General features: G+C 37.1%; 1 pseudogene across 1 annotated transcript; it reads right to left on the reverse strand.

The window, feature by feature from the left end:
• Positions 1–2437: 2437 nt before the first annotated feature.
• Positions 2438–201761, reverse strand: LOC307057540 (coiled-coil domain-containing protein 150-like; annotated as a pseudogene). Its single transcript has 28 exons — positions 201741–201761; positions 201205–201368; positions 199630–199849; positions 199330–199508; positions 197437–197505; positions 192093–192209; positions 190924–191043; positions 188113–188156; positions 186518–186610; positions 177672–177779; positions 175527–175651; positions 175106–175283; positions 174484–174552; positions 153067–153182; positions 147816–147899; positions 52887–52994; positions 51620–51763; positions 47814–47942; positions 46756–46925; positions 45608–45701; positions 44643–44812; positions 43610–43736; positions 40113–40307; positions 39603–39671; positions 39351–39512; positions 38539–38625; positions 2891–3001; positions 2438–2602 (listed from the first exon to the last, which is right to left on the reverse strand). The product of its transcript is annotated as a coiled-coil domain-containing protein 150-like (transcript).
• Positions 201762–221423: the final 19662 nt, after the last annotated feature.

Genomic DNA, 221423 nt, shown 5'->3' on the forward strand with positions numbered 1-221423 from the left:
GCCCTGTTGTATACTACCCAGTGCCCGGAAATCACAAGGTTTCCAATTCTGGCTGGTGAGAACTGGTACTGCGCGCGTGTGTGTGTGTGTGTGCGCGTGTGTGTGCATGCATGTGCATGCTGGGCACTGTCACTTCTAACCCTTTTGGATGGCCTTTTCTCCAGCCTTAGGTAGATTCCTCAAAGGCATGTGCTGCCCAGTACTCAGCTCAGTACTCAGAGAGGACCTTGTGGGCGTCTCTGTGCGGCTCTCTCCTCTCCCGTCCTGTGTCCTGGAACGCTTGCAGCCTGTGTCTCCCTGGACTCTCAATTCTCATTCCTTAACCCAGGGAACCCATCCTGATTTCCACTCCTTGCATCACAGGCTGAACTCCCTCAAGGCTGTAAGTCGAGGCAACAATAGGGCTCACCTCACTTGTTCCCTTTCTTTCAGGGATGAGAGTGCTTTGTTGCTTGATGTCCAGTCTCTTAAAAACCATTGTTTCATATTTTGTCTGTTTTTTTGTTATTTCAAATGAAAGTAGAGGGTCACAATAGAAGCTAGTATATATGATAGATACTCTAAACGTACTATAGAAACACTTCTAAAGTATCATAGAAATGCTTTAACAAATCATCACACTAAATAGGCTGTTTTAACTATAATCTTGACTAGAAATGATCACCAGTCTAACTCTATAATTCTCCTCTTGTTCTGGATGAGGATATTAATATTCTTGGCATGTGACTGTTACGACAACACTCATGTGCAACCCATTAAGACTGATCATCTCTCCTGTGCAGCAATTGGGATCTTTGTTCCTATGCATATTTCAGGACCAAGGTTTTCAGTGCCACCCCAGGACCAGGTTAATTGTTCTCTGGGGCTCTTAGTTAGGCTGTTTCAAGATTCTGACTCCCCAATACCATCAAATTGACAATACCTTCTTACCCCCAAAGGGATAAATACTATAGGAGTTAGACAACTTAAGGAGGCTTTTACCAGCCTGCCAATCAGTGAGTCCCTCACTCTTGAAAGTCAGACACAGAAATGGATGCCCTCCAGGAAACTCGCCTCTGAATGTCAATTAATCAACAATAGTCTCACTCAAGTACTACACACCTGCAGATGATGTCAACCCACTTAAACCTCTGAAACTCTTCCAGTGCTTGAACTCCATGCTTTCTCAAAACCCTATATAAGATCAGCAGTTTGCTTTGATCAGGGGGGCCACTGTCTGTCTAACATCTCTCCCCTACCACAATAAGCAATAAATTCAGTGGTGTTTTTTTATTTTTTAGTATTTTGTTCTATTTTTAAAATTTATTTATTTTGGGCTGCATTGGGTATTCGTTGCTGCGTGTGGCTTTCTCTAGTTGCAGAGAGCAGGGGCTACACTTTGTTGCAGTGCGTGGGCTTCTCATTGTGGTGCCTTCTCTTGTTGTGGAGCATGGGCTCTAGGTGTGCGGGCTGCAGTAGTTGCAGCATGCGGGCTCAGTAGTTGCAGCACGCAGGCCCTAGAGTGCAGGCTTCAGTAGTTGTGGCACATGGGCTTAGTTGCTCTGCGGCATGTGGGATCTTCCTGGACCAGGGATTGAACCTATGTCTCCTGCATTGGCAGGTGGATTCCTAAACACTGCACCACCAGGGAAGTCCCCAGCTGTGTTTTTTTATATTAGATATTGAGTGCTGGGCTCATCAACCTCTGAGTCTTATATTTGATATTCTAATTTTATAATTGCTCATTTGATTTAGGTCCTAATACTATTATCAGCAGCTACCATTACTTGAGCATCAATTAAGCCAGGTATTGTGCCAGCTGTTTACATACTTTAAATCTGGATTATTTAATCTGAAATGAGAAGATAAAGCTGAATTTATTGCTTACTATAGTAAGGGAGAGCTACATTGGTCAGGCATAATCTCCTGGAACAGAGTTGAATAAACTTTTTTGTAAATGTCCAAGGAACCAGCAAATACAACCTCTGAGATATCTTATATACGAATAGAGATATGGTCTTATAAAAGGTGTGCTAGTAATTACCCAGCATAGAAGGGTATATGTTTACTAGACAGTGGGAGAGTTTTTACCACTTTTCAGGTGATCGTATTTCCAGGGAGTATCTACTAGATGTTAGACTAGGACATTTCACTGAAATAAAGTATCATATCATTTAGTTGCCAAATCATCCAGTACCTCATTAAATGCTTTTTGATAAAATTTACTTAAAACAATAGCCAGGTATCATGCAACAGCATCTCCTATCATACAACACATTAATATAAATTTACTGGGTGGAAAATGGGGAAAGGGACAAAAAAGATGGGGTGGTTCTGTATTGATATCAAAGAGTTCATAAAAGGATAAACTCAGGTCCAAAATCTTCAGTCCACATCAAAGACTTCATGTCCTGATGACGGTGGAAACAGCCCAGCCCTAGTTGCTGGGCTCAAGGAATCAGAGTGATGTAGCTGTTCTAAGTGAAGAAGCTCCTCTGTCAAGGACACCACCCCTCTTTAGTTCAGAATGACACTTCTTCGGCACAAGTCTAAGATTCAGTTTATTCTCCCATCGATGTAGAGCAGACTGATCGGATATGCTGCTGTGCCTTTTATCTTGGTCCTATTGGAAAGAAAACACACCCCAAAACTGTTAGAAACTAACTGCAGAGCTGAGGACCTATTTTGTCTTTATGGATGTCATTTTCTTTTCAAGATAGGTGGTTCTAAACTAGACAGCTTGGGAGAGGTAGAACTTTTAAGAAAGAAATTCAGTTCACTGGTTTTCCAAACAGCAGTTTAAAGAGATCTACAGATTAGTGGAGAGTAGCTGGATGAAGAGAGAACTTGTGTAATTAGAAATCTGAGAAGGAACAAATCCAGAATTGCTTAAGACACACAAATATTCCACCTCTTTCCGCCACCTGTCTTCCCTCTGCAACGGGTTTTTGGTCAGCTCAAGTTGTAGGCCATCGCGTTTGCACTTAAACCAGCACCAAGCTTGTTTCAGGTTAGCTGTTATCTGCACATACAAATGTTCTCATTAAAATTTACAACAAAGGAACACTTAATCATTTTGTGTATTAGTTCAAGAGACTCTTTTTTTTTTTTTTTTTTTTTTTTTTTTTTTTTTTTGCGGTACACGGGCCTCTCACTGTTGTGGCCTCTCCCGTTGTGGAGCACAGGCTCCGGACGCGCAGGCTCAGTGGCCATGGCTCATGGGCCCAGCCATTCCGCGGCGTGTGGGATCTTCCCGGACCGGGGCACGAACCCGTGTCCCCTGCATCAGCAGGCGGACTCTCAACCATTGTGCCACCAGGGAAGCCTGAGACTCTTTCTTTTTACACTGTATAATTTAAAAGCTTTATTTCCCCCCACAATTAGCAAATGGGCTTCATATTAGTTAAACTGGAAGTATTCTTCCTATAGTTGCCAGTTCAAGAGACTTTACCTAGATATTAAAAGACTCAAATTCTAACTGCATGGTCTTTGCAACCTGTTTGCATAATACACATCCTCCTATAGATGAGAGAATAATTTCTGAATATGGAGTTAAACAATGAATACAAACCTGCTGATTTTCATGCATTTGTTAATATTTCCTGGACGTGAACTGAGGTGAGAGGGCTCGGGAGAAAGTTAAGGTAGGAGTGAAAGTACAAGATGCCATTGAAAATTCATGTGGTAATTCAAACCACACTTTGAGTTCTGTTCTCTGAGACTAAACACTTCTCCAAAGTCCCTGAACTGTAAAGCCTAGATTTTCCTGCTGTGCTTTATAAAGGTAATAGAACGAATTAGTAAAAACACTGGACCAGCTTAGTGTAAATGGTATTTTTTATTTCCTTTATCAATTTTATACTTTAGCTCCTAAGCACAAACTTCCAAATGATCTGTTAGACTTGAAAACAGTCCCTCTAATAGTCTGCCTTTGAAGATGATCTAGAATCAGTATTCATTTACTTGACAAATATTTATTGAGTGCCTATATGTGCCTAGCACTTTTCTATGTATTTGGGATATTATTTTGAAGGTAGAGCCAACAGGTTTTTATTATATATAAAGGTTGCTTCAACATAGCTGTAGAACATATCCTCTAGAATAAAAAGCAAAATGACTGGTTTTCCCCCTTTGATTATTTATGTTTCATGGACAGCATTTTCATGTTTTGACTCTGAGGTCTCAGAGACTAGTGTATTTCTCTCTTGCTTGGGAGAAGGCAAGTTCGATGAGACCAGGGGTTTCTTCTGGCTTATTCACCCTATAGCTCCATCACCTAGCACGGTACAAGCCATATAATAGGTCCTTTATAAATTTGTGCTACTATGTACTTGTCCCCTATTAACCAGGTCACAGTGTGAGTACAAAATAGTGAGATGAGAAAATAGAGCTCTGCTTGTCATTTAACTTTTATAAAGCTACAAAGCTAAAGTATTTTCCAGGTCTGTTTGTGCATCCTGACGACAGACACACTCCCATCCACCCACAAACCAAACCCCACTTTTCTCTTTATCAGAAGTGGAGGGAAAGATGCTTGAAATGACATTCATTGTACATCATGTCTCGTCTTGTATGGTGAATGAGAATGGAGCCAACGTTTATTGAAACTTACTCCAAGCCATCTATCAGAGTAACAGTGGTAGGTAATAACTTCCTGACTATTATAGAAGTGGTAACTGATGAGTTACAGAAAGTAGATGTAACTTCCTTAAGGGCCCAGTAAGTGTCATTGTTGGCAAACTCACAAGAGACGAGTCCATATTCCTTTTAATTAATTAATTAATTATTTAAAACATCTTTATTGGAGTATAATTGCTTTACAGTGGTGTTAGGTTCTGCTTTATAACAAAGTGAATCCGTTATACATATACATATGTCCCCATATCTCTTCCCTCTTGTGTCACCCTCCCTCCCACCCTCCCTATCCCACCCCTCTAGGTGGTCACAAAGCACTGAGCTGATCTCCCTGTGCTATGCAGCCGCTTCCCACTAGCTATCTATTTTACATTTGGTAGTGTGTATATGTCCAAGCCACTCTCTCACTTCGTCCCAGCTTACCCTTCCCCCTCCCTGTATCCTCAAGTCCATTCTCTAATAGGTCTGTGTCTTTATTCCCGTCTTGCCCTTAGGTTCTTCATGACCTTTTTTGTTCTTTTTTTTTTTAGATTCCATATATATGTTAGCATATGGTATCTGATTTTCTCTTTCTGACTTACTTCACTCTTTATGACAGACTCTAGGTCCATCCACCTCAGTATAAATAACTCAATTTCGTTTACTTTTATGGCGAGTAATATTCCATTGTATATATGTGCCACATCTTCTTTGTCCATTCATCTGTTGATGGACACTTAGGTTGCTTCCGTGTCTTGGCTATTGTAAATAGAGCTGCAATGAACATTGTGGTACATGACTCTTTTTGAATTATGGTTTTCTCAGGGTATATGCCCAGTAGTGGGATTGCTGGGTCATATGCTAGTTCTATTTTTAGTTTTTTAAGGAATCTCCATACTGTTCTCTATAGTGGCTGTATCAATTTACATTCTCACCAACAGTGCAGGAGGGTTCCCTTTTCTCCACACCCTCTCCAGCATTTATTATTTGTAGATTTTTTTTTTTTTTGCAGTACATGGGCCTGTCACTGTTGTGGCCTCTCCCGTTGTGGAGCACAGGCTCTGGACGCGCAGGCTCAGCGGCCATGGCTCACGGGCCCAGCTGCTCCGTGGCATGTGGGATCTTCCCAGACCGGGGCATGAACCCGTGTCCCCTGTATCGGCAGGTGGACTCTCAACCACTGCGCCACCAGGGAAGCCCAACTGTTTGTAGATTTTTTGATGATGGCCATTCAGAGTGGTGTGAGGTGATACCTCATTGTAGTTTTGATTTGCATTTCTCTCATGATTAGTGATGTTGAGCATCTTTTCATGTGTTTGTTCACCATCTGTATCTTCTTAGGAGAAATGTCTCTTTAGGTCTTCTGCCCATTTTTGGATTGGGTTTTCTATTTTTTTGATATTGAGCTACATGAGCTGCTTGTATATTTTGGAGATTAATCCTTTGTCAGTTGCTTCATTTGCAAATATTTTGTCCCATTCTGAGGGTGGTCTTTTCATCTTGTTTGTGGTTTCCTTTGTTGTGCAAAAGATTTTAAGTTTCATTAGGTCCCATTTGTTTTTGTTTCTGTTTCCATTTCTCTAGGAGGTGGGTCAAAAAGGATCTTGCTGTGATTTATGTCATAGAGTGTCCTCTAAGAGTTTGATAGTGTCTGGCTTTACATTTAGGTCTTTAACCCATTTTGAGTTTATTTTTGTGTATGGTGTTAGGGAGTGTTCTAATTTCATTCTTTTACATGTAGCTCTCCAGTTTTCCCAGCACCACTTATTGAAGCGTCTGTCTTTTATCCATTGTATATTCTTGCCTCCTTTATCAAAGATAAGGTGAGCATATGTGAGTGGATTTATCTCTGGGCTTCCTATCCTGTTCCATTGATCTATATTTCTGTTTTTGTGCCAGTACCATACTGTCTTGATAACTGTAGCTTTGTAGTATAGTCCGAAGTCTGGGAGCCTGATTCCTCCAGCTCTGTCTTTCTTTCTCAAGATTGCTTTGGCTATTCGGGGTCTTTTGTGTTTCCATACAAATTGTGAAATTTGTAAGTTGCTTTGGGTGGTATAGTCATATTCACAAATGTTGATTCTTCCAATCCAAGAACATGGTATACCTCTCCATCTGTTTGTATCATCTTTAACTTCTTTCATCAGTGTCTTATAGTTTTCTGCCTACAGGTCTTTTGTCTCCTTAGGTAGGTTTCTTCCTAGGTATTTTATTGTTTTTGTTGCAATGGTAAATGTGTTTCCTTAATTTCACTTTCAGATTTTTCATCATTATTGTATAGGAATGCTAGAGACTTCTGTGCATTAATTTTGTATCCTGCTACACTACCAAATTCATTGATTAGCTCTAGTAGTTTTCTGGTAGCATCTTTAGGATTCTCTATGTATAGTATCATGTCATCTGAAAAAAGTAATGTTTTATTTCTTTTTTTCTGATTTTCATTCCCTTTTTTTCTTTTCCTTCTCTGATAGCTGTGGCTAAAACTTCCAAAACTATGCTGAATAATAGTGGTAAGAGTGGGCAACCTTGTCTTCTTCCTGATCTTAGAGGAAATGGTTTCAGTTTTTCCCCATTGAGGATGATATGCCTACTTTCTGGAGGGTTTTTATCATAAATGGGTTTTGACTTTTGTCAAAAGCTTTGTCTGTATCTATTGAGATGGTCATATGGTTTTCTCCTTCAGTTTGTTAATATGTTGTATCACATTGATTGATTTGTGTATATTGAAGAATCCTTGCATTCCTGGGATAAACCCCACTTGATCATGGTGTATGATCCTTTTAATGTGCTGTAGGGATTCTGTTTGCTAGTATTTTGTTGAGGATTTTTTCATCTATGTTCATGAGCAATATTGGCGTGTAGTTTTCTTTCTTTGTGACATCTTTGTCTGGTTTTGATATCAGGGTGATGGTGGCCTCACAGAATGAGTTTGGGCGTGTTCCTCCCTCTGCTATATTTTGGGAGAGTTTCAGAAGGATAGGTGTTAGCTCTTCTCTAAATGTTTGATAGAATTCATCTGTGGATCCATCTGGTCCTGGGCTTTTGTTTATTGGAAGATTTTTAATCACAGTTTCAATTTCAGTGCTTGTGATTGGACTGTTCATATTTTCTCTTTCTTCCTGGTTCAGTCTCGGAAGGTTGTGCATTTCTAAGAATTTGTCCATTTCTTCCAGGTTGTCCATTTTATTGGCATAGAATTGCTTGTAGTAATCTCTCATGATCCTTTGTATTTCTGAAGTGTCAGTTGTTACTTCTCCTTTTTCATTTATAATTCTATTGATTTGTGTCTTCTTCCTTTTTTTCTTGATGAGTCTGGCTAATGGTTTATCAATTTTGTTTATCTTCTCAAAGAACCAGCTTTTAGTTTTATTGATCTTTGCTATTGTTTCCTTCATTTCTATTTCATTTATTTCTCATCTTTATGATTTCTTTCCTTCTGCTAACTTTGGGGTTATTTTGTTCTTCCTTCTCTAATTGCTTTAGGTGTAAGGTTAAGTCATTTATTTGAGATGTTTCTTGTTTCTTGAGGTAGGATTTTTTTGCTATAAACTTCCCTCTTAGCACTGCTTCTGCTGCATCCCATAGGTTTTGTGTCGTCGTTTTCATTGTCATTTGTTTCTAGGTATTTTTTTGATTTACTCTTTGATTTCTTCAGTGATCTCTTGGTTATTTAGCTGTGTATTGTTTAGCCTCCATGTATTTGTATTTCCTACAGATTTTTGCCTGTAGTTAATCGATATCCAGTCTCATAGCATTGTGGTCAGAAAAGATACTTGATACGATTTCAATTTTCTTAAATTTACTGAGGATTGATCTGTGACCCAAGATATGATCTATTCTGAGTGTTCCATGAGCACTTGAGAAGAAAGTATATTCTGTTGTTTCTGGATGGAATGTCCTATAAATGTCAATTAAGTCCATCTTGTTTAATGTATCATTTGAAGCTTGTGTTTCCTTATTTCTTTCCAGTTTGGATGATCTGTTCATTGGTGAAAGTGGGGTGTTAAAGTCCCCTGCTGTGATTGTGTTGCTCTTGATTTCCCCTTTTATGGCTGTTAGCATTTGCGTTATGTTTTGAGGTGCTCCTATGATGGGTGCATATTTACAATTGTTATATCTTCTTCTTGGATCAATCTCTTGACCATTATGTAGTGTCCTTGTCTCTTGTAATAGTCTTGATTTTAAAGTCTATTTTGTCTGATATGAGAATTGCTACTCCAGCTTTCTTTTGCTTTCCATTTGCATGCAATATCTTTTTCTATCCCCTCACTTTCAGTCTGTATGTGTCCCTAGGTCTGAAGTGGCTCTCTTGTAGAGAGCATATATATGGGTCTTGTTTTTGTATCCATTCAGCCAGTCTGTGTCTTTTGGTTGGAGCAATTAAAACATTTACATTTAAAGTAATTATTGATATGTATGCTACTATTACCATTTTCTTAATTGTTTTGGGTTTGTTATTGTAGGTCTTTTCCTTCTCTTGTGTTTCCTGCCTAGAGAAGTTCCTTTAGCATTTGTTGTAAAGCTGGTTTGGTGGTGCTGATTTCTCTTAGATTTTGCTTTTAAAGGTTTTAATTTCTCTGTTGAATCTGAATGACATCCTTGCTGGGTAGAGTAATATTGGTTGTAGGTTTTTCCCTTTCACCACTTTAATTATGTTCTGCCACTCCCTTTTGGGTTGCAGAGTTTCTGCTGAAAAATCAGCTGTTAACCTTATGGGGATTCCCTTGTATGTTATTTGTTGCTTTTCCTTTGCTGCTTTTAACATTTTTTCCTTTTATTTAAATTTTGATAGTTTGATTAATGTGTCTCGGCATGTTTCTCTTTGGGTTTATCCTGTGTGGTACTCTCTGTGCTTCCTGGACTTGATTGACTATTTCATTTCCCATGTTAGGGAACTTCTCAACTATAATCTCTTCAAATATTTTCTGAGTCCCTTTCTTTTCTCTTCTTCTTCTGGGACCCCTATATTTCAAATGTTGGTGTGTTTAATGTTGTCCCAGATGTCTCTGAGACTGCCCTCAATTCTTTTCATTCTTTTATTCTGCTCCCTGGCAGTTATTTCCACCATCTTGTCTTCCAGCTCACTTATCCATTCTTTTGCCTCAGTTATTCTGCTACTGATTTCTTCTAGAGTATTTCTAATTTCAGTAACTGTTTGTTTGTTTGCTCTTTAATTCTTCTAGATCCTTGTTAAATGTTTTTTTGTAATTTCTCCATTCTGTTTCCGAGATTTTGGATCACCTTTACTATCATTACTCTGAATTCTTTTTCAGGTAGCTTGCCTATTTCATCTTCACTTATTTGGCTTTTAGGTTTTCACCTTGTTCCTTCATCTGTAACATTTTTTTTGTCATTTCATTTTTTTTTGATGGGTGGTGCTGTATTCCTATCTATCTTACTGGTTGTCTGGCCTGAGACATCCAGCACTGGAGTTTGCAGGCAGTTGGATAGAGCCGGGTCTTGGTGCTGAGATGAGGACCTCCAGGATGCCTCACTCCCATTAATTTTCCCTGGGGTTTGATGTTCTCTGTTAGTGCAGCAGACTTGGAGCTCCCACCACAGCAGCTCGGGCCTCACCTCTGTCCTGGGAACCAAGATCTTGCAAGTTTTGTGGTATTGTAAAAAAGAAAAAGAAAAAGGAAAAAAAGGACCAGAGCAGCACAATATCAAAGAATAAAAAAGAAAATAAAATTAGAAAGATACAAAATATATTAGGAAATATAAAACTATAATTGAAACAAGTGCAACAAGGTAAAATAAAACCACAACAGAAAAAAGGGGGGGGGGTACAAGCCAAAAGGAGAGAATAATAACAAAGTGTAAAGAATAAAATAAAATTAGAAAAATAAAAGATTAGGAAATATAAAAATATAAGAGAATCAACAATGAGTCAACAAGGTAAAACAGAACCCAATCTAAGAGAGGAAAAGGAAAAAAGCCTTAGATATGGGGGGGTGGGGTTTAGGCAGGAGTGGAACTTAGGCAGGGGCGGGGTTTAAGGTGGGGCAGGACCTAGGCTCAGAACCCCCATAGCAGGAAAAGGCCCTGGGGGTGGGGCCTAGGTGGGGTGATGTTCAAGTGTGGGGCAGGGCCTCTGCTTAGGACCTGGGTGGAAGGAAGGGAGGGCCTCTGCAGTGTGGAGTTCTGGAGTTTGGAGGTAAGGCCCTGAGTGAGGGTGTGTGGGTGGGGTTTAGGCCCAGTGCCTTGGACGGGGTCTCTGAGTGTAGAGGTGGGGCCCTGGGTGGGGTGTGTAGGGGCAGGGATTGGGCTCTGCATAGTAGGAGGGAGGCTCTGAGGATTAGGCCCAGGAGCCCAACAGGGAAAGTGCTGGCCCTGTTTCCTTCCATTGCTCTGTGCCCTCCACCACTGTCTCCTCCAGGGTCTCCCCCGTTGCTGCAGGACCCCTAGCCGTGGGTGTGTCCCACTGGGTGTAGGAACTCCTCCCCTCACCCAGCCACCCCTCAGGGGTGCCAGTCACACAGGTCCAGCCTTTACTTTTCTTCCCCCTTCCATCCGACTCCCTCAGGACCCGCACAGCTGGAGGGGGCCTCAGTGAGCAGAGGGTCAGGCCCGGGATCTCAGCAGGCTCCCAGGGGCCCAAGTGGGCAGGGGACACCTGGTCCTGGTCCCTTTTGATCCTCTGCCCTCCCATTGGTACCAAAATTTCCCCCGACAGGCATGGAATCCCTTCCCCTCCCCTACCTGCCCGTCAGTCCTGTCCCACCTCAGCTTCTCCTCCCCCTTCACTCCCCCCCACGCCCCAGGTCCTACCTGGTCTCTGGGGGTTCCTCCCGTCCCCTTAGGTGTCCGTGGTCCCCCAGGTGCCCTCGTTGTGAGCAGACGCGAATTCCATGTCCTCCTAGTGCACCGTCTTCACCCCGCCCCCCATATTCCTTTTAATATACCATTCTGGCAGTCATATTATCATGTAACTTAATGGCTACAAAAGGGATAAACTGGCAGCAAGGTCACTGTGATACCTTTAGCTTAAGAATTTCTTCTTTTTTGAATTTTATTTGTTTATTATACAGCAGGATCTTATTGGTTATCTATTTTATAAATATTAGTGTAGATATGTCAATCCCAATTCCAGGGATTTCTGGAATTACAGGGGCTTGGACGACCAAGTTAATATTAGTCAATGTCAATCAATATTTTCGCATTCTATGATGTCTCATCAAGACAGAATCTTAATCTAAAACTATTCTTTATAACGGAGGCTATACTAAGGTATTTGTTCTTGCCTTTTGCACTCCTGACAACTGTGTTACTGAAGGATATTACACGCACTTGTGTTTCAGGGTCATCGTGTCTGAGGAAGCTTGTCTAAGTCTTCATGTCCGTGGGTCTTCCTTACCTGTTCTGATTCCACACTAGCTTCTTTCAGTTTATCCTCTGTTGCCTCTTTACATTTCTTCAGGTGTCTAACTGTTTCTTCCAATTCCTGAAAACGTGATACAGAGATTTTTGACAAACTCCCAATGTACTATATATGGAAGAAAAAGCTTCAATATTGTAATAAATGAGCCACCAAATTATGAAAGTATGATGGGGTACTTTCTAACTCCAGGTGCTACCAGACTATAGGATAAAAACTATTATTTTCAGTTTAACCTACCGTATACATTTGTGTATATGATTATAGATTTTGATTTACAGATTCTCCTGAGAAAAGATGATTAACATCTCTTTCCAGAACTGGGGAATACTTTTCATAGCAGGCAATCTCTGTTGGAAGGCAAGAGCAAAGTCTTGTACAATCACTGTGGAAGAGGCAGCTGGGGAGCCAGAATGTGACACTGGCAGCTAATGAGAAACCAAACACGGATGCAGCAGTATCTCCGCGGGACAAAGAGTCTCCCCCCACCTCCCCCCAGGCAACCTGCCCACTTCCCAGGTGTAGCTGTAATTCCCAGAGAACACATGGTGGTGGTGGGGCTCTGAAACCTTCTTCCCCAGACACCACTGCCTGCCTGGATCCTCATCAGATACTAAGGAGGAGAGGAGAGTTAGGGTTTCTCATACAACCTTCCTCCTCTCTATGTTCTGAGCATTATTCGCCTTAGCTGATAAGTGGAACTTAATTTGGGCCTTTTGATCCTTTATGTTCTCCTTGCTGCAGTTCAGTACCTTTTCCAACTCTGTGAGTTTCTGCCGCAGCTCCCGGTTGGTCCGGGATACTTCCACTTCTCTGAAGTTGCTTTCATCAAGGGCTTTCTTCAGCTGTGGGATACAAAGGGAAAATTAGAACATTTTAACCTTCTATTCAGTACGAGAAGCTTATGTTTAGCTGTGTCCCTATATTTTGTTCTCTTTGGGCCTTTCTTTTAAAAAGGAGGTTAAGTGATGGGACTTCCCTGGTGGTCCAGTCGCTAAGATTCTGTGCTCCCAATGCATGGGGGCCGGGTTTGATCCTTGGTCAGGAAACTAGATCCTGTGTGCCACAACTAATGATCCTGTGTGCTGCAACTAAGACCTGGCACAGCCAAATAAATTGATATTTTAAAAAGGAGGGTAAGTGAGGCAATATTAAGAAGCAGATTTGTGGAGAAACACTCTCAGTGATTTTCATAATTTTTAACACTAAAGAACACAATTTTTCTTAGAACAGATAATGTAAATGTATGTCCGTTATTTGCTTTCTAAGAGCATGGCTTTGGAATCAGACAGAAGTTAAAATCTCAGCTTCACCACACACTAGTCAAGTAATTTCAGATAATTAACTTCCCTAAGCTAAAGGTTCATCATTGGAAAAGTATGAGAATAGCCTACTTCATAGGATTCATGTAACAGTTAAACAAGAGGAGGCAGAGAAGGAATATAGAGCCTGGCACACACTAATTGCTCAGTGCGCATTGCTGTGCTTTAAAGGTTTTTTTTTTCTTTTTTTAAAAAGCTTAAGCTCGTCTCTTTCTGTCACGTGTGACCTCACGTATGGAGAAGTGAACATAAATTATATGGAGCTTATGTAAATACACCTGTCAGTTATTGACTATCCTTGCATGTATTTTTATAATCTTGCTTTTTTTCTATTGAGGTATAGTTGATTTATATTATTATATTAGATTTTGGTGTATGACATAGTGATTAAAAATTTTTATAGATTATACTCCAGTTATTATAAAATACTGGCTATATTCCCTGTGCTGTACAATATATCCTTGTAGCTTATTTACATAGTAGTTTATACTTCTTATGAATATTGCTTTATGTTTAGAAATTTTAATAAACTTGTCTAGTGGAAAAATAACATATTGATTACTATTCAAAACAAGACAACAGGCCCACAATGAAGTCACTTATGCTAAACCTTATGTCACCAAACTGAGACTTAATTACAGTCTTGGCTCCCCCAGAAAAGGACTCTTAAACCAGTCAATCAGGAATGGCCTGATCAGCATTAGGTGAGTAATCTGCCTGACAGACCCCTGCCGTCCCTTAAAGGAAGTAACTCTGCTACTAGTAACTAATCTACCTTTTTGCCTAGTATAACTTCCTTGTTCCTGCTCCCCTCTGCCTATAAAAGTCTTTCATTTTATACAAATCCTCAGAGCGCCTTTCTATTGCAATCGATTGCATACTGTCTGATTCAAATTGACTTTTGTTCAAATAAACTCTTAATTTTTTTTTTTTTTTTTTTGCTGTACGCGGGCCTCTCACTGCTGTGGTCTCTCCCGCTGCGGAGCACAGGCTCCGGACACCCAGGCTCCGCGGCCATGGCTCGCGGGCCCAGCCGCTCCGCGGCATGTGGGATCTTCCGGGATCGGGGCACGAACCCGTGTCCCCTGCATCGGCAGGCGGACTCTCAACCACTGCGCCACCAGGGAAGCCCCCTAAACTCTTAATTTTATTATTCCTGAATTTATCTTTTAACATTACTTAAATCATTTTACAGAGTTCCCCCTCTTCCTCATATGCCCTTAAATGAGTACCACTGGATTTGTAGGAAGAAGAGACGGCAGCTCTCCTCCTCCTTCACTCCCCCACACACCCCAGGTCCTACCTGGTCTCTGGGGGTTCCTCCCGTCCCCTTAGGTGTCCGTGGTCCCCCAGGTGCCCTCGTTGTGAGCAGACGCGAATTCCGCATCATCCTAGTGCACAGTCTTCACCCCGCCCCCCATATTCCTTTTAATATACCATTCTGGCAGTCATATTATCATGTAACTTAATGGCTACAAAAGGGATAAACTGGCAGCAAGGTCACTGTGATACCTTTAGCTTAAGTATCTCTTCTTTTTTGAATTTTATTTATTTATTATACAGCAGGTTCTTATTGGTTATCTATTTTATACATATTAGTGTAGATATGTCAATCCCAATTCCAGGGATTTCTGGAATTTCAGGGGCTTGGACGACCAAGTTAATATTAGTCAATGTCAATCAATCTTTTAGCATTCTATGATGTCTCATCAAGACACAGAATCTTAATCTAAAACTATTCTTTATAACGGAAGCTATACTAAGGTATTGGTTCTTGCCTTATGCACTCCTGACAACTGTGTTACTGAAGGATATTATACGCACTTGTGTTTCAGGGTCATCGTGTCTGAGGAAGCTTGTCTAAGTCTTCATGTCCGTGGGTCTGCCTTACCTGTTCTGATTCCACACTAGCTTCTTTCAGTTTATCCTCTGTTGCCTCTTTACATTTCTTCAGGTGTCTAAATGTTTCTTCCAATTCCTGAAAACGTGATACAGAGATTTTTGACAAACTCCCAATGTACTATATATGGAAGAAAAAGCTTCAATATTGTAATAAATGAGCCACCAAATTATGAAAGTATGATGGGGTACTTTCTAACTCCAGGTGCTACCAGACTATAGGATAAAAACTATTATTTTCAGTTTAACCTACAGTATACATTTGTGTATATGATTATAGATTTTGATTTACAGATTCTCCTGAGAAAAGATGATTAACATCTCTTTCCAGAACTGGAGAATACTTTTCATAGCAGACAATCTCTGTTGGAAGGCAAGAGCTTGATGGTCTCTTGAAATCCCTTTTTAGTAATAAAATGTGCTTTTCATTAGTTTGGGAGTAGATAAAAGTCCTGTAACGGCAACAGATGTATCTGAGCTATGGGGAAGAACCAAGGGGTGTAAAGTTCCTGAAAGACTATGAAGTTCACAAGTCTTACTTAGTAACTAGTACTTTGCATATGTGAGCTTTAGCCGTTCTTCAAAAATGAGTATCATTTTTATTAAGTTGAACATGAAGACGAGGTGCCATAGTCAAAGCTCCAGGCTTCATTCCTAAATATGATTCTAAGGACTTAGCTAAGATGAACGACTTGTAAGTTTGTCTTCTTCTATAGAGCCTAGAAAAGCCAGGTGCCCTCATGCTGGGTTTTGCACATGGCCTTTGCTGGTAATCTCTGAGATGAATCTTAGGAACCCTTTTACCTGGCACCGATGCTCCAGCTCCCACCTCCTCTTCTGCTCTGCCTCGAGTTGCAGCTCCTGCTGTTTCTTCTGAGCTGACAGATCATTTTGGCTCTTCGCCAACAGCTGCATCTCCTGCTGTAGGTTAGTCATTTCAGATACACATTTCTGGATACTCAGTGACTGGTAAGGCACAAAGAGGGAGACGGTTGCTGAACCTGTCCAAGTTTGGGATTTCATGTGAATGGTAAACAGTGTGTGGAAATCATCTACCTGTTCATAGCTTTTTTTCTGATACCGATCCTTAATTAACTCCATCTGGCTCAATTCTGTTTCTATTTGCTGAAAGTAAATGTGGAAATAACATAGAAAGATGATCAGTGGAAAAACTGGCTTGCTCTTTTTGCCTATAGGCTGACAGAAAGAATCCCACATGAGATCCACTGTTATCAGTTCCTGCTGGGCTCTCCTTCCCATCCAGCCCCCTGACCCCGAAAGAGCTAAGTCTTGTACAATCACTGTGGAAGAGACAGCTGGGGAGCCAGAATGTGACACTGGCAGCTAATGAGAAACCAAACACGGATGCAGCAGTATCTCCGCGGGACAAAGAGTCTCCCCCCACCTCCCCCCAGGCAACCTGCCCACTTCCCAGGTGTAGCTGTAATTCCCAGAGAACACATGGTGGTGGTGGGGCTCTGAAACCACATTCCCCAGACACCACTCCCTGCCTAGATCCTCATCAGATACTAAGGGGGAGAGGAGAGTTAGGGTTTCTCATACAACCTTCTTCCTCTCTATGTTCTGAGCATTATTCGCCTTAGCTGATAAGTGGAACTTAATTTGGGCCTTTTGATCCTTTATTTTCTCCTTGCTGCCGTTCAGTACCTTTCTCAACTCTGTAACTGTCTGCCACAGCTCCCGGATGGTCTGGGATACTTCCACTTCTCTGAAGTTGCTTTCATCAAGGGCTTTCTTCAGCTGTGGGATACAAAGGGAAAATTAGAACATTTTAACCTTCCATACAGTAAGAGAAGCTTATGTTTAGCTGTGTCCCTATATTTTGTTCTCTTTGGACCTTTCTTTTAAAAAGGAGGTTAAGTGATGGGACTTCCCTGGTGGTCCAGTGGCTAAGACTCTGTGCTCCCAATGCATGAGGGCCGGGTTTGATCCCTGGTCAGGGAACTAGATCCTGTGTGCCACAACTAAAGATCCTGTGTGCTGCAACTAAGACCTGGCACAGCCAAATAAATAGATATTTTAAAAAGGAGGGTAAGTGAGGCAATAATAAGAAGTAGATTTGTGGAGAAACACTCTCAGTGATTTTCATAATTTTTAACACTAAAGAACACACTTTTTCTTACAACAGATAATGTAAATGTATGTTCGTTATTTGCTTTCTAAGAGCATGGCTTTGGAATCAGACAGAAGTTAAAATCTCAGCTTCACCACACACTAGTCAAGTAATTTCAGATAATTAACTTCCCTAAGCTTCAGGTTCATCATTGGAAAAGTATGAGAATAGCCTACTTCATAGGATTCATGTAACAGTTAAACAAGAGGAGGCAGAGAAGGAATATAGAGCCTGGCACACACTAATTGCTCAGTGCTCATTGCTGTGCTTTAAGGGTTTTTTTTTTTTTTTTTTAAAAACTTAAGCTCGTGACTTCATATATGGAGAAGTGAAAATGAATTATATGGAGTTTTGTAAATACACCTGTCAGTTATTGACTATCCTTGCATATATTTTTATAATATTGATTTTGTCTATTGAGGTATAGTTGATTTATGATATTATATTAGTATTAGGTGTAGGACATAGTGATTAAAAATTTTTATAGATCATACTCCAGTTATTATAAAATACTTGCTATATTCCCTGTGCTGTACAATATATCCTTGTAGCTTATTTACATAGTAGTTTATACTTCTTATGAATATTGCTTTATGTTTAGAAATTTTAATAAACTTGTCTAGTGGAAAAATAACATAGTGATTACTATTCAAAACAAGACAACAGACCCACAATGAAGTCACTTATGCTAAACCTTATGTCACCAAACTGAGACTTAATTACAGTCTTGGCTCCCCCAGAAAAGGACTCTTAAACCAGTCAATCAGGAATGGCCTGATCAGCATTAGGTGAGTAATCTGCCTGACAGACCCCTGCCGTCCCTTAAAGGAAGTAACTCTGCTACTAGTAACTAATCTACCTTTTTGCCTAGTATAACTTCCTTGTTCCTGCTCCCCTCTGCCTATAAAAGTCTTTCATTTTATACAAATCCTCAGAGCGCCTTTCTATTGCAATCGATTGCATACTGTCTGATTCAAATTGACTTTTGTTCAAATAAACTCTTAATTTTATTATTCCTGAATTTATCTTTTAACATTACTTAAATCATTTTACAGAGTTCCCCCTCTTCCTCATATGCCCTTAAATGAGTACCACTGGATTTGTAGGAAGAAGAGACGGCAGCTCTCCTCCTCCTTCACTCCCCCACACACCCCAGGTCCTACCTGGTCTCTGGGGGTTCCTCCCGTCCCCTTAGGTGTCCGTGGTCCCCCAGGTGCCCTCGTTGTGAGCAGACGCGAATTCCGCATCATCCTAGTGCACAGTCTTCACCCCGCCCCCCATATTCCTTTTAATATACCATTCTGGCAGTCATATTATCATGTAACTTAATGGCTACAAAAGGGATAAACTGGCAGCAAGGTCACTGTGATACCTTTAGCTTAAGTATCTCTTCTTTTTTGAATTTTATTTATTTATTATACAGCAGGTTCTTATTGGTTATCTATTTTATACATATTAGTGTAGATATGTCAATCCCAATTCCAGGGATTTCTGGAATTTCAGGGGCTTGGACGACCAAGTTAATATTAGTCAATGTCAATCAATCTTTTAGCATTCTATGATGTCTCATCAAGACACAGAATCTTAATCTAAAACTATTCTTTATAACGGAAGCTATACTAAGGTATTGGTTCTTGCCTTTTGCACTCCTGACAACTGTGTTACTGAAGGATATTATACGCACTTGTGTTTCAGGGTCATCGTGTCTGAGGAAGCTTGTCTAAGTCTTCATGTCCGTGGGTCTGCCTTACCTGTTCTGATTCCACACTAGCTTCTTTCAGTTTATCCTCTGTTGCCTCTTTACATTTCTTCAGGTGTCTAAATGTTTCTTCCAATTCCTGAAAACGTGATACAGAGATTTTTGACAAACTCCCAATGTACTATATATGGAAGAAAAAGCTTCAATATTGTAATAAATGAGCCACCAAATTATGAAAGTATGATGGGGTACTTTCTAACTCCAGGTGCTACCAGACTATAGGATAAAAACTATTATTTTCAGTTTAACCTACAGTATACATTTGTGTATATGATTATAGATTTTGATTTACAGATTCTCCTGAGAAAAGATGATTAATATCTCTTTCCAGAACTGGAGAATACTTTTCATAGCAGACAATCTCTGTTGGAAGGCAAGAGCTTGATGGTCTCTTGAAATCCCTTTTTAGTAATAAAATGTGCTTTTCATTAGTTTGGGAGTAGATAAAAGTCCTGTAACGGCAACAGATGTATCTGAGCTATGGGGAAGAACCAAGGGGTGTAAAGTTCCTGAAAGACTATGAAGTTCACAAGTCTTACTTAGTAACTAGTACTTTGCATATGTGAGCTTTAGCCGTTCTTCAAAAATGAGTATCATTTTTATTAAGTTGAACATGAAGACGAGGTGCCATAGTCAAAGCTCCAGGCTTCATTCCTAAATATGATTCTAAGGACTTAGCTAAGATGAACGACTTGTAAGTTTGTCTTCTTCTATAGAGCCTAGAAAAGCCAGGTGCCCTCATGCTGGGTTTTGCACATGGCCTTTGCTGGTAATCTCTGAGATGAATCTTAGGAACCCTTTTACCTGGCACCGATGCTCCAGCTCCCACCTCCTCTTCTGCTCTGCCTCGAGTTGCAGCTCCTGCTGTTTCTTCTGAGCTGACAGATCATTTTGGCTCTTCGCCAACAGCTGCATCTCCTGCTGTAGGTTAGTCATTTCAGATACACATTTCTGGATACTCAGTGACTGGTAAGGCACAAAGAGGGAGACGGTTGCTGAACCTGTCCAAGTTTGGGATTTCATGTGAATGGTAAACAGTGTGTGGAAATCATCTACCTGTTCATAGCTTTTTTTCTGATACCGATCCTTAATTAACTCCATCTGGCTCAATTCTGTTTCTATTTGCTGAAAGTAAATGTGGAAATAACATAGAAAGATGATCAGTGGAAAAACTGGCTTGCTCTTTTTGCCTATAGGCTGACAGAAAGAATCCCACATGAGATCCACTGTTATCAGTTCCTGCTGGGCTCTCCTTCCCATCCAGCCCCCTGACCCCGAAAGAGCTAAGTCTTGTACAATCACTGTGGAAGAGACAGCTGGGGAGCCAGAATGTGACACTGGCAGCTAATGAGAAACCAAACACGGATGCAGCAGTATCTCCGCGGGACAAAGAGTCTCCCCCCACCTCCCCCCAGGCAACCTGCCCACTTCCCAGGTGTAGCTGTAATTCCCAGAGAACACATGGTGGTGGTGGGGCTCTGAAACCACATTCCCCAGACACCACTCCCTGCCTAGATCCTCATCAGATACTAAGGGGGAGAGGAGAGTTAGGGTTTCTCATACAACCTTCTTCCTCTCTATGTTCTGAGCATTATTCGCCTTAGCTGATAAGTGGAACTTAATTTGGGCCTTTTGATCCTTTATTTTCTCCTTGCTGCCGTTCAGTACCTTTCTCAACTCTGTAACTGTCTGCCACAGCTCCCGGATGGTCTGGGATACTTCCACTTCTCTGAAGTTGCTTTCATCAAGGGCTTTCTTCAGCTGTGGGATACAAAGGGAAAATTAGAACATTTTAACCTTCCATACAGTAAGAGAAGCTTATGTTTAGCTGTGTCCCTATATTTTGTTCTCTTTGGACCTTTCTTTTAAAAAGGAGGTTAAGTGATGGGACTTCCCTGGTGGTCCAGTGGCTAAGACTCTGTGCTCCCAATGCATGAGGGCCGGGTTTGATCCCTGGTCAGGGAACTAGATCCTGTGTGCCACAACTAAAGATCCTGTGTGCTGCAACTAAGACCTGGCACAGCCAAATAAATAGATATTTTAAAAAGGAGGGTAAGTGAGGCAATAATAAGAAGTAGATTTGTGGAGAAACACTCTCAGTGATTTTCATAATTTTTAACACTAAAGAACACACTTTTTCTTACAACAGATAATGTAAATGTATGTTCGTTATTTGCTTTCTAAGAGCATGGCTTTGGAATCAGACAGAAGTTAAAATCTCAGCTTCACCACACACTAGTCAAGTAATTTCAGATAATTAACTTCCCTAAGCTTCAGGTTCATCATTGGAAAAGTATGAGAATAGCCTACTTCATAGGATTCATGTAACAGTTAAACAAGAGGAGGCAGAGAAGGAATATAGAGCCTGGCACACACTAATTGCTCAGTGCTCATTGCTGTGCTTTAAGGGTTTTTTTTTTTTTTTTTTAAAAACTTAAGCTCGTGACTTCATATATGGAGAAGTGAAAATGAATTATATGGAGTTTTGTAAATACACCTGTCAGTTATTGACTATCCTTGCATATATTTTTATAATATTGATTTTGTCTATTGAGGTATAGTTGATTTATGATATTATATTAGTATTAGGTGTAGGACATAGTGATTAAAAATTTTTATAGATCATACTCCAGTTATTATAAAATACTTGCTATATTCCCTGTGCTGTACAATATATCCTTGTAGCTTATTTACATAGTAGTTTATACTTCTTATGAATATTGCTTTATGTTTAGAAATTTTAATAAACTTGTCTAGTGGAAAAATAACATAGTGATTACTATTCAAAACAAGACAACAGACCCACAATGAAGTCACTTATGCTAAACCTTATGTCACCAAACTGAGACTTAATTACAGTCTTGGCTCCCCCAGAAAAGGACTCTTAAACCAGTCAATCAGGAATGGCCTGATCAGCATTAGGTGAGTAATCTGCCTGACAGACCCCTGCCGTCCCTTAAAGGAAGTAACTCTGCTACTAGTAACTAATCTACCTTTTTGCCTAGTATAACTTCCTTGTTCCTGCTCCCCTCTGCCTATAAAAGTCTTTCATTTTATACAAACCCTCAGAGCGCCTTTCTATTGCAATCGATTGCATACTGTCTGATTCAAATTGACTTTTGTTCAAATAAACTCTTAATTTTATTATTCCTGAATTTATCTTTTAACATTACTTAAATCATTTTACAGAGTTCCCCCTCTTCCTCATATGCCCTTAAATGAGTACCACTGGATTTGTAGGAAGAAGAGACGGCAGCTCTCCTCCTCCTTCACTCCCCCACACACCCCAGGTCCTACCTGGTCTCTGGGGGTTCCTCCCGTCCCCTTAGGTGTCCGTGGTCCCCCAGGTGCCCTCGTTGTGAGCAGACGCGAATTCCGCATCATCCTAGTGCACAGTCTTCACCCCGCCCCCCATATTCCTTTTAATATACCATTCTGGCAGTCATATTATCATGTAACTTAATGGCTACAAAAGGGATAAACTGGCAGCAAGGTCACTGTGATACCTTTAGCTTAAGTATCTCTTCTTTTTTGAATTTTATTTATTTATTATACAGCAGGTTCTTATTGGTTATCTATTTTATACATATTAGTGTAGATATGTCAATCCCAATTCCAGGGATTTCTGGAATTTCAGGGGCTTGGACGACCAAGTTAATATTAGTCAATGTCAATCAATCTTTTAGCATTCTATGATGTCTCATCAAGACACAGAATCTTAATCTAAAACTATTCTTTATAACGGAAGCTATACTAAGGTATTGGTTCTTGCCTTATGCACTCCTGACAACTGTGTTACTGAAGGATATTATACGCACTTGTGTTTCAGGGTCATCGTGTCTGAGGAAGCTTGTCTAAGTCTTCATGTCCGTGGGTCTGCCTTACCTGTTCTGATTCCACACTAGCTTCTTTCAGTTTATCCTCTGTTGCCTCTTTACATTTCTTCAGGTGTCTAAATGTTTCTTCCAATTCCTGAAAACGTGATACAGAGATTTTTGACAAACTCCCAATGTACTATATATGGAAGAAAAAGCTTCAATATTGTAATAAATGAGCCACCAAATTATGAAAGTATGATGGGGTACTTTCTAACTCCAGGTGCTACCAGACTATAGGATAAAAACTATTATTTTCAGTTTAACCTACAGTATACATTTGTGTATATGATTATAGATTTTGATTTACAGATTCTCCTGAGAAAAGATGATTAACATCTCTTTCCAGAACTGGAGAATACTTTTCATAGCAGACAATCTCTGTTGGAAGGCAAGAGCTTGATGGTCTCTTGAAATCCCTTTTTAGTAATAAAATGTGCTTTTCATTAGTTTGGGAGTAGATAAAAGTCCTGTAACGGCAACAGATGTATCTGAGCTATGGGGAAGAACCAAGGGGTGTAAAGTTCCTGAAAGACTATGAAGTTCACAAGTCTTACTTAGTAACTAGTACTTTGCATATGTGAGCTTTAGCCGTTCTTCAAAAATGAGTATCATTTTTATTAAGTTGAACATGAAGACGAGGTGCCATAGTCAAAGCTCCAGGCTTCATTCCTAAATATGATTCTAAGGACTTAGCTAAGATGAACGACTTGTAAGTTTGTCTTCTTCTATAGAGCCTAGAAAAGCCAGGTGCCCTCATGCTGGGTTTTGCACATGGCCTTTGCTGGTAATCTCTGAGATGAATCTTAGGAACCCTTTTACCTGGCACCGATGCTCCAGCTCCCACCTCCTCTTCTGCTCTGCCTCGAGTTGCAGCTCCTGCTGTTTCTTCTGAGCTGACAGATCATTTTGGCTCTTCGCCAACAGCTGCATCTCCTGCTGTAGGTTAGTCATTTCAGATACACATTTCTGGATACTCAGTGACTGGTAAGGCACAAAGAGGGAGACGGTTGCTGAACCTGTCCAAGTTTGGGATTTCATGTGAATGGTAAACAGTGTGTGGAAATCATCTACCTGTTCATAGCTTTTTTTCTGATACCGATCCTTAATTAACTCCATCTGGCTCAATTCTGTTTCTATTTGCTGAAAGTAAATGTGGAAATAACATAGAAAGATGATCAGTGGAAAAACTGGCTTGCTCTTTTTGCCTATAGGCTGACAGAAAGAATCCCACATGAGATCCACTGTTATCAGTTCCTGCTGGGCTCTCCTTCCCATCCAGCCCCCTGACCCCGAAAGAGCTAAGTCTTGTACAATCACTGTGGAAGAGACAGCTGGGGAGCCAGAATGTGACACTGGCAGCTAATGAGAAACCAAACACGGATGCAGCAGTATCTCCGCGGGACAAAGAGTCTCCCCCCACCTCCCCCCAGGCAACCTGCCCACTTCCCAGGTGTAGCTGTAATTCCCAGAGAACACATGGTGGTGGTGGGGCTCTGAAACCACATTCCCCAGACACCACTCCCTGCCTAGATCCTCATCAGATACTAAGGGGGAGAGGAGAGTTAGGGTTTCTCATACAACCTTCTTCCTCTCTATGTTCTGAGCATTATTCGCCTTAGCTGATAAGTGGAACTTAATTTGGGCCTTTTGATCCTTTATTTTCTCCTTGCTGCCGTTCAGTACCTTTCTCAACTCTGTAACTGTCTGCCACAGCTCCCGGATGGTCTGGGATACTTCCACTTCTCTGAAGTTGCTTTCATCAAGGGCTTTCTTCAGCTGTGGGATACAAAGGGAAAATTAGAACATTTTAACCTTCCATACAGTAAGAGAAGCTTATGTTTAGCTGTGTCCCTATATTTTGTTCTCTTTGGACCTTTCTTTTAAAAAGGAGGTTAAGTGATGGGACTTCCCTGGTGGTCCAGTGGCTAAGACTCTGTGCTCCCAATGCATGAGGGCCGGGTTTGATCCCTGGTCAGGGAACTAGATCCTGTGTGCCACAACTAAAGATCCTGTGTGCTGCAACTAAGACCTGGCACAGCCAAATAAATAGATATTTTAAAAAGGAGGGTAAGTGAGGCAATAATAAGAAGTAGATTTGTGGAGAAACACTCTCAGTGATTTTCATAATTTTTAACACTAAAGAACACACTTTTTCTTACAACAGATAATGTAAATGTATGTTCGTTATTTGCTTTCTAAGAGCATGGCTTTGGAATCAGACAGAAGTTAAAATCTCAGCTTCACCACACACTAGTCAAGTAATTTCAGATAATTAACTTCCCTAAGCTTCAGGTTCATCATTGGAAAAGTATGAGAATAGCCTACTTCATAGGATTCATGTAACAGTTAAACAAGAGGAGGCAGAGAAGGAATATAGAGCCTGGCACACACTAATTGCTCAGTGCTCATTGCTGTGCTTTAAGGGTTTTTTTTTTTTTTTTTTAAAAACTTAAGCTCGTGACTTCATATATGGAGAAGTGAAAATGAATTATATGGAGTTTTGTAAATACACCTGTCAGTTATTGACTATCCTTGCATATATTTTTATAATATTGATTTTGTCTATTGAGGTATAGTTGATTTATGATATTATATTAGTATTAGGTGTAGGACATAGTGATTAAAAATTTTTATAGATCATACTCCAGTTATTATAAAATACTTGCTATATTCCCTGTGCTGTACAATATATCCTTGTAGCTTATTTACATAGTAGTTTATACTTCTTATGAATATTGCTTTATGTTTAGAAATTTTAATAAACTTGTCTAGTGGAAAAATAACATAGTGATTACTATTCAAAACAAGACAACAGACCCACAATGAAGTCACTTATGCTAAACCTTATGTCACCAAACTGAGACTTAATTACAGTCTTGGCTCCCCCAGAAAAGGACTCTTAAACCAGTCAATCAGGAATGGCCTGATCAGCATTAGGTGAGTAATCTGCCTGACAGACCCCTGCCGTCCCTTAAAGGAAGTAACTCTGCTACTAGTAACTAATCTACCTTTTTGCCTAGTATAACTTCCTTGTTCCTGCTCCCCTCTGCCTATAAAAGTCTTTCATTTTATACAAACCCTCAGAGCGCCTTTCTATTGCAATCGATTGCATACTGTCTGATTCAAATTGACTTTTGTTCAAATAAACTCTTAATTTTATTATTCCTGAATTTATCTTTTAACATTACTTAAATCATTTTACAGAGTTCCCCCTCTTCCTCATATGCCCTTAAATGAGTACCACTGGATTTGTAGGAAGAAGAGACGGCAGCTCTCCTCCTCCTTCACTCCCCCACACACCCCAGGTCCTACCTGGTCTCTGGGGGTTCCTCCCGTCCCCTTAGGTGTCCGTGGTCCCCCAGGTGCCCTCGTTGTGAGCAGACGCGAATTCCGCATCATCCTAGTGCACAGTCTTCACCCCGCCCCCCATATTCCTTTTAATATACCATTCTGGCAGTCATATTATCATGTAACTTAATGGCTACAAAAGGGATAAACTGGCAGCAAGGTCACTGTGATACCTTTAGCTTAAGTATCTCTTCTTTTTTGAATTTTATTTATTTATTATACAGCAGGTTCTTATTGGTTATCTATTTTATACATATTAGTGTAGATATGTCAATCCCAATTCCAGGGATTTCTGGAATTTCAGGGGCTTGGACGACCAAGTTAATATTAGTCAATGTCAATCAATCTTTTAGCATTCTATGATGTCTCATCAAGACACAGAATCTTAATCTAAAACTATTCTTTATAACGGAAGCTATACTAAGGTATTGGTTCTTGCCTTATGCACTCCTGACAACTGTGTTACTGAAGGATATTATACGCACTTGTGTTTCAGGGTCATCGTGTCTGAGGAAGCTTGTCTAAGTCTTCATGTCCGTGGGTCTGCCTTACCTGTTCTGATTCCACACTAGCTTCTTTCAGTTTATCCTCTGTTGCCTCTTTACATTTCTTCAGGTGTCTAAATGTTTCTTCCAATTCCTGAAAACGTGATACAGAGATTTTTGACAAACTCCCAATGTACTATATATGGAAGAAAAAGCTTCAATATTGTAATAAATGAGCCACCAAATTATGAAAGTATGATGGGGTACTTTCTAACTCCAGGTGCTACCAGACTATAGGATAAAAACTATTATTTTCAGTTTAACCTACAGTATACATTTGTGTATATGATTATAGATTTTGATTTACAGATTCTCCTGAGAAAAGATGATTAACATCTCTTTCCAGAACTGGAGAATACTTTTCATAGCAGACAATCTCTGTTGGAAGGCAAGAGCTTGATGGTCTCTTGAAATCCCTTTTTAGTAATAAAATGTGCTTTTCATTAGTTTGGGAGTAGATAAAAGTCCTGTAACGGCAACAGATGTATCTGAGCTATGGGGAAGAACCAAGGGGTGTAAAGTTCCTGAAAGACTATGAAGTTCACAAGTCTTACTTAGTAACTAGTACTTTGCATATGTGAGCTTTAGCCGTTCTTCAAAAATGAGTATCATTTTTATTAAGTTGAACATGAAGACGAGGTGCCATAGTCAAAGCTCCAGGCTTCATTCCTAAATATGATTCTAAGGACTTAGCTAAGATGAACGACTTGTAAGTTTGTCTTCTTCTATAGAGCCTAGAAAAGCCAGGTGCCCTCATGCTGGGTTTTGCACATGGCCTTTGCTGGTAATCTCTGAGATGAATCTTAGGAACCCTTTTACCTGGCACCGATGCTCCAGCTCCCACCTCCTCTTCTGCTCTGCCTCGAGTTGCAGCTCCTGCTGTTTCTTCTGAGCTGACAGATCATTTTGGCTCTTCGCCAACAGCTGCATCTCCTGCTGTAGGTTAGTCATTTCAGATACACATTTCTGGATACTCAGTGACTGGTAAGGCACAAAGAGGGAGACGGTTGCTGAACCTGTCCAAGTTTGGGATTTCATGTGAATGGTAAACAGTGTGTGGAAATCATCTACCTGTTCATAGCTTTTTTTCTGATACCGATCCTTAATTAACTCCATCTGGCTCAATTCTGTTTCTATTTGCTGAAAGTAAATGTGGAAATAACATAGAAAGATGATCAGTGGAAAAACTGGCTTGCTCTTTTTGCCTATAGGCTGACAGAAAGAATCCCACATGAGATCCACTGTTATCAGTTCCTGCTGGGCTCTCCTTCCCATCCAGCCCCCTGACCCCGAAAGAGCAAAGTCTTGTACAATCACTGTGGAAGAGGCAGCTGGGGAGCCAGAATGTGACACTGGCAGCTAATGAGAAACCAAACACGGATGCAGCAGTATCTCCGCGGGACAAAGAGTCTCCCCCCACCTCCCCCCAGGCAACCTGCCCACTTCCCAGGTGTAGCTGTAATTCCCAGAGAACACATGGTGGTGGTGGGGCTCTGAAACCACATTCCCCAGACACCACTCCCTGCCTAGATCCTCATCAGATACTAAGGGGGAGAGGAGAGTTAGGGTTTCTCATACAACCTTCTTCCTCTCTATGTTCTGAGCATTATTCGCCTTAGCTGATAAGTGGAACTTAATTTGGGCCTTTTGATCCTTTATTTTCTCCTTGCTGCCGTTCAGTACCTTTCTCAACTCTGTAACTGTCTGCCACAGCTCCCGGATGGTCTGGGATACTTCCACTTCTCTGAAGTTGCTTTCATCAAGGGCTTTCTTCAGCTGTGGGATACAAAGGGAAAATTAGAACATTTTAACCTTCCATACAGTAAGAGAAGCTTATGTTTAGCTGTGTCCCTATATTTTGTTCTCTTTGGACCTTTCTTTTAAAAAGGAGGTTAAGTGATGGGACTTCCCTGGTGGTCCAGTGGCTAAGACTCTGTGCTCCCAATGCATGAGGGCCGGGTTTGATCCCTGGTCAGGGAACTAGATCCTGTGTGCCACAACTAAAGATCCTGTGTGCTGCAACTAAGACCTGGCACAGCCAAATAAATAGATATTTTAAAAAGGAGGGTAAGTGAGGCAATAATAAGAAGTAGATTTGTGGAGAAACACTCTCAGTGATTTTCATAATTTTTAACACTAAAGAACACACTTTTTCTTACAACAGATAATGTAAATGTATGTTCGTTATTTGCTTTCTAAGAGCATGGCTTTGGAATCAGACAGAAGTTAAAATCTCAGCTTCACCACACACTAGTCAAGTAATTTCAGATAATTAACTTCCCTAAGCTTCAGGTTCATCATTGGAAAAGTATGAGAATAGCCTACTTCATAGGATTCATGTAACAGTTAAACAAGAGGAGGCAGAGAAGGAATATAGAGCCTGGCACACACTAATTGCTCAGTGCTCATTGCTGTGCTTTAAGGGTTTTTTTTTTTTTTTTTTAAAAACTTAAGCTCGTGACTTCATATATGGAGAAGTGAAAATGAATTATATGGAGTTTTGTAAATACACCTGTCAGTTATTGACTATCCTTGCATATATTTTTATAATATTGATTTTGTCTATTGAGGTATAGTTGATTTATGATATTATATTAGTATTAGGTGTAGGACATAGTGATTAAAAATTTTTATAGATCATACTCCAGTTATTATAAAATACTTGCTATATTCCCTGTGCTGTACAATATATCCTTGTAGCTTATTTACATAGTAGTTTATACTTCTTATGAATATTGCTTTATGTTTAGAAATTTTAATAAACTTGTCTAGTGGAAAAATAACATAGTGATTACTATTCAAAACAAGACAACAGACCCACAATGAAGTCACTTATGCTAAACCTTATGTCACCAAACTGAGACTTAATTACAGTCTTGGCTCCCCCAGAAAAGGACTCTTAAACCAGTCAATCAGGAATGGCCTGATCAGCATTAGGTGAGTAATCTGCCTGACAGACCCCTGCCGTCCCTTAAAGGAAGTAACTCTGCTACTAGTAACTAATCTACCTTTTTGCCTAGTATAACTTCCTTGTTCCTGCTCCCCTCTGCCTATAAAAGTCTTTCATTTTATACAAACCCTCAGAGCGCCTTTCTATTGCAATCGATTGCATACTGTCTGATTCAAATTGACTTTTGTTCAAATAAACTCTTAATTTTATTATTCCTGAATTTATCTTTTAACATTACTTAAATCATTTTACAGAGTTCCCCCTCTTCCTCATATGCCCTTAAATGAGTACCACTGGATTTGTAGGAAGAAGAGACGGCAGCTCTCCTCCTCCTCCACTCCCCCACACACCCCAGGTCCTACCTGGTCTCTGGGGGTTCCTCCCGTCCCCTTAGGTGTCCGTGGTCCCCCAGGTGCCCTCGTTGTGAGCAGACGCGAATTCCGCATCATCCTAGTGCACAGTCTTCACCCCGCCCCCCATATTCCTTTTAATATACCATTCTGGCAGTCATATTATCATGTAACTTAATGGCTACAAAAGGGATAAACTGGCAGCAAGGTCACTGTGATACCTTTAGCTTAAGTATCTCTTCTTTTTTGAATTTTATTTATTTATTATACAGCAGGTTCTTATTGGTTATCTATTTTATACATATTAGTGTAGATATGTCAATCCCAATTCCAGGGATTTCTGGAATTTCAGGGGCTTGGACGACCAAGTTAATATTAGTCAATGTCAATCAATCTTTTAGCATTCTATGATGTCTCATCAAGACACAGAATCTTAATCTAAAACTATTCTTTATAACGGAAGCTATACTAAGGTATTGGTTCTTGCCTTATGCACTCCTGACAACTGTGTTACTGAAGGATATTATACGCACTTGTGTTTCAGGGTCATCGTGTCTGAGGAAGCTTGTCTAAGTCTTCATGTCCGTGGGTCTGCCTTACCTGTTCTGATTCCACACTAGCTTCTTTCAGTTTATCCTCTGTTGCCTCTTTACATTTCTTCAGGTGTCTAAATGTTTCTTCCAATTCCTGAAAACGTGATACAGAGATTTTTGACAAACTCCCAATGTACTATATATGGAAGAAAAAGCTTCAATATTGTAATAAATGAGCCACCAAATTATGAAAGTATGATGGGGTACTTTCTAACTCCAGGTGCTACCAGACTATAGGATAAAAACTATTATTTTCAGTTTAACCTACAGTATACATTTGTGTATATGATTATAGATTTTGATTTACAGATTCTCCTGAGAAAAGATGATTAACATCTCTTTCCAGAACTGGAGAATACTTTTCATAGCAGACAATCTCTGTTGGAAGGCAAGAGCTTGATGGTCTCTTGAAATCCCTTTTTAGTAATAAAATGTGCTTTTCATTAGTTTGGGAGTAGATAAAAGTCCTGTAACGGCAACAGATGTATCTGAGCTATGGGGAAGAACCAAGGGGTGTAAAGTTCCTGAAAGACTATGAAGTTCACAAGTCTTACTTAGTAACTAGTACTTTGCATATGTGAGCTTTAGCCGTTCTTCAAAAATGAGTATCATTTTTATTAAGTTGAACATGAAGACGAGGTGCCATAGTCAAAGCTCCAGGCTTCATTCCTAAATATGATTCTAAGGACTTAGCTAAGATGAACGACTTGTAAGTTTGTCTTCTTCTATAGAGCCTAGAAAAGCCAGGTGCCCTCATGCTGGGTTTTGCACATGGCCTTTGCTGGTAATCTCTGAGATGAATCTTAGGAACCCTTTTACCTGGCACCGATGCTCCAGCTCCCACCTCCTCTTCTGCTCTGCCTCGAGTTGCAGCTCCTGCTGTTTCTTCTGAGCTGACAGATCATTTTGGCTCTTCGCCAACAGCTGCATCTCCTGCTGTAGGTTAGTCATTTCAGATACACATTTCTGGATACTCAGTGACTGGTAAGGCACAAAGAGGGAGACGGTTGCTGAACCTGTCCAAGTTTGGGATTTCATGTGAATGGTAAACAGTGTGTGGAAATCATCTACCTGTTCATAGCTTTTTTTCTGATACCGATCCTTAATTAACTCCATCTGGCTCAATTCTGTTTCTATTTGCTGAAAGTAAATGTGGAAATAACATAGAAAGATGATCAGTGGAAAAACTGGCTTGCTCTTTTTGCCTATAGGCTGACAGAAAGAATCCCACATGAGATCCACTGTTATCAGTTCCTGCTGGGCTCTCCTTCCCATCCAGCCCCCTGACCCCGAAAGAGCAAAGTCTTGTACAATCACTGTGGAAGAGGCAGCTGGGGAGCCAGAATGTGACACTGGCAGCTAATGAGAAACCAAACACGGATGCAGCAGTATCTCCGCGGGACAAAGAGTCTCCCCCCACCTCCCCCCAGGCAACCTGCCCACTTCCCAGGTGTAGCTGTAATTCCCAGAGAACACATGGTGGTGGTGGGGCTCTGAAACCACATTCCCCAGACACCACTCCCTGCCTAGATCCTCATCAGATACTAAGGGGGAGAGGAGAGTTAGGGTTTCTCATACAACCTTCTTCCTCTCTATGTTCTGAGCATTATTCGCCTTAGCTGATAAGTGGAACTTAATTTGGGCCTTTTGATCCTTTATTTTCTCCTTGCTGCCGTTCAGTACCTTTCTCAACTCTGTAACTGTCTGCCACAGCTCCCGGATGGTCTGGGATACTTCCACTTCTCTGAAGTTGCTTTCATCAAGGGCTTTCTTCAGCTGTGGGATACAAAGGGAAAATTAGAACATTTTAACCTTCCATACAGTAAGAGAAGCTTATGTTTAGCTGTGTCCCTATATTTTGTTCTCTTTGGACCTTTCTTTTAAAAAGGAGGTTAAGTGATGGGACTTCCCTGGTGGTCCAGTGGCTAAGACTCTGTGCTCCCAATGCATGAGGGCCGGGTTTGATCCCTGGTCAGGGAACTAGATCCTGTGTGCCACAACTAAAGATCCTGTGTGCTGCAACTAAGACCTGGCACAGCCAAATAAATAGATATTTTAAAAAGGAGGGTAAGTGAGGCAATAATAAGAAGTAGATTTGTGGAGAAACACTCTCAGTGATTTTCATAATTTTTAACACTAAAGAACACACTTTTTCTTACAACAGATAATGTAAATGTATGTTCGTTATTTGCTTTCTAAGAGCATGGCTTTGGAATCAGACAGAAGTTAAAATCTCAGCTTCACCACACACTAGTCAAGTAATTTCAGATAATTAACTTCCCTAAGCTTCAGGTTCATCATTGGAAAAGTATGAGAATAGCCTACTTCATAGGATTCATGTAACAGTTAAACAAGAGGAGGCAGAGAAGGAATATAGAGCCTGGCACACACTAATTGCTCAGTGCTCATTGCTGTGCTTTAAGGGTTTTTTTTTTTTTTTTTTAAAAACTTAAGCTCGTGACTTCATATATGGAGAAGTGAAAATGAATTATATGGAGTTTTGTAAATACACCTGTCAGTTATTGACTATCCTTGCATATATTTTTATAATATTGATTTTGTCTATTGAGGTATAGTTGATTTATGATATTATATTAGTATTAGGTGTAGGACATAGTGATTAAAAATTTTTATAGATCATACTCCAGTTATTATAAAATACTTGCTATATTCCCTGTGCTGTACAATATATCCTTGTAGCTTATTTACATAGTAGTTTATACTTCTTATGAATATTGCTTTATGTTTAGAAATTTTAATAAACTTGTCTAGTGGAAAAATAACATAGTGATTACTATTCAAAACAAGACAACAGACCCACAATGAAGTCACTTATGCTAAACCTTATGTCACCAAACTGAGACTTAATTACAGTCTTGGCTCCCCCAGAAAAGGACTCTTAAACCAGTCAATCAGGAATGGCCTGATCAGCATTAGGTGAGTAATCTGCCTGACAGACCCCTGCCGTCCCTTAAAGGAAGTAACTCTGCTACTAGTAACTAATCTACCTTTTTGCCTAGTATAACTTCCTTGTTCCTGCTCCCCTCTGCCTATAAAAGTCTTTCATTTTATACAAACCCTCAGAGCGCCTTTCTATTGCAATCGATTGCATACTGTCTGATTCAAATTGACTTTTGTTCAAATAAACTCTTAATTTTATTATTCCTGAATTTATCTTTTAACATTACTTAAATCATTTTACAGAGTTCCCCCTCTTCCTCATATGCCCTTAAATGAGTACCACTGGATTTGTAGGAAGAAGAGACGGCAGCTCTCCTCCTCCTCCACTCCCCCACACACCCCAGGTCCTACCTGGTCTCTGGGGGTTCCTCCCGTCCCCTTAGGTGTCCGTGGTCCCCCAGGTGCCCTCGTTGTGAGCAGACGCGAATTCCGCATCATCCTAGTGCACAGTCTTCACCCCGCCCCCCATATTCCTTTTAATATACCATTCTGGCAGTCATATTATCATGTAACTTAATGGCTACAAAAGGGATAAACTGGCAGCAAGGTCACTGTGATACCTTTAGCTTAAGTATCTCTTCTTTTTTGAATTTTATTTATTTATTATACAGCAGGTTCTTATTGGTTATCTATTTTATACATATTAGTGTAGATATGTCAATCCCAATTCCAGGGATTTCTGGAATTTCAGGGGCTTGGACGACCAAGTTAATATTAGTCAATGTCAATCAATCTTTTAGCATTCTATGATGTCTCATCAAGACACAGAATCTTAATCTAAAACTATTCTTTATAACGGAAGCTATACTAAGGTATTGGTTCTTGCCTTATGCACTCCTGACAACTGTGTTACTGAAGGATATTATACGCACTTGTGTTTCAGGGTCATCGTGTCTGAGGAAGCTTGTCTAAGTCTTCATGTCCGTGGGTCTGCCTTACCTGTTCTGATTCCACACTAGCTTCTTTCAGTTTATCCTCTGTTGCCTCTTTACATTTCTTCAGGTGTCTAAATGTTTCTTCCAATTCCTGAAAACGTGATACAGAGATTTTTGACAAACTCCCAATGTACTATATATGGAAGAAAAAGCTTCAATATTGTAATAAATGAGCCACCAAATTATGAAAGTATGATGGGGTACTTTCTAACTCCAGGTGCTACCAGACTATAGGATAAAAACTATTATTTTCAGTTTAACCTACAGTATACATTTGTGTATATGATTATAGATTTTGATTTACAGATTCTCCTGAGAAAAGATGATTAACATCTCTTTCCAGAACTGGAGAATACTTTTCATAGCAGACAATCTCTGTTGGAAGGCAAGAGCTTGATGGTCTCTTGAAATCCCTTTTTAGTAATAAAATGTGCTTTTCATTAGTTTGGGAGTAGATAAAAGTCCTGTAACGGCAACAGATGTATCTGAGCTATGGGGAAGAACCAAGGGGTGTAAAGTTCCTGAAAGACTATGAAGTTCACAAGTCTTACTTAGTAACTAGTACTTTGCATATGTGAGCTTTAGCCGTTCTTCAAAAATGAGTATCATTTTTATTAAGTTGAACATGAAGACGAGGTGCCATAGTCAAAGCTCCAGGCTTCATTCCTAAATATGATTCTAAGGACTTAGCTAAGATGAACGACTTGTAAGTTTGTCTTCTTCTATAGAGCCTAGAAAAGCCAGGTGCCCTCATGCTGGGTTTTGCACATGGCCTTTGCTGGTAATCTCTGAGATGAATCTTAGGAACCCTTTTACCTGGCACCGATGCTCCAGCTCCCACCTCCTCTTCTGCTCTGCCTCGAGTTGCAGCTCCTGCTGTTTCTTCTGAGCTGACAGATCATTTTGGCTCTTCGCCAACAGCTGCATCTCCTGCTGTAGGTTAGTCATTTCAGATACACATTTCTGGATACTCAGTGACTGGTAAGGCACAAAGAGGGAGACGGTTGCTGAACCTGTCCAAGTTTGGGATTTCATGTGAATGGTAAACAGTGTGTGGAAATCATCTACCTGTTCATAGCTTTTTTTCTGATACCGATCCTTAATTAACTCCATCTGGCTCAATTCTGTTTCTATTTGCTGAAAGTAAATGTGGAAATAACATAGAAAGATGATCAGTGGAAAAACTGGCTTGCTCTTTTTGCCTATAGGCTGACAGAAAGAATCCCACATGAGATCCACTGTTATCAGTTCCTGCTGGGCTCTCCTTCCCATCCAGCCCCCTGACCCCGAAAGAGCTAAGTCTTGTACAATCACTGTGGAAGAGACAGCTGGGGAGCCAGAATGTGACACTGGCAGCTAATGAGAAACCAAACACGGATGCAGCAGTATCTCCGCGGGACAAAGAGTCTCCCCCCACCTCCCCCCAGGCAACCTGCCCACTTCCCAGGTGTAGCTGTAATTCCCAGAGAACACATGGTGGTGGTGGGGCTCTGAAACCACATTCCCCAGACACCACTCCCTGCCTGGATCCTCATCAGATACTAAGGGGGAGAGGAGAGTTAGGGTTTCTCATACAACCTTCTTCCTCTCTATGTTCTGAGCATTATTCGCCTTAGCTGATAAGTGGAACTTAATTTGGGCCTTTTGATCCTTTATTTTCTCCTTGCTGCCGTTCAGTACCTTTCTCAACTCTGTAACTGTCTGCCACAGCTCCCGGATGGTCTGGGATACTTCCACTTCTCTGAAGTTGCTTTCATCAAGGGCTTTCTTCAGCTGTGGGATACAAAGGGAAAATTAGAACATTTTAACCTTCCATACAGTAAGAGAAGCTTATGTTTAGCTGTGTCCCTATATTTTGTTCTCTTTGGACCTTTCTTTTAAAAAGGAGGTTAAGTGATGGGACTTCCCTGGTGGTCCAGTGGCTAAGACTCTGTGCTCCCAATGCATGAGGGCCGGGTTTGATCCCTGGTCAGGGAACTAGATCCTGTGTGCCACAACTAAAGATCCTGTGTGCTGCAACTAAGACCTGGCACAGCCAAATAAATAGATATTTTAAAAAGGAGGGTAAGTGAGGCAATAATAAGAAGTAGATTTGTGGAGAAACACTCTCAGTGATTTTCATAATTTTTAACACTAAAGAACACACTTTTTCTTACAACAGATAATGTAAATGTATGTTCGTTATTTGCTTTCTAAGAGCATGGCTTTGGAATCAGACAGAAGTTAAAATCTCAGCTTCACCACACACTAGTCAAGTAATTTCAGATAATTAACTTCCCTAAGCTTCAGGTTCATCATTGGAAAAGTATGAGAATAGCCTACTTCATAGGATTCATGTAACAGTTAAACAAGAGGAGGCAGAGAAGGAATATAGAGCCTGGCACACACTAATTGCTCAGTGCTCATTGCTGTGCTTTAAGGGTTTTTTTTTTTTTTTTTAAAACTTAAGCTCGTGACTTCATATATGGAGAAGTGAAAATGAATTATATGGAGTTTTGTAAATACACCTGTCAGTTATTGACTATCCTTGCATATATTTTTATAATATTGATTTTGTCTATTGAGGTATAGTTGATTTATGATATTATATTAGTATTAGGTGTAGGACATAGTGATTAAAAAGTTTTATAGATCATACTCCAGTTATTATAAAATACTTGCTATATTCCCTGTGCTGTACAATATATCCTTGTAGCTTATTTACATAGTAGTTTATACTTCTTATGAATATTGCTTTATGTTTAGAAATTTTAATAAACTTGTCTAGTGGAAAAATAACATAGTGATTACTATTCAAAACAAGACAACAGACCCACAATGAAGTCACTTGTGCTAAACCTTATGTCACCAAACTGAGACGTAATTACAGTTTTGGCCTCTCCAGAAAAGGACTCTTAAACCAGTCAATCAGGAATGGCCTGATCAGCATTAGGTGAGTAATCTGCCTGACAGACCCCTGCCATCCCTTAAAGGAAGTAACTCTGCTACTAGTAACTAATCTACTTTTTTGCCTAGTATAACTTCCTTGTTCCTGCTCCCCTCTGCCTATAAAAGTCTTTCATTTTATACAACTCCTCAGAGCGCCTTTCTATTGCAATCGATTGCCTACTGCCTGACTCAAATTGACTTTTGTTCAAATAAACTTAATTTTATTATTCCTGAATTTATCTTTTAACATTACTTAAATCATTTTACAGAGTTCCCCCTCTTCCTCATATGCCCTTAAATGAGTACCACTGGATTTGTAGGAAGAAGAGACGGCAGCTCTCCTCCTCCTTCACTCCCCCACACGCCCCAGGTCCTACCTGGTCTATGGGGGTTCCTCCCGTCCCCTTAGGTGTCCGTGGTCCCCCAGGTGCCCTCGTTGTGAGCAGACGCGAATTCCGCATCATCCTAGTGCACAGTCTTCACCCCGCCCCCCATATTCCTTTTAATATACCATTCTGGCAGTCATATTATCATGTAACTTAATGGCTACAAAAGGGATAAACTGGCAGCAAGGTCACTGTGATACCTTTAGCTTAAGTATCTCTTCTTTTTTGAATTTTATTTATTTATTATACAGCAGGTTCTTATTGGTTATCTATTTTATACATATTAGTGTAGATATGTCAATCCCAATTCCAGGGATTTCTGGAATTTCAGGGGCTTGGATGACCAAGTTAATATTAGTCAATGTCAATCAATCTTTTAGCATTCTATGATGTCTCATCAAGACACAGAATCTTAATCTAAAACTATTCTTTATAACGGAAGCTATACTAAGGTATTGGTTCTTGCCTTATGCACTCCTGACAACTGTGTTACTGAAGGATATTATACGCACTTGTGTTTCAGGGTCATCGTGTCTGAGGAAGCTTGTCTAAGTCTTCATGTCCGTGGGTCTGCCTTACCTGTTCTGATTCCACACTAGCTTCTTTCAGTTTATCCTCTGTTGCCTCTTTACATTTCTTCAGGTGTCTAAATGTTTCTTCCAATTCCTGAAAACGTGATACAGAGATTTTTGACAAACTCCCAATGTACTATATATGGAAGAAAAAGCTTCAATATTGTAATAAATGAGCCACCAAATTATGAAAGTATGATGGGGTACTTTCTAACTCCAGGTGCTACCAGACTATAGGATAAAAACTATTATTTTCAGTTTAACCTACAGTATACATTTGTGTATATGATTATAGATTTTGATTTACAGATTCTCCTGAGAAAAGATGATTAACATCTCTTTCCAGAACTGGAGAATACTTTTCATAGCAGACAATCTCTGTTGGAAGGCAAGAGCTTGATGGTCTCTTGAAATCCCTTTTTAGTAATAAAATGTGCTTTTCATTAGTTTGGGAGTAGATAAAAGTCCTGTAACGGCAACAGATGTATCTGAGCTATGGGGAAGAACCAAGGGGTGTAAAGTTCCTGAAAGACTATGAAGTTCACAAGTCTTACTTAGTAACTAGTACTTTGCATATGTGAGCTTTAGCCGTTCTTCAAAAATGAGTATCATTTTTATTACGTTGAACATGAAGACGAGGTGCCATAGTCAAAGCTCCAGGCTTCATTCCTAAATAAGGTTCTAAGGACTTAGCTAAGGTGAACGACTTGTAAGTTTGTCTTCTTCTATAGAGCCTAGAAAAGCCAGGTGCCCTCATGCTGGGTTTTGCACATGGCCTTTGCTGGTAATCTCTGAGATGAATCTTAGGAACCCTTTTACCTGGCACCGATGCTCCAGCTCCCACCTCCTCTTCTGCTCTGCCTCGAGTTGCAGCTCCTGCTGTTTCTTCTGAGCTGACAGATCATGTTGGCTCTTGGCCAACAGCTGCATCTCCTGCTGTAGGTTAGTCATTTCAGATACACATTTCTGGATACTCAGTGACTGGTAAGGCACAAAGAGGGAGACGGTTGCTGAACCTGTCCAAGTTTGGGATTTCATGTGAATGGTAAACAGTGTGTGGAAATCATCTACCCGTTCATAGCCTTGTTTCTGATACTGATCCTTAATTAGCTCCTTTTGCCTCAATTCTGTTTCTATTTGGTGAATGTAAATGTGGAAATAACATAGAAAGATGGTCAGTGGAAAAACTGGCTTGCTCTTTTTGCCTATAGGCTGACAGAAAGAATCCCACATGAGATCCACTGTTACCAGTTCCTGCTGGGCTCTCCTTCCCATCCAGCCCCCTGACCCCGAAAGAGCAAAGTCTTGTACAATCACTGTGGAAGAGACAGCTGGGGAGCCAGAATGTGACACTGGCAGCTAATGAGAAACCAAACACGGATGCAGCAGTATCTCCGCGGGACAAAGAGTCTCCCCCCACCTCCCCCCAGGCAACCTGCCCACTTCCCAGGTGTAGCTGTAATTCCCAGAGAACACATGGTGGTGGTGGGGCTCTGAAACCATATTCCCCAGACATCACTTCCTGCCTGGATCCTCATCAGATAATAAGGAGGAGAGGAGAGTTAGGGTTTCTCATACAACCTTCTTCCTCTCTATGTTCTGAGCATTATTCGCCTTAGCTGATAAGTGGAACTTAATTTGGGCCTTTTGATCCTTTATTTTCTCCTTGCTGCCGTTCAGTACCTTTCTCAACTCTGTAAGTGTCTGCCACAGCTCCCGGTTGGTCTGGGATACTTCCACTTCTCTGAAGTTGCTTTCATCAAGGGCTTTCTTCAGCTGTGGGATACAAAGGGAAAATTAGAACATTTTAACCTTCCATACAGTAAGAGAAGCTTATGTTTAGCTGTGTCCCTATATTTTGTTCTCTTTGGACCTTTCTTTTAAAAAGGAGGTTAAGTGATGGGACTTCCCTGGTGGTCCAGTGGCTAAGACTGTGTGCTCCCAATGCATGGGGGCCGGGTTTGATCCCTGGTCAGGGAACTAGATCCTGTGTGCCACAACTAAAGATCCTGTGTGCTGCAACTAAGACCTGGCACAGCCAAATAAATAGATATTTTAAAAAGGAGGGTAAGTGAGGCAATAATAAGAAGTAGATTTGTGGAGAAACACTCTCAGTGATTTTCATAATGTTTAACACTAAAGAACACAATTTTTCTTACAACAGATAATGTAAATGTATGTTCGTCATTTGCTTTCTAAGAGCATGGCTTTGGAATCAGACAGAAGTTAAAATCTCAGCTTCACCACACACTAGTCAAGTAATTTCAGATAATTAACTTCCCTAAGCTAAAAGTTCATCATTGGAAAAGTATGAGAATAGCCTACTTCATAGGATTCATGTAACAGTTAAACAAGAGGAGGTAGAAAAGCAATATAGAGCCTGGCACACACTAATTGCTCAGTGCTCATTGCTGTGCTTTAAAGGTTTTTTTTTTCTTTTTAAAGCTTAAGCTGATCTCTTTCTGTCACTTGTAACCTCATGTATGGAGAAGTGAAAATAAATTATATGGAGTGTATGTAAATACACCTGTCAGTTATTGACTATCCTTGCATGTATTTTCATAATCTTGCTTTTTTTTCTATTGAGGTATAGTTGATTTATGATATTATATTAGATTTAGGTGTAGGACATAGTGATTAAAAATTTTTATAGATTATACTCCAGTTATTATAAAATACTTGCTATATTCCCTGTGCTGTACAATATATCCTTGTAGCTTATTTACATAGTAGTTTATACTTCTTATGAATATTGCTTTATGTTTAGAAATTTTAATAAACTTGTCTAGTGGAAAAATAACATAGTGATTACTATTCAAAACAAGACAACAGACCCACAATGAAGTCACTTATGCTAAACCTTATGTCACCAAACTGAGACTTAATTACAGTTTTGGCTCTCCCAGAAAAGGACTCTTAAACCAGTCAATCAGGAATGGCCTGATCAGCATTAGGTGAGTAATCTGCCTGACAGACCCCTGCCATCCCTTAAAGGAAGTAACTCTGCTACTAGTAACTAATCTACTTTTTTGCCTAGTATAACTTCCTTGTTCCTGCTCCCCTCTGCCTATAAAAGTCTTTCATTTTATACAACTCCTCAGAGCGCCTTTCTATTGCAATTGATTGCATACTGCCTGACTCAAATTGACTTTTGTTCAAATAAACTCTTAATTTTATTATTCCTCAATTTATCTTTTAACATTACTTAAATCATTTTACAGAGTTCCCCCTCTTCCCCATATGCCCTTAAATGAGTACCACTGGATTTGTAGGAAGAAGAGTCGGCAGCTGAGAAGGGAGATGATAGGAGGGTGGTATACTCTGTGGCTGGTAAGTATTTAACATGTGAAAGAAAAAAGTCAAAATTATGTGTTACCTTTTCTCTTTATACTAGCTCATTCCCTCAGATCCTAACCTCACACTACAGTGTTACTCTTTTATTGTCACCCAACTAAATTTCTGTTAGATATTCCACCATTACCTCAATCACAGCTTTGTCAAAACTGGGTAAGCCCTAAAAACTAACCCTCAAAACCACCCTGGAAAGCAGTTGTGATGATTTCCATTTTGATTGAGGAAACTGAGACTCAGAAGTGAAGTCTTCTGCACAGATAGTAAATTTACACATTGCTAATAAGAGGCAGCGCTGGGAATCTTAAACAGTGTATCCTGAACCCACCCCTGCCACTAACTGCTCAAGACATCACACTCATACTGTTCCTTGGTCTCTCCTGCACAAGTTCACCATCTTTACTGATCCCTGTTAAAAGGATATAAACTTTTAAATATTCTGAACAACTCTCTCTGAATAAAGGTACTTTTAATTTCAGTGCCCATTTTTGTTTCCCACAGAAATTATTTCTATAATATTTTTAACACTTATACAGTGCTTTTTCAATTTACAAAGCATCCTATAAACGGTTGAATCTGATTTTGTGACTGTGCGCTGTCAAGTTCAATTGCTAAATACGCTAAATTTGGCAAAATACAGACTGGCCACCCCAACCAAGTCTTGGAATTATTTTAATTACTCCCTCCCCTTTGCTTATGATACATTTAGTGTCTGATTTTTCTATTAATTAAAATGGATTTTTGATTTGATTGTTCTCTATTTTCAACAGAAACACTTTGCTTGGCTCTAATCATCTGAAGCCCAGAGTAACTGCTGTAGTTCCCCTTACCCTCCATGTTTCCAGTTTCTCTTCATTCTTACCTACTCTCCACTGCTAACAGACTAACTGACCTAACATTGTGCTCACAGCCTTCTCAGAAACCTACAGTGCTCTCCTTTTACCTAATACTTTCCATCCAACATTCTGGTAGTCAAGGCCATCTACCAGCTGGTCTCATCTAAGCTAACCCCCTTTTCTCAGAAATTTCCTAAAGTCTCTGCTCTGATCAAGAGAGGCAAATCCTTTTTCTTTGCTCACATGTCCTATTTATTTCTGTAACTAAGCTTTGTTCATCCTCTTACATAGAGTGTCACAGCCCTGTCAGCTCTGCCAGTCTCAACCCTGTAGAATTTCGTCAAGCTTCCCCTCTTCTTCGATCACCCAACCAGCCTAAAACAAACTTTCCCTTACTTTTGAATTCCTTTAAAATTGTACACAGCTTCTAGCTATCCAGGAAACATCTTCTGATGTCTTCCTAGTTGTCTCATGTAAAGAGTGGAGATGACAATTAAATAAGGGGTAATTTAGCACGGACCACATCTTCTGCTGTTTTTACTTGTGCCTCTTAGGAGGAGGTAGGTGCATGATGGATGCTAGTTAAGTGAATTGAGGAGACAGGTGATTTGCCATCTGTCTAGCAGATGGCGGTCTCCTCCTTCCCACTCAGTTATTATTCTCCAATGGGAAGGCTGTCATCAAGGCATTCCTTCATTGGGCAGATAACTGTATATCAGAAACTTTTTCTGTGTTAATTTACAAACAGCATAGAGATGTATCTGGCTTGCTGGCAAAATGGGGATTAGAAGAACGAAAGAACAACTGTAGCCATTCTCGGAAATCCTGTAGCTGGTTCTCCTCTTCAAAGGCATTCACCTAGAGGGAGACTTTTGTCACTTGCCTCCATACCTCAGTCACTTCCCGTTGTGCTGCTTTCTTTGCAGTTTCTCTCTCAATTTGAAACTGCTTCCTTAGAGCATCTATGCGTTCAGCATGCAATTCTGCTTCTATTTTGGATTCTTCACTCATCTGTTCTCTGTTTTGAAAAAGAGACATGATAAATCACCTTTAGAAAACATCTTAGTAGGCGTCATTTACCAATGAGAAGCAGATCAGTCACCGGGAAAAAAGTCACTGATCTGGAACTCATTAACAGAAGAAGAAATAAGCATTTACCTACAGCATTAAAAAACAAAAAGTTATTCAATATAAAGAGATCCACCCAAAAGAGTGAAACACATACTCTTGTTTTAACCAATACTGAGTAGTCTTGAGCCAGCAACATTTCACCAGAATATAAAATTTGTACAGATTACAAATATGAAAACTACCTTCTTTGCTTTAGCTTATACTTGTCTGCTATATCAGTATGTCCACTACATGAAAGGAATAAAGATCCACGTGCACAATGCATTTCCCTTCATGGGATGTTATTAATATCTAAATCCTATTTGCCTAGATAAAGTTTAACAAATAAACTTTAGTGGGTTGACCTGAACTTGATGGGTTTGACCTCACTAATCTCAGGGAAAAAGTTGAAAACAATGAATGGTTTAGCAGCTGCTTAAATGGCATTATCCCACTCCTGGACGGGTTATTCCCATCCATCCTTCTGTTTCTACTTTTCCAAATCATGCTTTTAAAGGACACATAAGCTTCTGATAGAAAAGGTTTGGCAGAAACATGTAAGTATCCCTTCCAACTTGGTTTAAACCTTCATGTACAGAAGAAGACCGACACTATATGAGGGAAGAGCTGAAAAGGAGCGTACCCCAGCCAGCTAATATCTGCTCTGCTCAACTATGCCTGCTTCCTTCACATGGCTCTGCTGGGAGTACTAGCTCAAAGTAGGGAAAAAGGGTTTAACTGGTTTATGTGAATTAGCCAAACTTTCTCTCCCAGAGGCTCTTGCCTAATTCCACTGTGACTATACTGCCCTTACATGAAGGTTTCCAAATTCCGTAGCTCAAGTTCTTTGCTTTCCAATTTCTCTTGAACAGGATCAAGCTTTGTTTGCAGCTGATGATTTGTCTGGAGAGCTTGCTCCAGGCTCATAGCCAGTCTCCTGTTTTCTTCTCTAGCTACATCTAGAGCTTTTTGTAGAGCCTCCATCTGAAAGAGAGAAGGAAGAAGATTGTTTATAATTCCACTGTAACAGATACAAGAAGTCCATAACACTGTATATTCACTCTTTAAACTTTGAAACAATAATTATTTGGAAAGAGAACCAAAGACTCCAGATGCCTGGAATATATATATGTGAGAACTTATTACAGACAGTCCTTAGGAGACTCTTAGAAGGTGATGGGAAGGGTATGCTCCACTGGTCACTAGAGAGTTTTGGAAAATAGAGCCAACTTATTTATCCTAATTTCTAAGGTTTTAAACCAGTTGAACTCCCCTTCCTGATCCTATGACCCTCTGGTCTCACTGCCTAGAGAGATAAGAACTGGCAACTGTCCCTTGTATATCCTTCTAGAAAAAGCTTTTTATAGGAAATATCTCTATTTTATATGTGTGCATACATGTCGATACATATTCATGTGTGTATACACCTATAAACATGTGAGTATGCCTCCTTATTAAGTGGGATCACTCTCGCTACTTCTGACTAAAGTAATGTTGTTTTCTAAGCCCTTTAAGTTCACTTATGCATTAATACATGAAAAGAATGCAGACCATATAAGACAAAGAGAGTTAGGCATATTTATGGTCCTGGTTTGCCAATAAATGGTTCACTGTAAGATCACAGACCCATTTCCCATTTGGAAATATGTCACTGTTCAAAACTCAGACTTGAATGGAAAGGAAATTTACCCGATTGTTTTACTCCATTTTTCCAAATTAGCAATATGCCAATAAAATAAAAAATATCAACGTTATCATCTATAAAAACCTGGCTTCTACCTTACTGTTGTGCTGGGCATCCATGACAAGGATTCTGGACCGCCTCTGGTCCACTTCTGCTTCCAGCTTCTGTACCCGCTGTTGATTTAGAGCCCTGTAAATGAAGGGCACAGGGAGAGTGACCACAGAAAAGTACCATCTAGGAGTGATACCACTGGGAGTTACAGGGCACCTTCCAGGAAGCCCAAATGGCATATGTAGTGGGCTACAGATGCTCAGAATATCTGAGAGTTGGCAGGTGACAATTAGTAGCCTCAGCTTCAGGTTAAGAAACTAATTTTCCTATGGATTAAAAACTTGTCCCATTTATGATTCAATTTGGCTTTATATATTAAAGTATCAGTACATGTTAATGACTAACTTATGGGCTGGTAACTTTATACTATATATATATTACTAGTACAAAAATATATCACCTCTGTATGGACTGGCTTGCTGTTGAGATTTCTGCTTTTTACCCAGAATTTTATTGTGAATAGTAAACAATTTTTAATACCATCCCCTTGACTTTTTTTTAAGTTCAGAGGTAATACAGATTCATAATATGTAAAAAAACAAGCACAATAAGGAATATAAAACTCACTTGTTCTCCCATAACACAGAGGCAATATTCACCACTAATGTATTACAATATGTCTTAGAGGTCTGATTAAACTCAAACCATTTGTTCATTAACCTAAAAGGGAAACTTTTATGTAATTTTTGAAACACTTAAAGGAGTTCACTTACAAAACATGGCTAAAAGTAGTTCTCAGAATGATTCATCTAAAATAAATAGGATACTAATTAATGGATAATTAATTCAAGCAGAAGTAGACACTTGGCTTTAATCTTGACAATTACCATTCTGTAGACCCAAGGGCAGGTATAAATGGTGTAGAAAACAGCAAGGATAAAACAGCATATATCACATGAATTTCTAGAATACATACTTATTTACATCGCTACAAAATATGAGAATTTTTGGATATCATTTTTATTTATAATTCCAGATTTTTCTGAATTTGCTAGTTCTTTAAATACCATTTTACTACTTTATTTTCACAAGGGGATCAATAGAAAATGACTGTTTGTTGACTGCACTCTGTTCTTTACCACAACGCAGCAGAAAAATACAAGTACAAAGACAGAAAAATAATCTCTGGTACCTTTCTTTCTTGAGGCCTGCAATCTCTGCATCCCTCCGCCCAAGCTCTATTTGCACTTTTTCCAGAGAGCCTTGCATCTTACTGTGAGAAGCCAACACATTCTCCAACATGATTGTAACTTTGCAGTTGTCTTCTTTAGCTTCTGCCAGTTGTTGCTGAAAGTTTCCCACCTAATAGAAAATGAAATAAGACAAAGATATTTGATCCTTTCTGGTTATTCTTCTGCTGAGTCCCATGACTTCTAGAAGAGTATGGAAACCAGGTCTGGTAGAATGCTAAGAGGAATAATTAAAGTATATTTTATATTTATTTTGTTTCTTAAGTTATTTTGACTTTGAGAAAAAGAAAACTAAACCCTAGATCATATGGATCCTATGAAGAGCTCTGCAGTGCATCCTAACTATTGTCGTGTCACAGCACATATATTAACTAGAGACATAAGGACCAACAGCTTCTTGGGTCTAGAGGTGGTCCCAGACTGGCCTGTGCTAGCCCTCCTCAGCTATCTTACCATGGGGTCAGAAGAAGATAACACCTTTGAAGCCCATCAGAATTATCTGAGGAAAGAGGACCATAAGTGGAAGCTGCTGAAGAATGATGTGACTCACAGCCCTCTTCAGAGGGGCAAAATCTAGCACCTGATGTAAAGAATTTTGGGATGTTACCTCTCTTCCCACTAAGTACACACACTGTTAAGCAGAAAGCATTTGGTAATTTGACTTAACATAAACTCTTAACAGTGTTATATCACATTAATAATACATAAGTATGTGGTTATTATTAACAAGGTCAGATGTGTTTCAACAGAAAAAAATGGGACTTTTGATTATTTTAAGACAGGAAGAAAAAAAAACATTGGGAGTTAAATCATGTATTTTTAAAGGAAATATTTTAGAGCTCTTCTAAAGTTATCCTTTCTTTAGGAAAAAAAAATCCTCTTCTGATCAATCCTCATTCTGTTTTACTAAAGGTCACAAGAAAAGAAAGAATATGGCTCATGAAAGATTTCAGAAGTGCTTCATTTCAGTAACAGACTTCAGAAAGGATTGATGTCTTGCCTTCTTGTTCTCCCTGTCCTCCAAAGCTTTGAGGTCATGTTTCAACTTCTGACTCTCTTTCAGGGCTGCAGCACGACCCTTCACAACTCGTGAGAGCTCACGTTCTTTCTTTTCAAGAATGGATTTCACCTTAGTAGAAAAAAAGAAATGATAAATGATTCTCCCAAAGCACAGTCAATCAGCAATTAGAATAAGACACAGCAATTTAGAAACCAAATTTAAAATGTTTAATGAAATATGCTTATATATTATTGTAAATAAAAACTAGCTTTAGTAGCTGTTTTCCCCCTTAAAACTACAAAGCAAAAAAAATCTGTTAATAAACATGGGCAAATCTGTAATATATGTCAATCTCTATGACAGCGCAGAATGAAGGTAAGGTAGATGAGACAATGATGCTAAGATGAAAAATGGGGGAGAAATTGATTATCAACAGAATTTGAAAATACAACAAATTAATATCATAAAAGCAAAGGTGAATAAGAACTAAATAGTGTCAAGAAAATAGTGTTACAGAAGTCTTCTAAATAGTGTCCTAATCCTAATTAGAAGTATTCGACTTTTACATATCTGAAATACTTTTAGTATATCTACACAGTTGTTTCAGATTCATCATACTATTCTAAATACTACTCTTTTAAAAAATACTTTATCTTGAAATACAGAGTCACAGGAGTTTACAAAATTAGTGCAGAGTCCCCATGCACTCTTTTCCCTGCTTCTAATGATGACATCTTATATTGTAGTTCAACACTAAAACCAGGAAATTGACTTTAATGAGAATAACTACACTACAAAATTTACAATTTTCATTTTTTTTTTTTTTTTTTTTGCAGTACACGGGCCTCTCACTGTTGTGTCCTCTCCCGTTGCGGAGCACAGGCTCCGGACACGCACGCTCAGCGGCCATGGCTCACGGGCTCAGCCGCTCCGCGGCATGTGGGATCTTCCCGGACCGGGGCACGAACCCGCGTCCCCTGCATCGGCAGGCGGACTCTCAACCACTGCGCCACCAGGGAAGCCCTTCACCATTTTTTTAACCTGCATTCATCTGTGTATGCACACATGCACGTAGCTCTATGTAATTTGACCCCATGCACATATTCCTGTGATCACGACAATCAAGATACAGAACTGCTCCACTGCCGCAAAGAACTCACTTGTGCTACTTCTCTGTGTTCACACCCTCCCCCAAACTCATCCCATGTCCCCTGGCAACCAGTAATTTGTTCTCTATCGCTACTGCTTTTGTCATTTCAAGAATGTTATTTTAAACATTTAAAAATAATTAATTTTAGTATAATACATTCACATTTTCTAAAACAGCCTTACTGAGATATAGTTGAAATACAATAAGCTATGTATATTTAAAGTGTACAATTTTGATATATGTATAAACCATAATCATGATAATGAACACTTCCATTATCCCAAAAGTTCCCTTATGCCTTTTTGTAATTTCCCCCACTTCTATCTCTCCCTGTTCCTACACATCCACCCAAGGCTACCACTGACCTCTTTTCTGTCACAATCAATTCACTTTTATTTCCTAGAATTTTATATAAATGAAATCATATTTGATGTACTCATTTTTGAACGATTTTCCACTCAGCACAATTATTGTGAGATTCACTCACTCTTCTTTATATATCAATACTTCTTCCTTTCTGTTGCTGAAGAGTGTTCTGCTGAACACTGGAGTTGTTCCAGTTTTAAGCTGTTACAAGTAGAGCTGCTCTGGGCAGTTGTATACAGATCTTCGTGTAGATATACGCTTTCATTCATCTTTGGTGAATGCATAGGAGTGGAATGCCTGGGTTGTATGGTCGTAGTATGTTTCACTTTTAAAGAAACTACCAAACTATTTTCCAGAGTGGCTGAGTGATTTTACATTCCCTTCAGCAATGTATGAGAGTTCCTCCACATCTTCACTAACACTTGGGGTAATCAGTTTTTCAATCTTAGACATTCTAATAGTGTGTGGTAGTACCTCACTGCAGTTTTAATTTGCATTTCCCTAATGACTGATGTTTAACATCTTTTCAGGTGCTTATTTATCATCCGTATATCTTTTTTGGTAAAACGTGTGTTCACCAAATAAATAAAATACTTTGCGCCTTTTTTTTTTCAGATTGTTTTTCCTTCTTAGTGAGTTTTGAGAGTTTTTAATAAACTGTGGAGACAAGACCTTTATCAGGTATGTGATTTGCAAATGTTTTCTTCCCCCAGCCTGTAGCTTGTCATTTTCTTAACAATGTCTTTGAAGAGCATACGTTGTCAATGTTACATTTTTTCCTTTATGGATCATGCTTTTGATGTCAAATCTAAGAAATCTTAGTGTAATCCAAGATCACAATGGTTTCATCCTATGTTTCAGAAGTTTTACAGTTTTAAGTTTTACCTTTAGGGATTTCATCCATTTTGAGTTAATTTTTATATATGGTAAGAGGTATGGATCAAAGGTATTTTGTTTTTTTGTTTCTGCATATGATACCCAATTGCTTTAGCACATTTGTTGAAAAGACCATCCTTTCTCTACTTTTACTTCTGTTGAAAATAAAATGTTCATAAATTTTTTCTGGATGGGTAGCACATTCACATTACTCTTAAGGTACAAAAGGATAAAGTGAAAAATCTCCCAGCCACCCAGTTTCCTTCCTCGAAAATAATGTTGCCAATTTATTACGATTCATTTTAGAGAGACTCTATTCAAAAGTGAATACATATGTATACTTCATCGCCCCAACCCTTTTGCACACAAATAGTAAAATACTCTGTATACTCTTCTGAACCTTGACTGTTTTAACCTAATAATAGATATGTTATGATTAAGATAAATATATCTTCAAACAGTATTCCAAACTATGGATATACCATGATTTATTTAGCCAGCCTCTTACTGATGGAATTTTGGTTGTTTCTAGTCTTTTGCTAATAACAAACAATACTTCAGAAAGTAACCTTGTAAACATGTCTTATGTACAAGCTAGTGTATCTGTAGGAAAAAGTACAACTGTGGGTGTAAAGTGATAAACAAAGCCAAATTGTCCTCCACAGGAAAAGGGCACTCCAAACAGCAGCAAAGAAGAATGCCTTTTCCCCACATCTTCCTCAATATTATACTCCCTTATAAGTTTTAACCTGTAACGTTAAAAATACTTTAACGTCTTATGTAAGGGTTCAAGAATAGTACAAAAGATGCTAACTTATAAGGTTTTGAAAACCTATTGGATTTTGTTCTAGAAAAGCACATTAGGAAGAATATAGTTTTTATAATTTTACCAGTGCTTATAAATTATTTATAAAAATGAAAAGGCCACTAGCAAAAGTGCTTACAGAAAGGGTCTAAATTGTAGTTAACTCTAGAAGACAAGCTACAGTACTTTCTATTTTTAAATACCAAACAAAGATGGATGCTCTAGTAAGTTTTCTTTGGGAAGTATTTTCCAGTGTTCAAGTTCTCAGGGCTTCTATTTATGTATTTCTACTTGAAAATCAGGCTTTACCCATTTTACTGTAAATGTTAAGACTATTAGCATTAATTTTTAAAGTGAAAATTAGATTAAAAATCTCAATGGTTACTCTTAAGCCAAATATGACATTTCTGTGTCCAAATCAAAAACTAAGTATGCAATAGCCAGAATGACGGTTTTGATCTACATCATCAGTTTTTGCTGTTTGTGAAGAAGTTCTTTCCTTGTTGTTACTCACACCTCCAAACGTTATCTTTCTAGATGTTACTACTTTTCTTCATTGTTGTATAAATCTGAAATTTCCTTATGATTTAATTTGTGGCCTTCACTTACCGAATCCCGGTGAAGAAAATTTGGTGACTCATCATTTTTTAATGGTCTTGAGGCAAGAATGTCTATTTTACCTTCCAGTCTTCCCTCCATGGTTTTAATGGCATTCAAAAGAGTCTTTAGAGAGATCCCAGAGTCTCCAATCTCCTGAGAAGACCTCACAGAAGTCACGGTAGGTGCAAAGGTCACATGGTGTGTAGGGTTTGGCCTAACACTGGGCAAAACAACTGATGAACTTCGTTCCTTTACATTGTTGACACGGGGCCTATGGCTTTAAAGTAATTTTGAAGATGCAGGCCTCTCTGGAGACTTCCTCCTTCTTGGAAGCATCAGCAATTTAAAAAGACAAAATCAACTAAACCTAGAATTATTTTTCAGTGAGTGCCCCCTTTACTATGAGAAACAGCACAACGTTCTAAATGAAGCTGGGATGGAAAATATACTTTAAAATGTGTTCCTTTGCTTTCAGAATGAAGAAAATACTAGTGTAAAGTATGTCCTCATGAAGAAACAAAGCATATCTAATGAGGTCCCCTTTACCAGTATAGTCAGATTGTTAGAACCCATTTGAAGACACATTCTAGTTGCTTGGTTACCAAGGGTATACATACACAAACGTTATAGTTAAAGAAGTTACACATGCTTACACTGTTAAAAATTAAAAATAAATAATGTGATAAATTTGTAAATCATTGTTAATAGTCTCAATAGTCTCAGTCTCAATAGCCACCATGCTAACCAGTAAGCACCTTCACTACTAATACCTCTTTCAAGTGCGCTATTGCAAGTATATCTTGTTGGCAATGAGTTCTGCGTTCGCCTGTAATTAAAAACCAAAAGATACTTGTTCCTCACCTCTGACAAAAGTTTTAAGGTTCCAATTAAAAAAACACTTCCTCTATGATAGAGATTCTCGAGGCTTTCATCATGATGATGTTCCCTATGCATGCTCACAATACAATCTATTTTGTTTCTGAAAGGCATAACCTTCTATTCTATAATAAAGTCTGCCGAGTACATTCCTAATCCTGCAATTAGAGCATGCAAGTTCAATGTCCCAATACTGCTTCAGGCATCTTTATGAACTCTTCTGTGGTTGAGTGGAACCTTGTACATCGAGGGTGTTTAAAATATTTTTGATAAATTGAGTCAAGTGAGAGAATATTCATCTTTCTGGGATCATACGGTGAGGTGGGGAGAAAGTCACCAATTTCTTAAAAGCTAATTAAAACAACATAGAAGCAATCTGTTTTATAGCTATTAAACACACCTGAGCATATTTGCCCTCTAATGCCTTATTCAACTTGAGTAGATGGTCGTTCTGTGAACTGGTTTCAGAAAAAGAATGTAGTTGTTCTTCTAGCTGCTTAACTTTTATCTAGAGGGAAAACAGAAGAATAAAAAAACAAGTCTCATTAAAGAAATATATATATATATATATATATATACACACACTCCAAAACAGAAAAAAAAAGATGTCACAAGTTTTGCAGAAAAAAATCACAGAAAATCCTTAAACCTTGTAAAAAGCGATCCTGTTTTTCTAATGACGCAACTTCTACTAAAATAGCTATTTCAACAAATAAAATAGGCTATAGCCTTATACATGTACTGAGATAATTCATTTGGTTTATAGCATTTATGGGAAGTCCAAATTAACATGACTCACGAATAAAACAGTGAGACTTTGTGGGTAAAATATTTCAATTTTAAAGAAATTGTGGTATCTAGTATTCAAAACCCTTTCTGAGTACGGATAATTAGAATTGTCAATATGTAAGGAGACAAGAGTCTTGTGTTTACCCACAGAGAGTTACGAAAGTTGAATTAACAGAATTCTTATAGGCTGAATTATATTTGAAAACTAACTCATAAAGCTGACTACTCACATCTTTCACTTTAAAGAAAAGATGATTTGGGGGAATAAAATCATTAATATTTACTCACAAATCTCCAAATTGTGTGTTTTTCTACATTTTCTTCCTCTTATTCCCAACCCTCTCAATACAAATCGACAATTAACATTACTGAGCTTATCTCTGAATCAGAAAAAAATTCATCCAAAATTTTTAATTTAAATCAACTTTTTCCTCTCTCAGTATCTTTTCTTGTTTCCCACCTCTGAAGGGCAAACTCCTCTTGGTTGTAGCCACTGATTGTTTTCAAGAACTGTTAAAATTTGAGTGCTAATACTTCGTTTTTTTTAGAACGCTACATGAAAACACATTTTGTCTTAGGAAATCTCTCTTGTTCCATCAGCAGAATCCTTTTTCTCATCTTTGCCTGTTTCTGGTGCTCTTTTCCACAGTGTACAGTATAAAACATGTTCCATGGCTCCCCCTTAAGTGTATTCACTTAAGGTTTCAGAATTAGAATGGCTGCCTCTAAAGAGAGGTATTGATGCAACACTTATTCTCATTTTAAACGTAAGCAAACTGCTGTTAACCTTAGAACTCAGTGGAAAATACTGATGAACACTCAAGAATTTTCGATTTGCCTCTCTTCAAACAAAACACAGAATATCCTTATTCCACAATATTTCTCAGGTAACTGACGCTACCCCCAGCCTCAGAGTACTCAATAAAATGCCCTGAAACTTGTCAGATGGCATGTTCTCATCTATAAAGCACTTTACTTTTTATACTGGGTTTCTTTTCTGGAAGAATTTCTAATTCAGGACACTGAAATGGGGAAGAACACAGAAGCAAATAAATCCTGCTGCCCTCAGAGATCTGATGTTTCTGTGTCATTAAAATCCAAGTAGCTTCCACAGCTAGCTTACCAGGCAGTCTCGGAAATACCAGTATTTAGGTCAAGGTCATATCCTCCTACTGTTTCAAATGATCTAAATATATATAGATACATATTTTTAAAAATTGAGGTAGAGTTGATTTATAATATTATGTAAGTTTCAACTATACAACATAGGGATTCACAATTTTTAAAGATTATACTCCATTTATAGTTACTATAAAATATCGGCTATATTCCATGTAATGTACAATATATCCTTGTAGCTTATTTTATACACAGTAGTCTGTACTTCTTAATCTCCTACCCTAATATTGCCCCTTCCATATATTTTCTAATATAAAACTATAAAAACATAACACTATAGAAACTGTGAGACACCTAAGAAATGGATGAAAAGGAACTTTTTGTGTGTGTGTGTGTGTGGTACGTGGGCCTCTCACTGTTGTGGCCTCTCCCGTTGCGGAGCACAGGCTCCGGACACGCAGGCTCAGCGGCCATGGCTCACGGGCCCAGCCGCTCCGCAGCATGTGGGATCTTCCCGGACTGGGGCACGAACCCGCGTCCCCTGCATCGGCAGGTGGACTCTCAACCACTGCGCCACCAGGGAAGCCCTTCACCATTTTTTTAACCTGCATTCATCTGTGTATGCACACATGCACGTAGCTCTATGTAATTTGACCCCATGCACATATTCCTGTGATCACGACAATCAAGATACAGAACTGCTCCACTGCCGCAAAGAACTCACTTGTGCTACTTCTCTGTGTTCACACCCTCCCCCAAACTCATCCCATGTCCCCTGGCAACCAGTAATTTGTTCTCTATCGCTACTGTTTTTGTCATTTCAAGAATGTTATTTTAAACATTTAAAAATAATTAATTTTAGTATAATACATTCACATTTTTTAAAACAGCCTTACTGAGATATAGTTGAAATAAGCTATGTATATTTAAAGTGTACAATTTTGATATATGTATAAACCATAATCATGATAATGAACACTTCCATTATCCCAAAAGTTCCCTTATGCCTTTTTGTAATTTCCCCCACTTCTATCTCTCCCTGTTCCTACACATCCACCCAAGGCTACCACTGACCTCTTTTCTGTCACAATCAATTCACTTTTATTTCCTAGAATTTTATATAAATGAAATCATATTTGATGTACTCATTTTTGAACGATTTTCCACTCAGCACAATTATTGTGAGATTCACTCACTCTTCTTTATATATCAATACTTCTTCCTTTCTGTTGCTGAAGAGTGTTCTGCTGAACACTGGAGTTGTTCCAGTTTTAAGCTGTTACAAGTAGAGCTGCTCTGGGCAGTTGTATACAGATCTTCATGTAGATATATGCTTTCATTCATCTTTGGTGAATGCATAGGAGTGGAATGCCTGGGTTGTATGGTCGTAGCATGTCTCACTTTTAAAGAAACTACCAAACTATTTTCCAGAGTGGCTGAGTGATTTTACATTCCCTTCAGCAATGTATGAGAGTTCCTCCACATCTTCACTAACACTTGGGGTAATCAGTTTTTCAATCTTAGACATTCTAATAGTGTGTGGTAGTACCTCACTGCAGTTTTAATTTGCATTTCCCTAATGACTGATGTTTAACATCTTTTCAGGTGCTTATTTATCATCCGTATATCTTTTTTGGTGAAACGTGTGTTCACCAAATAAATAAAATACTTTGCACCTTTTTTTTTTCCAGATTGTTTTTCCTTCTTAGTGAGTTTTGAGAGTTTTTAATAAACTGTGGAGACAAGACCTTTATCAGATATGTGATTTGCAAATGTTTTCTTCCCCCAGCCTGTAGCTTGTCATTTTCTTAACAATGTCTTTGAAGAGCATACGTTGTCAATGTTACATTTTTTCCTTTATGGATCATGCTTTTGATGTCAAACCTAAGAAATCTTAGTGTAATCCAAGATCACAATGGTTTCATCCTATGTTTCAGAAGTTTTACAGTTTTAAGTTTTACCTTTAGGGCTTTCATCCATTTTGAGTTAATTTTTATATATGGTAAGAGGTATGGATCAAAGGTATTTTGTTTTTTTGTTTCTGCATATGATACCCAATTGCTTTAGCACATTTGTTGAAAAGACCATCCTTTCTCTACTTTTACTTCTGTTGAAAATAAAATGTTCATAAATTTTTTCTGGATGGGTAGCACATTCACATTACTCTTAAGGTACAAAAGGATAAAGTGAAAAATCTCCCAGCCACCCAGTTTCCTTCCTCGAAAATAATGTTGCCAATTTATTACGATTCATTTTAGAGAGACTCTATTCAAAAGTGAATACATATGTATACTTCATCGCCCCAACCCTTTTGCACACAAATAGTAAAATACTCTGTATACTCTTCTGAACCTTGACTGTTTTAACCTAATAATAGATATGTTATGATTAAGATAAATATATCTTCAAACAGTATTCCAAACTATGGATATACCATGATTTATTTAGCCAGCCTCTTACTGATGGAATTTTGGTTGTTTCTAGTCTTTTGCTAATAACAAACAATACTTCAGAAAGTAACCTTGTAAACATGTCTTATGTACAAGCTAGTGTATCTGTAGGAAAAAGTACAACTGTGGGTGTAAGGTGATAAACAAAGCCAAATTGTCCTCCACAGGAAAAGGGCACTCCAAGCAGCAGCAAAGAAGAATGCCTTTTCCCCACATCTTCCTCAAATTATACTTCCTTATAAGTTTTAACCTGTAATGTTAAAAATACTTTAACGTCTTCTGTAAGGGTTCAAGAATACTACAAAAGATGCTAACTTAGAAGGTTTTGAAAACCTATTGGATTTTGTTCTAGAAAAGCACATTAGGAAGAATATAGTTTTTATAATTTTACCAGTGCTTATAAATTATTTATAAAAATGAAAAGGCCACTAGCAAAAGTGCTTACAGAAAGGGTCTAAATTGTAGTTAACTCTAGAAGACAAGCTACAGTACTTTCTATTTTTAAATACCAAACAAAGATGGATGCTCTAGTAAGTTTTCTTTGGGAAGTATTTTCCAGTGTTCAAGTTCTCAGGGCTTCTATTTATGTATTTCTACTTGAAAATCAGGCTTTACCCATTTTACTGTAAATGTTAAGACTATTAGCATTAATTTTTAAAGTGAAAATTAGATTAAAAATCTCAATGGTTACTCTTAAGCCAAATATGACATTTCTGTGTCCAAATCAAAAACTAAGTATGCAATAGCCAGAATGATGGTTTTGATCTACATCATCAGTTTCTGCTGTTTGTGAAGAAGTTCTTTCCTTGTTGTTACTCACACCTCCAAACGTTATCTTTCTAGATGTTACTACTTTTCTTCATTGTTGTATAAATCTGAAATTTCCTTATGATTTAATTTGTGGCCTTCACTTACCGAATCCCGGTGAAGAAAATTTGGTGACTCATCATTTTTTAATGGTCTTGAGGCAAGAATGTCTATTTTACCTTCCAGTCTTCCCTCCATGGTTTTAATGGCATTCAAAAGAGTCTTTAGAGAGATCCCAGAGTCTCCAATCTCCTGAGAAGACCTCACAGAAGTCACGGTAGGTGCAAAGGTCACATGGTGTGTAGGGTTTGGCCTAACACTGGGCAAAACAACTGATGAACTTCGTTCCTTTACATTGTTGACACGGGGCCTATGGCTTTAAAGTAATTTTGAAGATGCAGGCCTCTCTGGAGACTTCCTCCTTCTTGGAAGCATCAGCAATTTAAAAAGACAAAATCAACTAAACCTAGAATTATTTTTCAGTGAGTGCCCCCTTTACTATGAGAAACAGCACAACGTTCTAAATGAAGCTGGGATGGAAAATATACTTTAAAATGTGTTCCTTTGCTTTCAGAATGAAGAAAATACTAGTGTAAAGTATGTCCTCATGAAGAAACAAAGCATATCTAATGAGGTCCCCTTTACCAGTATAGTCAGATTGTTAGAACCCATTTGAAGACACATTCTAGTTGCTTGGTTACCAAGGGTATACATACACAAACGTTATAGTTAAAGAAGTTACACATGCTTACACTGTTAAAAATTAAAAATAAATAATGTGATAAATTTGTAAATCATTGTTAATAGTCTCAATAGTCTCAGTCTCAATAGCCACCATGCTAACCAGTAAGCACCTTCACTACTAATACCTCTTTCAAGTGCGCTATTGCAAGTATATCTTGTTGGCAATGAGTTCTGCGTTCGCCTGTAATTAAAAACCAAAAGATACTTGTTCCTCACCTCTGACAAAAGTTTTAAGGTTCCAATTAAAAAAACACTTCCTCTATGATAGAGATTCTCGAGGCTTTCATCATGATGATGTTCCCTATGCATGCTCACAATACAATCTATTTTGTTTCTGAAAGGCATAACCTTCTATTCTATAATAAAGTCTGCCGAGTACATTCCTAATCCTGCAATTAGAGCATGCAAGTTCAATGTCCCAATACTGCTTCAGGCATCTTTATGAACTCTTCTGTGGTTGAGTGGAACCTTGTACATCGAGGGTGTTTAAAATATTTTTGATAAATTGAGTCAAGTGAGAGAATATTCATCTTTCTGGGATCATACGGTGAGGTGGGGAGAAAGTCACCAATTTCTTAAAAGCTAATTAAAACAACATAGAAGCAATCTGTTTTATAGCTATTAATCACACCTGAGCATATTTGCCCTCTAGTGCCCTATTCAACTTGCGTAGATGGTCGTTCTGTGAACTGGTTTCAGAAAAAGAATGTAGTTGTTCTTCTAGCTGCTTAACTTTTATCTAGAGGAAAAACAGAAGAATAAAAAAACAAGTCTCATTAACGAAATATATATATATATATAAATATACGTATATATACATATATATATGTGTGTATATATATATATATACACACACACACACTCCAAAACAGAAAAAAAAAGATGTCACAAGTTTTGCAGAAAAAAATCACAGAAAATCCTTAAACCTTGTAAAAAGCGATCCTGTTTTTCTAATGACGCTACTTCTACTAAAATAGCTATTTCAACAAATAAAATAGGCTATAGCCTTATACATGTACTGAGATAATTCATTTGGTTTATAGCATTTATGGGAAGTCCAAATTAACATGACTCATGAATAAAACAGTGAGACTTTGTGGGTAAAATATTTCAATTTTAAAGAAATTGTGGTATCTAGTATTCAAAACCCTTTCTGAGTACGGATAATTAGAATTGTCAATATGTAAGGAGACAAGAGTCTTGTGTTTACCCACAGAGAATTACGAAAGTTGAATTAACAGAATTCTTATAGGCTGAATTATATTTGAAAACTAACTCATAAAGCTGACTACTCACATCTTTCACTTTAAAGAAAAGATGATTTGGGGGAATAAAATCATTAATATTTACTCACAAATCTCCAAATTGTGTGTTTTTCTACATTTTCTTCCTCTTATTCCCAACCCTCTCAATACAAATCGACAATTAACATTACTGAGCTTATCTCTGAATCAGAAAAAAATTCATCCAAAATTTTTAATTTAAATCAACTTTTTCCTCTCTCAGTATCTTTTCTTGTTTCCCACCTCTGAAGGGCAAACTCCTCTTGGTTGTAGCCACTGATTGTTTTCAAGAACTGTTAAAATTTGAGTGCTAATACTTCGTTTTTTTTAGAACGCTACATGAAAACACATTTTGTCTTAGGAAATCTCTCTTGTTCCATCAGCAGAATCCTTTTTCTCATCTTTGCCTGTTTCTGGTGCTCTTTTCCACAGTGTACAGTATAAAACATGTTCCATGGCTCCCCCTTAAGTGTATTCACTTAAGGTTTCAGAATTAGAATGGCTGCCTCTAAAGAGAGGTATTGATGCAACACTTATTCTCATTTTAAACGTAAGCAAACTGCTGTTAACCTTAGAACTCAGTGGAAAATACTGATGAACACTCAAGAATTTTCGATTTGCCTCTCTTCAAACAAAACACAGAATATCCTTATTCCACAATATTTCTCAGGTAACTGACGCTACCCCCAGCCTCAGAGTACTCAATAAAATGCCCTGAAACTTGTCAGATGGCATGTTCTCATCTATAAAGCACTTTACTTTTTATACTGGGTTTCTTTTCTGGAAGAATTTCTAATTCAGGACACTGAAATGGGGAAGAACACAGAAGCAAATAAATCCTGCTGCCCTCAGAGATCTGATGTTTCTGTGTCATTAAAATCCAAGTAGCTTCCACAGCTAGCTTACCAGGCAGTCTCGGAAATACCAGTATTTAGGTCAAGGTCATATCCTCCTACTGTTTCAAATGATCTAAATATATATAGATACATATTTTTAAAAATTGAGGTAGAGTTGATTTATAATATTATGTAAGTTTCAACTATACAACATAGGGATTCACAATTTTTAAAGATTATACTCCATTTATAGTTACTATAAAATATCGGCTATATTCCATGTAATGTACAATATATCCTTGTAGCTTATTTTATACACAGTAGTCTGTACTTCTTAATCTCCTACCCTAATATTGCCCCTTCCATATATTTTCTAATATAAAACTATAAAAACATAACACTATAGAAACTGTGAGACACCTAAGAAATGGATGAAAAGGAACTTTTTTTGTGTGTGTGTGTGTGGTACGTGGGCCTCTCACTGTTGTGGCCTCTCCCGTTGCGGAGCACAGGCTCCGGACACGCAGGCTCAGCGGCCATGGCTCACGGGCCCAGCCGCTCCGCGGCATGTGGGATCTTCCCGGACTGGGGCACGAACCCGCGTCCCCTGCATCGGCAGGTGGACTCTCAACCACTGCGCCACCAGGGAAGCCCTTCACCATTTTTTTAACCTGCATTCATCTGTGTATGCACACATGCACGTAGCTCTATGTAATTTGACCCCATGCACATATTCCTGTGATCACGACAATCAAGATACAGAACTGCTCCACTGCCGCAAAGAACTCACTTGTGCTACTTCTCTGTGTTCACACCCTCCCCCAAACTCATCCCATGTCCCCTGGCAACCAGTAATTTGTTCTCTATCGCTACTGTTTTTGTCATTTCAAGAATGTTATTTTAAACATTTAAAAATAATTAATTTTAGTATAATACATTCACATTTTTTAAAACAGCCTTACTGAGATATAGTTGAAATAAGCTATGTATATTTAAAGTGTACAATTTTGATATATGTATAAACCATAATCATGATAATGAACACTTCCATTATCCCAAAAGTTCCCTTATGCCTTTTTGTAATTTCCCCCACTTCTATCTCTCCCTGTTCCTACACATCCACCCAAGGCTACCACTGACCTCTTTTCTGTCACAATCAATTCACTTTTATTTCCTAGAATTTTATATAAATGAAATCATATTTGATGTACTCATTTTTGAACGATTTTCCACTCAGCACAATTATTGTGAGATTCACTCACTCTTCTTTATATATCAATACTTCTTCCTTTCTGTTGCTGAAGAGTGTTCTGCTGAACACTGGAGTTGTTCCAGTTTTAAGCTGTTACAAGTAGAGCTGCTCTGGGCAGTTGTATACAGATCTTCATGTAGATATATGCTTTCATTCATCTTTGGTGAATGCATAGGAGTGGAATGCCTGGGTTGTATGGTCGTAGCATGTCTCACTTTTAAAGAAACTACCAAACTATTTTCCAGAGTGGCTGAGTGATTTTACATTCCCTTCAGCAATGTATGAGAGTTCCTCCACATCTTCACTAACACTTGGGGTAATCAGTTTTTCAATCTTAGACACTCTAATAGTGTGTGGTAGTACCTCACTGCAGTTTTAATTTGCATTTCCCTAATGACTGATGTTTAACATCTTTTCAGGTGCTTATTTATCATCCGTATATCTTTTTTGGTGAAACGTGTGTTCACCAAATAAATAAAATACTTTGCACCTTTTTTTTTTCCAGATTGTTTTTCCTTCTTAGTGAGTTTTGAGAGTTTTTAATAAACTGTGGAGACAAGACCTTTATCAGATATGTGATTTGCAAATGTTTTCTTCCCCCAGCCTGTAGCTTGTCATTTTCTTAACAATGTCTTTGAAGAGCATACGTTGTCAATGTTACATTTTTTCCTTTATGGATCATGCTTTTGATGTCAAATCTAAGAAATCTTAGTGTAATCCAAGATCACAATGGTTTCATCCTATGTTTCAGAAGTTTTACAGTTTTAAGTTTTACCTTTAGGGATTTCATCCATTTTGAGTTAATTTTTATATATGGTAAGAGGTATGGATCAAAGGTATTTTGTTTTTTTGTTTCTGCATATGATACCCAATTGCTTTAGCACATTTGTTGAAAAGACCATCCTTTCTCTACTTTTACTTCTGTTGAAAATAAAATGTTCATAAATTTTTTCTGGATGGGTAGCACATTCACATTACTCTTAAGGTACAAAAGGATAAAGTGAAAAATCTCCCAGCCACCCAGTTTCCTTCCTCGAAAATAATGTTGCCAATTTATTACGATTCATTTTAGAGAGACTCTATTCAAAAGTGAATACATATGTATACTTCATCGCCCCAACCCTTTTGCACACAAATAGTAAAATACTCTGTATACTCTTCTGAACCTTGACTGTTTTAACCTAATAATAGATATGTTATGATTAAGATAAATATATCTTCAAACAGTATTCCAAACTATGGATATACCATGATTTATTTAGCCAGCCTCTTACTGATGGAATTTTGGTTGTTTCTAGTCTTTTGCTAATAACAAACAATACTTCAGAAAGTAACCTTGTAAACATGTCTTATGTACAAGCTAGTGTATCTGTAGGAAAAAGTACAACTGTGGGTGTAAGGTGATAAACAAAGCCAAATTGTCCTCCACAGGAAAAGGGCACTCCAAGCAGCAGCAAAGAAGAATGCCTTTTCCCCACATCTTCCTCAAATTATACTTCCTTATAAGTTTTAACCTGTAATGTTAAAAATACTTTAACGTCTTCTGTAAGGGTTCAAGAATACTACAAAAGATGCTAACTTAGAAGGTTTTGAAAACCTATTGGATTTTGTTCTAGAAAAGCACATTAGGAAGAATATAGTTTTTATAATTTTACCAGTGCTTATAAATTATTTATAAAAATGAAAAGGCCACTAGCAAAAGTGCTTACAGAAAGGGTCTAAATTGTAGTTAACTCTAGAAGACAAGCTACAGTACTTTCTATTTTTAAATACCAAACAAAGATGGATGCTCTAGTAAGTTTTCTTTGGGAAGTATTTTCCAGTGTTCAAGTTCTCAGGGCTTCTATTTATGTATTTCTACTTGAAAATCAGGCTTTACCCATTTTACTGTAAATGTTAAGACTATTAGCATTAATTTTTAAAGTGAAAATTAGATTAAAAATCTCAATGGTTACTCTTAAGCCAAATATGACATTTCTGTGTCCAAATCAAAAACTAAGTATGCAATAGCCAGAATGATGGTTTTGATCTACATCATCAGTTTCTGCTGTTTGTGAAGAAGTTCTTTCCTTGTTGTTACTCACACCTCCAAACGTTATCTTTCTAGATGTTACTACTTTTCTTCATTGTTGTATAAATCTGAAATTTCCTTATGATTTAATTTGTGGCCTTCACTTACCGAATCCCGGTGAAGAAAATTTGGTGACTCATCATTTTTTAATGGTCTTGAGGCAAGAATGTCTATTTTACCTTCCAGTCTTCCCTCCATGGTTTTAATGGCATTCAAAAGAGTCTTTAGAGAGATCCCAGAGTCTCCAATCTCCTGAGAAGACCTCACAGAAGTCACGGTAGGTGCAAAGGTCACATGGTGTGTAGGGTTTGGCCTAACACTGGGCAAAACAACTGATGAACTTCGTTCCTTTACATTGTTGACACGGGGCCTATGGCTTTAAAGTAATTTTGAAGATGCAGGCCTCTCTGGAGACTTCCTCCTTCTTGGAAGCATCAGCAATTTAAAAAGACAAAATCAACTAAACCTAGAATTATTTTTCAGTGAGTGCCCCCTTTACTATGAGAAACAGCACAACGTTCTAAATGAAGCTGGGATGGAAAATATACTTTAAAATGTGTTCCTTTGCTTTCAGAATGAAGAAAATACTAGTGTAAAGTATGTCCTCATGAAGAAACAAAGCATATCTAATGAGGTCCCCTTTACCAGTATAGTCAGATTGTTAGAACCCATTTGAAGACACATTCTAGTTGCTTGGTTACCAAGGGTATACATACACAAACGTTATAGTTAAAGAAGTTACACATGCTTACACTGTTAAAAATTAAAAATAAATAATGTGATAAATTTGTAAATCATTCTTAATAGTCTGAATAGTCTCAGTCTCAATTGCCACCATGCTAACCAGTAAGCACCTTCACTACTAATACCTCTTTCAAGTGCGCTATTGCAAGTATATCTTGTTGGCAATGAGTTCTGCGTTCGCCTGTAATTAAAAACCCAAAGATACTTGTTCCTCACCTCTGACAAAAGTTTTAAGGTTCAAATTAAAAAAAAACTTCCTCTATGATAGAGATTCTCGAGGCTTTCATCATGATGATGTTCCCTATGCATGCTCACAATACAATCTATTTTGTTTCTGAAAGGCATAACCTTCTATTCTATAATAAAGTCTGCCGAGTACATTCCTAACCCTGCAATTAGAGCATGCAAGTTCAATGTCCCAATACTGCTTCAGGCATCTTTATGAACTCTTCTGTGGTTGAGTGGAACCTTGTACATCGAGGGTGTTTAAAATATTTTTGATAAATTGAGTCAAGTGAGAGAATATTCATCTTTCTGGGATCATACGGTGAGGTGGGGAGAAAGTCACCAATTTCTTAAAAGCTAATTAAAACAACATAGAAGCAATCTGTTTTATAGCTATTAATCACACCTGAGCATATTTGCCCTCTAGTGCCTTATTCAACTTGAGTAGATGGTCGTTCTGTGAACTGGTTTCAGAAAAAGAATGTAGTTGTTCTTCTAGCTGCTTAACTTTTATCTAGAGGAAAAACAGAAGAATAAAAAAACAAGTCTCATTAACGAAATATATATATATATATATAAATATACGTATATATACATATATATATGTGTGTATATATACATATATATATATACACACACACACACACTCCAAAACAGAAAAAAAAAGATGTCACAAGTTTTGCAGAAAAAAATCACAGAAAATCCTTAAACCTTGTAAAAAGCGATCCTGTTTTTCTAATGACGCTACTTCTACTAAAATAGCTATTTCAACAAATAAAATAGGCTATAGCCTTATACATGTACTGAGATAATTCATTTGGTTTATAGCGTTTATGGAAAGTCCAAATTAACATGACTCATGAATATAACAGTGAGACTTTGTGGGTAAAATATTTCAATTTTAAAGAAATTGTGGTATCTAGTATTCAAAACCCTTTCTGAGTACGGATAATTAGAATTGTCAATATGTAAGGAGACAAGAGTCTTGTGTTTACCCACAGAGAATTACGAAAGTTGAATTAACAGAATTCTTATAGGCTGAATTATATTTGAAAACTAACTCATAAAGCTGACTACTCACATCTTTCACTTTAAAGAAAAGATGATTTGGGGGAATAAAATCATTAATATTTACTCACAAATCTCCAAATTGTGTGTTTTTCTACATTTTCTTCCTCTTATTCCCAACCCTCTCAATACAAATCGACAATTAACATTACTGAGCTTATCTCTGAATCAGAAAAAAATTCATCCAAAATTTTTAATTTAAATCAACTTTTTCCTCTCTCAGTATCTTTTCTTGTTTCCCACCTCTGAAGGGCAAACTCCTCTTGGTTGTAGCCACTGATTGTTTTCAAGAACTGTTAAAATTTGAGTGCTAATACTTCGTTTTTTTTAGAACGCTACATGAAAACACATTTTGTCTTAGGAAATCTCTCTTGTTCCATCAGCAGAATCCTTTTTCTCATCTTTGCCTGTTTCTGGTGCTCTTTTCCACAGTGTACAGTATAAAACATGTTCCATGGCTCCCCCTTAAGTGTATTCACTTAAGGTTCAGAATTAGAATGGCTGCCTCTAAAGAGAGGTATTGATGCAACACTTATTCTCATTTTAAACGTAAGCAAACTGCTGTTAACCTTAGAACTCAGTGGAAAATACTGATGAACACTCAAGAATTTTCGATTTGCCTCTCTTCAAACAAAACACAGAATATCCTTATTCCACAATATTTCTCAGGTAACTGACGCTACCCCCAGCCTCAGAGTACTCAATAAAATGCCCTGAAACTTGTCAGATGGCATGTTCTCATCTATAAAGCACTTTACTTTTTATACTGGGTTTCTTTTCTGGAAGAATTTCTAATTCAGGACACTGAAATGGGGAAGAACACAGAAGCAAATAAATCCTGCTGCCCTCAGAGATCTGATGTTTCTGTGTCATTAAAATCCAAGTAGCTTCCACAGCTAGCTTACCAGGCAGTCTCGGAAATACCAGTATTTAGGTCAAGGTCATATCCTCCTACTGTTTCAAATGATCTAAATATATATAGATACATATTTTTAAAAATTGAGGTAGAGTTGATTTATAATATTATGTAAGTTTCAACTATACAACATAGGGATTCACAATTTTTAAAGATTATACTCCATTTATAGTTATTATAAAATATCGGCTATATTCCATGTAATGTACAATATATCCTTGTAGCTTATTTTATACACAGTAGTCTGTACTTCTTAATCTCCTACCCTAATATTGCCCCTTACATATATTTTCTAATATAAAACTATAAAAACATAACACTATAGAAACTGTGAGACACCTAAGAAATGGATGAAAAGGAACTTTTTGTGTGTGTGTGTGTGTGGTACGTGGGCCTCTCACTGTTGTGGCCTCTCCCGTTGCGGAGCACAGGCTCCGGACACGCAAGCTCAGCGGCCATGGCTCACGGGCCCAGCCGCTCCGCGGCATGTGGGATCTTCCCGGACCGGGGCACGAACCCGCGTCCCCTGCATCAGCAGGCGGACTCTCAACCACTGCGCCACCAGGGAAGCCCTTCACCATTTTTTTAACCTGCATTCATCTGTGTATGCACACATGCACATAGCTCTATGTAATTTGACCCCATGCACATATTCCTGTGATCACGACAATCAAGATACAGAACTGCTCCACTGCCGCAAAGAACTCACTTGTGCTACTTCTCTGTGTTCACACCCTCCCCCAAACTCATCCCATGTCCCCTGGCAACCAGTAATTTGTTCTCTATCGCTACTGCTTTTGTCATTTCAAGAATGTTATTTTAAACATTTAAAAATAATTAATTTTAGTATAATACATTCACATTTTTTAAAACAGCCTTACTGAGATATAGTTGAAATACAATAAGCTATGTATATTTAAAGTGTACAATTTTGATATATGTATAAACCATAATCATGATAATGAACACTTCCATTATCCCAAAAGTTCCCTTATGCCTTTTTGTAATTTCCCCCACTTCTATCTCTCCCTGTTCCTACACATCCACCCAAGGCTACCACTGACCTCTTTTCTGTCACAATCAATTCACTTTTATTTCCTAGAATTTTATATAAATGAAATCATATTTGATGTACTCATTTTTGAATGATTTTCCACTCAGCACAATTATTGTGAGATTCACTCACTCTTCTTTATATATCAATACTTCTTCCTTTCTGTTGCTGAAGAGTGTTCTGCTGAACACTGGAGTTGTTCCAGTTTTAAGCTGTTACAAGTAGAGTTGCTCTGGGCAGTTGTATACAGATCTTCGTGTAGATATACGCTTTCATTTATCTTTGGTGAATGCATAGGAGTGGAATGCCTGGGTTGTATGGTCGTAGTATGTCTCACTTTTAAAGAAACTACCAAACTATTTTCCAGAGTGGCTGAGTGATTTTACATTCCCTTCAGCAATGTATGAGAGTTCCTCCACATCTTCACTAACACTTGGGGTAATCAGTTTTTCAATCTTAGACATTCTAATAGTGTGTGGTAGTACCTCACTGCAGTTTTAATTTGCATTTCCCTAATGACTGATGTTTAACATCTTTTCAGGTGCTTATTTATCATCCGTATATCTTTTTTGGTGAAACGTGTGTTCACCAAATAAATAAAATACTTTGCACCTTTTTTTTTCCCAGATTGTTTTTCCTTCTTAGTGAGATTTGAGAGTTTTTAATAAACTGTGGAGACAAGACCTTTATCAGATATGTGATTTGCAAATGTTTTCTTCCCCCAGCCTGTAGCTTGTCATTTTCTTAACAATGTCTTTGAAGAGCATACGTTGTCAATGTTACATTTTTTCCTTTATGGATCATGCTTTTGATGTCAAATCTAAGAAATCTTAGTGTAATCCAAGATCACAATGGTTTCATCCTATGTTTCAGAAGTTTTACAGTTTTAAGTTTTACCTTTAGGGCTTTCATCCATTTTGAGTTAATTTTTATGTATGGTAAGAGGTATGGATCAAAGGTATTTTGTTTTTTTGTTTCTGCATATGATACCCAATTGCTTTAGCACATTTGTTGAAAAGACCATCCTTTCTCTACTTTTACTTCTGTTGAAAATAAAATGTTCATAAATTTTTTCTGGATGGGTAGCACATTCACATTACTCTTAAGGTACAAAAGGATAAAGTGAAAAATCTCCCAGCCACCCAGTTTCCTTCCTCGAAAATAATGTTGCCAATTTATTACGATTCATTTTAGAGAGACTCTATTCAAAAGTGAATACATATGTATACTTCATCGCCCCAACCCTTTTGCACACAAATAGTAAAATACTCTGTATACTCTTCTGAACCTTGACTGTTTTAACCTAATAATAGATATGTTATGATTAAGATAAATATATCTTCAAACAGTATTCCAAACTATGGATATACCATGATTTATTTAGCCAGCCTCTTACTGATGGAATTTTGGTTGTTTCTAGTCTTTTGCTAATAACAAACAATACTTCAGAAAGTAACCTTGTAAACATGTCTTATGTACAAGCTAGTGTATCTGTAGGAAAAAGTACAACTGTGGGTGTAAGGTGATAAACAAAGCCAAATTGTCCTCCACAGGAAAAGGGCACTCCAAGCAGCAGCAAAGAAGAATGCCTTTTCCCCACATCTTCCTCAAATTATACTTCCTTATAACTTTTAACCTGTAACGTTAAAAATACTTTAACGTCTTCTGTAAGGGTTCAAGAATACTACAAAAGATGCTAACTTAGAAGGTTTTGAAAACCTATTGGATTTTGTTCTAGAAAAGCACATTAGGAAGAATATAGTTTTTATAATTTTACCAGTGCTTATAAATTATTTATAAAAATGAAAAGGCCACTAGCAAAAGTGCTTACAGAAAGGGTCTAAATTGTAGTTAACTCTAGAAGACAAGCTACAGTACTTTCTATTTTTAAATACCAAACAAAGATGGATGCTCTAGTAAGTTTTCTTTGGGAAGTATTTTCCAGTGTTCAAGTTCTCAGGGCTTCTATTTATGTATTTCTACTTGAAAATCAGGCTTTACCCATTTTACTGTAAATGTTAAGACTATTAGCATTAATTTTTAAAGTGAAAATTAGATTAAAAATCTCAATGGTTACTCTTAAGCCAAATATGACATTTCTGTGTCCAAATCAAAAACTAAGTATGCAATAGCCAGAATGACGGTTTTGATCTACATCATCAGTTTTTGCTGTTTGTGAAGAAGTTCTTTCCTTGTTGTTACTCACACCTCCAAACGTTATCTTTCTAGATGTTACTACTTTTCTTCATTGTTGTATAAATCTGAAATTTCCTTATGATTTAATTTGTGGCCTTCACTTACCGAATCCCGGTGAAGAAAATTTGGTGACTCATCATTTTTTAATGGTCTTGAGGCAAGAATGTCTATTTTACCTTCCAGTCTTCCCTCCATGGTTTTAATGGCATTCAAAAGAGTCTTTAGAGAGATCCCAGAGTCTCCAATCTCCTGAGAAGACCTCACAGAAGTCACGGTAGGTGCAAAGGTCACATGGTGTGTAGGGTTTGGCCTAACACTGGGCAAAACAACTGATGAACTTCGTTCCTTTACATTGTTGACACGGGGCCTATGGCTTTAAAGTAATTTTGAAGATGCAGGCCTCTCTGGAGACTTCCTCCTTCTTGGAAGCATCAGCAATTTAAAAAGACAAAATCAACTAAACCTAGAATTATTTTTCAGTGAGTGCCCCCTTTACTATGAGAAACAGCACAACGTTCTAAATGAAGCTGGGATGGAAAATATACTTTAAAATGTGTTCCTTTTCTTTCAGAATGAAGAAAATACTAGTGTAAAGTATGTCCTCATGAAGAAACAAAGCATATCTAATGAGGTCCCCTTTACCAGTATAGTCAGATTGTTAGAACCCATTTGAAGACACATTCTAGTTGCTTGGTTACCAAGGGTATACATACACAAACGTTATAGTTAAAGAAGTTACACATGCTTACACTGTTAAAAATTAAAAATAAATAATGTGATAAATTTGTAAATCATTCTTAATAGTCTGAATAGTCTCAGTCTCAATAGCCACCATGCTAACCAGTAAGCACCTTCACTACTAATACCTCTTTCAAGTGCGCTATTGCAAGTATATCTTGTTGGCAATGAGTTCTGCGTTCGCCTGTAATTAAAAACCCAAAGATACTTGTTCCTCACCTCTGACAAAAGTTTTAAGGTTCAAATTAAAAAAACACTTCCTCTATGATAGAGATTCTCGAGGCTTTCATCATGATGATGTTCCCTATGCATGCTCACAATACAATCTATTTTGTTTCTGAAAGGCATAACCTTCTATTCTATAATAAAGTCTGCCGAGTACATTCCTAATCCTGCAATTAGAGCATGCAAGTTCAATGTCCCAATACTGCTTCAGGCATCTTTATGAACTCTTCTGTGGTTGAGTGGAACCTTGTACATCGAGGGTGTTTAAAATATTTTTGATAAATTGAGTCAAGTGAGAGAATATTCATCTTTCTGGGATCATACGGTGAGGTGGGAGAAAGTCACCAATTTCTTAAAAGCTAATTAAAACAACATAGAAGCAATCTGTTTTATAGCTATTAAACACACCTGAGCATATTTGTCCTCTAATGCCTTATTCAACTTGCGTAGATGGTCGTTCTGTGAACTGGTTTCAGAAAAAGAATGTAGTTGTTCTTCTAGCTGCTTAACTTTTATCTAGAGGGAAAACAGAAGAATAAAAAAACAAGTCTCATTAAAGAAATATATATATATATATATATACACACACTCCAAAACAGAAAAAAAAAGATGTCACAAGTTTTGCAGAAAAAAATCACAGAAAATCCTTAAACCTTGTAAAAAGCGATCCTGTTTTTCTAATGACGCTACTTCTACTAAAATAGCTATTTCAACAAATAAAATAGGCTATAGCCTTATACATGTACTGAGATAATTCATTTGGTTTATAGCGTTTATGGAAAGTCCAAATTAACATGACTCATGAATATAACAGTGAGACTTTGTGGGTAAAATATTTCAATTTTAAAGAAATTGTGGTATCTAGTATTCAAAACCCTTTCTGAGTACGGATAATTAGAATTGTCAATATGTAAGGAGACAAGAGTCTTGTGTTTACCCACAGAGAATTACGAAAGTTGAATTAACAGAATTCTTATAGGCTGAATTATATTTGAAAACTAACTCATAAAGCTGACTACTCACATCTTTCACTTTAAAGAAAAGATGATTTGGGGGAATAAAATCATTAATATTTACTCACAAATCTCCAAATTGTGTGTTTTTCTACATTTTCTTCCTCTTATTCCCAACCCTCTCAATACAAATCGACAATTAACATTACTGAGCTTATCTCTGAATCAGAAAAAAATTCATCCAAAATTTTTAATTTAAATCAACTTTTTCCTCTCTCAGTATCTTTTCTTGTTTCCCACCTCTGAAGGGCAAACTCCTCTTGGTTGTAGCCACTGATTGTTTTCAAGAACTGTTAAAATTTGAGTGCTAATACTTCGTTTTTTTTAGAACGCTACATGAAAACACATTTTGTCTTAGGAAATCTCTCTTGTTCCATCAGCAGAATCCTTTTTCTCATCTTTGCCTGTTTCTGGTGCTCTTTTCCACAGTGTACAGTATAAAACATGTTCCATGGCTCCCCCTTAAGTGTATTCACTTAAGGTTCAGAATTAGAATGGCTGCCTCTAAAGAGAGGTATTGATGCAACACTTATTCTCATTTTAAACGTAAGCAAACTGCTGTTAACCTTAGAACTCAGTGGAAAATACTGATGAACACTCAAGAATTTTCGATTTGCCTCTCTTCAAACAAAACACAGAATATCCTTATTCCACAATATTTCTCAGGTAACTGACGCTACCCCCAGCCTCAGAGTACTCAATAAAATGCCCTGAAACTTGTCAGATGGCATGTTCTCATCTATAAAGCACTTTACTTTTTATACTGGGTTTCTTTTCTGGAAGAATTTCTAATTCAGGACACTGAAATGGGGAAGAACACAGAAGCAAATAAATCCTGCTGCCCTCAGAGATCTGATGTTTCTGTGTCATTAAAATCCAAGTAGCTTCCACAGCTAGCTTACCAGGCAGTCTCGGAAATACCAGTATTTAGGTCAAGGTCATATCCTCCTACTGTTTCAAATGATCTAAATATATATAGATACATATTTTTAAAAATTGAGGTAGAGTTGATTTATAATATTATGTAAGTTTCAACTATACAACATAGGGATTCACAATTTTTAAAGATTATACTCCATTTATAGTTATTATAAAATATCGGCTATATTCCATGTAATGTACAATATATCCTTGTAGCTTATTTTATACACAGTAGTCTGTACTTCTTAATCTCCTACCCTAATATTGCCCCTTCCATATATTTTCTAATATAAAACTATAAAAACATAACACTATAGAAACTGTGAGACACCTAAGAAATGGATGAAAAGGAACTTTTTGTGTGTGTGTGTGTGTGGTACGTGGGCCTCTCACTGTTGTGGCCTCTCCCGTTGCGGAGCACAGGCTCCGGACACGCAGGCTCAGCGGCCATGGCTCACGGGCCCAGCCGCTCCGCGGCATGTGGGATCTTCCCGGACTGGGGCACGAACCCGCGTCCCCTGCATCGGCAGGTGGACTCTCAACCACTGCGCCACCAGGGAAGCCCTTCACCATTTTTTTAACCTGCATTCATCTGTGTATGCACACATGCACGTAGCTCTATGTAATTTGACCCCATGCACATATTCCTGTGATCACGACAATCAAGATACAGAACTGCTCCACTGCCGCAAAGAACTCACTTGTGCTACTTCTCTGTGTTCACACCCTCCCCCAAACTCATCCCATGTCCCCTGGCAACCAGTAATTTGTTCTCTATCGCTACTGTTTTTGTCATTTCAAGAATGTTATTTTAAACATTTAAAAATAATTAATTTTAGTATAATACATTCACATTTTTTAAAACAGCCTTACTGAGATATAGTTGAAATAAGCTATGTATATTTAAAGTGTACAATTTTGATATATGTATAAACCATAATCATGATAATGAACACTTCCATTATCCCAAAAGTTCCCTTATGCCTTTTTGTAATTTCCCCCACTTCTATCTCTCCCTGTTCCTACACATCCACCCAAGGCTACCACTGACCTCTTTTCTGTCACAATCAATTCACTTTTATTTCCTAGAATTTTATATAAATGAAATCATATTTGATGTACTCATTTTTGAACGATTTTCCACTCAGCACAATTATTGTGAGATTCACTCACTCTTCTTTATATATCAATACTTCTTCCTTTCTGTTGCTGAAGAGTGTTCTGCTGAACACTGGAGTTGTTCCAGTTTTAAGCTGTTACAAGTAGAGCTGCTCTGGGCAGTTGTATACAGATCTTCATGTAGATATATGCTTTCATTCATCTTTGGTGAATGCATAGGAGTGGAATGCCTGGGTTGTATGGTCGTAGCATGTCTCACTTTTAAAGAAACTACCAAACTATTTTCCAGAGTGGCTGAGTGATTTTACATTCCCTTCAGCAATGTATGAGAGTTCCTCCACATCTTCACTAACACTTGGGGTAATCAGTTTTTCAATCTTAGACACTCTAATAGTGTGTGGTAGTACCTCACTGCAGTTTTAATTTGCATTTCCCTAATGACTGATGTTTAACATCTTTTCAGGTGCTTATTTATCATCCGTATATCTTTTTTGGTGAAACGTGTGTTCACCAAATAAATAAAATACTTTGCACCTTTTTTTTTTCCAGATTGTTTTTCCTTCTTAGTGAGTTTTGAGAGTTTTTAATAAACTGTGGAGACAAGACCTTTATCAGATATGTGATTTGCAAATGTTTTCTTCCCCCAGCCTGTAGCTTGTCATTTTCTTAACAATGTCTTTGAAGAGCATACGTTGTCAATGTTACATTTTTTCCTTTATGGATCATGCTTTTGATGTCAAATCTAAGAAATCTTAGTGTAATCCAAGATCACAATGGTTTCATCCTATGTTTCAGAAGTTTTACAGTTTTAAGTTTTACCTTTAGGGATTTCATCCATTTTGAGTTAATTTTTATATATGGTAAGAGGTATGGATCAAAGGTATTTTGTTTTTTTTGTTTCTGCATATGATACCCAATTGCTTTAGCACATTTGTTGAAAAGACCATCCTTTCTCTACTTTTACTTCTGTTGAAAATAAAATGTTCATAAATTTTTTCTGGATGGGTAGCACATTCACATTACTCTTAAGGTACAAAAGGATAAAGTGAAAAATCTCCCAGCCACCCAGTTTCCTTCCTCGAAAATAATGTTGCCAATTTATTACGATTCATTTTAGAGAGACTCTATTCAAAAGTGAATACATATGTATACTTCATCGCCCCAACCCTTTTGCACACAAATAGTAAAATACTCTGTATACTCTTCTGAACCTTGACTGTTTTAACCTAATAATAGATATGTTATGATTAAGATAAATATATCTTCAAACAGTATTCCAAACTATGGATATACCATGATTTATTTAGCCAGCCTCTTACTGATGGAATTTTGGTTGTTTCTAGTCTTTTGCTAATAACAAACAATACTTCAGAAAGTAACCTTGTAAACATGTCTTATGTACAAGCTAGTGTATCTGTAGGAAAAAGTACAACTGTGGGTGTAAGGTGATAAACAAAGCCAAATTGTCCTCCACAGGAAAAGGGCACTCCAAGCAGCAGCAAAGAAGAATGCCTTTTCCCCACATCTTCCTCAAATTATACTTCCTTATAAGTTTTAACCTGTAATGTTAAAAATACTTTAACGTCTTCTGTAAGGGTTCAAGAATACTACAAAAGATGCTAACTTAGAAGGTTTTGAAAACCTATTGGATTTTGTTCTAGAAAAGCACATTAGGAAGAATATAGTTTTTATAATTTTACCAGTGCTTATAAATTATTTATAAAAATGAAAAGGCCACTAGCAAAAGTGCTTACAGAAAGGGTCTAAATTGTAGTTAACTCTAGAAGACAAGCTACAGTACTTTCTATTTTTAAATAACAAACAAAGATGGATGCTCTAGTAAGTTTTCTTTGGGAAGTATTTTCCAGTGTTCAAGTTCTCAGGGCTTCTATTTATGTATTTCTACTTGAAAATCAGGCTTTACCCATTTTACTGTAAATGTTAAGACTATTAGCATTAATTTTTAAAGTGAAAATTAGATTAAAAATCTCAATGGTTACTCTTAAGCCAAATATGACATTTCTGTGTCCAAATCAAAAACTAAGTATGCAATAGCCAGAATGATGGTTTTGATCTACATCATCAGTTTCTGCTGTTTGTGAAGAAGTTCTTTCCTTGTTGTTACTCACACCTCCAAACGTTATCTTTCTAGATGTTACTACTTTTCTTCATTGTTGTATAAATCTGAAATTTCCTTATGATTTAATTTGTGGCCTTCACTTACCGAATCCCGGTGAAGAAAATTTGGTGACTCATCATTTTTTAATGGTCTTGAGGCAAGAATGTCTATTTTACCTTCCAGTCTTCCCTCCATGGTTTTAATGGCATTCAAAAGAGTCTTTAGAGAGATCCCAGAGTCTCCAATCTCCTGAGAAGACCTCACAGAAGTCACGGTAGGTGCAAAGGTCACATGGTGTGTAGGGTTTGGCCTAACACTGGGCAAAACAACTGATGAACTTCGTTCCTTTACATTGTTGACACGGGGCCTATGGCTTTAAAGTAATTTTGAAGATGCAGGCCTCTCTGGAGACTTCCTCCTTCTTGGAAGCATCAGCAATTTAAAAAGACAAAATCAACTAAACCTAGAATTATTTTTCAGTGAGTGCCCCCTTTACTATGAGAAACAGCACAACGTTCTAAATGAAGCTGGGATGGAAAATATACTTTAAAATGTGTTCCTTTGCTTTCAGAATGAAGAAAATACTAGTGTAAAGTATGTCCTCATGAAGAAACAAAGCATATCTAATGAGGTCCCCTTTACCAGTATAGTCAGATTGTTAGAACCCATTTGAAGACACATTCTAGTTGCTTGGTTACCAAGGGTATACATACACAAACGTTATAGTTAAAGAAGTTACACATGCTTACACTGTTAAAAATTAAAAATAAATAATGTGATAAATTTGTAAATCATTGTTAATAGTCTCAATAGTCTCAGTCTCAATTGCCACCATGCTAACCAGTAAGCACCTTCACTACTAATACCTCTTTCAAGTGCGCTATTGCAAGTATATCTTGTTGGCAATGAGTTCTGCGTTCGCCTGTAATTAAAAACCCAAAGATACTTGTTCCTCACCTCTGACAAAAGTTTTAAGGTTCAAATTAAAAAAACACTTCCTCTATGATAGAGATTCTCGAGGCTTTCATCATGATGATGTTCCCTATGCATGCTCACAATACAATCTATTTTGTTTCTGAAAGGCATAACCTTCTATTCTATAATAAAGTCTGCCGAGTACATTCCTAATCCTGCAATTAGAGCATGCAAGTTCAATGTCCCAATACTGCTTCAGGCATCTTTATGAACTCTTCTGTGGTTGAGTGGAACCTTGTACATCGAGGGTGTTTAAAATATTTTTGATAAATTGAGTCAAGTGAGAGAATATTCATCTTTCTGGGATCATACGGTGAGGTGGGGAGAAAGTCACCAATTTCTTAAAAGCTAATTAAAACAACATAGAAGCAATCTGTTTTATAGCTATTAATCACACCTGAGCATATTTGCCCTCTAGTGCCTTATTCAACTTGAGTAGATGGTCGTTCTGTGAACTGGTTTCAGAAAAAGAATGTAGTTGTTCTTCTAGCTGCTTAACTTTTATCTAGAGGAAAAACAGAAGAATAAAAAAACAAGTCTCATTAACGAAATATATATATATATATATAAATATACGTATATATACATAAATATATGTGTGTATATATACATATATATATATACACACACACACACACTCCAAAACAGAAAAAAAAAGATGTCACAAGTTTTGCAGAAAAAAATCACAGAAAATCCTTAAACCTTGTAAATAGCGATCCTGTTTTTCTAATGACGCTACTTCTACTAAAATAGCTATTTCAACAAATAAAATAGGCTATAGCCTTATACATGTACTGAGATAATTCATTTGGTTTATAGCGTTTATGGAAAGTCCAAATTAACATGACTCATGAATATAACAGTGAGACTTTGTGGGTAAAATATTTCAATTTTAAAGAAATTGTGGTATCTAGTATTCAAAACCCTTTCTGAGTACGGATAATTAGAATTGTCAATATGTAAGGAGACAAGAGTCTTGTGTTTACCCACAGAGAATTACGAAAGTTGAATTAACAGAATTCTTATAGGCTGAATTATATTTGAAAACTAACTCATAAAGCTGACTACTCACATCTTTCACTTTAAAGAAAAGATGATTTGGGGGAATAAAATCATTAATATTTACTCACAAATCTCCAAATTGTGTGTTTTTCTACATTTTCTTCCTCTTATTCCCAACCCTCTCAATACAAATCGACAATTAACATTACTGAGCTTATCTCTGAATCAGAAAAAAATTCATCCAAAATTTTTAATTTAAATCAACTTTTTCCTCTCTCAGTATCTTTTCTTGTTTCCCACCTCTGAAGGGCAAACTCCTCTTGGTTGTAGCCACTGATTGTTTTCAAGAACTGTTAAAATTTGAGTGCTAATACTTCGTTTTTTTTAGAACGCTACATGAAAACACATTTTGTCTTAGGAAATCTCTCTTGTTCCATCAGCAGAATCCTTTTTCTCATCTTTGCCTGTTTCTGGTGCTCTTTTCCACAGTGTACAGTATAAAACATGTTCCATGGCTCCCCCTTAAGTGTATTCACTTAAGGTTCAGAATTAGAATGGCTGCCTCTAAAGAGAGGTATTGATGCAACACTTATTCTCATTTTAAACGTAAGCAAACTGCTGTTAACCTTAGAACTCAGTGGAAAATACTGATGAACACTCAAGAATTTTCGATTTGCCTCTCTTCAAACAAAACACAGAATATCCTTATTCCACAATATTTCTCAGGTAACTGACGCTACCCCCAGCCTCAGAGTACTCAATAAAATGCCCTGAAACTTGTCAGATGGCATGTTCTCATCTATAAAGCACTTTACTTTTTATACTGGGTTTCTTTTCTGGAAGAATTTCTAATTCAGGACACTGAAATGGGGAAGAACACAGAAGCAAATAAATCCTGCTGCCCTCAGAGATCTGATGTTTCTGTGTCATTAAAATCCAAGTAGCTTCCACAGCTAGCTTACCAGGCAGTCTCGGAAATACCAGTATTTAGGTCAAGGTCATATCCTCCTACTGTTTCAAATGATCTAAATATATATAGATACATATTTTTAAAAATTGAGGTAGAGTTGATTTATAATATTATGTAAGTTTCAACTATACAACATAGGGATTCACAATTTTTAAAGATTATACTCCATTTATAGTTATTATAAAATATCGGCTATATTCCATGTAATGTACAATATATCCTTGTAGCTTATTTTATACACAGTAGTCTGTACTTCTTAATCTCCTACCCTAATATTGCCCCTTCCATATATTTTCTAATATAAAACTATAAAAACATAACACTATAGAAACTGTGAGACACCTAAGAAATGGATGAAAAGGAACTTTTTGTGTGTGTGTGTGTGTGGTACGTGGGCCTCTCACTGTTGTGGCCTCTACCGTTGCGGAGCACAGGCTCCGGACACGCAAGCTCAGCGGCCATGGCTCACGGGCCCAGCCGCTCCGCGGCATGTGGGATCTTCCCGGACCGGGGCACGAACCCGCGTCCCCTGCATCAGCAGGCGGACTCTCAACCACTGCGCCACCAGGGAAGCCCTTCACCATTTTTTTAACCTGCATTCATCTGTGTATGCACACATGCACATAGCTCTATGTAATTTGACCCCATGCACATATTCCTGTGATCACGACAATCAAGATACAGAACTGCTCCACTGCCGCAAAGAACTCACTTGTGCTACTTCTCTGTGTTCACACCCTCCCCCAAACTCATCCCATGTCCCCTGGCAACCAGTAATTTGTTCTCTATCGCTACTGCTTTTGTCATTTCAAGAATGTTATTTTAAACATTTAAAAATAATTAATTTTAGTATAATACATTCACATTTTTTAAAACAGCCTTACTGAGATATAGTTGAAATACAATAAGCTATGTATATTTAAAGTGTACAATTTTGATATATGTATAAACCATAATCATGATAATGAACACTTCCATTATCCCAAAAGTTCCCTTATGCCTTTTTGTAATTTCCCCCACTTCTATCTCTCCCTGTTCCTACACATCCACCCAAGGCTACCACTGACCTCTTTTCTGTCACAATCAATTCACTTTTATTTCCTAGAATTTTATATAAATGAAATCATATTTGATGTACTCATTTTTGAATGATTTTCCACTCAGCACAATTATTGTGAGATTCACTCACTCTTCTTTATATATCAATACTTCTTCCTTTCTGTTGCTGAAGAGTGTTCTGCTGAACACTGGAGTTGTTCCAGTTTTAAGCTGTTACAAGTAGAGTTGCTCTGGGCAGTTGTATACAGATCTTCGTGTAGATATACGCTTTCATTTATCTTTGGTGAATGCATAGGAGTGGAATGCCTGGGTTGTATGGTCGTAGTATGTCTCACTTTTAAAGAAACTACCAAACTATTTTCCAGAGTGGCTGAGTGATTTTACATTCCCTTCAGCAATGTATGAGAGTTCCTCCACATCTTCACTAACACTTGGGGTAATCAGTTTTTCAATCTTAGACATTCTAATAGTGTGTGGTAGTACCTCACTGCAGTTTTAATTTGCATTTCCCTAATGACTGATGTTTAACATCTTTTCAGGTGCTTATTTATCATCCGTATATCTTTTTTGGTGAAACGAGTGTTCACCAAATAAATAAAATACTTTGCACCTTTTTTTTTTCCCAGATTGTTTTTCCTTCTTAGTGAGATTTGAGAGTTTTTAATAAACTGTGGAGACAAGACCTTTATCAGATATGTGATTTGCAAATGTTTTCTTCCCCCAGCCTGTAGCTTGTCATTTTCTTAACAATGTCTTTGAAGAGCATACGTTGTCAATGTTACATTTTTTCCTTTATGGATCATGCTTTTGATGTCAAATCTAAGAAATCTTAGTGTAATCCAAGATCACAATGGTTTCATCCTATGTTTCAGAAGTTTTACAGTTTTAAGTTTTACCTTTAGGGCTTTCATCCATTTTGAGTTAATTTTTATGTATGGTAAGAGGTATGGATCAAAGGTATTTTGTTTTTTTGTTTCTGCATATGATACCCAATTGCTTTAGCACATTTGTTGAAAAGACCATCCTTTCTCTACTTTTACTTCTGTTGAAAATAAAATGTTCATAAATTTTTTCTGGATGGGTAGCACATTCACATTACTCTTAAGGTACAAAAGGATAAAGTGAAAAATCTCCCAGCCACCCAGTTTCCTTCCTCGAAAATAATGTTGCCAATTTATTACGATTCATTTTAGAGAGACTCTATTCAAAAGTGAATACATATGTATACTTCATCGCCCCAACCCTTTTGCACACAAATAGTAAAATACTCTGTATACTCTTCTGAACCTTGACTGTTTTAACCTAATAATAGATATGTTATGATTAAGATAAATATATCTTCAAACAGTATTCCAAACTATGGATATACCATGATTTATTTAGCCAGCCTCTTACTGATGGAATTTTGGTTGTTTCTAGTCTTTTGCTAATAACAAACAATACTTCAGAAAGTAACCTTGTAAACATGTCTTATGTACAAGCTAGTGTATCTGTAGGAAAAAGTACAACTGTGGGTGTAAGGTGATAAACAAAGCCAAATTGTCCTCCACAGGAAAAGGGCACTCCAAGCAGCAGCAAAGAAGAATGCCTTTTCCCCACATCTTCCTCAAATTATACTTCCTTATAACTTTTAACCTGTAACGTTAAAAATACTTTAACGTCTTCTGTAAGGGTTCAAGAATACTACAAAAGATGCTAACTTAGAAGGTTTTGAAAACCTATTGGATTTTGTTCTAGAAAAGCACATTAGGAAGAATATAGTTTTTATAATTTTACCAGTGCTTATAAATTATTTATAAAAATGAAAAGGCCACTAGCAAAAGTGCTTACAGAAAGGGTCTAAATTGTAGTTAACTCTAGAAGACAAGCTACAGTACTTTCTATTTTTAAATACCAAACAAAGATGGATGCTCTAGTAAGTTTTCTTTGGGAAGTATTTTCCAGTGTTCAAGTTCTCAGGGCTTCTATTTATGTATTTCTACTTGAAAATCAGGCTTTACCCATTTTACTGTAAATGTTAAGACTATTAGCATTAATTTTTAAAGTGAAAATTAGATTAAAAATCTCAATGGTTACTCTTAAGCCAAATATGACATTTCTGTGTCCAAATCAAAAACTAAGTATGCAATAGCCAGAATGACGGTTTTGATCTACATCATCAGTTTTTGCTGTTTGTGAAGAAGTTCTTTCCTTGTTGTTACTCACACCTCCAAACGTTATCTTTCTAGATGTTACTACTTTTCTTCATTGTTGTATAAATCTGAAATTTCCTTATGATTTAATTTGTGGCCTTCACTTACCGAATCCCGGTGAAGAAAATTTGGTGACTCATCATTTTTTAATGGTCTTGAGGCAAGAATGTCTATTTTACCTTCCAGTCTTCCCTCCATGGTTTTAATGGCATTCAAAAGAGTCTTTAGAGAGATCCCAGAGTCTCCAATCTCCTGAGAAGACCTCACAGAAGTCACGGTAGGTGCAAAGGTCACATGGTGTGTAGGGTTTGGCCTAACACTGGGCAAAACAACTGATGAACTTCGTTCCTTTACATTGTTGACACGGGGCCTATGGCTTTAAAGTAATTTTGAAGATGCAGGCCTCTCTGGAGACTTCCTCCTTCTTGGAAGCATCAGCAATTTAAAAAGACAAAATCAACTAAACCTAGAATTATTTTTCAGTGAGTGCCCCCTTTACTATGAGAAACAGCACAACGTTCTAAATGAAGCTGGGATGGAAAATATACTTTAAAATGTGTTCCTTTGCTTTCAGAATGAAGAAAATACTAGTGTAAAGTATGTCCTCATGAAGAAACAAAGCATATCTAATGAGGTCCCCTTTACCAGTATAGTCAGATTGTTAGAACCCATTTGAAGACACATTCTAGTTGCTTGGTTACCAAGGGTATACATACACAAACGTTATAGTTAAAGAAGTTACACATGCTTACACTGTTAAAAATTAAAAATAAATAATGTGATAAATTTGTAAATCATTCTTAATAGTCTGAATAGTCTCAGTCTCAATAGCCACCATGCTAACCAGTAAGCACCTTCACTACTAATACCTCTTTCAAGTGCGCTATTGCAAGTATATCTTGTTGGCAATGAGTTCTGCGTTCGCCTGTAATTAAAAACCCAAAGATACTTGTTCCTCACCTCTGACAAAAGTTTTAAGGTTCAAATTAAAAAAACACTTCCTCTATGATAGAGATTCTCGAGGCTTTCATCATGATGATGTTCCCTATGCATGCTCACAATACAATCTATTTTGTTTCTGAAAGGCATAACCTTCTATTCTATAATAAAGTCTGCCGAGTACATTCCTAATCCTGCAATTAGAGCATGCAAGTTCAATGTCCCAATACTGCTTCAGGCATCTTTATGAACTCTTCTGTGGTTGAGTGGAACCTTGTACATCGAGGGTGTTTAAAATATTTTTGATAAATTGAGTCAAGTGAGAGAATATTCATCTTTCTGGGATCATACGGTGAGGTGGGGAGAAAGTCACCAATTTCTTAAAAGCTAATTAAAACAACATAGAAGCAATCTGTTTTATAGCTATTAATCACACCTGAGCATATTTGCCCTCTAGTGCCTTATTCAACTTGCGTAGATGGTCGTTCTGTGAACTGGTTTCAGAAAAAGAATGTAGTTGTTCTTCTAGCTGCTTAACTTTTATCTAGAGGAAAAACAGAAGAATAAAAAAACAAGTCTCATTAACGAAATATATATATATATATATAAATATACGTATATATACATATATATATGTGTGTATATATACATATATATATATACACACACACACACACACTCCAAAACAGAAAAAAAAAGATGTCACAAGTTTTGCAGAAAAAAATCACAGAAAATCCTTAAACCTTGTAAAAAGCGATCCTGTTTTTCTAATGACGCTACTTCTACTAAAATAGCTATTTCAACAAATAAAATAGGCTATAGCCTTATACATGTACTGAGATAATTCATTTGGTTTATAGCGTTTATGGAAAGTCCAAATTAACATGACTCATGAATATAACAGTGAGACTTTGTGGGTAAAATATTTCAATTTTAAAGAAATTGTGGTATCTAGTATTCAAAACCCTTTCTGAGTACGGATAATTAGAATTGTCAATATGTAAGGAGACAAGAGTCTTGTGTTTACCCACAGAGAATTACGAAAGTTGAATTAACAGAATTCTTATAGGCTGAATTATATTTGAAAACTAACTCATAAAGCTGACTACTCACATCTTTCACTTTAAAGAAAAGATGATTTGGGGGAATAAAATCATTAATATTTACTCACAAATCTCCAAATTGTGTGTTTTTCTACATTTTCTTCCTCTTATTCCCAACCCTCTCAATACAAATCGACAATTAACATTACTGAGCTTATCTCTGAATCAGAAAAAAATTCATCCAAAATTTTTAATTTAAATCAACTTTTTCCTCTCTCAGTATCTTTTCTTGTTTCCCACCTCTGAAGGGCAAACTCCTCTTGGTTGTAGCCACTGATTGTTTTCAAGAACTGTTAAAATTTGAGTGCTAATACTTCGTTTTTTTTAGAACGCTACATGAAAACACATTTTGTCTTAGGAAATCTCTCTTGTTCCATCAGCAGAATCCTTTTTCTCATCTTTGCCTGTTTCTGGTGCTCTTTTCCACAGTGTACAGTATAAAACATGTTCCATGGCTCCCCCTTAAGTGTATTCACTTAAGGTTCAGAATTAGAATGGCTGCCTCTAAAGAGAGGTATTGATGCAACACTTATTCTCATTTTAAACGTAAGCAAACTGCTGTTAACCTTAGAACTCAGTGGAAAATACTGATGAACACTCAAGAATTTTCGATTTGCCTCTCTTCAAACAAAACACAGAATATCCTTATTCCACAATATTTCTCAGGTAACTGACGCTACCCCCAGCCTCAGAGTACTCAATAAAATGCCCTGAAACTTGTCAGATGGCATGTTCTCATCTATAAAGCACTTTACTTTTTATACTGGGTTTCTTTTCTGGAAGAATTTCTAATTCAGGACACTGAAATGGGGAAGAACACAGAAGCAAATAAATCCTGCTGCCCTCAGAGATCTGATGTTTCTGTGTCATTAAAATCCAAGTAGCTTCCACAGCTAGCTTACCAGGCAGTCTCGGAAATACCAGTATTTAGGTCAAGGTCATATCCTCCTACTGTTTCAAATGATCTAAATATATATAGATACATATTTTTAAAAATTGAGGTAGAGTTGATTTATAATATTATGTAAGTTTCAACTATACAACATAGGGATTCACAATTTTTAAAGATTATACTCCATTTATAGTTACTATAAAATATCGGCTATATTCCATGTAATGTACAATATATCCTTGTAGCTTATTTTATACACAGTAGTCTGTACTTCTTAATCTCCTACCCTAATATTGCCCCTTCCATATATTTTCTAATATAAAACTATAAAAACATAACACTATAGAAACTGTGAGACACCTAAGAAATGGATGAAAAGGAACTTTTTGTGTGTGTGTGTGTGGTACGTGGGCCTCTCACTGTTGTGGCCTCTCCCGTTGCGGAGCACAGGCTCCGGACACGCAGGCTCAGCGGCCATGGCTCACGGGCCCAGCCGCTCCGCGGCATGTGGGATCTTCCCGGACCGGGGCACGAACCCGCGTCCCCTGCATCGGCAGGTGGACTCTCAACCACTGCGCCACCAGGGAAGCCCTTCACCATTTTTTTAACCTGCATTCATCTGTGTATGCACACATGCACATAGCTCTATGTAATTTGACCCCATGCACATATTCCTGTGATCACGACAATCAAGATACAGAACTGCTCCACTGCCGCAAAGAACTCACTTGTGCTACTTCTCTGTGTTCACACCCTCCCCCAAACTCATCCCATGTCCCCTGGCAACCAGTAATTTGTTCTCTATCGCTACTGTTTTTGTCATTTCAAGAATGTTATTTTAAACATTTAAAAATAATTAATTTTAGTATAATACATTCACATTTTTTAAAACAGCCTTACTGAGATATAGTTGAAATAAGCTATGTATATTTAAAGTGTACAATTTTGATATATGTATAAACCATAATCATGATAATGAACACTTCCATTATCCCAAAAGTTCCCTTATGCCTTTTTGTAATTTCCCCCACTTCTATCTCTCCCTGTTCCTACACATCCACCCAAGGCTACCACTGACCTCTTTTCTGTCACAATCAATTCACTTTTATTTCCTAGAATTTTATATAAATGAAATCATATTTGATGTACTCATTTTTGAACGATTTTCCACTCAGCACAATTATTGTGAGATTCACTCACTCTTCTTTATATATCAATACTTCTTCCTTTCTGTTGCTGAAGAGTGTTCTGCTGAACACTGGAGTTGTTCCAGTTTTAAGCTGTTACAAGTAGAGCTGCTCTGGGCAGTTGTATACAGATCTTCATGTAGATATACGCTTTCATTCATCTTTGGTGAATGCATAGGAGTGGAATGCCTGGGTTGTATGGTCGTAGCATGTCTCACTTTTAAAGAAACTACCAAACTATTTTCCAGAGTGGCTGAGTGATTTTACATTCCCTTCAGCAATGTATGAGAGTTCCTCCACATCTTCACTAACACTTGGGGTAATCAGTTTTTCAATCTTAGACATTCTAATAGTGTGTGGTAGTACCTCACTGCAGTTTTAATTTGCATTTCCCTAATGACTGATGTTTAACATCTTTTCAGGTGCTTATTTATCATCCGTATATCTTTTTTGGTGAAACGTGTGTTCACCAAATAAATAAAATACTTTGCACCTTTTTTTTTTCCAGATTGTTTTTCCTTCTTAGTGAGTTTTGAGAGTTTTTAATAAACTGTGGAGACAAGACCTTTATCAGATATGTGATTTGCAAATGTTTTCTTCCCCCAGCCTGTAGCTTGTCATTTTCTTAACAATGTCTTTGAAGAGCATACGTTGTCAATGTTACATTTTTTCCTTTATGGATCATGCTTTTGATGTCAAACCTAAGAAATCTTAGTGTAATCCAAGATCACAATGGTTTCATCCTATGTTTCAGAAGTTTTACAGTTTTAAGTTTTACCTTTAGGGATTTCATCCATTTTGAGTTAATTTTTATATATGGTAAGAGGTATGGATCAAAGGTATTTTGTTTTTTTGTTTCTGCATATGATACCCAATTGCTTTAGCACATTTGTTGAAAAGACCATCCTTTCTCTACTTTTACTTCTGTTGAAAATAAAATGTTCATAAATTTTTTCTGGATGGGTAGCACATTCACATTACTCTTAAGGTACAAAAGGATAAAGTGAAAAATCTCCCAGCCACCCAGTTTCCTTCCTCGAAAATAATGTTGCCAATTTATTACGATTCATTTTAGAGAGACTCTATTCAAAAGTGAATACATATGTATACTTCATCGCCCCAACCCTTTTGCACACAAATAGTAAAATACTCTGTATACTCTTCTGAACCTTGACTGTTTTAACCTAATAATAGATATGTTATGATTAAGATAAATATATCTTCAAACAGTATTCCAAACTATGGATATACCATGATTTATTTAGCCAGCCTCTTACTGATGGAATTTTGGTTGTTTCTAGTCTTTTGCTAATAACAAACAATACTTCAGAAAGTAACCTTGTAAACATGTCTTATGTACAAGCTAGTGTATCTGTAGGAAAAAGTACAACTGTGGGTGTAAGGTGATAAACAAAGCCAAATTGTCCTCCACAGGAAAAGGGCACTCCAAGCAGCAGCAAAGAAGAATGCCTTTTCCCCACATCTTCCTCAAATTATACTTCCTTATAACTTTTAACCTGTAACGTTAAAAATACTTTAACGTCTTCTGTAAGGGTTCAAGAATACTACAAAAGATGCTAACTTAGAAGGTTTTGAAAACCTATTGGATTTTGTTCTAGAAAAGCACATTAGGAAGAATATAGTTTTTATAATTTTACCAGTGCTTATAAATTATTTATAAAAATGAAAAGGCCACTAGCAAAAGTGCTTACAGAAAGGGTCTAAATTGTAGTTAACTCTAGAAGACAAGCTACAGTACTTTCTATTTTTAAATACCAAACAAAGATGGATGCTCTAGTAAGTTTTCTTTGGGAAGTATTTTCCAGTGTTCAAGTTCTCAGGGCTTCTATTTATGTATTTCTACTTGAAAATCAGGCTTTACCCATTTTACTGTAAATGTTAAGACTATTAGCATTAATTTTTAAAGTGAAAATTAGATTAAAAATCTCAATGGTTACTCTTAAGCCAAATATGACATTTCTGTGTCCAAATCAAAAACTAAGTATGCAATAGCCAGAATGATGGTTTTGATCTACATCATCAGTTTCTGCTGTTTGTGAAGAAGTTCTTTCCTTGTTGTTACACCTCCAAACGTTATCTTTCTAGATGTTACTACTTTTCTTCATTGTTGTATAAATCTGAAATTTCCTTATGATTTAATTTGTGGCCTTCACTTACCGAATCCCGGTGAAGAAAATTTGGTGACTCATCATTTTTTAATGGTCTTGAGGCAAGAATGTCTATTTTACCTTCCAGTCTTCCCTCCATGGTTTTAATGGCATTCAAAAGAGTCTTTAGAGAGATCCCAGAGTCTCCAATCTCCTGAGAAGACCTCACAGAAGTCACGGTAGGTGCAAAGGTCACATGGTGTGTAGGGTTTGGCCTAACACTGGGCAAAACAACTGATGAACTTCGTTCCTTTACATTGTTGACACGGGGCCTATGGCTTTAAAGTAATTTTGAAGATGCAGGCCTCTCTGGAGACTTCCTCCTTCTTGGAAGCATCAGCAATTTAAAAAGACAAAATCAACTAAACCTAGAATTATTTTTCAGTGAGTGCCCCCTTTACTATGAGAAACAGCACAACGTTCCAAATGAAGCTGGGATGGAAAATATACTTTAAAATGTGTTCCTTTGCTTTCAGAATGAAGAAAATACTAGTGTAAAGTATGTCCTCATGAAGAAACAAAGCATATCTAATGAGGTCCCCTTTACCAGTATAGTCAGATTGTTAGAACCCATTTGAAGACACATTCTAGTTGCTTGGTTACCAAGGGTATACATACACAAACGTTATAGTTAAAGAAGTTACACATGCTTACACTGTTAAAAATTAAAAATAAATAATGTGATAAATTTGTAAATCATTCTTAATAGTCTGAATAGTCTCAGTCTCAATAGCCACCATGCTAACCAGTAAGCACCTTCACTACTAATACCTCTTTCAAGTGCGCTATTGCAAGTATATCTTGTTGGCAATGAGTTCTGCGTTCGCCTGTAATTAAAAACCCAAAGATACTTGTTCCTCACCTCTGACAAAAGTTTTAAGGTTCAAATTAAAAAAACACTTCCTCTATGATAGAGATTCTCGAGGCTTTCATCATGATGATGTTCCCTATGCATGCTCACAATACAATCTATTTTGTTTCTGAAAGGCATAACCTTCTATTCTATAATAAAGTCTGCCGAGTACATTCCTAATCCTGCAATTAGAGCATGCAAGTTCAATGTCCCAATACTGCTTCAGGCATCTTTATGAACTCTTCTGTGGTTGAGTGGAACCTTGTACATCGAGGGTGTTTAAAATATTTTTGATAAATTGAGTCAAGTGAGAGAATATTCATCTTTCTGGGATCATACGGTGAGGTGGGGAGAAAGTCACCAATTTCTTAAAAGCTAATTAAAACAACATAGAAGCAATCTGTTTTATAGCTATTAAACACACCTGAGCATATTTGTCCTCTAATGCCTTATTCAACTTGCGTAGATGGTCGTTCTGTGAACTGGTTTCAGAAAAAGAATGTAGTTGTTCTTCTAGCTGCTTAACTTTTATCTAGAGGGAAAACAGAAGAATAAAAAAACAAGTCTCATTAAAGAAATATATATATATATATATATATATACACACACTCCAAAACAGAAAAAAAAAGATGTCACAAGTTTTGCAGAAAAAAATCACAGAAAATCCTTAAACCTTGTAAAAAGCGATCCTGTTTTTCTAATGACGCTACTTCTACTAAAATAGCTATTTCAACAAATAAAATAGGCTATAGCCTTATACATGTACTGAGATAATTCATTTGGTTTATAGCGTTTATGGAAAGTCCAAATTAACATGACTCATGAATATAACAGTGAGACTTTGTGGGTAAAATATTTCAATTTTAAAGAAATTGTGGTATCTAGTATTCAAAACCCTTTCTGAGTACGGATAATTAGAATTGTCAATATGTAAGGAGACAAGAGTCTTGTGTTTACCCACAGAGAATTACGAAAGTTGAATTAACAGAATTCTTATAGGCTGAATTATATTTGAAAACTAACTCATAAAGCTGACTACTCACATCTTTCACTTTAAAGAAAAGATGATTTGGGGGAATAAAATCATTAATATTTACTCACAAATCTCCAAATTGTGTGTTTTTCTACATTTTCTTCCTCTTATTCCCAACCCTCTCAATACAAATCGACAATTAACATTACTGAGCTTATCTCTGAATCAGAAAAAAATTCATCCAAAATTTTTAATTTAAATCAACTTTTTCCTCTCTCAGTATCTTTTCTTGTTTCCCACCTCTGAAGGGCAAACTCCTCTTGGTTGTAGCCACTGATTGTTTTCAAGAACTGTTAAAATTTGAGTGCTAATACTTCGTTTTTTTTAGAACGCTACATGAAAACACATTTTGTCTTAGGAAATCTCTCTTGTTCCATCAGCAGAATCCTTTTTCTCATCTTTGCCTGTTTCTGGTGCTCTTTTCCACAGTGTACAGTATAAAACATATTCCATGGCTCCCCCTTAAGTGTATTCACTTAAGGTTTCAGAATTAGAATGGCTGCCTCTAAAGAGAGGTATTGATGCAACACTTATTCTCATTTTAAACGTAAGCAAACTGCTGTTAACCTTAGAACTCAGTGGAAAATACTGATGAACACTCAAGAATTTTCGATTTGCCTCTCTTCAAACAAAACACAGAATATCCTTATTCCACAATATTTCTCAGGTAACTGACGCTACCCCCAGCCTCAGAGTACTCAATAAAATGCCCTGAAACTTGTCAGATGGCATGTTCTCATCTATAAAGCACTTTACTTTTTATACTGGGTTTCTTTTCTGGAAGAATTTCTAATTCAGGACACTGAAATGGGGAAGAACACAGAAGCAAATAAATCCTGCTGCCCTCAGAGATCTGATGTTTCTGTGTCATTAAAATCCAAGTAGCTTCCACAGCTAGCTTACCAGGCAGTCTCGGAAATACCAGTATTTAGGTCAAGGTCATATCCTCCTACTGTTTCAAATGATCTAAATATATATAGATACATATTTTTAAAAATTGAGGTAGAGTTGATTTATAATATTATGTAAGTTTCAACTATACAACATAGGGATTCACAATTTTTAAAGATTATACTCCATTTATAGTTACTATAAAATATCGGCTATATTCCATGTAATGTACAATATATCCTTGTAGCTTATTTTATACACAGTAGTCTGTACTTCTTAATCTCCTACCCTAATATTGCCCCTTCCATATATTTTCTAATATAAAACTATAAAAACATAACACTATAGAAACTGTGAGACACCTAAGAAATGGATGAAAAGGAACTTTTTGTGTGTGTGTGTGTGTGTGTGTGTGTGGTACGTGGGCCTCTCACTGTTGTGGCCTCTCCCGTTGCGGAGCACAGGCTCCGGACACGCAGGCTCAGCGGCCATGGCTCACGGGCCCAGCCGCTCCGCGGCATGTGGGATCTTCCCGGACCGGGGCACGAACCCGCGTCCCCTGCATCGGCAGGTGGACTCTCAACCACTGCGCCACCAGGGAAGCCCTTCACCATTTTTTTAACCTGCATTCATCTGTGTATGCACACATGCACGTAGCTCTATGTAATTTGACCCCATGCACATATTCCTGTGATCACGACAATCAAGATACAGAACTGCTCCACTGCCGCAAAGAACTCACTTGTGCTACTTCTCTGTGTTCACACCCTCCCCCAAACTCATCCCATGTCCCCTGGCAACCAGTAATTTGTTCTCTATCGCTACTGTTTTTGTCATTTCAAGAATGTTATTTTAAACATTTAAAAATAATTAATTTTAGTATAATACATTCACATTTTTTAAAACAGCCTTACTGAGATATAGTTGAAATAAGCTATGTATATTTAAAGTGTACAATTTTGATATATGTATAAACCATAATCATGATAATGAACACTTCCATTATCCCAAAAGTTCCCTTATGCCTTTTTGTAATTTCCCCCACTTCTATCTCTCCCTGTTCCTACACATCCACCCAAGGCTACCACTGACCTCTTTTCTGTCACAATCAATTCACTTTTATTTCCTAGAATTTTATATAAATGAAATCATATTTGATGTACTCATTTTTGAACGATTTTCCACTCAGCACAATTATTGTGAGATTCACTCACTCTTCTTTATATATCAATACTTCTTCCTTTCTGTTGCTGAAGAGTGTTCTGCTGAACACTGGAGTTGTTCCAGTTTTAAGCTGTTACAAGTAGAGCTGCTCTGGGCAGTTGTATACAGATCTTCATGTAGATATACGCTTTCATTCATCTTTGGTGAATGCATAGGAGTGGAATGCCTGGGTTGTATGGTCGTAGCATGTCTCACTTTTAAAGAAACTACCAAACTATTTTCCAGAGTGGCTGAGTGATTTTACATTCCCTTCAGCAATGTATGAGAGTTCCTCCACATCTTCACTAACACTTGGGGTAATCAGTTTTTCAATCTTAGACATTCTAATAGTGTGTGGTAGTACCTCACTGCAGTTTTAATTTGCATTTCCCTAATGACTGATGTTTAACATCTTTTCAGGTGCTTATTTATCATCCGTATATCTTTTTTGGTGAAACGTGTGTTCACCAAATAAATAAAATACTTTGCACCTTTTTTTTTTCCAGATTGTTTTTCCTTCTTAGTGAGTTTTGAGAGTTTTTAATAAACTGTGGAGACAAGACCTTTATCAGATATGTGATTTGCAAATGTTTTCTTCCCCCAGCCTGTAGCTTGTCATTTTCTTAACAATGTCTTTGAAGAGCATACGTTGTCAATGTTACATTTTTTCCTTTATGGATCATGCTTTTGATGTCAAACCTAAGAAATCTTAGTGTAATCCAAGATCACAATGGTTTCATCCTATGTTTCAGAAGTTTTACAGTTTTAAGTTTTACCTTTAGGGATTTCATCCATTTTGAGTTAATTTTTATATATGGTAAGAGGTATGGATCAAAGGTATTTTGTTTTTTTGTTTCTGCATATGATACCCAATTGCTTTAGCACATTTGTTGAAAAGACCATCCTTTCTCTACTTTTACTTCTGTTGAAAATAAAATGTTCATAAATTTTTTCTGGATGGGTAGCACATTCACATTACTCTTAAGGTACAAAAGGATAAAGTGAAAAATCTCCCAGCCACCCAGTTTCCTTCCTCGAAAATAATGTTGCCAATTTATTACGATTCATTTTAGAGAGACTCTATTCAAAAGTGAATACATATGTATACTTCATCGCCCCAACCCTTTTGCACACAAATAGTAAAATACTCTGTATACTCTTCTGAACCTTGACTGTTTTAACCTAATAATAGATATGTTATGATTAAGATAAATATATCTTCAAACAGTATTCCAAACTATGGATATACCATGATTTATTTAGCCAGCCTCTTACTGATGGAATTTTGGTTGTTTCTAGTCTTTTGCTAATAACAAACAATACTTCAGAAAGTAACCTTGTAAACATGTCTTATGTACAAGCTAGTGTATCTGTAGGAAAAAGTACAACTGTGGGTGTAAGGTGATAAACAAAGCCAAATTGTCCTCCACAGGAAAAGGGCACTCCAAGCAGCAGCAAAGAAGAATGCCTTTTCCCCACATCTTCCTCAAATTATACTTCCTTATAACTTTTAACCTGTAACGTTAAAAATACTTTAACGTCTTCTGTAAGGGTTCAAGAATACTACAAAAGATGCTAACTTAGAAGGTTTTGAAAACCTATTGGATTTTGTTCTAGAAAAGCACATTAGGAAGAATATAGTTTTTATAATTTTACCAGTGCTTATAAATTATTTATAAAAATGAAAAGGCCACTAGCAAAAGTGCTTACAGAAAGGGTCTAAATTGTAGTTAACTCTAGAAGACAAGCTACAGTACTTTCTATTTTTAAATACCAAACAAAGATGGATGCTCTAGTAAGTTTTCTTTGGGAAGTATTTTCCAGTGTTCAAGTTCTCAGGGCTTCTATTTATGTATTTCTACTTGAAAATCAGGCTTTACCCATTTTACTGTAAATGTTAAGACTATTAGCATTAATTTTTAAAGTGAAAATTAGATTAAAAATCTCAATGGTTACTCTTAAGCCAAATATGACATTTCTGTGTCCAAATCAAAAACTAAGTATGCAATAGCCAGAATGATGGTTTTGATCTACATCATCAGTTTCTGCTGTTTGTGAAGAAGTTCTTTCCTTGTTGTTACTCACACCTCCAAACGTTATCTTTCTAGATGTTACTACTTTTCTTCATTGTTGTATAAATCTGAAATTTCCTTATGATTTAATTTGTGGCCTTCACTTACCGAATCCCGGTGAAGAAAATTTGGTGACTCATCATTTTTTAATGGTCTTGAGGCAAGAATGTCTATTTTACCTTCCAGTCTTCCCTCCATGGTTTTAATGGCATTCAAAAGAGTCTTTAGAGAGATCCCAGAGTCTCCAATCTCCTGAGAAGACCTCACAGAAGTCACGGTAGGTGCAAAGGTCACATGGTGTGTAGGGTTTGGCCTAACACTGGGCAAAACAACTGATGAACTTCGTTCCTTTACATTGTTGACACGGGGCCTATGGCTTTAAAGTAATTTTGAAGATGCAGGCCTCTCTGGAGACTTCCTCCTTCTTGGAAGCATCAGCAATTTAAAAAGACAAAATCAACTAAACCTAGAATTATTTTTCAGTGAGTGCCCCCTTTACTATGAGAAACAGCACAACGTTCCAAATGAAGCTGGGATGGAAAATATACTTTAAAATGTGTTCCTTTGCTTTCAGAATGAAGAAAATACTAGTGTAAAGTATGTCCTCATGAAGAAACAAAGCATATCTAATGAGGTCCCCTTTACCAGTATAGTCAGATTGTTAGAACCCATTTGAAGACACATTCTAGTTGCTTGGTTACCAAGGGTATACATACACAAACGTTATAGTTAAAGAAGTTACACATGCTTACACTGTTAAAAATTAAAAATAAATAATGTGATAAATTTGTAAATCATTCTTAATAGTCTCAATAGTCTCAGTCTCAATAGCCACCATGCTAACCAGTAAGCACCTTCACTACTAATACCTCTTTCAAGTGCGCTATTGCAAGTATATCTTGTTGGCAATGAGTTCTGCGTTCGCCTGTAATTAAAAACCCAAAGATACTTGTTCCTCACCTCTGACAAAAGTTTTAAGGTTCAAATTAAAAAAACACTTCCTCTATGATAGAGATTCTCGAGGCTTTCATCATGATGATGTTCCCTATGCATGCTCACAATACAATCTATTTTGTTTCTGAAAGGCATAACCTTCTATTCTATAATAAAGTCTGCCGAGTACATTCCTAATCCTGCAATTAGAGCATGCAAGTTCAATGTCCCAATACTGCTTCAGGCATCTTTATGAACTCTTCTGTGGTTGAGTGGAACCTTGTACATCGAGGGTGTTTAAAATATTTTTGATAAATTGAGTCAAGTGAGAGAATATTCATCTTTCTGGGATCATACGGTGAGGTGGGGAGAAAGTCACCAATTTCTTAAAAGCTAATTAAAACAACATAGAAGCAATCTGTTTTATAGCTATTAAACACACCTGAGCATATTTGTCCTCTAATGCCTTATTCAACTTGCGTAGATGGTCGTTCTGTGAACTGGTTTCAGAAAAAGAATGTAGTTGTTCTTCTAGCTGCTTAACTTTTATCTAGAGGGAAAACAGAAGAATAAAAAAACAAGTCTCATTAAAGAAATATATATATATATATATATATATACACACACTCCAAAACAGAAAAAAAAAGATGTCACAAGTTTTGCAGAAAAAAATCACAGAAAATCCTTAAACCTTGTAAAAAGCGATCCTGTTTTTCTAATGACGCTACTTCTACTAAAATAGCTATTTCAACAAATAAAATAGGCTATAGCCTTATACATGTACTGAGATAATTCATTTGGTTTATAGCGTTTATGGAAAGTCCAAATTAACATGACTCATGAATATAACAGTGAGACTTTGTGGGTAAAATATTTCAATTTTAAAGAAATTGTGGTATCTAGTATTCAAAACCCTTTCTGAGTACGGATAATTAGAATTGTCAATATGTAAGGAGACAAGAGTCTTGTGTTTACCCACAGAGAATTACGAAAGTTGAATTAACAGAATTCTTATAGGCTGAATTATATTTGAAAACTAACTCATAAAGCTGACTACTCACATCTTTCACTTTAAAGAAAAGATGATTTGGGGGAATAAAATCATTAATATTTACTCACAAATCTCCAAATTGTGTGTTTTTCTACATTTTCTTCCTCTTATTCCCAACCCTCTCAATACAAATCGACAATTAACATTACTGAGCTTATCTCTGAATCAGAAAAAAATTCATCCAAAATTTTTAATTTAAATCAACTTTTTCCTCTCTCAGTATCTTTTCTTGTTTCCCACCTCTGAAGGGCAAACTCCTCTTGGTTGTAGCCACTGATTGTTTTCAAGAACTGTTAAAATTTGAGTGCTAATACTTCGTTTTTTTTAGAACGCTACATGAAAACACATTTTGTCTTAGGAAATCTCTCTTGTTCCATCAGCAGAATCCTTTTTCTCATCTTTGCCTGTTTCTGGTGCTCTTTTCCACAGTGTACAGTATAAAACATATTCCATGGCTCCCCCTTAAGTGTATTCACTTAAGGTTTCAGAATTAGAATGGCTGCCTCTAAAGAGAGGTATTGATGCAACACTTATTCTCATTTTAAACGTAAGCAAACTGCTGTTAACCTTAGAACTCAGTGGAAAATACTGATGAACACTCAAGAATTTTCGATTTGCCTCTCTTCAAACAAAACACAGAATATCCTTATTCCACAATATTTCTCAGGTAACTGACGCTACCCCCAGCCTCAGAGTACTCAATAAAATGCCCTGAAACTTGTCAGATGGCATGTTCTCATCTATAAAGCACTTTACTTTTTATACTGGGTTTCTTTTCTGGAAGAATTTCTAATTCAGGACACTGAAATGGGGAAGAACACAGAAGCAAATAAATCCTGCTGCCCTCAGAGATCTGATGTTTCTGTGTCATTAAAATCCAAGTAGCTTCCACAGCTAGCTTACCAGGCAGTCTCGGAAATACCAGTATTTAGGTCAAGGTCATATCCTCCTACTGTTTCAAATGATCTAAATATATATAGATACATATTTTTAAAAATTGAGGTAGAGTTGATTTATAATATTATGTAAGTTTCAACTATACAACATAGGGATTCACAATTTTTAAAGATTATACTCCATTTATAGTTACTATAAAATATCGGCTATATTCCATGTAATGTACAATATATCCTTGTAGCTTATTTTATACACAGTAGTCTGTACTTCTTAATCTCCTACCCTAATATTGCCCCTTCCATATATTTTCTAATATAAAACTATAAAAACATAACACTATAGAAACTGTGAGACACCTAAGAAATGGATGAAAAGGAACTTTTTGTGTGTGTGTGTGTGTGTGTGTGTGTGTGGTACGTGGGCCTCTCACTGTTGTGGCCTCTCCCGTTGCGGAGCACAGGCTCCGGACACGCAGGCTCAGCGGCCATGGCTCACGGGCCCAGCCGCTCCGCGGCATGTGGGATCTTCCCGGACCGGGGCACGAACCCGCGTCCCCTGCATCGGCAGGTGGACTCTCAACCACTGCGCCACCAGGGAAGCCCTTCACCATTTTTTTAACCTGCATTCATCTGTGTATGCACACATGCACGTAGCTCTATGTAATTTGACCCCATGCACATATTCCTGTGATCACGACAATCAAGATACAGAACTGCTCCACTGCCGCAAAGAACTCACTTGTGCTACTTCTCTGTGTTCACACCCTCCCCCAAACTCATCCCATGTCCCCTGGCAACCAGTAATTTGTTCTCTATCGCTACTGTTTTTGTCATTTCAAGAATGTTATTTTAAACATTTAAAAATAATTAATTTTAGTATAATACATTCACATTTTTTAAAACAGCCTTACTGAGATATAGTTGAAATAAGCTATGTATATTTAAAGTGTACAATTTTGATATATGTATAAACCATAATCATGATAATGAACACTTCCATTATCCCAAAAGTTCCCTTATGCCTTTTTGTAATTTCCCCCACTTCTATCTCTCCCTGTTCCTACACATCCACCCAAGGCTACCACTGACCTCTTTTCTGTCACAATCAATTCACTTTTATTTCCTAGAATTTTATATAAATGAAATCATATTTGATGTACTCATTTTTGAACGATTTTCCACTCAGCACAATTATTGTGAGATTCACTCACTCTTCTTTATATATCAATACTTCTTCCTTTCTGTTGCTGAAGAGTGTTCTGCTGAACACTGGAGTTGTTCCAGTTTTAAGCTGTTACAAGTAGAGCTGCTCTGGGCAGTTGTATACAGATCTTCATGTAGATATACGCTTTCATTCATCTTTGGTGAATGCATAGGAGTGGAATGCCTGGGTTGTATGGTCGTAGCATGTCTCACTTTTAAAGAAACTACCAAACTATTTTCCAGAGTGGCTGAGTGATTTTACATTCCCTTCAGCAATGTATGAGAGTTCCTCCACATCTTCACTAACACTTGGGGTAATCAGTTTTTCAATCTTAGACATTCTAATAGTGTGTGGTAGTACCTCACTGCAGTTTTAATTTGCATTTCCCTAATGACTGATGTTTAACATCTTTTCAGGTGCTTATTTATCATCCGTATATCTTTTTTGGTGAAACGTGTGTTCACCAAATAAATAAAATACTTTGCGCCTTTTTTTTTTTCAGATTGTTTTTCCTTCTTAGTGAGTTTTGAGAGTTTTTAATAAACTGTGGAGACAAGACCTTTATCAGATATGTGATTTGCAAATGTTTTCTTCCCCCAGCCTGTAGCTTGTCATTTTCTTAACAATGTCTTTGAAGAGCATACGTTGTCAATGTTACATTTTTTCCTTTATGGATCATGCTTTTGATGTCAAACCTAAGAAATCTTAGTGTAATCCAAGATCACAATGGTTTCATCCTATGTTTCAGAAGTTTTACAGTTTTAAGTTTTACCTTTAGGGATTTCATCCATTTTGAGTTAATTTTTATATATGGTAAGAGGTATGGATCAAAGGTATTTTGTTTTTTTGTTTCTGCATATGATACCCAATTGCTTTAGCACATTTGTTGAAAAGACCATCCTTTCTCTACTTTTACTTCTGTTGAAAATAAAATGTTCATAAATTTTTTCTGGATGGGTAGCACATTCACATTACTCTTAAGGTACAAAAGGATAAAGTGAAAAATCTCCCAGCCACCCAGTTTCCTTCCTCGAAAATAATGTTGCCAATTTATTACGATTCATTTTAGAGAGACTCTATTCAAAAGTGAATACATATGTATACTTCATCGCCCCAACCCTTTTGCACACAAATAGTAAAATACTCTGTATACTCTTCTGAACCTTGACTGTTTTAACCTAATAATAGATATGTTATGATTAAGATAAATATATCTTCAAACAGTATTCCAAACTATGGATATACCATGATTTATTTAGCCAGCCTCTTACTGATGGAATTTTGGTTGTTTCTAGTCTTTTGCTAATAACAAACAATACTTCAGAAAGTAACCTTGTAAACATGTCTTATGTACAAGCTAGTGTATCTGTAGGAAAAAGTACAACTGTGGGTGTAAGGTGATAAACAAAGCCAAATTGTCCTCCACAGGAAAAGGGCACTCCAAGCAGCAGCAAAGAAGAATGCCTTTTCCCCACATCTTCCTCAAATTATACTTCCTTATAACTTTTAACCTGTAACGTTAAAAATACTTTAACGTCTTCTGTAAGGGTTCAAGAATACTACAAAAGATGCTAACTTAGAAGGTTTTGAAAACCTATTGGATTTTGTTCTAGAAAAGCACATTAGGAAGAATATAGTTTTTATAATTTTACCAGTGCTTATAAATTATTTATAAAAATGAAAAGGCCACTAGCAAAAGTGCTTACAGAAAGGGTCTAAATTGTAGTTAACTCTAGAAGACAAGCTACAGTACTTTCTATTTTTAAATACCAAACAAAGATGGATGCTCTAGTAAGTTTTCTTTGGGAAGTATTTTCCAGTGTTCAAGTTCTCAGGGCTTCTATTTATGTATTTCTACTTGAAAATCAGGCTTTACCCATTTTACTGTAAATGTTAAGACTATTAGCATTAATTTTTAAAGTGAAAATTAGATTAAAAATCTCAATGGTTACTCTTAAGCCAAATATGACATTTCTGTGTCCAAATCAAAAACTAAGTATGCAATAGCCAGAATGATGGTTTTGATCTACATCATCAGTTTCTGCTGTTTGTGAAGAAGTTCTTTCCTTGTTGTTACTCACACCTCCAAACGTTATCTTTCTAGATGTTACTACTTTTCTTCATTGTTGTATAAATCTGAAATTTCCTTATGATTTAATTTGTGGCCTTCACTTACCGAATCCCGGTGAAGAAAATTTGGTGACTCATCATTTTTTAATGGTCTTGAGGCAAGAATGTCTATTTTACCTTCCAGTCTTCCCTCCATGGTTTTAATGGCATTCAAAAGAGTCTTTAGAGAGATCCCAGAGTCTCCAATCTCCTGAGAAGACCTCACAGAAGTCACGGTAGGTGCAAAGGTCACATGGTGTGTAGGGTTTGGCCTAACACTGGGCAAAACAACTGATGAACTTCGTTCCTTTACATTGTTGACACGGGGCCTATGGCTTTAAAGTAATTTTGAAGATGCAGGCCTCTCTGGAGACTTCCTCCTTCTTGGAAGCATCAGCAATTTAAAAAGACAAAATCAACTAAACCTAGAATTATTTTTCAGTGAGTGCCCCCTTTACTATGAGAAACAGCACAACGTTCTAAATGAAGCTGGGATGGAAAATATACTTTAAAATGTGTTCCTTTGCTTTCAGAATGAAGAAAATACTAGTGTAAAGTATGTCCTCATGAAGAAACAAAGCATATCTAATGAGGTCCCCTTTACCAGTATAGTCAGATTGTTAGAACCCATTTGAAGACACATTCTAGTTGCTTGGTTACCAAGGGTATACATACACAAACGTTATAGTTAAAGAAGTTACACATGCTTACACTGTTAAAAATTAAAAATAAATAATGTGATAAATTTGTAAATCATTCTTAATAGTCTCAATAGTCTCAGTCTCAATAGCCACCATGCTAACCAGTAAGCACCTTCACTACTAATACCTCTTTCAAGTGCGCTATTGCAAGTATATCTTGTTGGCAATGAGTTCTGCGTTCGCCTGTAATTAAAAACCCAAAGATACTTGTTCCTCACCTCTGACAAAAGTTTTAAGGTTCAAATTAAAAAAACACTTCCTCTATGATAGAGATTCTCGAGGCTTTCATCATGATGATGTTCCCTATGCATGCTCACAATACAATCTATTTTGTTTCTGAAAGGCATAACCTTCTATTCTATAATAAAGTCTGCCGAGTACATTCCTAATCCTGCAATTAGAGCATGCAAGTTCAATGTCCCAATACTGCTTCAGGCATCTTTATGAACTCTTCTGTGGTTGAGTGGAACCTTGTACATCGAGGGTGTTTAAAATATTTTTGATAAATTGAGTCAAGTGAGAGAATATTCATCTTTCTGGGATCATACGGTGAGGTGGGGAGAAAGTCACCAATTTCTTAAAAGCTAATTAAAACAACATAGAAGCAATCTGTTTTATAGCTATTAATCACACCTGAGCATATTTGCCCTCTAGTGCCTTATTCAACTTGCGTAGATGGTCGTTCTGTGAACTGGTTTCAGAAAAAGAATGTAGTTGTTCTTCTAGCTGCTTAACTTTTATCTAGAGGAAAAACAGAAGAATAAAAAAACAAGTCTCATTAACGAAATATATATATATATATATAAATATACGTATATATACATATATATATGTGTGTATATATACATATATATATATACACACACACACACACACTCCAAAACAGAAAAAAAAAGATGTCACAAGTTTTGCAGAAAAAAATCACAGAAAATCCTTAAACCTTGTAAAAAGCGATCCTGTTTTTCTAATGACGCTACTTCTACTAAAATAGCTATTTCAACAAATAAAATAGGCTATAGCCTTATACATGTACTGAGATAATTCATTTGGTTTATAGCGTTTATGGAAAGTCCAAATTAACATGACTCATGAATATAACAGTGAGACTTTGTGGGTAAAATATTTCAATTTTAAAGAAATTGTGGTATCTAGTATTCAAAACCCTTTCTGAGTACGGATAATTAGAATTGTCAATATGTAAGGAGACAAGAGTCTTGTGTTTACCCACAGAGAATTACGAAAGTTGAATTAACAGAATTCTTATAGGCTGAATTATATTTGAAAACTAACTCATAAAGCTGACTACTCACATCTTTCACTTTAAAGAAAAGATGATTTGGGGGAATAAAATCATTAATATTTACTCACAAATCTCCAAATTGTGTGTTTTTCTACATTTTCTTCCTCTTATTCCCAACCCTCTCAATACAAATCGACAATTAACATTACTGAGCTTATCTCTGAATCAGAAAAAAATTCATCCAAAATTTTTAATTTAAATCAACTTTTTCCTCTCTCAGTATCTTTTCTTGTTTCCCACCTCTGAAGGGCAAACTCCTCTTGGTTGTAGCCACTGATTGTTTTCAAGAACTGTTAAAATTTGAGTGCTAATACTTCGTTTTTTTTAGAACGCTACATGAAAACACATTTTGTCTTAGGAAATCTCTCTTGTTCCATCAGCAGAATCCTTTTTCTCATCTTTGCCTGTTTCTGGTGCTCTTTTCCACAGTGTACAGTATAAAACATATTCCATGGCTCCCCCTTAAGTGTATTCACTTAAGGTTTCAGAATTAGAATGGCTGCCTCTAAAGAGAGGTATTGATGCAACACTTATTCTCATTTTAAACGTAAGCAAACTGCTGTTAACCTTAGAACTCAGTGGAAAATACTGATGAACACTCAAGAATTTTCGATTTGCCTCTCTTCAAACAAAACACAGAATATCCTTATTCCACAATATTTCTCAGGTAACTGACGCTACCCCCAGCCTCAGAGTACTCAATAAAATGCCCTGAAACTTGTCAGATGGCATGTTCTCATCTATAAAGCACTTTACTTTTTATACTGGGTTTCTTTTCTGGAAGAATTTCTAATTCAGGACACTGAAATGGGGAAGAACACAGAAGCAAATAAATCCTGCTGCCCTCAGAGATCTGATGTTTCTGTGTCATTAAAATCCAAGTAGCTTCCACAGCTAGCTTACCAGGCAGTCTCGGAAATACCAGTATTTAGGTCAAGGTCATATCCTCCTACTGTTTCAAATGATCTAAATATATATAGATACATATTTTTAAAAATTGAGGTAGAGTTGATTTATAATATTATGTAAGTTTCAACTATACAACATAGGGATTCACAATTTTTAAAGATTATACTCCATTTATAGTTACTATAAAATATCGGCTATATTCCATGTAATGTACAATATATCCTTGTAGCTTATTTTATACACAGTAGTCTGTACTTCTTAATCTCCTACCCTAATATTGCCCCTTCCATATATTTTCTAATATAAAACTATAAAAACATAACACTATAGAAACTGTGAGACACCTAAGAAATGGATGAAAAGGAACTTTTTGTGTGTGTGTGTGTGTGTGTGTGTGTGTGGTACGTGGGCCTCTCACTGTTGTGGCCTCTCCCGTTGCGGAGCACAGGCTCCGGACACGCAGGCTCAGCGGCCATGGCTCACGGGCCCAGCCGCTCCGCGGCATGTGGGATCTTCCCGGACCGGGGCACGAACCCGCGTCCCCTGCATCGGCAGGTGGACTCTCAACCACTGCGCCACCAGGGAAGCCCTTCACCATTTTTTTAACCTGCATTCATCTGTGTATGCACACATGCACGTAGCTCTATGTAATTTGACCCCATGCACATATTCCTGTGATCACGACAATCAAGATACAGAACTGCTCCACTGCCGCAAAGAACTCACTTGTGCTACTTCTCTGTGTTCACACCCTCCCCCAAACTCATCCCATGTCCCCTGGCAACCAGTAATTTGTTCTCTATCGCTACTGTTTTTGTCATTTCAAGAATGTTATTTTAAACATTTAAAAATAATTAATTTTAGTATAATACATTCACATTTTTTAAAACAGCCTTACTGAGATATAGTTGAAATAAGCTATGTATATTTAAAGTGTACAATTTTGATATATGTATAAACCATAATCATGATAATGAACACTTCCATTATCCCAAAAGTTCCCTTATGCCTTTTTGTAATTTCCCCCACTTCTATCTCTCCCTGTTCCTACACATCCACCCAAGGCTACCACTGACCTCTTTTCTGTCACAATCAATTCACTTTTATTTCCTAGAATTTTATATAAATGAAATCATATTTGATGTACTCATTTTTGAACGATTTTCCACTCAGCACAATTATTGTGAGATTCACTCACTCTTCTTTATATATCAATACTTCTTCCTTTCTGTTGCTGAAGAGTGTTCTGCTGAACACTGGAGTTGTTCCAGTTTTAAGCTGTTACAAGTAGAGCTGCTCTGGGCAGTTGTATACAGATCTTCATGTAGATATACGCTTTCATTCATCTTTGGTGAATGCATAGGAGTGGAATGCCTGGGTTGTATGGTCGTAGCATGTCTCACTTTTAAAGAAACTACCAAACTATTTTCCAGAGTGGCTGAGTGATTTTACATTCCCTTCAGCAATGTATGAGAGTTCCTCCACATCTTCACTAACACTTGGGGTAATCAGTTTTTCAATCTTAGACATTCTAATAGTGTGTGGTAGTACCTCACTGCAGTTTTAATTTGCATTTCCCTAATGACTGATGTTTAACATCTTTTCAGGTGCTTATTTATCATCCGTATATCTTTTTTGGTGAAACGTGTGTTCACCAAATAAATAAAATACTTTGCGCCTTTTTTTTTTTCAGATTGTTTTTCCTTCTTAGTGAGTTTTGAGAGTTTTTAATAAACTGTGGAGACAAGACCTTTATCAGATATGTGATTTGCAAATGTTTTCTTCCCCCAGCCTGTAGCTTGTCATTTTCTTAACAATGTCTTTGAAGAGCATACGTTGTCAATGTTACATTTTTTCCTTTATGGATCATGCTTTTGATGTCAAACCTAAGAAATCTTAGTGTAATCCAAGATCACAATGGTTTCATCCTATGTTTCAGAAGTTTTACAGTTTTAAGTTTTACCTTTAGGGATTTCATCCATTTTGAGTTAATTTTTATATATGGTAAGAGGTATGGATCAAAGGTATTTTGTTTTTTTGTTTCTGCATATGATACCCAATTGCTTTAGCACATTTGTTGAAAAGACCATCCTTTCTCTACTTTTACTTCTGTTGAAAATAAAATGTTCATAAATTTTTTCTGGATGGGTAGCACATTCACATTACTCTTAAGGTACAAAAGGATAAAGTGAAAAATCTCCCAGCCACCCAGTTTCCTTCCTCGAAAATAATGTTGCCAATTTATTACGATTCATTTTAGAGAGACTCTATTCAAAAGTGAATACATATGTATACTTCATCGCCCCAACCCTTTTGCACACAAATAGTAAAATACTCTGTATACTCTTCTGAACCTTGACTGTTTTAACCTAATAATAGATATGTTATGATTAAGATAAATATATCTTCAAACAGTATTCCAAACTATGGATATACCATGATTTATTTAGCCAGCCTCTTACTGATGGAATTTTGGTTGTTTCTAGTCTTTTGCTAATAACAAACAATACTTCAGAAAGTAACCTTGTAAACATGTCTTATGTACAAGCTAGTGTATCTGTAGGAAAAAGTACAACTGTGGGTGTAAGGTGATAAACAAAGCCAAATTGTCCTCCACAGGAAAAGGGCACTCCAAGCAGCAGCAAAGAAGAATGCCTTTTCCCCACATCTTCCTCAAATTATACTTCCTTATAACTTTTAACCTGTAACGTTAAAAATACTTTAACGTCTTCTGTAAGGGTTCAAGAATACTACAAAAGATGCTAACTTAGAAGGTTTTGAAAACCTATTGGATTTTGTTCTAGAAAAGCACATTAGGAAGAATATAGTTTTTATAATTTTACCAGTGCTTATAAATTATTTATAAAAATGAAAAGGCCACTAGCAAAAGTGCTTACAGAAAGGGTCTAAATTGTAGTTAACTCTAGAAGACAAGCTACAGTACTTTCTATTTTTAAATACCAAACAAAGATGGATGCTCTAGTAAGTTTTCTTTGGGAAGTATTTTCCAGTGTTCAAGTTCTCAGGGCTTCTATTTATGTATTTCTACTTGAAAATCAGGCTTTACCCATTTTACTGTAAATGTTAAGACTATTAGCATTAATTTTTAAAGTGAAAATTAGATTAAAAATCTCAATGGTTACTCTTAAGCCAAATATGACATTTCTGTGTCCAAATCAAAAACTAAGTATGCAATAGCCAGAATGATGGTTTTGATCTACATCATCAGTTTCTGCTGTTTGTGAAGAAGTTCTTTCCTTGTTGTTACTCACACCTCCAAACGTTATCTTTCTAGATGTTACTACTTTTCTTCATTGTTGTATAAATCTGAAATTTCCTTATGATTTAATTTGTGGCCTTCACTTACCGAATCCCGGTGAAGAAAATTTGGTGACTCATCATTTTTTAATGGTCTTGAGGCAAGAATGTCTATTTTACCTTCCAGTCTTCCCTCCATGGTTTTAATGGCATTCAAAAGAGTCTTTAGAGAGATCCCAGAGTCTCCAATCTCCTGAGAAGACCTCACAGAAGTCACGGTAGGTGCAAAGGTCACATGGTGTGTAGGGTTTGGCCTAACACTGGGCAAAACAACTGATGAACTTCGTTCCTTTACATTGTTGACACGGGGCCTATGGCTTTAAAGTAATTTTGAAGATGCAGGCCTCTCTGGAGACTTCCTCCTTCTTGGAAGCATCAGCAATTTAAAAAGACAAAATCAACTAAACCTAGAATTATTTTTCAGTGAGTGCCCCCTTTACTATGAGAAACAACACAACGTTCTAAATGAAGCTGGGATGGAAAATATACTTTAAAATGTGTTCCTTTGCTTTCAGAATGAAGAAAATACTAGTGTAAAGTATGTCCTCATGAAGAAACAAAGCATATCTAATGAGGTCCCCTTTGCCAGTATAGTCAGATTGTTAGAACCCATTTGAAGACACATTCTAGTTGCTTGGTTACCAAGGGTATACATACACAAACGTTATAGTTAAAGAAGTTACACATGCTTACACTGTTAAAAATTAAAAATAAATAATGTGATAAATTTGTAAATCATTGTTAATAGTCTCAATAGTCTCAGTCTCAATAGCCACCATGCTAACCAGTAAGCACCTTCACTACTAATACCTCTTTCAAGTGCGCTATTGCAAGTATATCTTGTTGGCAATGAGTTCTGCGTTCGCCTGTAATTAAAAACCCAAAGATACTTGTTCCTCACCTCTGACAAAAGTTTTAAGGTTCAAATTAAAAAAACACTTCCTCTATGATAGAGATTCTCGAGGCTTTCATCATGATGATGTTCCCTATGCATGCTCACAATACAATCTATTTTGTTTCTGAAAGGCATAACCTTCTATTCTATAATAAAGTCTGCCGAGTACATTCCTAATCCTGCAATTAGAGCATGCAAGTTCAATGTCCCAATACTGCTTCAGGCATCTTTATGAACTCTTCTGTGGTTGAGTGGAACCTTGTACATCGAGGGTGTTTAAAATATTTTTGATAAATTGAGTCAAGTGAGAGAATATTCATCTTTCTGGGATCATACGGTGAGGTGGGGAGAAAGTCACCAATTTCTTAAAAGCTAATTAAAACAACATAGAAGCAATCTGTTTTATAGCTATTAATCACACCTGAGCATATTTGCCCTCTAGTGCCCTATTCAACTTGCGTAGATGGTCGTTCTGTGAACTGGTTTCAGAAAAAGAATGTAGTTGTTCTTCTAGCTGCTTAACTTTTATCTAGAGGAAAAACAGAAGAATAAAAAAACAAGTCTCATTAACGAAATATATATATATATATAAATATACGTATATATACATATATATATGTGTGTATATATATATATATACACACACACACACTCCAAAACAGAAAAAAAAAGATGTCACAAGTTTTGCAGAAAAAAATCACAGAAAATCCTTAAACCTTGTAAAAAGCGATCCTGTTTTTCTAATGACGCTACTTCTACTAAAATAGCTATTTCAACAAATAAAATAGGCTATAGCCTTATACATGTACTGAGATAATTCATTTGGTTTATAGCGTTTATGGAAAGTCCAAATTAACATGACTCATGAATATAACAGTGAGACTTTGTGGGTAAAATATTTCAATTTTAAAGAAATTGTGGTATCTAGTATTCAAAACCCTTTCTGAGTACGGATAATTAGAATTGTCAATATGTAAGGAGACAAGAGTCTTGTGTTTACCCACAGAGAATTACGAAAGTTGAATTAACAGAATTCTTATAGGCTGAATTATATTTGAAAACTAACTCATAAAGCTGACTACTCACATCTTTCACTTTAAAGAAAAGATGATTTGGGGGAATAAAATCATTAATATTTACTCACAAATCTCCAAATTGTGTGTTTTTCTACATTTTCTTCCTCTTATTCCCAACCCTCTCAATACAAATCGACAATTAACATTACTGAGCTTATCTCTGAATCAGAAAAAAATTCATCCAAAATTTTTAATTTAAATCAACTTTTTCCTCTCTCAGTATCTTTTCTTGTTTCCCACCTCTGAAGGGCAAACTCCTCTTGGTTGTAGCCACTGATTGTTTTCAAGAACTGTTAAAATTTGAGTGCTAATACTTCGTTTTTTTTAGAACGCTACATGAAAACACATTTTGTCTTAGGAAATCTCTCTTGTTCCATCAGCAGAATCCTTTTTCTCATCTTTGCCTGTTTCTGGTGCTCTTTTCCACAGTGTACAGTATAAAACATATTCCATGGCTCCCCCTTAAGTGTATTCACTTAAGGTTTCAGAATTAGAATGGCTGCCTCTAAAGAGAGGTATTGATGCAACACTTATTCTCATTTTAAACGTAAGCAAACTGCTGTTAACCTTAGAACTCAGTGGAAAATACTGATGAACACTCAAGAATTTTCGATTTGCCTCTCTTCAAACAAAACACAGAATATCCTTATTCCACAATATTTCTCAGGTAACTGACGCTACCCCCAGCCTCAGAGTACTCAATAAAATGCCCTGAAACTTGTCAGATGGCATGTTCTCATCTATAAAGCACTTTACTTTTTATACTGGGTTTCTTTTCTGGAAGAATTTCTAATTCAGGACACTGAAATGGGGAAGAACACAGAAGCAAATAAATCCTGCTGCCCTCAGAGATCTGATGTTTCTGTGTCATTAAAATCCAAGTAGCTTCCACAGCTAGCTTACCAGGCAGTCTCGGAAATACCAGTATTTAGGTCAAGGTCATATCCTCCTACTGTTTCAAATGATCTAAATATATATAGATACATATTTTTAAAAATTGAGGTAGAGTTGATTTATAATATTATGTAAGTTTCAACTATACAACATAGGGATTCACAATTTTTAAAGATTATACTCCATTTATAGTTACTATAAAATATCGGCTATATTCCATGTAATGTACAATATATCCTTGTAGCTTATTTTATACACAGTAGTCTGTACTTCTTAATCTCCTACCCTAATATTGCCCCTTCCATATATTTTCTAATATAAAACTATAAAAACATAACACTATAGAAACTGTGAGACACCTAAGAAATGGATGAAAAGGAACTTTTTGTGTGTGTGTGTGTGTGTGTGTGTGTGTGTGGTACGTGGGCCTCTCACTGTTGTGGCCTCTCCCGTTGCGGAGCACAGGCTCCGGACACGCAGGCTCAGCGGCCATGGCTCACGGGCCCAGCCGCTCCGCGGCATGTGGGATCTTCCCGGACCGGGGCACGAACCCGCGTCCCCTGCATCGGCAGGTGGACTCTCAACCACTGCGCCACCAGGGAAGCCCTTCACCATTTTTTTAACCTGCATTCATCTGTGTATGCACACATGCACGTAGCTCTATGTAATTTGACCCCATGCACATATTCCTGTGATCACGACAATCAAGATACAGAACTGCTCCACTGCCGCAAAGAACTCACTTGTGCTACTTCTCTGTGTTCACACCCTCCCCCAAACTCATCCCATGTCCCCTGGCAACCAGTAATTTGTTCTCTATCGCTACTGTTTTTGTCATTTCAAGAATGTTATTTTAAACATTTAAAAATAATTAATTTTAGTATAATACATTCACATTTTTTAAAACAGCCTTACTGAGATATAGTTGAAATAAGCTATGTATATTTAAAGTGTACAATTTTGATATATGTATAAACCATAATCATGATAATGAACACTTCCATTATCCCAAAAGTTCCCTTATGCCTTTTTGTAATTTCCCCCACTTCTATCTCTCCCTGTTCCTACACATCCACCCAAGGCTACCACTGACCTCTTTTCTGTCACAATCAATTCACTTTTATTTCCTAGAATTTTATATAAATGAAATCATATTTGATGTACTCATTTTTGAACGATTTTCCACTCAGCACAATTATTGTGAGATTCACTCACTCTTCTTTATATATCAATACTTCTTCCTTTCTGTTGCTGAAGAGTGTTCTGCTGAACACTGGAGTTGTTCCAGTTTTAAGCTGTTACAAGTAGAGCTGCTCTGGGCAGTTGTATACAGATCTTCATGTAGATATACGCTTTCATTCATCTTTGGTGAATGCATAGGAGTGGAATGCCTGGGTTGTATGGTCGTAGCATGTCTCACTTTTAAAGAAACTACCAAACTATTTTCCAGAGTGGCTGAGTGATTTTACATTCCCTTCAGCAATGTATGAGAGTTCCTCCACATCTTCACTAACACTTGGGGTAATCAGTTTTTCAATCTTAGACATTCTAATAGTGTGTGGTAGTACCTCACTGCAGTTTTAATTTGCATTTCCCTAATGACTGATGTTTAACATCTTTTCAGGTGCTTATTTATCATCCGTATATCTTTTTTGGTGAAACGTGTGTTCACCAAATAAATAAAATACTTTGCACCTTTTTTTTTTCCAGATTGTTTTTCCTTCTTAGTGAGTTTTGAGAGTTTTTAATAAACTGTGGAGACAAGACCTTTATCAGATATGTGATTTGCAAATGTTTTCTTCCCCCAGCCTGTAGCTTGTCATTTTCTTAACAATGTCTTTGAAGAGCATACGTTGTCAATGTTACATTTTTTCCTTTATGGATCATGCTTTTGATGTCAAACCTAAGAAATCTTAGTGTAATCCAAGATCACAATGGTTTCATCCTATGTTTCAGAAGTTTTACAGTTTTAAGTTTTACCTTTAGGGATTTCATCCATTTTGAGTTAATTTTTATATATGGTAAGAGGTATGGATCAAAGGTATTTTGTTTTTTTGTTTCTGCATATGATACCCAATTGCTTTAGCACATTTGTTGAAAAGACCATCCTTTCTCTACTTTTACTTCTGTTGAAAATAAAATGTTCATAAATTTTTTCTGGATGGGTAGCACATTCACATTACTCTTAAGGTACAAAAGGATAAAGTGAAAAATCTCCCAGCCACCCAGTTTCCTTCCTCGAAAATAATGTTGCCAATTTATTACGATTCATTTTAGAGAGACTCTATTCAAAAGTGAATACATATGTATACTTCATCGCCCCAACCCTTTTGCACACAAATAGTAAAATACTCTGTATACTCTTCTGAACCTTGACTGTTTTAACCTAATAATAGATATGTTATGATTAAGATAAATATATCTTCAAACAGTATTCCAAACTATGGATATACCATGATTTATTTAGCCAGCCTCTTACTGATGGAATTTTGGTTGTTTCTAGTCTTTTGCTAATAACAAACAATACTTCAGAAAGTAACCTTGTAAACATGTCTTATGTACAAGCTAGTGTATCTGTAGGAAAAAGTACAACTGTGGGTGTAAGGTGATAAACAAAGCCAAATTGTCCTCCACAGGAAAAGGGCACTCCAAGCAGCAGCAAAGAAGAATGCCTTTTCCCCACATCTTCCTCAAATTATACTTCCTTATAACTTTTAACCTGTAACGTTAAAAATACTTTAACGTCTTCTGTAAGGGTTCAAGAATACTACAAAAGATGCTAACTTAGAAGGTTCTGAAAACCTATTGGATTTTGTTCTAGAAAAGCACATTAGGAAGAATATAGTTTTTATAATTTTACCAGTGCTTATAAATTATTTATAAAAATGAAAAGGCCACTAGCAAAAGTGCTTACAGAAAGGGTCTAAATTGTAGTTAACTCTAGAAGACAAGCTACAGTACTTTCTATTTTTAAATACCAAACAAAGATGGATGCTCTAGTAAGTTTTCTTTGGGAAGTATTTTCCAGTGTTCAAGTTCTCAGGGCTTCTATTTATGTATTTCTACTTGAAAATCAGGCTTTACCCATTTTACTGTAAATGTTAAGACTATTAGCATTAATTTTTAAAGTGAAAATTAGATTAAAAATCTCAATGGTTACTCTTAAGCCAAATATGACATTTCTGTGTCCAAATCAAAAACTAAGTATGCAATAGCCAGAATGATGGTTTTGATCTACATCATCAGTTTTTGCTGTTTGTGAAGAAGTTCTTTCCTTGTTGTTACTCACACCTCCAAACGTTATCTTTCTAGATGTTACTACTTTTCTTCATTGTTGTATAAATCTGAAATTTCCTTATGATTTAATTTGTGGCCTTCACTTACCGAATCCCGGTGAAGAAAATTTGGTGACTCATCATTTTTTAATGGTCTTGAGGCAAGAATGTCTATTTTACCTTCCAGTCTTCCCTCCATGGTTTTAATGGCATTCAAAAGAGTCTTTAGAGAGATCCCAGAGTCTCCAATCTCCTGAGAAGACCTCACAGAAGTCACGGTAGGTGCAAAGGTCACATGGTGTGTAGGGTTTGGCCTAACACTGGGCAAAACAACTGATGAACTTCGTTCCTTTACATTGTTGACACGGGGCCTATGGCTTTAAAGTAATTTTGAAGATGCAGGCCTCTCTGGAGACTTCCTCCTTCTTGGAAGCATCAGCAATTTAAAAAGACAAAATCAACTAAACCTAGAATTATTTTTCAGTGAGTGCCCCCTTTACTATGAGAAACAACACAACGTTCTAAATGAAGCTGGGATGGAAAATATACTTTAAAATGTGTTCCTTTGCTTTCAGAATGAAGAAAATACTAGTGTAAAGTATGTCCTCATGAAGAAACAAAGCATATCTAATGAGGTCCCCTTTGCCAGTATAGTCAGATTGTTAGAACCCATTTGAAGACACATTCTAGTTGCTTGGTTACCAAGGGTATACATACACAAACGTTATAGTTAAAGAAGTTACACATGCTTACACTGTTAAAAATTAAAAATAAATAATGTGATAAATTTGTAAATCATTGTTAATAGTCTCAATAGTCTCAGTCTCAATAGCCACCATGCTAACAAGTAAGCACCTTCACTACTAATACCTCTTTCAAGTGCGCTATTGCAAGTATATCTTGTTGGCAATGAGTTCTGCGTTCGCCTGTAATTAAAAACCCAAAGATACTTGTTCCTCACCTCTGACAAAAGTTTTAAGGTTCAAATTAAAAAAACACTTCCTCTATGATAGAGATTCTCGAGGCTTTCATCATGATGATGTTCCCTATGCATGCTCACAATACAATCTATTTTGTTTCTGAAAGGCATAACCTTCTATTCTATAATAAAGTCTGCCGAGTACATTCCTAATCCTGCAATTAGAGCATGCAAGTTCAATGTCCCAATACTGCTTCAGGCATCTTTATGAACTCTTCTGTGGTTGAGTGGAACCTTGTACATCGAGGGTGTTTAAAATATTTTTGATAAATTGAGTCAAGTGAGAGAATATTCATCTTTCTGGGATCATACGGTGAGGTGGGGAGAAAGTCACCAATTTCTTAAAAGCTAATTAAAACAACATAGAAGCAATCTGTTTTATAGCTATTAATCACACCTGAGCATATTTGCCCTCTAGTGCCCTATTCAACTTGCGTAGATGGTCGTTCTGTGAACTGGTTTCAGAAAAAGAATGTAGTTGTTCTTCTAGCTGCTTAACTTTTATCTAGAGGAAAAACAGAAGAATAAAAAAACAAGTCTCATTAACGAAATATATATATATATATAAATATACGTATATATACATATATATATGTGTGTATATATATATATATACACACACACACACTCCAAAACAGAAAAAAAAAGATGTCACAAGTTTTGCAGAAAAAAATCACAGAAAATCCTTAAACCTTGTAAAAAGCGATCCTGTTTTTCTAATGACGCTACTTCTACTAAAATAGCTATTTCAACAAATAAAATAGGCTATAGCCTTATACATGTACTGAGATAATTCATTTGGTTTATAGCGTTTATGGAAAGTCCAAATTAACATGACTCATGAATATAACAGTGAGACTTTGTGGGTAAAATATTTCAATTTTAAAGAAATTGTGGTATCTAGTATTCAAAACCCTTTCTGAGTATGGATAATTAGAATTGTCAATATGTAAGGAGACAAGAGTCTTGTGTTTACCCACAGAGAATTACGAAAGTTGAATTAACAGAATTCTTATAGGCTGAATTATATTTGAAAACTAACTCATAAAGCTGACTACTCACATCTTTCACTTTAAAGAAAAGATGATTTGGGGGAATAAAATCATTAATATTTACTCACAAATCTCCAAATTGTGTGTTTTTCTACATTTTCTTCCTCTTATTCCCAACCCTCTCAATACAAATCGACAATTAACATTACTGAGCTTATCTCTGAATCAGAAAAAAATTCATCCAAAATTTTTAATTTAAATCAACTTTTTCCTCTCTCAGTATCTTTTCTTGTTTCCCACCTCTGAAGGGCAAACTCCTCTTGGTTGTAGCCACTGATTGTTTTCAAGAACTGTTAAAATTTGAGTGCTAATACTTCGTTTTTTTTAGAACGCTACATGAAAACACATTTTGTCTTAGGAAATCTCTCTTGTTCCATCAGCAGAATCCTTTTTCTCATCTTTGCCTGTTTCTGGTGCTCTTTTCCACAGTGTACAGTATAAAACATGTTCCATGGCTCCCCCTTAAGTGTATTCACTTAAGGTTTCAGAATTAGAATGGCTGCCTCTAAAGAGAGGTATTGATGCAACACTTATTCTCATTTTAAACGTAAGCAAACTGCTGTTAACCTTAGAACTCAGTGGAAAATACTGATGAACACTCAAGAATTTTCGATTTGCCTCTCTTCAAACAAAACACAGAATATCCTTATTCCACAATATTTCTCAGGTAACTGACGCTACCCCCAGCCTCAGAGTACTCAATAAAATGCCCTGAAACTTGTCAGATGGCATGTTCTCATCTATAAAGCACTTTACTTTTTATACTGGGTTTCTTTTCTGGAAGAATTTCTAATTCAGGACACTGAAATGGGGAAGAACACAGAAGCAAATAAATCCTGCTGCCCTCAGAGATCTGATGTTTCTGTGTCATTAAAATCCAAGTAGCTTCCACAGCTAGCTTACCAGGCAGTCTCGGAAATACCAGTATTTAGGTCAAGGTCATATCCTCCTACTGTTTCAAATGATCTAAATATATATAGATACATATTTTTAAAAATTGAGGTAGAGTTGATTTATAATATTATGTAAGTTTCAACTATACAACATAGGGATTCACAATTTTTAAAGATTATACTCCATTTATAGTTACTATAAAATATCGGCTATATTCCATGTAATGTACAATATACCCTTGTAGCTTATTTTATACACAGTAGTCTGTACTTCTTAATCTCCTACCCTAATATTGCCCCTTCCATATATTTTCTAATATAAAACTATAAAAACATAACACTATAGAAACTGTGAGACACCTAAGAAATGGATGAAAAGGAACTTTTTGTGTGTGTGTGTGTGTGTGTGTGTGTGGTACGTGGGCCTCTCACTGTTGTGGCCTCTCCCGTTGCGGAGCACAGGCTCCGGACACGCAGGCTCAGCGGCCATGGCTCACGGGCCCAGCCGCTCCGCGGCATGTGGGATCTTCCCGGACCGGGGCACGAACCCACGTCCCCTGCATCGGCAGGTGGACTCTCAACCACTGCGCCACCAGGGAAGCCCTTCACCATTTTTTTAACCTGCATTCATCTGTGTATGCACACATGCACGTAGCTCTATGTAATTTGACCCCATGCACATATTCCTGTGATCACGACAATCAAGATACAGAACTGCTCCACTGCCGCAAAGAACTCACTTGTGCTACTTCTCTGTGTTCACACCCTCCCCCAAACTCATCCCATGTCCCCTGGCAACCAGTAATTTGTTCTCTATCGCTACTGTTTTTGTCATTTCAAGAATGTTATTTTAAACATTTAAAAATAATTAATTTTAGTATAATACATTCACATTTTTTAAAACAGCCTTACTGAGATATAGTTGAAATAAGCTATGTATATTTAAAGTGTACAATTTTGATATATGTATAAACCATAATCATGATAATGAACACTTCCATTATCCCAAAAGTTCCCTTATGCCTTTTTGTAATTTCCCCCACTTCTATCTCTCCCTGTTCCTACACATCCACCCAAGGCTACCACTGACCTCTTTTCTGTCACAATCAATTCACTTTTATTTCCTAGAATTTTATATAAATGAAATCATATTTGATGTACTCATTTTTGAACGATTTTCCACTCAGCACAATTATTGTGAGATTCACTCACTCTTCTTTATATATCAATACTTCTTCCTTTCTGTTGCTGAAGAGTGTTCTGCTGAACACTGGAGTTGTTCCAGTTTTAAGCTGTTACAAGTAGAGCTGCTCTGGGCAGTTGTATACAGATCTTCATGTAGATATACGCTTTCATTCATCTTTGGTGAATGCATAGGAGTGGAATGCCTGGGTTGTATGGTCGTAGCATGTCTCACTTTTAAAGAAACTACCAAACTATTTTCCAGAGTGGCTGAGTGATTTTACATTCCCTTCAGCAATGTATGAGAGTTCCTCCACATCTTCACTAACACTTGGGGTAATCAGTTTTTCAATCTTAGACATTCTAATAGTGTGTGGTAGTACCTCACTGCAGTTTTAATTTGCATTTCCCTAATGACTGATGTTTAACATCTTTTCAGGTGCTTATTTATCATCCGTATATCTTTTTTGGTGAAACGTGTGTTCACCAAATAAATAAAATACTTTGCGCCTTTTTTTTTTTCAGATTGTTTTTCCTTCTTAGTGAGTTTTGAGAGTTTTTAATAAACTGTGGAGACAAGACCTTTATCAGATATGTGATTTGCAAATGTTTTCTTCCCCCAGCCTGTAGCTTGTCATTTTCTTAACAATGTCTTTGAAGAGCATACGTTGTCAATGTTACATTTTTTCCTTTATGGATCATGCTTTTGATGTCAAACCTAAGAAATCTTAGTGTAATCCAAGATCACAATGGTTTCATCCTATGTTTCAGAAGTTTTACAGTTTTAAGTTTTACCTTTAGGGATTTCATCCATTTTGAGTTAATTTTTATATATGGTAAGAGGTATGGATCAAAGGTATTTTGTTTTTTTTGTTTCTGCATATGATACCCAATTGCTTTAGCACATTTGTTGAAAAGACCATCCTTTCTCTACTTTTACTTCTGTTGAAAATAAAATGTTCATAAATTTTTTCTGGATGGGTAGCACATTCACATTACTCTTAAGGTACAAAAGGATAAAGTGAAAAATCTCCCAGCCACCCAGTTTCCTTCCTCGAAAATAATGTTGCCAATTTATTACGATTCATTTTAGAGAGACTCTATTCAAAAGTGAATACATATGTATACTTCATCGCCCCAACCCTTTTGCACACAAATAGTAAAATACTCTGTATACTCTTCTGAACCTTGACTGTTTTAACCTAATAATAGATATGTTATGATTAAGATAAATATATCTTCAAACAGTATTCCAAACTATGGATATACCATGATTTATTTAGCCAGCCTCTTACTGATGGAATTTTGGTTGTTTCTAGTCTTTTGCTAATAACAAACAATACTTCAGAAAGTAACCTTGTAAACATGTCTTATGTACAAGCTAGTGTATCTGTAGGAAAAAGTACAACTGTGGGTGTAAGGTGATAAACAAAGCCAAATTGTCCTCCACAGGAAAAGGGCACTCCAAGCAGCAGCAAAGAAGAATGCCTTTTCCCCACATCTTCCTCAAATTATACTTCCTTATAACTTTTAACCTGTAACGTTAAAACTACTTTAACGTCTTCTGTAAGGGTTCAAGAATACTACAAAAGATGCTAACTTAGAAGGTTTTGAAAACCTATTGGATTTTGTTCTAGAAAAGCACATTAGGAAGAATATAGTTTTTATAATTTTACCAGTGCTTATAAATTATTTATAAAAATGAAAAGGCCACTAGCAAAAGTGCTTACAGAAAGGGTCTAAATTGTAGTTAACTCTAGAAGACAAGCTACAGTACTTTCTATTTTTAAATACCAAACAAAGATGGATGCTCTAGTAAGTTTTCTTTGGGAAGTATTTTCCAGTGTTCAAGTTCTCAGGGCTTCTATTTATGTATTTCTACTTGAAAATCAGGCTTTACCCATTTTACTGTAAATGTTAAGACTATTAGCATTAATTTTTAAAGTGAAAATTAGATTAAAAATCTCAATGGTTACTCTTAAGCCAAATATGACATTTCTGTGTCCAAATCAAAAACTAAGTATGCAATAGCCAGAATGATGGTTTTGATCTACATCATCAGTTTTTGCTGTTTGTGAAGAAGTTCTTTCCTTGTTGTTACTCACACCTCCAAACGTTATCTTTCTAGATGTTACTACTTTTCTTCATTGTTGTATAAATCTGAAATTTCCTTATGATTTAATTTGTGGCCTTCACTTACCGAATCCCGGTGAAGAAAATTTGGTGACTCATCATTTTTTAATGGTCTTGAGGCAAGAATGTCTATTTTACCTTCCAGTCTTCCCTCCATGGTTTTAATGGCATTCAAAAGAGTCTTTAGAGAGATCCCAGAGTCTCCAATCTCCTGAGAAGACCTCACAGAAGTCACGGTAGGTGCAAAGGTCACATGGTGTGTAGGGTTTGGCCTAACACTGGGCAAAACAACTGATGAACTTCGTTCCTTTACATTGTTGACACGGGGCCTATGGCTTTAAAGTAATTTTGAAGATGCAGGCCTCTCTGGAGACTTCCTCCTTCTTGGAAGCATCAGCAATTTAAAAAGACAAAATCAACTAAACCTAGAATTATTTTTCAGTGAGTGCCCCCTTTACTATGAGAAACAGCACAACGTTCCAAATGAAGCTGGGATGGAAAATATACTTTAAAATGTGTTCCTTTGCTTTCAGAATGAAGAAAATACTAGTGTAAAGTATGTCCTCATGAAGAAACAAAGCATATCTAATGAGGTCCCCTTTACCAGTATAGTCAGATTGTTAGAACCCATTTGAAGACACATTCTAGTTGCTTGGTTACCAAGGGTATACATACACAAACGTTATAGTTAAAGAAGTTACACATGCTTACACTGTTAAAAATTAAAAATAAATAATGTGATAAATTTGTAAATCATTCTTAATAGTCTCAATAGTCTCAGTCTCAATAGCCACCATGCTAACCAGTAAGCACCTTCACTACTAATACCTCTTTCAAGTGCGCTATTGCAAGTATATCTTGTTGGCAATGAGTTCTGCGTTCGCCTGTAATTAAAAACCCAAAGATACTTGTTCCTCACCTCTGACAAAAGTTTTAAGGTTCAAATTAAAAAAACACTTCCTCTATGATAGAGATTCTCGAGGCTTTCATCATGATGATGTTCCCTATGCATGCTCACAATACAATCTATTTTGTTTCTGAAAGGCATAACCTTCTATTCTATAATAAAATCTGCCGAGTACATTCCTAATCCTGCAATTAGAGCATGCAAGTTCAATGTCCCAATACTGCTTCAGGCATCTTTATGAACTCTTCTGTGGTTGAGTGGAACCTTGTACATCGAGGGTGTTTAAAATATTTTTGATAAATTGAGTCAAGTGAGAGAATATTCATCTTTCTGGGATCATACGGTGAGGTGGGGAGAAAGTCACCAATTTCTTAAAAGCTAATTAAAACAACATAGAAGCAATCTGTTTTATAGCTATTAATCACACCTGAGCATATTTGCCCTCTAGTGCCCTATTCAACTTGCGTAGATGGTCGTTCTGTGAACTGGTTTCAGAAAAGAATGTAGTTGTTCTTCTAGCTGCTTAACTTTTATCTAGAGGAAAAACAGAAGAATAAAAAAACAAGTCTCATTAACGAAATATATATATATATATAAATATACGTATATATACATATATATATGTGTGTATATATATATATATACACACACACACACTCCAAAACAGAAAAAAAAAGATGTCACAAGTTTTGCAGAAAAAAATCACAGAAAATCCTTAAACCTTGTAAAAAGCGATCCTGTTTTTCTAATGACGCTACTTCTACTAAAATAGCTATTTCAACAAATAAAATAGGCTATAGCCTTATACATGTACTGAGATAATTCATTTGGTTTATAGCGTTTATGGAAAGTCCAAATTAACATGACTCATGAATATAACAGTGAGACTTTGTGGGTAAAATATTTCAATTTTAAAGAAATTGTGGTATCTAGTATTCAAAACCCTTTCTGAGTACGGATAATTAGAATTGTCAATATGTAAGGAGACAAGAGTCTTGTGTTTACCCACAGAGAATTACGAAAGTTGAATTAACAGAATTCTTATAGGCTGAATTATATTTGAAAACTAACTCATAAAGCTGACTACTCACATCTTTCACTTTAAAGAAAAGATGATTTGGGGGAATAAAATCATTAATATTTACTCACAAATCTCCAAATTGTGTGTTTTTCTACATTTTCTTCCTCTTATTCCCAACCCTCTCAATACAAATCGACAATTAACATTACTGAGCTTATCTCTGAATCAGAAAAAAATTCATCCAAAATTTTTAATTTAAATCAACTTTTTCCTCTCTCAGTATCTTTTCTTGTTTCCCACCTCTGAAGGGCAAACTCCTCTTGGTTGTAGCCACTGATTGTTTTCAAGAACTGTTAAAATTTGAGTGCTAATACTTCGTTTTTTTTAGAAAGGCTACATGAAAACACATTTTGTCTTAGGAAATCTCTCTTGTTCCATCAGCAGAATCCTTTTTCTCATCTTTGCCTGTTTCTGGTGCTCTTTTCCACAGTGTACAGTATAAAACATGTTCCATGGCTCCCCCTTAAGTGTATTCACTTAAGGTTCAGAATTAGAATGGCTGCCTCTAAAGAGAGGTATTGATGCAACACTTATTCTCATTTTAAACGTAAGCAAACTGCTGTTAACCTTAGAACTCAGTGGAAAATACTGATGAACACTCAAGAATTTTCGATTTGCCTCCCTTCAAACAAAACACAGAATATCCTTATTCCACAATATTTCTCAGGTAACTGACGCTACCCCCAGCCTCAGAGTACTCAATAAAATGCCCTGAAACTTGTCAGATGGCATGTTCTCATCTATAAAGCACTTTACTTTTTATACTGGGTTTCTTTTCTGGAAGAATTTCTAATTCAGGACACTGAAATGGGGAAGAACACAGAAGCAAATAAATCCTGCTGCCCTCAGAGATCTGATGTTTCTGTGTCATTAAAATCCAAGTAGCTTCCACAGCTAGCTTACCAGGCAGTCTCGGAAATACCAGTATTTAGGTCAAGGTCATATCCTCCTACTGTTTCAAATGATCTAAATATATATAGATACATATTTTTAAAAATTGAGGTAGAGTTGATTTATAATATTATGTAAGTTTCAACTATACAACATAGGGATTCACAATTTTTAAAGATTATACTCCATTTATAGTTATTATAAAATATCGGCTATATTCCATGTAATGTACAATATATCCTTGTAGCTTATTTTATACACAGTAGTCTGTACTTCTTAATCTCCTACCCTAATATTGCCCCTTCCATATATTTTCTAATATAAAACTATAAAAACATAACACTATAGAAACTGTGAGACACCTAAGAAATGGATGAAAAGGAACTTTTTGTGTGTGTGTGTGTGGTACGTGGGCCTCTCACTGTTGTGGCCTCTCCCGTTGCGGAGCACAGGCTCCGGACACGCAAGCTCAGCGGCCATGGCTCACGGGCCCAGCCGCTCCGCGGCATGTGGGATCTTCCCGGACCGGGGCACGAACCCGCGTCCCTTGCATCGGCAGGCGGACTCTCAACCACTGCGCCACCAGGGAAGCCCTTCACCATTTTTTTAACCTGCATTCATCTGTGTATGCACACATGCACATAGCTCTATGTAATTTGACCCCATGCACATATTCCTGTGATCACGACAATCAAGATACAGAACTGCTCCACTGCCGCAAAGAACTCACTTGTGCTACTTCTCTGTGTTCACACCCTCCCCCAAACTCATCCCATGTCCCCTGGCAACCAGTAATTTGTTCTCTATCGCTACTGCTTTTGTCATTTCAAGAATGTTATTTTAAACATTTAAAAATAATTAATTTTAGTATAATACATTCACATTTTTTAAAACAGCCTTACTGAGATATAGTTGAAATACAATAAGCTATGTATATTTAAAGTGTACAATTTTGATATATGTATAAACCATAATCATGATAATGAACACTTCCATTATCCCAAAAGTTCCCTTATGCCTTTTTGTAATTTCCCCCACTTCTATCTCTCCCTGTTCCTACACATCCACCCAAGGCTACCACTGACCTCTTTTCTGTCACAATCAATTCACTTTTATTTCCTAGAATTTTATATAAATGAAATCATATTTGATGTACTCATTTTTGAATGATTTTCCACTCAGCACAATTATTGTGAGATTCACTCACTCTTCTTTATATATCAATACTTCTTCCTTTCTGTTGCTGAAGAGTGTTCTGCTGAACACTGGAGTTGTTCCAGTTTTAAGCTGTTACAAGTAGAGTTGCTCTGGGCAGTTGTATACAGATCTTCGTGTAGATATACGCTTTCATTTATCTTTGGTGAATGCATAGGAGTGGAATGCCTGGGTTGTATGGTCGTAGTATGTCTCACTTTTAAAGAAACTACCAAACTATTTTCCAGAGTGGCTGAGTGATTTTACATTCCCTTCAGCAATGTATGAGAGTTCCTCCACATCTTCACTAACACTTGGGGTAATCAGTTTTTCAATCTTAGACATTCTAATAGTGTGTGGTAGTACCTCACTGCAGTTTTAATTTGCATTTCCCTAATGACTGATGTTTAACATCTTTTCAGGTGCTTATTTATCATCCGTATATCTTTTTTGGTAAAACGTGTGTTCACCAAATAAATAAAATACTTTGCGCCTTTTTTTTTTTCAGATTGTTTTTCCTTCTTAGTGAGTTTTGAGAGTTTTTAATAAACTGTGGAGACAAGACCTTTATCAGATATGTGATTTGCAAATGTTTTCTTCCCCCAGCCTGTAGCTTGTCATTTTCTTAACAATGTCTTTGAAGAGCATACGTTGTCAATGTTACATTTTTTCCTTTATGGATCATGCTTTTGATGTCAAATCTAAGAAATCTTAGTGTAATCCAAGATCACAATGGTTTCATCCTATGTTTCAGAAGTTTTACAGTTTTAAGTTTTACCTTTAGGGCTTTCATCCATTTTGAGTTAATTTTTATATATGGTAAGAGGTATGGATCAAAGGTATTTTGTTTTTTTTTGTTTCTGCATATGATACCCAATTGCTTCAGCACATTTGTTGAAAAGACCATCCTTTCTCTACTTTTACTTCTGTTGAAAATAAAATGTTCATAAATTTTTTCTGGATGGGTAGCACATTCACATTACTCTTAAGGTACAAAAGGATAAAGTGAAAAATCTCCCAGCCACCCAGTTTCCTTCCTCGAAAATAATGTTGCCAATTTATTACGATTCATTTTAGAGAGGCTCTATTCAAAAGTGAATACATATGTATACTTCATCGCCCCAACCCTTTTGCACACAAATAGTAAAATACTCTGTATACTCTTCTGAACCTTGACTGTTTTAACCTAATAATAGATATGTTATGATTAAGATAAATATATCTTCAAACAGTATTCCAAACTATGGATATACCATGATTTATTTAGCCAGCCTCTTACTGATGGAATTTTGGTTGTTTCTAGTCTTTTGCTAATAACAAACAATACTTCAGAAAGTAACCTTGTAAACATGTCTTATGTACAAGCTAGTGTATCTGTAGGAAAAAGTACAACTGTGGGTGTAAGGTGATAAACAAAGCCAAATTGTCCTCCACAGGAAAAGGGCACTCCAAACAGCAGCAAAGAAGAATGCCTTTTCCCCACATCTTCCTCAAATTATACTTCCTTATAACTTTTAACCTGTAATGTTAAAAATACTTTAACGTCTTCTGTAAGGGTTCAAGAATACTACAAAAGATGCTAACTTAGAAGGTTTTGAAAACCTATTGGATTTTGTTCTAGAAAAGCACATTAGGAAGAATATAGTTTTTATAATTTTACCAGTGCTTATAAATTATTTATAAAAATGAAAAGACCACTAGCAAAAGTGCTTACAGAAAGGGTCTAAATTGTAGTTAACTCTAGAAGACAAGCTACAGTACTTTCTATTTTTAAATACCAAACAAAGATGGATGCTCTAGTAAGTTTTCTTTGGGAAGTATTTTCCAGTGTTCAAGTTCTCAGGGCTTCTATTTATGTATTTCTACTTGAAAATCAGGCTTTACCCATTTTACTGTAAATGTTAAGACTATTAGCATTAATTTTTAAAGTGAAAATTAGATTAAAAATCTCAATGGTTACTCTTAAGCCAAATATGACATTTCTGTGTCCAAATCAAAAACTAAGTATGCAATAGCCAGAATGATGGTTTTGATCTACATCATCAGTTTTTGCTGTTTGTGAAGAAGTTCTTTCCTTGTTGTTACTCACACCTCCAAACGTTATCTTTCTAGATGTTACTACTTTTCTTCATTGTTGTATAAATCTGAAATTTCCTTATGATTTAATTTGTGGCCTTCACTTACCGAATCCCGGTGAAGAAAATTTGGTGACTCATCATTTTTTAATGGTCTTGAGGCAAGAATGTCTATTTTACCTTCCAGTCTTCCCTCCATGGTTTTAATGGCATTCAAAAGAGTCTTTAGAGAGATCCCAGAGTCTCCAATCTCCTGAGAAGACCTCACAGAAGTCACGGTAGGTGCAAAGGTCACATGGTGTGTAGGGTTTGGCCTAACACTGGGCAAAACAACTGATGAACTTCGTTCCTTTACATTGTTGACACGGGGCCTATGGCTTTAAAGTAATTTTGAAGATGCAGGCCTCTCTGGAGACTTCCTCCTTCTTGGAAGCATCAGCAATTTAAAAAGACAAAATCAACTAAACCTAGAATTATTTTTCAGTGAGTGCCCCCTTTACTATGAGAAACAACACAACGTTCTAAATGAAGCTGGGATGGAAAATATACTTTAAAATGTGTTCCTTTGCTTTCAGAATGAAGAAAATACTAGTGTAAAGTATGTCCTCATGAAGAAACAAAGCATATCTAATGAGGTCCCCTTTGCCAGTATAGTCAGATTGTTAGAACCCATTTGAAGACACATTCTAGTTGCTTGGTTACCAAGGGTATACATACACAAACGTTATAGTTAAAGAAGTTACACATGCTTACACTGTTAAAAATTAAAAATAAATAATGTGATAAATTTGTAAATCATTGTTAATAGTCTCAATAGTCTCAGTCTCAATAGCCACCATGCTAACCAGTAAGCACCTTCACTACTAATACCTCTTTCAAGTGCGCTATTGCAAGTATATCTTGTTGGCAATGAGTTCTGCGTTCGCCTGTAATTAAAAACCCAAAGATACTTGTTCCTCACCTCTGACAAAAGTTTTAAGGTTCAAATTAAAAAAACACTTCCTCTATGATAGAGATTCTCGAGGCTTTCATCATGATGATGTTCCCTATGCATGCTCACAATACAATCTATTTTGTTTCTGAAAGGCATAACCTTCTATTCTATAATAAAGTCTACCGAGTACATTCCTAATCCTGCAATTAGAGCATGCAAGTTCAATGTCCCAATACTGCTTCAGGCATCTTTATGAACTCTTCTGTGGTTGAGTGGAACCTTGTACATTGAGGGTGTTTAAAATATTTTTGATAAATTGAGTCAAGTGAGAGAATATTCATCTTTCTGGGATCATACGGTGAGGTGGGGAGAAAGTCACCAATTTCTTAAAAGCTAATTAAAACAACATAGAAGCAATCTGTTTTATAGCTATTAATCACACCTGAGCATATTTGCCCTCTAGTGCCTTATTCAACTTGCGTAGATGGTCGTTCTGTGAACTGGTTTCAGAAAAAGAATGTAGTTGTTCTTCTAGCTGCTTAACTTTTATCTAGAGGAAAAACAGAAGAATAAAAAAACAAGTCTCATTAACGAAATATATATATATATAAATATACGTATATATACATATATATATGTGTGTATATACATATATATATATACACACACACACACTCCAAAACAGAAAAAAAAAGATGTCACAAGTTTTGCAGAAAAAAATCACAGAAAATCCTTAAACCTTGTAAAAAGCGATCCTGTTTTTCTAATGACGCTACTTCTACTAAAATAGCTATTTCAACAAATAAAATAGGCTATAGCCTTATACATGTACTGAGATAATTCATTTGGTTTATAGCGTTTATGGAAAGTCCAAATTAACATGACTCATGAATATAACAGTGAGACTTTGTGGGTAAAATATTTCAATTTTAAAGAAATTGTGGTATCTAGTATTCAAAACCCTTTCTGAGTACGGATAATTAGAATTGTCAATATGTAAGGAGACAAGAGTCTTGTGTTTACCCACAGAGAATTATGAAAGTTGAATTAACAGAATTCTTATAGGCTGAATTATATTTGAAAACTAACTCATAAAGCTGACTACTCACATCTTTCACTTTAAAGAAAAGATGATTTGGGGGAATAAAATCATTAATATTTACTCACAAATCTCCAAATTGTGTGTTTTTCTACATTTTCTTCCTCTTATTCCCAACCCTCTCAATACAAATCGACAATTAACATTACTGAGCTTATCTCTGAATCAGAAAAAAATTTATCCAAAATTTTTAATTTAAATCAACTTTTTCCTCTCTCAGTATCTTTTCTTGTTTCCCACCTCTGAAGGGCAAACTCCTCTTGGTTGTAGCCACTGATTGTTTTCAAGAACTGTTAAAATTTGAGTGCTAATACTTCGTTTTTTTTAGAACGCTACATGAAAACACATTTTGTCTTAGGAAATCTCTCTTGTTCCATCAGCAGAATCCTTTTTCTCATCTTTGCCTGTTTCTGGTGCTCTTTTCCACAGTGTACAGTATAAAACATGTTCCATGGCTCCCCCTTAAGTGTATTCACTTAAGGTTCAGAATTAGAATGGCTGCCTCTAAAGAGAGGTATTGATGCAACACTTATTCTCATTTTAAACGTAAGCAAACTGCTGTTAACCTTAGAACTCAGTGGAAAATACTGATGAACACTCAAGAATTTTCGATTTGCCTCTCTTCAAACAAAACACAGAATATCCTTATTCCACAATATTTCTCAGGTAACTGACGCTACCCCCAGCCTCAGAGTACTCAATAAAATGCCCTGAAACTTGTCAGATGGCATGTTCTCATCTATAAAGCACTTTACTTTTTATACTGGGTTTCTTTTCTGGAAGAATTTCTAATTCAGGACACTGAAATGGGGAAGAACACAGAAGCAAATAAATCCTGCTGCCCTCAGAGATCTGATGTTTCTGTGTCATTAAAATCCAAGTAGCTTCCACAGCTAGCTTACCAGGCAGTCTCGGAAATACCAGTATTTAGGTCAAGGTCATATCCTCCTACTGTTTCAAATGATCTAAATATATATAGATACATATTTTTAAAAATTGAGGTAGAGTTGATTTATAATATTATGTAAGTTTCAACTATACAACATAGGGATTCACAATTTTTAAAGATTATACTCCATTTATAGTTACTATAAAATATCGGCTATATTCCATGTAATGTACAATATATCCTTGTAGCTTATTTTATACACAGTAGTCTGTACTTCTTAATCTCCTACCCTAATATTGCCCCTTCCATATATTTTCTAATATAAAACTATAAAAACATAACACTATAGAAACTGTGAGACACCTAAGAAATGGATGAAAAGGAACTTTTTGTGTGTGTGTGTGTGTGTGTGGTACGTGGGCCTCTCACTGTTGTGGCCTCTCCCGTTGCGGAGCACAGGCTCCGGACACGCAGGCTCAGCGGCCATGGCTCACGGGCCCAGCCGCTCCGCGGCATGTGGGATCTTCCCGGACCGGGGCATGAACCCGCGTCCCCTGCATCGGCAGGTGGACTCTCAACCACTGCGCCACCAGGGAAGCCCTTCACCATTTTTTTAACCTGCATTCATCTGTGTATGCACACATGCACGTAGCTCTATGTAATTTGACCCCATGCACATATTCCTGTGATCACGACAATCAAGATACAGAACTGCTCCACTGCCGCAAAGAACTCACTTGTGCTACTTCTCTGTGTTCACACCCTCCCCCAAACTCATCCCATGTCCCCTGGCAACCAGTAATTTGTTCTCTATCGCTACTGTTTTTGTCATTTCAAGAATGTTATTTTAAACATTTAAAAATAATTAATTTTAGTATAATACATTCACATTTTTTAAAACAGCCTTACTGAGATATAGTTGAAATAAGCTATGTATATTTAAAGTGTACAATTTTGATATATGTATAAACCATAATCATGATAATGAACACTTCCATTATCCCAAAAGTTCCCTTATGCCTTTTTGTAATTTCCCCCACTTCTATCTCTCCCTGTTCCTACACATCCACCCAAGGCTACCACTGACCTCTTTTCTGTCACAATCAATTCACTTTTATTTCCTAGAATTTTATATAAATGAAATCATATTTGATGTACTCATTTTTGAATGATTTTCCACTCAGCACAATTATTGTGAGATTCACTCACTCTTCTTTATATATCAATACTTCTTCCTTTCTGTTGCTGAAGAGTGTTCTGCTGAACACTGGAGTTGTTCCAGTTTTAAGCTGTTACAAGTAGAGTTGCTCTGGGCAGTTGTATACAGATCTTCGTGTAGATATACGCTTTCATTTATCTTTGGTGAATGCATAGGAGTGGAATGCCTGGGTTGTATGGTCGTAGTATGTCTCACTTTTAAAGAAACTACCAAACTATTTTCCAGAGTGGCTGAGTGATTTTACATTCCCTTCAGCAATGTATGAGAGTTCCTCCACATCTTCACTAACACTTGGGGTAATCAGTTTTTCAATCTTAGACATTCTAATAGTGTGTGGTAGTACCTCACTGCAGTTTTAATTTGCATTTCCCTAATGACTGATGTTTAACATCTTTTCAGGTGCTTATTTATCATCCGTATATCTTTTTTGGTGAAACGTGTGTTCACCAAATAAATAAAATACTTTGCACCTTTTTTTTTTCAGATTGTTTTTCCTTCTTAGTGAGTTTTGAGAGTTTTTAATAAACTGTGGAGACAAGACCTTTATCAGATATGTGATTTGCAAATGTTTTCTTCCCCCAGCCTGTAGCTTGTCATTTTCTTAACAATGTCTTTGAAGAGCATACGTTGTCAATGTTACATTTTTTCCATTATGGATCATGCTTTTGATGTCAAATCTAAGAAATCTCAGTGTAATCCAAGATCACAATGGTTTCATCCTATGTTTCAGAAGTTTTACAGTTTTAAGTTTTACCTTTAGGGCTTTCATCCATTTTGAGTTAATTTTTATGTATGGTAAGAGGTATGGATCAAAGGTATTTTGTTTTTTTGTTTCTGCATATGATACCCAATTGCTTTAGCACATTTGTTGAAAAGACCATCCTTTCTCTACTTTTACTTCTGTTGAAAATAAAATGTTCATAAATTTTTTCTGGATGGGTAGCACATTCACATTACTCTTAAGGTACAAAAGGATAAAGTGAAAAATCTCCCAGCCACCCAGTTTCCTTCCTCGAAAATAATGTTGCCAATTTATTACGATTCATTTTAGAGAGGCTCTATTCAAAAGTGAATACATATGTATACTTCATCGCCCCAACCCTTTTGCACACAAATAGTAAAATACTCTGTATACTCTTCTGAACCTTGACTGTTTTAACCTAATAATAGATATGTTATGATTAAGATAAATATATCTTCAAACAGTATTCCAAACTATGGATATACCATGATTTATTTAGCCAGCCTCTTACTGATGGAATTTTGGTTGTTTCTAGTCTTTTGCTAATAACAAACAATACTTCAGAAAGTAACCTTGTAAACATGTCTTATGTACAAGCTAGTGTATCTGTAGGAAAAAGTACAACTGTGGGTGTAAGGTGATAAACAAAGCCAAATTGTCCTCCACAGGAAAAGGGCACTCCAAGCAGCAGCAAAGAAGAATGCCTTTTCCCCACATCTTCCTCAAATTATACTTCCTTATAACTTTTAACCTGTAACGTTAAAAATACTTTAACGTCTTCTGTAAGGGTTCAAGAATACTACAAAAGATGCTAACTTAGAAGGTTTTGAAAACCTATTGGATTTTGTTCTAGAAAAGCACATTAGGAAGAATATAGTTTTTATAATTTTACCAGTGCTTATAAATTATTTATAAAAATGAAAAGGCCACTAGCAAAAGTGCTTACAGAAAGGGTCTAAATTGTAGTTAACTCTAGAAGACAAGCTACAGTACTTTCTATTTTTAAATACCAAACAAAGATGGATGCTCTAGTAAGTTTTCTTTGGGAAGTATTTTCCAGTGTTCAAGTTCTCAGGGCTTCTATTTATGTATTTCTACTTGAAAATCAGGCTTTACCCATTTTACTGTAAATGTTAAGACTATTAGCATTAATTTTTAAAGTGAAAATTAGATTAAAAATCTCAATGGTTACTCTTAAGCCAAATATGACATTTCTGTGTCCAAATCAAAAACTAAGTATGCAATAGCCAGAATGACGGTTTTGATCTACATCATCAGTTTTTGCTGTTTGTGAAGAAGTTCTTTCCTTGTTGTTACTCACACCTCCAAACGTTATCTTTCTAGATGTTACTACTTTTCTTCATTGTTGTATAAATCTGAAATTTCCTTATGATTTAATTTGTGGCCTTCACTTACCGAATCCCGGTGAAGAAAATTTGGTGACTCATCATTTTTTAATGGTCTTGAGGCAAGAATGTCTATTTTACCTTCCAGTCTTCCCTCCATGGTTTTAATGGCATTCAAAAGAGTCTTTAGAGAGATCCCAGAGTCTCCAATCTCCTGAGAAGACCTCACAGAAGTCACGGTAGGTGCAAAGGTCACATGGTGTGTAGGGTTTGGCCTAACACTGGGCAAAACAACTGATGAACTTCGTTCCTTTACATTGTTGACACGGGGCCTATGGCTTTAAAGTAAATTTGAAGATGCAGGCCTCTCTGGAGACTTCCTCCTTCTTGGAAGCATCAGCAATTTAAAAAGACAAAATCAACTAAACCTAGAATTATTTTTCAGTGAGTGCCCCCTTTACTATGAGAAACAACACAACGTTCTAAATGAAGCTGGGATGGAAAATATACTTTAAAATGTGTTCCTTTGCTTTCAGAATGAAGAAAATACTAGTGTAAAGTATGTCCTCATGAAGAAACAAAGCATATCTAATGAGGTCCCCTTTGCCAGTATAGTCAGATTGTTAGAACCCATTTGAAGACACATTCTAGTTGCTTGGTTACCAAGGGTATACATACACAAACGTTATAGTTAAAGAAGTTACACATGCTTACACTGTTAAAAATTAAAAATAAATAATGTGATAAATTTGTAAATCATTGTTAATAGTCTCAATAGTCTCAGTCTCAATAGCCACCATGCTAACCAGTAAGCACCTTCACTACTAATACCTCTTTCAAGTGCGCTATTGCAAGTATATCTTGTTGGCAATGAGTTCTGCGTTCGCCTGTAATTAAAAACCCAAAGATACTTGTTCCTCACCTCTGCCAAAAGTTTTAAGGTTCAAATTAAAAAAACACTTCCTCTATGATAGAGATTCTCGAGGCTTTCATCATGATGATGTTCCCTATGCATGCTCACAATACAATCTATTTTGTTTCTGAAAGGCATAACCTTCTATTCTATAATAAAATCTGCCGAGTACATTCCTAATCCTGCAATTAGAGCATGCAAGTTCAATGTCCCAATACTGCTTCAGGCATCTTTATGAACTCTTCTGTGGTTGAGTGGAACCTTGTACATCGAGGGTGTTTAAAATATTTTTGATAAATTGAGTCAAGTGAGAGAATATTCATCTTTCTGGGATCATACGGTGAGGTGGGGAGAAAGTCACCAATTTCTTAAAAGCTAATTAAAACAACATAGAAGCAATCTGTTTTATAGCTATTAATCACACCTGAGCATATTTGCCCTCTAGTGCCTTATTCAACTTGAGTAGATGGTCGTTCTGTGAACTGGTTTCAGAAAAAGAATGTAGTTGTTCTTCTAGCTGCTTAACTTTTATCTAGAGGAAAAACAGAAGAATAAAAAAACAAGTCTCATTAACGAAATATATATATATATATAAATATACGTATATATACATATATATATGTGTGTATATATACATATATATATATACACACACACACACACACTCCAAAACAGAAAAAAAAAGATGTCACAAGTTTTGCAGAAAAAAAATCACAGAAAATCCTTAAACCTTGTAAAAAGCGATCCTGTTTTTCTAATGACGCTACTTCTACTAAAATAGCTATTTCAACAAATAAAATAGGCTATAGCCTTATACATGTACTGAGATAATTCATTTGGTTTATAGCGTTTATGGAAAGTCCAAATTAACATGACTCATGAATATAACAGTGAGACTTTGTGGGTAAAATATTTCAATTTTAAAGAAATTGTGGTATCTAGTATTCAAAACCCTTTCTGAGTACGGATAATTAGAATTGTCAATATGTAAGGAGACAAGAGTCTTGTGTTTACCCACAGAGAATTACGAAAGTTGAATTAACAGAATTCTTATAGGCTGAATTATATTTGAAAACTAACTCATAAAGCTGACTACTCACATCTTTCACTTTAAAGAAAAGATGATTTGGGGGAATAAAATCATTAATATTTACTCACAAATCTCCAAATTGTGTGTTTTTCTACATTTTCTTCCTCTTATTCCCAACCCTCTCAATACAAATCGACAATTAACATTACTGAGCTTATCTCTGAATCAGAAAAAAATTCATCCAAAATTTTTAATTTAAATCAACTTTTTCCTCTCTCAGTATCTTTTCTTGTTTCCCACCTCTGAAGGGCAAACTCCTCTTGGTTGTAGCCACTGATTGTTTTCAAGAACTGTTAAAATTTGAGTGCTAATACTTCGTTTTTTTTAGAAAGGCTACATGAAAACACATTTTGTCTTAGGAAATCTCTCTTGTTCCATCAGCAGAATCCTTTTTCTCATCTTTGCCTGTTTCTGGTGCTCTTTTCCACAGTGTACAGTATAAAACATGTTCCATGGCTCCCCCTTAAGTGTATTCACTTAAGGTTCAGAATTAGAATGGCTGCCTCTAAAGAGAGGTATTGATGCAACACTTATTCTCATTTTAAACGTAAGCAAACTGCTGTTAACCTTAGAACTCAGTGGAAAATACTGATGAACACTCAAGAATTTTCGATTTGCCTCTCTTCAAACAAAACACAGAATATCCTTATTCCACAATATTTCTCAGGTAACTGACGCTACCCCCAGCCTCAGAGTACTCAATAAAATGGCCTGAAACTTGTCAGAAGGCATGTTCTCATCTATAAAGCACTTTACTTTTTATACTGGGTTTCTTTTCTGGAAGAATTTCTAATTCAGGACACTGAAATGGGGAAGAACACAGAAGCAAATAAATCCTGCTGCCCTCAGAGACCTGATGTTTCTGTGTCATTAAAATCCAAGTAGCTTCCACAGCTAGCTTACCAGGCAGTCTCGGAAATACCAGTATTTAGGTCAAGGTCATATCCTCCTACTGTTTCAAATGATCTAAATATATATAGATACATATTTTTAAAAATTGAGGTAGAGTTGATTTATAATATTATGTAAGTTTCAACTATACAACATAGGGATTCACAATTTTTAAAGATTATACTCCATTTATAGTTATTATAAAATATCGGCTATATTCCATGTAATGTACAATATATCCTTGTAGCTTATTTTATACACAGTAGTCTGTACTTCTTAATCTCCTACCCTAATATTGCCCCTTCCATATATTTTCTAATATAAAACTATAAAAACATAACACTATAGAAACTGTGAGACACCTAAGAAATGGATGAAAAGGAACTTATTTTCTTTTTCGTACACGGGCCTCTCACTGTTGTGGCCTCTCCCGTTGCAGAGCACAGGCTCCGGACACGCAGGCTCAGCGGCCATGGCTCACGGGCCCAGCCGCTCCGCGGCATGTGGGATCTTCCCGGACCGGGGCACACCCCGCATTCCCTGCATCGGAAGGCGGACTCTCAACCACTGCACCACCAGGGAATCCCAGCGTTATCGTTTTACTGGACAACATACTGTTGCACAACCATGATTTAGCAACTGCCTTTCAGATCACCTGCCATTTCTGGGCTGGATTTTGTCTGCTAACCCTATGGCAAGTTCCTTGGGAAGATGAGATAAGATTAACACTGAGGTGTTCGGCAAATCTCTATTGAGATTACTTATTCAGTCAGCTCTATAGCTGCCAAGCCTAACCAGACTTCACTTCATACCATTCAGTCCAGTGGTGCTCAACTATGTGTGCACATTGGAATCAACGGGGATTTAAAAAGTATTGAAGCCTATGACTTATTTCCTGAGATTCTGATTTAAGTGCTCTGGGGTGCAAGCCCGCTCATGGGGAGTTTTCCCTTTATATTTTATTATGAAAAAATTTAAATATACAGAAAAATTGAAATGTGCATACACCTGCCTTTCAAATTCAACCATTAACATTTTTATACTTACTTATCATATATCCATCCATCATTTCCTGTATCGATCTACCAAACGATTTTCTTTTTTCTTTTTTTAATGATTCATTTCAAAGTAAATGGCAGACATCATATACTTCCTAGCATGAAGAGTTTTTAAAATTCCCCAGGGGAGCCTACTGTGTAGCTAAGGCTGAGAACCACTAACTTAGACTTCAGTGTTTCTACTGAAGTTGGTTTAAGGCAGGTCTAGCCTTATTAGTGGCAAGCTTCCTGCTCTGAGGACACTTTAGGGACAAAACTCACATGGAGTGAAAGAAGAGTATCATCTCATGCACAAGTCAATTCTATTGCCTTGCCTCTCAATTTCCAGGGTTATTTCTTTTTAGGAATGTTATAAAAATTTTGCAAAAAGGAAAACATATGCGATGGAGGGAATCAAGATGGTGGAGTAGGATGATGCTGAGCTCACCTACCCCTACAAACAAATCAAAAACACATCTATATGTGTAGCAGCTCTCAGTGAAAACAAACTGGAGACTGGCAGGAAGATGTCTACAACCAAGGCTGCAAAGAAAGATCCACAGAGTTTGGTAGGAAGGGAGAAGTGATCAGGTTGGGACCTATGTCCCTAGTAGGGATACAGAAGAGGAGGGGATATCACAGGTTCAGAGATCCTCCCTGGGGATTTTTGGGCTTGAACCACATATTAGGAACCTCAGTCCTGGGGACCAACAATGGAAAGATGAATCCCACTAGCTGGTTTGAAAATCAGTGGGACATACCAGAGAGCTGTAAGAACCTGAGACTCCGCTACTGAAGAGTGCACACACGCTTGCTTACTCCCAGGAACAATGGAGAGGAAACAGATTAAAAATGGCCTGGGGCTCTGGCCGGTTTCCCAAGACCACCCCAACAGCTGCCCTAGCCTGCACGGATGACAGCTCCAGCCCCTCTTGCTCTGGAGCAGCTCCACACTAGGTAAAGGCTGCCACTGTCAAGGAGGATAAGCACTTGGGGGAGATGGAGCAGTTCAGACTGGGCCCTGCATCTGAACAGGGTGAGGGCAATCATTACCAGTGTGTGCAGAAGTGGTGGGGCAGGAGCTACCTGGAACTCCTACTGATGTGCTGGGACCATCCCAGTGCATACCCCAGCCAACGCCAGGTACCTACTCTGGAACCTTTTGCTCCGATGCAGCTGCCCACTAGGCTGAAGGCTGCCATTGCTGGAGGGGAGAGGGAGTGCACACTTAACAGGGAAAAAACCAGCCTGGACCTAACCCTTAGGGCTTCTGCTCCAGCACCTTGATACCTGGCCCTACACCTGATAGGGTGGCTATAGCCATTGAGCAGAGGAGAAATGCCAGCTCACACCTTGCTCTGGTTCTAGCCCCTCCGTCTCTGGCCCTACCTCCCACCAAGGTGGTAACTGCCAGCACACCCTGGGGGAAGATGTAACCTGTGCTCATTTCAGATTCAGCTCTCCCAACAAAGCCACTGGACACGAGCAGACTGCACAGGGACACTCCCACACGAGGTCACCCCTTTACGTTTGGGATAAGTAACTTTTACCTAGAGATACAGAAAGTAAAGCAAAATGAGAAGATAAAAGAATGTATTTGAAACAAAAGAACAAAAAACAACCCTGAAAAAAACAACTAATGAAATAGAGATAAATAATTTACCAGATATAGAGGTCCAAGCATTAGTAATAAGAATGCTAACTGAACTTGGGGAAAGAATAGATGAATAGAGTAAGAATTTTAACAAGGGACTAGAAAATATAAAAAAGAACCAGTTGGAGCTGAAAATCATAATAACTGAAATGAAAAGTACACTAAAGGGCTTCCCTGGTGGTGCAGTGGTTGAGAGTCTGCCTGCCAATTCAGGGGACACGGGTTCGTGCCCCGGTCTGGGAGGATCACACATGCCGCGGAGTGGATGGTTCTGTGGGCCATGGCCGCTGGGCCTGCGCGTCCGGAACCTCTGCTCGGCAGCGGGAGAGGCCACAACAGTGAGAGGCCTGCGTACCACAAAAAACAAAACAAAAAAAGTACACTAAAAGGAATTAATAACAGACTAGGAGATACAGAAGAATGCATAAGTAATCAGGAAGATACAGTATTGGAAATCACCAATTCAGAAGAGCAAAAAGGAAAACAAATTTAAAAAAATGAGGATAGTTGAAGGAACCTCTGGGACAACATTCCCATTTTAGGGGTCCTAGAAGGAGAAGAGCAAGAGAAGAAGGTTAAAAATGTATTTGATGAAATTATGGCTGAAAAAATTTATTCCTGAGGATGAAGAAAGAAACAGATTTCTAGGTATAGGAAGTACAAAGAGTTCCAAATAAGATGAACCTAAAAAGACCCACACCAAGACATATAATTAAAATGGCAAAAGTTAACGAGAGAATTTTAAAGGCAGCAAGAAAAAAAAAAATAAAGACTAACATACAAAGGAACCTCCGTAAGGCTATCAGCTGCTTTTTCCATAGAAACTTGGCAGGTCAGAAGGGAGTGGCATGATATATTTAAAGTATTGAAAGGGAAAAACCTACAAGCCAGAATACTCTACCCAGCAAAATTATTATTCAGAATTGAAAGAGAGATGAACAACTTCTCAGAGAAGCAAAAACTAAGAGAGCTCATCTAACTGATGTTACAAGTGTTAAAGGGTCTTCTCTAAGTGGAAAAGGCTACAAGAAGAATTTATAGGAAAGGAAAATCCCACTAGAAAAGGCAAATATAAGATAAAGGTTGTGGATCAACTACTTAAATAAGCTAGTACAAGATTAAGAGACAAAAATTATAAAATCAACCATAACTACAATAAATAGTTAAGGGATAGACATGAATATGTAAAATATGACATTGAAAACACAAAATGTGGTGGGAGGGAATAAAAAATGTGGCTTTTTAAAAGTGTATAAATGTACCTGAACTGAAATAACTATCGGTTTAAAATAAGCACATAAAGTTCTAGGTCAACATATATGAACTCCACAGTAACCACAAATAAAAAACCTACAATAGATACAATAGATACACAAACCTACAATAGATACAAGCACACCACTAAAGAAAATCATCAAACCACAAGGGAAGGAAGTAAAAGAAGAAGATAACAGAGAAGAACTATAAAAACAACCAGAAAACTAGGGACAAAATGGCAATAAGTACACACTTATCAATAATCACTTTAAATATCAATGGGCTAAATGCTCCAGTCAAAAGACATAGGGTGGCTGACTGGATAAAAATGAAGACCCATCTATATGCTGCCTGCAAGAGACACATCTCAGAGACACACACACAGCCTGAAAGTGAGGGGATGGAAAAAGATAGTTCATGTAAATGGAAGAGGAAAAAAATGCTGAGGTAGCAATACTCATAGCAGACAAAGTAGACTTTAAAATAAAGTCTATAACAAAAGAAAACAAACAGCATTATATAATAATAAAGGGATCTGTACAAGAATAGGATTAACTTTCATTAACATATATGTACATAAAACAGGTGAACCTAATCAGGAGCATCTAAACATATAGAGCAAATATTAACAGACATAAAGGCAGAAAAAGACAACAATACAATAATAGTACGGGACTTTAACACTCCACTTGTATCAATGGACAGAAAATCAATAAGGAAAGAGTGGTCTTAAATGGCACATTAGACCAGTTGGTCTTAATAGATATCTATGGGACTTTCGTCCAAAAACAGAAGAATACACATTCTTTTTAAATGCAGATGGGGGATTCCCTGGTGGCACAGTGGTTGGGAGTCCACCTGCCAATGCAGGGGACACAGGTTCGAGCCCTGGCCTGGGAAGATCCCACATGCCACGGAGCAACTAAGCCCATGCGCCACAACTGCTGAGCCTGTGCTCTGGAGCTCGCGTGCCACAACTACTGAAGGGCGTGCACCTAGGGCCCGTGCTCCACAACAAGAGAAGCCACTGCAATGAGAAGCCTGCACACAGCAATGAAGAACAGCCCCTGCGTGCCACAACCAGAGAAAGCCTGCGCACAGCAATGAAGACCCAATGCAGCCAAAAATTTAAAAAAATAAAAAATAAATAAAATTTAAATGCATATGGAATGTTTTTCAGGATAGATCACAAGCTAGGCCATAAAACAAGTCTCAACAAATTGAAGAGAACAGAAATTATATCAAGCATTTTTTTATGAACACAATGGTATGTAACTAGAAATCAACTACAGGAAGAAAAATGGGAAAACCACAAACGTGGAGACTACACAACATGCTATTAAAACCTATGGGTAGGTAAAGAAATCAAAGAGGAAATCAGAAAATACCTTGAAACAAATGAAAATAAAAACACAACTTTCCAAAATCTACGAGATGCAGCAAAAACAGTCCTAAGAGGGAAGTTTACGGCGACACAGGACTACCTCAAGAAAAAAGAAAAATTTCAAATGAACAACCTAACATACCATCTAAAGGAATTAGAAAAAGAACAAAGCCCAAAGTCAAAAGGAAGGAAATAATAAAGATCAGAGAGGAAGAAATGAAAAGGAGACTAAAAAAAAAAAACACCAATAGAAAGGATCAATGAAACTAAGAGCTGTTTTTTTGAAAAGATAAATAAAATCAATAAGCCTTTAGCCAGGCACTTTAAGAAAAAAAGACAGAGAACACAAATGAACAAAATAATAACTGAAAGAGGAGAAATTACAACTGATATCACAGAGGTACATAAAAACATCAGAAGAGAATACTATGAACAGCTATATGCCAACAAATTGGACAACCTAGAAGAAATGGATAAATTTCTAGAAACATACATTCTTCCAAGACTGAATGAGGAAGAAAGAGATAATCTGAACAGACTGATCACTAGTAGTGGAATTGAATTAGTAATCAAAAAACTCCCAGGAAACAAAAGTCCAGGACCTGACAGCTTCACAGGGAAATTCTATCAATAACAAACATATAAAGAAGAGCTGATACCTATCCTTCTCAAACTACTCCAAAAAACTGAAGAGGAGGGAACACTCCCAAATTCATTCTATGAGCCTACGATTATCCTGATACCAAAATCAGACAAAGACACCACAAAAAAAGAGAAAATTACAGGCCAACATCTCTGATTAATATAGTTGCAAAAATCCTCAACAAAATATTAGAAAACTGAATTCAACAATTATAAAAAGGATTATATACCGTGATCCAGTGGGATTTATTCCAGGGATGCAAGGATGGTTTAATACCTACAAATTAATCAATGTGATACACCACATTAACAAAACAAAGGATAAAAATCACATGATCATCTCAACAGATGTAGAAAAAGCATTTGAAAAAATTCAACAAACATTCATGATACAAACTTTCATCAAAGTTGGTATAGATGAAACATATCTCAACATAAATAAAGGCCATTTATGACAAACCGGCAGCTAACATCATACGCAATGTTGGAAAGCTGAAAGCTTTTCCTCTAAAATCAGAAACAAGACAAGGATGCCTACTCTTCCCATTTATATTTTACACAGTATTGGAAATCCTAGACACAGGAATCAGACAAGAAAAAGAAATAAAAGGCATCAAACTGGAAGGGAAAAGGTAAATCTGTCACTATTTGCAGATGACATTATACTTATATATAAAACCCTAAAGTCTCCACCAAAAAACTATTAGAATAAATTAATTCAGTAAAGTTGCAGGATACAAGATTAATATACAGAAGTCTGTTGCTTTTCTATACTCTTACAATGAACAATCACAAAGAGAAAGCAAAACAATCCTGTTTAAAATCACACCAAAAGAATAAAATACCTAGGAATGATCTTAACCAAGAAGGTGAAAGACCTATACTCTCCAAAACTATAAAACACTGGTGAAGGAAATTAAAGATGATATAAGGAAAGGGAAAGATATCCCATGTTCACAGAAATTTTGGTAAAATGTCCATACTACACAAAGCAATCTACAGATTTAATGCAATCCCTATCAAAAACCCAGGACATTTTTCACAGAACTAGAATAATCATAAAATTTATATTGAACCACAAAAGATCCTGAATAGCCAAAGCAATCTTGAGAAAAATGAACAAAGTTGGAGTTAACATATGCACCCTGACTTCAGACTATACTACAAAGCTACAGTAATCAAAATAGTATGGTACTGGAATAAAAAGAGACACATAGATCAATGGAACAAAACAGAGAGTCCAGAAAGAAACCCACACATATATGGTCAATTATTTTACAACAAAGGAACCAAGAATATACAATGGGAAAAAGGTAGTCTCTTCAATAAACTGTGTTGGGGAAATTGGACAGGCACTTGACAAAGAAAGAAAATGGACCACTAACTTATACCATTTACAAAAATTAACTTGAAATGGATTAAAGACTTGAATGTAAGACCCGAAACCACAAAACTCCTAGAAGAAAACACAGAACACTCTTTGACATACATTGTAGCAATCTTTCTTGGGTTCTTTCTCCTAAGGCAAAGGAAACAAAAGCAAAAATAAAACAAATGGGACCTAATTAAGCTTAAAACCTTTTGCACAGCAAAGAAAACCATTGACAAAATGAAAAGACAACCTACTGAGTGGGAGAAAATGTTTGCAAATGGAATGACTGATAAGGGGTTAATATCCAAACTACGTAAACAGCTAATACAACTCAATATCAAAAAACCCAAACACCCCAATTAAAAAAATGGTCAGAAAACCTGAATAGACATTTCTTCAAAGAAGATGTACAGAGGGCCAACATGCACATGAAAAGATGCTCAACACTGCTTATCATCAGGGAAATGCAAATCAAAACCACAATGAGATATCACCTCACACCTGTCAGAAAGGCTATCATCAAAAAGACCACAAATAACAAACATTGGCAAGGATGTGGAGAAAGGGGAACCCTAGTGCAATGTTGGTGGGAATGTAAATTGTTGCAGCCATATGGAAAACAGTATGGAGGTTCCTCAAAAAACTAAAAATAGAACTACCATATGATCGAGCAATTTCTCCCAAGTATATATCTGAAGAAAATGAAAATACTAATTCAAAAACCCCAATGTTCAATAATAGTGGGGGACTTTAACACCTCACTTACACCAATGGACAAATCATCCAAACAGAAAATTAATAAGGAAACACAAGCATTAAATGACACAATAAACCAGATAGATTTAATTGATAGTTATAGGACATTCGATCCAAAAACAGCAGATTACACTTTCTTCTCAAGTGCGCATGGAACAGTCTTCAGGATAGATCACATCTTGGTTCACAAATCAAGCCTCAGTAAATTTGAGAAAATTGAAATCATATCAAGCATCTTTTCTGAGCAAAATGCTGTGAGATTAGACATCAATTACAGGGAAAATTACATAAAAACCACAAACACATGGAGGCTAAACAATACATTACTAAATAACCAAGAGATTACTGAAGAAATCAAAGAGGAAATCAAAAAATACCCAGAGAAAATGACAATGAAAACATGACGATCCAAAACCTATGGGATGCAGCAAAAGCAGTTCTAAGAGGGAAGTTTATAGCTATACAAGCCTACCTCAAGAAACAGGAAAAATCTCAAATAAACAATCTAACCTTACACCTAAAGGAACTAGAGAAAGAACAACAAACAAAACCCAAAGTTAGCAGAAGGAAAGAATTCATGAAGCTCAGAACAGAAATAAATGAAATAGAAACAAAGAACACAATAGCAAAGATCAATAAAACTAAAAGCTGGTTCTTTGAAAAGATAAACAAAATTGATAAACCATTAGCCAGACTCATCAAGAAAAGGAGGGAGAGGACTCAAATCAATAAGATTAGAATTGAAAAAGGAGAAGTTAGTTACAACAGACACCGCAGAATTACAAAGTATCCTAAGAGACTACTACAAGCAACTCTATGCCAATAAAATGGACAACCTGGAAGAAATGGACAAATTCTTCAAAAGGTATAACCTTCCAAGTCTGAACCAGGAAGAAATAGAAAATATGAACAGACCAATCACAAGTAATGAAATTGAAACTGTGATTAAAAATCTTCCAACAAACAAAAGTCCAGGACCAGATGGCTTCACAGGTGAATTCTATCAAACATGTAGAGAAGAGCTAACACACATCCTTCTCAAACTCTTCCAAAAATTGCAGAGGAAGGAACACTCCCAAACTCACTCTATGAGGCCACCATCACCCCGATAACAAAACCAGACAAAGATACTACAAAAAAAAGAAAATTTCAGACCAATATCACTGATGAATATAGATGCAAAAATCCTCAACAAAATACCAGCAAACAGAATCCAACAACAAATTAAAGAATCATACACCATGATCAAATGGGATTTATCCCAGGGATGAAAGGATTCTTCAATATACGCAAATCAATCAATGTGATACACCATAGTAAAAATTTGAAGAATAAAAACCATATGATCATCTCAATAGATGCAGAAAAAGCTTATGACAAAATTCAACACCCATTTATGATAAAAAAGTCTCCAGAAAGTGGGCATAGAGGGAACTTTCCTCAACATAATAAAAGCCATATATGACAAACCCACAGCAAACATCATTCTCAGTGGTGAAAACCTGAAAGCATTTCCTCTAAGATCAGGAACAAGGATGTCCACTCTCACCACTATTATTCAACACTGTTTTGGAAGTCCTAGCCACAGCAATCAGAGAAGAAAAAGAAATAAAAGGAATACCAATTGGAAAAGAAGTAAAACTGTCAGTGTTTGCAGATGGCATGATACTATATAGAGAGAATCCTAAAGATGCCACCAGAAAACTACTACAGCTAATCAATGAATTCGGTAAAGTTGCAGGATACAAAATTAATGCACAGAAATCTCTTGCATTCCTATACACTAATGATGAAAAATCTGAAAGACAAATTAAGGAAACACTCCCATTTACCACTGCAACAAAAAGAATAAAATACCTAGGAATAAATCTACCTAGGGAGACAAAACACCTGTATGCAGAAAACTATTAAGACACGGATGAAAGAAATTAAAGATGATACAAACAGATGGAGAGATATACCATGTTCTTGGATTGGAAGAATCAATATTGTGAAAATTACTATGCAACACAAAGCAATCTACAGATTCAATGCTATCGCTATCAAATTACCAATGGCATTTTTTACAGAACTAGAACAAAAATTCTTAAAATTTGTATGGAGACACAAAAGACCCTGAATAGCCAAAGCAGTCTTGAGGGAAAAAAACGGAGCTGGAGGAATAGACTCCCTGACTTCAGACTATACTACAAAGCTACAGTAATCAAGACAATAGGGTACTGGCACAAAAACAGAAATATAAATCAATGGAACAAGACAGAAAGCCCAGAGATAAACCCATGCACCTATGGTCAACTAATCTATCACAAAGGAGGCATGGATATACAATGGAGAAAAGACAGTCTCTTCAGTAAGTGGTGCTGGTAAAACTGGACAGCTACATATAAAAGAATGAACTTAGATCACTCCCTAACACAAAAATAAACTCAAAATGGATTCGAGACCTAAACGTAAGACTGGACACTATAAAACTCTTAGAGGAAAACCTAGGCAGAACACTGACATAAATCACAGCAAGATGTTTTTTGATCCACCTCCTAGAGTAATGGAAATAAAAACAAAAATAAACAAATGAGACCTAATGAAACTTAAAAGCTTTTGCACAGCAAAGGAAACCATAAACAAGATGAAAAGACAACCCTCAAAATGGGAGAACAAATCAAAGGACAAAGCATTAATCTCCAATATATATAAATAGCTCATGCAGCTCAATATTAAATAAACAAACAAACAACCAATCCAAAAATGGGCAGAAGACCTAAATAGATATTTCTCCAAAGAAGACACACAGATGGCCAAGAAGCACATGAAAAGCTGCTCAACATCACTAATTATTAGAGAAATGCAAATCAAAACTACAGTGACAGGGCTTCCCTGGTGGTGCAGCGGTTGAGAGTCTGCCTGCCGATGCAGGGGACACGGGTTCTTGCCCTGGTCCGGAGAGATCCCACATGCCGCGGAGCGGCTGGGATCGTGAGCCATGGCTGCTGAGCCTGCGTGTCCGGAGCCTGTGCTCCACAATGAGAGAGGCCACAACAGTGAGAGGCCCACGTACCACACACACACACACAAAAAAAACTACAATGACATATCACCTCACACCAGTTAGAATGGGCATCATTAGAAAATCTATGAACAACAAATGCTGGAGAGGGTGTGGAGAAAAGGGAACCCTCTTGTACTGTTGATGGGAATGCAAATTGATACAGCCACTATAGAGAACAGTATGGAGGTTCCCTAAAAAACTAAAAATAGAATTACCATATGATCCAGCAATCCCACTACTGGGCATATACCCAGAGAAAACCATAATTCAAAAAGACACATGCACCCCAATTTCATTGCAGCACTATTTACCATAGCCAGGTCATGGAAGCAACCTAAATGCCCACCGAGAGATGAATGGATAAAGATGTGGCACGTTTATACAATGGAATATTACTCGGCCATAAAAATGAACGAAATTGGGTCATTTGTAGAGACGTGGATGGACTTGGAGACTGTCATACAGAGTGAAGTAAGTCAGAAAGAGAAAAGCAAATACCGTATATTAACACATATATGTGGAACCTAGAAAAATGGTACAGATGAACCAGTTTGCAGGGTAGAAATAGAGACACAGATGTAGAGAACAATCGTATGGACACCAAGGGGGGAAAGCAGCTCCGGGGAGGGGGTAGTAAAAAAAAAGAAAAAAAAAAGAGTTCTTTTTTACACTTCAAAAATTAAACATGGTCCCGAATAGGAAAATCTACAGAGACAGAGAGTAAATTAGTGGTTGCCAGAGGCTAGGGAAGGGGAGAATGGGGAATGACTGCTAGTGGGTACAGGGTTTCTTTCTGTCATGATGAAAATATTCTGGAATTAGACAGTGGTAATGATTCCACAACTTTGTGAATGTACTATAAACCACTAAATTTTACATTTTAAACGTGAATTATATCTCAATAAACCCATTATTTTAGGAGGAAAAAAACCCCAATCTTCATAGCAGCATTATTTACAATAGCCAAGATATGGAATCAACCTAAGGGTCTATCAACAGATGACTGGATAAAGAAGATGTGAGAATATATATATATATGTTCTCTCTCTTTCTCTCTCTATATATATACATATACATACATGTACGTATATATACACAGACACAGACATATATATATATATATAGAGAGAGAGAATATTAGTCAGCCATAAAAAGGAATGAAATCTTGCCATTTGCAACAACATGGATAGACCAGAAAGGTATTATACTTAGTGAAATAAGTCAGACAAAGAAAGACAAATATTATATGTTAGCACTTATATGTGGAATCTAAAGAATAAAACAAAGCAATGAAAATAACAAAACAGAGACAGACTCACAGAAATAGAATAAACTAGTGGTTATCAGTGGGGGGAAGGAAGGTGGGAGGGGCAAAACAGGGGTAGGAGATTAAGAGGTACAAACTACTATGTATAAAATAAACAAGCTACAAGGACTGATTGTTCAGTACAGGGAATATAGCCAATATTTTATAATAACTTTAAATGGAGTATAATCTATAAAAGTATTGAGTCACTCTGTTGTACACCTGAAACTAATGTAATACTGTAAATCAACTATACTTCGATAAAGAAAGAGAGAACATAGGCTTTCTACATTGGCAGCAAATGACCATGCATAAAATAATTATAATAAAGTTTTATACTGTCACAGAATGAGCCTTGGCTTCACAATTTTAGGTTTCAGTATTATATTATAGGTGTGTAAATAGAAGTCACCTGGATTTCAATGAGGGACCAAACTTAGGGAGGCTTAAAATCTTGTCCAAAGTTATAGAATTAGTAAATGACAGAGCTAAGTCCTCTCAAAATCCAGCAAAATTTAGCTTGACAACTGGCATTAAAAAATTAGAAAACAAAAATCAAAAAACGAAATCTCATACCTGTAGTCTTCCCTTTTCATAGGCCAGTTTATTTTTACTCTCAGTAATTTTTCCCAAGACATTTTCCACCTGCTGTTGGGCAAGCTGATAAAGCAAACACAGGTATCAGTACCTCTAGGCATAGAATGAATAATCATTTTCTTTCTTAAACAAGTATTTATACCCTTACTATTTCTAAAGTAATGAATCCAGGATTCATATTTATTTGCTACTGCTACCACTTAGTCTGTCTTTAGACAGCTGATCATAGTGTAATATGAAACATGTAGAGAGACTGCTAATGAAAATATGAGTGCCTTAGGACTCACTGTTGTTCTTTGTTTCCTAATTCTGTTTTTGTTATGTCAAGTATTCCTTTGTAGTTGCAACCTAACCCAGATGTGGGGTGGTTTTATCAGTGGTTGCAGATATGCAGTTTGAGGATTATATGCAGTTGGCCCTCTGTATCCACAGGTTCCACATCTACTGGTTAAACCAACTGTGGATCAAAAATATTCAGGAAAAATTAATTTCCAGTAAGTTCCAAAAAGCAAAACTTGAATTTGCCACACACGGGCAACTGACAACTATTTAAATAGCATTACATTGTGTTCGGTATTATAAATAATCTAGAGATGATTTAAAGTATATGGAAGGATGTGCATAGATTATATGCAAATATCACACCATTTTATATAAGGGACTTGAGCATCCACAGATTTTGGTATCTGGGGGGTCCTGGAACCAATCCCCCACACATACTGAGGGATGATTGTAGTTATTTAAGACAGTGGGAGCTACAAATGATCACAACCATTTGGTCAATAGCAGACACCTCAGTTACCATAGTAAAAGGCAGTAAAAAAAGAAAAAAAAACTGAAAAAAAAACAAAAGAAATGTTTGTCGGAAACTCCAACATTGTTTGATCAAGTACTCAACGTAATGTTATCTAGGACAAACATTACTGAAGTCTCTGTTTCATGAAATTACATATTTAATCATTCAAACAGCCTTTAATAATGAGGGTTTTTTCTTTTTTGCGGTACGCAGGCCTCTCACTGTTGTGGCCTCTCCCGTTGTGGAGCACAGGCTCTGGATGCTCAGGCTCAGCAGCCATGGCTCACGGGCCCAGCCACTCCGCGGCATGTGGGATCTTCCTGGACCAGGGCACGAACCCATATCCCCTGCATCGGCAGGCGGACTCTCAACCACTGTGCCACAAGGGAAGCCCTGGGATTATGTTTTGGTCAAGACTTCAGCAGAAAATATATGACAAGGATGGCCAATAATGCTACAAAAACAAAGCTACACCATAACCATAAAAGCTGAATTATTTAAAACTTAAAATTCAGTTCCAAGTCCTATAAATCAAGGTGCCCAATGTGCTGCAAAACGTAGCTATAGCTTATAAAAAGTCAAGAGCCAGATTTAACCAAAAATATGCTAGCTATTACAAATAAAAACACTCAAAAATAACTTTGCTTGCCTTCTTGGAATGTGGAAGGCTTTTTATTTTTTTTTAAATAACTTGGATAGTCTGGGTCTCTTATAAAATGTGTCCAAGAATTTTTAAAATAATGGCACTTTTTTCTTCAATAAAATTCCCTCTTTTAGGCAAAGGCATAAAGAATTCTATTACTCTTTCAAATACACTTTTAAAATAATTTCCCCTTTTTGCCACCCAAGAGAACACTAATGCACTGATAAGTGAAAACTAAGAAAAATCAAAATGTGTTACTGTTTGACACAAAGTCACTTATTTAAATTTATGACAAACAAAAATAAATTGTTCCAGTTGCTAAAGGAAAGTAGATGTTAAGGCAGTCACTTAAATGACTGTTTTCAGATTATTTAAATAGGCCCTGTACTTAAGGAAATTGGTGGAACACCAAAAATTAGAGAGAGACCACTTAAATGAGTGAATATCTCAGATTCTGAGTTGTGGAATGCAGAACTCAATGTAACCTTTGCTTAAATAATCTTGGCAATATACTATAAAATTTATTAATATACAGAGCAAAACAGAAACTGGAGAATCACCCCAGAAACAGCATACAAAGAAAAATGCTAATGGTTAGAATATACATTTTAACTCAAGCACAAAAACATCACTCCTTGGAAAAGCAGGAAGCTAACACAGAAAGAATTATCTTACGATATGAAAGGCAGGTTGACAAGGATCAACAGTAAGCCACAAAGTGATTTCTAAAATAATTTTAAAAATCTGGGTAAGCTCTAAAAGTTAGCAGAAGCTGTTAGAAGGATACATAAAACCAAGAGATAGTAGCATCTTGGTAAAGCTGTTTTATAAGTAGATTGTTAAGTACGAATTTTATTCAAAATTTTTAACAACCAGTATGACATAGGCCCCCGCAAATGGAACCGACTCTGTCACCCTCACAAGTATACACTGACTGAATGTCACCCTAGTTTTAAGAAATACTACATTTAATACATTGTTTAATTTCAAGTCATTATAATCCTAGTTGTGTATGCAACTAATTCTACTTCTGTCTGCTGCTACCATTTGAAAACGTATGTTTAAAATACAAATGAGAAGTGGGGCAAATAGTCATTTAACTTGAATCCAGGAATAGTAACCTTCTCACATTTGGACCTTTTCTCATTGTATTTCCCTGCATGACTGCCTGTGGTAACGGACTTAAGTTACACCATTATTCATAGCAAACAGACTTGTGGTTGCCAAGGGGGAGGGGAGAATGGGGGAGGGAGGGAGTGGGAGTTTGGGGTTAGCAGGTGCAAACTATTATATATAGAATATATAAACAACAAGGTCCTACTGTATAGCACAGGGAACTATATTCAATATCCTGTGATAAACCACATGGAAAAGAATATTTAAAAATATAAAAGTATAACCGGCTCACTTTGCTGTACAGCAGAAATTAACACAACGTTGTAAATCAACTATATTTCAATAAAAAAATTTAAAAATTACACAGTCATTAAAGGCTGAAATGGAAAACATAAACCTAAAATTAGGAAGTGTGAGAAAAAGAAGAAATTACATTTATACAAGTATACTGTATATGTTGGCCCTGTGAGGGGCACTTTACTCACAGTATGACATTTAATCCTCACAGCCTGGTAAGACCACATGACCCTCTTTGTGCTCTACCCAATCAACATTTCTTTAACACCTATTATGTATTAGGTGTTACGGTAGGCAAGGGAGTATACAGATGAGTAACTACTCTTCTTGCATTAGAAGAGAGTGAAGGCAGATGCATAAGCAGGTCAATTTCTAACTTAGCAGTTAGAAATGTAGTACCTATTTTGCTATGGGTTTGCACAGTAGAACCCCACAGTTAGGGCAGATCCCCTTGGCGCTGAAGGCCATAGAGGTTAAGAACTTGCCCAGGTCACACAGTAAATGGAGCCGAGTATTGTAACCAGGTCTGAATTTAAATCTGTGGTGTGGCATACACAACACACATTCATATGTATATCTCTAAAAATCAGTAAGAGGTTATACTAGAGGGTAGTTTTTATTGAGAATTTCAAGTGTTAATTCTCAAAGAACAATAGGTTTAATGACATTGCTCGGATTGAAAAAAAAAAAAGTTCTTAACCTCTTTCCTCAAGACTCATACAGCCAAGTGAGGCACTTCCAGGCAGGTTTGGTCAGAGAAGATTCTTTGCATAGACATATAAGCTGGAATTGAGGTATGGGATATCACTGGGAGACCTTAATCAAGAGATGCTGTGGACAGGCAAGAATCAGCATTGAGCAAATCACTTGCAAGACCCGTCAAAGTCACTAATAGGATAAGGTCACAGGCCTGCTCACTGGCAGTAGAGGCATGAAAGAATCATGCAGACTGAGATATGGTCTTCCAGAGAGACCCAAGCCAGGTGGGTGGATAAGCCCAGCTGAGGCCTGGCCAACAGGAAAGGACATGGATGAATCTTTAATCTTGGGGGAGGGAGGCGTGGTTTGAGACAGTACCAGGAATTAGAGCTAATGCACCTTGTTGCTCTGATAGGAACTTACAGGCTTTCTTCTGAGACAGTTGAGATACTAAGAATTCAATAAATGTTAGAATGCTCTACATGTTTTACATGTATTAACTTACTTAACCTCAACAACCTCCTAATAATAGTATGATTATCCCCATTTTGAGACATTAAGAAACTCAGGCTCCGAGAGGTTAAGGATCACACCCAAGGTCACAGCCAAAATTGAAATATAGATAGTCTGGCTCTAAAGCCATGAAAAATTAGAGTATTTATACATATATTTTTAATTTTTATTTATTTATTTATTTTTGGCTCTATGGGGTCTTCGTTGCTGCGCACGGGCTTTCTCTAGTTGCAGTGAGTGGGGGCTACTCTTCATTGGGGTGTATGAGCTTCTCATTGAGGTGGCTTCTCTTTGTTGCAGAGCACAGGCTTTAGGCATGCAGGCTTCAGTAGTTGTGGCACGAGGGCTCAGCAGTTGTGGCTCGCGGGCCCTAGAGCGCAGGCTCAGTAGTTGTGGCACATGGGCTTAGTTGCTCCGTGGCATGTGGGATCTTACTGGACCAGGGCTTGAACCCATGTCTCCTGCATTGGCAGGCGGATTCTTAACCACTGCACCACCAGGGAAGTCCCAGGATTTAGATTTAGTCTCTGTAATTTTTTATAGTTGAAGTAATGAGCAGCTTATGACAGAGTTTGAAAGAATTTAGTTCAGATTAAGGCAGACTTCACAACAGGGCCTTCTTTGGAATTTTGAAAGATGATTTGCATGTTATAGAAGCAATGGCTAATTCTTTCTCAAGTATTCAGAAGCACATGGAAAGCTTATTAGCTGTTTAACATAACAATCATCTCTTTAAATCTCCTTCACCTGGAGATGTTTTAAGACTTCTACCATTTATTTGTAATGGATTGACCTTGTCAAGTAGCCTTTAGGAATCGAACTTACTATTCATTTCCTAATGGATCGAACTGTCAGAAAGAGAAAAAAAATACAAGTTTCTTCCTCACAATTTATGGAAAAGAAAATATTTTAAAACGTTAGAAATATTGGTGCTTTTCAGCATTATAGATCATCTGTGTAGGCAGACATTTAAAGGCTGTCTTAAACTCTTGTTTTCCTAAATCCTGTATTGTCTGAATACCGTAGGGCTCTCTGACATATTTAGCCTGCATTATTCAGACTTGTGATAATTATCAAAAAAAAAATGAAGGAAACCCATCTCCTGATTTCTGATTGTTTTTAAAACTCATAGTCATTAATTGCTAATTTAGACTGACTTTTTATACCCCCAATGGTAATCAGAAGTTGCTTGCTCAAGTTCTAGGGAAGCAATTTGATCTGCCAGTTGCTTATTCTTTTGCTCTAGAGTTTGCAGGTTGCAGGTTAATGCATTTATGCCTACCTTTAGAAGAAAAAAGAGAAAAGAATTCTATGCCAGATCCAAAAATATTATCTTGTTTTTTGTTTGTTTGTTTTTTTGCGGTACGCAGGCCTCTCACTGTTGTGGCCTCTCCCATTGTGGAGCACAGGCTCCGGACGTGAAGGCTCAGCGGCCATGGCTCACGGGCCTAGCTGCTCCACGGCATGTGGGATCTTCCCGGACCGGGGCACAAACCCGTGTCCCCTGCATCGGCAGGCGGACTCTCAACCACTGCACCACCAGAGAAGCCCTTATCTTGTTTTTAAAATGACATTTTTAACTGTAAAATAAATGGTATCTTATGAATGTGTTTCCCTGCTTTTTAGTTGTCTTTAGCAGGAGAGTTATTACAAATTGCATAGTGTACATTTACTAGAAGTGAAAGTCCTTCTGATACTTGGTACCTATTTATATATTAACTCGAGCATATAAATATAGAGGCAAAAATACTCCAAAAAATATTAGCAAAATGAATCCAGCAATAAATAAAAGGATAACAAATCAGGACTAAGTGTAGTTTATTCTGGTAATACAAGGCTTGTTCAACATTCAAAATTAATTACAATAATTCACCACATCAATAGACTATAGAAGAAAAACCATATGACCATCTCAATAGACACAGAAAAAGCATTCCACAAAATTCAAATTAATTTATGATAAAAACCCAGTAACCTAGAAATGAAAGGGAACCATCTCTATGTGATCAATTATGTCTGTAAAAACCTACAACTAATATCAGTATTGGTGGAAGACTGAATGTTTTCCCCTAAGACTGGGAAAAAGGCAAGGATATCTGCTCTTGCCATTCCTATTCAGTATCATACGGGAGGCCTTAGCTGGTGCAACAAGGTAAGAAAAAGTAATAAAAAGCATAGAAATTGGAAAGGGAGAAAGAAAACTGTCTCCACTTACAACAGACATGATAGTCTACATAGGAAATCCCAAAGAATCTACAAAAGAAATCCTAGAATAAGTGAGTTTAGTAAGGTTGAAGGATACAAGGTCAAATCAATTGTATTTCTATATATTAGCAACAAACTATTGGAAATTGATATTTCTTAAAAGTTCCATTTATAACAGCACCAAAATCCATGAAATTCTTAGGTACAAATCTAAGAAAAAATATGTCCAATATTTGACATGCTGAAAATTACAGTATGCTGACAAGACAAATCAAAAGCCTAAATAAAATGGAGAGACATACTGTGGCCCTGTATTAGGAAGATACAATATTGCTAAGATGTCAATTCTCTCTAATCCCAATTTAAATTGTGTGGGATAATTTACCAGTGTCCGCCCTTTGGTGGGGTCTAGACTGTGAGGCTAGAAAAAAATGCCCTGTAAGAAATGCTAAAGGGAGCTCTTCAGGCTGAAATAAAAGGGGATTAGATAATAACTGGAATCCACATAAAGAAATAAAGGGTACCAGAAAATGTAGCAATGTAGGTACATGTAGAAGACATATAAATATGTAGTTCTTGTTTGTAACTCAGTTATCTATAAATCAAAAATATATAGTAAAAGAAAGGTTAAGGGAATTAAAATAGTGCACCAGAAATATCTACTTAACACAAAGGAAGGCAATACTGGAGAAACAGAGGATCAAATATCACATAAAACATATAAAAAAACAGTAAAGTGGCAGATGTAAATCCTACCTTATGGGTAATGATGTTAAATATTAATGGATTAAACACTCCAACTAAGAAGCAGAGACAGGCAGAATAAATTTTTTAAAAGACCCAACTGTATGCTGTTTATAAGAGACACACTTTAGATCCAAAGACACAAATGGGTTGAAAATAAAAGGATGGGAAAAGACATATGATGTAAACAGTAATCTGAAAAGAGCTGGAGTGGCTACACTAACATGAGACAAAGTAGATATTAAGACAAAAATCTGTGAGATAAAGAAGGACATTATAGGGTTTCCCTGGTGGCGCAGTGGTTGAGAGTCCGCCTGCCGATGCAGGGGACATGGGTTCGTGCCCCAGTTCGGGAAGATCCCACATGCTGCGGAGCAGCTGGGCCCGTGAGCCATGGCCGCTGAGCCTGCGCATCCAGAGCCTGTGCTCCACAACGGGAGAGGCCACAACAGTGAGAGGCCCACGAAACAAAAAAAAAAAAAAAAGAAGGACATTAAATATTGAAAAAAGGATCAATCCATTAAGAAGATAACATTTATAAATGCATTTGCATCTAACAACACAACCCCAATGAAGCAAAAACAATACAGCAAAAACTGACAGAATTGAAGGGAGAAATAACAATTCAACACTAACAGTTGAAGACTTCAATATCCCTCTTTCAATAATAGGTGGAACAGTTAGATGATCAATGAAGAAACAGCTGATGACTTGAACAACACTATAAAGCAACTGGACCTAAAACACATCTTTAGAACACTCCACCAAACAATAATAGAATACACATTTTTCTCAAGTGCACATGAAGCGTGCTCTAGGATATACCACATGTTAAACCATAAAACAACTCTCAATAAATCTGAAAGGACTGAAATTATATAAAGTATGTTCTCCAACAACAATGAAATAAAATTAAATGAATAAAAGAAGGAAATTTGGAAAATTCACATATATGGGGAAATCAACAACATATTTCTAAATAATCAATGGGTCAAAGAGGAAATTACAAAGGAAATTAAAGAATATTTTGAGATGAATGAAAATGAAAATATAACATGATAAAGAAAATGTATGGTATGCAGCTAAAGTGGTGTTTAGAGGGAAATATGTAGCTGTATAAACTTATATTTAAAAAAAGAGAAATATCTGATATCAATAACCTAAGCATCCATCTTAAGAACCTAGAAAAAGAAAATTAAACTCAAAGCAAGCAAAAGGAAGAAAATAATAAGGATTATAGCAGAAATAAAACAGAGGCTAGAAAAACAATAGAGAAAATCAGTAAAACCACAAGTTGGTTCTTTGACAAGATCAACAAAATTGACAAACCACTGTGGTATTAACCAAGAAAAAAATATAAAGAATACACAAATTGCTAAAATTAGAAATGAAAGAAGAGAGATTGTATTGAACTCCCAGAAATTAAAAAGGGGCTACTAGGAACAACTGTATGCCAATAAATTACATAGCCTAGATGAAATGGACAAATTCCTAGAAAGACCCAAATGACTAAAACTCAAAAAGAAGTAGAAATATGAATTGAACTATAACAAATAAAGAGACTGGATCAATAATAATAATAATAAAAAACAAAACACTCCCCACAAAGAAAAACCTAGAACCAGATGGCTTTACTGTTGAATTCTACAAAACACTGAAAGAATTAACACCAATCCCTCACAAAGTCTTCTCAAAATAGGAGAGGGAACACTATCAAATCATTTTAAGAGGCCAATATTATTCAATACCTTGATACCAAAACCAAAGATGTCACAAGAAAAAAAAACAAAAAACTATGTGGTAACCCTTATTAATATAGATTCTTAAATCCTCAACAAAATAATAGCAAGCCAAATCAAACAACATATGAAAAGGATTATACACCATGATCAAGTGAAATTTATCCCCCAAAGGAAAACTTGGTTCAACATTTGAAATCAATCAATGTAATACACCTTAGTAATAGAATAAAGGACAAAATCCACAAGATTATTCCAACAGATATAGAAAAAGCAACTGAACAAGTTCAACATATTTTCATGATAAAAATTCCCAACAAACTAGGAATAGAAGGGAATTTCCTCATCCTGATCATGGGCATTTCGGACACAGCTAACATCATACTTAATGGTGCCAAACTGAAAGCTAACCCTCTAAACTCAGGAACAAAACAAGGATGTCTGCTCTCATCACTTCTATTCAACCTCTCATGGCTGGAGGTTCTAGCCAAAGCAATTACACAAGAAAAAGAAACAAACAGCAACAAATTGGAAAGGAAAAAATAAAACTATCTCCATTTGCAGATGGCACAACCTTATATAGAGAAAATATATACTCTATTGTTAAGATTGCAATACTCTCCAAATTGATCTACAGGATCATACAAACCCTATCAAAATTCCAGCTCCTCTTTTTTTGCAGAAATGGAAAATCTGATCCTGAAATTCATATAGACATGCAAGGATCCAGAATAGCCAGAACAATCTCAAAAAAAATAAAGTTGGAGGGCTCACACATCTCAATTTTAAAACTTATTACAAAGCTACAGTAATCAAGACCATGTGGTACTGGCATACGTACAGTCATATATATCAATGCAATGGAATTGAGAGTCCAGAAATAAGCCCATGCATCTATGGTTAACTAGATTTTGACAAGGGAGCCAACATCATTCAATAGAAAGAACAGTCTTCCAACAAATCGTCCTGGGATAACTGGATATCCACAGGCAAAATAATGAAGTTAAACCTCTACCTCATACCATATATAAAATTTAACACAAAATGGATCAAAGACCAAAATGTAATCTGTAAAACTATAAAATTGTTAGAATAAAAAATGGGTGCAGGATGACAGTTGCAAGATGGGGGAGTAGAAGGACATGAGCTCACTCCTTCATACAAAAACACCAAAATCACAACTAACTGCTGAACAACCATAGAAAATAAAACACTAGAACCTACCTAAAGAGACACCCTTCATCCAAAGACAAAGAGGAAGCCACAACGAGATGGTAGGAGGGGCACAACTGCAATAAAATCAAATCCCATACCCACTGGGTGGGCGACCCACAAACTAGAAAGTAATTATACCTGAAAAGGTCTCCCACAGGACTGAAAGTTCAGAGCCCCATGTCGGCCTTCCCAGCGTGGGGACCTGGTAAGAGGAGGAAGAGCCCCCAGAGAATCTGGTTTTGAAGGCCAGCGGGGTTTGATCGCAGGAATTCCACAGGAATGGGGAAAGAGAAACTCCACTCTCGGAGGGCACAGGCAAGGTCTCATGTGCACCAGGACCCAGGGAAAAAAAGCAGTGACCTCATAAGAGACTGGGCCAGACCTACCTGCTAGTATTGGAGGGTCTCCTGGAGAGGCAGGGGAGGTGCTATGGCTCACTGCAGGTACAAAGACACTGGTAGCAGTAGTTGTGGTGAGTAATCATTAGCATGAGCACTCCTGGACGGTGCCATTTCCTCCCAATGACCTAGCCCCACCCAACAGCCTGTAGGCTCCAGTGCTGGGACGCCTCAGGCCAAACAACCAACAGGGCGGGAATACAGTCATACCCATCAGCAGACAGGCTGCTTAAAGTCTTCCTGAGCATGGCCCTGCCCAGAGGGACAAGAACCAGCTCTACCCACCAGTGGGCAGGAACCAGGAAGCCTGCACAAGCCTCTTAGACAGCCTCAGCCACCACAGGGCAGACAGCAGAAGCAAGAAGAACTACAATCCTGCAGCTTGCGGAATGGAAACCGCAATCACAGAAAGTTAAGACAAAATGAGACGGCAAAGGAATATGTCCCAGATGAAAGAAAAAGATAAAACACCAGAAGAACAACTAAGTGAAGTGGAGATAGGCCACCTACTGGAAAAAGAATTCAGAGTAATGATATTGAAGATGTTCCACGATCTCAGGAAAAGAATGGAGGCACACACTGAGAAGATACAAGAAATGTTTAAAAAAGACATAGAGGAACTAAAGCCCAAACAAACAGAGATGTACAATACAATAACTGAAATGAAAAATACACTAGAAGGAATCAATAGCAGAATAACTGGGGCAGAAGAATGGATAAATGAGGTGGAAGACAGAATGGTGGAAATCACTGCTATGGAGCAGAATAAAGAAAAAAGAATGAAAAGAAATGAAGAGAGTCTAAGAGACTTCAGGACAACATTAAATGCACCAACATTCACATTATAGGCCTCCCAGAAGAAGAATAGAGAGAGAAAGAACCTTTGAAAATATTTGAAGAGATAATAGCTGAAAACTTCCCTAACATGGAAAAGGAAACAGTAACCCAAGTCCAGGAAGCAGAGAGACTCCCAGGTAGGATGAACCCAAGGAGGAATATGCCAGGACACACACTAATCAAACTGACAAAAATGAAAGACAAAGAAAAGATATTAAAAGCAACAAGGGAAAAGCAACAAGTAACATACAAAGGAATTCCCATAAGGCTATCAAGTGATTTCTCAGCAGAAACTCTGCAGGCCAGAAGGGAGTGGCAAGATATATTTAAAGTGATTAAAGGCAAGAACCTAAAACCAGGAATACTCTACCCACCAAGGCTCTCTTTCAGATTTCAAGGAGAAATCAAAAGCTTTATAGACAAGCAAAAGCCAAGAGAATTCAGCACCACCAGACCACCTTTACAACAAACACTAAAGGAACTTCTCCAGGTGGAAAAGAAAAGGCCACAACTAGAAACAAGAAAATTATGAATGGAAAGCTCAGCAGTAAAGGTAAACATACAGTTAATGTAGGAAATCATCTGCACACAAATATGATATCAAAACCAGTAACTGTGAGAAGAGGAGAGCACAAATGCAGGATATTGGAATTGCATTTGAAATTAAAAGACTAGAAACTTAAAGCAATCTTCTTTATATACAGACTGCTGTATCAAAAGCTCATGGGAACCATAAACCAAAAATCTGCAATAGATACACACAAAAAAGAAAAAGGAATTGAAACACAACATTAAAGTTGGTCATCAAAGCACAAGATAAGAGAACAAAAGAGGAAGGAAAGAAGAAAGACCTACAAAAACAAATCCAGGGAATTCCCTGGTGGTCCAGTGGTTAGGACTTGGCACTTTCACTGCCATGTCCCAAAACAAGGGATGCAGCCAAAAAAACCCACAAAAAAACCCAAATCCAAAACAATTACGAAAATGGCAAGAGGAACACACATATTGATAATTACCTTAAATGTAAATGGATTAAATGCTCCAACCAAAAGACACAAGACTGGCTGAATGGATACAAAAACAAGATCCGTATATATGTTGTCTATAAGAGACCCACCTCAGATCTAGGGACACATACAGACTGAAATTGAGAGGATGGAAAAAGACATTCTATGCAAATAGAAATCAAAAGAAAGCTGAAGTAGCCATACTCATATCAGACAAAATAGACTTTAAAATAAAGACTGTTACAAGAGATAAAGAAGGCCACTACATAATGATCAAGAGATCGATCTAAGAAGAAGCTATAACAATCGAAAACGTATATGTACCCAACATAGGAGCACTCCAATATATAAGGCAAATACTAACAGCCATAAAAGGAGAAATTGACAGTAATACAATAATAGTGGGGGACTTTAACACCCCACTTTCATCCAAGAACAGATCATCCAGAAAGAAAATCAATAAGGAAACAAAGGCCTTAAATGACACATTAGACCAGATGGACCTAACTGATATTTATAGAGCATTTCATTCAAAAGCAGCAGAGTAAACAGTCTTCTGAAGTGCACATGGAACATTCTCCAGGACTGATCACAAAGCGAGTCTTGGTAACTTTAAGGAAATTGAAATCATATCAAGCATCTTTTCCAACCACAATGCTATGAGATTAGAAATAAACTACAAGAAAAAAACTGTAAAAAACACAAACATGTGGAGGCTAAACAATATGTTACTAAACAACCGATGGATCACTGAAGAAATCAAAGAGGAAATAAAACAATACTAACAGACAAATGAAAACCAAACCACAATGATCCAAAATCTATGGGATGCAGCAAAAGCAGTTCTAACAGGGAAGTTTCTAGCAATAAAATCTTACCTTAGGAAACAAGAAAAATCACATATAAACAACCTAACCTTACACCTAAAGCAACTAGAGAAAGAAGAACAAACAAAACCCAAAGTTAGTAGAAGGGAACAAATTATAAAGATCAGAGTGGAAAGAAATGAAATCGAGACAAAGAAAACAACAGAAAAGATCAATGAAACGAAAAGCTGGTTCTTTGAGAAGATAAACAAAATTGATAAACCTTTAGCCAGACTCATCGAGAAAAAGAGGGAGAGGACTCAAATCAGTAAACTTAGATATGGCAAAGGAGAAGTTACAACAATCACCATAGAAATACAAAGGATCATAAGAGACTGCTAAAAGCAACTATATGCCAATAAAACAGACAACCTAGAAGAAATGGACAAGTTCTTAGAAAAATATAATCTCCCAAGACTGAACCAGAAAGAAAGAGAAAATATGAACAGACCAACCACAAGCCCTGAAATTAAAACTGCGCTTTAAAAACTCCCAACAAACAAAAGTCCAGGACCAGATGGCTTCACAGGCGACTTCTATCAAACATTGAGAGAAGTGTTAACACTTATCCTTCTGAAACTATTCCAAAACACTGCAGAGGAGGGAAGACTTGCAAACTCATTCTATGAGGCCACCATCACCCTGATACCAAAACCAGACAAAGATACCACAAAAAAGGAAACTTATAGGCCAATATCACTGATGAACACAGGTGCAAACATCCTCAACAAAATACTAGCAAACCAAATCCAACAATACATTAAAAGGATCATACACTACGATCAAGTGGAATTTATCCCAGGGATGCAAGGATTTTTCAGTCTCTACAAATTAATCAGTGTGATACACCACATCAACAAATTGAAGAATAAAAACCATATGATCCTCTCAATAGATGCAGAAAAAGCTTTTGACAAAATTCAACACCCATTTATGATAAAAACTCTACAGAAAGTGGGCCTAGAGAGAACCTACCTCAACATAATAAAGACTGTATATGACAAACCTACAGCTAACGTCATACTCAACTGTGAATAGCTGAAAACACCTCCCCTAACATCAGGAACAAGACAAGGATGTCCACTCTCACCACTTTCATTCAACACAGTTTTGGAAGTCCTAGTCACAGTAATCAGAGAAGAAAAAGAAATAAAGGAATCAAAACTGGAAAAGAAGAAGTAAAACTGTCACTGTTTGCAGGTGTTTGCAGATACTATACATAGAAAATCCTAAAGATGCTACCAGAAAACTACTAGAGCTCATCAATGAATTCAGTCAAGTTTCAGGATACAAAATTAATACACAGAAATCTGTTGCATTTCTATACACTAACAATGAGAGATCAGAAGGAGAAATTAGGGAAACAATCACAGTTACCATCATATTAAAAAGAATAAAACACCTAGGAATAAACTTACCTAAGGAGGCAAAAGACCATTATTCTGAAAACTGTAAGATGCTGATGAAAGAAATCAAAGATGACACAGGTGGAAAGATATACCATGTTCTTGGACTGGAAGAAGCAATATTGTCAAAATGACTATACTACCCAAGACAATCTACAGATTCGATGAAATCCCTACCAAATTACCAATGGCATTTTTCACAGAACTAGAACAAAAAATCTTAAAATCTGTATGGAGACACAAAAGACCCTGAATAGCCAAAGCACTCTTGAGAAAGAAAAACGAAGCTGGAGGAATCAGGCTCCCTGAGTTCAGACCATACTACAAAGCTACAGTAATCAAAACAGTAGTATCATACTGGCACAAAAACAGAAATATAATTCAATGGAACAGGATAGAAAGCCCAGAAATAAACCACCCACCTATCATCAATTAATCTACAATAAAGGAGGTAAGACTATACAATGGAGGAAAGATAGCCTCTTCAATAAGTGGTGCTGGGAAAACTGGAGAGCTACATGTAAAAGAATGAAATCAGAACACTCCCTAACACCATACAGAAAAATAAACTCAAAATGGATTAAAGACCTAAATGTATTACTGGACACTATAAAACTCTTAGAGGAAAACATAGGAAAAACCTCTTTGACATAAACCACAGCAAGATCTTTTTTGACCCACCTTCTAGAGTAATGAAAATAAAAACAAAAATAAACAAATGGGACCAAATTAAACTCAAAAGCTTTTGAACAGCAAAAGAAACCATAAACAAAATGAAGACAACCCACAGAATGGGAGAAAATATTTGTAAACGATGCAACCGACAAGGGATTAGTCTTCAAAACATACCAACAGCTCATGCGGCTCAATACCAAAAAAACGACCCAATCAAAAACTGGGCAGAAGACCTAAATAGACATTCCTCCAAAGAAGACATACAGATGGCCAAGAGGTACACGAAAAGATGCTCAACACTGTTAATTATTAGAGAAATGCAACTCAAAACTACAATGAGATATCCCCTCACACCAGTCAGAATGGCCATTAACAAAAAGTCTACAAAAAATAAATGCTAAAGAGGGTGTGGAGGAAAGGGAACCCTCCTACACTGCTGGTGGTAATGTAAGTTGGTGCAGCCACTGTGGAGAACAATACGGAGGTTCCTTAAAAAAATAAAATTAGAACTACTATATGATCTAGGAATCCCACTCTTGGGCACATATCTGCAAAAAAAACATGGTTTCACAGGATACATGCACCCCAATGTTCACTGCAGCGCTGTTTACAAGAGCCAAGACATGGAAGCAACCTAAATGTCCATTGACAGAGGAGTGGATAAAGAAGATGAGGTACATAAATATAATGGAATATTACTCAGCCATTGAAAAGAATGAAATAATCCTATTTTCAGCAACATGGATGGAGTTGGAGATTATTATACTAAGTGAAGTAAGTCAGACAGAGAAAGACAAATATCATGATATCACTTACATGTGGAATGTAAAATAAAAAGATACAAATGCACTTATTTACAAAACAGAAACAGACTCACAGACTTAGAGAATGATCTTATGGTTACAGGGGGAAGGGTGGGGGAGGGGAGGGATTGGGAGTTTGGGACTGACATGTACACACTGCTATATTTAAAACAGATAACCAACAAGGACCTACTGTATAGCACAGGAAACTGTTCAATATTCTGTAATAACCTAAATTGAAAAAGAATAGGTACATGTATAACTTAATCACTTGGCTGTACACCTGAAACTAACACAACATTGTTGATCAACTATACTCCGATATAAAAACAAAACAAAACAAAAAGGTGTAAATCTTTGTGACCTTGGATCAGGCAACAGTTTCTCAGATGTGACGCTTAAAGGACAGGCAACTAAAGAAAAAATTGATAAACTGGACTTTATAAAAATATAAAAATTTAAACAGAACCCACAGAATGGGAGAAAAATATCTGCAAGTCACATATCTGAAAAGAGTCTACCATCCAAAATATATAAAGAACTCTTACAACTCAACAATTAAAAGACATTAAATAACCCATCTTAAAAATTGGTAAAGGATCTGAGTGAACAGCTCTCCAAAGAAGATATACAAATGGCCAATAAACACATAATAAGATGCTCAACATTATTAGCCACTAAGGAAATGCAAATCAAAACCAAAATGAGGTACCACTTTCACATTTACTAGGATGGCTATTATCAAAAAACAAAAAAATAGGTGCTTCCCTGATGGTGCAGTGGTTAAGAATCTGCCTGCTATCCAAGGAGAAACACACAAAGACACATATTAATCGAACTGTCAAAAATTAAATACAAAGAATACATATTAAAAGCAGCAAGAGAAAAACAACAAATAACACACAAGGGAATCCCCATAAGGTTAACAGCTGATCTTTCAGCAGAAACTCTGCAAGCCAGAAGGGACTGGCAGGACATATTTAAAGTGATGAAGGAGAAAAACCTACAACCAAGATTACTCTACCCAGCAAGGATCTCATTCAGATTTGATGGAGAAAGTAAAACCTTTACAGACAGTCAAAAGCTGAGAGAGTTCCGCACCACCAAACCAGCTTTACAGCAAAAGCTAAAGGAACTTTTCTAGGCAAGATACACAAGAGAAGGAAAAGACCTACAATAACAAACCCAAAACAATTAAGAAAATGGGAATAGAAACATACATATGGATAATTACCTTAAACGTAAATGGATTAAATGCTCCCACAAAAAGAAACAGACTGGCTGAATGGATACAAAAACAAGACCCATATATATGCTGTCTACAAGAGACCCACTTCAGACCTAGAGACACATACAGACTGATAGTGAGGGATGGAAAAAGATATTCCAGACAAATGGAAATCAAAAGAAAGCTGGAGTAGCAATTCTCATATCAGACAAAATAGACTTTAAAATAAAGACTATTACAAGAGACAAGGAAGGACATGACATAATGATCAAGGGATTGATCCAAGAAGAAGATATAACAATTGTAAATATTTATGCACGCAACATAGGAGCACCTCAATACATAAGGCAAATAGTAACAGCCATAAAAGGGGAAATCCACAGTAACACAATCATAGTAGGGAACTTTAACACCCCACTTTCACCAATGGACAGATCATCCAAAATGAAAGTAAACAAGGAAACACAAGCGTTAAATGATACATTAAACAAGATGGACTTAATTGATATTTATAGGACATTCCATCCCAAAAAAACAGAATACACATGTTTCTCAAGTGCTCATGGAACACTGTCCAGGATAGATCATACCTTGGGTCACAAATCAAGCCTTGGTAAATTTAAAAAATTGAAATTGTATCAAGTATCTTTTCCAACCACAACGCTACAAGACTAGATATCAATTACAGGAAAAGATCTGTAAAAAATACAACCACATGGAGTGTAAACAATACACTACTTAATAACGAAGTGATCACTGAAGAAATCAAAGAGCAAATTAAAGAATACCTAGAAACAAATGACAATGAAAACACAATGACCCAAAACCTATGGGATGCAGCAAAAGCAGTTCTAAGAGGGAAGTTTATAGCAATACAATCCTACCTTAAGAAACAGGAAACATCTTGAATAAACAACCTAACCTTGCACCTAAAGCAATTAGAGAAAGAAGAACAAAAAAACCCAAAGGTTAGCAGAAGGAAATAAATCATAAAGATCAGATCAGAAATAAATGAAAAAGAAATGAAGGAAACGATAGCAAAGATCAACAAAACTAAAAGCTGGTTCTTTGAGAAGATAAATAAAATTGATAAACCATTAGCCAGACTCATCAAGAAAAGAAGGGAGAAGACTCAAATCAATAGAATTAGAAATGAAAAAGGAGAAGTAACAACTGACACTGCAGAAATACAAAAGATCATGAGAGATTACTACAAGCAACTCTGTGCCAATAAAATGGACAACATGGAAGAAATGGAGAAATTATTAGAAATGCACAACCTGCCAAGATGAAATCAGGAAGAAACAGAAAATATGAACAGACCAATCACACGCACTGAAATTGAAACTGTGATTAAAAATTTTCCAACAAACAAAAGCCCAGGACCAGATGTCTTCACAGGCGAATTCTATCAAACATTTAGAGAAGAGCTAACACCTATCCTTCTCAAACTCTTCCAAAATATAGCAGAGGGAGGAACACTTCCAAGCTCATTCTACGTGGCCACCATCACCCTGATACCAAAAGCAGACAAGCATGTCACAAAGAAGGAAAACTACAGGCCAATATCACTGGTGAACATAGATGCAAAAATCCTCAACAAAATACTAGCAAACAGAATCCAACAGCATATTAAGGGGATCATACACCATGATCAAGTGGGGTTTATTCCAGGAATGCAAGGATTCTTCAATATACACAAATCAATCAATGTAATACACCATATTAACAAACTGAAGGAGAAAAACCATATGGTCATCTCAATAGATGCAGAGAAAGCTTTTGTCAAAATTCAACACCCATTTATGATAAAAACCCTCCAGAAAGTAGGCACAGAGGGAACTTTCCTCAACATAATAAAGGCTATATACGACAAACCCACAGCCAACATCGTCCTCAATGGTGAAAAACTGAAAGCATTTCCACTAAGATAAGGAACAAGACAAGGTTGCCCACCCTCACCACTCTTATTCAACATAGTTTTGGAAGTTTTAGCCACAGCAATCAGAGAAGAAAAGGAAATAAAAGTTATGCATATCGGAAAAGAAGAAGTATAGCTGTCACTGTTTGCAGATGACATGATGCTATACACAGAGAATCCTAAAGATGCTACCAGAAAACTACTAGGGCTAATCAATGAATTCAGTAAAGGAGCAGGATACAAAATTAATGCACAGAAATCTCTGGCATTCCTATACACTAATGATGAAAAATCTGAAAGTGAAATCAAGAAAATACTCCCATTTACCATTGCAACACAAAGAATAAAATATCTAGGAATAAACCTACCTAAGGAGACAAAAGACCTATATGCAGAAAATTATAAGACACTGTTGAAAGATATTAAAGATGATACAAATAGATGGAGAGATATATCATGTTTTTGGATTGGAAGAATCAACATTGTGAAAATGACTCTACTACCCAAAGCAATCTACAGATTCAATGCAATCCCTATCAAACTAACACTGGCATTTTTCACAGAACTAGAACAAAAAATTTCACAATTTGTATGGAAACACAAAAGACCTCGAATAGCCAAAGCAATCATGAGAACGAAAAACGGAGCTGGAGGAATCAGGCTCCCTGACTTCAGACTATACTACAAAGCTACAGTAATCAAGACAGTATGGTACTGGCACAAAAACAGACAGATAAATCAATGGAACAGGATAGAAAGCCCAGAGATAAACCCAGGCACATATGGTCACCTTATCTTTGATAAAGGAGGCAGGAATGTACAATGGAGAAAGGAGTGCCTCTTCAATAAGTGGTGCTGGGAAAACTGGACAGGTACATGTAAAAGTATCAGATTAGATCACTCCCTAACACCATACATAAAAATAAGTTCAAAATGGATTAAAGGGCCTCCCTGGTGGCGCAGTGGTTGAGAGTCCGCCTGCCGATGCAGGGGATACAGGTTCGTGCCCCGGTCTGGGAGGATCCCATATGCCGCGGAGCGGCTGGGCCCGTGAGCCATGGCCGCTGAGCCTGCGCATCCGGAGCCTGTGCTCCGCAACGGGAGAGACCACAACAGTGAGAGGCCCGCGTACCGCAAAAAAAAAAAAAAAAAAAAAAAAAAAAAAAAAAAAAATGGATTAAAGACCTAAATGTAAGGCTAGAAACTATCAAACTCTTAGAGGAAAACAAAGGCAGAACACTCTATGACATAAATCACAGCATGATCCTTTTTGACCCACCTCCTAGAGAAATGGAAATAAAAACAAAAATAAACAAATGGGACCTAATGAAACTGCAAAGCTTTTGCACAGCAAAGGAAACAAGACCAAAAGACAACCCTCAGAATGGGAGAAAATATTTGCAAATGAAGCAACTGACAAAGGATTAATCTCCAAAATTTATAAGCAGCTCATGCAGCTCAATATCAAAAAAACAAACAACCAATCCAAAAATGGGCAGAAGATCTAAACAGACATTTCTCCAAAGAAGATATACAGACTGCCAACAAACACATGAAAGAATTCTCAACATCATTAATCATTAGAGAAATGCAAATCAAAACTACAATGAGATATCATCTCACACCAGTCAGAATGGCCATCATCAAAAAATCTAGAAACAATAAATGCTGGAGAGGGTGTGGAGAAAAGGGAACACTCTTGCACTGCTGGTGGGAATGTGAATTGGTACAGCCACTATGGAGAACAGTATGGAGGTTCCTTAAAAAACTAAAAATAAAACTACCATATGACCCAGCAATCCCACTACTGGGCATATACCCTGAGAAAACCATAATTCAAAAAGAGACATGTACCAAAATGTTCATTGCAGCTCTATTCACAGTAGCCCAGAGATGGAAACAACCTAAGTGTCCATCATTGGATGAATGAATAAAGATGTGGCACATATATACAATGGAATATTACTCAGCCATAAAAAGAAACAAAATTGAGCTATCTGTAATGAGGTGGATAGACCTAGAGTCTGTCATACAGAGTGAAGTAAGTCAGAAAGAGAAAGACAAATACTGTATGCTAACACATATATATGGAATTTAAGAAAAAAAATGTCATGCAGAACCTAGGGGTAAAACAGGAATAAAGACACAGACCTACTTGAGAATGGACTTGAGGATATGGGGAGGGGGAAGGGTAAGCTGTGACAAAGCGAGAGAGAGGCATGGACATATATACACTACCAAACGTAAGGTAGATAGCTGGCGGGAGGCAGCCGCATAGCACAGGGAGATCAGCACGGTGCTTTGTGGCCGCCTGGAGGGGTGGGATAGGGAGTGTGGGAGGAAGGGAGACGCAGGAGGGAAGGGATATGGGAACAGATGTATATGTGTGACTGATTCACTTTGTTGTAAAGCAGAAACTAAAAAAAAGAATAAATGCATTCTTCTGATATTTAGGCTTCTTGGGAGTGAGAAATAGATATTAGACTTAATTACTAGCAAAATTACATTAGACTGCTTAAACTAATGTATCATAACTTTCCCTTAAATTGCACATTCTTTTTAATCCAGTAAGAAGGTAGATGAAAGACCTTTGTAAGTTTTAGCATGGAAAGATCTATGGTGCCATTAAAGTGAAAACCTTGGGGGAAAAAAAAAGAGTCATGTACCAAAATGTTCATTGCAGCTCTGTTTGCAATAGCCAGGAGATGGAAACAACCTAAGTGTCCATCATCGGATGAATGGATAAAGAAGAAGTGGCATATATATACAATGGAATATTACTCAGCCATAAAAAGAAACGAAATTGAGCTATTTGTAATGAGGTGGATTGACCTAGAGTGTGTCATACAGAGTGAAGTAAGTCAGAAAGAGAAAGACAAATACTGTATGCTAACACATATATATGGAATTAAAAAAAAAATGTCATGAAGAACCTAGGGGTAAGACAGGAATAAAGACACAGACCTACTAGAGAATGGGCTTGAGGATGTGGGGAGGGGGAAGCTGTGACAAAGTGAGAGAGTGGCATGGAAATATATACACTACCAAATGTAAAATAGATAGGTAGTGGGAAGCAGCCGCATAGCACAGGGAGATCAGCTCGGTGCTTTGTGACCATCTAGAGGAGTGGGATAGGGAGGGTGGGAGGGAGGGTGACACAAGAGGGAAGAGATATGGGAACATATGCATATGTATAACTGACTCACTTTGTTATAAAGCAGAAACTAACACACCATTGTAAAGCAATTATACTCCAATAAAGATGTAAAATAAAAAAAAGAATCTGCCTGCTGATGCAGGGGACATGGGTTCGAGCCCTGGTCCAGGAAGATCTCACATGCTGTGGAGCAACTGGGCCCATGTGCCACAACTACTGAGCCTGCGCTCTAGATCCCACGTGCCACAACTACTGAAGCCCGCAACCCTAGAGCCTGCGCTCCACCACAAAGGAGGCAACTGCAATGAGAAGCCCACGCACTTCAAGGAAGAGTAGTCCCCGTTCGATGCAACTAGAGAGAGCCCACGTGCAGCAACAAAGACCCAACACAGCCAAAAGTAAAATAAATTAAATAAATAAATAAATAAATAACGTGTTGGTGAGAATGTGGAGCAACTGGACCCCTTGTACACTGCTGGTGGGAAGAAAAAGTGGTTCAGCACTGCGGAAAACAGTCTGGTGGTTCTTCAGAAAGTTAAACATAAAATTACCATATGACCCTGCAATTCCACTCATAGCTATATATCTCAAAGATATGAAAACAGGTACTTACAAATACACATACAAGTGTTTATAGCAGCACTAATCACAACAGCCAAAAGGCAGATACAATGCAAACATCCATCAACAGATAAACAGATAAAGAAATTGTGGTATGTGTGTGTGTACATATATATACGTGTGTGTGTGTGCATGTATACACACACACATACATATATTGGGTTGGCCAAGAAATTCGTTTGGGTTTTCTGTAAAATCTTACAAAAAACCCAAACGAACTTTTTAGCCAACTCAACACACACACACACACACAAACACACACAAAATGAATATTACTCAACCATAAAAAGGAATGAAGTACTGATACATACTGATACAAAAACATGGATGACCCTCAAAAACATTATGCTAAGTGAAAGAAGCCACATACAAAAGATCCCATATTGTATCGTTATATTCATATGAAATATCCATAATAGGTAAATCCATAGAGACAGAATGCAGAGTAGTGGTTGTCAGGGGCTGGGGGAAGGAGGGAATAAGGAGTGATTGCTTAATGCGTATGGAGTTTCCTTTCGGGGTATTGAAATGTTTTGGAACTAGACAGAGGTGGTGGTTGCACAATATTGTGAATATTGTACTAAATGCCACTGAATTGTTCACTTTTAAATGGCTGATTTTATAGTATGTGAATTTCACCTCAGTTAAAAAAAAGAACCGCAATGAGATACTTCACACCGACTAGGATGGGTGTAATTTTTTTTAAAGTTTTTTTAAACAAGTTTAGGTGAGGACGTAGATAGTGGAATGCTCATACATTGCTAGTGGGATTGTAAAATGGTGCAACTACCTTACTTGTGAAACAGTTTGGCAGTTTCTCAAAATGATAAACAGAGTTATCACATGACCCAGTAGTTTTGCTCCTGGAGAACTGAAAACATATGCTCACAAAAAGGACTGTACACAAATGTTCATAGCATTATTCTTAATAGCCAAAAAATGGAAACGGCTTAAATGTCTATCAACTGATGAATGGATAAATGAAGTGTGTTATAGTCATGCAATATTATTCAGCCATAAAAGAAACGAAGTACTTATATACACTACAAAATGGACAAACTTTGAAATCATCATGCTAGGAAGCCAGACCCAAAAGGCCACATACTATTTGATTCTATTTCCATGACATGTCCAGAACAGACAAATCCACTGCGGTAGAAAGTAGAACAGTAGTTGCCAGAGGTGGGCAGGGGTAAATAGGGAGTGACTCCTAATGGGTACTGGGTTTCTTTTTAGGATGATAAAAAAGGTTCTAGAATAAGATAGTGGTGGTATTTGTGCAAACTTGTGAATATACTAAGAAATCACTAACTTGTATATTTTAAGAAGGTGAATTTATGGTATATTAATTATATCTCAATAATAAAAGGTACTAAAACAATCAGATGATCCACCTAAGAATAAATGAACCTTGGACTACATCTTGCATGATATACAAAAATTAACTTGAAGTGGATCATACACCTCATATTGAACAAAAAAGTTCTAGAGAACAAAGGAGAAAATCTATGTAATCTTAGATTAGGCAAAAATTTCTTAGCTACAACACAAAAACTATCATCCATAAAAGTTGAAGAACTGATAAACTGGACTTAATCAAAATATAAAACTTCTGCTCTTTAAAAGAGCATGAAAAGGCATAATACAGAAGAAAAGTAGGTAAAGCACATAGAAAATTTGTTTATATACAAATAGTAATAACTATTACATGAGGATTAATAGGACACTATTTTTAAAGCTCTGAAATATAAATTATAAGAAAACAAACAACTGAATTAAAAATGGTTAAAAGATTTGAAGAGACACTTTAAGTTGTTGATGGCAAATAAGCAGATGAAAAGGTACTCAATGTTACTAGTCACTGGAGAAAAGCAAAGTACACCACAATGACATACCCCTACACACCAATCAGAATGGCTGAAACTGAAAGAACTGACAATGCCAAGGGTTGGTGAGAGTGTAGAGAAACTGGAACTCATATATTCCTGGTAGGAATGCAAGATGGCACACATCCTTTGCAAGACAGTTGAACATATATTTACTGTAGGATCTAGAAGTCCAATTCCTGATATGTATCCAAGAGAAATAAAAATACATGTTCACATATGAATATTTATACAGGTTTTTTCATAACTGCCAAAATCTGGAAGCAATCCAAATGTTCTTCAATTGGCAAATGGGTAAAGAAACTGTGATATAACAGAACATAAACTACTGATACATACAGTAACATGCATGAATCTCAAATCTCAAATGCTTTATGCTAAATAAAAGAAGCCAGACTTATAATGCTACATATTGTATGATACAATTTATACGATATTCTGGAAAAGGTATAACTACAGGGATAGAAAAACAGAGCAGTGGTTGCCAGGGGATGGGGATGGAGGAAGAGGCTGACTACTAAAAGGCACAAGGGAACTTTCCGGGGTGATAGAAATGTTCTATATTTTGATTGTTGTGGTGGTGGTTACATGATTGTGTTTATCAAAGCTCACAGAACTGTACAGTAAAAAAAGGGTGAATTTCACTCTAAATTATAACTCAATAAGCCTGACTTTAAGAAAACATAGCTTTACAATGAGTACACATGTAAAAAACATCAAGTTAGACCAAAAAACGGAACTCTGTAGAAGCACTGTCATTTGCCTTAATAGAACCTCTCTAACGAGCAAGTATCTTTCAGCCCCATGAACATACACTTAGTCTACATTAAAACAAATGAAATCAGACAAGCAAAATAATAATACCATGTTTTAATCACAAATAGCATTTGCCTTAGCCATGAAATATTCACTAGCATTTTAAAGCAAAAAGTATTAATGAATTTAATAGTATCCACCAAATTCCCAAATTTTAAAAAACATATTTGAGGCCACATTGACACCAGCAAAGTCCTTGCCACAGGAAGTCAGCTTTATTTGAAAGATTTTTTGGGTGGACTGTTTTCAAATCACTAGATATGAGTGACTAAACCACAGAAGGTACCTGCCAGCTTAGTGAACTGTCTTTGAGCTCCAGCTCAGAATTTAGCTTTTCTTCTCTCCCCAGTTCTTAAATTAAAAGTTCACATATGTGGTACTAAGAATGCTATTTACTTGAGCCAAGAAACAGTCAAGGCTTGATGACTATATCTGACACCTGTTGCTGGGTTTATTGAATGTGGATGGGCTGAGAGTCCTTGATGCTCCAGATATATTCTCTAGATGATAGTGAGACACAATCTTTACCCTGTTCAAATTTTGAAATGCAAACAGCAATGTCTGAAAGATTTTTTTTTGTTTGAATAAGGATTGTATTTGTTTCTCTGGCCATTCTACCTTCATAGAACCCAGAAAGGGGTATCTCACAAATAAAGTGGCAAGTGCTAACAAGTTAGGAAGCTTAGTTTAAGAAAAAACAAAAAACAAACAAACAAACACCAGCATCGTCAGCAATCATCCCTTTGCAGCCCACAGGCCCATTAGCTCACTCTCAGGGGACTCCGTGGCTAAACTACTCAGTGAACACTAGGGTCCGAGGCAGTGATGACACACTGGCAAACATGAGATGCTCAACAAGCAAACACTCCCCAGACGCAGCCTTATGCTGAAGTGACTGGAGTGCTCCAAGTGCATCCAGCTTCGCGGCTTCTCTATTTCCCCCATGTTTTGGTATTCAACAAAATAACCCATCTCCTCATTCAGATAAGCTGATACAGGAGGCAGCAATACAGAAGGAATTAAATATAATGACATAACAACAAATAAAATGTGGAATACCTTGCTTTTAGCTAATTCCTTTTCCAAGTTGCATTTTTCTTCTGCTATTTCTTTCTCAGTTTTATTAACCTGCCCAAGAGAAGGGAAAAAAAAGAAATGGGTCATTTTAAAAACAGCAGACAGGCTCTACTACAGCAGTTACACCCTGCATGTCAATTAATACCTACACTGCAGAGATAGCACATCCTCTCAGAAAAGGGGCCACTCGGGGAGTCTCTGAGGCAGAGCAGACTTCACAAATAGCCCTGAAATTAGAAAGACACGTCTGCATGTCAGACTCTGCCGGTTATTTCCTAACTAGGAAGACAGGGCTGTTTCCCCTTACATTGTTTCCACTACACTCTCCCACTTCTACTGGGAAAATCGAGTTTTAAATCCGACTCCTTAACTAACATGAGGATGTGTGAATGGTTAACATTCACTCACGCTATATAAGGGCAACTATTTGGCACAGTGCACTCACATGCTAAAAGACACAGATTAGCCACCCAAAGGTTTCTTTCATGGGCAACTCAGACAAACTGCATCTGGGTTGTATTTCTTATCTTTTGCACTTACAAGAAAATTTTAAAACAAGATCATCACCACAACCAGGAGGTAACATAAATCTGCCTCTACCTACCTCTCCCTGAAGTCCTTCTTTCTCCTCTAGCAGAGAGGTCTTCTCTTGCATTGATGCTTCCAGTTCACTTCGCAATCTTGCAATAGTTGATTCTATCAGCTCTTTTTGCACAGCTGCCCTCTTCTCAGCATCCTGTGCTTTCTGGATACACAGGTTATGCTCAAGGACTAAATGGTCCCTGCAGGAAGAGAACAAGGAGATATGAAAGCTGAACGAGAGTTCTTCCTTAACAGAAAAACTAAATGTTCTTACAGAACATATCTCCTGCCTGAGAGCAGTTACCAAAATGTTCTAACAAAACTAGTTCCTTTAGAGCAGAGTCTTTATTTTTGTGACTGGCCCAGCAAATGCAGAATTAAATATTTTCATTAAAGATAAGAAATACAAATGCAAAAACAAAAGTTGCCCACAGTTTACTTACAGATGCATTTGGAGTTGTGTTTTCTCATTCTGAACAGTCTGAAGTTCACTTGTGATACTGACATGGGCTGCATCCAGCAGTAAGTTTTGTTCTTGAAATGTCTGTGTCATCATTTTCTGTTCTTCCTGAGTGTTAGAAGCAATATTAAAAGTTGAGATGCCAGAAGTCATTTGATAGGGTATCACTCTAAACAACTGATCAAAGATACTGATATTTACAAAGGTCAAATTTAATTTATATAAATAAAACCCCTTTTTAAAAGAATTTATCTTAATGTCCAGCTTGCTCTTTGTACCTACCCTGGCCTGACCACAATTCTATCATTTTATAGCTCTTCTAGCAAATAATCAAGAGGCATTATTTATCCAGCTTGCTGCAAAATTTATAAAACTCCTAACATGAACAAATTTTTAGATACCATGTATAAAATAGACAACTGATAGGAACATGCTGTATAGCACAGGGAACTCTACCTAATGCACTGTGGTAACCTAAATGGGAGGGAAGTCCAAGAGGGAGGGGATATCTGTATGTGTACGGCTGATTCATTTTGTTGTGCAGTGGAGGCTAACACAACATTGTAAAGCAACCATACTCCAAAAAAGATGAAAAAAATACTATATTAAGTATATTTTGGTACTTCAAAATTTCAACATGATACTATATTTTAAAAAGTAAAACAATATCAACGTATATAAAGTAAAATGATCGCTCCACCTCTATCTCCCCCACATCTCTTCCAAATAATTCCATTCTCCAGGGACAATCATGTTTCATAGTTTAAATTCTTTTGACAGTATCTGAAATTGCACTCAGACACTGCTACAGCAGACGTCTATAACTGTTCTGCACAATTTCCTCTTGCTTACTTCAATTATCAAAACAGCATTTTTATGCACACTTCCTCTACCTACAATTTACAAAGCTTTTGTAAATATAGTACATATTAATAATTATATTTGTAAACATATTTTAAAACACTTCTTTTTGAACAATATTTCATTGCAAGGTAAACCTTCACACCTTCATACTTGGTAAAATGGGATCTCACTTGTGTCATATTCCAAGGTTTTAAAATGTTTGTGAAAGTGTTACATACATAAGTCACATTCTTCAGTCTACTAAATTGTAAGTTCCATGAAAGTAGGGACTTGTCTTGTTCACTGCCATAATTCTATCTAGATCTAGCAACATACTTGCATGAGGTAAACACTAAATGCTTGCTGAATAAAAAATATTTATTGAGTACCTGTTATGTGCAAAACATGCTTAGCCCTATAGGTAATAACAAAGGTATGTAAGACAATGTCCTAGGAATGTAGTACAGGAAATGAGCAATGCACATAAACTACTACTATAGAATGCAGAACAAGAGAAGCAACATAACATAAATGATTAAAAACACTGAGTCTGGAGTCAAGTCTAGATTGAAATCTGGCTCCACCCTATACTGGCTGGGTGATTTTGGGCAAGTTGATTAACTTCTCTAAATCTTATTTTTATTATCTGTAAAACGAGGATGATAAATATCCCTTTATGTAACTGCTAGGATTAAAGGAGGTAATATATGTAAAATCCTTAGCACAATGCTTGGTATATAGTAAGTACGCTCAAAAAAGAAAAAAAAGAGAGAGCCTTATTATTACAGCCTGTTTAGTGTCCTAGAAGTAGAAATTAAAAGACAAAACTGATTTTTTCTCATTGGAGTGATCAAGCTTCTGGGTGAAAGTGAGTCTTAAAGAATGAACACAATCTCAAACAGTTGAAAATGAAGTAAAGACCATTCTCAGCAGAGGCAATGGCATAAGCAAAATGGGAAAGCACAGGTCTTTGGGGAAAAGATAAATAGGGTCAGTCATAAGTATTCTCCATAATTCTATCAATACTGGGACAGGTAATTACTTTTCCTAAAGTAATGATATTTGAGAAGAAACCATTAAGAAAGCTCTGAGTGTAAGGCCAAATGACCCCTCTGATGAAAACAGAAAACAACTAATTAAAAAATAAAATAATTCAGAAAAATCCTTGAAATTAATTGCTAAAATGTTTTACGTACCCAGTTGGCTATTTGTATTTCCTGATCTCTTAGCCAAGGAGGCTTCCTGATGACTCTACCAGAAATTGACTAGTGTTAAAAATGAATACCTGCAGAAGGGCTTGGTGGTCAGCAATGATTCTGGTATTTTCCATTCTAACAGTCTGAAGCATTCTGTTCAGCTCTGAACACTTTCTAGTCATTTGGTCATTCAAAACCTAAGACAACATATACAGCAAAGCACAGATCACTCCAATAAATAAGTCTTTTTACTTATGTATCATCATTTTTAACAATGGCATAGTATTTCACCATACATGTGAACTTAATTTATTTAACCTAATCTCAATTGATATTTCATTAGATTATAAAATACTTTCAAATATTTGGAGTCATCATCCTAAACAACTGTAAATTAAAAGGGGAAATTTGGTGATACAGTGGAACAACTGAAGCATTTGGCAGTTTACCAATCTTCCATTCTTCATAATTTTGAATGCTGGTCAATTACAGCAAGACATCTACAGAATGGAATTTACAATGTAGATGCACGGCCCATGTTATAGAAATCCATTCTCAAAACTGGATGATGAGCTTTCAGAACTGTTTAGCTGATAACAAAATATCTAAGCTCCTTCATCACCAATTACAGTATTCAAAAAAGCAAAATACAGATCACTGTGCCATTTCACAAGATTAACCTTCCAAAATAAAACAAAAATCTCTTCTGTAACATACATGTAGTTAGTTTATAATTCTCTTGTCCTTTTGGTATTTTGAAATCTGTATTCCTGTGGAAAATATTTATCTTAATTCTCAGTTATTTTTGCAAAGTATATTTGGTAAGGATCTTATGTTTTAATGTATAAACTCTTTAAGGATGGGGCAAATAACTCTGAAGCGTTAATAGAAAAATCCCTCAAAAACAACAGTAACAAGAAAGGAGACTTCCGGGTAAGATGGCGGAAGAGTAAGATGCGGAGATTACCTTCCTCCCCGCGGATACACCAGAAATACAGCTACACGTGGAACAACTCCTACAGAACACCTACTGAACGCTGGCAGAAGACCCCAGACCTCCCAAAAGGCAAGAAACTCCCCACATACCTGGGTAGGGCAAAGCGGAGAGATTCCCGCACAGAGGATCGGTGCCGAGCGGCACTCACCAGCCCGAGAGGCTTGTCTGCTCGCCCGCCGGGGCGGGCGGCGCTGGAAGCTGAGGCTCGGGCTTCGGTCAGAGCGCAGGGAGAGGACTGGGGCTGGCGGCGAGAACTCAGCCTGAAGGGGGCTAATGTGCCACAGCTAGCCGGGAGGGAGTCCGGGAAAACTCTGGAGCTGCCGAAGAGGCAAGAGACTTTTTCTTCCCTCTTGGTTTCCTGGTGCGCGAGGAGAGGGGATTAAGAGCGCTGCTTAAAGGGGCTCCACAGATGGGCGCGAGTCACGACTGAAAGCGCGGAGCCCAGTGACGGGCGTGGGACGCTGGGGCTGCTGCTGCCACCACCAAGAAGCCTGTGTGCGAGCGCAGGTCACTGTCCACACCGCCCTTCCGGGAGCCTGTGCAGCCCGCCACTGCCGGGGTCCGGGGATCCAGGGGCGGCTTCCCTGGGAGAACGCACGGCGCGCCTCGGGCTGGTGCAACGTCACGCCGACCTCTGCCGCTGCAGGCTCGCCCCGCACTCCGTGCCCCTCCCTCCCGCCCGGCCTGAGTGAGCCAGAGTCCCCGAAGAGGCTGCTCCTTTAACCCTGTCCTGTCTGAGCGAAAACAGACGCCCTCCGGCGACCTACACGCAGAGGCGGGGCCAAATCCAAAGCTGAGACCCAGGAGCTGTGAGAACAAAGAAGAGAAAGGGAAACCTCTCCCAGCAGCCTCAGAGGTAGCGGATTAAAGCTCCATAATCAACTTGATGTACCCTGCATCTGTGGAATACATGAATAGACAACAAATCATCCCAAATTGAGGAGCCAGGAGTCAGTGCTGTGCCTCTGAGGTGGGAGAGCCAACCTCAGGACACTGGTCCACAAGAGACCTCCCAGCTCCACATAATATCAAACGGCGAAAATCTTCCAGAGATCTCCATCTCAACACCAGCACCCAGCTTCACTCAACGACCAGCAAGCTACAGTGCTGGACACCCTATGCCAAACAACTAGCAACACAGGAACACAACGCCACCCATTAGCAGAGAGGTGGCCTAAAATCATAAAAAGTCTGCAGACACCCCAAAACACACCACCAGACGTGGACCTGCCCACCAGAAACACAAGATCCAGCCTCATCCACCACAACACAGGCACTAGTCCCCTCCACCAGGAAGCCTACACAACCCACTAAACCAACCTTAGCCACTGAGGACAGACACCAAAAACAACGGGAACTACGAACCTGCAGCCTGCAAAAAGGAGACCCCAAACACAGTAACATAAGCAAAATGAGAAGACAGAAAAACACACAGCAGGAGAAGGAGCAAGATAAAAACCCACCAGACCTAACAAATGAAGAGGTAATAGGCAGTCTACCTGAAAAAGAATTCAGAATAATGATGGTAAAGATGACCATCCAAGATTCTATTTCCCAGATCCAAAATCTTGGAAATAGAATAGACAAAATGCAAGAAACAGTTAACAAGGACCTAGAAGAACTAAAGATGAATCAAGCATCGATTAAAAACACAATAAATGAAATAAAAAATACTCTAGATGGGATCAATAGCAGAATAACTGAGGCAGAAGAACGGATAAGTGAGGTGGAAGATAAAATAGTGGAAATAACTAATGCAGAGCAAAATAAAGAAAAAAGAATGAAAAGAACAGAGGACAGTCTCAGAGACCTCTGGGACAACATTAAACGCACCAACATTCGAATTATAGGGGTTCCAGAAGAAGAAGAGAAAAAGAAAGGGACGGAGAAAATATTTGAAGAGATTATACTTGAAAACTTCCCTAATATGGGAAAGGAAATAGTTAATCAAGTCCAGGAGGCACAGAGAGTCCCATACAGAATAAATCCAAGGAAAAATACGCCAAGACACATATTAATCAAACTGTCAAAAATTAAACACAAAGAAATCATATTAAAAGCAGCAAGGCAAAAACAACAAGTAACACACAAGGGAATCCCCATCAGGATAACAGCTGATCTCTCAGCAGAAACTCTACAAGCCAGAAGGGAGTGGCAGGACATAATTAAAGTGATGAAGGAGAAAAACCTGCAACCAAGACTACTCTACCCAGCAAGGATCTCATTCAGATTTGATGGAGAAATTAAAACGTTTACAGACAAGCAAAAGCTGAGAGAGTTCAGCACCACCAAACCAGCTTTACAACAAATGCTAAAGGAACTTCTCTAAGCAAGAAACACAACAGAAGGAAAAGACCTACAATAACGAACCCAAAACAATTAAGAAAATGGGAATAGGAACATACATATCGATAATTACCTTAAATGTAAATGGACTAAATGCTCCCACCAAAAGACACACAGTGGCTGAATGGATACAAAAACAAGACCCATATATATGCTGTCTACAAGAGACCCACTTCAGACCTAGAGACACATACAGACTGAAAGTAAGGGGATGGAAAAAGATATTCCATGCAAATGGAAACCAAAAGAAAGCTGGAGTAGCAATTCTCATATCAGACAAAATAGACTTTAAAATAAAGACTACTAGAAGAGACAAAGAAGGACACTACATAATGATCAAGGGATCGATCCAAGAAGAAGATATAACAATTGTAAATATTTATGCACCAAACATAGGAGCACCTCAATACATAAGGCAAATACTAACAGCCATAAAAGGAGAAATCGACAGTAACACAATCATAGTAGGGGACTTTAACACCCCACTTTCACCAATGGACAGATCATCCAAAATGAAAATAAATAAGGAAACACAAGCTTTAAATGATACATTAAACAAGATGGACTTAATTGATATTTATAGGACATTCCATCAAAAAACAACAGAATACACATTTTTCTCAAGTGCTCATGGAACATTCTCCAGGATAGATCATATCTTGGGTCACAAATCAAGCCTTGGTAAATTTAAGAAAATTGAAATTGTATCAAGTATCTCTTCCGACCACAATGCTATGAGACTAGATATCAATTACAGGAAAAGAGCTGTAAAAAATACAAACACATGGAGGCTAAACAATACACTACTTAATAACGAAGTGATCACTGAAGAAATCAAAGAGGAAATTAAAAAATACCTAGAAACAAATGACAATGGAGACACGACGACCCAAAACCTATGGGATGCAGCAAAAGCAGTTCTAAGAGGGAAGTTTATAGCAATACAATCCCACCTTAAGAAACAGGAAACATCTCGAATAAACAACCTAACCTTGCACCTAAAGCAATTAGAGAAAGAAGAACAAAAACATCCCAAAGTTAGCAGAAGGAAAGAAATCATAAAAATCAGATCAGAAATAAATGAAGGAAACGATAGCAAAGATCAATAAAACTAAAAGCTGGTTCTTTGAGAAGATAAACAAAATTGATAAACCATTAGCCAGACTCATCAAGAAAAAAAGGGAGAAGACTCAAATCAATAGAATTAGAAATGAAAAAGGAGAAGTAACAACTGACACTGCAGAAATACAAAAGATCATGAGAGATTACTAAAAGCAACTCTATGCCAATAAAATGGACAACCTGGAAGAAATGGACAAATTCTTAGAAATGCACAACCTGCCAAGACTGAATCAGGAAGAAATAGAAAATATGAACAGACCAATCACAAGCACTGAAATTGAAACTGTGATAAAAAATCTTCCAACAAACAAAAGCCCAGGACCAGATGGCTTCGCAGGCGAATTCTATCAAGCATTTAGAGAAGAGCTAACACCTATCCTTCTCAAACTCTTCCAAAATATAGCAGAGGGAGGAACACTCCCAAACTCATTCTACGAGGCCACCATCACCTTGATACCAAAACCAGACAAGGATGTCACAAAGAAAGAAAACTACAGGCCAATATCACTGATGAACATAGATGCAAAAATCCTCAACAAAATACTAGCAAACAGAATCCAACAGCACATTAAAAGGATCATACACCATGATCAAGTGGGGTTTATTCCAGGAATGCAAGGATTCTTCAATATACGCAAATCAATCAATGTGATACACCATATTAACAAATTGAAGGAGAAAAACCATATGATCATCTCAATAGATGCAGAGAAAGCTTTCGACAAAATTCAACACCCATTTATGATAAAAACCCTGCAGAAAGTAGGCATAGAGGGAACTTTCCTCAACATAATAAAGGCCATATATGACAAACCCACAGCCAGCATCGTCCTCAATGGTGAAAAACTGAAACCATTTCCACTAAGATCAGGAACAAGACAAGGTTGCCCACTCTCACCACTCTTATTCAACCTAGTTTTGGAAGTTTTAGCCACAGCAATCAGAGAAGAAAAGGAAATAAAAGGAATCCAAATCGGAAAAGAAGAAGTAAAGCTGTCACTGTTTGCAGATGACATGATACTATACATAGAGAATCCTAAAGATGCTACCAGAAAACTACTAGAGCTAATCAATGAATTTGGTAAAGTTGCAGGATACAAAATTAATGCACAGAAATCTCTGGCATTCCTGTACACTAATGATGAAAAATCTGAAAATGAAATCAAGAAAACACTCCCATTTACCATTGCAACAAAAAGAATAAAATATCTAGGAATAAACCTACCTAAGGAGACAAAAGACCTGTATGCAGAAAATTATAAGACACTGATGAAAGAAATTAAAGAGGATACAAATAGATGGAGAGATGTGCCATGTTCTTGGATTGGAAGAATCAACATTGTGAAAATGACTCTACTACCCAAAGCAATCTACAGATTCAATGCAATCCCTATCAAACTACCACTGGCATTTTTCACAGAACTAGAGCAAAAAATTTCACAATTTGTATGGAAACACAAAAGACCCCGAATAGCCAAAGCAATCTTGAGAACGAAAAACGGAGCTGGAGGAATCAGGCTCCCTGACTTCAGACTATAGTACAAAGCTACAGTAATCAAGACAGTATGGTACTGGCACAAAAACAGAAAGATAGATCAATGGAACAGGATAGAAAGCCCAGAGATAAACCCACGGACATATGGTCACCTTATCTTTGATAAAGGAGGCAGGAATGTACAGTGGAGAAAGGACAGTGTCTTCAATAAGTGGTGCTGGGAAAACTGGATAGGGACATGTAAAAGTATGAGATTAGATCACTCCCTAACACCATACACAAAAATAAGCTCAAAATGGATTAAAGACCTAAATGTAAGGCCAGACACTATCAAACTCTTAGAGGAAAACATAGGCAGAACACTCTATGACATAAATCACAGCAAGATCCTTTTTGACCCACCTACTAGAGAAATGGAAATAAAGACAAAAATAAACACATGGGACCTAATGAAACTTAAAAGCTTTTGCACAGCAAAGGAAACCATAAACAAGACCAAAAGACAACCCTCAGTATGGGAGAAAATATTTGCAAATGAAGCAACTGACAAAGGATTAATCTCCAAAATTTATAAGCAGCTCACGCAGCTCAATAACAAAAAAACAAACAGCCCAATCCAAAAATGGGCAGAAGACCTAAATAGACATTTCTCCACAGAAGATATACAGACTGCCAACAAACACATGAAAGGATGCTCAACATCTTTACTCATTAGAGAAATGCAAATCAAAACTACAATGAGATATCATCTCACACCAGTCAGAATGGCCATCATCAAAAAATCTAGAAACAATAAATGCTGGAGAGGGTGTGGAAAAAAGGGAACACTCTTGCACTGCAGGTGGGAATGTGAATTGGTACAGCCACTGTGGAGAACGGTATGGAGGTTCCTTAAGAAACTACAAATAGAACTACCATATGACCCAGCAATCCCACTACTGGGCATATACCCTGAGAAAACCATAATTCAAAAAGAGACATGTACCAAAATGTTCATAGCAGCCCTATTTACAATAGCCCAGAGATGGAAACAACCTAAGTGTCCATCATTGGATGAATGGGTAAAGAAGATGTGGCACATATATACAATGGAATATTACTCAGCCATAAAAAGAAACGAAATTGAGCTATTTGTAATGAGGTGGATGGACCTAGAGTCTGTCATACAGAGTGAAGTAAGTCAGAAAGAGAAAGACAAATACTGTATGCTGACACATATATATGGAATTTAAGAAAAAAAAAATGTCATGAAGAACATAGGGGTAAGACAGGAATAAAGACACAGACCTACTAGAGAATGGACTTGAGGATATGGGGAGGGGGAAGGGTAAGCTGTGACAAAGTGAAAGAGCGGCATGGACATATATACACTACCAAACGTAAGGTAGATAGCTAGTGGGAAGCAGCCGCATAGCACAGGGAGATCAGCTCGGTGCTTTGAGACCGCCTGGAGGGGTGGGATAGGGAGGGTGGGAGGGAGACGCAAAAGGGAGGGGATATGGGAACATATGTATATGTATAACTGATTAAAAAAAAAAAAAAGAAAGGAGAGATAAAGATTATCTGGACAGCATCATAAGTGGGACAGCATCATAAGACAGGAATACATTCATGGGCATTTTAAAGTTATAACCAGATGCACAAACTACTTATCAAGGAATACTTGGGGGTAAGACAGAGGAGAACTCTTGCTCCTTGAAAAGAAATAGCTAATTTTCTTTACAGCTAGATTGCTGGGCTCAAATTCCAACTGCGTCACTTACTAGCTATATATATATATTTTTTTAAAATTTATTTTTGGCTGCGTTGGGTCATCATTGTTGCACGCTGGTTTTCTCTAGTTGTGGTGAGCAGGGGCTACTCTTCATTGCAGTGTGTGGGCCTGTCATTGCGGTGGCTTCTCTTGTTGCAGAGCACGGGCTCTAGGCTCAAGGGCTTCAGTAGTTGTGGCACGCGGGCTCAGTAGTTGTGGCTCGCAGGCTCTACAGAGCAGGCTCAGTAGTTGTGGCCCACAGGCTTAGCTGCTCTGCAGCATGTGGGATCCTCCCAGACCAGGGCTTGAACCCTGTTCCTTGCATTGGCAGGCAGATTCTTAACCACTGTGCCACCAGGGAAGCCCTAGCTATATTTTTAAACTTCTCTGTATATCAACTTTCTTATCTTTAAAATGGGAATAATAATAGTTCTAAAGAAGTCCTATTGAGAGGATTACAATTTGTTAGTAACATGAAGTGCTTAGAATTGTGCCATGACTGTAGTATGGATTCAGTAAATGTTAACTATCATTTATAGTAAGAGTAGTAGTAGTTACTGTTATCATTATTTTATGAAAGATCACATTTTGTATTTTCTTTATCATAAAGACAGCATAACAACACTATGATCCTAACATTGAAATAATCAAATTGTACTAACAAAAAGTTCTTTTAAACGATCGATACTATTTCTTTGGGCCCTATGAGAAATAACTCGGTTGCTTGCATATGTGGTGACTCCTTTCCATATACATGCATATAGAGAAAACATCAGCTAAATTTGGGAGCCACCATCCCATGTAAAATGATTGCACATAACTCCAAAATCAGCAAGTATTTATTCGGTTCCTACTGTGCTTTGCCATAGAAGATACAAAGAAAGTATAAGATAGCCCTTGGCATTGAACTGCTTAGAGTTTCATAGGGGGAAATAAAAGGTATACATTTAGTGAGTAAATTAGAAAGCAAACAAGGCAAAGTTTAAACTAGTGCATGGTTTAGCAGTATATCTCAAATACCTACGTATCACAGGAATTTAGAGGGTGAAATGGGAAATGTGGTTAATTTGATGATGTTTCACAAATGAAGTAAATCTTATGGAAATAAAAATTTTGGATGATGGCAATGGTATGAATTCATGTAACCAGGATTAACCTTGGTTCTTGGTTCTTTAACTGAACAAAATTAACATCTAAACACTAGAGAAACGGGAAGATTTACCTGTGCTTTTTCTGATGCTTCACGAAGGGATATTATTTCAGACCTCAAATATGCATTTTCTTCATGTTCCTTGTTGAAAGACAACTGTATATCCTACAGGAAAAAAAAAAGAATTTCTCTTTTTCTACATGTAAGAGCTATTACATGTATCTCTATCAAAATACCTGTTCTGTATTGTGGCTAGTACCAATTCAAGTTCTAATATACATAGATAAGTGTCTTATAAAGGATTTTTTAAAATCTTCATATATCCAACTCCCAAACTTCTCTTAATTTATAAATTATTTATCAAAACTATTTATTAAAAATATTCTCATACTGGGACTCCAATTAGAAAGAATTTGCCTAAAAACAAACCTTGATATTTACCTGGTATCCTTATGTCAAAAATATTCTACTAAGATGAAATATTTTTAGTTTATGTTACATACACATTTCTTCCTATTAGTAGTATGAGCTTATTATTTCAAAGAAACACATGCAAGGATCTTTTAAAATTATAAGTAGGGGAAGAGATTTTCCTCAAGGAATACCTGAGGGTGGAGCAGAAGAAAGCACCTTTGCTCTGTGAAAAAAAAATGTTCTCTTTGAGATGAGGGAAAGGTGATAGGGATGTGAGTTTTGGGCTGGGTTTTACCTAATAGGTACTTAGTCAAATGGGGAAGAACAAAGTCTAAGTCCTCTTCCTTCAGAGAGAGAACCACTTTTCTAGCTTTCCAGAAGAAGCATCTCAAGAAAAGTTAACATCATATAACATCTACACCATGAGATTGATTTAGAAATGTCTTGATATAAAAGTAGTAACATTTATCCTATTTTTTATTTTTTATTGTGGTAAAATACACATAACAAAATTTCTCATTTTAACCATTTTTAAGTCTTTTTAATGAAATGTCTTTTTTATTGAAGTATAGTTGACTTACAATATTGTGTTAGTTTCAGGTGTACAGCACAGTGACTCAGTTATATATAATAATAATACTATTAATATTATATACAAATATACATTATATTATTATATAATTACATATAACAATATGTATTCTTTTTCAGATTCTTTTCCCCTGTAGGGGAAAGGGGCGGGGAAGGATAAATTCGGAGGTTGGGATTAACATATACACACTACTCTATATAAAATAGATAACCAGCAAGGGCCTACTGTACAGCACTATCCTCATTTTAACTATTTCTAAGAGTACAGTTCACTTAAAACTATTTAAGTATTAAGTGTTAAATTCAGTGGTAGTAAGTACATACATTCATGTTGTTGATAAACCATCACCAAAAATAGTTAATATTTCTTACATTTCATAAAAAAAGCTTCACAGCAATTCATTTGAAATAGGTATAAAATGCAAATAAGTCTCATTAGTTTTGCCAACTCACCTTTTTTCAAACTATACTAACCTGCATGAAATGATTTATTTCCTAATACCCAGTTGACAACAGTTCTGGATATACACTCATTTACACTGAAACTTTTTTTCATAAAGATTTTAGGAGAATCAGAAGGACTGTAAACCAACATGAGTAAGGAAATACTATTTAGTGAAGAGATGAAAGAAAACCTCTGTACTCAAAACCTCAAAACCTACCTTATTTTCTTCCACCAACTTGGAAATGAGGTCATCTCTAGAAACTAAAAACAAAAAAAGTCCACACAACTATGATGATAATAACTTACAAGTACATTGAAATCACATGGTATTTTCCCTGAGGAACTTTGATTAAAAAAAAAAATTGTTTTCGTCTGTAGTTTGCAGAAATAAGGAGAACGCAAGTATTTCTATCATATTTTTATAGACTGGAAACTAAATCCTGAAATTATCAAGAAACTAGTCCACAGTCACGTACTATGGTAAATGAGGTCACGTTTTACTCAATGCACAGATGATGATGAGTCTGAGGGATTTCAAGACAGAGAGGCACACAATCAAAAAGATCAAAAAGCCTTTTGTTAGATTACTCTGACAAAGGCTCAATAAAGACAGGGAGATCAGTTTAGTAGCTGTTGCAGTAATCCAAGTGTAAAACAATGAGAGCTGGCTCTGAGGTAATGATGCAGAAGGAAAAGACTTGTGAAAAGCAAGCAGGGAGAATTGTCGGGACTTGGTGACTGACCAGTGGTGTAAAGGCAATAGATGAGTCAAGGAAAATATCTAGTGTACAGACCTGGACAGTGGGGGTGGTTGGTGGATTCTAACAGGGAATTCAGGGCAAGGAGCAGGTTTGGGGGATATAATGAGTAAAAATGACTGCAACACTTAAGCTTTCATCATGTGTTTTGAGGTATCTGCAAAGCATCTAAATATAGATGATTAGTTGGCAGTAAGATACCATCTGGAGCTCAGGAGGATGATTTGGTGTAGGAAAAAAAAAAAGATTTGAAACCACTCAGAGTATGTATATACAGTGAAAATAAAACCAAAGGCAGAAATAGGAGAACAGTTTGGCACTGTATACTAGTAGCCAAGAGATATAAACTTTTCTGAGGTTAATGTTTGGCTTCATAGAAAATTCATAAAGATCTATTAGTTTTGTTTCACTTAAAAATTCTAAAGCCAGAAAATTATAAAACATATAAAAACTCATTTTATTTAGGATATACTCAGAAAAACTGTACTTCTTGAAAATGAGTCCAAGACTCATTTTAAGTCAATTCTAATTTAACATATGTGAAGGATCAAAAAGATAAACTACATGATCTATTTTGAAAATTCCACTAGCCAAAGAAAGACTAAAAGGGGAATGTTTATCCTACTTTGGAGAACAATTTAATCACTTTAATTAATGTGTGTGTAATACACACACATAAACACACACATAATGTTTATTGCTAATAAATAAACAATTATTAATAAATAAGTACATTTTAAAATTCATTGAAGCAAATATCTAAAGGCATTCCTTTTATTAATATAGTTAGAATAACTATTTGTACCTTAAAGTAATAAAATTGCATGCATGTAAAGCATCTATTATTCACTATGAAGCATATAGCTGGTATTCAGACAGACTTCCTTTTTTATGTTAATTTGAATTACTGTTATTCTAATCTCAATGTTTTTAATGGTCTTCCATATATTCTTACAAAATTCAAAAAGCATTAATCCATTAAGAAAGTAACATTTTAAAAAATCACTTAATCAGAAGGACAACTAATATAATAGAAAAATCTGTGTTTAGTCCCAGCTATTCTATTTACTGTGGGTCCTTCACTATTGATCTTTTCATCCTTTTGTAGAATGGGGTACATTTTCTTATCTTTCTCACTAGTTTGCTGTAAGGCTCAAATGGGATAATGTGGTAGTACAATAAAATGTAACATGTATTTTTGTAGGCATGCAGTCACAGGAAGACAGAAAATTATTTAGGGACATTATCAGTGAGAACTTCACAGAATAATTCATTACTCAACAACTATATGGAAAAAGAATACTTTCTGCTAAAAGCAGTAAGTAAAAGCATTGAATGGGTTACCCTTTATGGTTTCTTTTTTCTAATTTTCATTTCCCTTTTGGTATTCCCTGTCCTCATTACAGCCACAGAGCAGGCGGGCCACAGTGGCAAGAACATTGGGTTTGGAGTTAGAAGATCCAGGTTGAGGCCTCACTTCACCATTTATTTATTTTGTAACTTTAGGAATTACAGATAGTTTTGTGTGTTACATGAGATAACGTATGTGAAAGCCCTGTGTAAACCATGAAGTGTTATTCATGCGTAAAGCACTGCACTGAAACTCTGTGTGATCTCTATAGTGAGATCTACCTGAACACTGCTGTTACAATTATATATTAACAAACAGTCGTCAGATAAGGGCTGTTGGGTTGGAAGAAGCATGTCTCTGAGCGGCCTGGGATCAAGTCTAGACACTTCCATTTCCTAGCTCTGTCACCTTTTAGGACTATTTTTTAAAACAGACATTTTTTCCTCCTCAAACGAGTAGTTAATCTAACCTCTCTCTATGGTACCTTACAACTATCCTTTACTACAAATACCAGTTGACCAAAATAGGTCGATAACCTGAAGAATGGAGAGTCTGACATGATAAATCGTTAGAATCAGTAGGATAGCAAGGATTAATGACCTCATTTCCTTATTAGCATTCTATTATCCAATATTCAATCTAGATTTATAGAACCCAAATGTTCCCAAGTCCACAGCTAAATAAACCTGAAAGAAACCCACATAAGTTTACAATTAAGAGGGTCAAATTCTATTTTATTACCAACATTCTCTGTCTTTTTCAGTGCCACACATAAAAAGGAAATCAGCAACTTTTTACATTCAGGTCTGTGGGAAATACCAGTAACACTGGCCACTTCGAGAATTTGGAATCTTAAGAGTTTTCGCATGAAATCTCAAAAAACTAACAAAAGTGTAATTTCTAGCATCTGTTTTCATACCTAGATCAGACTTGAGCTGTGAGGTAGCGGTCTCCAACTCTCCTTTCTGTTGTCGCTCCTGTGCCAGTAGTTCTTGGGTGGTCTGAAAACAGCAACGCAGTTTTGCTGCAAAATTTGCACCTGAAATCGTATAAGAAAAACTCCTTTTCTGTAAGGTAAAGATTTCTACTAAGCTAACTTATAGCACAGGTGTAAGGCAGATTTTTCTGATCTTAATGTTCCTGCAGGAAGAAGCGGTGTTTATGTGTTACAGTTAAAAGATCTCAACAGACTGCAGTGTCTTACAGCAGTGCTGTCCAGGAGAACTTTCTGTGCACTCTTCAACAGCACTCAAAATGTGGCCAGAGTGAGTGAGGAGCTGAATCTTTAATTTTGTTTAATTTTAACAAATAAAATTAATTTTCATTTAAATAGCCACATGTGGCTAGTGCCTACTATATTGGCAGTATAAAGTATAGCAATAAAGGATCATTTGCAAATTCTTTAAGTAGAATCCTCTTTATTCTACTTAAGGACATTGTAGAAGGACAGCACTCATTAAAATAATAAAAATTATGGAATCTAATAATAGGTATTATGATTTGAAACTACTAATTGCCTCAGTACTTAGAATTTAAAATATTCTAAATAACATATAGATATTTCAAATAACAACTTTGATGAAAGCAAAAATATTTTGCTAAAATAATGAGACTTGAAAACAGCAATGTAAACACATTCCTGATTATCTGACTTATTCCTTGCTTCAAATGTCAGCTCAGTTTAATCTTTCTTTTCTATGCACATCATATACAATACATATAGCATGAGACTAGGTCAGTGCCTTCCAAAATCAACTCTTGGAACAGAGATTATATGGTGTAGAGGGAAGGATTCCCTCCCAGGAACTAAGAGTTCACTTCTGTAAAGCCTGAGACAAAATATCCTCTCTGTCCTTAGCTCCCTCATTTATAAATTGAGAGCGCTGGACTAAATGGCATCAGAGTCCTTTCTTATTTTGCACTAAAATTTTTAAAATTGTAGTAAGAATGTTAATAGAGGAATACTAAAGAAAGGAATTTAATAAATCTAGAGGAAATAAGCAAAACTATAGGTTTGTAGGTAAATCATTGGCTTTTCCCTTTTGGTTTCACTTTCCCAACATAAACAAGGAGAGAAAATCTCTCTACCTGTTTCCGTTCCACCTCCACTGTTGGTCCCATTTCTTGAATTTTGAGTAGCATGGCTGATCCAGATTTCTCAAGAGATTCCCTTAGGTGCTTCTCTTGAGACAGTTGTCTCCTTAGCTATAGAGCAACACTGCAGTTAGGCAAGACCAAGGGAACTTCATAGCAGTTTAACAAAGATCAAAGTCACCATAAAAAGTTTACCAGACACGCCATCTCACCCCCATTCTTTGTTCATTTATGACTACTCAGAAACATGCTTTTGTTTCTCCCTAACGGATAACCTTCTAGGAAATGCAGAGTCAAATTTGTTACCCTCATCTTCCTACTGTGTAAGTCTGTTTTCCAAACTGTGGGTCAAGATGCATTAGTAAGTTGCAAGAAGCACTTGAAAAAGGGGGGAGAAAAGAATACAAAGAAAATATCAGAGCACATAGCAAGTAGTAAGGAAGGGTAAGTACTGCTTCATGAAATGTTTGTGTATATGCATGTATGTATGGTGTTGCAGTGTAAAATATGTCTTACAATGTATTGCTGTCAAAAGAAGTTTGAAAAACACTAATATGTCTTAGTATATGTATTTTCTGTATTTCTCTATTTTCTAACTTTATTTTTTAACTCTTTATTTTCCTGTATTTTGATTTCTTCACCTATATATATATATATATATATCTTTTTTATCCCATAGTATTATAAACATTCCTCTGAAAGCTGTTTCAATTATGCACTGGAATTTTTTTTTTCATGTATTGGAACTTAAAGATCAAAACAAATAATGAAGTAGTTGCTAAGCAGCAGACAAAAACAACACTCAAGAATTTGGGTACACTGACCTTATTTCTATCAATAAATGACTATAAAATGAGTCAGATAAAGATACAAAGAAGGTTAAGAGTCTCTTTTATCATGAAGTAAAGAAATCCTTTCTAATTTAAATGGGAACTGAAAAATGCTGTTCCTTTTATGAAGTGACGTTAAATTGAAAGAATTTCTTTTTTAATTTATTTACTTATTTATTTATTTTTGGCTGCGTTGGGTCTTCGTTGCTGCACGTGGGCTTTTTCTAGTGGCGGTGAGTGGGGGCTACTCTTCGTTGTGGTGCGCGGGTTTCTTGTTGTGGTGGCTTCTCTTGTTGTGGAGCATGGGCTCTAGGTGAGTGGGTTTCAGTAGTTGTGGCGCACGGGCTTAGTTGCTCCGCAGCATGTCGGATCTTCTCAGACAGGGCTCGAACCCATGACTCCTGCATTGGCAGGCGGATTCTTAACCACTGCGCCACGAGGGAAGTTCCAGAAATTCTATTTTTAAACCCCAGTAAACATGACGTAAGAGTACACTTTATAACTCTTCTCTACATTGTACATATGCACTTTATATGTGTTTTCTTGAAGGATGATATATTTAACAATTTCCGAAGTTTTTAAAAAGTGAAATGAGTTGAAAAATATGTTGACACGAAATAGTTACAAGATAGCCCATTTTGGAAATATTCTATGATTTTCTTAACCATACACCTAATATTGAACATTTGGACATTTCCAGTGGTTTGTTATTCTAAATACTGTTCTGCTGAACATGCTTGTGAATAAATCTTTCACTGAATTTCTGATTACTTCCTTGGGATAAATCCTACAAAAGGAATCACTAGGTTAAAGGTATAAACATTTTTTAGACTTTTGATACATTTTGTAATTCTTCCAATTTTACCTTATCAGTAGTATTTGAATAAATCTCATCAGCACTACAGATTATCACTTTCTTAAATCTTTGCTAATAAATGAAAAACAACACCTTAATATTTTTGCATTTCTTTGGTTCCTAGTGAGATTAAACAGTTTCTAATATGGTTATTAGTTCTTTATATATTTTCTGAACTGTTCTTATCTTTTGCCCTCTGTTTTTTTAAGTCAATTTAAGTTCTTTAAAAGGGAAGATTATTAACTGTCTAGTTTTGTTATGTTGTATTAGTTTTGCTTTTTTATACATATATAAGATTTTAATTTTTATATGGTCAAACTTATCGAGCTTTTTATAATCCTGTTCCTTCTTTTCAAGCTTAGAAATTCCTTCCTTATCCAATAATCAGTTAAATATTAATATTAGAATCTCATTTAAGAATGAGCTATTGTTTTTGTTTTGGGCTATATTCTTTAGGTTTTATTTTAGTATCAGATTATAATCACTTTATAATTTAGAGTAGCATAATATACTTTTCTAAGCTCTACATCGAATTATATAGTATAATTTGCTCAAGATACAATTTAAGTGACTTATAAAGGGAATCTTTATTTGATAACTATACTACTAAGATATTCATCCCTAAAGCATTATGAAGGGCTATCAGTTAATCTATTTCATGTTCATCAGAACCAGATTTCATATATATATATATATTTCTTATCTCTTAGAAAGATAAATACTGCATTTACTTTATCTTTGTATAGCCCTTTGTTATGGGCTGAACTGCATCCCTCTGAAATCCATATGTTGAAGCCCTAAACCCCAGTATCTCAAAATATGACTGTGTTTGGAGATAGGGCCTTTAAAGAGTTGTTTCAGTTATGAGGCCGCTGGGGTGGGCCCTAATCCAACATGACTGTTGTCCTTATAAGAAGAGGAAATTTGTACTCAAAGAGACACCAGGGATGTGTACACAGAGAAAAGACCATGTGAGGACACAGAAAAAAAGGCAGCCATCTGCAAGCCAAGGAGAAAGGACTCAGGAAAAAACCAAACCTGCTGATGATATTTTGATCTTGAACTTTTCACCTCCAGAATGGTGAGACATAAATTTCTGTTGTTAAAGCCACCAGTCTGTGGTACTTTGTTATGGCAGCCCCAGCAGACTAATACATCCTTCCTGCCTCACATACCCTCAAAATGTACCTATTTGACTAGCACAGTCCTTCTACAGGTCCTTGACAAGTTCCATGAAAATTCAACATTTTACTACAGCACCAAGAATTAAGACTTCCCCAATAAAATAGTGTTAAGTGGCAATCCAAACGATAGTCTTTTCAACAAATGGTGCTGGAACAACTAGACATACACATACACAAACTCACTCAAAGAATCTAGATACAGACCTCACACCTTTCACAAAAAATAATTCAAAACCTAAACGTAAAATGCAAGCTATAAAACTTCTAAAAGATAACATAGAAAAATCTAGGTGACCTTGGGTTTGGCAATGATATTTTATTAATACATATAATACCAAAAGTACAATCCAGGAAAAACAAATGGGTAAGTTGTACTTCATTAAAATTAAAAGCATCTGGGGCTTCCCTGGTGGTGCAGTGGTTGAGAGTCCGCCAGCCGATGCGGGGAACACAGGTTCATGCCCCGGTCCGGGAAGATCCCACGTGCCACGGAGCGGCTGGGCCCGTGAGCCATGGCCACTGAGCCTGCGCGTCCGGAGCCTGTGCTCCACAACGGGAGAGGCCACAACTGTGAGAGGCCTGCGTACCGCAAAAAAAAAAAAAAAAAATTAAAAGTGTCTGCTCTGCAAAAGACACTGTTAAGAGAATGAAAAGATAAGCTAGAGATTGGGAGAAAATATTTGTAAAACACGTACTGGATAAAGGATTGGTATCCAAAATATAAAAAGAACTCTAAAAACTCAACAATAAGAAAAAAAAACCCAGCTGCAAAGTGGGCAAATGATCTAAGATACCTCACCAAAGAAGATAGACAGATGGCAAATAAGCATATGAAAAGATGCTCAATATCACGTCCGTAGAAAACTGCAAATTAAAACAAGATACTGTACATACACCTATAAATTTGGCAAAAATTCAAAACACTGACAACACAAAATGCTGGTGAGGATGTGGAACAACAAGAACTCTCATTCACTGCTGGTGGAAACACAACATGGCATAGCCACTGCAACAGGTTGGCAATTTCTTGGAAAGCTAAACATAAGCTTATCATATGATAAGTATGAGTCATACTCCTAGGTATTTATCCAAAGGAGGTGAAAACTTATGTCCATATAAAAAACTGCATATGAATGTTTACAGCAGCTTTATTCATAACTGCCAAACTTGGAAGCAACTAAGATGTCCTTCAGTAGGTGAATGGATAAACTACGGTACATCCAGACAATGGATTATTGTTCACTGATAAAAAGAAATGAGCTATCAAACCATGAAAAGACATGGAGGATTAAATGCATATGCTAAGCGAAAGAAGCCAGTCCAAAAAGGCTACATGCTGTATGATTCCAACTAGAGAGACAGTGAAAAGATCAGTGGTTGCCAGGGGCTTGGGGAAAGACAGGGGTGGGGGAGAGAGGCGCGGGGTGATGTGTATGTACAGGACAGGGCATTTTTAGGGCAGTGAAGCTATTCTGTATACTGTGATGACCAAAAAGTAAAACTTAATCTAAACTGTGAATTTAGTAATCATGTATCAAAACTGGTTCATCACAGACTAATACAGAATGTGAATAAGAGAGGAAGCTCTGGGGGTGGGGAGAAAGGATATATGGGAACTCTGTTTCTGTACAGTTTTTCTAAAAACTTAAAACTGCTCTAAAAAGAATCTATTAAAATAGCCAAAATATTTTTTAAAGCATGAAACAATATACTCCAACTAACAATGAACAATCATGCTTTTATCAGTAACTATTGGCAAAAAAAATACTCTACGTGAGAGAATGTCCCAGATAGCCACACTTACCACCCTAAACACACTGAAATTCATAATTTTTAAAATAGTGTAACTATTTCTGTTTTGTAAAACAGAATATTTTAAATAGAACTTGATCCTTTTGGTTTGGACTAATGTCAACTATTATTCTGTCAGGGAATATTGAGGTTTTTAGGCCACTGTCAAGGTGTATTGAACTGGTAATTCTTCTGACTCTTCCACTGCTTTCGGCTGCAAATTTTTAGTCCAACAACTTTTAGCAGCCACCTACTCCATAATTCCAATCTGTTATCTACTGAAATTTAGACTGAAATGAAAGTTTTAAGGTAAAATTAGATGAGCAGACTTATTAAAAGCTTTTCATTTTAAACACAACTTTAGTGTAAAAGGTCTTTTTATGTCCACTTAACTCTAGTATATGGGCAACTGCATGAGTTTCACGGTAACTGTTTCCCTCCTGGCTCAGAGAGCATTTATTTTTTATTTCTGGTTTTGTGGCAGTACTGGGGTGAAAGGAAGTCTTAATGTCACATACGGGCAGGCATAACTTCATGGGGCATATTTTTAAAGTCTTCCGAATAAACAGCCACATATTTTCTTCTTCAATGGTTTCTCTTCATTCTGTCCACTACCTTGACTTCCCCCTCTGCAATTCCAACGCCCCCTTCACCTTCCAGCTTCCTTTTTATCTTACCTCCTGAATTTTAAGGTTCATTTTACATTTTGTGGTCTTCAGTTCCTCTTCAATAATGGCTGCATTCTTCTAAAAATAGAAGGAGAAAAGGTTCTAAATAATCTGAAATGACAGGAAGAAACTGTCTACGGTATATCACAGTTCAAATCTAGACTTCTTGGGGGCAACCTATAAATGCTATTCTGAATACAGTTATAAACACTTCTTATTATGAGTCTAAAGTAATTATTACAATGAGATATTTAAAGTGATTTTATTACTTTCATTCATGACTTGTATCATTTTCCCTTTCAGGTAATTAAAAAATGATTAGTCACATGTACCTCCTATGTAAAATTCAATAATCAGAGGAAAACCTGGTAATTGCTAGACATTTTTCTTACAGGGTATAGTCCTATTTTTTTAAGTACTCCATTTTTTCTAGCCTCAAATATTATCTATGCTTACGAGTTGAGGATGAAAAACACAGCTTTCACTATTCATCCTCTTTTATATTATTATTAATGGCACTATAATCTAAGATGTAAAAACTCAAAGCTGTCCTTGCCTTCTTCTCTACCTTCAGCCCCTATCCAATACCACATTCTAACATATCTTTCCTCTCAAAATGCCACAACCGTAGTTCAGACCTAATAAGGTCTATGTCTCAAATAAGGCAATGGATTCCTAATGGGTTTTCCTATCTCCAATCTCTTCTCCTATAATTGATACTCTACACTACTGCTAGATTACTTTTCTTGTTTTCAATTATGTCACTTTCTTATCAAAAATTTAATCAATCCCCATAGGATCAAGCCCAACTACTTAATTATTCTTGATTTTGAGATCCTCTATGACGTTAACCCTTGCCAATTTCCAACTTATTTTACACAAACAATCCTCACTCCTCTCCAGCTAGTTTATGCATTGCCTCCTAACTGCACCCAAGGGAAAGATCTAGGTTCAAATCTGAGTTACAGGAAGAAAACAGGCAAGTGTGATCTCAGAGAGATGACTTCTCTCTGAGCCCCAGTACACTCATCATTAAAATAGAGACAGTAGGGCTTCCCTGGTGGCGCAGTGGTTGAAGTCCGCCTGCCGATGCAGGGGACACGGGTTCGTGCCCCGGTCCGGGAAGATCCCACATGCCGCGGAGCGGCTGGGCCCGTGAGCCATGGCTGCTGAGCCTGCACGTCTGGAGCCTGTGCTCCGCAATGGGAGAGGCCGCAACAGTGAGAGGCCCGTGTACAGCAAAAAAAAAAAAAGAGAGAGACAACAATATCCTACATCTTGAGGTTTTGCAGAGATTAAACAAAACATGTTTTAAACAAAATAAAATCTGTTACACTGCCTGGCCTGTGAAGGGAAAACAAAATCATTAGTTTTTTTTCCCTAGTCTTATTTTTTGCTGCCTCTGTGTGAGGTCTTTTAAATGTCCTCACCTCACTGCTTTGCCTTCTAAAGGCTCATCTCAAGTCCCATGTCTTCCTTGAAGCCTAGTCTAATCTGTTCTAGACAGGACATGTGTACCTTCTCAAACCCACCTGAATACAGAACACTTAGTTGGCAATATTTGCTTATTGTCCTACACTGTCCTTTAATATTTCTTATACCCTTCTTTTCTCTCTTTTCTCCTGCTGTGCCTTGTGCTCCCAGCTAGCATACAAGCTCTTGTAGAGCACAGACTCCCTCATATCTCTGGATCTGCACAGTCACAGGTAGAGGGTAGGAATCTATAAATACTCAATTACCGACAGCACACAATGTTATAGGCTATCGATGTAGATAAATTTCAGATGTCAAGAATCCTCACACCAACATCACCTATTTTTAAAAGTCAGCTTCATGGGTCTGTTGCCTCCTCCAGCTAACACATTAACAGTGAGTTTGTATTCCAGGACTCTGGACTCAAACCTTTGTCTCTGAGGCAAGCTGAAGAGTCACAGTCAACCTTTGCACCTCATCTTGTGCCGTGTCTTCTTTCTCTTTTACATCTCTTAGTTGCTGGCACACATTCATCACTTCCAGTTGCAATAGCTTCAGATCCGTGGAATGCTCCTCCTGTGTGGTATTCAGTCTTTCCTTCAGAAAATCTATCAGACAGGACAGGAGGGTCATCAAGCAGTTTAAAGAAGGTCAGGAAAGGAAAAGAATCATGAACTCATCAAGCACCCACACAGGACCGAATTTCTGATGACTCTCTTCTCTCTATACCTGTTTTCTGTGGGTTCAAATCTTTTTCAGTTTGCAGATGAAGACGTTCATCTTCAAGGACTGGATGAGGCTTTCCAGACGGCACATTCGATTCACCAGAAACTCACAGTTCTTCCATAAAATATCTGTTTTTCCTGAACAAATTATTTCATTCTGGATAGGGCTAATGATGTTCTGGCTCACAGGCTCTTCTAAATATTTTGGAGTTTCCAAGTGGCCTCTGGACAAAGATCCCAATATAACAATATTATAGGGTAATCCCAACCATCGAATCAATGTAACACTTCTACTGAGTATAAAAACTATAGTCTTTAGTTAACCAGTATCTGATAGCCCCTGCAAATTTAAACATAGAGAGCACTATTAGGTAAAGAGGACGAGACCAATGTGGGATGGGTAACGACCACTGATTTTTTTTTTTTTTTTTTTTTTTGCGGTACGTGGGCCTCTCACTGTTTTGGCCTCTCCCGTTGCTGAGCACAGGCTCCGGACACGCAGGCTCAGTGGCCATGGCTCACGGGCCCAGCCACTCCGTGGCATGTGGGATCTTCCCAGACCGGGGCACGAACCTGTGTCCCCTGCATCCGCAGGTGAACTCTCAAGCACTGCGCCAGCAGGGAAGCCCAAGACCACTGATTTTTTAACGGTTATTTTAATCAGAATTTTTTGTAAACTTATTTTGTATGTAAAAGCAAGTGATATATAAAACAGGTTAAATGCTAATTCTATAATGGTAAACTAAGAATTAAAGTGAGCATGGAGGCAGTATTTCACATCCTTTTTAGAAAATTTTTAAACGAGGTGATAATAAATATTCCTATTTTGTTCTAACATACTCAACACTGGTACAAATTTAATCTTTGCTGAAGAGTTATTTATTCTACCTGTGCTATAATACCAACTATACCAATTTTAGGTCTTCATAAGAGACACTCAGGAAATACATACGTAATTTTAAAGACAATCACACCAGTAAATTCAACATTGGCCACTTAAGCACCCAGATTCCTCAAGGCCTTTTGACAATCTAACTTTTAATGGCAATAACTTCTTCAGGAGCACAAAGGAAAAACACAGTTCTTCTTTTGAGTACTTCATTCTAAACTATGAATTTTTTTTAAGACTTATAACCTTTCTTTTAATTTACAATAAATTTGGAGAAAGAAAATACAGACCATATTAATGGCATGAATCAAGTAGTAGATGTTCACCTTAACTAATATCAAAGTCTATTTTTATTTTTAAAAAAGGCCCCAATTTTTTTTTCTAATTATGTAAAAAATTACATTTGTTTTTAATCAAGTATTGAGGGAGAATAGGATATCAAAGTTTGTGCACCTAATTAACACACTTTAAAAATCTGTTTAGAATAGTGGTAGTAGCTCCATTACAGGAGGACAACTCTTTATCTTGCAAATATTTCCTAATTAGTATTCTAATGTTATTTCTCAATTCTTTTCTAAGTACTTATTTCACCTGCCAAACCACCCACACTGTGACTCCTTATTAGTAACCAGTGAGGCAAAATTTCTTCAACCTACAAAGATATTGTAACACAATTTTTTTATTTGTTACCTTTTCTCACCAAAGTCCAACATTATTAGGTCATCCCTCAGAGAACTGGTCTGTTCCTCAACTATTCTCATCCTTTGCTGAAGTACCGTGAATGTTTCAGAAGCTGTAACATTGAAGCGGGCTGGAGAGAAGACTGGTCTGGACATTGTAGTTTCCATATGCACCTGAGATTAAAGTCACAATATTAGTGTAGTCGGTTCTATTATTGTTCAGAATAGCCACTGCCCCTTCCTGTGGAGGATTATACATCCCTGTCCTGTTGAGCTTGGAAATGGCCATGTGTCCTGCCTTGCTCAATTAAATGTGGGTAGAAGCTTTAAGAGCCAACTTGTCATTCATCATCTCTTTTCCCTTCTCCATGCGATGAGCAACATCCCAGAGAGGGCCTGCTCCATGTGCCAAGATCCCAGAGTAAAGACTACATGAGCAGAGCCATGGCCCATCCTTGACATACAGTGTGAGTGAGCAAGAAACTAATGTTGTTATAAGCCGCAGATTGTTAGGTAGTTTGTTACTGCAGCACAGTCTAGTCTAACCTGTCTGCTACTATTAGACATACATTAGGACCTATGACTTGGCAGAAGAAGTTATTACCTCTTTTCATTGCCAGCCATTTTCATTTTAACATACTCCCATCCAACTGTTCTGAAAACAAAACAAAACAACACTCTACAGTACTTGGATCTCTGAGCAGTTGTCATAAAATAGGTTTACCAACTACCTTGAAGCAGTGACTTTTAAAAAGAACTTGCAAACATAACTTCATAGCAAAGACTCTTTTACACTTACTGACATCAAATTTCCAGACCCCTCCCGCAAGACCACATGAGAGTAAATGGGAGTAGTGAGACTATTCTTTCAGGTATTAGTGACAGAAGCAGAATCAGCTTATAAGAAGTCCCAACATTTAAACGAATCATGTGCTCAAAGTTCAATGACAAGATCATTGGTGGAAACTTTAAGGACATTTTCCTGCAACTCTATCCTGTACAGACAGTTCTATACTAATCAAACCATAAACCTTAAGCATCACTAGCAATGGTGTATCTGTGGGAATGTGTTCACAAAGGCCCCACCTGGGATATTCGTAATACAACTTTCTCTCCAACTTGCTGTGTGATTAGATGCCTCCCCGAGGTATCCCAGGCAATGGAAGTGGGGACTCCCTTAGGTTCAAGTCACTGAAAGTGGTCCCCAGGACCCAGGGAAGGAATTAAAGAAGTCTTAAAACTGGTGGCAGGATTTTAGGGGGCACCAGCGGAAAGGCTGAGCTTCTTGCCAATGTAACACTGTTACAGCCCCTGAGGACAGCTCTCTAACCACCTTCTGTCTTTCCCCCACTGGTCCCAGACAACGGCCTGTTTCTCTCTTTTTACTTAAAACAAAACAAAACAAACCACAAACAAACAAACAAATACTTTACTGAGGAATAGTTGACAAATATAACTGTATACATTTAAAGTGTACAACATGATGATTTTATATACATATACCTTGCAGAATGGTTACCAAGATCAAAATAATTAACACATCCACATAATTAACAACCTCACATAGTTGACGTAAGTAACTTTTTTTCTTTGTGGTAAGAATACTTAAAGATCTACTCTCAGCAACTTTCAAGTATACAATACCATATTATTAACTATAGTCACCATGTTATACATTTGATCCTCAGAATGTCTTATTTGAAAAGGCAACCTGCAGAATGGGAGAAAATATTCGCAAACCATATATCTGATAAAGGGTTAATATCCAAAATATATAAAGAACTCATACAACTCAGTAGCAAAGGGAGAAATAATCCAATTAAAAAATGGGCAGAGGGCCTAAATAGACATTTTTCTAAAGAAAATATACAGGTGGCCAACAGGTACATGAAACGATGCTCAACATCACCAATCATCAGGGAAATGCAAATCGAAATCACAAGATAGTAGCTCACACCTGTTAGAATGGCTAGTTTTAAAAGACAGATAACAAACGTTGGCAAGGATGTGGAGGAAAGGGAACCTTATGTACTGTTGGTGGGAATGTAAACTGGTACAGCCATAATGGAAAACAGTATGGAGGTTTCTCAAAAAATTAAAACTTGAACTACCATATGATCCAGCAACCCCACTCCTGGGTATATATCTGAAGGAACTAAAATCAACATCTTGAGATATCTGCATATCCATGTTCACTGCACCATTATTCACAATAGCCAAGAGATGGAAACAACCTAAACGTCCTTCAGTGGATGAACAGATAAAGATGTGATGTACATATATATATATATATATATATATATATATATATATATATATATATATATATGGAATGTTATTCAGCCACATGAGAGGAAATCCTGCCATTTGCAGGATGAATCTGGAGGGCATTATGCTAAGTGAAATAAGCTGGACAGAGAAAAAACAGTGTGTGGTTATCACTTAGATATGGACTCTAAAAACCAAACAAACCAAAAAAATCTGATTTCATAGAAACAGAGAATAGAATGGTGGTTGCCAGGGGCTGGAAGATAGGGGAAATGGAATGATGTGGGTCAAAGGGTACAAATTTTCTTTTTATTCTTATTTTGTGCTCCTGACCAAGATTTCTCTCCTTTGTGCTGCTCTATAAAACAGAATGCATTTCCGACACACATAACCTTTTTGAATTCTTTAGATTTTCTGTTAACAAACAGCTTAAGGACAGGGGGTAAAGAAGTTCTCTTCTATTAACTGCTTTTCATGCTTTCAATTCATTCTTGAAGGGAATGACAAAAGTAGACACAGATATTAATAGAGTCTCTGGATACACAAAGATGTGAAGCAAGGTTCATCTACATTTCTGAAAAAAGCCAGGTTTGGAGTTTCCTGCTCAGGTGACCACATGGGCCAGGACAGTGTGCCTCAGGTAACAGAAAGAAGAGCCTCGAAGACAAACCTTAGGGCTGGTTCTACTGCCATGAAACCAGGGCTAGGGTTGGGGGAACCACCAATAGTGTGGGGTGGGAAGGAAAGAGAGAGGTAACAGTGAAGAAACACCAGATGGGTTTACCCTCCATTCCATTTTCTGTCACCTGCTGTCTGGCTACTGCCAACATAGAAAGAAACCAGGCCTGGGGTTGGGAGAAAAGGATGGAAAGGGTGTTTAATGGGGTTTGTGACAGGCAGTTGGCTCCTTTGTCCTACCTCCAAAAGAAGTTGAAAAGTTCATGTCTCCACCCTCCCTTACAGCTGGCACATCCATGTCACATATCCTGGCCAGTGAGACTTTAGGCAGAAGTTTACAAGAAGCTTCTGGGAAGACTTTTTTTTTCTGATAAAAAGAACAGAAATGGTGGCACCTGTCCTTTCCTTCCCCTGTATGATGCCCGGAGCTCTGAGGGCTCTCTTTAAGTCAGCCATGCAGTACCTCACTGTTAAATGTAAACAAAGAGTCGGGGATCACCAGCATCTGAGAAACAAGGAAAAGGCCAGAGAAGCTCAGATTAACCTGACTTTTTGAAATAAAACTAGTAACCTCCAAACTTTGCTTATGTGAGAAATATAAACTTCTGTTTAGTCACACTTTCCTGTTGCTTGCAACAAAAGCAGTCCTGGAATACATAGTAGTCCCAGATAATAGTTGGTAGAGAAATAGGAAGAAGGAGGAGGTAAAGAAAATGACAAGCGGTGCCGGAGGTGGGAGGGGAGGGCAATTTCTGTGGCAACTTGTTAGGCCCAGGGAGCTGGTTATAATATAGAGGACTGTCTAATTAATTTAGGTCAGAAGTCAGATACATAATACTAACACAAATATAAAAGTTCATTTTTGGAAAAAAAAATACAGAAAATGGAGTACAAGTTTCCTGCATATTTTTAACAAGATGCAGATTCCCACCTAAATTTTTTTCGCGTAATTGTCGAAATGTCATAATTTTGCTGTTATTTCCCCAAGGTACCCAAAATAGATATAAAAGGCTTACATAACCTTACAAGGTATGTGTGCGCATTCAGCCATAAAAACAAGATGGAAAACAACACAAATTAAATGGCTTCATTTTCTCAGAAAAGAGAAAGTAAGTCTATATGTGTTTAGGTAAGAATTTGATTGGCATCATCACTCACACCCACCTGAACCTGGTCTAGACTGGAGTGTCTCAGGCTTCTGGAGAGAAAAAATACTCTCAAACAAAAAGGAAGAAGAAACTTGGGCCCCAGCCTCTGAGGGAGAGGAGGTTTATAGAAAATTCATGCTAAGGAGGGAGAGATCGAGGTGCCTGGGGCACTGACTGACGGTGGGCAGAGGATAAAGCTTTTGAGTGAAATACATGGTGTTGTCCTTGAAATATCCTCTTAGTCAATCAGTGAGGTTCAGGTCATCAAAGAAGTGGATTCAAAAACGAAACAAGACAATCTACCCTTTGAGGATTTATTACAAACAGGTCTCAGGGTTAGTTGAAAATTCTTCCCTACCCCCTCTCCACATGGGGAGAAAAACAATGTCAAGGTCAGGAGAGCCCTCAGAAACAAAAATGGAAGCAATGGTGGCCCCGTAGCGAGAGCAGGACAGCCTTAATATCCACCAGGAAGTCCCTGAGTACCTGCGAGCCTGTTAAAGGAAGAGTAAAGTAAGAACTTGGGATCCAGTGAATCCGTTGAGTTGAGGTTTAGAGTCAGGAGAGATTCTCATTTTCGTTGCAGTTGCTCATACCCCTGCCTCTCCTCCCTCATCCGGCAGGTCCAAGCAAGGGTAACAGAAACACCATGCCTCCACACACAATCCACAGGCCACCTGGAGGTCAGTGGCCGTAACTCTATGACTTCCATGCTCAGTAGACTTATAACTCTATATGTTATTAAGAAGTTACAGACTTTCAACTCTATCTATAACTTATGGGGATAGAAGCCATAACTCTTCTTACAAGAAGAGAACTTAGCTCTAATTGCTAATATTCCAGCAAAGAGACTATACCTTAAACATATCTGTGCTTTGCTGTTTTTGAAAGGGAGTAAATATCATTGAATGCAGCCTTGAACCTAAGCCCTGATGCTTGATAGCAACGAGAATAAAAATACGAAGATATAAGCTTTTATTTTTAAAAAAGTTAATTCACAATTACTTTCCTAAATATATCATGATCAAATTAATACAGTGCTGTCTCTATGTTTAGGGAAAGTATTTCCAGAGAGCTCAGGTTACCTCACTGAAAGCATGGCATGAATAAGACAAATGTCATAAGTAATATACTAGTAAAAGCCAGGTGGCTTTGAAAAGGCAACACTTGCTTCTGTAGGCACAGGCTCCATTCTTATATCTGGCAATAGCTACAACTAGATGCTCTCGGTTCCAAAGTAACAGGCCAGGAACTCAGTGTTGCTTACCACAATCACTGGAAAATAATTGGGTCAGAAATATTTTCTTCATTCACTCATATGTCCAATAAACGTTTCCTGAACGCCTACCATGAGCCAGAAACTCTTTTGACACCAGGCAATACAGCAATGATAGAAAGAGACTAACTCCCTGCCCTCCTGGAGCTTATATTCCAGTTGAAGAAATAAGTAAAATATATAGTTTGTTCACTGGTGATAAGTACAATGGAGAAAAAGTAGGAAAGAGGATGGGAGGGAGGCTGTGGTGCAGGCATCCATTTTAAACAGAGCGGTCAAAGGAAACCTCCCTGAGATGATATTTAAGCAAAGACCTGGGAAGGAGGTACAGGAGTGACATCTGGATGGGACAGAAAGGTCCAGAAAGAGTGAACAGAGAGTGCAAGTCAGAAGGCCTGATGGGTCCACAAACAGTAAGGAGGTCAGTTTGACTGGGAAGCACAAAGTGAAGGCGAGAACAGTGGGAGATAAGGTCAGAGAGTAATAACAGGACAGGTTACATAGAGCCTTAAAGGCTATTGTAAAGGTCTGCCTTTACTTTCAGAGCTATTGGAGGGTTTAGAGTGGAGAAGTGTTGTGATCTACCTTAACTTTTAACTCGATCAGCCTGCCTAGATGGTAGCCAGGCAGAGATGGTAGAAAGACAACAGCAAAGTAGGAAGACCACTTGTAAAGCTACTACGATAACCCAAGGGAGATGCCGCTGGCTAGGACCAGGGTGCTAGCAACGGAACAGGCAGAAGTGGTCAGAGTCCAGACATATTTTAAAGATAGGTTTGGTTGATAGATTAGATGAGAAAGGATGCATTAGAAGGATGCATTGGATGCCATTAACTGAGACAATGAAAGCCTTTAGGAAGAACAAGTTTCAGGAGGAAAGATCAAGAGTTGTTTTGGAAATGTTAAATTAAAAACACGAAAGATGCCCAATACCTGACTGAACTTGTAGATTTGGAGTCAGGGGAGAAAGGTGGACCTTTCTCCCCTGACTCCAAATAAGGGATATAAATTCTGAAGTTGTCAATATATACATGGCTTTTAAAGCCGCGGAGACTGGATAACAGAGAACAGAAAAGATTCAAGGACCCAGTCCTGGGCGCTCCAAGATCAGTGTGGAGCAGACTGATCTAAGCCAGACTAACCCGAGCTTCACCTCAGTAAGGTCAGATTCTTAATCATTTTCTATCTTCAGAGCCCAGACAGTACATGGGACATTGTGGGTGGCAAACAGCGGTAGAGTTCAACAAAAACTTAACTTTGTTCCAGCCTAATTGGTAGGAGCTGGGGAAACAGCAATGAACGAATGTAAATTCCTGACACCTGCATTCTAACGAGTGGGCCAGGGAAGATAACCGGTGGCAAAACCATAACATTAACGAAATGGCTTTCCCAGGAACCTATAACGCCAACCTAACATATAAATAAAGAAAAGTCGGACTGGGGCTTATGCGCGGCCCTCTCTGGTGGCTATCCTTCCCCCGCTGCAGCCAGGTCAATGCAAACCTCGCTCCTAAACGGTTTTCATCGGCATCCAGCGCAGAAGCGCCATTAATCAGGCTCCTGAGGTCCAGAGGGCAAGAGTAAACTCCGCCAGCTAGGGGAGAGGGCGGCAGGGAGAGATGACTGGGACCTTATCTGAACTGCCGACCCGCCCCCGCGGACTCCGGACCTCCCAGGGCCCCGCAGCCTCACCCCACAGTCCATCGGTCCGCCTGTGGCTCTGTCCTGCAGCAGGTGGGCTGCTTTCTATGCAACTAAGACAGCGCTTAAACCTACCCGCTCTTCCGCGCGGTAGCTCCCGTACGCAGGCGCACCCGTGGCAGGGCATGCCGGGAATCACAGTTTTCCCGGCCCTGGAGGGCCCTCCGCCCTGGGCGGGACCCAGGCTGCTACCCGGGGGCGCGCACGGAGCGCGCAGCCCCGTGACCCGGACGACTACAGATCTTCGTTGTGCTCGCGAGCGGGGCACGCCGGGATAGGTAGTTTCAGCCCACTCACGTCCCGGAGGTCCTGCGGCGTCCGCTTTGCGCAATTACCCGTCCCATGCCGGTGAGCGTGCGGCGTTTGGGTCATTTGACACATTCCCTGCATCCGGTCAGAGTCCAAGAGAAGAAAATGTTTTGAGTTTTAGAAGGATGAAAGTATCAAGTAACTTATGAACGACAGGAAAATAAGATTTTGTTAATGAGCATAAAAAATGGTAAAAATACCGAGCTCAAACATTCTCATTGAAGAAAAAAACAAGCCCCTCTTCATCCTCATTCATCATGGCCAGACCGAGAGTAAAACACATGTCTGCTCCCCGGTTTTTTGTCTCTTCAGCATAATTTATTTCTTGCTTTGTCTACAGGTGAGTAGGTATTTCTGTTTGACTGTAAGTAGCTGCGAAACGAGAGAGAGCACCGAGAGTAAAACTACAGTCGTTTCTGAGTTTTGCTGTAAGACTGGGAATCCACACTTACCGGGAAGTCTTCTACAGTGAAAAGGCAACACGGCTTTGCTTTAGGTAGCTGGACAGAACACCTTTTACCAGCACCAGGGCAATTAATGTATTCTTCTCGTCTCTCTGGGGTTGCAGCTGAGAAGAACTTTAGCCCTCAAGTGAATGCAGTCAGATCCGAGATGAGTCCTCCTTTGCTTAGCGAGTGGCTGGCTGAATTGATCTGGCAATTCTTATTCTGATAGATGAGACTCACGTGAGATGGAGAGAATGTCCAAACCACAGCTGTAAGGCATATTCATCAAACTGTGGGGCCATTCGGTGAAGGAGAAACGAGCACCGCAAACGTCATTCAGGTGAAGGGGCCAAATAAAGCTTTTAATATGAAAAGTGGGAGAGTATTTTAGAGCGTCAATACAAAGAGCCAATTACTCGTAAGTTTTCTCTTGCAGTGACCTCTGATTTATGGATGAAGATGGGGGATATGTGTATGCACCTGGTAGATAATCTGCACACTTCAGCGTAATGAGAGTTTTCACCTTCTTGACTCTCCATATTAAACAGCAGTCAGGGAGCCAAATTGATTAAATTTAGTGTTTTTAATTTATTTTCCTCTGTCTACTATTTGGTAAACCACATTAGAACTTAAGTCAGGCAATTACAGAGTTAAAGAATCTGAAGTCGTCAATAAACTAATTCATCTGTTAGAGAAGGGGTTTCTGGACACCTGAGAATTTACTATATTAAAAGTCTGGGTTTTGTTTTTTTTTGTGGTACGCGGGCCTCTCACTGTTGTGGTCTCTCCCGTTGAGGAGCACAGGCTCCAGACGCGCAGGCTCAGCGGCCATGGCTCATGGGCCCAGCCGCTCCGCAGCACGTGGGATCCTCCCGTACCAGGGCACGAACCCGTGTCCCCTGCGTCGGCAGGGGGACCCTCAACCACTGCGCCACCAGGGAAGCCCTAAAAGTCTGTTTTTATTCTAAGTGCCTGAACATATTGATTTTTTTTTCTGATTTCCCTCTTGATTTTCAATTGATAAATAGTTTCACACTTGTTGACCCCACTCCAAAACAAGGTCTTTTCAGCCATGGAAATCCTAGGGATTCCATGAGGACCATCCTCTCTCATGACTACTATGATAGCCTTCTAACTGGTTTTCTGATCACTCTTCCCAAAGCATCCTTCATATAGCTACTAAAATGATCTTTTGAGAAAGTAAATCTGATTATCTTATTCCTTTGCTTAAAAACATTTAATAGTTCCCCACTTGAACTTTTAGTTTCCCATTGAACAGTATGAAGCCCAAGTTTCTAATGGCTTCAGCCTAATCCACCAGCCTCATCTGCATCTGGCCCCCCAAGGGAACCTTGAATTCAAGCCTACAGGCACGTCTTTGTGCTTGCAGGCTCTGCGCCCTCCGCCAGGCATGCCCTGCCTCTTATCAGTGTGGTGAATTCAACAGAAATGTAACCTCTTCTGTAGAGCCATTCTGTTCCCTCCCAAAGTGTTTATTGTACAGCATAATTGTCAGTGTGCCTTACCTCCCCTTGATTAGGCTGTAAGCTACTTGAGGACAGGACCTTTGTTCTCTTTATTTTGATTTTTAAGTTTTCAACAGCAAGCACAATGCCTGGCAGACAGTAGAGGCTTGGTAAGTTCTTGTTTAGTGAATGAATTAATGAATACATTTTGAATGCTTCTACAGAGGTTATGTCTCACTCTCCTGACTAATCTTATATAATCATGGTACAGTGATCAAAACTAAGAAATTAGTACTGGTATGATACAGTTAATGAAACAACAAACTGCATTTGGGTTTCATCAGTTTACCCACTAATGTCTTTTTTCTGTTTCAGGATGCAATCCAGGAGCCTACATTGCATTTACTTGTCCTGTCTCCTTCCTCAGCCTTTGTCTTTCATGACCTTAGGATCTTTGAAGACTACTGGTCAGTTATTTTGTAAAATGTCCCCCAATTTGGGTTTGTCATGATTTCTCATGACTAGATCGAGGTTATGCAATTTGGGAAAAATACCACAGAAGTGATATTGTGTACTTCTTGGTGCCTCATATTCGGGGGGACATGATATGCCTGCCTTATTACTGTTTAAGTTAATATTCATCCCTTGCTTAGGGTGATGCCTGTTAGATTTCTCCAGTAATCTTACTGTGTTCTTCTCTGTAACTAATAAGTATTTGGGGAGAGACACTTCAAGCCTGTGCAAATATCCTGTTTCTCCTTAAACTTTCACCCACTAAATTTAGCTGGTTTTTCTTGCTAACAGCTTTTATGGTGTGTTAATGGTGGCTTTCTACTTTCCTCATTTACTAGTTTGAGTTCTTTTGTAGAGACGAGTTGTATGTTTTCTCCCATTTATTGATTTATTCAGTTATTTACATCAGTATGAGCTTATGGATATTTATTTCATTCTTTGGGTTATAATTCAATACCATTATTCTTTTATTTCTGAAATTGTTCCAGCTTTGGCCATTCAGAGACCATTAAGGAGCCACTGTGTCTCATTTTTTTTTCTTTAAGCACTACCCTACTTTCTATCATTGCAAGATTTCCAGGCTCATCTTTTATTTTCCTGGCCCAGCCCTAGATTCAACCACTTCTCCAAGGAGCCCTGTTTCTTTTTATTAAAGAATGGTATTTAAAATCTGAATGCTAGGCTATCACTGCTTCTAGATCCTCTCAGAAGACAGAGATAGGAAATATATGTATAAATACCACCCCATGCATATACATTAATATATCTATATTTCTGTATCTATCTGTGTATATATATATGTTTTACGTGTATGTAAATGTGTGGATATATAAACAAGACATGAGTTCATACTGATATTCCCACTCAAATCCAGCACCACAGTTTATTCTAACTTTTGCCCTTTTCTTTGAACTTCTTTCTGTGACTGTGGGAAACCTGGCTCTCATTATCCACAATACATCTACTTGTTTGTTCAACCCTAGTACACATATAAAGCAGTTTTAAAAATTGCTCATCCATACCAGATAAGAAACACATTTCAAACTAGAGCATGTTGCTTGGGCACAGATCTTTTTGTCTTCAGCCTTATAGCACCCAGTCCAAACATCATTTTCCAAAGTTACTTGGGTCACTCCTTCCTTCTCCACCTGCTTCAGGGTGGCTATTGGATTTATTTGGAATACAGTTAGATTCATATGTCCCAGTCTGCATTCCAGCTTGTGTTCTGTCCAAATCCTGGTTGGTTTTCTCTAATTTCCATATGGTAAAATGTACTATTTGTGGTGTCCAGTCCAATGAGTTTCAACAAATTATTAGAGTTTTCTATCTCCCACCACAGTTGTATACAGAAGTTTCCTCACCCTCAAAATTCCATCATTCTCCCCCTTAATAGTCAATCCCTCCCCCCCACCTCCCAGCCTCTGACAACTACTGATATGTTTTCCATACCCATAATTTTGCTTTTCCAAAATGTCATGTTAATGCAGTCATACCCTTTGGGTCTGACCTCTTTCATTTAGCAAATGCATTTAAGATTTATCCATGTTGTTGCATGAATCAATAATTCATTTTTGGGATCCCCTGGTGGCGCAGTGGTTGAGAGTCCGCCTGCCGATGCAGGGGACATGGGTTCGTGCCCCGGTCCGGGAAGATCCCACATGCCGCAGAGCAGCTAAGCCCGTGAGCCATGGCCGCTGAGCCTGCACGTCCAGAGCCTGTGCTCCGCAACGGGAGAGGCCACAACAGTGAGAGGCCCATGTACCATAAAAAAAAAAATTCATTTTTATAGCTGACTAGCATTCCACTCTATTGATATATCAGTTTGCTTATTCTTTCACTGGTTGAAGGACATCTCAGTTGTTTCCAGTTTGGGGAGGTGGTTGTTAATAAAGCTTCTATAAATATTTGCATAGAAGTTTTTGTGTAAAAATAAATTTTTCATTTCTCTTGGATTAAACACTTAGGAGTGGGATTGCTGAATTATATAGTAGGTACATGTTTAAATTTGTAAGACACTGCCAAACTGCTTTCCACAGTGGCTCTACCATCTTGCATATACATCAACAATGTATGGCATTCCCAGTTGCTTCTCATCCTTGTCCACACTTGATAGTGTCAGTATTTTTTTTTCTTTAGCCATTCTAGTAAGTGTGTAGTGGTATCTTGTGGCTTAGTTCACATCTTCTCAGTGACTAATGATGTTGAACATATTTTCATATGTTTATTTGACATGAAGGTATCTTTTATAATAATTTGTCTGTTCATACATTTTGCCCATTTTAAAAATGGGGTGGTTTTCTTCTGATCAATTTTTTGAGATACAAGTCCTTTATCAAAATGTGATTTGACAACATTTTCTCTTAGTCTGTGGCTTGTCTTTTCACTCTCTGAACGGTGTTTTGCAGAGCAAAAGGTTTTAATTTTGATAGAACCAACTTACCAGTTTTTTTTCTTTTATGTATTGCTCTTTAGGTGTCATACCTAAAAATTCCTTGCCTAACCCTAGGTCATGCAGATTTTTTCCTATGATTTCTTCTGGAAGTTGTACCATTTGGTGTTTTACTTTTAGGTCTATGATCTAGAGTTATTTTTTAAAATTAGGTATGAGGTATAAGTTGTTTTGTTTTTGGTTATGGACATCCAATTATTCTAGCACTATTGTTGGAAAGATTATCCATCCTTTCTTCTAGTGCAACACTGTCTTTGGTTAGTGTAGTTTACAGTATTTCTTGAAATCAGAAAGCGTAGTCTTCCAACTTTGTTCTTCTTTTTCAACTTTATTTTGGCTATTCTAATCCCTTTCCCTTTCCCTAGAAATTTAAAAATCAACTTGTTGATACCTACAAAAAATTCTGCTAAGGTTTTGTTGGGGAATACGCTGAATCTGTACATCAAGTTGGGGAGAATTTAGGATTAATATTATTGAGTCTATCAATCCACGAACATGATATATCTCTCTACTTATTTAAGTCTTCTTTAATTTATTTTATCAGTATTTTGTAGTTTTCAGCATATAGATCCTACTCATAGTTTGATTTATATCTAAGTTTTCTTTTTTTGGTGCTATTGTAAAGTGTTTTTAATATTTTTAAATCCAAGTTAGTTTATAGAAATGTAATTGACTTTTGTATTTATCTCTTATCCTGTGACTTTGGTAAATTCACTTACTAGTTTTAGGAACTGTTTTTGCTATATTTGGGGGGATTTTCTATGTAAAAATCCTGTCATCTGTATATAGAGTATTTTCCCCCCTTACAATCTGAAATGACTTTATTTTTCTCACCTTGTTACACTGGCTAGGACTTTCACTGTGGTGTTGAGTAGGAGTGGTGAAAGGAGATTATCTTTACCATGTTCCCATTAAGTTTGATATTAGTTGTAGGTTTTTTATGGTTATCCTTTATCAGGTTAAGGAATTTTCCTTCCATTTCTAGTTTGTTGAGTGTTTTTATTATGAAGAGGTGTTGAATTTTGTCAAATGCTATTGAGATAATCGTGTTTTGTTTTGTTTTTTTTCTTCTTTAGTCTGGTAATGTGGTGAATTACACTGCGTTTTCAGAAGTTGAACCAACCTTGTATTCCTAGGTTTTGCCCGACTTGGTCAGTCTGTATTATTTTTGTTATATATGCCTAGATTTGATTTGCTAATCGTTTTTCTTTTAATTTTTATTTTATATTGGACTATAGTTGATTTACAATGTTGTGTTACTTTCAGGTGTACACAAAGTGATTCAGTTATACATGTACGTATATTTATTCTGTTTCAGATTCTTTTCCCATATACGTTATTACAGAATATTGAGTAGAGTTCCCTGTGCTATACAGTGGGTCCTTATTCATTATCTTTTTTTGTTTGTTTTTGTTTTGTTTTGTTTTTTTGCGGTATGCGGACCTCTCACTGTTGTGGCCTCTCCCACTGCGGAGCACAGGCTCTGGACGCTCAGGCCCAGTGGCCATAGCTCACGGGCCCAGCCACTCCGCGGTATGTGGGATCTTCCTGGACTGGGGCACGAACCCGTATCCCCTGCATCGGCAGGCGGACTCTCAACCACTGCGCCACCAGGGAAGCCCTGATTATCTATTTTACATTTAGTAGTGTGTATATGTTAATCCCAACCTCCTAATTTATCCCTCCCTGCAACCTTTTCCCTTTGGTAACCAGAAGTTTGTTTTCTAAGTCTGTGAGTGTTTCTGTTTTGTAAATAAGTTCATTTGTATCATCTTTTCAGATTCCACATATAAGTGATATCATATGATATTTGTCTTTCTCCGTCTGACTTACTCCACTTAGTATGATAATCTTTAGGCCCATGCAGGTTGCTGCAAATGGCATTATTTCGTTCACTTTTATGGTTGAGTAATATTCCATTTATATATGTACCATATCTTATTGCTAATAGTTTATTGAGGATTTTTGTATCTATGTTTATGGGGAGGATACTGGTATTTATTTTCAGTTTATTATAATGTGTTTGGTTGTGATATTAGGATAATCCTAGCAGTATAAAATACATGAGAAGTGTTTCCTCTTCTTATATTTTCTGAAAGGGATTATTTAGAATTGATATTATTTCTTCCTTAAGTGATTTTAGAATTTGCCAGTGAACATTTGGGCCTGGAGTTTTCTCTGTTGAAAGGTTTTGAACTACAAATTCAGTTTCTTTAATAGCTATAGGACTGGGTTTTTTTTCTTTTTTCTTTCTTTTTTTTCTTGGTATTGCAGTGTTTTTTAGTGAGTTTAAGTAATTTTTGTCTTTTAATAATTGGTCTCTTTTATCTGAGTTGATTTATAGGCATAGAGTTTTTTGCAGTCTTCTTTTATTATCCTTTTATTCTCTATAGGATCTGTTGTGATAGTTCCTCTTTCATTCCTAATATTGGCAATTTTTGTCTTCTGTCTGTTTTCTTGGTCAGTATGGCTACAGGTTTATCAATTTTATTGATTTTTTTTTCAAAAAACAAGCTTTTGGTTTCATTGATTCTCTCCATTGATTTTCTGTTTTCAAATTTATTGATTTTTTTCTCTCATGTTTAATATTTAAACCAGAACATTTTCAAGAATAAAAAGGGGGTACTATTAATAATTAAACCAAGATAAAAAGCACAAACTGGAAATGTTCCAGGAAAACCAGGGTGTGTGGTCACTCTGCCTATAGGATACGTGGGATGGGGAAAATGGTAGCTGGGAACCTCTGTGGGAATAAAACTTTACAGTGTATACCTTTTTGTATTATTTTCATTTTTAATCATTTGAATGTATAACCTATTAAAAATAAAATAAATGCACTTCTTTAAATATCTGGCATAAAGTAAGATCTCAGTGTATGCTGTTGAATAAATGAATGAATCACTCAATTAGTTATCATTGGTGATTACCCGAGTTTCATTGGAGAAAATGGGATAATCATTATATATCCAACTCTGAAAGTCTACAACATATGTATCAGAATTGAATGATTAGTTTGCTCTGTATTCCTAACCTGCAGGTTTGGTGACATGAATATTATTATCTCAGACTTGGTTATATTGTTCTCATTATTTATATCTTTCTTTGCCTGCTTTTTGATTTATTTGAAGCATCTTACATATGAGGAAAGAGTAAACTGCAACTTCCTGTAGAAAATCGGGAGAAAAGAAAGGGGCATCATTGAGGTCCTGCAGAGGGCATCATTGAGGGTTTCCTCAGCGCTGTTCCTTTTCCTCAGAACCTGTGCCTTACCTCCAGGGTTACTGTGGGGATTTCCATTTTCATACTTTGTTCTGTATATATGTCTCCAGCACAGCCAGAGTCTTTTCCACATAATTTTTGGCCAAGAGAAGCTGCACAGTAACGGGAAAATTGATGAGAAATAAAATGTATAAAGTGGTTGTTTAGAATTCAATGGGTGAAATGTTATAACTGCAGCAAGGACCTTAGTTCAGTTGTTTCTGAAATTTAGCTGCATTATTGTATATTCAGTACCTCCTTGAGTTCCGTGAGTCAATAAGTCATATGAATAGAATAAAAATTTTATTTATGGAATGAAAAAAGGTTCTTAAAGAACTGATCTGATAAGTTAAATGTAAGTAATGAATTCAGATAAGTGTTCCTATAAATAATAAGAATGCTCCTATTTTTAATAATCAAAGGTTAACTCAGCCCTTCAAAACACAAGGCTCTGGAATAAGCTACAGGTCAGTATTTACAACAGGAATGTGTCTCATCTAAAATATAGGAAATTTCAGGTGGGTGAAAAAGGTGGAAATCAAAATAATGTTTTACCCAGGCATTGAATTCTAAACAGCCAATTTATCGATATTATTTCTCAGAATCTGTTCCATTATTGGTAAGGTTCTATGATTCCTTTATAGACCTCTCATAATTATATTTGGACAGAGATGACACTTTGTTACAATAGTGATAATCCCTACAGAATATAAATATATGTATTCCACTAAAAACATTCAAATCGAGATCAAGGTATCACTTGGATATCTCGGTGAAACAATGATCAAATGGTAAAAGGTTAAATCTTTATAAAACATTATTTAATAAGATTATATGACAAAGTAGAACTGTTTCTCCTCTGGCACTCAACAAACAGAAAAATCCATATTCACATTGCTTTCTTCTTTGTTTCCTCCATAACAATCAGTACTGAAAACCCACAAAGATAGTAAATTCAGTCAAACATATTGATGATAAAATCAAGCTTCTATATTAGCTCTGAAGTGCATACTGTCTCTTGAAACCTTTGACAACTTGGCTGGTTTCATTTTCTACCCCCCTGTATTCTCTCCCTGGAAAGCGTCCTGGCTTCTTAAACTAACTCTTCGTGGAAAACATTCTCTCTAGATACAGTGCTATGAAGATATAATATTTTTCATTATATAAACTCAACAGCTTAATGAAGTTAAAAGGACTACTATTTAATATGATAATGAAGAAATTGAGTTCATATATTCCTTATTCTAGGATTACAGTATTAAAGATTTTTCTTAAACAGAAATCTATCTTTGTTCTAGAAATATTAACCAATATGCCTGACTCTTTAGCTGTATGACCTTGGGAAAGTTACTAGACTCTCCGTACTTTAGTTTCCATATTTGTAAAGTAGAGAGGATTAAGTAAGTTTATAATACCACCAGGATACAATTGTCTCTAGGTCTCTCACATTTCTCTATGACTTGTGAAGAAAGGCACTGATTGCCCTTTCTCTGGACTCTCTTTTCAAGAATATTTTTAGAGGGAAAATAGAGATAGAGTCTGCCTCTGGAGCAAAGGGAAGGCTTGCTTACCATCCATTATAAAAGATTTGGATTCCCAAAGCTCAGGGATCCCTTCCTGTAACACCATCCACTTCATATGCAATGAGGCCCCTCTGGTAATTTGAGGAAAAGGGAACTAATGCAAACATGCTGATCCTTATGCTGCTTGCTGTGTCCAGAGTAACAAAGTCCTTTGTCTCTTACCCAGGAGTCTCGTGTCTCTGTCAGCATCCATGAAACTGTGGCAGAATAACTTGTGAGCTAGAAAGTAGGGTAAAATCTGAGACCCTTTACAGTTTTTGGCACATATGACAGTCTTGCAGTCTGGAATGTAGAAAATGTTCAACAAATCTTAATATTTATCACCATCAACATTATTTAGCATCAAAAATACTAAGATTTGACCTAGCAATTATACTTCTGGGAATTTGTCAGGCTGAAGGTTGTGAGATATGTGTAAAGTGCTAGATATGAATTGTAAATTTTTAATAAAAATTGGAATAAATATAAATGACCATCCTATAAAAATGCTATCACCACAGTAATACCATCAAACACAGCCATTCTAAAACTCAGTGTCATAAAGCCAAGCATTTATTTTCACACTCGTGATGTCTGTAAGTTGGCTGGGAAAACTCTGCTCCACGTGTCCCCTTCTGGGGCCCAGGCAAAAGGGGGCAGTGACTATCTGGGGCATACTCTTCTTGGGAATGACGGAAGAACAAGAGGGCAAGCCCAATTGCACAAGCACGTTTCAAGCCTCTGCTTGTGTCACATCTGATAATATCCTAATGGTCAAAGCAAGTAACACAGCCAAGCCCGAAGTCAAGACGTGGGAAATTATACCAAGACCACCCCAAAGCCATGGTAAGGATGTTCAATGTACTATAGAAGAGTGAAGGATTGGAATCCACAATTTACTCTACCATAATCAATAGGAAAGTGGCTAACTAAATACAGTGTATTCATACTAAGCAGCCATCAGAAAGAATGAGTGAATCTGAATGTTCTAAAATGGAAAATGTATACAATACATTACTGAATGAAAAGAACAAATTGTGAGATATGCATACGATCCTATTTTCATTTAAAAGAAAAAGCTTTGAATACATGTATTTATTTTATATGGACAATAAAGAGCTTGCATAGATACACAAACCGTTAGTATTTATCTTCAGGATTGGAATTGGGAGATGAGGGATAAATTCCTTCCACTTTATGCTTTATGCACTTTTATATTATTAGAAAAAATGTTTTATGAATATGTTTTACTTTTGTAATAAAAAACCTGATAAAGATAAGACAAAGAATACTAAAAGAAAATGACAAAAATGTTTTTAGCTTCCAGGTATTTTTTAGTTGGTGACTTATTTTCCATTCCCTTTCCCCAGTATACATAAGAATAAAATAATTCTAATACCTAGAAGATTTTGGTCTCAGATCCTGCCCCTACAAAACTTCATTCTGCTTCAGAAATGATTGGTTTCATTCCACATAAGCACCTTTAGACTTATGTGATACATTTTGATACTGTTGGGTCTCTCAGTAGAGCAGAGAATTCCTAATAATATTTAAGGATTTTCTGAGTTTCTTGACATTTATTTCAGATATGTAGTTTTTCTGTTTTAAAATTCCCATTTGGTTCTTTTATATAATTACTATAGTTTCTAATTCTTTATTTTTTTAAATAAATTTCTTTATTTCTTACTTTATTTTTGGCTGTGGTGGGTCTTCGTTGCTGCACCCGGGCTTTCTCTAGCTGTGGCGAGTGGGGGGGCTACTCTTCATTGCGGTGCATGTGCTTCTCGTTGCGGTGGCTTCTCTTGTTGCGGATCATGGGCTCTAGGCGCACGTGCTTCAGTAGTTGTAGCACGTGGCCTCAGTACTTGTGGCTCGTGGGCTCTAGAGCTCAGGCTCAGTAGCTGTGGCGCATGGACTTAGTTGCCCCACGACATGTGGGATCTTCCCGGACCAGGGCCCGAATCCGTGGGACGAACCCGTGTCCCCTGCATTGGCAGGAGGATTCTTAACAACTGCGCCACCGGGGAAACCCTAGTTTCTATTTCTTAGTTGAGAAGATCTCTATCTTTTCATCCATTTCAAGTGTTTACCTTTACCATATGGCGTATTGTTAAAATAGCTACTTTAGAATCTTTGTCTGATATATCCACCATCTGTATCAAGAGCCAGCAAGCTACAGCCTGTAAACCAAATCCAACCTATTGTCTGGTATTGTTTGGTTCATGAGCAAAGAATTGTTTTCACACTACAGTTTTAACCAAAGCTAAACTTTTAAATGGTTAGGAAAAAAATTTTTAAAAGGCTAATATTTTGTGCTGTGAAAATTACATGAAATTAAAATTTCACTTTCCATAAATACAAATTTATTGGAACACAGCCATGCTTATTCAACTACATATTGTATGTGACTGCTTTTGTACCACAATGACAGAGCTGAGTTGTTGTGACACACATCATATGGCCCAAATAACCGAAAATATTCCTTCCATTTGGCTGTTTACATAAAAAGTTTGCACCTGATCTGGGTTATCTCAGGCTTTGCATCTGTTGAGTGTCTTTTCCATTAAGAATTGGCCACATGTTCCTAGTTTTTTGTATGTTGAGTAATTTTGGATTGTGTTCTGGACATTTTGAATAATATCTAGTGAGACTCTGGGACCTGTTAAAGTCCTCTGGAGAATGTTGATTACTTTTTGATTTAACAGAAATCCACCTAGTTAGGTTCACACTTTAAGCTCTGTCTCAACTTCTGTGGGAGTGGCTCCAATATCATTTCAATTTTTGAAGGCTTTTCTATGCTACTTTACATTTATTCCATGTGTGTACATCTCGGTGGTGAGCTTTTGACTTATGTTGGTTCATACACAGAACCAAAGGATCTCCTTTAGCTCTCTCCTCTCTGATATTTCCATCATTTTCTCCAACTTTTTAGGGCCCCTTTTCCCAGTCTTCCGACTAGAAAGATGGTATTTCTCTCAGAGTTATAGTTGCCCATGGTACTACACAGTTACACACAACTGGAGTTTTCCTTAGGTTAACACCAGCAGATAAAAGAGAAAAAGAAAAAAAGAAGAAGAAAGGAAAATTAACCCCTGCACAGGCCATTCTTCAAATTTTGAGTCCTCTCCATGGTCCACCTGTTATTTTTCTCCCTG

This window comes from Hyperoodon ampullatus (genome assembly GCF_949752795.1).
Source record: "Hyperoodon ampullatus genome assembly, chromosome: 8".
NCBI lineage: Eukaryota > Metazoa > Chordata > Mammalia > Artiodactyla > Ziphiidae > Hyperoodon > Hyperoodon ampullatus.